The 288,358-nt window shown below is 39.6% G+C and overlaps 2 protein-coding genes across 7 annotated transcripts in view; both read left to right on the forward strand.

Moving 5' to 3' along the window:
- Positions 1-58,510: 58,510 nt before the first annotated feature.
- LOC126457154 (zinc finger protein 385B-like) lies at positions 58,511-194,024 on the forward strand. 6 transcript variants are annotated; one of them, XM_050093226.1, is made up of 9 exons: positions 58,552-58,639; positions 62,990-63,032; positions 74,428-74,538; positions 116,635-116,800; positions 149,752-149,841; positions 164,456-164,594; positions 165,993-166,121; positions 175,101-175,234; positions 188,264-194,024. In XM_050093226.1, exons 3-9 carry the CDS (start codon positions 74,483-74,485, stop codon positions 188,456-188,458), a joined length of 909 nt encoding a protein of 302 aa, XP_049949183.1. In that variant the 5' UTR covers positions 58,552-58,639; positions 62,990-63,032; positions 74,428-74,482; the 3' UTR covers positions 188,459-194,024. The 6 variants fall into 6 exon arrangements, with proteins under 6 accessions (XP_049949188.1, XP_049949186.1, XP_049949183.1 ...); XM_050093232.1 differs by lacking the exon at positions 188,264-194,024 and adding an exon at positions 185,259-185,552; XM_050093230.1 differs by lacking the exon at positions 188,264-194,024 and adding an exon at positions 183,934-184,160.
- Positions 194,025-287,922: 93,898 nt separating this feature from the next.
- LOC126455973 (uncharacterized) overlaps positions 287,923-288,358 on the forward strand; it is a 692-nt gene continuing 256 nt past the window's right edge. The window contains exons 1-3 of the mRNA XM_050091730.1: positions 287,923-288,011; positions 288,089-288,141; positions 288,236-288,358. The exon at positions 288,236-288,358 is cut by the window's right edge and continues 75 nt beyond it. Of these exons, the coding sequence (XP_049947687.1) occupies positions 287,923-288,011; positions 288,089-288,141; positions 288,236-288,358 (265 nt within the window). The remainder of the gene's footprint in view (positions 288,012-288,088; positions 288,142-288,235) is intronic.

The following is a 288,358-nucleotide window of genomic DNA, read 5'->3' on the forward strand; positions in this document are numbered from 1 at the left end:
TGGCGTTGATGGGCTGTGTCAGCAGACGACCGATGCGAGTGCCTTTGGTAAAGCACGACATCGCCTACAGCTGCTCTCCTGGGCTCGTAACCAAAACGGTTGGACCCTTGGCGATTGCAGGACCGTGGCCTGGTCAGATGGAGGCAGAGTTCGGATGTGGCGCAGATCCCAGTAAGCCATGGACCCAGACCGTCAACAAGGCACGGTGCAATCTGGTGATGGTTCCGCAATGGTGTGGACTATGTTTATTCGAATGGAGTGGGTCATATTGTCCAACTCATGCTTGTGTTCGGCGACTTTGTGATCATTTGCAGCCATTCGTGGGTATCATGTTTCTAAACAACTATGGAATATTTGTGGTTGACAATGCGCCTTGTCACAGGACTACATTTGTTCACGATTGGTTTGAAGAACATTCTGGACAGTTCGAGCGAATGGCCCGACATGAACCCCATTGAAAATTTTTAGGACGTAATCGAGAGGTCAGTTCGTGCAGAAAATTCTGCACTGACAACACTTTCGCAAATATGGACGGCTATAGAGGCAGCATGGCTCAGTATTTCTGCAGGGGACTTCCATCGACTTGTCGAGCTGATGCCACATCGAGTTCCTGCACTACGCTGGACAAAAGGAGGCCCGAAACGATGCTAGGCGGTATCCAATGACATTTGTGAAATCATTGTATGACGTAGGTAGCTTGCAACACCTCTTATTTCTCCCCTTTCCTGTTCCATTTGCAAATGGTGTAAGGCAAGAACGACTATTGGTGAGTCTCCGTGTGAGCTCTAGCATGTCAGATCCCTCGTAGACGCGTGCAGGAGGAAGTACTACACTACTGGCCATTAAAATTGCTACACCACGAAGATGACGTGCTACAGACGCAAAATTTAACCGACAGGAAGAAGATGCTGTGATGTGCAAGAGATTAGATTTTCAGAGCATTCACACAAGGTTGGCGCCGGTGGCGACACCTACAACGTGCTGACATGAGGAAAGTTTCCAACCGATTTCTCTTACGCAAACAGCAGTTGTCGGCGTTGGCTGGTGAAACGATGTTGTGATGCCTCGTGTAAGGAGGAGAAATGCGTACCATCACGTTTCCGACTTTGATAAAAGCCGGATTGTAGCCTATCGCGATTGCGGTTTATCGTATCGCGACATTGCTGCTCGCGTTGGTCGCGATCCAATAACTGTTAGCAGAATATGGAATCGGTGGGTTCAGGAGGGTAATACGGAACGCCATGCTGGATCCCAACGGCCTCGTATCACTAGCAGTCGGGATGACAGGCATCTTATCCGCATGGCTGTAGCGGATCGTGCAGCCACATCTCGATCCCTGGGTCAACAGATGGGGACGTTTGCAAGACAACAACCATTTGCACGAGCAATTCGACAACGTTTGCAGCAACATGGACTATCAGCTCGGAGAACGTGGCTGCGGTTACCCTTGACGCTGCATCACAGACAGGAGCGCCTGCGATGGTGTAATCAACGACGAACCTGGGTGCACGAATGGCAAAATGTCATTTTTTCGGATGAATCCAGGTTCTGTTTACAGCATCATGATGGTCGCATCCGTGTTTGGCGACATCGCGGTGAACGCACATTAGAAGTGTGTATTCGTCATCGCCATACTGGCGTATCACCCGGCGTGATGGTATGGGGTGCCATTGGTTACACGTCTCGGTCACCTCTTGTTCTCATTGACGGCACTTTGAACAGTGGACGTTACATTTGAAACGTGTTACGACCCGTGGCTCTACCCTTCATTCGATCCCAGCGGAACCCTACATTTCAGCAGGACAATGCACGACCGTATGTTGCAGGTCCTGTACGGGCCTTTCTGGATACAGAGAATGTTCGACTGCTGCCCTGGCCAGCACATTCTCCAGATCTCTCACCAATTGAAAATGTTTGGTCAATGGTGGCCGAGCAACTGGCTCGTCACAATACGCCAGTCACTACTCTTGATGAACTGTGGTATCGTGTTGAAGCTGCATGGGCAGCTGTACCTGTACACGCCAACCAAGCTCTCTTTGACTCAATGCCGAGGCGTATCAAGGCCGTTATTACGGCCAGAGGTGGTTGTTCTGGGCACTGATTTCACAGGATCTATGCACCCAAATTGCGTGAAATATAATAACATGTCAGTTCTAGTATAATATATTTGTCCAATGAATACCCGTTTATCATATGCATTTATTCTTGGTGTAGCAATTTTAATGGCCAGTAGTGTACTTCTTATCAACTTTTGGATCCAATTGTTGGAACTCCTGCCACTGGTGCTTGCTGAGCGTCGCCGCAACGTTCTTACTCTTACTCACCCACACCACTCTTCGTTGGATCGTCCCTGTCTCTTCAGTTAATCCTACCTGCTAAGGTTCGAACGAATTTTTTTTATGTCACTTCTTTCATGGATGAAGTAATGCCCAGCATTCTTCCAACGAATCTGAGCCTGGCGCCTGCTTTGCCTATAACCAGTAGTTACGTGGTCGTTGCGGTTTAGGTCACTCTGAACGGCTGCTCCAGTTTTCTTTCTTCTTCTTTTGTTTTTTTACTTGTTTCTCACTGTTGTTATTTTTAGGGCTCTGTACCTCAATTGCTAGAAACGGAACCCCCATAGGATCACTCAGTTGCCACTCTGTCTCTCAGTCTGTCTGCCCGACTGTTGAAAACCATTTCTCTCAGGAACAGGCGGACGTATCAAACGAAACTGTTGTCACAGTTATGTCTGCGGACCTTGATGATGTAAAAAAGTGAAGCTTCTAAGTCGGTGGAATCAAAAGGAACGGCCATTTATGTCACAGGTCTTGAGAGTCACAAACTCATTCGTCAAAACCTGTAGGGTATTTCCTACTAAACAATCACGAAATTTGGCAAGGAGCGAAGTTTCACTCTACAACCAAAGGAAAAATTCCGAAAATTGTTAAATTCTAGTTTTGTCACACGAAAAAAAAACTTTTTTTTTCATTTGTATTCCGACTGTGTGTCTGTCCGTCCGTCTGTTAAGACTCCTTTTCTCAGGAACCGATGGACGTACCAGGTTGAAATTTATGTCACATACCAAGGTCTACGGTTCCTTGACGGTAGAATAAACGTAATCTTCGAAGCCAATACAGTCAAAAGAAACGGCCATTTATGTCGCATATTTTGACACTTGCAAACTCACTCATCAAAAGCTGCAGGGTACTTCCCGTTGACCTAGAATCATGCACTTTACCAAGACGCAAGGTTCCTCACCACTACCAAAGGAAAGTCTGCAATTAAATCACACGATAAAAAATTTGTAATATATTTTTAGACTGTCTGTCCGTCCGTCCGTCTCTGAAGTCCCCTTTTTCTCAGGAACCGGAAGTTGTACCCAGTTGAAATTTATGTCACATACTAAAAATGTTCAAATGTGTGTGAATTGCTAAGGGACCAAACTGCTGAGGTCATCGGTCCCTAGACTTACACAGTATTAAAGTAACTTAAACTAACTTATGCTAAGAACAACACAGACACCCATGCCCAAGGGAGGACTCGAACCTTCGGCGCGAGGGTCACATACTAAGGTCTACGGTTCCTTGGCGGTACAATAAACGTAAGCTTCGAAGTCAGTGCACTCAAAAGAAACGGTCATCTGTGATCGGTCACTAGGCGGTAGAACAAACGTTAGCTTCGAAGTCAATGCAATCGAAAGATATGGCCATTTGTGTCAAATACTGTATTTTGATACTCGCAAATTCACTCCTTAAAACCTGTAGTGTACTTTCCCTTGAGGTAGAATCGTGAAATTTGGCATGAACAAAAGCTTCACAGTACAAGTAAAGGAAAAGAATCAGAAAATTGTTAATTTGTGAATATAAGAAGCGAGAAAATGTTGTTATCTAACTTCAGATTTGAAATTAAGACATTCCCGAAAGTCCTGGAATCCCTGGGACCGATAGCTTGCCAGTATCAATACCGATAACAGGCAAAAATCTTCGAGATTCTCGTTTCCCGGAATGTATGAACTGTGTCCTTACATCATTAAGTTTGTACGGAACCCTGAGTACACGAATCCTACTGGCACCTGGCCAATATATGAAGTGATTTAGCCCCAGAACCGTAGTCGAACAGAAATGAACGTCCCCACCTATTCATGTGTAATATGTTACATCTCTTTGTCTTCAAGGACGAGCCGGCCGGAGTGGCCGAGCGGTTAAAGGCGCTACAGTCTGGAACCGCACGACCGCTACGGTCGCAGGTTCGAATCCTGCCTCGGGCATGGATGTGTGTGATGTCCTTAGGTTAGTTAGGTTTAAGTAGTTCTAAGTTCTAGGGGACTTATGACCACAGCAGTTGAGTCCCATAGTGCTCAGAGCCATTTGAACCATTTTTCTTCAAGGACGACTGGCAGTCCCCGCGTCACTCGTCGAACCGCTGCAGCTCTCCCTGCGTTTCGTTACAGTTTTGTAGCTGTTGTACCTTCCTGTAGACAACAGCATTGCACATGAACAGCTTCATGGAGCCCAAGACATTATCCAGTGGATTTGTAAACAATAAACGCCCTATAACACTTCCCTGAGGCACTTGCGAAATTACTTTTGCATCTGACGACTTCATCCCATTAAGAACGATGTGTTGAGTTCTGCCTGCTATGAAGTCCTGAATTCAGTCTGAGGGATACTCGGTAAGCTGGCATTTGAATCACTATATCATCAGACCTGTCCCTAATTGCGTCTGAGTGGCTGATAAAGCGGAAAGTGCCCTGGTTGCTATTCTCGTATACTGTAGTTCCCTTAACAAACTGTTACAATAAATACAAGTATCATGTTAGCACTAGCTCCCAAGACAGCATACATGAAATGTGTATGCAGACATTCATTCACTCAGAGTGTTGGCACACCCCATCAAAAGCGAAACCTGCAGGCATGTGGAGCGAGTCAAAGTATAGCGAACAGTGCTGTACCTAGAGGGTAGTATATCCAGAAACACAGAATGCACTTTGGTCGGCACGTCAGTCTAGTGACGATTTTAGAACAGCATGAAGTAAAGCCTAGTTTACACGACGACACTAGGTTGCAAGCAACTGCGCTACCCGCCACTCCGTATGAGCGCAGCGCGTTTGCGCAACTCGTCGGTGAAACTAAACAGTTTCGGCGTGTTCCAACTTTGGCCACGCTCTAGTTGCATGAGTTTTGAGGTTATGTGTGTTCGTAAATGTAGACGAACTGAAATATGAAGTGGGGAACGGAGAATAATGTTCGCTTTTTGCATATATATGCTTTGCATAGGTGTTTGTGGGATTTCAGCGATGCTGATTACAAAAATAAGCAACATATTGCTGCTCCTGAGACCGTCATGTGCAATCACAACATATAGTTTGACAATATCTGAGCTGCAGGGCAAAATTTATTGAATTAGAAGCACATATACAATGAATTAAGAAAAATACAAGCAAATATAATTCTAGCTGTAGAAATGCTCTTGCTACAAGACTAAAATCCCATCGTTCGAGTTGGCCCACTCTTTTTTCTAAGGAATATTGTTGACAGGAGGGAAGGCTACGCGTATCAAGAAGCTACATTCTTTATTCAATATTCATCTACTTAAAGGGGTGTAAGGTACAGTGAAGCGACTCTAACAGCCTCTCCTGTACAAATGTCAACCTCACCTACCCGAGTTGCAGCTAAGGATTGCTGCACGGTACACCCTGTTATTGCTAACGAGGCTCTGACGACCGAGTGTTTCCCGGGATAAGGAAACGCCCCCTATCAAGTGCCAACGGTCTCAAAGAGAGCGGATGAGCGGATAGAGGCAGGGCACTCTCTTGTCCTTGGAGTGAGAAATTGCTCCTAAAGGCGGAAGAACTTCACAGTCAACGGCATAGGATGGAGAAGGCAACGGGAAACCACTCCATTAAAGATCACTCAAGATATCCCAAGAATCAGTAGCGCACCATGCCAGAATCTTCTGTTAAACATAAATCCGGAGTAATAGTCCCCCAATCGGATCTCCGGGTGGGGACAATGGAAGGTCAGGCAAAGTTGAAGAATACACTAAAAATAGCAACATGGAATGTAAGAACACTCCTCCAATGCGGGAAATTAGAGAACCTCAAACTAGAGATGGACAGAATGGGAACAGACATAATAGGAATATCTGAGATGCGATGGCCTGAACCAGGAGACTTCAGATCAGGAAATTATCGTATCATTCATACAGGTACTAACCAAGGAACAACTGGAATCGGTGGAGTTGGAATAATTCTAAAAGGAAAACTCGGGAATCTAGTCACAGGATATGTGCAATTTAACTCTAGGATAATACTAGTCAAAATTGGAACCAAACCAAAGAACACGGTAATAGTACAAGTCTATATGCCGACATCGGCAGAAGAAGACGATGTAATAGAAACAGTGTATGAAGACATCAACAAAGTTATAAATTATGTTAAAGGTGAAGAGAACTTAATTATAATGGGAGATTGGAATGCTAGTGTTGGAGAAGAGAAAGTTGACGGAATTGTAGGGAAATATGGTCTAGGAGATAGAAACGAAAGAGGAAGCCGGCTAATTGAATTTTGTGCCAAAAACAAGTTGGTCATAGCGAACTCCCTTTTCAACCACCATAAAAGAAGAAGGTACACGTGGAAAGCCCCAGGAGATACTAGAAGACACCAAATCGACTATATATTAGTAAAATCGCGTTTTAAAAACCAAATCAAGGATTGCAGAAGCTACCCGTCTGCGGATATTAATAGTGATCACAACCTTGTAATGATGAAATGCTTACTCAAACTCAAGCGATTAGAGAGGAAAACGAACAAAGTATGGAACAGAGATAACCTAAAGTCTGAAGAACTAGTGATCCCTTATGCACGGAAAACTGATGAGATGGCATCAAACATTATTCCCGGGAGTACTAACGAGGAGTGGAAACAAATCAAAGAAGGCATACATAAAGCAGCAGAAGAATTTATTGGGAAAGCCAAACCTGTAAACAGGAAAGAGTGGATAACACCTGAAATAATTTGTCTAATGGAAGAAAGAAGACTATACAAAAATGCCTCTGACGAGCAAAGCGAAAACAAATATAGAAAGCTTAGAAACCAAATAAACAGAGAATCTAGGAAAGCAAAAGAAAATTACCTCAACAGCATTTGTAAAGAGGTGGAGGAAAACATGGTTAAAGGAAAAACTGACTTGGCCTACAGAACAATAAAACAAAACTTTGCTAAACGGAAAGTAAAATCTTCAGGAACTATAAAGAACAAAGAGGGCAAGGTACTATTTGGATATGACACGCTGAAGAGATGGCAAGAATACATTGAAGAGCTATATCAAGGAGACCCTCTAACAGATAATATGATAGAATTAAGCGAAGAAGTAGAGAAAGAAGAACTAGGGGACACAATTCTGAAAGATGAATTTGAAAAAGCACTAAAAGAACTACCAGATAAGAAAGCGGCAGGTGTTGATGATATACCTTCTGAACTAATTAAGAAATCAGGAGACAAAATGAAAGCTACATTACTGCAACTCATACAGAAAATATACAAAACAGGTGAAGTTCCTGAAGACTATCAGAAATGCATCATATTCCCCATACCTAAGAAAGCATCTACTATGGACTGTGAAAACCATCGAACACTCAGTCTTCTTTCACACGCATCAAAAATTCTAATAAGAATAATTTTGAAAAGAGTTGAAAACCAATTGAATAGCACTCTAAGTGAAGACCAATTCGGTTTTAGAAGCGGTGTAGGGACGAGGGAAGCAATCTTATCTTTAAGACTAATAATTGAGAAACAAATTTCCAAAAACAAACAAGTATTTATAGCCTTCGTAGACCTCGAAAAGGCATTTGACAATGTTGTATGGCCAGAAATGTTTAGAATTCTGAAGAAGGCTGGTCTGAAATATAATGATAGAAGGATAATCTTTAAAATATACCAAAATGAAACAGCCTTAGTTAAGAAGGAAAACAAAGAAGAAACAGCAAGAATAAGGAAAGGAGTGAGACAGGGATGCCCACTATCTCCAGTAATTTTCAACGCATATATCCAAGAAGCAATAGACAAAATAAGAGAGAATATTGAAGTAGGAATAAAACTTAACGGAATGAAAATAGATATGTTGCGATATGCAGATGATATCGCCATAATTACAGAAAGGAAAGAAGATTTAGAAGCCGCACTCAATGAAATGGAAAACACCTTAAAAGAACAGTATGGAATGAAAATAAATAAGAAAAAGACTAAAGTGATGGTGAGTGGCGCCCTGAACTACAATGAACCCATACGAATAACAATAAAGGGAGAGAAACTAGGGCAGGTTACAGAATTTAACTACTTAGGTAGCAAAATAACAGCAGATGGAAGGAGCAAAAGTGACATTAAAAACAGAATACAACTTGCCAAAATAGCATTCAATGGAAAAAGAAACTTACTGACGAGTAGAAATGTTAGTTTAGACGTAAGAAAGAGAGTCATGAAAACCTATGTGTGGAGTACAGCCCTTTACGGATGTGAAACTTGGACTAGTGGAAAAGAAGAAAAGAGAAGATTAGAGGCATTCGAAATGTGGTGCTACCGGAGAATGGAAAAAATCAGCTGGCGAGACAAGGCTACAAACGAAGATGTCCTCAGAAGAGTGAAAGAAAACAGATCTCTTTGGCGAAATATACAGAAAAGAAGAATAACCTTCATAGGTCACATATTACGGCATAACAACTTCATTAAGAGAATATTAGAAGGAATCATTGAAGGAAGAACTCGCCGAGGACGACCTAGATTAAGCTACATTCAACAAGTAATAAATGACATCGGGTGCCAGACCTATGCAGATATGAAGAAGAAAGTTGACAAAAGAACGGAATGGCGTGCTGCTGCCAACCAACCTGTGGGTTGATAACCGAAGAAGAAGAAGAAGATCTACTTAAAACGTCGCAGCAGTGCCCCCCATTCACATATGTTTCAATTTTGAAACATTGCCATCTTCAAGAGAGTAGGCTGCAAACCATTCTCTTCTTAAATCTGGCCTGCTTCGAATATTTACTGCTGTTAATGTTAATAATTATTACAGTTAATAATTATTGCTATTAATGGAAAAGCCTCATCAACTGAAACCGCATCTTATAACATGCCGAGTGTTCCCAATTGTAATGCAAGCAATGTAATGTGTAATTTCAGTTCTGGCGACAGTACTTCATGCATTACAATATCTTTATTCCTTAACGCATAATTAACTCTATTTAGAAGAAACGTTAACAGTTCTGGTGACATTCTAAGAAAATTAAAAGAACTTCTTGGGTCTTCCATTACAAATTATTTCAGCAACGATGCTGAGCAACCGAGCTGACGTCTTTTCTTCATCCAGTCACGAATCGAAAGACGTTTCTTATTTTTGTCTTATGCAGCGATTCCACGCAAGAAGCTTTAACTCCATCACAACTCGTGCGACGTGCAGCTGCCAAAACTTTCATTTCAGACACGACTCAGGAACCCACAAAACGACGAAACTGAAGTAGGCCTATATACTTTTTTCGCCGTGTCTACAGTCAAATATGAAACTATTCGCGTGCAACTCATTCCACGCAACGAGTGGCGCAACCCAGTGTCGTCGTGTAAACTAGGCTTAATGCGCACGAGAGACCACCATAACCATTTTCCGCTATTTTCTAAAGTTTTTGTTGTTGCCAGCCATGGGGTTGTGTTTTGCGCAGAATTTGTAAATATTTCCCATTCTACTCATTTGAGGGCTGCGCAATATATTAAATCTGTTTGGAATATGTTGTTAATTGTTCAGGTACAGAATTTTATAGTGAGTAAATCGATATATATTTTTAGAACTATTTATACACTCTAAGACAAATAAAAAAGACGACGCACCACAAAGAAATAATCCGAATGGGAGGGAAATCAATAGATATGATTACAGTTTCAGAAAAATTGTATGATTTATTACAGAGAAAGAAAAAAAAATGGAAATTTGTGTTAAGGTCTTCTGGGACCAAACTGCTAAGGTCAACGGTCGCTAAGCTTACACACTACTTAATTTAACTTAAACTAATTTACTCTAAGGACAACACACACACCCATGCCCGAGGGAGGATTCGAACCTCCGACGTGGGGAGCCGCGCGAACCGTGACAAGACGCCTGAGACCGCGCGGCTACCCAGCGCCACCAAAGAAAGACCTTCACAGACTGAGCAAGTCAATAACGCGTTGGTCCGTCTCTGACCCTTATGCAAGCAGTTATTCGGCTTGGCATTGTTCGACAGCGTTGTTGCATGCCCTTCTGAGGGATATCATGCCAAACTGGTGCGTTAGATGGTCAAACTCCCGAACTGGTTGGAGAGCCTTGCCCATAATGCTCCAACCGATCTAAACTGGGGAGAGATCAAAATTTGGCAAGCGCAAAGACAAGCAATAAAAATTCTCGCCGTGTGCCGGCGGGCATTATCTTGCTGAAATGTAAACCCAGGATGGCATGCCATGACGGGCAACAAAATGGGGCATAGAATGTCGTCGACGTACCCCTTTGCTGTAAGGGTGCCGTGGATGAAACCAAAGGGGTCCCGCTATGAAAGGAAATGGTATCCCAGACTATCACTCCTGGTTGTCAGGCAGTATGGTGAGTGACAGCCAAATTGGTCTTTCACCACTGTCCAGGGCGTCTCCAGGCACGCCTTCGGCGTTGCACAAATATCTCATTGACCGAAGTAGAACTTTCTTCGGCGATGAGTCCCACTTCGAGATGAGCCCCAATGACCAGGAGTAAGACGTGTCTGGAGCGTATATAATGTGTGTAAGTAGGCTGTTTAGGTTTTTATGTTGGTGACGCCACGTAGCGCAGTCTGTGGCTAATTGGACTCATTGTTGGATTATTGGCTAGTGTAGTGTTGGGCAGTTGGATGTGAACAGCGCGTAGCGTTGGGCAGGTGGAGGTGAGCCGCCATCAGTGGTGGATGTGGGGAGAGAGATGCCAGAGTTTTGTGTTGTTAATATGAGCGGACGATCTGGACGTGTGGCCGTCAGAAAAAGGAAATTTGTCAAACTGGATGTCACGAATTGAAAGATGTTGTGACTTACCAAACGAAAGCGCGGGCACGTCGATAGACACACAAACAAACACAAACATACACACAAAATTCTAGCTTTCGCAACCAACGGTTGCTTCGTCAGGAAAGAGGGAAGGAGAGGGAAAGACGAAAGGATTTGGGTTTTAAGGGAGAGAGTAAGGAGTCATTCCAATCCCGGGAGCGGAAAGACTTACCTTAGGGGGAAAAAGGACGTGTATACACTCGCACACACACACATATCCATCCACGCATATACAGACACAAGCAGACATATACAGAGGCAAACTCTTTGCATTGTTTGTTCTCTATCAAAATCTGTCATTTGCTAACTATATGCTTATCAGTTGTTAGTGCCTTCAGTAGTTAGAATATTGTATTTAGCTGGCAGTACTGGCGCTCGCTCTATTGCAGTAGTTCGAGTAACGAAGATTTTTGTGAGGTAAGTGATTCATGAAGGGTATAGGTTATTGTTAGTCAGAGCTATTCTTTTGTGGGGATTACTGAAAGTCAGACTGCGTTGCGCTAAAAATATTGTGTGTCAGTTTAGTGATGATCAGAATAAGTAAAGAGAAGACTGTCTGAGTACGTTCAGTTTTACTCAGCTGTTCCAGTATCAAATAACGTAGAAGTTTACCAGCACAATAATTCTTTCAGTATCAAATAACGTAGAAGTTTACCAGCACAATAATTCTTTATATTCAAAGGGGAAGTTACATGTGGACAGATAAGCTATACTTCTGTTTTTCAGGCACCATCTTGTCCCTAGAAACAGAAGAAGGTCTTTTAGCATGGAACATGTGATACTTGCAAATGAACTATTTCTTTAAATCTTAACAATTTTGCCTATCTTGAAAATGGAAATTTGTGTTAGTTTCCAGTAACTCCTATTTCAAAATGTCCTAACTTGTAACTGATTTTTGATCATACTTCTGCTTGATTTTGTTTTTACTGAAGTAATAATGTAACAGAATGACTATTAAATACAGTATTGTCAAGATTTTCTGGATTGCAACGCTTTTAAATTTTAACCGGCCCGTGCTAGGTGGTGTTGTGGTTAGCGCGCTGGACTCACATACGGGATGACGACGGTTCAAACCCGCGTCCGGCTATCCTGATTTAGGTTTTCCGTGATTTTCCTAAATCGTTTCAGACATATCCCGAGATGGTTCCTTTGAAAGGGTACGGCCGATTTCCTTCCCTAATACGATGGGACCGATGACCTCGCTTTTGATCCCCTCCCCACAAACCAACCAACCAATTAAGCTTCAGTCGAATATTCGTTGACATGACTTGTTCTACCTTGGAACAGGTCACATTTGGAAAAAACCTAATTTTTTTGGAGTAATTAGTGTAATTTGAGAAAAAGTAAATGTCATAAGTAAGAATAGAATAACAAAATATTTTAAGCTTCTCTTACAGCGCTGCCTAGAGGTAAAAGTCTGTTAATTGTACAAAGATGCAACACTGTCCCCTATATTAACAAGCGAGAAGCATCTCCCATCAATTTAATCAGTAGACTATATTAACAGTGAAGTATCAGTATTTTAGTTAATGTTGTGTGCTTACGCAAGCTAAATGTGACCCAGTTAATTAGCAGGAGAGACTGCTTTGAACAACTGCTGCTTCCTCAGCTGTATTAAGTAGTTGCTGTTTACCTCTTGCTGGCAGCTTAATATTTGTATGAATGTAATGAAACACTGAATAAAAATAGTTATCTATGGGGTAACAGCTATGGAAATATATGAAATTACATCGTCATAACTTCTGAACGGTTTGCGTTAGGACGTTCAAACTCCATGTTTGGCTGCGGGACATGATGTGAATTAGTATGCGCGAAATTGACGCAGCTGGGGTACTGAGAATCCGCATTTCACGATCGAGAAGCCTCTTCACCCTCAACCCACGGTGATCGTGTGGTGTGGAATGTCCAATCACGGAATACTCGGTGCGATATTCCTAGACGGCACGATGACTATCTAACGGTACATGAAGGTTTTGGAAGACGATTTCATCCCCATTATCCAAAGTGACCTTGGTTTCGACAAGATGTGGTTCATGCAAGACGGAACTCAACCCCATCGAAGCAGTAGAGTGTTTAATATCGTGGAGGAGCAGTTTGGGGACCGCATTCTGGCTTGGGGTACCCAGAGGCCACTGGCATGGGCCTCAAAAATGGTTCAAATGGCTCTGAGCACTATGGGACTCAACTGCTGAGGTCATTAGTCCCCTAGAACTTAGAACTAGTTAAACTTAACTAACCTAAGGACATCACAAACATCCATGCCCGAGGCAGGATTCGAACCTGCGGCCGTAGCGGTCTGGCGGTTCCAGACTGCAGCGCCTTTAACCACACGGCCACTTCGGCCGGCGCATGGGCCTCGATTGGCAGCCAAGTTCTCCGCATCTTGACACATGCCACTCCTTTTTGTGGGGCTATATTAAAGACAAGGTGTACAGAAATGACCCCAAAACCATTGCTGAGCTGAAAACAACCGTTCAGAAGGTAATCGACAGCATCGATGTTCCGACACTTCACTGGGCCACGCAGAATTTCGCTATTCGTCTGCGCCACATGATCCCCGAAGATGACAGGCGTATCGAACATGTCACAACCTAAATCCGAATATCTGTAGTGACGCTTCCGTGTTGAATAAAGTGTGTACACGCCGCAGTTTGTAATTAATTTACGTTTTTTTCATACAGTTCAATAATTGTCACCCTGTCAGAGACTTGTTTACAATACACTTTACAACGAACGCTGTTATTTGCTGTATAAGAACTGTAACTGAAAAGTGCCATGCCGTTTTGGCTGGTCAATTTTAATTCCCTTTGGTATGTAGATTCGATTTAACATAATTAAATTTATGCTGATCATAAAAACGTGTTTTTCGGGTAGGATTAAGCGAGTGATTGTAAGGGGCTATTTCATTTCCTTTTTTTTTTTTTTTACTGTATTTAACCTAGTTCATGTTGTCGCAATTATTTCTTTGAGTGAACTTTGAAGCAGATGGCGTGCTGCAGTTTGCGGGACGCAACATTCATAGTGAAACGCAATTGAAATGGAACCCGTGTAGATAAGGGACAACCCGTCCTGAGAATTGGCAGCTGGCTGACACTGGTAGAAGCGGTTACTGACACTGGTACAACAGCTGGGTTCATACGAATTATCCATGTGAAAGCCAAGGACCAGATGCAGGCTCAGCAGTGTCTTTGTGACAGTGCCAGTGACTCTGGAACAACGTGAGCCAAGGCCGCAAACACATGAAAAAAGACGTAGTCCAACTGGGGAAAGATACCTGTTGGAGAAAGGTGCCCCCTGAAAGCTCTACTCCTGCAGCTAGGGATTCGGCGAATCAGGGGGCAGCAGCCGGATCTGCTGCAAAAAGAAATACTCTGTAAGATACACATCTCTTAGCTATCCTAAAATATACAGAAACAGGACTCTAAAAAACTGAAGCTTTGCAGGAGACCATTGAACCGTTGCCAGGGACTAAAGTTACTTTTTGTCTTTAATCTTTACCCACGGATAGAGTAAAGTCACATTAGCAGCTAAAAAAGGGCCACTGATTGGTGGGTGTCGTGTGATGTCATTATCAAATAGTGTCTGAGTTTGGTTCTTTGAGAATAGAGGGGTGGAAAGCAAACTTTTTCGATTTGAAATCTTTTCTTTCTTCTGGTGGAATGATTTTAACAACAAAACAATTATGGCATTGGTGGAGAAAATGTAACTACTTAAGAATTGGTAGACGAAATCTTCTAGGTGTGAAATGCAGAGAGGCTTCGTTCTAACTTTTAAAAAGTGTGAGCTCAGGCTTTGGAGGCGGTACGAAACGGTAGAGACTTGGCTTCACTCTCAACTGAGATAGCGAACTTCAAAAGCAGCTCTCCTCTGCAGCAGAGAATGATGGAGTCCAATGTTTGATTTCACAGCAGAACACTTCTAGGTGCACACTTGATGCACGTTGTCAGCGGTCTGCTCACGGTGCATCAACGAGTATGGCGAGAGTAACTTGCAGCACCGGCACCTTAGGATGAAGGTTTCAGCCTACGATGTTCGACAGTACAGTCACAGTTGCATGGATGAATTCAGTTTATCTTCCAAGCCACACAATTAGTTATATTGATGTGTAGGCAAGTTATGGTAAATTCATTAGCAAAGGGAGATGATGCTTAGAAAATTTCAATTCATCGCCGACTAACTTTGCCAACCGTTATTTGAATTATCTGAATTTCGTCGAAATAAATCTTTAACTGTGCATCAAGTAATTTCATGTTATGCTTTTTTTTCATTTTTTGTGCATTTAAACTTTTGCAATAAAATCAGAGTTCATGTAAATCATGCCTTTGACTAAGATAGTTAGCAAATCCTCTATCACGATGAATGTTTTTGAATAAATTTGAATAAAAAATTGTGAATACCCCAACTTAAGTTTCACTGCTAGAGCCGCAGTCATCTAAAGTCTAAATTAAACTCATTGTGCACATTTAACACAGCACTGATTCTTGAGAGTGGACCTGACTCAAGGTTAATTCCAACACACAGTCTTTCAGAAACACAGGGGTTTCACATAATTTTCAATCCTTTTCAATCCAATTCAATATGGAGAATTTATTGAAGGAGTGATTCAAAAGGTACGCCTTTAACTTCTTAAAAAATGTGATTTTAGGTGATTTTTTATTTAAAAATAATTGATGATGACGAAATTCGAAACTAGTTTGACGACAGCAAACAGTGTTTGAATCAAGGTCGACCCATAAATCTGTCATTGTCCTCCAGTTTTGGCAGGATATCAAAACACAGTTTCCCTTGATTACTGATTGCCTCATATCGTGCAATTCACTAGATTCGAACACTTCCAAAACTTGTGCATGGAGCGATTCGCCAGGTTTACAAGAAAGGTTGACGCTATGTTACTTGAAATCGGAAGAGGTTACATACAGTTTCGCACTTTCATTTAGTGAACAGAATACGAACATACCGAGTTTCTGACGGGGTCTGCGACTGAATTCAGGACTTCCTAGCAGACAGAACTCAACAAGTCATTCTTAACGCCACGGAGCAGACAGGTGTACAAGTAACTTCGGGAATACACCAAGGAAGTTGTATAGCTCCCCTACTCTCAACAGTATAAATAGAGGATCTAGCTGTTATACACAAGAAATTTCCAATGCTAGAAATCTGTAATGAAATGTGGGAAAACGTGTGGCGGACAGTTGACTCGAGGCGGAGCGATTACTCTTGCTGTACGATTACGCTATTAGCGACAAATCACTGGACGCAGAAATAACCGTAAAATGACTCTGGATAGTTGTCCATAGCTACCTGAATTGGAATGACTACATAAAGCTAATTGTAGGAAAATCAGATGCCATTCTGAGATTCACTGGAATAATCCTAATGTGGCGTAATTCATCAAGGATAGAAGAAGCTTCTATAACACTCGTTCGATCCATGCTAAAGTACTGTCTATCAGTCTGGCACTCTTACTAGATGAGGTTAAAAGAAGCGATAATCCCAATGGAGTGCAGCGCATTTCGTGACGTACGACAAATAAGTTTGAGAGCGTTACGAAGATGCTCATCAAACTGTAGGGGCAGGCACTACAAGAGAGATATTGTGATAAACATTTTTGGAAGGTTACTGTCAACAGTCGTTAGGTAATATATAAAATGCATATTTGAATCATCAGCTGTTTTTATTTTAAACCCACACATCTACCGGTTTCGGTCTTGGACCATCTTCAAGGGTGAAGGATTAAAATGTTTTAATCCACAATACTGCATTAGTCATTACTTAAAATGTGTAGTGCAAGTCATGAATGGAAATATATGACACAGGACTTTATAATGCTCCGTATACATTTAGTATTCGTATGTTTGCTTTAAAATCTTGTGTCATATATTTACATTTATGACAAGCACTACACATTTTAAGTAATGACTAATGCAAATGGAGGCTTAAACCATTTTAATCCTTCATCCGTGAAGATGGTCCAAGACCGAAACCGGTAGATGTGTGGGTTTAAAATAAAAACAGCTGATGATTCAAATATGCATTTTATACAGAGATGTGGTGCATCAAGAAAAAGTTTTGCTGTCAAAAATCCGAGAGCATTCATTTCAAGAAGCATCAGTCAAGTTGTTATTTACTCCCATGTTCGTCTTTCGAAATTATCCCTACGAGAAACAGCGAAATTAGAGGCCTGTCGACAATCGTTCTCAGCAAGCACCATTTGCGGAAGGATCGGGAAATCCGGAGAGGAAACAGCTGTAGCGAAAGTTTCAAAACCACAGTAGGTTACTGTAGACTATCAGAAGCCTAGATTACGGTACTTTTCCTCGAGCGACCGTCAAGAATTTAGACACCTCAAAGTCACACCCGCTTCCTGCAGTCTACCGGCGCTAAGCACTGAGACTTGCCCACCTCATACACTTGTGATCAAAAGTATCCGGACACCCCCAAAAACATACGTTTTTCATATTAGGTGCATTGTGCTGCCACCTACTGCCAGGTACTCCATATCAGCGACCTCAGTAGTCATTAGACATCGTGAGAGAACAGAATGGGGCACTCCGCGGAACTCACGGACTTCGAACGTGGTCAGGTGATTGGGTGTCGCTTGTGTCATACATCCGTACGCGAGATTTCCACGCGCCCAAACATCTCTATGTCCACTGTTTCCGATGATAGTGAAATGGAAAAATGAAGGGACACGTACATCACGAAACGTACAGGCCGACCTCGTCTGTTGACTGACAGAAACCGTCGACAGTTGAACAGGGTCGTAATGTGTAATAGGCAGACATCTATTTAGACCATCATACAAGAATTCCAAACTGCATCAGCATCCACTGCAAGTACTACGACAGTTGCACAGGTCCCACCAATATTCACGAAAGGTAGTATGATTAATCCACTAAATTACAGGCCCATATCGTTACCGTCGGTATGTAGCAGGATTTTAGAACATATATTGTGTTCGAATTACCTCGAAGAAAACTGTCTATTGACACACAGTCAACATGGGTTTAGAAAATATCGTCCCTGTGAAACACAACTAGCTCTTTATTCACATGAAGTGTTGAGTGGTATTGAAAAGGGATTTCAGATCGATTCCGTATTTCTGGATTTCCGAAAGACTTTTGACACTGTACCACACAAGCGGCTCGTAGTGAAATTGCGTGCTTATGGAATATCGTCTCAGTTACGTGACTGGATTTGTGATTTCCTGTCAGAGAGGCCACAGTTCGTAGTAACTGACGGAAAGTCATCAAGTAAAACAGAAGTGATTTCTGGCGTTCTCCAAGGTAGTGTTATAGGCCCTTTGCTGTTCCTTATCTATATAAACGATTTGGGAGACAATCTGAGCAGCCATCTTCGGTTGTTTGCAGATGACGCTGTCGTTTATCGACTAATAAAGTCGCCAGAAGATCAAAACAAACTGCAAAACGATTTATAAAAAATATCTGAATGGTGCAAAAAGTGTCAGTTGACCCTAAATAACGAAAAGTGTGAGGTCATCCAAATGAGTGCTAAAAGGAACTCGTTAAACTTCGGTTACACAATAAATCAGTCTAATCTTAAAGCCGTATATTCCACTAAATACCTAGGTATTACAATTACGAACAACTTAAATTGGAGGGAACACATAGAAAATGTTGTGGGGAAGGGTAACCAAAGACTGCTTTTTATTGGCAGGACACTTAAAAAATGTAGCAGACCTAGTAAGGAGACTGCCTACACTAAGCTTGACCGTCCTCCTTTAGAATACTGCTGCGCAGTGTGGAATCCTTACCAGATAGGACTGACGGAGTACATCGAAAAAGTTCAAAGAAAGGCAGCACGTTTTGTATTATGGGAGAGAGTGTCACAGAAATGATACAGGATTTGGGCTGGAAATCGTTAAAAGAAAGGCGTTTTCCGTTGCGACAGAATCTTCTCGCGAAATTCCGATCACCAACTTTCTCCCCCGGATGCGAAAATATTTTGTTGACACAGACCTACATAGCGAGGAACGATCACCACGATAAAATAAGGGCCGGCCGCGGTGGTCTAGCGGTTCTAGGCGCGCAGTCCGGAACCGCGCGACTGCTACGGTTGCAGGTTCGAATCCTGCCTCGGGCATGGATGTGTGTGATGTCCTTAGGTTAGTTAGGTTTAAGTAGTTCTAAGTTCTAGGGGACTGATGACCTCAGAAGTTAAGACTCATAGTGCTCAGAGCCATTTTTTGATAAAATAAGGGAAATAAGAGCTCGTACGGAAAGATATAGGTGTTCATTCTTCCCGCGCGCTATACGAGATTGGAATAATAGCGAATTGTGAAGGTGGTTCGATGAGCCCTCTGCCAGGCACTTGAATGTGATTTGCAGAGTATCCATGTAGATGTAGATGTAGATGTAGGTGGGAGGTGGGAAAACTTGGATTTCATGGGCGAGCGGCTGGCTTCGCATAAGACACACATCACGCCGGTAAATGCCAAACGACGCCTCGCTTGGTGTAAGGAGCGTGAACATTGGACGATTGAACAGTGAAAAAACGTTGTATGGAGTGACGAATCACGGTACACAATGTGGCGATCCGATGGAAGGGTGTGGGTATGGCGAATGCCCGGTGAACGTCATCTGCCAGTGTGTGTAGTGCCAAGAGTAAAATTCGGAGGCGGTGGTGTTGTGGTGTGGTCGTATTTTTCTTGGAGGGGGCTTGCACCCCTTGTTGTTTTGCGTGGCACTATCACAGCACAGGCCTACATTGGTGTTTTAAGCATCTTCTTGCTTCCCACTGTTGAAGAGCAATTCGGGGATGGCGATTGCATCTTTCAACACGATCGAGCACCTGTTCATAATGCACGGCCTGTGGCGGAGTGGTTACACGACAATAACATACCTGTAATGGACTGGTCTGCACAGAATCATGACCTGAATCCTACAGAACACCTTTGGGATGTTTTGGAACGCCGACTTCGTGCCAGACCTCACCGACCGACATCGGTACCTTCCCTCAGTGCAGGACTCCGTCAATTATGGGCTGCCATTCCCGAAGGAACCTTCCAGCATCTAATTGAACCAAATGCCTGCGAGAGTGGAAGCTGTCATCAAGGCTAAGGGTGGCCCAACACCATATTGAATTCCAGCCTTACTGATGGAGAGTGCCACGAACTTGTCGTTTTCATCCAGGTGTCCGGATGCTTTTGATCACATAGTGTAGCTTTGTTGCCGCATGTACACTTAACAGTGCACTTGATCAGCACCAGTTAAATGTTCCGTGTTTCAGTGCGATCTCGAGTGTTATATGTGGCTTAAGTCTTCTGTGGAAAGGTACGTGTGTATGGTAGTAAGCTGTGCTACTCTGGTCGGTGTGCGTTAAGAGGGAAAAGACATGGGAAATAAATCTAACATTGTAGTATCGAATGTACTGAAAAAGCCATGAAAAATATAAATTCGAGCAGTGTCATAAAATGACAACAAAACCTTGTGGTATTTCCGAATCGATTGAATTCCGCATTAACAGTGCAGTAACATCGCAGAATCTGTATATGTGGACACGTGTTTTGATTATCCAAGAAAAGTACATAAACGGAAACAGAAATTAATGGAATTTGACGATTCTGACAAAACGTTAATGTGTGGAACTGTAGTTCGATACTACGAAAGAGCCGGCCGCTGTGGTCGAGCGGTTCTAGGCGCTTCGGTCTGGAACCGCGCGACCGCTACGGTCGCAGGTTCGAATCCTGCCTCGGGCATGGATGCGTGTGATGACCTAAGGTTAGTTAGTTTTAAGTAGTTCTAAGTTCTAGGGTACTGATGACCACAGATGTTAAGTCCCGTTGTGCTCAGAGCCATTTGAACCATTTTGAACTACGAAAGAGGAAAGTATCCGACGGCTAGAACAATATAGAGTGATCTCCGTGAAAAAATTAATTATTCTGGCTCAGAGTCCTTTCTTTGTCTTCTCTGCTCCTTTAATTTTTGGTTCAGAAATTTGTAATGGAATGCATAGAGGTTGCATCAGTAAAAACGAAGTTTTGAGTAAAATGCACTTACTGCGTTCTGAGGACAATAGTCTTGTGGTATACTTCGATGGACTTGTGATTTCACAAAATAACACGCAAAAATATTTTTCTCTACTTAAACGGAAATATTGGCCTGAAAGTACCTGCAATTACTTTTGTACAGCGTATACCAGCGGTTGGGGCGTAGCGTGAAGTGACGAAGTGAAGAGCTGCAAATAAAAAAAGTTTCAGGAGGTAGGGAGGACTCCCGGTAGTATTAACGCGAGCCGTCGGAATTGAAATCCTAGCGGAGGCTGTCGAGCACGGAGTCTCTCGTACATAAAATGCATTTATACGTGACACGATGCAAAAAATTATGTTCAAATCTGTAATTATGTTTCTTAACATATTTCTCACTGGACGTTCCTACAGGGTCCGAGAGGACGCAAATTCGTGAGTGACGACCTTTTTCGTTACACAAGCGGAACGATGAAATACGTATCATGTGCTACAACAAGCTTTGAGAGTGATCATATATTACTTTCAATCCAAATATGTCAGTGGTGGAATTAAAGCTGTGAGGACGGGTCGTGAGTCGTGCTTGGGTTGTTCAGATGGTAGAGCACTTGCCCACGGAAGATAAAGTTCCCGAATTCGAGTCTCGGTCCGACACACAGTTTTAACCTGCCAGGAGGTTATACCAAACATCACCTTAATACTTCGTCGAATTTACAGAAAACATCCAGAATGAAATTTTCAGTCTGTAGCGGAATGTGCGCTGATATGAAACTTTCTGCCAGGTTAAAACTGTGTGCCAGACCGACAGTCGAAATCGGGTCCATTGCCTTCCGTGTCCAAGTGCTCTGTCAACTGAGCTACCCAGACACGACTCGTGGCTGCTGCTCACAGCTTCAGTTCCACCAGTGCCTCACCTCCTGCCTTCTAAACTTCATGGAAGCTCTCCTGCAAACCTTTCAAGAGTAGCACTTCTGGAAGACAAGATATTGTGTAGACATGGCTTAGCCATTGCCAACCTAAGGAACTGAAGCTGTGAGGACGAGCCGCGAGTCGTGGATGTGGAGCTCAGTCGGTAGAGCACTTGCCGGTGAAAAAGCAAAGGCCCCGAGTTCGAGTCTCGTTCGGCACACAGTTTTAATCTGTCAGGAAGTTTTATATAAATATGTTTCGGTTACTCTTTATTATTATTACTCATTATTAGTAACAGGAAACTCTTGGCTTTGATCATGATGAAGAAAGTTCTACTGAGTACAAAAAGCAACAATAATTATATACACTAATGGCCATTAAAATTGCTACACCACGAAGATGACGTGCTACAGACGCGAAATTTAACCGACAGGAAGAAGATGCTGTCATATGCAAACGATTAGCTTTTCAGAGCATTCACACAAGGTTGGCGCCGGTGGCGACACCTTCAACGTGCTGACATGAGGAAAGTTTCCAACCGATTTCTCATACACAAACAGCAGTTGACCGACTTTGCCTGGTGAAACGTTGTTGTGATGCCTCGTATAAGGAGGAGAAATGCGTACCATCACGTTTCCGACTTTGATAAAGGTCGGATTGTAGCCTATCGCGATTGCGGTTTATCGTATCGCGACATTGCTGCTCGCGTTGGTCGAGATCCAATGACTGTTAGTAGAATATGGAATCGGTGGGTTCGGGAGGGTAATACGGAACACCGTGCTGGATCCCAACGGCCTCGTATCACTAGCAGTCGAGATGACAGGCATCTTATCCGCATGGCTGTAACGGATCGTGCAGCCAAGTCTCGATCCCCGAGTCAACAGATGGGCACGTTTGCAAGACAACAACCATCTGCACGAACAGTTCGACGACGTTTGCATCAGCATGGACTATCAGCTCGGAGACCATGGCTGCGGTTACCCTTGACGCTGCATCACAGACAGGAGCGCCTGCGACGGTGAACTCGAGAACGAACCTGGGTGCACGAATGGCAAAACGTCATTTTTTCGGATGAATCCAGGTTCTGTTTACAGCATCATGATGGTCGCATCCGTGTTTGGCGACATCGCGGTAAACGCACATTGGAAGCGTGTATTCGTCATCACCATACTGGCGTGTCACCCGGCGTGATGGTATGGGGTGCCATTGGTTACACGTCTCGGTCACCTCTTGTTCACATTGACGGCACTTTGAACAGTGGACGTTACATTTCAGAAGTGTAACGACCCGTGGCTCTACCCTTCATTCGATCCCAGCGAAACCCTACATTTCAGCAGGACAATGCACGACCGTATGTTGCAGGTCCTGTACGGGCCTTTCTGGATACAGAAAATGTTCGACTGCTGCCCTGGCCAGCACATTCTCCAGGTCTCTCACCAACTGAAAACGTCTGGTCAATGGTGGCCGCGCAACTGGCTCGTCAAAATACGCCAGTCACTACTCTTGATGAAGTGTGGTATCGTGTTGAAGGTGCATGGGCAGCTGTACCTGTACACGCCATCCAAGCCCTGTTTGACTCAATGCCTAGGCGTATCAAGGCCGTTATTACGGCCAGAGGTGGTGGTTCTGGGTGCTGATTTCTCAGGATCTATGCACCCAATATGTGTGAAAATGTAATCACATGTCAGTTCTAGTATAATATATTTGTCCAATGAATACCCGTTTATCATCTGCATTTCTTCTTAGCGTAGCAATTTTAAAGGCCAGTAGTGTATATTTTTCCATGCTTGTGCATGTGAACTGCACTTGAACAAAAACAGTATCTTTGGTTACATAAAACCGCAGTTGTTACGCGATCAGGTAATTTTTATTGCTTATAAAGTGCAATTTATATTCTGTAGAGATATAAAATACCGAAAGGACTGACACTGAATGGTGTGTGGTTCTAATTATGTCCAAAACGAACAAACAAAAAACGAACAGAAGTTGTCGATTCTCAGTTTCTCTCTTACACGATCATTTATGTTTCGTCCCCACTAATGCTATCAATACTACTGGTAAGCCTGCCATTTACTGCGTCATTTATGTAGTGTACCAAAACTACCGAACTGAAGTTTTGGCAGGACGCAATTCCAGTTGTAGCTCAAGTACAGAGTGTTTCAAAAGGAATAACCTGATTTCAAAACACCATAATTATTGATACTACAAACGTAGAACAAACTGCAAAATACTCACAAACTCTTAAAAGTTTTTGGTGTAACAGATGCTCTGTGTATCAACCAGCAGCAGCACGAACAATATCTTTTTACTTTTTCCTACGGTGAATTTTTAGTGATTAAACAACATTTCACGTTGACATTATTGAACACTAAAGAGACTCACGTAAAGTGAAAAAGTATACTGTCCCACCGGCCGCTGTGGCCGAGCGGTTCTAGGCGTTTCAGTCCGGATCCGCGCTGCTGCTACGGTCGCAGATTCGAATTCTGCCTCGGGCATGGTTGTGTGTGATGTCCTTAGGTTAGTTAGGTTTAAGTAGTTCTAAGTTCTAGGGACTGGTGATCTCAGATGTTAAGTCCCATAGTGCTTAGAGCCATTTTTGTACGGTCCCCTCTTTTTTGAGGAAAATGCAGTGACCGAATGAGCTGTCTACAGATGCTGCAGAATTGACTTTTTCCACAAGGACTCTAATAACTTCGTCTTACAACAGGATGGATCTCCGTCACACTGGCTCAACAACGTACGTCAGTTTCCCATTGACACTCTTCCTCAACGCTTGACAGGGCGCAAGGGACCCGAGATATTGCCATGCATTCTTGCCCTCCAAGATCGCCAACATGAGCCCATGCTATTATCGCTTGTGGGTATAAACACTGAAGTGCCAAAGAAACTGGTGTAGGCATGCGTATTCAAATAAAAAGGTATGTAAACAGGCATAATACGAGGTGCATTCAAGTTCTATGGCCTCCGATTTTTTTTCTAATTAACTACTCACCCGAAATCGATGAAACTGGCGTTACTTCTCGACGTAATCGCCCTGCAGACGTACACATTTTCACAACGCTGACGCCATGATTCCATGGCAGCGGCGAAGGCTTCTTTAGGAGTCTGTTTTGACCACTGGAAAATCGCTGAGGCAATAGCGGCACGGCTGGTGAATGTGCGGCCACGGAGAGTGTCTTTCATTGTTGGAAAAAGCTAAAAGTCACTAGGAGCCAGGTCAGGTGGGTAGGCAGCATGATGAATCACTTCAAAGTTGTTATCACGAAGAAACTGTTGCGTAACGTTAGCTCGATGTGCGGGTGCGTTGTCTTGGTGAAACAGCACACGCGCAGCCCTTCCCGGACGTTTTTGTTGCAGTGCAGGAAGGAATTTGTTCTTCAAAACATTTTCGTAGGATGCACCTGTTACCGTAGTGCCCTTTGGAACGCAATGGGTAAGGATTACGCCCTCGCTGTCCCAGAACATGGACACCAACATTTTTTCAGCACTGGCGGTTACCCGAAATTTTTTTTGTGTGGCGGTGAATCTGTGTGCTTCCATTGAGCTGACAGGCGCTTTGTTTCTGGATTGAAAAATGGCATCCAAGTCTCATTCATTGTCACAACCGACGAAAAGAAAGTCCCATTCATGCTGTCGTTGCGTGTCAACATTGCTTGGCAACATGCCACATGGGCAGCCATGTGGTCGTCCGTCAGCATTCGTGGCACCCACCTGGATGACACTTTTCGCATTTTCAGGTCGTCATGCAGGATTGTGTGCACAGAACCCACAGAAATGCCAACTCTGGAGGCGATCTGTTCAGCAGTCATTTGGCGATCCCCAAAACAATTCTCTCCACTTTCTCGATCATGTCGTCGGACCGGCTTCTGCGAGCCCGAGGTTGTTTTCGGTTTGTTATCACACGATGTTCTGCCTTCATTAAACTGTCGCACCCACGAACGCACTTTCGACACATCCATAACTCCATCACCACATGTCTCCTTCAACTGTCGATGAATTTCAATTGGTTTCACACCACGCAAATTCAGAAAACGAATGATTGCACGCTGTTCAAGTAAGGAAAACGTCGCCATTTTAAGTATTTAAAACAGTTCTCATTCCCGCCACTGGCGGTAAAATTCCATCTGCCGTACAGTGCTGCCATCTCTGGGACGTATTGACAATGAACACGGCCTCATTTAAACAATGCGCATGTTTCTATCTCTTTCCAGTCTGGATAAAAGAAATCGGAGGCCTTAGAACTTGAATGCACCTCGTACAGCGCTGCCGACAGCAACGCCTATGTAAGACAACAAGTGTCTGGCGCACTTGTTAGATCGGTTACTACTGCTACAATGGCAGGCTATCGCACGAGCGACGGGACACAGCTTCTCTGAGGTAGCGATGAAGTGGGGATTTTCCCGTACGACCATTTCACGAGTGTACCGTGACTATCAGGAATCCGATAAAATATCAAATCTCCGACATCGCTACGGTCCGAAAAAGATCCTGTAAGAACAGGACCAACGACGACTGAAGAGAATCGTTCGACGTGACAGGTGTGCAAACCTTCTGCAAATTGCTGCATTATTTCATTGCTGGGCCTTCATTAAGTGTCAGTGAGCGAACCATTCGACGAAACATCATCGATAGAGCTTTCGGAGCCACTCGTGTACCCTTGATGACGGACGTCCCAAAGCTTTAGGCACCGCCTGGGTCCGTCAACACCGACATTGGAGTGTTGATGACTGAAAACATGGTGCCTGGTCCGACGAGTCTCGTTTCAAATTGTATCGAGAGAATGGACGTGTACGGGTATGGAGATAACCTCATGAATCGATGGACCCTGCGTGTCAGCAGGGCACTGTTCAAGCTGGTGGAGGCTCTGTAATAGTGTGGGGAGTGTGCAGTTGTATTGATATGGGACCCCTGATACGTTTGGGTAGGCGTCTGATAGGTGAAACGTGCGTAAGTATCCTCTCTGATAACCTGCATCCATTCATGTCCACTGTGCGTTCCGACGGACATGGGCAATTCCAGTAGGACAATGCGACATCCCACACGTCCAGAATTGCTACAGAGTGGCTCCAGAAACACTCTACTGCTCGCTGGGGCCCTACACAATATTAGGCAGGTGTACCATTTTTTTGGCCATCCAGGGTATGAAGAAAGGTGTGTTCATCTCCCCTTTACCTCGTGACACGGAAGGAGTGAAGAACAATAGCTGCCAAAACTTCTGTAAAAACAGACACGTTGCGTAAAGTTTGTGACGAATTTAGCTATCGTACAGATATTGTTCGTGCTGCTGCCGCTGGTGTATACACAGAGCATTTGTACTAGCATAGCTAGATCTTTCAGATTTTGTGAGTATCTGTAATCCATCCTGTGTTTGCAGTACGTTTTATCAACAGATATTGAGTTTTGAAGTCGGGTCATTCTTTTTGAAACACCTTGCAATCCTCGCCACATACCGTAAGGCAGCTCGCGCGATATAGATGTAGATGTAGACAGCTTATTATAGTTGTCAGGTTGTCAGTGCGAAATGCCAGAGTTCGCGACGGGTGAGCGCGTCACGGTTAATTGAACGCGAGAGCGGAGGCCTCAGTACCGTAATCCCCCGTCTCGGCCTGCAAAACGATTCGTGTCTCCGGCGCCGTCGCGGCCGCCACGAACTCATCTCGCGATCAACTGTGCACGTTGATGGCAGATTGTAACTGTTCGCCGGATACACGACGGACTCTGGTTATATCTGCTGTCGATACTTCCCAAGCCGGACAGTCACCTCAAACAGGAGACTATGTTTGCTCATAGGTTTAGCATAAACAGCAGCTCTTTTTTTCCTTCACGCCTTCATATTTAAAGCTGTAGCAGCATCGTTTATTTGCGTGTGCGGTGATTTGAGATCGCCTCTTAAAGCCTATTTCCGTTCATGATCACTTCAATTAACAACTGCTTCTCCATTGGGGCCGCCCGGGGTGGACGAGCGGTTCTAGGCGCTACAGTCTGGAACCGCGCGACCGCTACGGTTGCAGGTTCGAATCCTGCCTCGGGCATGGATGTGTGTCATGTCCTTAGGTTAGTTAGGTTTAAGTAGTTCTAAGTTCTAGAGGACTGATGACCTCAGAAGTTGAGTCCGATAGTGCTCAGAGCCATTTGAACCATTTTTTTCTCCATTGGGAAGAGACCAATCCTACTTGCAAGGCGAGTGGAATAGTTCTGTATGTTATGTGACGTGGGTCTCGTCAAGACTTTCCAGAGGCGGTCAGCGTAACATTAGACTGCACAATGGACAAGACCCTCAAGTCGGCATGTCATTGGACCTAAGGTCCTAATTTTATGAACATATGGTGTGCTATATGTAGATTGTATGTAGTATAGAATCCAAATTTTCGTCCTCGAGAACTGTGAGCTAAATTTCTGGCAGAGGAAAAACCGAGATATTTTGACATTCTTTCAGTTTTTTTCTAATTTTTCGCTGACATTCCTTTGAAAGCGTAAGATTATCTACAGTTTCCATTGATTAACGGTATTTTTACATCACATACATAGAGAGATAAAGAGCTTAAAATGATGGAGAGAATCGTCAAATTTTCCAAAGAATGGCAAAAAATACAGATTTCAGCATTATAGCCTGTAATGATCAGTGCTTAACTTTAAGAACCCCTCCCATCTCCTTACCGTCCGTGGGATGGTCATGTCTGTTAAGACTGCGTAAAAGTGACAAAAAGCGCAGGTTTTTGATGTTAGGCACTTCTAATTGCCAATGTTTAACAACAACAAAAACACCCCTCCCCGTCTTCAATAGATACTTAATTCGGCAAAAGCAAGAGAGCCCATACATTAGTTTGTGGAGGGAGGGAGGGGGGGGGGGGCAAGATCTAGGTGTATGAAGTATTTTTAATATTCTGAAAGACGAACGTCGACTTCTAAGACGTAAAAAAGTTTCAGGTCAGACCCTGCTAAAAGACTACGTAATAGCGACTTTTAAATCATTTTCTTGAAGTTAAAACACACGACTACATTACATTTTCCCTGAGAGCTAGGAGGGGTGTACCGCAGTCACCTGCCCCTTGCTCCCGGGTATGGGCACCCTTGAGTACAGGTTCTTAACTACATAGAAAACTCAGTTTGTGACGTATAACACGTATATTGCACAAAAATTTCTCATTATGTCTAATATAGTGTCGTTTCTTCGAAGCTAAATGTGTATTTTAAAAATGAAAATTACTACAAATGAAAAAGCATGTAACAGAGTAGAGAACCACGAAGAACAAAAGTTAATGCCTTGACCTCTTAGGTCCGTAAGGTAAGTCCATTGCTAAGAGTTGCGTTTTTGTAGATTTTTGATGATCTGAGATACTTGCCATTCCTTTATAACACCGCTCTTGGTTTGTGGGTTGTGTTTGTATGTGTGTGTGTGTGTGTGTGTGTGTGTGTGTGTGTGTGTGTGTGTGTTTAATTAACCCCCAAGTTGCGCCAAGGTGCTTAATTAAAACGATATGAAGAATGGCCTTTCACTTATAAATAGCCCCTGGAGGAAGTGGTGAGAATGAGTAGCTAACCGACAGCGAAAAAAGTTATATCACAATGGCTAGCCTGCATCTAAATCATATCCCAAGGACTGTTAAGTAATTTTCTCGAATATCCAGACTGTACTCTGGTCTTCAAGCTCCTCCAAATTAACTACCGCATGTGAACAAATAAAACAAAACAATAAAACCAGTGATCAAGGGGAAACTAAACTCAATTGAAAGAACAAATGCAATTTTACAATATACATTTTTATTTTAAGTTAGAAACCATTTAAATGGAGATAAAACAATGACTTAATCGTCCAGCGGACATATAAAAAATAGCCGTCACTCTAGATTAATACTAACAATCAACTGCCAAATTCTGTATTGTTTTCGATTCCTGATCTGTGAAATGAAACGCGAAATGAGTGAGAACACCTCTGTACGAAATTCTAGAAGAAACTGCTCGCAAACATATGGTGTGAAACCACGGCGGAGATAAAAAAAAATGTTAATAATGATATCACCAATTTACTTTTACAGTTCTACAGTGCCAGAGCGAATCACAATGTCACCGTGACTACAGCGTGGAGGCGAAACCGAATGACGATTCTCGAAGAAATCTGTGCCGTCGACAAAACTGCAGCTCTTCTGAATGTCAAACTACAATAGCTTGGACAGTAGACTGTGGTCCACAAACTACTAAATCTGAATACTGTCTTGTAGCTTCTCTGCACACAACAGATGGGAAACGTGTACTCCCAGCCAGAACGGCGAAGTTTAGAAACGAGAAACGTTCAGCGTGAGAGTATAATAAGAGAAGGGCTCTCAAGGTCACCGTACGCTGCATAAAAGACGAGAACACCCAGCCAGAAAGCCGAAGTTCAGAATCGTTTAAGTTTACAACAAGTACAGTGGTCTAAATGGTCGCTACAATACAAGTTCGATTGCAGACTTATGATTTCCTGCCCCCTAAGTGCGGGCGTCGAATCTTCATCATAGAATTCCCTGCACATTCTCCCTCTCTGCCCACATCCCGACAGCCGACCAACCACCGACTTAAGTTAATTTTTGCTTCGGAACTTCTGGAATTCATCCCTATTTTGCTGTCTAAACAAAATTCCATCTATTAGAGACCAGACAGTAAGAATTCGCGAGGAGCAGGCTGGCATACGTGACCGCCGAGCTAAGTTCCTCTGTATTCTTCAACAAGATTTCCAACGCGACTACAAGGCGCCAGCCGAGCTCAGGTGCAGATTGTCTCCTCACTCTCGCAATCCATTCTGTGAGGTCGGCGATCGCTCTAACATGGGAAGACCATGAGCCGCTCTGCATGTCCCAGTGGGACCTCCCGCGATAAGCTGGTCTGGGAAGCTGCTTTTGAAAGCTGTGCCGCCGCATTCCCACACTACTCGCCACTTGCGAGCCGGCGAGGGCTGCCCACATACACACACCAAGAGACCTGTGCTCCACATCTGTCCCTTATTCCACTGAGCTCACAGTCTTTGAGCCAACGGTCAGGTCGCCGAAGTTAAGCACTGACAGGCTGGGCTGGCACTAGGACGGGTGATCATCTGGTCTGCCGAGCTCTGTTGGCAAGCGGGGTGCACTCAGCCCTTGTGAGGCAAACTGAGGAGCTACTTGATCGAAAAGTAGCGGCTCCAATTTGGTAAACTGAAATATGGCCAGGAGAACCGTGTGCTGACTACATGCCCCTCCATATCCCCATGCAGTGACGCCTGTGGGCTGAGGATGACACGGCGGCGAGTCGGTACCGTTGGGTCTTCCGATACCTGTTCGGTTCGGAATTTAGTTTCAGTTTAGTTCACAGCCTGTGATAATAAAACCAATCACCCACGAGAATTGAGAATTAGTGGAAATGATGATGTCAGTTACATTCAAATGTCATCATAAGCGATACAGAACTTATCAAATGTTTCCTAGTTCAGATTAATCGCAAGGTCTCCACCCCTGGTAGCTGAATGATCAGCGCGACAGAATGTCATACCTAACGGCCCTGGTTCGATTCCCGGGTGGGTAGGAGATTTTCTCCGCTCAGGGACTGGATTTTGTGTTGTTCTTATCATCATCATTTCATCCCCATCGACACGCAAGTCGCCGACGTGGCGTCAATTTGAAAGACTTGCACCAGGCGAATGTTCTACCCGACTGGAGGCCCTAGCCACACGGCATTTCCATTTCCAATCGCATGATAAGGGATGGAAATTAAATCATTGTAAGGTGCAAAATACTAGCACGTTATAGGGTGTGGGTGCAGAGGAGTGGAAAGGAAGGGAGCCCTGACCGAGGGAGGTAGGGTGGGTTCTTTCATATGTGGTAGGACAGGTGTATATCAGCACAGATTTCATGGTTAGGTAAGGAAAGGCAATTCAAGTTTCACTAGGAGAGGACATGAAGGGTGTGGAGGTATAGTGTTAGTGGAATGTGGTGGTAGAGGCACAGCAGATTACCTGGATCATTGAGTGGAGAGGAAAAGGATAGTCGAGTTTATGGGTACTGTAGGATGTTCAGACGTGTTCAAGATGGGAAAGCGGATCGAAAAGGCTCAGTGGAGTGCATGGAATTCGAGGATCTGCAGGATATGATAAAAGGAGGAAGGAGCCGAAGTCCATGCCACATTTGCATAGCAGAGGATGGTTCAGATCAGGTCTTAATAGGCGTGGAGGATTGTGGAAGGGTACTGTCTACATGTTCAGTCAGTTAGTAGTTATAGTAATTCTAGTATACTGGGGGCCTTCATTTGAATGGTAAGTAGATGGGGCTTCCATGTTAGTCGGCAATGACGTATTAGTCTGAGGTGTTTTAGTGTGTTATTTAACTGTATAGTATGGTCATAAATGGTAAGGTGTGGGAGTGGAAGCTGCAGGTGGCTCAGCTTATAATTTTTTCCTGTGCTTTGGAAGAGCTGATTCTGAGGAGAAACTGGTTGCAGTAGTATGCGCATTGATTGAGATACAGCTGGAGGGATAGTTGACATTTCTGGAGGGTAGGATAGGGGGTGAGGAAGGCACTGTCTTTGGCATACTGAAGAAGATGAACAAGAGGAGGGGGTTTTGGCATATTGGTGGTGTAGAGGACATACAAGAGAGGAGAAAGGACACGACCTTGGAACACATTTGCAGTGGGATAGAAGAAATGTGAAAATGTTCAAATGTGTGTGAATTCTTAAGGGACCAAACTGCTGAGGTCATCAGTCCCTAGACTTACACACTACTTAAAGTAACTTAAAAAAACTTATGCGAAGACAAACACACACACCCATGCCTGAGGGAGGACTCGAACCTCCGGCGGGAAGGGCCGCGCAGTCCGTGCATGGCACCTCAAACCACACGACCACTCCTCGTGGTGAAAAAATGTGATTTGGTGATGTTGAAGGTAACATAAGACAGGCGGTTAGAGAGTAAGCATGTGGTGAGGTGGACATAATTTATGGGAACTGTATAGACTTGAGCTTAAAGAGGAGGACAGAATGCCGTACATGATCATATGCTTTTTCCGAGATCAAGAGAGACAAAAATGGGGAACCTGTGGTTGTTGATTTGAAGGGATAGGAGGTGAGTAAAGTACAAAAGTAGGTCACTGGAGCAGAAATAGAAGCCATTAGTGGCCAGGAATTGATAGGTCTTGTTGCAGGTGTTTATGGATATGTCAGGATATGGTGGACTCAAAAACCTTGCTAAATATGGAAGTGAGGCTGATGGAATGGTAAAGGAGGTGTCAGTGACAAGTTTACTAGGTGTGGGGAGAGGAGGACTCAAGAGGTTTTCCACAGCTCAGGATAGAAGCCCATTTGAAGGATTATGTTACAGAGGGTGGCTACGATTTCTAGGAAGGAGAGAGAGCATTCTTTCTGTAGGCTATGCAGCTGTTGCTCGGCGCAGTGTCGCATTTGTTATGGAGTTTAGCTCTGCCATGAACTCATTCATTTTACATGCACCCCACCACATATCAAACATAACTAAGATGAAACACGCCTATAGTTATTTATAGAATCGTAACCCTTGAAAGCATCGCAAATATACATGATGAAAAAAGATCGTGATTTCACATTAGTCACAGTAAGCAGCATTCCAACAATAGAAAACAATCGATAGTGTCTGGTGCATGATTCGACGCCATCTGGTGGACTGGTGATGAACAAAATGAGTCATTTGCACATGCAGTCCATCTGTAAATGGATCCTTGAGACATGTCGCCCCTGTCAGCTGCTAGACCATCTTCAGATAGCCCACGCGACCAAGAGGTGAAGCTGGCCACCACCACTAATGCTGAGGACGACTCCTCGTGCTCCCCCTACAGCCACTGGGACAGCTCCATGTAACCATGGGAGACGCAGCCGCCATACCCCATCAATTGCTCTCAGTGGTCCATCTAGGAGCCCAGTGCACCGACTGTTCCCATCAATTACAGATGCACGTTATTGTTTTAGCTGAAGCTTTTTGCACAATAGACTTAAGTACAACATTTCCATGCTTTTTAAGCAATGTATAGCTCTCATACAACTGTAGGTAGGAATACTGCGATACAAATTGACAGTGTTAATGAAATGTTGAATTGCCCCTTCTTATAGTAAAACTGAGCTAGTACACAGTACATGCAGCAGAGGGCCCTGTCATCCCTGACATCATGTGTTTGACCATTTTCTTTCTATTGCCATTCTAACGGGACACAACAGATGATTGCTACTGACATCGCAGCGTATAGCCCGCATACGTATACAGATGTCACAGATCGTGCAATAGAAATCTGCCCGCGAGTAAAACAGAACACATGGGCGCCACTGCCGCCGCCCCAGACCTCGCCCCGGCTGCACCCGGGCACTCCCCGTGAAGTCCCGCACGCACGAAGCAGCAGCAACCCCATCATACTTGACACACCTGAGAAATTCCTCTCCAAATATGTGATCACCTAGGCGCCTGGATGACATGATCATATGTGAGCAAAGACATATTTTCAAAGCGCAGATGCTTCAGGGTGGCGTATATGCGCCTGCACGCTTACAAAAGGACCCTTAATCATAAGAGCATTCTCCCTGTTTGGAAATACATCACTGTCTAAGCGCAGACGGGGCCTATCGCCGCATGCTTCATCTAACAACAGTCTCAATCTTATACTGATTTCACATGACAATGTAAAAAAAAAGAACCGAGTCGACCTCCCAGAAATCGTATAGCGTGCCAGAAATAGTTAATGCTCGCTTTCTGGATGTCTCAGATTGTACGCATGGAAATTCTTGCCCTAACAGAATCTGTTAACGAAAATAGCGCAGAATAACGTCGAATGCAGTCTTCCTTGTTGACCTAGCGAAGTACCCCCTTCATCACGTGTTACCCATCCTCCTTTCAACACACACAAACATTCCCTCTGCTATGTAGGGGCTCATATAGCCTAACACAAAGGATGATAATGAATCGACCATTATGATTGGCTCTTATCTAATTTACCCTCGCCGGCCGCGGTGGTCTCGCGGTTCTAGGCGCGCAGTCCGGAACCGTGTGACTGCTACGGTCGCAGGTTCGAATCCTGCCTCGGGCATGGAAGTGTGTGGTGTCCTTAGGTTAGTTAGGTTTAAGCAGTTCTAAGTTCTAGGGGACTGATGACCACAGCTGTTAAGTCCCATAGTGCTCAGAGCCATTTTTTTAATATACCCTCCAAATTACTGATGGCCCCAGTATCGAAGCACTGTCCACATTTTCTTTCTGGCACTTTCAGTGGTAAAAGTATTTTGCAAAAAAATGGCTCTGAGCGCTATGGGATGTAACATCTGTGGTCATCAGTCACTTAGAACTACTTAAATCTACCTAACCTAAGGACATCACGCACATCCATGCTCGAGGCAGGATTCGAACCTGCGACCGTAGCGGTCACGTGGTTCCAGACTGAAGCTTCTAGAACTGCACAGTCACACCGGCCGGCAATTATATTGCACAGATCGTTAAGTTGCATTAACAGTTAAACCCGCAAAGTTGTCTACAGATCAATAAATACAGGGCTATTACAAATGATTGAAGCGATTTCACAGCTCTACAATAACTTTATTATTTGAGATATTTTCACAATGCTTTGCACATACATACAAAAACTCAAAAAGTTTTTTTAAGCATTCACAAATGTTCGATATGTGCCCCTTTAGTGATTCGGCAGACATCAGACCGATAATCAAGTTCCTCCCACACTCGGCGCAGCATGTCCCCACCAATGAGTTCGAAAGCATCATTGATGCGAGCTTGCAGTTCTGGCACGTTTCTTGGTAGAGGAGGTTTAAACACTGAATCTTTCACATAACCCCACAGAAAGAAATCGCATGGGGTTAAGTCGGGAGAGCGTGGAGGCCATGACATGAATTGCTGATCATGATCTCCACCACGACTGATCCATCGGTTTTCCAATCTCCTGTTTAAGAAATGCCGAACATCATGATGGAAGTGCGGTGGAGCACCATCCTGTTGAAAGATGAAGTCGGCGCTGTTGGTCTCCAGTTGTGGCATGAGCCAATTTCCCAGCATGTCCAGATACACGTGTCCTGTAACGTTTTTTTTGCAGAAGAAAAAAGGGCCGTAAACTTTAAACCGTGAGATTGCACAAAACACGTTAACTTTTGGTGAATTGCGAATTTGCTGCACGAATGCGTGAGGATACTCTACCGCCCAGATTTGCACATTGTATCTGTTCACTTCACCATTAAGAAAAAATGTTGCTTCATCACTGAAAACAAGTTTCGCACTGAACGCATCCTCTTCCATGAGCTGTTGCAACCGCGCCGAAAATTCAAAGCGTTTGACTTTGTCATCGGGTGTCAGGGCTTGTAGCAATTGTAAACGGTAAGGATTCTGCTTTAGCTTTTCCTGTAAGATTTTCCAAACCGTCGGCTGTGGTACGTTTAGCTCCCTGCTTGCTTTATTCGTCGACTTCCGCGGGCTACGCGTGAAACTTGCCTGCACGTGTTCAACCGTTTCTTCGCTCACTGCAGGCTTCCCCTTACAGAGGCATCCAGAAGCTTTAAACTGCGCATACCATCGCCGAATGGAGTTAGCAGTTGGTGGATCTTTGTAGAACTTCGTCCTGAAGTGTCGTTGCACTGTTATGACTGACTGATGTGAGTGCATTTCAAGCACGACATACGCTTTCTCGGCTCCTGTCGCCATTTTGTCTCACAGCGCTCTCGAGCGCTCTGGCGGCAGAAACCTGAAGTGCGGCTTCAGCCGAAAAAAACTTTATGAGTTTTTCTACGTATCTGTAGTGTGTCGTGACCATATGTCAATGAATGGAGCTATAGTGAATTTATGAAATCGCTTCAATCTTTTGTAATAGCCCTGTATATACGAGACTCACAAGAATATTGGAAGTCAGGAAGATATTTACCAGAGTAACTACAATTAAATTTTACGATTGCTGCTACAGTCTGACACTGATTGATGTACACATAATGTCTCCTCTTGACAACTGTGCTTCAGTATCTATAGCGCATATAATTTTCCACATACAAAATCTCTCTCACACCCTCGCGCATATCGATGTGCTGAATCTATACGTCCCTCACGATAGGACACACTGTCATCCTCTCTAGCCATGCCATAACATAACCCTTAGTAACTTCATAATGTAATATATAGACATTTTACACAACGTAAGCCACAGTAACTTTACAATACAATATATACACATTTTACACAAACAGTGCAGTTTCTTTTATATCTGTACAGCCCCAAAAAATTGTGGTACGCCTACACTCACGCTGGCTATATGTCACGATGCTCCCCAGTCCTAGGGAAACACGGGCAGCCTTTTCTTTCTTTCTACAGACGAGACTTTCAGTGGCAATAAACTATTTAACACTGATTACCATATTGCAATGACAACTAAACCTCGCAAAGTGCCATAATATCAAATACGGGAAGACTCTTACTCGTTTACACTGTTTCCTACCGAGGACAGGAGCTTGAATAATAGTCCACAAAACCGATCTCTAACCTGGCAATATATCATCGCCTATCGTGCCGATGTAGTAAACATACAATTCATAGCCTCCGCCATACAAAATCATCCCCTTTACATAATTCATACATATACCTCGAAGATGGACAGTACCATATGTATACTTCTCTCAGCACTAGAGCATCTACGCCCGACTGATGTCCACAGCACCTCAGAATTGTCCTACAAATTAGGGATCATTTCCCCTCGGCACAAACGTGTTACTGTTTCTGCTCCTTGCTTTCTCGCTTTTCTACGCACATCTCCAGACTCTGGGATTACAAGAACACACATATTTTCGCCATAATATTATACCATTTTCGCGAAGCACTAGGCAGCATCCTCCTGGCCGCTAGCGCAACATAATTCCCAAGATACAGACTGGAAATTATTTCTCTACAAACCCCAAACTTTAACAAGGTGCAGCATGCTTTAAACCACTGAGTAGCTAGAAACAAATAGAAGAAAGTGATATTTCCACTCTCAAATACCAAAGTAGGTGATGTAACAGATTCCAAATTATCTCTGTAATTTACAACCCAACAACCCAACTAACGTCTTTCCCATGTCTAGAGAACAGGCAAACGTGTCTTCCACATGCTAGATGCACACACCACAATCGATCTTCTCTCAATTAAATAAACGTCCAAAATATGCAGAAGCAGTCATCGAACAATTTACGTGGGAGGGGATACGGTCCAGCGCAAAGGCACCTCCATACACAATCTTCTCAAATTTCCACTCGATCACGAAAGCCCCCCAGCACATACCAAGTATTAGTTCGCTATTCGGTCATCTAGACGAGGACAAAGTTAACTCAGATGCATTCCTACACTCCAACAGGCCTCTGCATTCAGACAGCTGCTGCGATTAACAGGAAACGTGAATCATTACCGTCGCTGGCCATGCATACACAGATCATTCTGGAAAACTGCTCACATATTTGTTTTATCATTATACTTACAATTAAATGTTACGATCGCGGGTTCAATTGAAAAGTATTCGACAGTGAGCGAAGTATCGGAAATACACCCTGTTGAAGTCTGTGGCTCTGCAAGTGGAAATATCTGTACCTTCCTTACGACTGGAGGCCACTTCAAAGTTTGATCACCTATACTCTAGGCGATTGATCATATCCCATATACTATACTATATCGCATGAGGCGCTCCCTCTGGTTCTGTTTAGTTGTTTCAAACACTGTTTTTAACACATTTTTGTACAGTGTCAAACATTTCCTTTTTTCTGCCACAACTTTGAGACCTATGCTAGGTTCTAAACTGACATTAAGAAGTTCTGATCCACGGCCTTTCGCTGGAAACTAGACGTTGCACGGTGTAAATCATATTCTTATGACAGATAGCATAACACGCTACACATCGGTTGATTTTAAATAAAAGACAGTTACAACATAAGCAAACTGGAAGAGTTTTACGGCCTTGGCATAGGTTTCCAAACTACTGTCTGAAGGTGATTCACGAGCTCTATGTTTAGACTCATCTCTCACACTGACCGAATAGCTGATGGCTCTGAGTGCCCTTTCGACTGATTCCTCATTTTGCACTCATGTACGCGATCACTGTTTTACTGCTAGCAACCCCCAGAAGTTGTCACTCATAAACAAAACTCATTCCCCAACTCAAACAAGCGTTGACAGTCAATCACTACGTGGTAACAAACAGCGCACCAGTGCATGAATGGGATGGAAAAGACACCGCCAATGTACTGTAATAATAAGAAACACTGTTGACAGCATGAAGAATTTTAGTAATTTTACAGTAACTCCAACACCGGTCAATGATGTGACAGCATGTTTCCCCAATTTCAGTATCACAGCTAAACCACCCCTTCTCTATGTTGTGGATTGGCAAGACAGCCAACCCACTATGAGAGGAAGCCGAAAGGCATGCGTTTTAGCTCACGCAGGCTGGCGTGAGGTCTGGAACAGGTCAAGGAAATGAGACTAGCAAAAAACGTACTTAGCTGCTGGAATACTTAACTTTAATCCATAATTGGTGAACATCGCTCTTGACGGTACATATTTTACAGCATCAATAGTAACTGGTAATGGCGCCTTGCTAGGTCGTAGCAAATGACGTAGCTGAAGGCTATACTAACTATCATCTCGGCAAATGAGAGCGTAATTTGTCAGTGAACCATCACTAGCAAAGTCGGCTGTACAACTGGGGCGAGTGCTAGGAAGTCTCTCTAGACCTGCCGTGTGGCGGCGCTCGGTCTGCAATCACTGATAGTGGCGACACGCGGGTCCGAAGTATACTAACGGACCGCGGCCGATTTAAAGGCTACCACCTAGCAAGTGTGGTGTCTGGCGGTGACACCACACTCTACTTCGTGTGTATCATTGCGAACATGGATAGAAGACTGCTCAGTACGTCCATTCAGTGTTAATTCTCGAATACATAAATCTACATATATCTAACACATCGAGCATAGTGCTTAATATACGATCCATCTCTCTGTGTATGGGAGGCACAGAGCATTCTCGCTGTCTTAGGGTAAAATTAGAGAGTGAAAGACCCTCCTCACACTGTCATTGACCAACCCGCCCTGCAGCACTGTTACCGAATTAATCTGCAACTGATCAGAAGAAGACTGCTACACTCCACGTATTGTGAATGAATGGAGCTTTCCGAGTCCTAACCCGTCCAAGTACACGAGATTTCTCGAGATGCAACCATGTCGAGGAGCTTAGCACTCCTTATCGATGTATAATAACAGATTTCAAAGTGCCGTGATGTAATAGCAGACAGGGAAGAAGAACAAGGAACGATTGATTTTTATACGCGATGGAGCTCCAGACGGATAGAGTTTGACGCATTTTTACGTAAGTCAACCAAACTATTGATTCTAAAGGATTGTTCTAGAGTCTAGGATCGGTACCTGGAAGGTATTGGTAAGAGAGAGAACATAAACACATGCACTCCTAGGGCTACAACGTTCAGCACTTAAAACGGGCCTATAATGTTAGACCGCATGCGTTTCCGATCTATCAGACGTATGGAATGTAGCTTTGTTAATATTCAATTGTGAGAAAAATATTTCAAGTGCTGACATACATCCTTCTTCCCGGTTTCTCTATCATAAACTATGTTATCGAACCGTAAAACGAAACACAAACTACTTCCGTAAAACACTGGCTCTACGTGATGTTGTTGTTGTTGTGGTCTTCAGTCCTGAGACTGGTTTGATGCAGCTCTCCGTGCTAGTCTATCCTGTGCAAGCTTCTTCATCTCACAGTACCTACTGCAGCCTACATCCTTCTGAATCTGGTTAGTGTATTCATCTCTTGGTCTCCCTCTACGATTTTTACCCTCCACGCTGCCCTCCAATACTAAATTGGTGATCCCTCGATGTCTCAGAACATGTCCTACCAACCGATCCCTTCTTCTAGTCAAGTTGTGCCACAAGCTCCTCTTCTCCCCAATTCTATTCAATACCTCCTCATTAGTTATGTGATCTACCCATCTAACCTTCAGCATTCTTCTGTAGCACCACATTTCGAAAGCTTCTATTCTCTTCTTGTCTAAACTATTTATTGTCCACGTTTCACTTCCATACATGGCTACACTCCATACAAATACTTTCAGAAACGACTTCCTGAGATTTAAATATATACTCGATGTTAACAAATTTTTCTTCTTCAGAAACGTTTTCCTTGCCATTGCCAGTCTACATTTTATATCCTCTTTACTTCGAACATCATCAGTTATTTTGCTCTCCAAATAGCAAAACTCCTTTACTACTTTAAATGTCTCGTTTCTTAATCTAATTCCCTCAGCATCACCCGACTTAATTCGGCTACATTCCATTATCCTCGTTTTGCTTTTGTTGTTGTTCATCTCATACCCTCCTTTCAAGACACTGTCCATTCCGTTCAACTGCTCTTCCAAGTCCCTTGCTGTCTCTGACGGAATTACAATGTCATCGGCGAACCTCAAAGTTTTTATTTCTTCTCCATGGATTTTAATACCTACTCCGAACTTTTGTTTCCTTTATTGCTTGCTCAACATAGTGATTGAATAACATCGAGGATAGGCTACAACCCTGTCTCACTCCCTTCCCAACCACTGCTTCCCCTTAATACCCCTCGACTCTTCTAACTACCATCTGCTTTCTGTACAAATTGTAAATAGCCTTTCGCTCCCTGTATTTTACCCCTGCCACCTTCAGAATTTGAAAGAGAGTATTCCAATCAACATTGTCAAAAGCTTTCTCTAAGTCTACAAATGCTAGAAACGTAGGTTTGCCTTTCCTTAATCTTTCTTCTAAGATAAGTCGTAGGGTCAGTATTGCCTCACATGTTCCAACATTTCTACAGAATCCAAACTGATCTTCCCCGTTCGTCTGTAAAGAATTCGCGTTAGTATTTTTCAGCTGTGACTTATTAAACTGATGGTTCGGTAATTTTCACATCTGTCAACACCTGCTTTCTTTGGGATTGGAATTATTATATTCTTCTTGTAGCCTGAGGGTATTTCACCTGTCTCATACATCTTGCTCACCAGACGGTAGAGTTTTGTCAGGACTGGCTCTCCCTAGGCTGTCAGTAGTTCTAATGCAGGGCTTCACAACATACGTGCTCGCGGAGCAAGCTGTGAGCAGCAAGGCGCGAGTACGGGGCAGCGCGAGCACGCTACCCCCACTACCGCACCATAGCGGAGAGTGGGGAGAGTCACGTGGGGCACACAACAGCTGCCGCCAGTCAATGTAAATCCGCGGCCACCTGCACTCACGAGTTATCACTCACGAGTTATTACTGCGACAAATGAAACAAATAAAGGAGATTGTACACGTGCCACATAATTTTATTAGCTTAGTGTATGCCTCTACATTCGTATTAATTTGTGAACTGTTACACAATAAAAGGTGTCACTGAAGTGTGGGATTCTCGGTTATCTTGTACTTTTTGCCCTTTACAATTGCGTCTATGTTCGGAGTAATTGTTCTTGTGCATTGTAAGCGCAGCGTGCAGTTTAAATTTCGATCAGAGAATGCGTTTCTCAGGCGCGTCTTGTTATATTTCATTGCAGAGAACAGTTGTTCACAAACATACGTGGAGCCGAACATTGATATTATTGTAGCCGCCAGTTTGTGCAAACGAGGAAATCTATCCTGAGGGAAGTGTCTGTAGAATTCCAAAATGTTTTTCTTGTTCTGAAATTTGTCTCTGTATTCTCTGTCACACTGCAGGTCAATAATTTCTAGTTGCAGCTCAGGACGAATCTCTTCAATATTCGCTGAATATGGAGAGGAGAACAGATCAAAATCACTGTCTAGTGCTGTTAGATCTTGAAAGCGTTGATCAAATTCTTCCTTAAGGGCAACTAAACTATGTGAATAACGTTCACAGTCTTTGTGAACATCTTGCATGGATGATAATTTAGGAAAATGAGCTAGATTTCCTGTTTCCAGCATACTCACCCAAAGTGTCAATTTCATTTTAAAAGCTCGTATTCGATCTATGAAATGAGTAATTAGCAGATCTTTAGCTTGTAGTGAAATGTTCAAAGCATTCAGATGGCTAGTTAAATCTCCTAAGAACGCGAGATCACATTTCCATGAAGGCTCTTTCAATTCAGGAACACACATGTTATTTATTTCCATGAACATATTTATCTCATCTAATAGGGAAAAAAATCGATTTAATAATTCGCCACGACTAAGCCAGCGGACCTCGCTGTAACAAGGCAGGCTACCATACTGGCTTTCTACATCCTCAAGAAAGCTTTTAAATTGTCTGTGTTCTAGCCCATGCTTCCTTATATAATTGGTTGTACGAACAACAACACTCATCACATTTTCTAGAGTGATACTCTTTGCACATAAGTTTTCCTGGTGGATAACACAGTGAACACCCCTTATTTCATTCGGCACAGTCAGTTTTTGCATTTTCTCCTTCAACAGCGCAACGAAACCTGATTTTTTCCCTGTCATCGCTGGTGCACCGTCTGTAGACACTGAAACTAAAGAATTCCACAACAATCCTATATTTTCAACACTTTCTTCAACACTACTTAAAATATCACCTCGGGTTGCAGTGTGCTTCATGGCTACTACATCAAGGAGTTCCTCCCCCACCTGTTGTTGTTGTTGTTGTGGTCTTCAGTCCTGAGACTGGTTTGATGCAGCTCTCCATGCTACTCTATCCTGTGCAAGCTTCTTCATCTGCAACCTACATCTTTCTGAATCTGCTTAGTGTATTGATCTCTTGGTCTCCCGCTACGATTTTTACCCTCCACGCTGCCCTACAATGCTAAATTTGTGATCCCTTGATGCCTCAAAACATGTCCTACCAACCGATCCCTTCTTCCAGTCAAGTTGTGCCACAAACTTCTCTTCTCCCCAATCCTATTCAATACCTCCTCATTAGTTACGTGATCTAACCATCTAATCTTCAGCATTCTTCTGTAGCACCACATTTCGAAAGCTTATATTCTCTTCTTGTCCAAACTGGTTATCGTCCATGTTTCACTTCCATACATGGCTACACTCCATACAAATACTTTCAGAAACGCCTTCCTGACACTTAAATATATATTCGATGTTAACAAGTTTCTCTTCTTCAGAAACGATTTCCTTGCCATTGCCAGTCTACATTTTATATCCTCTCTACTTCGACCATCATCAGTTATTTTACTCCCTAAATAGCAGAACGCCTTTACTACTTTAAGTGTCTCATTTCCTAATCTAATCCCCTCAGCATCACCCGATTTAATTTGACTACATTCCATTATGCTCGTTTTGCTTTTGTTGATGTTCATCTTATATCCTCCTTTCAAGACACTGTCCATTCCGTTCAACTGCTCTTCCAAGTTCTTTGCTGTCTCTGACAGAATTACAATTCATCGGCGAACCTCAAAGTTTTTACTTCTTCTCCATGAATTTTAATACCTACTCCGAATTTTTCTTTTGTTTCCATTACTGCTTGCTCAATATACAGATTGAATAACATCGGGGAGAGGCTACAACCCTGTCTCACTCCTTTCCCAACCACTGTTTCCCTTTCATGCCCCTCCACTCTTATAACTGCCATCTGGTTTCTGTACAAATTGTAAATAGCCTTTCGCTCCCTGTATTTTACCCCTGCCCCCTTCAGAATTTCAAAGAGAGTATTCCAGTTAACGTTGTCAAAAGCTTTCTCTAAGTCTACAAATGCTATAAATGTAGGTTTGCCTTTTCTTAATCTTTCATCTAAGATAAGTCGTAAGGTTAGTATTGCCTCACGTGTTCCAACATTTCTACGGAATCCAAACTGATCTTCCCCGATGTCCGCTTCTACCAGTTTTTCCATTCGTCTGTAAAGAATTCGCGTTAGTATTTTGCAGCTGTGACTTATTAAACTGATAGTTCGGTAATTTTCACATCTGTCAACACCTGCTTTCTTTGGGATTGGAATTATTATATTCTTCTTGAAGTCTGTGGGTATTTCGCCTGTCTCATACATCTTGCTCACCAGATGGTAGAGTTTTGTCATGACTGGCTCTCCCAAGGTCATCAGTAGTTCTAATGGAATGTTGTCTACTCCCGGGGCCTTGTTTTGACTCAGGTCTTTCAGTGCTCTGTCAAACTCTTCATGCAGTATCTTATCTCCCATTTCATCTTCATCTACATCCTCTTCCATTTCCATAATATTGTCCTCAAGTACATCGCCCTTGTATAAACCCTCTATATACTCCTTCCACGCCGCGTGGAATTAGCCGAGCGGTCTAAGGCGCTGCAGTCATGGACTGTGCGGCTGGTCCTGGCGGAGGTTCGAGTCCTCCCTCGGGCATGGGTGTGTGTTTGTCCTTAGGATAATTTAGGTTAAGTAGTGTGTAAGCTTAGGGACTGATGACCTTAGCAGTTAAGTCCCATAAGATTTCACACACACATTTTACTCCTTCCACCTTTCTGCCTTCCCTTCTTTGCTTAGAACTGGGTTGCCATCTGAGCTCTTGATATTCATACAAATGGTTCTCTTCTCTCCAAAGGTCTCTTTAATTTTCCTGTAGGCAGTATCTATCTTACCTCTAGTGAGACAAGCCTCTACATCCTTACATTTGTCCTCTAGCCATCCCTGCTTAGCCATTTTGTACTTCCTGTCGATCTCGTTTTTGAGACGTTTGTATTCCTTTTTGCCTGCTTCATTTACTGCATTTTTATATTTTCTCCTTTCATCAATTAAATTCAATATTTCTTCTGTTACCCAAGGATTTCTATTAGCCCTAGTCTTTTTACCTACTTGATCCTCTGCTGTCTTCACTACTTCATCCCTCAGAACTACCCATTCTTCTTCTACTGTATTTCTTTCCCCCATTCCTGTCAATTGTTCCCTTATGCTCTCCCTGAAACTCTCTACAACCTCTGGTTCTTTCAGTTTATCCAGGTCCCATCTCCTTAAATTCCCACCTTTTTGCAGTTTCATCAGTTTCAATCTGCAGTTCATAACCAATAGATTGTGGTCAGAATCCACATCTGCCCCTGGAAATGTCTTACAATTTAAAATCTGGTTCCTAAATCTCTGTCTTACCATTATATAATCTATCTGATACCTTTTAGTATCTCCAGGATTCTTCCAGGTATACTACCTTCTTTTATGATTCTTGAACCAAGTGTTAGCTATGATTAAGTTATGCTCTGTGCAAAATTCTACAAGGCGGCTTCCTCTTTCATTTCTTCCCCCCAATCCAATTTCACCTATGTTTCCTTCTCTCCCTTTTCCTACTCTCGAATTCCAGTCACCCATGACTATTAAATTTTCGTCTCCCTTCACTACCTGAATAATTTCTTTTATCTCGTCATACATTTCATCTATTTCTTCATCATCTGCAGAGCTAGTTAGCATATAAACTTGTACTACTGTAGTAGGCGTGGGCTTTGTGTCTATCTTGGCCACTATAATGCGTTCACTATGCTGTTTGTAGTAGCTAACCCGCACTCCTATTTTTATTCATTATTAAACCTACTCCTGCATTACCCCAATTTGATTTTGTATTTATAACCCTGTAATCACCTGACCAAAAGTCTTGTTCCTCCTGCCACCGAACTTCACTAATTCCCACTATATCTAACTTTAACCTATCCATTTCCCTTTTTAAATTTTCTAACCTACCTGCCCGATTAAGGGATCTGACATTCCACGCTCCGATCCACAGAATGCCAGTTTTCTTTCTCCTGATAACGACGTCCTCTTGAGTAGTCCCCGCCCGGAGATCCGAATGGGGGACTATTTTACCTCCGGAATATTTTACCCAAGAGGACGCCATCATCATTTAATCATACAGTAAAGCTGCGTGTCCTCGGGAAAAATTACGGCTGTAGTTTCCCCTTGCTTTCAGCCGTTCGCAGTACCAGCACAGCAAGGCCGTTTTGGTTAATGTTACAGGGCCAGATCAGTCAATCATCCAGACTGTTGCCCCTGCAACTACTGAAAAGGCTGCTGCCCCTCTTCAGGAACCACATGTTTGTCTGGCCTCTCAACAGATACCCCTCCGTTGTGGTTGCACCTACGGTACGGCCATCTGTATCGCTGAGGCACGCAAGCCTCCCCACCAACGGCAAGGTCCATGGTTCATGGGGGGTCCCTCACTTGAAGATCTCTATTAACATGTCTAATAAATATGGCAAGCTGCGCTGTTCCAGTGATATCAACAGCTTCGTCCAGAGCTAGAGAATACGCCATAAAATCTTTACATATATTTGCAAGCTGGCTCTGGACGTCGTCTGCCATGTCCTGTATGTGACGCATAATGGTCATGTTACATAATGGCACAATTCGAAACTGTTCAACTTGAGATGGACACAAATGTTCCGCTGCAACTACCAAACATTCTTTTATTAAATCGCCGTCAGTGAAGGGTCGCAGGGATTTTCCCAAAAGCAAAGCAATTTTGTAACAACTCACTCTGAGAGCTGCCTCAGTTGATGTTTCTTCGTCGCCCAGATCTTCTTCAGATGCTTCCTTTTAAGTTTAATAACTTCCTGTGCACGATCTGGTCCATCACATTTTCCACTTCCGTAGTCTTTCGCGTGGTATGACATATAATGTCGCTGCAAATTAAATTTCCTAAAAGAATTCAGCGTTTTGTGACATACTAAACATTTTGCAACACTATCTTTTTCTGTAAACAGATACATTTCCTCCCAATGGGGGTTGAATTGCGAAAGCATGGTTGGGGTTACACAACGGCGACTTGACATGATTCTTAACCAGTGAAGTGACCGTTAGAGCTGATCGTAGTACAGTGTGATTCAAAAAGAATACCACAACTTTAAAAATGTGTATTTAATGAAAGAAACATAATATAACCTTCTGTTATACATCATTACAAAGAGTATTTAAAAAGGTTTTTTTCACTCAAAAACAAGTTCAGAGATGTTCAATATGGCCCCCCCCCCCCCCCCCCCCAGACACACGAGCAATATCAACCCGATACTCCAACTCGTTCCACACTCTCTGTAGCATATCAGGCGTAACAGTTTGGGTAGCTGCTGTTATTTCTCGTTTCAAATCATCAATGGTGGCTGGGAGAGGTGGCCGAAACACAATATCCTTAACATACCCCCATAAGAAAGAATCGCAGGGGGTAAGATCAGGGCTTCTTGGAGGCCAGTGATGAAGTGCTCTGTCACAGGCTGCCTGGCGGCCGATCCATCGCCTCGGGTAGTTGACGTTCAGGTAGTTATGGACAGATAAGTGCCAATGTGGTGGCGCTCCATCCTGCTGAAATATGAATTGTTGTGCTTCTTGTTCGAGCTGAGGGAACAGCCAATTCTCTAACATCTCCAGATACTGTAGTCCAGTTACAGTAGCACCTTCGAAGAAAAAGGGACCAAAAACTTTATTGGCTGAAATGGCACAGAAAACGTTCACCTTAGGCGAGTCACGTTCATACTGAGTTGTTTCCCGCAGATTCTCAGTGCCCCATATACAGACATTGTGACGGTTGAGTGGAAAGTTGCTTCATCACTAAACACAATCTTTGAAACGAAAGATTCATCTGTTTCCATTTGAACAAGGATAAAATTACAGAAATCGATTCTTTTAATCTTATCAGCTGCAGACAGTGCTTGAACCAATTTCAGACGACAAGGTTTCATAACTAACCTTTTTCCTAGGACTCTCCATACAGTTGATTGTGAAATTTGCAGCTCTCTGCTAGCTCTGCGAGTCGATTTTCCTGGGCTGCGAACAAATGCTTGCTGGATGCGTGCTACATTTTCATCACTCGTTCCCGGCCGTCCAGAACTTTTCCCTTTGCACAAACACCCATTCTCTGTAAACTGTTTATACCAACGTTTAATACACCACCTATCAGGAGGTTTAACACCATACTTCGTTCGAAATGCACGCTGAACAACTGTCGTCGATTCACTTCTACCGTACTCAATAACACAAAAAGCTTTCTGTTGAGCGGTCGCCATCTTAGCATCAACTGACGCTGACGCCCAGTCAACAGCGCCTCAAGCGAACAAATGTACAACTAAATGAAACTTTATAGCTCTCTTAATTCGCCGTCAGATAGTGCTTAGCTCTGCCTTTTGTCGTTGCAGAGTTTTAAATTCCTAAGGTTGTGGTATTCTTTTTGAATCACCCTGTATTTTAAACGTTAACACAGTCGGCGCGAATTCAATAGGCACGCTGCGGCCCTATTCAAACGTGCGAGCGCATTTCCCCTCCCTCCCCACTCCGCGACCTAGCACCTGCTCGCGAGCACGTGCCTGAGCAGACGCCAGTACTCGCGCTCAAAACCGGCCAGTTGTTAAGCCCTGTTCTAATGGAATGTTGTCATCTCCGTGGGCCTTGTTTCGACTCAGGTCTTTCAGTGCTCTGTCAAACTCTTCACGCAGTATCATATCTCCCATTTCATCTTCATCTACATCTTCTTCTATTTCCATAATATTGTCCTCAAGAACATCGCCCCTGTATAGACCCTCTATATACTCCTTCCACCTTTCTGCTTTCCTTTCTTTGCTTAGAACTGGGTTTCCATCTGGGCTCTTGATATTCATGCAAGTGGTTCTCTTTTCTCGGAAGGTCTCTTTAATTTTCCTGTGGGCAGTATCTATTTTACCCCTAGTGATAAATGCCTTACCATCCTTACATCTGTCCTCTAGCCATCCCTGTTTAGCCATTTTGCACTTCCTGTCGATCTCGTTTTTGAGACGTTTGTATTCCTTTTTGCCTGCTTCATTTACCGCATTTTAAATTTTCTCCTTTCCTCAATTAAATTCAATATTTCTTCTGTTACCCAAGGGTTTCTACTAACCCTCGTCTTTTTACCTATTTGATCCTCTGCTGTCTTCACTATTTCATCCCCCAAAGCTACCTATTCTTCTTCTACTGTATTTCTTTCCCCATTCCTGTGAATTGTTCCCTTATGATCTCCCTGAAACTCTGTACAACCTCTGGTTCTTTCAGTTTATCCAGGTTCCATCTCCTTAAATTCCCACCTTTTTGCAGTTTCTTCTGTTTTAATCTACAGTTCATAACCAACAGACTGTTGTCAGAGTCCACATCTGCCCCTGGAAATATCTTACAATTTAAAACCTGGTTCCTAAATCTCTGTCTTACCATTATACAATCTGTCTGATACCTTTCAGCATCTCCAGGGTTCTTTCATGTATACAACCTTCTTTCATGATTCTTGAACCAAGTGTTGGCTATGATTAGGTTATGCTCTGTGCAAAATTCTACCAGACGGCTTCCTCTTTCATTTCTTCCCCCCAATCCAATTTCACCTATGTTTCCTTCTCTCCCTTTTCCTACTCTCGAATTCCAGTCACCCATGACTATTAAATTTTCGTCTCCCTTCACTACCTGAATAATTTCTTTTATCTCATCACACATTTCATCTATTTCTTCATCATCTGCAGAGCTAGTTGGCATGTAAACTTGTACTACTGTAGTAGGCGTGGGCTTCGTGTCTATCTTGGCCACAATAATGCGTTCACTATGCTGTTTGTAGTAGCTTACCCGTACTCCTAGTTTTTTATTCATTACTAAACCTACTCCTACATTACCCCTATTTGATTTTGTATTTATAACCCTGTATTCACCTGACCAAAAGTCTTGTTCCTCCTGCCACCGAACTTCACTAATTCCCACTATATCTAACTTTAACCTATCCATTTCCCTTTTTAAATTTTCTAGCTTACGTGCCCGATTAAGGGATCTGACATTCCACGCTCCGATCCGAAGAACGCCAGTTTTCTTTCTCCTGATAAGGACGTCCTCTTGAGTAGTCTCCGCCCGGAGATCCGAATGGGGGACTATTTTACCTCCGGAATATTTTACCCAAGAGGACGCCATCATCATTTAATCATACGGTAAAGCTGCATGCCCTCTGCGTGATACGAGCACAATACAGCTTTGCGGAGACGTATTGTTGTTAATAATCCAGCCCAGTTCAAAAGTAATAGCAGTGTGCATAGCTATAACACCAGGATAAAGGATGATCTTCACTGTGAAGGATGAAATCTGACTTTGGCACAGAAAGGGGTAAATTATGCTTCCACAAAAGTCTTTGATCACCTACCAAACAGCATCAAAAGCACGACAGATAGCCAACTAACATTTAAAAATAAGTTAAAAGAATTTCTAGATGACAACTCCTTCTACTCATTGGCTGAATTTTTAGATATAAATTAAGGGGGGCAAAAAAAAAAAAAAAAAAAAAAAAAACATTAGTGTCATGCAATATTTTGTGTAATGTAATATCTTGTACAGACATCTTTTATTAACCGACACGTTCCACATCATTACGAAGTGTCGTATTCATGATCTATGGAACAAGTATTAATCTAATCTAATCTAATCTAACTGTTCACATCCGATCACAGTTCAGAAATTATACGATGCCTGCATCAGCTCTATATAAAATGATCGTTAGTAGCGGGGGATAGACCCTACAAGTAAACAGATAAACGCATAGCAGTAGCGTCCGACGTGTGAAAATTACAAGTCATTCCGTCACTAAATCTGTAAACAGCACATCTGTTGAGCAATTGAGTACACGGTGATTGGAGTGCCTCACAAGCTCCTATCGCCAACTTAGTTACGACGCTGAAGTCTCGATTTTACACCTAAGATGCGATAGGGGGGGGGGGGGAGGGATTGCATAAATCGAAGATCGTTTAGAGGAATGTGTCAAGTTTCATCTCACATGAGATGGAAGTCCTCTGATGATCGACAGGTTTACCGTTAACGATCGCAAGTAGATAGTGCTTTAAACAACATACAGAACACGTGTCTGTATACGAGTAGAATGCACGCTATGTCACACGACTGATGCATCCGGACAGAACGCTGGAAAAAAATTGACCTGAAGCAACTTCTCCTTCTCTAGAATGAATCAGTCAGCCATTACATTGTACCTGGTTACAGCTCTAACTCAATCGATTTAAAATCAACTGATGTGTAGTGTGTTTTGCTATCCGCCGTAAGAATATGATTTACACCGTGCAACATCTAATATCTTGCGAAAATAGAGCCATCAGCTATTCCGTCAGTGTGAGAGACAAGTCTAAATGTAGAGCTCGTGAATCACCTTTGGACTGTAGTCTGGAAACCTATGCCAAGGCCGTAAAACTCTTCCAGTTTGCTTATATTGTAACTGTCTTTTATTTAAAATCAACCAATGTTTAGTATGTTATTCTATCTGCCGTAAGAATATGATTTACATCGTGCGATGTCTAGTTTCCTGCAAAAGGCCGTGGATCAGGACTTCTTAATGTCAGTTTAGAACCTAGAAAGGTCTCGAAGTCATGGCAGAAAAAAGGAAATGTTTGACATTGTACAAAAACGTGTTAGAAAACAGTTTGAAACAACTAAACAGAACCAGAGGGAACACCTCATGCGATATAGTATAGTATGTGGGATATGAGCAATCGCCTAGAGTATAGGTGATCAAACTTTAAAGTGGCCTCTGCGGTGCCTGTATATTTAATAGGATGGTGTCATACAGGTGGCAGCAGTATCAGCAGCAGTTTGATGTGTAAATTCGGTGAAGGACTGAGGAATGCTTGGATGGCTGTACGCTGCGCTATTCTCGGGCACCTATGCGTCATTGCTCCCATATATATGGTTCATATGGCTCTGAGCACTATGAGACTTAACATCTATGCTCATCAGTCCCCTAGAACTTAGAACTACTTAAACCTAACTAACCTAAGGACAGCACGCAACACCCAGTCATCACGAGGCAGAGAAAATCCCTGATCCCGCCGGGAATCGAACCCGGGAACCCGGGCGCTGGAAGCGAGAACGCGACCGCACGACCACGAGCTGCGGACTCATTGCTCCCGCATCGGTGCCTAGGTGACTTCTAAATCGGATGAGATTTTGTAGTTCGTAATTTTTCTATGTTGGAGGGTAGAGAATAACGATGATAGCATGTTGGGCTGACTGATTTGGATGGACGCGGATCTGTAGTACTTGTATCTAGTTTGGGGACGTACCACATTGCGCGCATTTCCGCTGAATGGTCAAAACACAGTCCTGTTGCACTAACTCAGGCCGTTCTGTTTCTGCACAGGTTGCAGAAGGTGATGGATATGTCTTTCTCCGACTTCTGCTCAGTTCCGACTTAAATTAGAACGATCACATGCGGAAAGCTGTAGAAATGGAAGCAGTTGCAGGATGCAGTTCTACTGTAGCAGGTAGGTTCGGGAAAGGTGACTCCTTTCGAGATATGGGAGTGCCAGAAATATGATTGAGTAGTGGTTTGTAATAATTAAAATAATTGTCAGTAGGATCCAATGCATCTATGTTCTTGAATGGAAAGACCCGATTCCAAATCATGGACAACATTTCTAGCAGATAGCATAACACTAGAGATCTGAAAAGCTAGTGTACATTTTCTTATGACCTCAATTGACACATCATCTACTACTACTGTTTGTGCTCCTTCTCGATCAGTCACTGCCTATAACTCAGTGGATATATCGTGGTACCTCTGATATGGTCTCGAGACAGAATGCACTACAAATACTATAGAATTACCTAGCTGAGGTGGTGTGAGGGAGTCGCAAATACCGTTTACACACTACGTTCCTTAGCCAAATCACTTTCAAAGTTCAATGATTTTATAGCGAAGTTGCATCGTGGGCTGATAATGCACATTCCTACGATCACTGCCAGGTATAGCTTTTAACATGGATACTCGTGTGCACTTGTAGAACCGAGACCACTTGTGACAGTAACATGCAGTAGTTGTTGCGATAGAGTTTTTTTAACATCTGATCGATTATGTCTCTCTTTCTAGGACACGGTGGTAGGACTTGCAAGAATAAAACTTATGAGACGCATCTCCAAGTTTCGGTCAGTATTATTTCGTATAATAGCCAATCAGTTATTGACGAAGTATTATACTTAGTTGTAGTGGTGGGTGCGTGATATGTTCGAATTTGAGCATCGGGTTCATAAAGTATGTGTTTGTGGAAAGGAAATGACTATGTCCAGTCGTAAGGAGGGTATGGATTTGACTTGGAGTACTGTGACAGCAAAGGGGACAGTATGTCCAGTCATAAGGAAGGTACAGATACTTCCATTTCCAGAGCCACAGATTTCAACAGGGTGTATTTCCGATACTTCGCTCATTGACGAATACCGTTCACTTGAGCCCGCAATCAAAACATTTAATTGTAAGTATAATGATAAAACATATATGTGACCGGTTTTCCAGAATGATTCCATGAATACATGGCTAGTGATGGTAATGATTCACGTTTCCTGTTAATGTCAGCATCCGTCTGAATGCAGAGGCCTGTTGGAGTGTAGGAATGTATCTGAGTTAAATTTGCCCTCGTCTAGATGACCGAATAGCGAACTAATACTTAGTATATGCTGGGGGGCTTTCGTGATCAAGTGGAAATTTGAGAAGATTGTGAATAGAAGTGCATTTGCTCTGAACCGTTATTCCCTCCCACGTAAATTGTTTGGTTGACTGCTTCTGCACATTTTGGACCTTTATTTAATTCAGAGAAGATCGATTGTGGTGTGTGCATCTAGCATGTGGAAGACACGTTTGCCTGTTCTCTAGACATGGGAAAGACGTTAGTTGGGTTGTAAATTACAGAGATAATTTGGAATCTGTTACATCACCTACTTTGGTATTTGAGAGTGGAAATATCACTTTCTTCTATTTGTTTCTAGTTACTCAGTGGTTTAAAGCATGCTGCACCTTGTTAAAGTTTGGGGTTTGTAGATAAATAATTTCCAGTCTGTATCTTGGGAATTATGTTGCGCTAGCGGCCAGGAGGATGCTGCCTAGTGCTTCGCGAAAATGGTATAATATTATGGCGAAAATATGTGTGTTCTTGTAATCCCAGAGTCTGGAGATGTGCGTAGAAAAGCGAGGAAGCAAGGAGCAGAAACAGTAACGCGTTTGTGCCGAGGGGAAATGATCCCTAATTTGTAGGACAATTCTGAGGTGCTGTGGACATCAGTCGGGTGTAGATGCTCTAGTGCTGAGAGAAGTATACGTATGGTACTGTCCATCTTCGAGTTATATGTATGAATTATGTAAAGGGGATGATTTTGTATGGCGGAGGCTATGAATTGTATGTTTACTACATCGACACGGTAGGCGATGATATATTGCCAGGTTAGAGATCGGTTTCGTGGACTAATATTTAAGCTCCTGTCCTCGGTGGGAGAGCATTGTAAACGAGTAAGAGTCTTCCCGTATTTGATGTTAATCACTTTGCGAGGCTTAGTTGTCATTGGAATATGGTAATCAGTGTTAAATAGTTTATTGCCACTGAAAGTCTCGTCTGTAGAAAGAAAGAAAAGGCTGCCGGTGTTTCCCTAGGCCTGGGGAGCATCGTGACATATAGCCAGCGTGAGTGTAGGCGTACCACAATTTTTTGGGGCTGTACAGATATAAAAGAAACTGCACTGTTTGTGTAAAATGTGTATATATTGTATTGTAAAGTTACTGTGGCTTACGTTGTGTAAAATGTCTATATATTACATTATGAAGTTACTAAGGGTTATGTTATGGCATGACTAGAGAGGATGACTGTGTGTCCTATCGTGAGGGACGTATAGATTCAGCACATCGATATGTGTGAGGGTATGAGAGAGACTTTTTACATGGAAAATTATATGCGTTATAGATACTGAAGCACAGTTGTCAACAGGAGACATTATGTGTACATCAATCGGTGACAGACTGTAGCAGCAATCGTAATACTTAATTGTAGTTACTCTAGTAAATATCTTCCTGGTTGATCTGTAGACAACTTTGCGGATTTAAATGTTAATGCAATTCAGCGGTCTGTGCAAAATAATTTTACCGCTGAAAGTCCCAGAAAGAAAAGGTGGATGGTGCTTCGATGCTGGGGGCATCAGTAATTTGGAGGGTAAATTCGATAAGAGCCATTCATAATGGTCGATTTATTCACATACTTTGTGCTGGGATATAGGAGCCTCTACATAGCGGAGGGAACGTTTGTGTGTGATGAAAGGAGGATGGGTAACACGTGATTGAGGGGTATTTCGCTAGGTCAACGAGGAAGACTGCATTCGACGTTATTCTGCGCTATTTTCGTCAACAGATTCTGTTAGGGCAAGAATTTCCATGCATACAATCTGAGACATCCATAAAGCGAGCCTTAACTATTTCTGGCACACTATACAGTTTCTGGGAGGTCTACTTGGTTCTTATTTTTACATGCCGGCCTTGGTGGCCGAACAGTTCTAGCCGCTACAGTCTGTAACTGCGTGACCGCTATGGTCGCAGGTTCGAATCCTGCCTCGGGCATGGATGTGTGTGATGTCCTGAGGTTAGTTAGGTTTAAGTAGTTCTAAGTTCTAGGGGACTGATGACCTTAGAAGTTAAGTCCCATAGTGCTCAGAGCCATTTGAGCCATTTATTTTTACATAGTCATGTGAAATCAGTATAAGGTTGAGAACATTGTTAGATGTGCATGATCAGCCCCGTCTGTGCTTAGACAGTGATCTGTTTCCAAACAGGAAGAATGCTCTTATAATTAAGGGTGTTTTCGCCAGCTTGCATGTGCACATGGGCCACCCTGGAGCATCTGCACTTTGAAAATAGGTCTTCGCTCCCATGCAATCATGTAATCCAAGGCGCCTTGGTGATCACGTATTTGGAGAGGAATTTCTCAGGTGTTTCAAGTATGATGGGGATGCTGCCACCGCATGGGTGTGGGACTTTGCGTGGAGTGCCCGGCTGCAGTCGGGGCAGGATTTGGGGCAGGAGCAGTGGCGCCCACATGTTCTGCTTGAATCGTGCACAGACTTCTATTGCAGAAATGTTACATCTGTATACGTATGTGGGCTATATGCTGTGACGTCAGTAGCATGTGTCAGATGTGTCCCGTGAGAATGGTGATAGAGAGAGAAAGAGGTCAAGCACATGACGTCAGAGACAACAGTGCCCTCTGGTGGCAGTACTGTGTACTAGCTCAGTTGGGCTCTGGACCACGCGGTGAATGCACCAGATGGCGGTAGTGGCTCAAATTGTTTAAATAAAGACTGGTGCACAATTTTGACAGTTGACGATTAGCAAGCACGTTTACAGAGTCTTTTTAGTGGTTTTCATGTCTGTAGGCTGTGTGATGTGAACCCAAGCATGTCAGAGTGTGTGTTTTGTGTCAGTGTAATAAATATACTCCTTCTCTTAATAAATTGTTCCAAAATAAATATAGTACACACTTTCGTCTCTCCACTAGCCCAATGCAGGCTGAGTCCTTCTCTCACCAATCCCTAGGAAGAGATGGCGGACAGATGACTTAGGTTAGTGGAGGTAGTCCAAGTGTCCCTTATTTTGCGTCATGAATGAATAAATTCATTCATAATAATCTTCACAAGGATTTAAAGTCACTTACTCTTGTTCAAAATGGTGTGCATTATTCAGGAACACACATTTTCAATAACTTGCCAACAGCCATAAAATGCTTAACAACCAATGAAATTCAGTTTAAGAGAAACCTAAAGGGTTTATTGGTGGCCAACTTCTTATACTCCATTGATAAATTTGTCGGTAGAACTAACTGATATATATATATAAAACTCATTACTGCACTGAAGTACAATCTAACCCTGCAGCATTTCAGTGAAGTAATGAGTTCATTGTATATAAGTAATTTAGTAGTTCCGTTGTATGTTTATTAACTTATAAACAAAAAAAAACATTTTTAAAATTTTAAATTCAGTGCATTAATGCAATCTTAGTAAATGAATATTGTAAAATGATCCTTTCATATAGCGTTCATAAAAAAAGGACGATCATTCCACTGGGGACCTGTGGAAGGTACATGGCTTATTTGTTTTAGTTGTAAATATATGTCATGTATTATTGTTTTTCTGACATATTCTACATCCTGGAGGACCTCCTCACTACGGATCAATTGGAATGAAAGTAAATCTCATGTATTCTAATCTAATTGTTGTTGCCACAGTCTAATTGTAGCGCTCGTGACATTGCTGAATTATTTTCTCATTTATCAGAATGCCCTGAGCTAATATCATTAGTGCGCAATAATACAGATTTTGTCGTGTATTTTTAATTGCAAACGGCTACAGTTTAAAATCCAGATATTGTCCTAACAGAAGTTGTAGATTTGAAATCGCGGGGCCGTTCAGGTCAGCACATCGACAGGGTCATATTTTGGACTGTTGCCAACTAATGTACATACTGGTCTAAATCTGCCACTGTCGATGCTAATGTTCCTTAAACTTGTAAGTATAACTGGATCTTTGTATCACTAGTATGCATGGACGTGAAACAAAAGTAAGTAACATATTATTAAATTGAAATCTGAAAACGTAATATCATTAGACGATGTCTTTGTACGTCTTTTATACTAAAGTCACATCATGCGACCCTTCGGTTTCTGTCATTTAAACTTGTTCCTACGTTATTAATTGTTTTGCTACGTACGTCAAGACCAATCGAGTCACTAACAATATAGAAAACTGACAAATAAGCCGCAAGTGGTTGTAGTTTTGTTTACGTACAATGGCAGGCCTGTCAATCTGCGGGGTTACGGCCACAGAATATCTTTGTTGCACTATTGGTCGAAAGAGTATCGTCTGTCATATTGTCAAAGATAGTGTGTTTCGTTTGTTGCAGGATTTGATTTGAATCGAAATAAATAAATAAATAAGTAAATAGTCAGCAGTGCTTCAGCAGGTGGCAAGTGGTCTACTGAACTTGGTGTGTATTAAGTGCATCATTAGTTCTTAATGATAGGGAATGCATTGGAAGTTCCACAATGCAATTTCTGACATTTGTTTGGTTTTGCCGGTGTCTTTCGTTATGTACGATTTGGATTCAGAAAATAAATATCAGAACTTGTAGCTGTTTTTAAACGTTCTTGATTGTGTAGTTATTTTACTATCGAATAATACTGAGTAATATTGTGGTATTCCACACGTCGGCTAATAATGGTGCGTCGTTGAAAGGAAGTTCTTTCGATGTGGGTGAAATGTATTTCTGATTTCAAATGTTAAAGGCATATAATTTGTTGATTAAAGTCTTAAGCCCATAAGAAGGCCATCTTAAGCAGAATTAAGTAACAGGAGATTGCCCGTGGGTTTTATTTTGCTGGGAAACCGTGTTTTTTGTGGGAATTTGAATGTTCGTACCGATGATTGAGGCGTGCAGAAGACAAAAGAAATCGAAACATCCAGCGTAAGTCACATAAGACTGTACTACGCACTTCTACAATTCCTGTATGTTGAATGTTAAGGAAACAATTCCTCCCACAAGAAGAAATATTTGTGTATCTTCTGTTGTCCTGTAAACAAACAATTTAGTCGTCTTTGGCAGGTTGTGATCATACTTAATATCGTTACTTTTTTCTTTTGCAAGAAAACTATTAATCTCATGTAAGACAAGTACTGCAAGATAGTAAAGAACAAGTTAGATCATGAATACATCTATGTAAATATCAAATGTTTCATTTGTGTCCAATCATCCTAACGTTAGGAGTTGCAATTTCATGAAAACATAATCTATCTTTTATTCCTCCATTATAAATCTGGGACAGGCCTTCAGTTTCATTAACACTCTACAATAGTTTTCAGGAAGTTCCTGCCTCTGCTGTTAGGGTGTCTTTCTTTATCATTTGAGGGAAATGTATTGCAAATGTGTAGTAAATAAATGATGCGAGATCCTTCCTATTCTAAGTACTAGATGAAATGATACACTTCTTCATTGAAGAAAGAAGAAGGTTGTGGACATTTTGGGGATTTTGCATTAGATGTTCATCACCATCATGAAAGACACTTCTAATATTTCAAGTCTCAAAACGAACCTGCCCTTGTAACAGGTGTTGTAGGAGCATCCTGCTTATGATTAATCCATTAGAGCTACATCTCTTGTCATTATGTAATTTGGACTGTTGACACCACTCATTTTTGTGATTGTTTTCATGAGGTGCTGCAGGTGATCTTTCTCCCGACAGAAAGATCAGGTGCAGAACTAAAATTTTTGAAATAAGTAAGTGTAACAGTGGAATGGATTTTTGTAGTTCTGAGGAAACACTTGTCAAGTTGTAAAAATATTGCCTTTTAAAACTTATTGATTCTGTTTGTCAGCAACTTCTCAAATATCACACAAATTTATGGATCAGTTTGAAATGACTTTTTCTTGGCAATTCCCAGAATATTCCAAGAAATGTTTAAAGTCAGCATAATGGAATTCCACATTAAAAATTGCTACACACTGCTCATTGCCTCTCTCTCTCTCTCTCTCTCTCTCTCTCTACATGTATCACCTCACACACCATTCACATTTACACATGACTTCAGGACCACAAACATGCTATTGCAATCACACCTCTATTACATCTAAATATCTTCACTTGTGTCTGCCTAAAAACTGAATCAGCATCCCACCTGCCACCTCCCTCACCTAACCCAAGGTGAGTTGCCAGTGTGCACCACAGACATGTGATTGCTGCCACAACTCTGTTGCATCTAAATGTCTTCACTTGTGTCTGGTCGAAAACTGAGTCGGCATCCCTCCCCCAGCCCTAGGTGAGTTGCAAGCTTTTCCTATAAACATCATACTGGTAGAATATTGTTAACATTATGTGTAAGAGGTGTGCTCAGCTCATTTTAATGTTATTGGGAAAATTTTTATCGATATTGAGGAAAAATTTTAAATTTCACCGTATTTAATAAAGTGCCATTTAGAAGACAATGAAGTGAAAATGTTGTGTAGCAGTGTGCTAAATGTCCAATTTCATACATTTAGACCAATTTTAGTGTGTAGTTTAAAGATGGTCTCCATCAGTTGATAGGCATGTAGCATAATATTCAAAAATTTACATATGTGTGCTATAGTAATACCATACAGTTGGTGAGAACAAGCCATTGAGCAGAATGTGACACAAATAACAATCGTATTGAAAGTGATCATAACCACATTTATTTGAACAATAAAAATCTGTGCAAACAAGGGAAAGAGTAGTTTTTCATAATTGTTGAAAGCTCTCAATGAAGTAGTTTTTTTTCTGTTGATTTTCCCCATCCATCTGGTAAATGAGATTTACTAATTCACCAGCGTGCCAGATTTCCCATCTCTCCTTTTCCAAGCTGGTGTGCCATATGACATTAATATTCCATTTTTGGAACAGATTTGCTGAACAATCGAAAGGAAACAATATCATAGGTAATTGCCAGTAGTTTGTCCCCAATGACAAACAGAGCCATGAACAGCTTCCATGAATGGTACCTAATGAGGAGGTGAAGTGGTTAAGACACTGGACTCATATTCAGTAAGAAAGGGATTTGAGTCTATTTCCATACAACTTAATGTAGTTTTAATATGAAGTCACCAAAATGCTTGAAGTAAATGGTACTGATTACCTCATGTAGGTCAGGGCTGATTTTCGTCTCCAACCGTGCCCAATACAAACTAATACTCCACCTCCAGTGACCTAGACAATTGTAGGTAATCCATAAACCTGTATTTGCCACCTATGAATGAGGTCAGTACTGTAGTGGGGCTAGCAGCTGTCAGTCGAATACTTAAAAATGCTGGCAAAATTTATCTCAGTGATACAACATAAACTTATGTGACTTTTCTTTAAGGTGGTCTGACGTTACCCTATCCTTGTTCCAAATTACTGTTTGAGGTGACTTAGTGATCTTGCACTGGATGGCATTCAGGAGAAGCCAGATACATTTCCTTGTCTATTGCTGTTGCAGTCTTCAGCCCAAAGACTATTTTGATGCAGTTATCCCTCCTAGTCTATAATCTGTTCAACCCCCTTTGTCAGAAAAGCACACAAATATATTTTTAAAAATTAGAGAAACCCCAAAGGTATACCGAATTTGTACATGCATTCTCTACTGCTCTCCAGTTGCTAGTGTTAAATTTTAGAACATGATGCCCAAAATAGTACGTTTCATTTGAAACTTCATTTGATAGTTGTAGACATTCAGGGAATACAGCAAAATCTGATATATTCGGCTGAGAAACATCTCTAAAACCTGACATCACAAGCTTAGATTGTATCGAATAGTGAAAGATATCAACCTGTCCCAGCATTTGCTGTAATTGATTTAGGTTGAACCATATATTCTGAAGAGCAAGATTGTGTTCTGAATCTGACTGCGAGACAGATTTTGGTTTCCTGATGTGGTAGTGGTATTTCTCCATAAGAGTTTCAGTTTTAGTGTCATTTTACATGGCATATGTACAGGAAATACACATTAATTGAACTTAAGTCAATTTCACCAGTTTGTTGCCTACAAGTCTCATTTTTCACTGATATTACAAGTGTCGCGCCCTAAACATTTTCATTGTTATACACGTTTCAATCACTTTCTAAACATAAAAGTCCTAAGAAATTTGTCTTTTATGAAAGACCACTAGAAGTTTTGTGTTGAAAGTGTTTATTAAATCTGAGCAGAAGTGGCCAAAATGTAATGACAAGTCCGATTAGTTAACAAACATTGTCTAACTAAATTTAGTTATCATTACTGGAGAAATCATTGGGAGGTACTGTTGGATTATTATATTTGCCGATTTGTAAATTCACTAATGTTGCATAATAAATTTAGTCTTAAGTTTTGATAATGTGTCAGTGTAATACAGAAATTTCATATAGTCTTTAATTTATTTCCAATGTTGTAGACAGTAAAAGGAAACAAAAGAAAGATCATTTAATACTGATTCGTATTGCTGATGCTTAATTTTTTTTTTTAACTTTTGTATGTATGAAGCAAAGGTGAGAAATAATGAAGTGAAAATCTAAGCAGGTTTTATCAATGTTTTAAGAAGAAAGGGAGCAAAGAATGTGTGTGCCATACACTATAGTTTTCTGTTATAAGGATCCATAAATCTTTTGGTTGAATCCTCTTCAAAATTATATGTGATCTGACTTGAATTCCCATTGATGGTGTGGTCCTCACTAATGATATAATTAATATTTGTAGGCAATGTTTTATTTTACTGATAAACTAGCCGTATAAAAATGAGTATCACTTTAGAAGAACTTCTGTACTGTTTGAATAGACTAATAGTTCGTTCTGTTTATGTTCCATTAAACAGAAATTGAAGGCAGATAATTTGGGAAAATGGAAAACACAATGAGGTAAGCTTTAGCTCTTTTCTTTTCCATACATTACATTTAAAGGGTAGCTACATTTTAAATATAGAAGTTATACAGTGCAGTATTATTTTGCTTGGTGTGATTGACTGAGTTAGCTGTGGCATTCATGTTCTTGCAGAGTACCTTTTTAAATCTCTTTCTGTTTTAGTTTCAAAATCCGTAATCTTTACCAGTGGCAGGTGGTAGTCTTCCAACTACTAGTGGTGTATGTGGAGCTTCGTGCTTTTCTTCAAATTCACAACCAGTGCTAGGTTTTAAAAAATTTAATAAGGTTCATCTTATGAGAAATTCCCTGTAGCAATTTGAAACATTTGTTTGTTGTTTTATATTGTGAGTAAATATCAAAATAAGTAAATTACAGTGTGACATACTGGAATAAAACATCACTTTATTCTTGAGAGGTTATCCACATGTTCATGGACAAGCACAATGAAGAAGACTGCAAAGCATTTAAGCTTTTGGACAAAAAAAGTCCTCCTTCAGAAATAGAAAACACACACACACACACGGCCACTGTCTCCAGCCGCGCAGTGGCCTGAGTGTGGACTTACAGTGTGCAGCAATCTGGGGTGAGTGGTTGGGTAAGGAGTGGGAATGGAGCAGGGAGAGGGAGGAATAGTAGGATAGGGATTGGGGAAGATGATGTGCTGCCTATGAGAGCATGCAGGGAGGTGGTGGACACAGTATAGGGCTGTTATGTATGGTTGGGCAGCTGTACTAAGTTGTGTATGTGTGTGTGTGGGGGGGGGGGGGGGGGTGAGGAGGAGGAAAGGCTGTAGGTGCATTGGTGGAATAGAAGACATGTGAAGTGCTGGAATGTGGGTGGGGAGGGTGATTGGTAAGTGAAGGAGAGGGAGTAGCGAAGGTTGTGGCCAACACTTTTATGGGACACCGAGTGAGGTGGCACAGTGGTTAGCACACTGGACTCGGATTCGGAAGGACGACGATTCAAACCTTCATCCAGCCATCCTGATTTAGATTTTCTGGATTTCCCTAAATTGCTCCATGCAAATGCCAGGATGATTCCTTTGAAAAGGCATGGCTGACTTCCTTCCCCATCCTTCCGTAATCTGATGGGACTGACGGCCTCACTGTTTGGTCCCCTCCCTCAAATCAGCCAACCAACAAATGTTTATGGGTACAAAGGAAATGTTGTCAGGAGATTTCCCACTATTGTAATTCAGAAAAGCTGGTGTTGATAGGAGGGATCCAGATGGTGCAGGCTGTGAAGCAGTCGTTGAAGTGAAGCATGTAGTGTTGGGCAGCATGTTCAGAACTGGGTGGTCCAGCTAACTTTTGGTCACAGTTTGGCCTTTCATATGGAGAAACAGCATGTTGGTTGTCATTCCCTCATAGAAGGCAGCTCAGTGGTTGTAGCTTAGTTTGTAGATCACATGGCTGCTTTCACAGATAGCCCTGCCTTTGATGGGATAGGTGATGCCTGTGACCGGCCTGGAGTAGGTGGAGCTGGGAGGATGTATGAGGCAGTTCATGTATCTAGGTCTGTTGTAGGGATACAAGCTGTGAGATGAGGGGTTGGGAGCAGGGGTGGAGTAGGGACGGATGTGATGTACAAACTAAGGTGGATCATTGTGCTGCTTTGTATTTGGACATGACAACTAACAGGCTATTTTTCCGCATGAATGGCGACCACAGAACTGTAACCAAGAGACAGCTGGACCACCAGTTGCTAAATATGCTGCCTAACATGATTTACTTCATCTCAATGACAGCTCCCGACTCTGCACATAGCAGCTTTAGCCTGTCCACACAACCTACCTGCATGCTTTCAAACGCATCACATCGTCTACTCCACCCCTACCCAATTATCCTTTCCACTCTACACCCCACGCCTGCTCCTTACCGCATCAACCACCCCAGATTGCATGCACGTGTAGTTTTGTGTGTGTGTGTGTTTTTTTTCTATTTCTGAAAAAGACGTTTTTGTCTGAAAACTTGAATGTTTAGCAGCCTTTTCATCATGCCTATCTACAACTCAATAGCTCCTCTATGCGGTGTATAGCAATCTATCCTTTTCATAATGTTGTTATAAACAGAACAGAATGGGTTATATAGCTGCTTCTTGTTCACTGGTAATTTTGAGTTCATTCTGAGTTACAGAACTGGGATTTTCAGCGAACAGAATTGCTTTTTAGTGTGTTAGATTTTTTCCAATTTTTTTAGGGCTCTTTTGTGACACTTAGACATAAATTAATGCAGTTTAAATGCTTGTAATTTTATTACCAACATGTCAGTGCACTCATCATCAGTTGCAGACTGTTTTACCAATTCTGTTCGACAGTTTCATCATCCCTACCGTCAGAAAGTTCAGCACTGTAATGTAATGACAAGTACACTTTTTTTCCAAAACATGCCTCACTTTTTCTAGCTTCCATTTGCCCTATAAGGCCATACTGTGATTTTGAATGGAATGAAGTTTTAAGGGAGAGCACATCAGATCATCTAAAATCTTATTTACATCCTTGATACTTTGACCTTTTAGTACTGACTCATGAAATTTCACCTCCAGGTCACATGCACCACTTTCATGTCCACTGATTTCAGTTTTTTGTTCACAAATCTTATAACACGTACACAGTTTTATACCTTGTTTTACATTGATTCTCGTAGCACGTAATGTTTTCTTCTGAATCGTTTATATTGGACCTTAGCAATATCAAATCTTGCTGTCTCCACTCAGCTCTGAAAAATTTTTGAGGTGTTTCTTTTACAGATGTGTAGGTCATTAAATGATGTGGTGTTCTAAGTAATTTTTGACACTACACAAATTCATATTTTTTTTTATTAGCCAATATAAGGTTCACACAGGTAATTACAAACATGTTCGCTGTTGTGTGTGCCTTTCACTATTTTTCCACATAGTCCTCACATCAGCTCAGATACTTGTCCCATCATGGGCACTAAATTTGAGATGCCCCTGTGGTAGAATTCAATTGATTTATTGTGGAACTACCATCGGACTCCTATCTTGGCTTCAACATTGTATGTGAATAACTGTACTCCCAGGAAGCAGATCAGAAACACGGAAATCATCCTCTGCCCTGTTGCAGATGATTCAGTGTATCCAATTGCTTAGGCATCCACCATCATGAAGCCTTCTGGTACTGTAAGGAATCTGTAATGTCATTGTTAACACTCCCATACAAAATATCAGGCTCCTGGAAAATGACCGTGAGGTGCACACGCAGATCCGGTTTCACCATTGCATCCATACAGGAAATGTTGTCACCAGTCAGTGATGAATGCAGCTTCCCTGAATGCTCATTGTCATGCAAGTCTTCACGATCTCTTGTGAACTCACACCACCACCACCACGACAACCTCCTCCTCCTCCTTGTGTGTCTCAAAGTGACACGCATTTCCCCATAGGTGGGCTGTTTTTCCGCATTGATTCTGAAGAGTGATCATCCCTTGCTCCACTGAAAATGAATAGCACTTATTGAATGTGTGAAGTATAACAGCCATCTTAATAGCTGACAGCAGCACTATGCCATGAAGCTACCAGTAGATAAGACTGGGCCAGTCCAAGAAGGTTCACCACTGGAACTGGATACATTGACTTTCCATTTACAATCATAATATGGCTAAAAAAAGAATAGGGGCAAAATATTTCTGACTCACTCTCATAATTAACTGAGTACTACGTCATTTGGAAATGTATTTCATTGCAAATGGAACGATAAGTGGCTGCACCGCAAATAAATATTACCTGTCTCACAGAAAGACAAAGAGCAACTGAGCCAAATGGACTGACTGTCGCATGTCATTGATGTTGAACATTACATGTCAATGATTGTTGCTTTTTTTCATACCTGTGAAGGTTCCAAGCAAGCTACTGCAGGCTCACAAAACACTTTCTTATTACTGTGAGCAGGTGGGTAGCTGCACAGATAAATACAATATATTATAGTCTTTCAGGAATTAATGATCTAAATTTTTCACATATAAGGTTAATTTGTCTGCCTAGAATAATTGATGTTCAAGCATGTAAATTTTATAACACTGTATCTGAAGCAGTGGACTTCAAGCCTGAGTGGACTTACTTGGAATGGCCGTTTCATCACAGCAAAAAGTATTTTGCTTTCGTATTTATTTGTGTAGCTATATTAATAGAAAACCAATTAATATTTGTAGGTTATTAGAATATTTACAAGTTTTTGGATTATTTAAGACCAAAACTAGGCTCTCAACAGGATGGACAAATGTAGTATAAGCATTTTTCGATGCCTCTGTAATTTTTCCAGAAATGGCAAAGCAACATACATTAACATTTTTTTGTAATTTTCTTCCTAACTTAACTGCTTCAATAATTATGTTTCTTTTAACTATATGCCCACATCTCGTGGTCGTGCGGTAGCCTTCTCGCTTCCCACGCCCGGGTTCCCGGGTTCGATTCCCGGCGGGGTCAGGGATTTTCTCTGCCTCGTGATGGCTGGGTGTTGTGTGCTGTCCTTAGGTTAGTTAGGTTTAAGTGGTTCTGAGTTCTAGGGGACTTATGACCACAGCAGTTGAGTCCCATAGTGCTCAGAGCCATTTGAACCATTTTTTTTAACTATATGCCTCTCTTAACTTCTGCAAAAAAGCTTCATAAAGATCTGAGTTATGAGTATTTCTATAGGTAAGTACCACTTTCCGTGGACATTCTTGCAAAGCCAAATTATCATAACATCACTACGTTGAAAATTCAGTATAAAAGAAAGTTTGTCTTTAGACCAAAAAATTATACAAAAATTCTCCTAATTCTTAATTCTGAGCAGATGTGCAAAGCTTTGTGAAAATCTGAGATGGTGGAATACAAATCCTAGAATTATTGCATGACTTAACATGGAATGACCTGGCTGTTTTTTGCACTACAGCTTATAAATGTAAAATTACTCTCACAGTTAAAACCCAAATCAGATAACTTCTCTGACAACCCATCCCTGCAGACTTGTTAAACAGTAGCTGCTTCAAATTCGGTTGGCAGAAGAAATTCTTGTTGCCAGTATTTGACTGTAAAAGGGAGAAAGGATATGCATAATTGTCCTGGGTTAATTCCCAATCCTGTCTGCTGTATACCTGTAGTGAGGGCCGTTTAAAGTTTTGGTCTGATAAAAATATTAAGTGCAGCAGACCATTTGGTGCTTTTGAGATAAGTAAATTATGTCCAGGCATCAGGTTTCATACTTTCTCTTCTCTTTCACTGCTATCAGTGGCCCGACTGTGACACTACATTCCATATACACCCATCGCATTCCCCTTCCCTAAAACAGTTACACGTAACAAGCAAGCCACCGTAGAAGCATAACCAGAAAGTTCTTGGTAAGGTAGCATGGAATAATTACAAAATAAATTATTTGGGTTCTTATAGATTAAAATAAACTACATAGTTTCAGTAAGTGAACATGATGTCTACAGTAGACATTCACCCCATTGGGATGTGTGAATCATGTTCTTCTTTAAGGGCATTAAAAAAATTAAAATTGAATAGTCAAAAAAAAGAGACATGATCCACTTCATCCCATTCCCCTGCATTAAATTTTTGAGTGTTCACTGTCTTGTTAGTGTATTAGAGGTGCTGCAACCTATTTTCATGTAAGGTGGCTGCAACCTATTTTCATGTAAGGTGGTATCTTTGATGGCTGAAACTGGTTATTAAAAATACATGTCATAGGGTCGTTCCATGTCAGTTCAACCAGGGGCTCCAGCTCATAGTCTCAGATTTGACTGAAATTCAGTACACTAATTCTGCCATGTGTGGAACACTCATGTACAAAGTATTAGTTTCCCCTACCAATTGGTTCCAGAATTATGACTTGTGAAAAAAGGTGGCGTGACCCGGTAATTGCAACCCGCATCTGGCAATGTATCTTCAGACCCAACTTCAGGTCTTAATAACTTTGGAGCTATTCCACACAATGCAGTGAAATTTTTACAACCCAGTAACATCCATTTAGAGAACACACTCCATGAACCAAAACACCAACATATTTCTGAGGGAAAATGAAAAATTCCAAAATGCGATTAAAAAAATGCAATATGTTAAAAGGTACATATTGTAGGTGCCCTCTATGCCAAATATAGTTCACTCAAAAAGGGTATAAAATTTTTTGTGGTAAGCTTAATGTGGCCTAAACACACACAGAACTCATCTTGCCCATATCAGTCACAAAAACTGAGTTACATGCACACAAAAATACAAAAATTTGAAAAATTACCTCAAAAACATGGATTTTCGAAGTGTGGTAGCACAAAAGAGACAAGTGGTATCCAAGCCAAATTTCACACACTGCATAAGTAGACCATAATGGTATATATCTCAAAATTTCAGCATGTTATTGCAAGACATTTGTGCACAATGGAAGTTGACAGATGTATTTGGTGATGTGGCCATTGTTCCACAACACAATTTTCTAAAAACATATCGTAAACTGTTCTGCTTCTTCTTATCCTTTCCCACAACTGTTTAATCACTAAGCAACAACATATAGACAGATTAACACAACCTACCATTAATGTTTACTGCACCTTAATTGCTAAAAACTAGTCGATTGTGCTTTGAACAGAAGTTCTCCCACACTTTAGCTACTTACTCTGTACATTGAGTGGCAAATTGTACTGTCTTCCTGACACTGTGGTAGGAACTGGAACTGTCATAAGAATTTGTTCAAAAGGAATCCAACACCTGTCTGCCAAACGTGGCCAATGAAATGATTGTGCTGGTCCTGCTGGTGCCATGAAGTTCACAAATACCTCACCTTCTGCTTCACAGCACTCTGCAACACATCCTAAGTACCATTTGTCATCATAAGCAGCAATAACATAGCAAATTGGTTGTGTGTTGCTGCTTTTGCTTCTGAATCCTGAGTCAGACATACTGTGAAGACACATGTTGTGCATGAACCTATAGTTATGACCCGACAGTCTGCTCATCTGCACATTGTCAAGAGTCTGCTGGAGAGAAGTGATGATGGCTTCTTGTGCCTGCAACAGTTTTAACATGTTCTAGTCTGCTTTTTACCAACTCTTCGACTTATTTCACCTCATCTTTCGAAACATAGAATGATTGTATGCCAGAGATATTTTTCTGTACCCAGGTAAATAATTGAAGAGGTGTTAGAATGTGACCTTCTGTAGGGTTCTGCAGGCTAGCTCGTGATGCCATGCGCTTAATGGTAGCACCAATACCATCACATTCATTTTTACCATGACTTGTTGCGAAACAATTCCATTCTGCGTGAATCTGAAAATCATGGTAATGCATGCATAAATTTTTGAGGTTTTTACAGTTTTTGTACTGACTAGCTGCCCCATCACTGAAGTATTTCGCAAAATGTATGTGAGGCAGCTTGTTTTTCACATATTCCATGACAGTGTGAATGCGGGCATGAACTGCAATGGCATCATGAATTAAACAGTCACTAAAAACGTACAGGTTCATGACAGGCTCATCACCTGCTTCACGTCTATAGTAAATCGCAAATGGCTGGAGAGTTACTTGACTGTTGTCCCAGTGATATCCTTGAATGTCATCGTGAACTATAAATACATAATTTTCAGAAAAGTCTAGTATTACTATAATTTCATCTTGTTTCAAATTATCCTTACAAAACTGGAGATCAGCCAATTGTGCTGTTGCTGTGAAGCTGTGAGTGGTCATTTTGTCCATTTTTTGACAACACATTTCAACAAAATCTTCCACTGTACTTTGCTTTGTTTCAAGACTTGGTGCGATCCATGTGTGCCCATTGTTTATAAGAAACAAGTTCATCATCATCCACACTGGACTCGCATTCGGGAGGACGATGGTTCAATCCCGCGTCCGGCCATCCTGATTTAGGTTTTCTGTGATTTCCCTAAATCGCTCCAGGCCAATGCCAGGATGGTTCCTTTGACAGGGCACAGCCGCCTTCCTTCCCCGTCCTACCCTAAGCCAATGAGACCAATGACCTCGCAGTTTGGTCTCTTCCCCCAAACAACCCAACCCATCACCCATAAGGACGAGTTCACCATACAGTTTGTTATTCATGTGTTCTGCAAGATTTTCTGTACCAGGACACTTTTCACACCTGTGTATCATGCACTGGTAGAACTGATGTCATATACTAGCAGCTTCATTGCACATTTGTAATCTAGGCCAGAATCCATTATAGCAGCAAACATCAGCTTAGCATTTTGATGGGTCTCAGATACACGAACATTGTGTGTGCTCCTTTCACTTACAGGCACAACCCATTTTGGCCGAAGATTGGAAGAAGGTGATAAACCTACTTTGGTATTGGATACTTTTCCTTGAATTCTGCATATAGTTCTGATATGTTGGATAGCAACAGTCTTTTTTGCATCTGTACACATACATTTCCCATTTTCACCATTACATAGTCTTTTTTTCCAGGCATTATTTGGCTGTAGTCATTATTTTCATAAAACTCTGACACTAGCACCTTTATTTCTGAACTCAATTGCTTATCCTGAGCCTGCTGAAGCTGTGGAAGCACTCCTTGGGTTGCTTTTATTTTCCTAGCTTGCTTTATCATATATGTAGAAACATTGAATTCCTTTGCAGTGTAGTCAATAGACCAGCTGGAAGGTGCAAGGGTAAGAATAGCTACTTTTTTTTCTGGTGGGTGGATATGGAACATTTTTCTTTCAAATCATGCACAATTTTGTCCAAGTCAGAGCATTCCTGGCATGATTTCTGTTGCTTTGGAGCAGATAGTTCTTCCTCTTCCACCATTAGTTAAGAGGTCCGCCAGTCACAATTACCTACTTATTTCACTTCGATTTCTGTTCTCTTTTCCTTGTGTTTCCTTTCCTTTTTTAGTGTGTTTCTTCTCCTCTTGTTTTGCCTCTGTATGTGAGGTTTTGGAACTGCATCAGGTCTGTGTCTTTTAGCCGTTCCCCTTGTTCGCTGTCCGTCTTCGTCCCTTCACCGCATGTGTTCCTGTTTCTATGTGTTTGGGCGCTGATGACCACGCTGTTTAGTGCCTGAAAACCTCAAACCACACACTCCACCATTAGTGTGTCAGCTATTTTGTGTTTTAATTCCATTTGAGCTTCTTGTAGTTTTCTTCTACCATAGCTGGGCCTGTCTCTTTTCCCAACTTTGTGTGTCTGCATGAGAGACAAACCAAAAGCAGTCACTGAAGTATTTAATTTCTCATCCGCTGTGGTTGTAGGTGGCTGATACTCTTCATCACTGTCATGTAAATTATCAGAATATTCTTCATTTTTTAGCAGTGTAACACACCTGGAACATAACTTTTGTCCTGGTTTCATGTTAAGTCTCATGCACTGATTCACTTTCAATACTGATTTCATATCAATTTCTCTAAGGCTACACTTCACTGTCTTCTTACTAATCCGAAATGGATCAGAACAACTTCTTTGTAGGAAAGAATACTTATCCTGAAATACTTTCATATGATGATAACAAACACTAAAGTTTCTTGGAACTGTACTTCTTGTGCCCACAGGGTGTATCCCGGATCTCCATGGCAACAAATCTTGGTCCAATTCATCTAAATTATACAGTACAAAGCGAATGCCACATTTTGTTCCATATGTTGTTTTATGACATTCAGATGCTTGTGCTCTACCAATACTGCAACTTGTTTGAACAAAAGCACCACTAGTATACTCTTCTGCCTCCATACTGACTTCCACAACAGTACTGACCAGTCTGAACTAGAATCTTAAAACATGAGTAACCTGTGATTGTTGCTTGTTTCCTTTGTTGCTCCTGCCTAACAATGACTCATTCTGTCCTAAAAACTACCATTGTTTAACTTTCTGTTGTTCCCAACAATTGCTGCAGCTTTATCTGAAACAAGCTGTTTGCATCATCACTATTACTTGCTAAATCGTATTAAAGGAAAAGTAACCAAATACATCTCTGTCAACTTTTATTGTACACAAATGCCTTGCAATAACAAGTTGAAATTTTGCCACGTATTATATTATGGTCTACTTATGCAGTGTTTGAAATTTAGCTTTGATATCACTTGTCCCTTTTGTGCTACCACACTTACAAAATCCATGTTTTTCAGGTAATTTTTCAAATTTTTGTGTGACTGATATGGGCAAGATCAGTTCTGTGTGTGTTTAGGCCACATTAAGCTTACCAGAAAAAAATTTATAACCTTTTTGAGTGAATTATATTTGGCATAGAGGGCACCTACAATATGTACCTTTTAACTTATAACATTTTTTAAATCACATTTTGGAATTTTTTATTTTCCCTCAGAAATATGTTGTTGGTGTTTTGATTCATAGAATGTGTTCTCTAAGTGGATGTTACTGGGTTGTAAAAATTTCACTGGACTGTGCGGGATAGTTCCAAAGTTATTAAGACCTGAAGTTAGGTCTGAAGATAGATGCCAGATGCAGGTTGCAATTTCCAGGTCATGCCACCTTCTTTCACAAGCCATAATTCTGGAACTAATTGGCAGGGGAACTTAAAATTTTGTACATGAGTGTTCCACACTTGGTAGCATTGGTGTGCTAAATTTCAGCCAAATCTGAGACTATCAGCTGGAACATTTTCTCAAATTGGTTGAATTGACATGGAATGACCCCATAGGCAGTCTGTTGACTAGATATGAAAAGTGAATTGATCTGTTTCTGGGAAGTAAATAATGGTCTTTTACAGTAATGAAAGTATTGCATTGTTTAATGTCCCTATTAATATTAGAAAGTTGCCATTTCACAAGTTTTGTCTCTGTAACTTTTGCAAATTATGGCAACTACTTGCCTTAAGCTTAGATATTGGATTTTTTGTATAGTAATCCTTCCATCTTCCAATCAGATACTGTGGACATTCAGTGGTGTTTCTAGCTTAAGCTATAAGAAATTTTACTGTATGTAATGGTAGCTGAACCTACCAGCATTTAGAGTATCAAATCTGTCATTGAAATCCTTGTTTGTTGCAAGCTGCCATTAGACTGTAGTTCAGATCTATTGTGTTAGTCATATTTTTATTGAGTACACATTAGAATTGGATGAAAAATTTATATTGAGACTTGTTCTGTACATTACATAAGGACTCTCTTCTTTCATTATCATGTATATCTTGAGAGATTTCTTAAGCAATACTGAAGGTAGATCTTCTTTTGCTGATGGAAAATATGAGAACTGGAGGCAAAGTAGTTTGTCCTCATCTCATCTGTGCATATTCTAATTTGCTTTAAAGAATAATCAGTATGTCTTGTGGAATAACAGTCTGAGTCTGTTCCATATAGTCTTTATTGTCATCTCTGACATTCATTTCTTAAATTAGTGTACTAAGCTTCTGCAGCACCTTCACCTACCACTGATTTTAATACAATAATTACATATGTGACTGAACCAACAGTCAACTGGGCATTATTTGTTTTAGGCAGTGTGAATCATCTTAGCCTCCTCGCTGAACCTTTATATGTTCAAAATCTGCTATGAGTTTCTACCGAGCCCCTTTATTCCCAGCAGTGGCTACAGTGGTGAATTACAGGTTAGTGGTAATTACGAGCGTACTATTATGTCCCTTAGAAGAGCTTCAAAAGATTTTATCTTCTGTTACTCTTTCATTATTTTTTTAACTTGTCATCTTGTGAACATACACTTTTGTCAGGATCATTTTTTTAATATCTGGGATATTTTGCAACATCTTGTGATATGGGTGGTCTTCAAATATTTTAAAATCCTCATGTGGAAAGTTCCTCTGTGTTTTATAGTTTGAACTTAAAAGTACAGAACTGTAACTTGTGTAGATCATTTGGCATATGATACAGAATTACATTTTGTGGTTTTGTATCTGTTCTCTTCTGTTGTATTTTATTGTTTCATAATAACTGTAAAGTTGTTTTTTAACTGCCATACAATTCAGAGTTATAACTATTATATTACATGCACTGGACACTGCTTTGATTATTTGATGTCTTGCTATGCCTCACTGCATGGTTGTTGCTTATGTACAATTGCTTGTAACTAATTGTAAAAGCAGAGTTTCACAGTGTGGTATAGACTGTTTAGAAACATTACAGTTCACTGCCCTTTGACATGAGCACATTTGTAACTGACTTTGGTGCTCAAAAAAATAATTGAGTTATTTAGTAGTCTGTAACATGTGGCTGTTGAACAATGGCAAACTGAGACAGACAATATTAATTTAACACGACACCAATATTTATAATGCAGCATTAAAGAAAAGGCGTTACTGAATGTAACATTTTATGCCAATGTGTAGGGCAGCCCTTCCGATGACATCACCTTATTTTAGCAGATGACTACTTAGATAGAGAGGTTTGCTAGTTACATGAAGCTGAGAGCTATACTAGCAATTGCATAGTCATTGGTAGGACTGTCCAAGTGGAAGAACCATTACAGATGAACCATACAGTACGTGCCCCGCTACTGTCATGTGCCATCCAGTGCACCTTAAGCCTCCACACCAAAGCCCTATATGACAAAACCCCCCTCAGAAATCAGTTTGGTGAAAAGACTCAGAAGGGCAGCTCTCCAATCTGCATCACAGACAGCATGGAAAGTGGGTATCTTCAAATTCAAGATGGACCACATTATTTTCTGCAATAGAAAACTGTCTGACTGGCAGAGAAACATTGACTGACTGTAACTGATTGTCCCTTTGAAGGAATATTTTCATCCTCAACATTAACAAGCAGTTGGTCTGAAACTGCTCTGAACTGTGCTTCACTGAGATTTAGCATTGGCCATGTGTTTCACCAAACTCTTTGGGCCTGGAAGGCTACTGTACCATGGATATGGTTACTGCAAACCTCATTGCTAAGTGTGAGGTCCCAGATGTTGGTTTCTCAGACTAGGTTATAGCATGTTGAAAATAATGGGCTGAGGGAACTCCAACAAATGTATTTGTAACAAAGGGCACACCCAGCTACTTCTCTGACAACACCTTGCTACATGAACTCTGGCTAAAATAAAATATCATTACTTATGAAGATGTGACTGCTTCTATGAGCTTCATATAATGACTAAAAAGTGAAAGGTGACTTAGGACTGAAGATAGACTACTTGTACTGGAAGTGGAAATAAGTAATGCCAAGGGGACTACAGTGAGAGCATTAGAATTATGAAGAAAGAAAGAGAATCTTGTGCAGCTGCTGTCTGGAAATGTCTTTTACTATAGAGGCACAGACAATGAAGATCAAATTATAAATTGTTGACAATGAAGGAATCTCAATAGAATAGAATAAAAAATTTAAAAAAATACTCACTGCAAATAATACAAGTTTATGCCCCAGCCATCTTACCCCCTGATGAAGAAAGTTGAGAATCTTTATGAGGAGCTATTAGAACAATTAAACAAAAGTAATTGACATTGTAGGACAACATCAATGCAAAGATAATGATGAAGTTAAAAAAATAATTCTTAAAGAGACAACTTTGAATTAGACGCCAGAAATGATAGAGAAGGCATGCTAGTGAAATTTGCTGAGAAGCACTAAATCTACTTCTTCAAAATTTCTATGCTTTTGGCTTGAAAGAATTCATTGTTAGCTTCCTTGAAAATTTTGAGCATTCCAATTGTATAGAGTTCAGTAGTTGCACATGCACCATTGTTAACAGTTTTTATATTGTTCATTCAATCTTTGGTTATTGATGTGTTTAGTGTGGAGATCCACATTTCTTGTAGCTATATTGTGATTTTTATTTGCAAATTATGACTGAAAAATGGAACTACTGTACTATTGCATATAATATGCAAATGATTGCATGTGATAAAGAGGATGGAAACAGGGCTGCAGAAAGGCTCCAGTTTCTAGGAAAATGATCATTCATCAAGTGAAAGCAACAGCCAATACCAAATGGATTGCCGACTTGACTGGATCAATATTGTGGAGTTCAACATTTGAGAAGAGGTATCGGCTTTGCGTGTGGACCAAGACAAAATATCACAGAAGGTGCCAGCCAAGTACGAAGAACAAATTGTTGAATTTCATTGATTTGTCATCAAGGCAATAAAAAGAGAAAAGTTTGAACTTTCAAAAATTGGAGACCTGGATAAGATTGTGCTAACCTATGATGTGCCTTCTAACACAGCTGTGGCTACAAAAAGCATTATTGTTAAAACTTCAGGAGACGAAAAGACTCATTACTCAGTCGTTCTGTCCTGTTGTGCTTATGGGAAAAAATTACCACCACTTTTGATTTTTAAAAGAAAGACACTTCCTAACGAATAATTGCTGAAGTGAGTATTTTTCCATGTACCGTATAAAAGGTGGATGGATAGAGGAGGAATAAGGTCGTGGATAGGTCAAATTTGGTGTAAGTGACCTGGAAGCCCACTGAGGATACATACCCAGTTAGTATGGGACCAGTTTCTTTCTCACAGAACAGAAGACATTAAAAATTGAGTGAGTGAACTGAAATTAGCTGTAATTCCAGGTGAGCTAACTAGTTTACTTTAACCATCAAAGTTACATTGAAAGTTCTAAATGTATAAATATTGACTGCAAGTTACTAAGGCCATTCAAGGTACTTATGAAGGAGCAGTGAAACACCTGATTGCTATCTACAGATTTTGAAGTTATACTGTCAGGAAGGAGGAAGAGTTTTCAAGTTTGTGAGCGAGTCAAAGCTTCACAGGACTCCTTTAAAACTGAAACAGTGATTAAAGTGTTTAATAAGTGTGGAAATAGTAATTCTCTGGATAGTACATAGAATAATTTATTATATGAGGATTCAGATTCTGACCTAGTGGCTTCAAGTATTTCTACCTTCATTTACGAGGATGAATTTTGCAGATTTGAGAATGAAAATTAAAATGTAAGCACTTTTACCTAACTCTTACTGCCTAGATATTTTATGTATGTGCACATATGTATTATAACTGTTTTTCAGTAGATTTATTAAGTGAGACATTTTTTTCCCAAAAAAAGTCTTAAAATTGGGGTGCATCTTTTATGCTAGTGCGTCTTGTAAGCTGGCAAATATAGTAATTAAAAATGAGACATCCCTTTTATTTTAGATACAATCACATTCTATGAAACATCCATTATGTGTTTCAGCCTACATTGGCCATCCTCATATGCTACAACAGGAAAAAAGAGAAAAGCTTGTATTAATGTCTCGGGCTTGTTTGGGGGGGGGGGGGGGGGGGGGGAGAGGGGAAGGACAGTTGTATTTCAGAGTTAAGTAAAGTAAAATTGAAATGTATGTGGTTCATATGTGTTGTCATGGGTGGCATATGGTGACACAATGTTCATTACATACTTTGTCAAACCAGACCACTAACAAAAAATCAAGGAATTACGTGGGTAAAACCAAGTATGCATTGCTTTATGTACCCATTGCGCTGGATGTGCATGTCCTCTATAGCCCTATGACAAATCTTCAAATAAAAAAAAACATGTATTATATTAGAGTTGCATAGAAAGTTCTAATTTTTATTCATATCTTTCTTTTTTTAATTTGACCAGCTATTGACCACATACAACCTAAGACTTATGATGTTTCTTTTTCTTCCTTTCTTCCTAGACTTCTTCATATTCTCTCCAACGGCTCATCTCTGATCATCTGTCAACACTTTCTGTGGTTGAAGTTTTGCTTTATCTTCTTCATAGGTTGCAGTCAGTAGCCTGCAGCGATTCCTGTCATGTATTAGTTCTTCTGTTTTTTGTCATGTCTACTGACTGGTTTGATGCGGCCCGCCACGAATTCCTTTCCTGTGCTAACCTCTTCGTCTCAGAGTAGCACTTGCAACCTACGTCCTCAATTATTTGCTTGACGTGTTCCAATCTCTGTCTTCCTCTACAGTTTTTGCCCTCTACAGCCCCCTCTAGTACCATGGAAGTCATTCCCTCATGTCTTAGCAGATGTCCTATCATCCTGTCCCTTTTCCTTATCAGTGTTTTCCACATATTCCTTTCCTCTCTGATTCTGCGTAGAACCTCCTCATTCCTTACCTTATCAGTCCACCTAATTTTCAACATTCATCTATAGCACCACATCTGAAATGCTTCGATTCTTTTCTGTTCCGGTTTTCCCACAGTCCATGTTTCACTACCATACAATGCTGTACTCCAGACGTACATCCTCAGAAATTTCTTCCTCAAATTAAGGCCGGTATTTGATATTAGTAGACTTCTCTTGGCCAGAAATGCCTTTTTTGCCGTAGCGAGTCTGCTTTTGAAGTCCTCCTTGCTCCGTCCGTCATTGGTTATTTTACTGCCTAGGTAGCAGAACTCCTTAACTTCATTGACTTCGTGACGATCAATCCTGATGTTAAGTTTCTCGCTGTTCTCATTTCTACTACTTCTCATTACCTTCGTCTTTCTCCGATTTACTCTCAAACCATACTGTGTACTCATTAGACTGTTCATTCCGTTCAGCAGATCATTTAATTCTTCTTCACTTTCACTCAGGATAGCAATGTCATCAGCGAATCGTATCATTGATATCCTTTCACCTTGTATTTTAATTCCACTCCTGAACCTTTCTTTTATTTCCACCATTGCTTCCTTGATGTACAGATTGAAGAGTAGGGGTGAAAGGCTACAGCCTTGTCTTACACCCTTCTTAATACGAGCACTTCGTTCTTGATCGTCCACTCTTATTATTCCCTCTTGGTTGTTGTACATATTGTATTGACCCGTCTCTCCCTATAGCTTACCCCTACTTTTTTCAGAATCTCGAACAGCTTGCACCATTTTATATTGTCGAACGCTTTTTCCAGGTTGACAAATCCTATGAAAGTGTCTTGATTTTTCTTTAGCCTTGCTTCCATTATTAGCCGTAACGTCAGAATTGCCTCTCTCATCCCTTTACTTTTCCTAAAGCCAAACTGATCGTCACCTAGCGCATTCTCAATTTTCTTTTCCATTCTTCTGTACATTATTCTTGTAAGCAGCTTCGATGCATGAGCTGTTAAGCTGATTGTGCGATAATTCTCGCACTTGTCAGCTCTTGCCATCTTCGGAATTGTGTGGATGATGCTTTTCCGAAAGTCAGATGGTATATCGCCAGACTCATATATTCTACACACCAATGTGAGTAGTCGTTTTGTTGCCACTTCCCCCAATGATTTTAGAAATTCTGATGGAATGTTATCTATCCCTTCTGCCTTATTTGACCGTAAGTCCTCCAAAGCTCTTTTAAATTCCGACTCTAATACTGGATCCCCTATCTTTTCTAAATCGACTCCTGTTTCTTCTTCTATCACATCAGACAAATCTTCACCCTCATAGAGGCTTTCAATGTATTCTTTCCACCTATCTGCTCTCTCCTCTGCATTTAACAGTGGAATTCCCATTGCACTCTTAATGTTACCACCGTTGCTTTTAATGTCACCAAAGGTTGTTTTGACTTTCCTGTATGCTGAGTCTGTCCTGACAATCATATCTTTTTCGATGTCTTCACATTTTTCCTGCAGCCATTTTGTCTTAGCTTCCCTGCACTTCCTATTTATTTCATTCCTCAGCAACTCGTATTTCTGTATTCCTGATTTTCCCGGAACATGTTTGTACTTCCTCCTTTCATCAATCAACTGAAGTATTTCTTCTGTTACCCATGGTTTCTTCGCAGCTACCTTCTTTGTACCTATGTTTTCCTTCCCAACTTCTGTGATGGCCCTTTTTAGAGATTTCCATACCTCTTCAACTGTACTGCCTACTGCACTATTCCTTATTGCTGTATCTATACCGTCTCTCTCTCTCTCTCTCTCTCTCTCTCTCTCTCTCTCTCTCTCTCTCTCTTCCCCCCCTCCCCCTTTTTTTGCCCCCCCCCCCACCCCCACCCTCACCTTCCTAATTCAATGTTGAGGCACTCTGATTCATATGTTGCTTGTGTCATACTAACTGAATTTTAATGTGTTAGCTTTGCTTGATTGGATATTGGTTTCTTATCGTAGTAGTTATGTGTTATTTTGTATGCAAATTCTAACTTCTTTGCTCTTTCTTTATTTGTTGTGTTATGCATTCTGTTGGCTTGGATGCATTCTCCAAGGTGTTTAAATTTATTAACTGTTTTAATTTTTCCATACTGTGTTTTCATAATTTTTTTATATTGTGTTTGTGTTCCATGTTCTCGTTTTTTTCATAAGATATTTTTAGCCTAGTCTTTTCAACAGTAATAGATCAAGCGTATCATTTGCGTCTGTTAGATTTTCACTTATCAATGCTATATCATCTGCAAAGGCTAAACATTTCACTTCATATTTGGTCTTTCTTTGTCCCACATTAATATCTTTTATGCCTCAGTTTTCTAATGTGTTTTCCCATGTTTTTACTATTTTATCTAAAACCTAGTTAAAGAGAATTGGGACTGTCCATCTCCATGTGAAGCTCCTGTTTTGATTTTGAATGGTTCAGAAATTTCGCCTTCAAACTTAATACTTGATGTTGTACCCGTGAGCGTTTGTTCAACAAGTCTTCTGGTATTTTCATCGAAGCCTGATTGGTAAAGTATCTGAAATAGTGTTTGTCTGTCAACTGAATCATAAGCCTTCTTGAAGTCTATGAAAGTAACTACTGTGTTTTTATTTTGTATAGCTCTCACTCTCAAAACGTTTTTTGAATTAAGAATCTGTTCTGCACATGATCTAACTTGTTTGGTACTCTCCTATATTAGATCCTACTTGTTCTTTTTTTGTATTTAGAGATGGTTTAGATAATATTTTGTATGTTACTGTAACACGGAGATACCCCTGTAGTTGGTGTCTGTTTTCTCTTCTTTTTTGTGGTGAGGATGGATCAGTGCTTGTTTCCAGTCCCTGGATTTGATTGCTTTTGTCCAAATATCTGTAATTACCTTGTGAATTTTCTGCCATATGGATAAGTCCTCTAGTTTCCACATTTCTCCTCTCCTCTCCTTTCCTCTCCTCTCCTCTCCTCTCCTCTCCTCTTCTCTCCTGGTGCCTTGTTATTCTTCAGAAACTTGATAACCTTTTCTATTTCTTCTACTGTAGGTGGCTACGATGGTGGATTTTCATGTTGTGATTTTTGAAATTGTAATCTATCAATAGGCTCTTCATAATTTAATGAATTTTCAAAGTATTCAGCTAAAAGTTCATAGTTCTCTTTATTGTTTAAAACCATGTTTCCATTTGTATCTTCAAAATGTAAATTTATTGGCTGTAATCCTATTAATGAAAGTTACTAAGACAGTAAAACTGTATTTAAAACAGAGCAAAGTCTTATTGTTTGCCCCACTGCCCATAAATTTAAGAGGCAACAGGGCACTGAGTGGTCATGAGATGTTTACATCACTGCCCATGAACTCAGAAGAGATAACATGGCACAGAGTGTAATACCATTGCAGGAAGCTAGCAATCCTATTGTGGCTGCAAAGTGTGTGCATTAACTGTGCAGATGCTCAAAAATGAAGATGCAGTCCAAACAGCATAGTGCCTCCGTCACAGAGAGTATCACTTGCAGCACACATGTAGGCTGCAGGGACTACCTCACCTGAATAGATTGTCGTAAACAGTAAAATAAATGCGCCTGTTATAAACTCAGTTTGCTCATTAAAGAGTTTGTCTTTTTCCTTCGATTTCAGTATATGAAACATCAATTCTGCTAAAAAATCTGTGTACTTTTATGTAAAATTTGTAGTTGTTTGTTGGCATTTCCAGTATTATGTCCCTTCTGACTCTACATTATTTTTGTCTTACTGTATTTAATCTTCTGTGTTTGTTGCACATGATCATCTGATAAGGATAAAATGTGTTATTCACTCTGAAACCTAATGTAGTCAGTTCTTAAACCAATTGGACATAATGACCCTAGTGTCACAGCATATTCACTCCCTTATAAAGTTAGATTTTTTATATGATGATAAGACAGAGATTTTGAAATCAGATTTTAAAATGTATGACATGTTCAGGGCAGATATGGACTGTGACCATAATTCATTGTCTATGAACTGTACTTTAAAGCTAAGAGTGTGGGAAAAGGTAAGAACTAATGGAGATTGTCCCTGGATAAACTTAAAGAACCAGTGATTGTTATGAGTCTCAGAGGGAGCACTAGGCAACAATCATCAGAAAGTGGAGAATGAAATATAGTAGAAGACAGATGTATTACTTTGAGAGGTGAAAAATTGAACACAGCAGAGGATCAAATAGGTAAACAGAAATCATAGGTAACAGGGGTGATATTGATTGTAATTTATGAAAAGAGAAGGTATAAAAATACAGCAAATAAAGCAGATGAAATGGAATACTACTGTACCAGTTGGCACTACAGTCCTTGTAAGACCTTGGACCTCTTTGTCAACTGCCTCTGCTCTTCTCTGTCCATTGCTTTCCTTCTTCAGTTTCTGACTCCCACTGCTTTGAGGTCCTGTTCCATAGTGTCAAGCCATGTTTCACTGTTTCTTCCTTTTCTCTTTCTTCCCTTGAGCCTCCCTATAACCACTTTAACAGTCAGAGTTTCTGGCAGTCTCTGTACGGGACCAACCTATCTTATTCTTCCGTGCATGATTTTTCACTAAAATATTCATCTGTCCAAAACATTTTTGTAGTTCTATGTTTGTCCTTATTCTCCAGCTTTCTTCTTCTCTCCTTACCCCAAATATCTTTCTCAAAATCTTTATTTCTCTTCTCAATAACCATGCTTCTTCCTTTGTTACCACCATCTAGCCTTCCAATCCATACATTACTATAGGTCTTAATGTAGTCAAATACATTTTGGCTTTTGTATCCTAATAGCATTTATGGACTAGTATATATTCTGCAAGGAATAGTTGCATCAGTTTCCATTTGCTATCCTTTCTTGAGTTTCTACTGCTATCCTGTTATCTTCTGTTGTTATTAAACATAGATATTTAAATGCTTCCACTCTTTGATATTCTTTCCCGTTGATTTTTATTGAAGTCTCTTTTCTATCCGTACCGATATAACATGGTTGTCAGGTAATGTGCTCTGGTGTTATAGGACACCCACAATATATTGAGAGTGAGCTGTATAATGACAAACCACTCATGGAAAATTAGGAAGAACATATTATGTAATATTATACATACTGTTCTATACTGTATTTAAATTTAAAGAACATTAGAAGTAAAACATTTCAAAACTTGCCTAATAGGATACAGCAATTAGACAAGCTTCACTCAAACATCAACCAAACGATAGTACACTATCAAATACAGTATGGTGATTTACAACACTGCCTGCAAGCTAAGTACACCATTATTCTGCTGTTTTAAAGAAATGAGTTAGCTTTCTTTGACAAGTCACTTTGCCGCTCCAACCACACAATCACTTTATTTATATTATCCCATATTTCGTGTGTACTGGGAACATCGCCTACAGTTTCCTTTTCAGCTTTCTCATCCTCACTGCTTCACTACTTTCCATTTCGAACAGCATCAATAATGTCCTTGTCATTTATGGCCTCCAAAATTGGTTCTTCATTATCAGTGACTATCCAACGGTTCAATTCCTTAATATCAGTATTGCACTGTAGAATATCAAGTGTGGGTGGGATTTCACTGTTGTTGAAACATATCTCTAAAGTGTTGCATTTTCTTCAATGTAACACTTATAGCAACAAATCCTAATAGTGGTCGGAAAGATGCTTTTGCTACACCAGGCCTACTGAATATGCAATACTCTTTTAAGATTTATGGGTTTCAAGAACACTTTTATTTCCTCATTTACCATTGACGTGAGCAGCTCAAGGCAATAATGAGCCTTAAATACTTGTATGATATCCTGATCCAGTGGCTGAATTAATGCCATTGTGCTTTTTCGGCAAAAACAAAAGTTTTTATTTCTCCATCTTATGATTGCAACACATCAGCAAGTGGATGAGCTGGACAGTGATCAAAGATTAGTAGAGCTTCTTGACTCACTTAAGTGACCATAGGAACTTTCTTATGAATGGAACAAACTCTTCTTGAAACCAGTTCGTAAAAATTTCACACATCACTGAAGCATTCTTCAAATGCCAGAAAGTGAATTGTAATGATGACATATTTACTTGCATGAAACATCTCTTGGCTTTTCCTGTTACCTGTAAAAAGAGGTTTCAGCTTATGATTGCTTGATTTATGTATGGCAAAGAGAAGGATTATTCTGTCTTTATTTATTCTCAAATAATATCTTATTTGCTGACGCTTTTTGTATCAAGAGCTTTGGTTGGAAGCAATTGTTAATAAAGTGCCATTTCATCGCAATTATACACTAGATGATCATTTAAATTTTCATCTACCATTACTTTGTGTAGAATTTCAGGAAACTGTGAAGCAAATTCACTGTCGCTAGCCCTTACTACTTCTTCAATGGTTGTTTGGTGAACTGCACGGTGACATTCCCATCTTGAATACCATCCATCAGAAGCTATAAAATCTTTGTTGCCATGTAAATCAAAATGAAATATTTCAATTTGAGCTTTAATAATTGCCTTGAAAGGTGACCCTTGACTTCTCTTTGTTAAAAATTACCTGTAAAGGCATTTGTGAAGTTCACTGTCTTTTCATAGGGTAGTCCTTTTTCTGTCCATTCCCAAATCAGGTTCAGCTGTTTTTACAAAGCTTCTAAGTTTAGTCTCTACTTTCACTCATGCCCTGGTTGTTCCTTCAGGTACACCACACTCGTGTGATGAACTTGCTTTATTTTCACTATTCTTTACACAATCAATAATTTTTCATTTATCACTCACAGAATACATTTCCTGTTTCTGTGACATCGTAACAAGCACACAGAACAATGAACGGATAGTTTATGATCCACATGATGATTGTGCTCATTTCCATTATTGCCAAATAACTTCTGCATATTTGCTTTCTTGTCTGCATCACAATGTTAACTGTGAGATGCATATTCAAAGATTGTGTCCAGCAACAGTCCTGATATATTGATAAGACAAACCAACGGTTGAGTTTAATTATGTCCATCTGTTTTGGTTATGATTTTGAGAGCTTGGAAGCTGCAACAGTAAGGCTTTAATTAGATTTTTTTCCAGTTTATGAAATATTCTGAGAGTGCAGAAATAATTCATAAATGATATTTTGTTTTGGGGACATACATTATGCCGCATTATATCTGAATACACGTCATATCGGACCATGGTGTATCAAGCTTCTACTGTACTTTGTTTTGCCTATATTCAGCTCCAGTCATAACTTCAGTGCCACTCCTTCTGGTGCAATGTAATTATCCTTCAAAACTCTGACATTCCTTGCAGTTAATGAAATGGAATACAGACATCTAAAATGATATTGACAGAAAGTGCAAAATGGCTACGCAGGAATGGCTAGGGGACAAGTGCAGGGTTGTAAAAGTGTGCCTATATGAATAGAAAGGGTTCAGATGGCAAGCCAGTAGTAAGCAAAGAAGGGAAAGTTGAAATGGGAAGGGGTCTGTATAAGTTGTTGTTGTTGTTGTTGTTGTTGTTGTGGTCTTCAGTCCAGAGACTGGTTTGACACAGCTCTCCATGCTACACTATCCTGTGCAAGCTTCTTCATTCCCAGTACCTACTGGAATCTACATCCTTCTGAAACTGCTTAATGTATTCATCTCTTGGTCTCCCTCTACAATTTTTACCCTCCACGCTGCCTTTCCAAGCTAAATTGGTGATCCCTTGATGCCCAAGAACATGTCCTACCAACTGTTCCCTTCTTCTAGTCAAGTTGTACCACAAATTTCTCTTCTCCCCAATTCTATTCAATACCTCCTCATTAGTCATGTGATCTACCCATCTAATCTTCAGCATTCTTCTGTAGCACCACATTTCGAAAGCTTCTATTTGCTTCTTGTCTAAACTATTCATCGTCCATGTTTCACTTCCATACATGGCTACACTCCACACAAATACTTTCAGAAACGACTTTCTGACACTTAAATCTATACTCGATGTTAACAAATTTCTCTTCTTCAGAAATGCTTTCCTTGGCATTGCCAGTCTACATTTTATATCCTCTCCACTTTGACCATCATCAGTTATTTCTCTCCCCAAATAGCAAAACTCATCTATAACTGTGTCTCATTTCCTAATCTAATTCCCTCAGCATCACTTGATTTTATTCGACTACATTCCATTATCCTCGTTTTGCTTTTGTTGATGTTCATCTTATATCCTCCTTTCAAGACACTGTCCATTTCGTTCAACTGCTCTTCCAGGTCCTTTGCTGTCTGTGACAGAATTATGATGTCGTCAGCAAACCTCAAACTTTTTATTTCTTTTTCATGAATTTTAATTCCTACTCCAAATTTTTCTTTTGTTTCCTTTACTGCTTGCTCAATATACAGATTGAATAGCGTCGGGGAGAGGCTACAACCCTGTCTCACTCCCTTCCCAACCACTGTTTCCCTTTCATGCCCCTCAACTCTTGTAACTGCCATCTGGTTTTGGTACAAATTGTAAATGGTCTTTCGTTCCCTGTATTTTACCCGTGCCACCTTTGGAATTTGAAAGAGAGTATTCCAGTCAACATTGTCAAAAGCTCTCTCTAAGTCTACAAATGCTAGAAATGTAGGTTTGCCTTTCCTTAATCAATCTCATACATGTTGCTCACCAGATGATATGATTTTGTCAGGGGTGGCTCTCCCAAGGCTATCAGTAGTTCTAATGGAATGTTGTCTACTCCCGGGGAATTGTTTCGACTTAGTTCTTTCAGTGCTCTGTCAAACTCTTCAAACAGTATCTTCCATTTCATCTTCATCTACATGTTCTTCCATTTCCATAATGTCCTCGAGTACATCGCCCTTGTATAGATCCTCTATATACTCCTTCCATCTTTCTGCTTTTCGTTCTTTGCTTAGAACTGGGTTTCCATCTGAGCCTCTTATATATGCCTCTACATCATTACCTTTGTCCTCTAGCGTATCCATTTTACAATTCTTGTCAATCTCATTTTTGAAATGTTTGAATTACTTTTTGCCTGCTTCATTTACTGCATTTTTATATTTTCTCCTTTCATCAATTAAATTCAATATTTGTTCTGTTACCCAAGGATTTCTACTAGCCTCATCTTTTTACCTACTTGATCCTCTGCTGCCTTCATTATTTCATCTCTCAAAGCTACCCATTCTTCGTCTACTGTGTTTCTTTCCCCCACTCTTGTCAATCATTCCCTAACGCTCTCTCTCAAACTCTCTTCAACCTCTGGTTCTGTAGGTTTATCCTGGGCCCATCTTCTTAAATTCCTACCTTTGTGCAGTTTCTTCAGTTTTAATCTACAGTTAATAACCAGTAGATTGGGGTCAGAGTCCACATCTACCCCTGGATATCTCTTACAATGTAAAACCTGGTTCCTAAATTTTCGTCTTACCATTTGTAATGTATCTGAAACCATCTAGTATCTCCAGGCCTCTTCCATGTATACAACCTTCTTTCATGATTCTTGAACCAAGTGTTAGCTATGATTAAATTATGCTCTGTGCAAAAATCTACCAGGTAGCTTCCTCTTTCATTCCTTACCCCCATTCTATATTCACCTACTATGTTTCCATCTCGTCCTTTTCCTACTATCGAATTCCAGTCATCTATGACTATTAAATTTTTGTCTCCCTTCAGTATCTGAATAATTTCTTTTATCTCATCATACATTTCATCAATCTCTTCATCATCTGCAGAGCTAGCTGGCATATAAACTTGTACTGCTGTGGTAGGCGTGCGTTTCGTATCTATGTTGGCCACAATAATGCGTTCACCATGCTGTTTGTTGTAGCTTACCCGCATTCCTATTTTTCTATTCGTTATTAAACCTACTCCTGCATTACCGCTATTTGGTTTTGTATTTATAACCCTGTAGTCACCTTCTGTAGTCACCTAACCAGAAGTCTTGTTCCTCCTGCCACCGAACGTCACTAATTCCCACTATATCTATCTTCAAATTATCCATTTCCCTTTTTAAATTTTCTAACCTACCTGCCCGATTAAGGGATCTGACATTCCACGCTCCGATATGTAGAACGCCAGTTTTCTTTCTCCTGATGACGATGTTCTGTGTAGTCCCTGCCCGGAGATCCGAATGGGGGACTGTTTTACCTCCGGAATATTTTACCCAAGAGGATGCCATCATCATTTAACCATACAGTAAAGCTGCATGTGCTCAGGAAAAATTATGGCTGTAGTTTCCTCTTGCTTTCAGCCGTTGACAGTACCAGCACAGCAAGACTGTTTTGGTTAGTGTTATAAGGCCAGATCAGTCAATGATCCACACTGTTGTCCCTGCAACTACTGAATAGGCTGCTGCCCCTCTTCAGGAACCATATGTTTGTCTGTCCTCATAGCAAAGTACTGACCTTATGACTCATCTTAGATACGTTAAAGAAAGGCAAACCTACTTTTATAGCATTTTTAGATTTAGAGAAAGTTTTTGATATTGTTGACTGGAGTATACTCTTTGAAGTACTGAAGATAGAAGGCATAAAATACAGAAGGCGAAATGTGATTTATAACTTGCATAGTAACCAAACTGCAGTTATAGTATGTCAAAGTACATGAAAGTGAGACAATGATTAAGAAGGGAATGAGGCAGGTTTGTAGCCTATCCCTGATGTTATTAAATCTGTATTTTGAACGAGATGTCAAGGAAATTAGAGAAATTTGGGAAGGGAATTAAAGTTATGTGGAAGAAATAGAAACTTTGAACTTAAGTCCATACATCCTCACTTTGCTGAATGGTATTACAATAGTCAATACACTATGTGACCAAAAATATCGAGACACCCCCAAAAAATTATGTTTTTCATATTAGGTGCATTGTGCTGCCACCTACTGCCTGATACTCCATATCAGCGACCTCAATAGTTATTAGACTTCGTGTGAGAGCAGAATGGGGTGCTTCGCAGAACTTCAACGGTGGTCAGGTGATTGGGTGTCACTTGTGTCATACATCTGTAGGTGAGATTTCTACACTACTAAACATCCCTAGGTCCACTGTTTCCGATGTGATAGTGAAGTGGAAACATGAAGGTATACGTACAGCACAAAAGTGTCCAGGCTGACCTTGTCTGTTGACTGACAGAAACCGCTGACAGTTGAAGAGGTTCGTAATGTATAATAGGCAGACATCTATCCAAGCCGTCACACAGGAATTCCAAACTGCAAGTACTTTGACAGTTAGGTAGGAGGTGAGGACACTTGGATTTCATGACCAAGTGGCTGCTCATAAGCTACACATCACACTGGTAAAAGCCAAAGAATGCCTTGCTTGGTGTAACGAGTGTAAACATTGGAGGATTGAACAGTGGGAAAAACATTGTGTGGAGTGACGAATCACAGCACACAGTGTGGCAATCCATTGGAAGGATGTGGGTACAATCCATTGGAAGGATGTGGGTATGGCGAATGTGTGGTGAACGTCATCTGCAAGCATATGTAGTGCCAACAGTAAAATTCGGAGACGGTGGTGTTACGGTGTGGTCGTGTTTTTCATGGAGGGGACTTGCACCCATTTGTTGTTTTGCATGCCTCTATCACAGCACAGGCCTCATTGATGTTTTGAAGACCTTCTTACTTCCAACTGTTGAAGAGCAATTCGGGGATGGCGATTGCATCTTTGAGCACGATCGAGCACCTGTTCATAATGCACTGCCTGTGGCAGAGTGGTTACATGACAATAACGTGCCTGTAATGGACTAGCGTGCTCAGAGTCCTGGTCTGAATCCTATACAACACCTTTGGGATATTTGGAACACTGACTTCATGCCAGGCCTCACCGACCTACATTGATGCCTCTCCTTGGTGCAGCACTCCATGAAGAATGGGCTGCCATTCCCCAAGAAACCTTCCAGCATCTGATTGAAAGTATGGTTGTGAGAGTGGAAGCTGTCATCAAGGCTGAGGATGGGCCAATACCATATTGAATTCTAGCATTACTGATGGAGGGCGCCACGAACTTGTAAGTCATTTTCAGCCATGTCTCCGGATACTTCTAAACACATAGTGTATGTGTGTAAAAAATATAAAGAACACCATCAGCTGTAAGTTCATCTCCAATTTATTGTATAGTTGATGTAATATGTCATCATCAGGCCCTCTATACTATAAAGTGTATGTTATAAAAGAAAATAACCAATCATCACACCAGCTTACACGAGTGTGACATTAGCACACATCTGGAACACACGAATTTTTTGCTTGAGTAAGTGTTATGTGCTAAAGTTAAATGTGCTTAAGCTCGTGCAAAGACTGGTTATTTTCACATAAGACAGACATATGTTTGCCATTGGAAAATTCAGACACTATCTATTGTAGAGGGTCTGATAATAGGAGAATTTTAGGAAAGTGTGGTTCATCTGTAAAGGGGTCCATATGTAGGACATTAGTGTGACCCATTGTTGAGTACTGTTCGAATGTTTTGGATCCACACCAGGTTGGATTAAAGGAAGACATTGAAGCAATTCAGAGATGGGCTGCTAGATTTGTTACTGTTAGGTTCGAGCAATATGCAAGTGTTATGGAGATGCTTAGGGAACTCGAATGAGAATCACAGGAGGGAAGGCAACATTCTTTTCGAAGAGCACTATTAAGAAAATTTAGACAACTGGCATTTGAGGCTGACTGCAGAACGATTCTACTGGCACCAATTTACATTCCGAGTAAGGATCATGAAGATGAGTTTAGAGAGATTAAGGCTCATATGGAACATATAGACAGTCCTTTTTCCCTTTCTCTATTTGTGAGTGAAAAAGAAAAGAAGTGACTAGTAGTGGTACAGGGTATCCTCTGCTACGCACCGTATGGTGGCCTGCGGAGAACATAATTAGGTGGAAATGTGAATGTAGAGGTGCTGGTGGAGTTTTGCTATTAGGCAGCAGAATAACAACTTTTTTCAGTATTAGAATGGTCTAATGTGCAGACTAGCAATAGGAAGAAAGCATTTCTGAAAATGAGAAATTTGTTAACAGTGAAAACAAATACAGCTTTTTCTGAAGGTATCCTGGAGTGTATCCTTGTACAGAAGTTATTAATTTTTGAAGCAGTTCAGACAGTAAGAGATTAGAAGCTTCAGAAATATGGTGCTGCAGAGGAGTGCTGAAAATTAGTTAGGTAGATCGAGTAATTAGAAGGCATTGAATCGATTTGGGGAGGAAAGAAATCTAAGGCACAACTTGATCAAAAGGAGAGCTGTTAAGGAATAGTCAGTTTGGTAATGGAGGGAAATGAGTAGGGTAAGAACCATAGAGGGAGACTGAGGCATGAATACAGTAAGAGGGTTCAGATGCAAGTAAGTTTGCAGTAGTTACTCAGAACTGAAGATAATATTGTTTCTAGCTGCAACCTTATGGTTTGGTTAAAATAATGCCTTTATGTAAGTGCCTTGTATGGTGTCACTCCCAGGTATATTTTGGTGTTGGACGGTGTTCTAACTAGATACCCTTCCAGTCAGTGTACAAAGTTCTTCAGACCTGTTTGTTTGTTAGGTGCAGGGTGCAGGAGTAGGTTTTGGCATGGTTAAACTTGATATGAGTTTTCTGGTAGTAAGTATATTAACTAATGTCAGAGCCAGAACACTTCCTTGGGGAAATAAATTTCGTTGTGTCTTCCATTGACTTGTATGTCCTTCAAAATTCACAAAATATTTGCAGTTCTGAAGGAGATTTTCTGCAGTGCAGATAAAATTAAAGTCTTTAGTTATGTCATAAACTGTTTTAGACAGGATTCTCTGTTTGATTATCTGAAAGGCTGCTGGCGGAATTAAAGCTGTGAGGATGGGGCGTGAGTCGTGCTTGGGTAGCTCAGTCGCTGGAGCACTTGCCCGCAAAAGGCAAAGGTCCCGAGTTCGAGTCTCGGTCCGGCACACAGTTTTAATCTGCCAGGAAGTTGCTACCACCATTATTTTCTTTTCCTTAAAGCCATTCATGGTATGCTATGTAAAATTCAGAACTTGAGATGTGCAGCTCCTATCCACTCTACAGTCAGTTTGTTGTGTGATAAAATGAAGATTGATAGTGTCATTTGATTATGGAGTATCATTCTTTCAAACAGTTTATGTGGCAGAGCAGTGAGATGGGCCTATAATTCTTGGAATGATCTTGCTCCTTACTCAGTTTCAAAAGACTATCACTTGGGCTTTTTTTCAGATTTTTACTAATTTGCATGATGTGTCACATTTATTCACGAACTCTGTTAGCCATTTCCTCGTTGTATTACCAAATTTTTCAGTTCTCTCAATGAGGATGTCATTGTGGCCTGCTTGTTTAAGATTTTTACATTTATTTATTGCTTTGTTGAGACCCACAAGTTAAACGTTTTTCCCAGACCTTTTGTATCTTGTTGGGGTTGACTGTAAGTTTTCTTTTCTTCCTGTGGGGTTAGACACTTTGGTTGTGCCGCTCTTGAGCAATAACAGTATGATCTAATCAGGTCTGATGTTTTTTGTATTGTAACTTTAGTAGCATATTTGACAAGACATTTTAGGAGCAACCAGGCTTTTTGACAGTTTCTTCTCATAATATGTTCATTCATCAGTTTCAACCATTGTTCCTTCCTTACTGCCTCTGATATGCCAGAGGTAATATTTTGAGCTTTTGTGATGATTTATTGGCTGAAGTGATGATGTATGTAGAGATCTAGTATTCCTGTTAATAAGTAGCTATTTTGAGAGTAGGCCCTCATATGCAGTTTGTCCTGCATCCTCAGGAAATGGCAGCAAATGAACAGATTTTACTGGCTTCCACAGGCACCTCATGCTTCTCAGACATTACCTCGACATCTGCATCTTAATGAAATTTGGCTAGTTTGCTTTTTTGATATCTATGCCATATTCAACCTTTGGTGGTGAATGGCTTCAAAAATTTAGGCCATAATGGGTTATGCTATGTATTTGGTATTTGCATGCGTATTTCCCACAGTAAAAGGATGGGGGAAGTTCCCAATTGTGGAGGAGGAACATGTGCCATCAGGGTTGCCACAAGTTCAGGAAATCAGGGAATATCAGGGTATTTCAAACATATCAGGGAAATTTGAAAAAAAAATCTGTGGAAAAGTCTCATTTTTGTCTCAGTAGATGAAATGATTTGCTTACCGAGATGTGCATCGTCGCTGGGTGGGCAAAGCTGAGGACATGCACTGCTTCCCTACTCCCTCATTTGTACTGTTTCCCCCCTCTTCCGACCATTCCCCTCAGCTTGCAGTCAGTGTTGCCACCACTTCTTGCCACTAGCCTAGCAGCTGCCTACGAGAGGTAGGGAGGTGTCAGGAGTGGTTTGTTTGGATCTGATTCTCAGAGATTATTGATGCAGCGGCTGGAGACGGCAGTCGTGTGCATGAGTTGTGTCCGAGTGATTATGTGAAAGTGTATGTGCTCTCGTTTTCTGCCAAAGGCTATGACTAAAAGTTTAATTGTGAGAGTGTGATTGTATTTTGTGCATGCCTGCCTGTGGCTCAGTGATCATCTTCACAGTGAGTTGCTATCTATCCTCATTGGTATTGATTCTAAGAGTAATTGCGCAAGTTGCCTTTTGCTTAGATTGATCACTGCAGTTTCATTTCATCATCATGGTGTGTGTGACGCGTGAATAGCTGGCCACACGAGTAGACTTCCACGGTGGGCCAAAACCGCAGGCCATTTCTTTGGGTATCTCTAATGGATCGGGCCCACTGATCTGAAGCCCATCCATTTCCTACTAAGGACCTACCTGTTGGATCTAGTCTCACTGATCTGCCCACAGGCTGGGTCTGTTTGTGTGACAAAATTTGTCAGGGAAAAATGCTGAAACTTGTCTGGAAATCAGGGAATTTCAGTTGGGAAAACTTGTGGCAACCATGGATATGCTTCAGTCCAGACTAACAGAGCATCTCCATTTGTATCTTGTTGATATCCCTGCAAGTCACTATGGCTGTTGAAGTTGCTTTTTGATTATTGAAGTTTTCTGCTGTGCTGAATTCAAAATATTTGTTTGAAAGCTTTTACAAAGACATTACTATGCAGGTACTTTTGCTCTAATGTGATGATTTCAGTACTGTATGATTTAGGAATAAAGGAGACAATTCACTGAAAGGCAGGAGCACTGTGTCTTTTAACAGATACACACACAAAAGGTACAGAGCTTTACTTTGCTAGCTTTCGGGAATGAACTTCCTTTCTCAAGCTGGACAAGGACACAGCGTAAAAATAGATCCTGATCTGATCATCCTCCTGGCAGACAAAGGTTCCACCACTGTTGTGATGAACTGGAGTGACCACCTGGCAGAGGGCCTCAGCCAGCTCTCCGACGATTCCATCTACAAGCTCTGTCAAGGTAACCCCATCCCTCAAGTCCAACATAACCTCCAATTCCTGCTGAAATCCTTAGGCACTTCCCATAATCTCTCTCCTGAATCCATCTCCCTGCTCACCCCAAGAACAGCCCGCACACCCGTCGCCTACATGCTGCCCAAAATCCACAAACCTAACAATCCTGGATGCCCCATTTTGGCTGGTTACAGTGCCCCAAACAAAAGAATTATGGCCCTTGTTGACCAGCACCTGAAGGCAACTGTCCAAGACCTAGTTCCCACATTAAAGATACCAACCACTTCCTGTACTGGCTCTCCACCTCCCGGGTCCCTACTTGTTCACTGAAGATGCAACCTCCTTATATACCAGCATCCCTCATGCCCTTGGCCTTACCCGATTGAGCACTACTTCTCCCAATGCCCTGCAGATTCCAAACCCACCACTTCATTCCTCATACACCTAACCAACTACATATCAATCCATAACTACTTCACATTTAAAAAGAAGGTATATAAACAAATTCATAGCACAGCCATGGGCACCTGAATGGCACCCTCCTATCCGAACCTCTTCATGGACTATCAAGAGGAAAAATTCCTGTTGTTGTTGTTGTTGTGGTCTTCAGTCCTGAGACTGGTTTGATGCAGCTCTCCATGCTACTCTATCCTGTGCAAGCTTTTTCATCTCCCAGTACCTACTGCAACCTACATCCTTCTGAATCTGCTTAGTGTATTCATCTCTTGGTCTCCCTCTACGATTTTTACCCTCCACGCTGCCCTCCAATACTAAATTGGTGATCCCCTGATGCCTCAGAACATGTCCTACCAACCGATCCCTTCTTCTGGTCAAGTTGTGCCACAAACTTCTCTTCTCCCCAATCCTATTCAATACTTCCTCATTAGTTATGTGATCTACCCATCTAATCTTCAGCATTCTTCTGTAGCACCACATTTCGAAAGCTTCTATTCTCTTCTTGTCCAAACTATTTATCGTCCATGTTTCACTTCCATACATGGCTACACTCCATACGAATACTTTCAGAAATGACTTCCTGACACTTAAATCTATACTCGATGTTAACAAATTTCTCTTCTTCAGAAACGCTTTCCTTGCCATTGCCAGCCTACATTTTATATCTTCTCTACTTCGACCATCATCAGTTATTTTGCTCCCCAAATAGCAAAACTCCTTTACTACTTTAAGTGCCTCATTTCCTAATCTAATTCCCTCAGCATCACCCGACTTAATTAGACTACATTCCATTACCCTTGTTTTGCTTTTGTTGATGTTCATCTTATATCCTCCTTTCAAGACACTGTCCATTCCATTCAACTGCTCTTCCAAGTCCTTTGCTGTCTCTGACAGAATTACAATGTCATCGGCGAACCTCAAAGTTTTTAATTCTTCTCCATGAATTTTAATACCTACTCCGAATTTCTCTTTTGTTTCCTTTACTGCTTGCTCAATATACAGATTGAACAACATCGGGGAGAGGCTACAACCCTGTCTTACTCCCTTCCCAACCACTGCTTCCCTTTCATGTCCCTCGACTCTTATAACTGCCATCTGGTTTCTGTACAAATTGTAAATAGCCTTTCGCTCCCTGTATTTTACCCCTGCCACCTTTAGAATTTGAAAGAGAGTATTCCAGTCAACATTGTCAAAAGCTTTCTCTAAGTCTACAAATGCTAGAAACGTAGGTTTGCCTTTCCTTAATCTTTCTTCTAAGATAAGTCGTAAGGTCAGTATTGCCTCACGTGTTCCAACATTTCTACGGAATCCAAACTGATCTTCCCCGAGGTTGGCTTCTACTAGTTTTTCCATTCGTCTGTAAAGAATTCGTGTTAGTATTTTGCAGCTGTGACTTATTAAGCTGATAGTTCGGTAATTTTCACATCTGTCAACACCTGCTTTCTTTGGGATTGGAATTATTATATTCTTCTTGAAGTCTGAGGGTATTTCGCCTGTTTCATACATCTTGCTCACCAGATGGTAGAGTTTTGTCAGGACTGGCTCTCCCACGGCCGTCAGTAGTTCCAATGGAATATTGTCTACTCCGGGGGCCTTGTTTCGACTCAGGTCTTTCAGTGCTCTGTCAAACTCTTCATGCAGTATCATATCTCCCATTTCATCTTCATCTACATCCTCTTCCATTTCCATAATATTGTCCTCAAGTACATCGCCCTTGTATAGACCCTCTATATACTCCTTCCACCTTTCTGCTTTCCCTTCTTTGCTTAGAACTGGGTTTCCATCTGAGCTCTTGATATTCATACAAGTCGTTCTCTTATCTCCAAATGTCTCTTTAATTTTCCTGTAGGCGGTATCTATCTTACCCCTAGTGAGATAGGCCTCTACATCCTTACATTTGTCCTCTAGCCATCCCTGCTTAGCCATTTTGCACTTCCTGTCGATCTCATTTTTGAGACGTTTGTATTCCTTTTTGCCTGTTTCACTTACTGCATTTTTATATTTTCTCCTTTCATCAATTAAATTCAATATTTCTTCTGTTACCCAAGGATTTCTACTAGCCCTAGTCTTTTTACCTACTTGATCCTCTGCTGCCTTCACTACTTCATCCCTCAAAGCTGCCCATTCTTCTTCTACTGTATTTATTTCCCCCATTCCTGTCAATTGCTCGCTTATGCTCTCCCTGAATCTCTGTACAACCTCTGGTTCTTTTAGTTTATCCAGGTCCCATCTCCTTAAATTCCCACCTTTTTGCAGTTTCTTCAGTTTTAATCTAGCTTCCCAAAACTTCAAACCCCAGGTGTGGTTCAGATTTACTGATGACAGTTTTATAATCTGGGGTCAAGACCAGGACACATTATCGTCATTCCTCCACAATCTCAACACCTTTTCTCCCATCCATTTCACCTGCTCCTCCTCCACTCATTGTACCATCTTCCTAGATGTCAATCTCCTCCTTTCAGATGGCTCCATCCACACCTCAGTCCACATCACACTCACCGATCAACAAAAGGCCTGCACTTTGACAGCTGCCACCCCATCCACACCAAAAGATCCCTTCCTTACAGCCTGGCCACCCATGGCAGACACATCTGCAGTGATGAGAACTCCCTCGCCCAGTATGCTGAACCCTCACAAAAGCCATCGCTGACAGGCAATACCCCCTAGATCTAATACACAAACAGATCTCCCGTGCCATGTCTCCACACACACCTGATCCTCACATCCATCCCAAGAACCAACCACAAAGAAGTGCCCCCTGGTCACCCAATACCACCCAGGACTGGAATGACTGAACCATGCCCTTTATCGGGGCTTTATCTATCATGATGCCCTGAAATGACGGACATCCTACCCAAGATACTTCCATCCCCTCCCAAAGGGATGTTCTGCCACCCACCCACCCTCCACAACATCCTAGGCCATCTCTATGTCACTCCCACCCCCAATCTCCTTTCAAAGGGATCATACCTTTGTGGAAGACTCAGATGCGCAAGACCTGCCCTGTCCATCCACCCATCACCTCCTACTCCAGTCCCATCACAGGCTTATCCTACCCCATCAGAGGCTGGGCCACCTGTGAAAGCAGCCATGTTATCTACCAGCTCTGCTGCAACCACTGCACAGCATATTACATTGTTATGACAACCAACCAGCTGTCAACCAGAATGAACAGCCACAGTCAGACTGTTGCCAAAAACAAGATGGACCACTGAGTTTCACACCATGCAGTAGAGCACAACATGGGAGATTGCAGTGACTGCTTCACAACCTGTGCCATCTGGATCCTCCCCACAACCACCAGCTTTTCTGAGCTGCACAGATGGGAGCTACTCTTCAACACATCCTTCGCCTCTGTAACCTCCCTGGCCTAAACCTATGGTATCTCGCTGTTGTCCCCCACCCCCCCCCCCCCTCCCGCCCCCAAAATAAATCACAAATTGTCTCTCTCTCTCTCTCTCTCTCTCTCTCTCTCTCTCTCTCTCTCTCTCTCTCTCTCTCTGTGTGTGTGTGTGTGTGTGTGTGTGTGTGTGTGTGTGTGTGTGTGTGTGTGTGTGTGCGTGCGTGCGTGCGTGTGTGTGTGTGTGTGTGTGTGCGCGTGTGCGTGTGCGTGTGCGTGTGCGTGTGCGTGTGCGTGTGCGTGTGCGTGTGCGTGTGCGTGTGCGTGTGCGTGTGCGTGTGCGTGTGCGTGTGCGTGTGCGTGTGCGCGCCTGTCCACACCATCTCTTTCCCATTACCCCTGCCCAATAAGTGTCAGCTAGTTATGTGCTGCTGCCTTTATGTGGGCCATTTCCTTTATTCTTAAATAATTCGTTATTCTCAATGAGAACTCTCCGTACATTATGATTTCAGTACTATCTTGTTCTGGGTGCATGACTGAACGCACTTGGCTGTCTGGCTTCATGAAATTACTATTACATATTGTATACATGTTGTTTTCCACAATCAGTTTCTATATTGTTATTTTGGGGCTTTGGTGTTGGTTACCTTCATGTATTTCTTGGAATCATGTTTACTTGACTGACACATATCAGGCAGTAGTTGTTCTTGCATGGTGAAATATGTTCTATGAGGGCTATGAAAAAAGTAAGGTGACTTTTCAGATTGCACAGGCAACATACGTTTGATTATCATCTCTTTTTGTTATGTTGGTACACATGTCTCAAACATATGTTCACAGTTTCAAGTGTACAGTATACTTTGTTTTTGACAGTTAGAAAGGTTCGACGTGTTTTAGTGTCTGGAACCGCACTGCTGCTACGGTCGCAGATTCGAATCCTGTCTCAGGCATGTATGTGTGTGATGTCCTTAAGTTAGTTAGGTTTTAGTAGTTCTAAGTCTAGGGGACTGATGACCTCAAATGTTAAGTCCCATAGTGCTTAGAACCATTTTTTGTTTTAGTGTACTCAGCGATTTCTGATTATAAAAAATAGAGCAAAGATATTGCATCAAATATTGTGTGAAAAATGGAATCAAGTGCTCTAAAGCACTTGAAATGTTGACAGTGGCATGTGGTGAGACTGGTCTAAGTAAAAAAATGTTTACAAGTGGTACAGCCGTGGATAAAACGAGCTAGACCCCTCGCCTTTTCGTTGTGCTGATCTGCATAGCTTTAAAGTCTGCTACACAGCATAAAAGTCAAGGTGATGAAGTGCTGCCAACATACTATGCACAGGCATGAAATTAAACTACTATCCGAACTTTGCCAAACTCTTTTCAGTCATTTGTAAGACTATATTAATGCTGATTAGTGTCAACATTCAGACCAGCCATACTGGATTACTGTTGCTGACCTACCATGAAAGTGTGCAAATTTAGCAGTGCGTGAAGATTCATAATGAAATTCAGCTAAAAATCATTCAGTGCCACACTTAAGTCAATTCAATTATTGACAGAAGCGCTAAAAGTAGGCAGTAACAAGTATGAAATTCTACAAGATTTTCATATTTACATCCACAGGGCGCCGGTACAGAATAAAGGTAGCATTAAAATGTATTGGTGGCGCGAGAATTTCTTAAAATTGCTTTACTGATGGTCTATCTGCCTTCATCGAGATTAGAACTGAAAACAAACCAGACCTTCCTTGCAGTAGCAAACACCTTTCAATACACTAGCAGACCAGGCAACCCACGCAAACAGCCCTCTATTATTACCCCAGACATGAATAAGCCGGCAATTTTGCAATGAAATTGGCAAAATGATCTGCAGTTTCTGTTGGATAGAGCTTTCTGGACTCAAAAACATGAATTTTCTACCTTTATGCTACCACTTGTATGACAATCATTAGGAATGTTTATCACAATAACAAAATACTGTCATTAGCGAGTAAATTTAGTAGGATAAGTCTGCACCACCCCAGGAAATAAATGGCTACATAGCTGCCAAATGTATTCTACAATGTTTAGAATTCTCCATTAGACTCGCCACAGCCAGAAAACGTTAATTAGTTGAAGTGTTTCTTAAACTATCTAGCAATGGGAATGCTCACACTTCTAAAATGCGGTGGCATTAATACTGGGATCCGAATTACCACATGTATAGGCAAATGGATTTTATTTGCATTCCTGTAAATGGTATTTGGATTGAAAGCATAGCCACGAGTAATATGCTGATGTATTGACTGCAACTAGAACGTTTTGAATAAAGAGTAGGGGGAATTATTTATGTGCCCCTCATCTTCAGTAACTGTCATAACTATTTTCGTTGTTAGGATTTCGTCACTTAAATTGGTAAAAATGGAACACTCCTAGTCTACTAGTCTCACTTTCTTGACCATCCATCCGTCTACCCAACCCTTAAAACCCGTTTACCTCAAGTACGGGTAGGCATAATAGGTGGAAATGTATCGCACTTCCTGCGTTACACAATCCCTTGGTGGTGTAAAAATCTGAGCTTCTAACTACATCTACATATATACTCTGCTAGCCATCAAGCTATGTGTGGCAGAGGGTACAATTCGCGCCAAAGTCATACTCCCCCCCCCCTCCCCCCTCCCCTCTGTTCCACTTCCGGATCGCGCAAGGGAAAAACGACTGTCTGAACACCTCAGTATGAGCTTTAATTTCCCTTTCGTTGAATGGTGATCATTGCGCGATTTGAAACTTGGTGGTAATAATATATGCTCTACATCCTCAGCGAAGATCAGGTTTCGGAATTTAGTGAGCAGCCTCTTCCATTTAGTGCGTCATCTATTTGCAGGTGTGTCCCACTTCGAACTTTCTATGAGATTTGTAACACTCTTGCGATGGCTAAATGTACCAGTCATGAATCTTGCCGCTCTTCTTTGGACCCTCTCAATCTCTTGAATCAGACGCAACTGGTAAGTGTCCCATACAGACGAACAATACTCTAAGACTGGACGAACTAAAGTACTGTAACCAATTTCCTTTGTTGAAGGACTGCATCACTTCAGGATTCTACCAATAAACCACAATCTAGAGTTCGACTTGCCGTTACTTGGGTAATCTGATCATTCCAGTTGAGATCATTTTGAATTGTCACACCCAGATACTCGACAGATGTTATCGCTTCCAAAGACTGGGCATTTCTTTTGTATTCTTAATGGGGATTTTTGCCTTGTTATACGCAGTAGGTTAAACTTTCTAATATTGAGAGATAACTGCCAGTCATTACACCATGCATTATTTTCTGCAAATCCTCATTGATTTGTTCACAACTTTCGTGTGATACTACTTTCCTGTAGACTACAGCATCATCAGCAAACAGTCAAATGCAGTTGTCAGTACCATCAACCAGATCGTTTATATAAATCGTATAAAGCAGCGGAGCTATTATGCTGCCCTGGGGCACACCTGAAGTTACGCTTATTTCTATTGAAGTCACCCCATTCAGGACGACATATTACTCTTTGTCTGTTACAAAACTTTCTATCCAACCACATATGTTATCAGATAGACCATAAGCCTGCACTTTTTGGAGCAAGCGACCATGCTGAACTGAGTCGAACGCCATTCGAAAGTCGAGAAATATGGCATCAACCTGGGAGCCAGTATCTAGAGCCTGTTGTATATCATGCATAAAGAGGGCCAGCTGTGTCTCGCATGATCGCTGTTTCCTAAAACTGTGCTGGTTTCTGCAGATGAACTTCTCAGAGTCTAGAAAGGTCATTATGTCTGAACACAAAATATGTTCCATGACTCTACAAGAAATCAGTGTCAGTGAAATTGGCCAGTAATTATGTGCATCCGATTTTCTCCCCTTTTTTATAGATTGCTATGACCTGGGCCTTCTTCCAGTCCCGTGGAACTTTCCACTATTCCAATGATCTCTGATAGATGATGTATAAGAATGGTGCTATATTTGTAGCATAGTCAACACATAATCTTATGGGGATACTATCTGAGCCAGATGCCTTCCTGGCACCTAAGGATAGTAACTGTTTTACAATCCCAGATACACTAAACACTATGTCAGTCATCCTTGCGTTTGTTCAATAAATGAATAAATGGTGATACAGTCCTCTACCGTAAATGAGTTTTTGAAAGCTAGGTTTAGAATTTCGGCCTTCTGTTTATTATCACCCGTTACATTACCCATACTGTCAGCACGAGAAGGTATTGAATTATTTGTAGCATTCATAGATTTTACGTACGACCAAAATTTTTTGGGGTTACTTTTAGAGTCTGCAGATAAAATATTACTTTAAAATTTGTTAAAAGAATTTCTCATTGACCTTTTGACAGCTGCTTTCATTTCACATAATTTCTGTTTGTCAGTGGGGCAGTGACTATATTTAAAATGACTGTGCAGAATTCTCTGCTTTCTCAGCAACTTCTTAATATGTTTGTTGTACCAAGGTGAACCCTTTCCCTCCCCTATATTTTTGCTAGGCACAGACTTCTCTATCACATGGTGGACAATACCTTTAAATTCTGACCAAAGATGCTCAGTATCTTTGTGTCACGTGGTGAATGCTTGGCTCTGACTATGGAGATATCAGTTTATAACAGTTTTTATTTGCTTTCCCAAAGCAACTTCCACTGACTTAGAACATCTCCACCTATAACTAATGGATAATTTGGATGTTTATCTCCTATGTGCTCAAGACTCCCTGAAACGTTCTGCGGTGTTTGTTGCGGATGCTGGTGGTCAACGCAATCTAAAGATACCACTGTTTATGTAAAGAAAATTAACGCGAAAGGTCAAAAAATGGCTCTTAAGAACTATGTGACCAAACTGCTTAGGTCATCAGTCCCCTAGACATAGAACTACTTAAACCTACCTAACTGAAGGACATCATACACATCCATGCCCGAGGTATGATTCCAACCTGTGAATGAAGCAGCCACGCTGTTCGTGACTGAAGCGCCTAGAACTGCTCAGTCACTGCACCTGGTGAACCTCTTTTCACATAATGTATAATGATAATATATATTGTCTACTGAGGATAAACTGTAATCGCCAGGAACTCAGATAGTTTGATAACGGAACTTTTACAAAGCTACATTCAAATTTTGTTTGAAGTCGTCTGCAATATCCACTTATAAACTTACTTTGTCATCTTGCCTGTTATGCTGTGTAGCAAACTTTAAAGCTGTGCAGATCAGCATAACGAAAAGGTGAGAGGTCTCACTCGTTTTGTCCACGACTGTACAAGCTCTTCCAACAGCCTGAGAAGATGCCAATGGCGAACCTTGCTCTGGACACCCCAGTGCCTCAACAATTGATAAATTGAAGGTGTGAAGAAAATTGTTTTGGAAAATCGTTGGATTACTGTAAGAGAAGTTACTGAGGACATTGGCATATTGGTTGATTCAAGTCATGCAGTTTTTTCCTGATGTTTTGAGAATGAGATGTGTGTCAGCGAAGTTTGTTCGGAAACTTCTCAATTATGGATCAGAAGAACCATTGTATGAGCATCGCTCAGGAACTCTTGAATGACATCAATGATGATCCTGGTTTGCTCAGAAGGGCCATAACTGGTGACGAAACATGGGTTTATGGTTATGATGTTGAAACCAAAGCCCAGTCATCCCAATGGAAGCATCCCAAAGAGTTAAGACCAAAAGAAGCATGCCAAGTTTGATCATATGACAAAAGTTTTCCTCAGTGTTTTTTTCTAATTACCGTGGTGTAGTGCATCATGTATTTTTGCCTCAAGGTCGTATGGTCAATAAGGAGTATTACCATGACATTATGCACTGTTTGCAAAACGCAATATGCAAAAAACGTCCAAAATTGTGGAAAAACAATTCATGGCTTTTGCATCGCAGCAATGCACCTGCTCATTCATCATTGCTTGTGAGAGTCTTTTTTGGTCAAAAACAACAAGACAATCATACCTCAGCCACCATATTCACCGGATATGGCTCCCTGTGACTTTTTTCTATTCCCAAAACTGAAGAGACCTATGAAGAGAAAGATTTTCAACGACTGAGGGAATAAAAACTGTATCACTGGAATTACTCAAGGCTGTAGGAAAAAGTGCTTATGAGAAGTGCTTTGAAGATTGGAAGAAGTGTTGGCATAAGTGTATTATATCTGAAGGAGATTACTTTGAAGGGGAAAACATGAACATTGATGAATAAATAAATATTTTTTCATAAAAATATAAAGTCACCTTACTTTTTGAACACACCTCATATTCATAGAAAGTGTACTATAGTTTGAAAATTAAAGCATTCAAAGTCATAGGAACAGGTCTTATTTATGATCCAAGGAACATGCAAATAACAAAATTAAACTAAAATAGTAGATTGAGACAAGAGTATTAATGGGCCAATAATCATACGCTGGGGAATAGCCAATCTCGCTTCTTCCCATGTAGATAATAAAATATCCTGTGAATTACTTGAAGAATATAATATACATATTTCTGCATCCTGCCTTGAATTGCTTGAACAGTGTAGTACAAGTTTCTGCATCATACAGGGTGATCAGTCATTAATGCAATTACTTTTGTGGCTTGCAGCAGGCCAGTGAGGCCAGTTTCTGTGCCATAAGTGTGGGTGACAGGAGGTTCCCAGTAAATATATTACAATTTGTCTTGTCAATTATTTATAACATACATAACATAAACACTTAAAAATAAAAGTAAATTACTCACCTATATTAAGCAAGGGGAGGCTGGAACTGCCTCCCTTCATAATTCAAGCATTTTTGACACCTGATTAGGAAACTGTTCATTGCATTCTACAATTCCCTCTGTGAGTGGCAGCAATTTCTTGACAAATGCTAGTTTTAAGTTCATGTAAATTGTGTGGATCTGATTTGTACACTTTCTCTTTTAAGCCCCCCCCCCCCCCCCCCTCACCATCCTTTCTGCTCAGAGATAAGAATTGCTGGGGCTTAAATGAGGGAAACGAGGAGGCCACATATTAGAGTTATCGCCATATTAAACATCAGTCATGAATTTCACGTGATGAGAATTGACTGTATGTGCTATCCTGCTGGAAGGTCATGAAAGCACATTCTCTTTCAGTTAATTCCCCAAAAAGGTTGCAAATTGTTTTCCCCTATCTATCACTTAATTGTTTCTTGAAAAATGGGGCCTGTTATTCTCTCACTGCTAATAGCGCACCACATTCCTATTTTTTTGATCATGCAGAAGTGCCTTGTGTATTACATTAAGCTTTTCAGAACTCTGATAATGGCTATTTTGTGAATTAACGTATCCACTTAGTTGGAACCATGATACATCTGAAAAGTAGATTTAAGTGAGGGTCAGTCTCTCCATCATGCATGCTATTCAAAATACATTCACAGAACTTCAACCTTTTTGCAGGGCTACCCTGTTTAAAGTTCTCGCACTGCAGTAATTTTATAGGGCTGTAACATCTGATCTTTGTAGCTGTTTGAATAGAGCCATAGGAAATTCACATTTGTTGAGAAAGATGTCAAACTGATTTTCTAGCCCTTTCTAGAGCATGCCCATGCTTATCCAGAATTTGTTCTGTGAGTACTGTACGTAGTTGTCTATGTTTCAGATAAGTAACACTTCCCTTTTTGTGAAATTTATTTATCAGTTGATGAATCATACTCTGATTAGGTGCTTGAATTACAGGAATTTTCTCTTGAAATAATCTCCTTACTGCACTCTGTGATTCTGCACACTTGTATGAATGATACATGAATACTCTTTGGTGAATAGAATAGTTGTATTTTGACATTTCACTTGAAACACTTTCACTTAATATACTGTACTGCATCACCTAACAAAAATCTGCTATCTTTGGAAACAAAGGCCTTTCAGCCGAGAAGAAATGTACTACCTATCAGTGCCACGGCAGGCTGGCAGCCAACGGAGCAACAAAATCCCCACCAGACAGTTGCATTAAGGATTAATCACTCTGTACTTATTAAACAAGAAACCATTCAGCCACTTCCTTATCCAGGTGTTTCATAGAATCTTAGCGTCTTTAGTAAACTTTTGTGATTCACACAATCAAATGTTTAGGATAAGTCATAGAGCTTAACTTCTTACACATTTTATTACTTATTCAGTGAATTTGTTAATAGCATCTCAGTAGAATGACCCTTTTGATTGCCAGACTATGATTGGCTGAATGTTTTATTATTGTACAGCTAGTGACAAATTTTGGAGAACATTACCTTCTTATCTCTTTGACTGCTGGTTAGATGCTGTCTTCCCTGCTGAGTTGTATGTACCTAATCTATCAAATAAGTGCCAAGTTCTGTGCATTGGAGCCACTGTCTGGTGCTGAGTTACCAAGTGGCAACCCTCATCTAGTGTTGAGTATTTCTGGGGTGCTAGCAGTAATTGGCATTATTTCTTGACTTAGGCCACTGTTTATATGAACAAAATATAGTGACTATAAACATTATTTAGAGCATTAATGTTTGACTTAGAAGCTTCTCTAAAAGTTTCGTACTTTTATGGTAAAACTGCAGAGGCATTGAAAATTGAATTTTTATTAATAATTACACATTTTTCAGCAGTTTCTTACATGATTTGACTACTGGGCTATGATGAAAGTGTTTTGCTGCTTCTTAGTCATTTCTCTTTCCATTGCTCCGTCCACACTACCTGATTGTAGTATTTGCTCTGCATGATCTACTAACTCAAGAAATGAATAAATATGTTAATAGTTACAAAGATAGTTTATGAACCACTTGTCATAGGCTACTCTTTGATGGAATTCTAATTATACTGTTTACTGTGTTTCATGTGAGAAGCATGTATCATCCTTTTCACAGCGTAGTTCAGTGTTTTTGTATGCAATACATCCTCTAAGCTTTACAGTGAATGAGATATACAGACTGCTTGTGATATATGCTCTAGCACATTGGGATTGATTGTCATCTACTGAAATAACTTCTTCGCTTCATCAGTGTTGAATGTGAGAGTTGTGATTGTTTCATGCATGATTTGTTCATTAGACTGTAGGAGAATGAGTGCTTATTATATCTGTCATCAGATCGGTTATTGGCAATCCAAGAAAATCTGCCAAACCCAAAAAGTTAAGGTATGTGAATAATTTTTGTTGATATGCAATTACTGGAAATGATGGCACCTTGTACATTTTGTTTAAATGGTGTAATGTATGCTGCATTTGCTGTTTTCCTTTATATTTTATGTACGAAATGTACAACAACTGAAACTGCCCATCTGTGAAGTTATTAGCACAGTAATTTATATGCCATGAAGGTTCAAAATCAGAAACTCTAAATGTCAAAATACTGTTTATGCACACTTCATATATTATCCATCTTTGAAGTTGATAAGGGCCTCAGGCCAGCATTTGCAAAGATTAGAAGCCAGTTTGTATTTAATTTTATCAAAAGAAAGCATCACTCAAGAGAACTAAAATTATGAGATAGAATTATTGGCCAAAACCTGTCTTCAGAAGAGGAAATTTTACATCTTGGAAAGTAAGCGCTGGCCAGAGCAATCATGTCTCATGATTTTGTATTTAGCTATGTTTCATAAATAATGGTTTGAGAAATGCCTCTATGTTGTCTCCCCAGCATAGTTGAAGAAATTAGTACTTTTTCTTTGCATTGTAAGTCAAGAAACAGAGTGAAGCATGTTATGGTAGGTTATGTGTTTTGATGGTGATTTTGAAAAGCTGCACACATATGCGTCAACACTCTTCTTGCCATGTTTCCTAAGAAAATCATTTGGAATTTGCATTCCAGTAGATGTTGGAAGATTTTCTGAGTAGAGAATTTTTCTCCACCATCTGATCTCTGTTTGTTTGCAAAAGTTCCTACAATTCTCTTACCAGAGATAGAAGAAACTCTGTTATTTTGGCTCTTTAACATCCAGTGGAGAGTGTGAGGAATTGAAACATACATATTCAGAATGTGAAAAATGAACTTTCTGTACCATTTCACAGTCCTATGTACCAGCTTAGTTTAATAGCTTATCAGTATAATAAATTGCCCTATGATAAAGTTTTAATCAGCAAACAGTGGGGCTGGTCTTTTCCATCTCAGTATGTGTATGGCACTGCAGGTTGTGGACGTGCACTTTCTCTTCCGCTGTGAGATTGTCAAGCAGTGTATCTATGGACATAAATTGGCCTCATCCTCAACTCAGTTTCTTGTTTGGTTTTTGATATGTTGCATCTGGTCCTGCGAGTAGAACCACATGGAGTGATTTCATGGCTGTGAATTCGTGGAAAGATGAATGTCATTTGTATCGAATAAATTGTTTACACTATAACAACTAAAGTAGACTTTTGTTAGTGAAAAGCTTTTAAAGTTGGTAATATTATATATGACGGTAGTATCTTTTCCCGAAAGGGCAGTTACCGTGGATGACCATGCAGTTTTGCTAGAAATGAAATGATAATTAAATGGACACCCTAGCTGCAAACAGGCATTGATATACTTCATTGCGAACGCACACGCTATGCCCGAACTTGTACGGGACTTGGTAGATTAATCTGCCACGAGTAATGTGTATGATGGGCAAACATCTATTAGGCGCACTATGAATGTAGTGGTGTGGACATGTTGGGAATGTGGATCTCACGGGGAGCGTGCAAGGGATAAGTCCCTGCAGACGCACTATCCTCTGTGCCCACGGTGGCTCAGATGGATAGAGCGTCTGCCATGTAAGCAGGAGATCCCGGGTTTGAGTCCCGGTCAGGGCACACATTTTCAACATGTCCCCAATGAAGTATATCAACGCCTGTTTGCAGCTAGGGTGTCCATTTAATTATCATTTCATTTCTAGCAAAGCTGCATGGTCATCCACAGTAATTGCCTTTTCGGGAACAGATACTACCGTCATATACAGTTAAAATATGGCTTCCCGCCCATTGACCCTCTTGTGCGAACGCACACGCTATGCCCGAACTCGTACGGGACTTGGTAGATTAATCTGCCACGAGTAATGAGTATGATGGGCAAACATCTACTAGGCGCACTACGAATGTAGTGGTGTGGATATGTTGGGAATGTGGATCTCACGGGGAGCATGCAAGGGATAAGTCCCTGCAGACGCGCTATCCTCTGTGCCCACGGTGGCTCAGATGGATAGAGCGTCTGCCATGTAAGCAGGAGATCCCGGGTTCGAGTCTCGGTCGGGGCACACATTTTCAACATGTCCCCAATGAAGTATATCAACGCCTGTTTGCAGCTAGGGTGTCCATTTAATTATCATTTCGTTGGTAAGATTCACTGCGTGGCACCTTATGATCCTTATTGACAGTGATCCTTATTTTGAATGAACTTTCTGTTCATGTATTGGCAAAGTTGTCACTTATGTGAGGCTATCTCAACAGTAACTCTAAATGCAGATGAAACTTAATTTCATATAAAATAGGACTGCTTAACCTTCCACTGGTTGTGCCAGTATCTATCACATGAGAGGTCACGCATAACACAAAGTACAATATGTTGTTGAGCTTGAAGTACTGCTTTCAATTTAAATTAAATGTATTAATTAACATATGTTAATCATTTTGTGTTAAAAGCAGAATGGTCTCTTGGTATCTATTTGTATTACTTTTGTTATGCTATAAAAAGAATTTTAATCAAGAAACTTTTGTTGCTCTTTGTATTACAACTGAATTTAATTATTTACAGTTATAAATTGTTGTTATTGACAATTATTGCAGACAGTTTATTTGAAGAGTGAGTTTTACATACAATGTGACCACACATACTACAAGTCATTGTTGGAAAGCTGTTTTTCGACCTCCCACAAAGGGTGCATGTCCCACACATTTTTGTCGTTGGAGGGCTCGATGAAGCCGAATTTGAGGCTTGTGGATATTGGAGTTGAAGAAATGCTTTGAGGTCTGTTGGGAGGCAGATAATTGTTCAATCATTAATTCAAGGGACAACATATTAAAAAAAAATCTATGTAAAACTTGTCATTTATTCTCTTTCAGCATTACATACGTCACCTGGCTATTCACTCCAGCTAATTTGCAAGGCAAAACAAATTAATGAGGGTCACCCTCTTGTTGTATGTGCCACATAATTTTTCCAGCATGTCCACTCCATTATTGGTCCTATTACACTCCAGAATAATGCCTAGTTTACACTTTCTAGGTCTATTTCTCCATGACCATGCATTGTAGACATTAGAATAATTACTATACTTATCTTGGTCACATAAAACACAGGAGTTTGGTCTGTTCCGTAACCAAATATTAAAGAATCTAACCTCTTGTCTTCTAGAGCAGTGATGCCTTTGTTTTTTCTTATATTTCCTAAAAGTGTAATACTTCTTTTATAATGTACATGATCACCAATTATCAGTTGATATATTTCTATTTGTATTAACTACTCCTCAACAAAATGCTTTACAACTTCTTCTGGTGAATTTGAAACATAGCATGAGCCTAGTATTTGTTTACCAAGATAATATAATTAATAAAGATATTATTAATATAAGTGCAGTGGAATCCTACCTCCAAATTTCCACATTAAAATTTCTTTACATCTGCCATTGCATACATTTTGATGCATATTTGACAGATTTTGATGGCATATATTGAATCCGTGAACAGTGTCCATGAATTGGATGCATTTCATCAACTGTAACAAATTCACTCATGCTGCAAGATTTTCTTGTTTTTTGAACAAAGCTGTCAAAAATATCTTTATGTCTTACAGCAGCAAGTTTATCAAGCTTCCTTCTTGAAACTTCCTGGAAGATTAAAACTGTTTGTTTGACCGAGGCTTGAACTCGGGACCTTTCCTTTGGCGGGCAAGTGCTCTACCTTATTAATCTGCCTGGAAGCTTTATATCAGCGCACAGTTTGCTGCAGAATGAAAATTTCGTTCTGAAGCTTCCTTCTTTCCTGCCGGGATGTGCTGACATCAAATTGAAGACTCCTCCAACTTACTTGATACCTGCGAGAACTCAAATCCACTCTCAAAAGTGTCAGTCCTGTCAAATTCTTCACCCACAACTCTTTGACATTAACAATTCATCCCTTTTTTCAAGTTGACATGAATAAGAATAGTTCTTCTCTAGTTCAATCAGAGGAATCTCAGGGCCACTCACACATTGGACGTAATTTTTCAATTTTTGAATGAGTGTTTCTTAGAATTCCATCAATCCTGTTTACATCAAAAATTTTCAAAAATACGTCAATTGGTAATACAGTAAAATTTTTCCTGTATTTTTTTCCATAATTTTTGAAAATTTCAGTAAACATGATTTGCTCCGTTTTGTAGCTACTTTTTTCCCAACATAAAAATCTTCAGTTTTTGTTTTATCTGCATCCTCTCCACTGTTACCCTCTACTTCAGTTTCAGAATCGTGGTCAGCATTTGGTATTTGTTCCTCAATCAAGATGGAATCGCTTTCTTCAGTATTTTAAGTTGATTATTATTGAGCTGTTTTTTCATTCTCTTCTTCTAATTTTTACCAAATTCTAGGAATATCTTCAAGTTTTACTGGACTCCACATAATAAAAACATTCAAAATTTGTACTATTCTACTCAATAAGATTAACAATAAGAGAAACATAAAAAGAATTGTATTTATGTCCTGTAAAAAACAACTTTATGGAAAATAAACATGACTGAAAACAATCAGAAAAAGAGCGATTGCACATTGTATTCTGTACAACAGCCAGGCGTATATTAAATAAATCGCTTATGGGCATAAAAGGAGCCACAATAAAGTGGTGAGGAGGGGCAGGCAGCATGTAAGAGTACTGTCATGATGAAGAGTTGGCGCAAATTTTCTGAGAAGCTGATGAGAAGTGATAGGCAATTAAAAACTGCCTGTTTTTGTGCAAAATACAACAGCATGACTGGTGGAGGGTTTAAAAATACAACTCTGACCAGTGATGGTTACTTTTTGCCCTAGCCATGAGAAGGAAAATACAAAAGAAACAATAAGTTGTTTTTAAGTACTGTATCGTTACAGTACTTAGCTTCAGAAAGTGAAATGTTTAGTAATGCCTACAGACTCACATAAAAGTAAAAGTGATGACATTGTCCTAATTTTTAGAACTATTAATTCCTTCTTAGGGGATGTAAGAGGGATAGAGTGAGGTTACTACAGGATGAGAGGGGGGCACCTGACAAAAGTAGCTAAAAATGAGGAGGTAGGCATCAAATGATGAAAAATGTGACAGGCAAGTACTGCAGATAACACACAGAAAGAACAAAAGGTGATGGCACAAATGCTCCCCCCCCTCCCCCCCTGATCGTTTCACCTTTGTACAAGTAGGTTGCTATTATCCTGCCTTTCTCTTTAAACCTTCCCTCCTCCATACCATCTTTGCGTGTGTGTATTAGAAGCATTAAATATTTCACCTCCTTTAACTAAGTACTAGCCAGTAATTCTGTGTCATATTTATTAATTTTCTCGATATACTTTCCTTTGATATACTTAACCTGTATTTTTGAGCTTTAATAACCAAGAATTCAGTGATTCTTGCTTGTTGGCCATGGTAGGTGGATAAATAGATTGGTTTCTTCCTCTACAGATATCATCTGGTCTAGTATTAGGAATATCATAAAATATGACTATTGTCTGCCTACTATATGTGGTGGTGAGATCATAAAAATGCTTGCTTAAATGAAGAAAAATGACTTTTTCTTAATGAAATGTGTTGCTAAAACATGCTCCTTTCTCCAGCGTTTCACCATCTCTTTCAGATTCTTTGTATTTTCATGATTAATCAGTGACATCTGTTGTAGGATGAATGAGTGGTTTGCTACACCTTCTGAAGTATACGGTTCAGAACTTCTGCATTGAGTTTCCGGGAAAGAGTCAAAACCGTTTTCAGTATCGAAAAATCTGACATACTGTCAAATCTACTATCTCTAGAATTTTTTGTTCTCAATGAATAGATAACTGTATTGTTTTCTTGATAAAATGAAATGAGCTTTGCCTTTGTAGATAAGCATAACGAATAGAATAATACCCACAAGCCAGTATGACTAAACTCCAGAAACGTAAAGAGAAGTTAAAAATATCAACAGGATATTTCCCCTCCAAATAGCAAACATTGGCAAATATTTCAACTAAATAACTTAAACTTTGAAGATCTTTGGGTGAAGGGGATAGAAGTACAGCTATGTCTTAAGATGTCCAAAGCAGTCAAAGGGTTAAAATTTCAGGAAAATGGTGGAAGGAAACTGCTCAGTAATTTTTATACTCACCATTATATGAAAGAGGTCTAATAATGGCTTCTTCTTCTTTTTCCGGTACAGGAAATTACACTGAATTAATGTGTGTCCCATAGAAGACGAGTTACAGTAAGGTCATAACTTTTTACTGTCTTATGGGAAATATTATTATCAGCCCCATATTAATCGCACAGAATTTTCTGCGTATTACTGTTTCTGTGTACACCTTGGCTCTGTCTTCTGAAATGTTTGCAGCAAGTTTTCTCACTTATTTTAATGGTAATTGTTAAAAATCTATCTAAAGTCTTATATATTGCTTCCATTTTGTTTCATAGAAATAATGATATCTCCTATGACTTATTTCCCTATTTAACTGTTAATGACGCTCCATATTAATTTGATTTTACTATATGAGCTCCTAGTGTCAAATAAGATGTGTAAATTGTTACATTTTCCAACTTTTCAAAATATATTATGTTAATGTTGATGCTTTAAGTGATCTGAGGTTTCCCTGAGGATTTCAGAGTGCTGTTTTCAAAGTAGTGCATAGACTATTAACAAATATGATGAATTAGTACCCTGCATTGTCATCATTGTACACTTCTCCTTAGAAGCTTTTGTTAATTATGGCATTTTCATTGATTTTATTTAATTTCTCTGTCAGCATCTGGAAATAGTTAATTCAAGCTGCGTATCTCAGTTTTTATATAGCTTCAGTTCAGCATCTGTAATGTTTTTATTTGTTATGAATGTTTGAAGAGTCATAAATAATTACGGATTGTTGGTCTTATTATTACTGACAAGGGAAACTCCCAAATGCACCCCCCTCAGATTTAGTGGTAAGATGGTCCATTGGATAACCCATCAAAAACTGAATGTAGATCAAGCATGAAAACAGGAAAAACTGTGAAAAAAGAAGCTAAATAGAAACGGTGAACAGTTCACGCTCAAGATGTGCAACATTAAGCAAATTTGAATAGCCATGGCGTTGTGTTTATGTTGTCAGTGTTGGACTGCAAAGAGGGAGACCCCTGTTCAAATCTCCCTTGTGCCCTCTTTTTTTCTCTTTTTCTTTTTTCCATAAAATGATGAACTGTCCATCTGGTCATTGACGTGTCTGTTTGCTGTATTCAGTTTTGTGTCTGTGTTGTGGTGTGATGTCCATTTGCAACGTGAGGTGTAAGGAAGGGACCTCCGGACGTATGTACCTCCTATTTGTTCACATACTATTACTCTTGCATTCTGTTTTGGAGGTTTTGAGTCTTGAATTCCTTTGTTGTAACATAATTCATATCTGTTCATTTGTTGCTTTCATTTCTGTGAGAGGCCTATGCGGCATCTTGCCTGCTCTCACAGTTCAGCACATTTACTTGCGACAGTAATATATTCTTACCATATGACTCATATTCTGTAACCAGTTATTAGTATGACAGTTGCCAAGACTACAGGAGGAGAACAGACACATTGTCAATGACTGGATGGGCAGTTCATAATTTTGTGGGGGGAGGGGTGGGGGGGTACGAGTGAGTTGTGAACACGGATCTCCACTTTGCATTCCAGCCCTGTGATCACACAAACACAACACCATGGTTCTCGCAGTTCACTTGAAGTTATACATCTTGAGCTTGGGCTGTTCACTGTTTCTATTTTTTTCTTCTTTTCTCACAGTTCAGTACATCTTTTTCTTGCATTCATGCCTGATCTGTGTTCAGTTTTTGACGGGGCTATTTACCACTAAATCTGAGGGGGGTATGATGGGGAGTTTCCCTTGTGAGTGGAAAGCGAGATTATTTGGAAAACAGAGTTTACAAATTGCAAGACCTTTTTTATTTTTTCTCCAAAATCTACATATTTGGTCTTAGATTGTCATTAGGGCACATATGGTATTTATTATTATTTAATTCTTGAAGAAGTAATAATTGTGCTTATAAGCCTGCGATGCTAGTGCTGATTTAGAGAGCCAGTTAGCATATTAACATAATTATTTTATCTGAGTTGCTTAGATAAAGGATTCTCAAACAAAACTTTACAATATTTTAAAGCAATGGAGGATAAATACTTAGTACATTTAAGGTGTACATCATCTTACATCTGGTTTATAGCCTAGCACTTTTTTAATGGGTTCAGCTGAAATTTAAAAAAGGAAACTGCAATATAAAGTCGTATTCGTCAGTTTGCATTATGGGACACAGGGAATGAGAGAAGAAATTTTAGTTACCAAAAGATAAAGTAATGCAGTTGTTTACATATGACCATATTTTGTGAATAACATTCATGTTACTGCTAGTAATGTCATAAGTACTTCAAACTGCTGGCTTCATACATTCCTGTAAAAGGAAAAGTATTCTTCAGCAGCAGCTGACTGTTACTCATTTGCTCTTTTATCTGTGTCTTGCAATGGCATTTCTAATATATGTTGAGTGTGGTTTTTTTTTTCTTTTTCTTGCAGTGCACCAGCTGTCCCACTAAGCCAGCCAGTAGTTACGACAATGCCTATTCCAGCTGTCATGGACAGAAAGCCCATTGAAGCTGCAGCTCCTAGTTTCCCTGCCACTGATCCTGTCACTAAAGCTGTTATGGATAACATTATGGGCAAATTGCCAACAAAAAAACAAGTAAGCAGAGACTAGTGTGTAAGAAGATAGGACAAGTAGGATATTCATTGTGAGAAATTGTCTTTTAACACCGTTTAGATTAATCTCTACTTTGTATTTACTGGTGAGCATTTTCCAGTTATAACAACTACTGGCTGTTTGTTCAACAGTTTTTGTCTGAGTGTACTTGCTTGGATCTGTTACTGTGTGCAGAAAATGAGTATCTTTAATACATTTCCATAATTTCAGTTTTTTGTCATCATGAATCACAAAAATCAATTTGCAGTGTCTAAATTACTCAGTGTTGGCTGCAGTCACGTTCTGTAAGAGGGGGATTCATTCGATGCCAACTTAGATATGTATGTGTGTCTTACACAGTTGCCACAACATGCAACAAGAATATAAATTCTAAATTATATGTATAATATGTTGATTTTTCTTGTTATCTTATATCAGTGAAATAGTTCATGTAATGAATGCTCTCTGTTTCATAGTTGTCTGCATACAAAATAATACAATATGTTCTTTTGTGTCATGCAGTTCATCTTGCAAAGCACATATCAGTAATAATAATAATAATAGTAATAATAAAAGTTTTTGTCTCATAGATTAGTAGGGCTTAGAAAAAAATGTAAGTTTTATTTGTATTTTTTAAAATGCAAATGATGCACATTTATATTTTTTGCACTTGAGAATATTTCTATTAGGAGATATTCAGCCCTTATTAAAGTTTCTGTAATGAAATGAACATACCTCACGTTGACAAATATTATTTAATGATTATTTTGCATCCCGTAAATAGGGGTTAGTGGAGAGTCATTAATTTTGTAGAGTATTATCTCGTTACTACATTTGTTTAAGTGAAAGGCCAATAATTTATGCAAACTTAATTGTAATATGGCCAAACTCTCTTGCTGTAACAAACTTGTTTTTGACGGAATGTCAGTCATTGAGAAAGAAAAAAAAAGATGTGAGAATATTGCCCAAAAGACTGGTAACAGGGTTTTCAGTACCAATACTGCTGATAGCGAAAATCTTACAACCTTGTATGAACTATATCATTATTTATTTGTTTTTAATATTTTTTTCTTTTTGGTGGCTGTTTTCTGTATATTATAATTAAGGCAAAGTATGTAATAGATGGGAATATGTGTGATTGACTGAAGAGTGAACAAATAAAAATAGCTGATGCAGCCACTTAGGAGCACATTACAATACTACTCTTAAATCTTGAGTAGTAGTTTCAGACAACTCACAAAGTGAAATTTTCACTCCGCAGCTGAGTGTGCACTGATACCAAATTTCCTGGCTGATTAAAACAGTGTGTCGGACCGAGACTCCCATTCACGACATTTGTGTATTGCGGACAAGTGCTCTACCGACTGAGCTTCATTTGCTTAGTGAATCCTTTATCCTTTGCAGCAAGACGTTGCGAGGCACTGAAGTTACTACAGAGAACGCGCGAGTGTTATGAGCAGGAGAAAGAATACCCAAGTACTAATGAACAGCCATCAGTTCCTGCCAATAAAGTTGTGGTATGGACATCAAAAGTTCTTGGAGTTAGTGCAAGAACCGTAGTAAGCGAGGGAGTGTTACTGCAGAAGTTGAAAAATGTAGTGTGAGCCCTAACAATTCGAAGCCGTCTGGATCAGATAATGTATTTTTCGTGAAAGAAGAAAAAGCAGCCTCACCCTATCACTGAATTGGACTTTTTAAAGACTGGTCCAATTCACAGGCATATTTATGCTTACTAGAGCAGTATCCTACAACATAAAAGTTACTAGTGCTGTTAAAAGAAAGTGAACTTTTCAGGGACGGGAAAAAGTTACTAAAAATTGTGCTGAAAATTACGGACTTCCATTACAAAGTGCTAAACGAATGCAAAGTCCTGCTAGAAAATGTACATTTGTTGTGGCTCATGATTTGTGTTTGTGATGATGATTGTGAAGCTGAGTTTGGTGCTGATTCCGACTACAGTAACGATGGGGAGATGGGTGGAATTGCACCATTGTGTGAAAAGCTACGAATATTAGTTATTTATTGCATCATCATCATTATGAGACGTAGAGTGGAAAGTTGCAATTTTGGTTGTTACTTATTTGTAAACTGTGTACCATATTGTTTTCAAGATATCAGTCATCATCAAATACTTCTTTTCTGTATTTCTTTGCTCTATTATCAAAAGTGTGTGCTTTGTTATGATTATATATACATTATTATGCAGTTGTTTATTTGCTGTTATTGTGGTAGCAATCCGAAAATGAATTCTTATATATATATTGTTATTGCTCAATAACTTGCATTTATGAGATCAAAATGAAAACAATATTGTTTGCTATGTGTGTAGAGGCTGCTGTGGCAACATCGCTATTGCAGTGTAGCCAGCATAACTTGGCATAATGTGAACTGTCAAGTGCAATGTTTCACCGATGCAGGTGTAATTGAGTAATAGTCATAGTAAAGAAAAATGAGGAAAGGCAGCCATTCACCTATTGCTGATCTGTCCCTCTCTGTAACAAAGAGAACAGGGACTGAATTAGTTCTTGAGCTACTAGTCTTTTTCTGTTGTATATACACACAACCACACAGACTACCAGACACAGTCACATTGCACTCAAGCAGCAATCAGTGTTTATCAGTGGTTGTTCAGGTTGATTAGAGTTGGTTAAGTGGAAAGGCAATAGAGAGGTAGCAAGATCTGTGGGGGAAGGAGTTGGTGAGGAGACAGTGGGAGGCATTTTAGAGGGTGGGGCAGATTGGTGTCAACAGAAATAATAAAATGCGGAATTGAAAGTTGATCATTTCAAAACTGAGAGAGCAGGAGGAAGGAGAAGGGAGAGTCCAGGAGATGAAGGAAATTGTTGAAAAATGACAGGAAAGGTAAAGAGCGGATGCAGATAAGGGTGTGGGAACAGGACATGTACTTCAAAGGCACTAATACTTGGGCAGGGGGGGGGGGGGGGGGGTGTTAGTGCTGTGTGCACTGAAGGATCTATTGAAGTCGATGGTTTTGTTATGTACAATATTTCAGCAACTAGGTTGTCAAGTTTGTGATTAGTGGCAGTGTAGTGTTGTTTACAGCCGGTTCTAGAAGGTGCAAAGGAGGAAACTATGCAGCTGTACCTTTGAAGATACCAGTGGAAGACATTGTTGCTAATATTAAAATTGGAATTAGTTTTTTACCTAAACCAGTAGCAGATGTAATATACATGGAAACAGCTAGGATGCATCTTGGGAGCAAGCCACATTACAGTAACTTACCTAAAGGTGAGATGAAAGCTTTCTTGAGATTTAAATTCTGACAAAGACATTCTAATTCTTCCAGCAGATATGGGCAGTGGTACTGTGGTAATGATAAAAGAAGAGTGCTGCAGTAAAATTCACAACACATTGGAATCAGGAAGGTACAGAAATTAATGCAGATCACACAACTTCTATTCTTAGGGTAATGAATAAGCTAATAAGAACCCCCTCATTTTCTCCCTTTGTCAAGAGGGAGTCATCAAATCAGAAGAGTGACCACCAAGATTGTATAGTTTACCAAAAATTCACAAAGCTGGTGTTCCGTTAAATCCTGTTGTTAGCACTATTGATTGCCCGCCAAATATATGTAATTGCCAAACACTTCTACAGTCGTTTATAAGATGAACTGACACTTACGTTAAAGACTCTGCTCATTTTATGGAGAAATTAAAATCCTTTATGCTGAATCTGAATGTTGATACGGCCAGTTTTGGTATTGTATCACTATTTGGTATGGTTTCTCCTAATGAGATTACGTCATAAATGGAAAGCAATTTTTCAAACGATATCCCAGAGCTCTCTGAACGCTGTCTCTCATCAGCTTAATTTCAGTGGTACGATAGATTATATGAAGCAACAGATGGTGTGGCTATGGGTAACATACTCAGTGCAGATGTACTGATTTTTTATATGGAAAAGTTTGAAGAAGCAGCCCATCAGATGGGATATTAATTGTAATATACAGGTGTTTCAAAAAGGACTTAACAACTTCAAAAATTCATGTAAATTTATTGAAAGAAGATACAAGGCTGGGTTTAGTGTTATTTTGTAGGGAAACACATCAAGTTGTTTTTTTACCTTAAACTAAGGATGTTGTATGTTGTTGGTTATGCTACACACATCCCATCGGAAGTCAATTTCTTCCCAAACTTGCTGTTGCATTGCAGGTGTAACTTACTCTGTGGTGGCATAAATTCTTGCTCTAAGTTCATGCAGAGAAGCCACACAGGAGGTACAAACACAATATCCTTGATGACTCACCAGAAAAAAAAAATCAAGTGGTGTCAGGTCTGGGGAACATGGGGGCCATGCAATTGGCACATCATGGCCAATCCATTGACCTGGAATGTGATCACTGAGAAAATCCCGGACATCAGCCAGGTAGTAGGGTGGTGCACGATCTCACATGAAGTAAACATTTTGTTCTTGGTCATCCTCATCGGTCTCTGGTATCAAAAATTGTTGTAACATATGCAGGTACACTATCCCGTTGATGGATGACCTGATGATTTCCCACGTTTTACAGAGCACCCTGTTTCTACAAAAAATTTATGCTACTCATAAACTGTAGATCCTACTAGGAGGATCTTTAGCCTACTGGATAAGGAAATTACACTGAAACTGTTGTCACTGACTTGTTCTTCAAACCAAAACCCAGCTAGCATGCTCAGGTTCAATGAAGGCAGCCTTGTAGGTACTAGGAATTAATTTATATGAATTTTCAAAGTTGTAAAGTCCTTTTTGAAACACCCTGTAGAGTTCACAATGAAGAAAGAGAAAGCTCAGATTTCATTTTTAGATGTACAGATATGTAGCAACAGTGACAGTACTTTAGAGCACAAAGTCTCTGCAGAAAACCCATTCACACGGATAGGTATCTATAGAATAATTCCAGTCACCATCCCAAATAGAAAAAGGAAGAGATCAAAAAAATTTGTGGACCAGGCTAAAACAATCTATGTACTTGGAGGACAAGTTCGATCATTTAAGAACTTCCTTTGAAAGAAATTTCTACGCTGACAGAGACGTACTACTATACCCTAAAAGATCTGAACCTTGTAATGAAAAGGAAATGTGTGAAGGGAATATGTACATAGAGTGTACATAGTAAACTACAAAAAAGAAACGTTTAACACCCTTCTTAAGAAAGGCAAGAGTAGTTGTCACTTGGACATCGCGGATAAATCGGTAATAGCAGGCTGTGGACTGGGACCAGGGAATCGCCTAATTTGCTTATTTGTTACTATGGTTTTAGTTTCATTCCCATAAAAAACATTGCACATTAGTGCAGCACAGCTGGTATATGATGTGGATTCTTTCACATGTGGCACTTCCTTCTGTAAGATAGAATATGTCTATGACTGGGCTGTGGTAGGAGATGGTCTGTGGGTATAAAGGGTGAGCCTTGCATCAGGTATACAGGATGAGCCTTCCATCTTAGGTCATCCACAGGAAAATGATGTATGTGGAGCAGAATTGGGAACAAGATCGATATAGAACTATCTTTGGATATTGCTTAGATTTGGTGATGAGGACTGTAGACAGATGTCCCTCTTGTCAAGGCACAGTGAGATGTAGTTGAAGCGCTGGCAAAGAATGTGCATGAGTTTTTGAAAGCCTAGGATGTATTGGATGATTGTGACATACTGTATGTAAATGGTCACAATGATGTGGGTTTGTGGATGTTGCCAAGAGGGGTAGCGTAGTGGTTTGCACACTGGAAGTGCATTCAGGACGACGACGGTTTAAACCTGCATCTGACCATCTGGATTTCGATTTTCCCTGATTTCCCTCAATCGATTAAGACAAATGCCTGGATAGTTCCATCAGAAGGACACGGCTGCTTTCCTTCTCCATCCTTCCCTAATCTGAGCTCGCTCTCTGTCTCCAATGACCTCACTGTCAATGGGACGTCAAACACTATTCTCCTTGTCCTCCTCCTCCGTGGGTGCTGCAGGAAGAGATGACTGGGGATATCTATTGCTTGACTGGCTGGGCAGGATATTTTCTGTCTATTAAGGCTCAGGCAAATATCCTTGGTTGCAAAGTTCGTAGGGTACAAATATTTTTAATGTTGAATGGACCCAAATAATCTAAAATTTTTCTAAATACATCTGAGAGGTACAAAAAGAAAGAGCAGATGCTGCCTTGAAAAGCGTCCAGATCATGATTTTGTAGAGAATGAATCTAAGCCATACAAGGGAGCTTTAAGTGTTAAGTGGATGAGAAAGATTTGTTTAAGTGCCCAGTAAACAGATTAGCACAGGGTAATGCCATGTGGACACTCATAGCTTTTCCACAGTTTTGTGCTTTGATTTAGCCACAGAGCTCAGAAACAGGTTCATCAAAATATTTAGGAAGAAAGTTTTGGGTTTGGTGTATCAGGAGGGCTCTGGGAAAGGCTATATTCCTTGGCAACCAGACCGTGCTTATGGAGGTTCGATGTGAGTGCACAGTGATGTGGCTTCCATGATGATCAGTAAGCTGTCTGTTTGTAATGGGAGAGGAACACTGGTCAGATGAAGGAGAAAAATTAATGTTTTGGATGTAGGATTTGAGACTACATGTAATTGGTTGAAGTTGTTGGGCTGTGAAGGTAGAGGATTTGTCAGAGAGAGAATTGAAGAGCTGCCAGGAGCCATCTTGGACTCCTGTGATAGGTTCGAAATACTAAGGTTTGTAAGAAAAGCTGAGTTGTATGGATGCTGGAGGAGATCCTCAGAAACTTAATCACTGTTATTTATAACAGTGGCAGTGGAACCTTTGTCTGCAGGAAGATAATATTGTTTGGATTGGTTTTAAACTGATGAATGACTTTTTGTTCATAGATATTATGTTGGCTTCTTTGTGAGAAGAAAGCTGAAGTTATGCTGCTAATGAAGAATTCCAGGAAGATTGTCATGGGGTGACTGTACAGATGTGGCACTGGAATACAGATTGAGGGGACTGAGCCTTTAGAAACAGGTTCAGTATGTAATTTTAGCATGCTACGGTTAGTATAATGGCTGGTGAAGAAATTTGTTAGTTCAACAGGATCAAACCCATGTTTGAAGCTGACAGTGAAGCATTTTGAAAAGACACAGATTTCTGGAGAGGTCAAAGTTTTGTAAGAGAAGTTGATGACAGATTTGGAAACCTGAAGAGGGTGTTCAGAAGCAGTGTGTTTTGTGAGAGGTGGAGACTGTTTCTTGGGATACAGAAGACAGTCAACAATGTGTAGTCAGAAGGGGCTATAAGAGCTTGACAAAGGTGTCATAGAATTTATGGATTGGTTTGTGGGTAGGTGCAAGAACAAAACATATGTATTTGAAATAACCTCATCAGTTGCTGTTGGAGAGCAACAATTTACAGCATAGAAATGAGATGTTGGAAACTACTGGCGCAGAGTACAAGAATTTTGCAAAAAGACAGAGGCAGTCAATTGTAGTGTAAATGTGCGTGATGTGTATGTTAGTGTGACCCTTAGCTATCACACTTTTGTTTTAGCTGACAGAAAAGCAGACTGTGAAAAACTTCGTCTGATCCAGGAAATTCTAGGCCATCCTAAAACACTTAAAGTTGGAACATAGCATCCACAAGACCTGTTTTCATTAAAACACATTGTATTCTTTCTTATCTCCACTGAGTACTTGGTTTTGGTGAGTGTAATGTATGTGGCACATTCAAATAAACGTAGCTCTAATTTAAAATCATTTAGCCCATATTTCTGGAAATATCACTTGAGGAATTCAAGATACAATATGGGTGCACACATTTTCAATTTGAGAAACTATCTTACTTACAATAATGCAATAATGTAGTAAAAGACAGATCGCTAATTAACATAAAAAAGACATGTGAAGTTGCTGACAGGCACAATTAAAAGATACTTACATATAGCTTTTGGCCACAGCCTTCATCTGTAAAAGGGAGACACACATCATTCACTCACACAAGCAAGTGCACCCCACACTCCAGCAACAATATGCAAAACAGGTTTTTTTTCTCTGTTTTGTATTTTGTGAGCATAGTTTGTGAGAAAGATATTATAGTTCTGACTGGGATTGACACCTCTTTCTACAGCAGCATTCGTAGTCACCATCTCCTCAGGTTTTTGAATTGCACTTTTGTAGGGAGAGTCACCTTTCCATGCTGAAGAATCTTTGTGGAGAAAATCGGTACTGATAGAAAACTCTTGAAGAAAGGTTTTGTAACATTTGTCACAAAAGATGAAAGTCAGTATTTGCGAAAGAAGAAAGATAATTTTTGTGTATAAAGTACCTTACCACTTGATTTTTCCCCCCTCCCTTCTTCCTCTTCATATTTTTCTAAGTCCAAGATAAACTGTAGCTATATTTTCCTTCACCTCTGCTGGATCATTGTCATAAAATAAAGCTAAAGCCACAGATTCTGCAGCTAAGTACCAAAGGTGATTTGAAACATTTTTGGCAGCTGCCTTACTGATTCTTCTTCTTTTTCTTGTGCCTTGGTCCAGCATTTTCGCAGGGCGGCGAGGTTACGGTCGGATTTGGCATGGTTAAGGGGTGGCCGGATGCCCTTCCTGTCGCCACTCCATTAAATGAGATGATGATGATGAGGAGGAGGAGGAGGAGCTTTAAATTTCTTGAAAAGTTCTATGTCTGGGCCAGAAGTTGCTTCCATCAGTGAGTTGAAACAGGTCCTCAGCACCAATTCAAATGTGTGGTGATGGTTAGGGAGATATAACAGGTGACAACAGAACAATTTTTCTAGATATTTAGAGCTATCATTTACTCAACCTGTATTGCTTACTGTCACATCACAGCAAAATGGCTTAATTTTGTCAGCTACACCCCACTTCCCCAAAGCCTGGTGGACAGCCATGGCTTTATTGTCTACAGAAGTTGTTGGGATTTCAGGAACTCCCAACAATTGTTCCCTGCTTTGAAAGATTATTAATACTGCCAATTTATCAACCTTTTCAGCACCTTTGAGTGCTGGAAACAACTTTCCATCCCAGTGCAACACAATGCTCCAAATGCTAATAGAAAGCACTGATGCTCAAATCATTACAGGCACTGAAAGCTGGCTAAAGCTGGATATAAGCTCAGCCGAAATTTTTGCGAAGAACCTAACGGTGTTCTGAAAGGATAGGCTAAACACGGTTGGTGCCGACATGTTTGTTGCTGTCAGAAGTAGTTTAACTTGTCGCAAAATTGAAGTATATACTTCCTGTGAGTTAGTATGGGCAGAGGTCATTATTAGCAACTGGAATAAAATAATAATTGGATCCTTTACCGACCTCCCAATTCAGATGATACAGTTGCTGAAAGGTTCAAAGAAAACTTGAGTTAGATTTCAAACACGTACCCATCTCATACAATAATAGTTGGTGGTGACTTTAATTTACCCTCAATATGTTGGCAAAAATATATGTTCAATTCTGGAGGTACGCATAAAATATCATCCAAAATTGTGCTAAACACGTTCTCTGAAAATTATTTCAAGCAGTTAATTCATGAGCTCACGCAAATAGTAAACGGTTGTGAAAACACACTTTACCTCTTAGCAACAAATAATCTTGAGTTAATAACGAGCATCAAAACTGATTCATGGACTCGTGAACACAGGGTTGTCGTAGCAAGATTGAATATTGTAATCCCCAAATGCTCGAAAAATAAGCGAAAAATATGCCTATTCAAAAAAGCAGATAAAAATTAACTTGACGCCTTCCTGAGAGACAATCTCCACTCATTCCAAATTAATAATATAATTGTAGACCAGATATGGCTTAAATTGAGAAAATAGTATCTGCAGTAATTGAGAGATTTATACGTAATAAATTAACAAACAATGGAGTTGATCATCCTTGGGACACATAATGGGTTAGAACACTGTTGCAGAAACAACAAAACAAACATGCCAAATTTAAACAGACACAAAATTCCCAAGATTGGTAATCTTTTACAGAAGCTCGCAATTTAGCGCGAATTTCAATGCGAGATGCTTATAACAGTTTCCACAACAAAACCTGGCAGAAAATCCAAAGAGATTCTGGTCATATGTGAAGTATGTTAGCGGCAAGAAACAATCTTTGCCTTCTCTGCATGATAGCAATGGAGATACTATCGAAGACAGTGCTGCCAAAGCAGAGTTACTAAACACAGGCTTTGGCATTGCCTTCACAAAAGAAGATGAAGTAAATATTCCAGAATTCGAATTGAGAACAGCTTCCAACATGAGTAATGTAGAAGTAAATATCCTTGAAGTGGTGAAGCAATTTAAATCACTTAATAAAAGCAAGTGTTCTGGTCCAGACTGTATACCAATTAGGTTCCTCTCGGAGTATGCTGATGCATTTTCTCCATACTTAACAATCATATACAACCGTTCGCTCGACAAAAGATCCATACCCAATGACTGGAAAGTTTCACACGTCACAACAATATTCAAGAAAGGTAGTAGGAGTAATCCACTAAGTTACACGCCCATATTGTTAATGTCGATATGCAGCAGGATTTTAGAACATATATTATGTTCGAACATTATCAATTACCTCGAAGGAAACGGTCTATTGACACACAGTCAACATGGGTTTAGAAAACTGACAAAGGATTTCAGATCGATTCTGTATTTCTGGGTTTCCGGAAGGCTTTTGACACTGTACCACACCAGCAGCTCGTAGTGAAATTGCGTGCTTATGGAATATCGTCTCAGTTATGTGACTGCATTTGTGATTTCCTGTCAGAGAGGTCACAGTTCGTAGTAATTGATGGAAAGTCATCGAGCAAAACAGAAGTTATTTCTGGCATTCCCCAAGGTAGTCTTATTGGCCCTTTGCTATTCCTTATCTATGTAAACGATTTGGGAGACAATCTGAGTAGCCATCTTCGGTTTTTTGCAGATGACGCTGTAGTTTATCGACTAATAAAGTCATCAGAAGATCAAGACAGACTGCAAAATGATTTAGAAAAGATATCTGAATGGTGTGAAAAGTGACAGTTGACCCTAAATAACGAAAAGTGTGAGGTCATCCACATGAGTGCTAAAAGCAATTCTCTAAACTTCAGTTACATGATAAATCAGTCTAATCTAAAAGCCATAAATTCAACTAAATACCTCAGTGTTACAATTATGAACAACTTAAATTGGAAGGAACACACAGAAAATGTTATGGGGAAGGCTAACTAAAGACTGTGTTTTATTGGCAGGGCACTTAGAAAATGTAACAGACCTACTAAGGAGACTGTCTACACTACGCTTGTCTGTCTTCTTTTAGAATACTGCTGCATGATGTGGGATCCTTACCAGATAGGACTGTCGGAGTACATCGAAAAAGTTCAAAGAAAGGCAGCACATTTTGTGTTATCGCGAAATATGGGAGAGTGTCACAGAAATGATTCAGGATTTGGGCTGGACATCATTAAAAGAAAGGCATTTTTCTTTGCGATGGAATCTTCTCACGAAATTCCAATCATCAATCTTCTCCTCTGGATGTGAAAATATTTTGTTCACACTGACCTATATAGGGAGGAATGATCACAATGATAAAATAAGGGAAATCAGAGATTGTACGGAAAGATACAGGTGTTCATTCTTTCTGCGCACTATACGAGATTGGAATAATAGAGAATTGTGAAGGTGGTTCGATGAACCCTCTGCCACTCACTTAAATGTGATTTGCAGAGTATCCATGTAGATGTAGATACAGAAACACAACAGGTGATCACATGCAACTATCGCCACGAAACTCGCTGACAGAACCATAGTAGCCTGTTTGGTTTCAGGTGTTCACCACTAGATGCCACTTTTGCTCCCGCCTGGCTACTACAGCCATCTCTACTAACACTATTAATGTTTTAGTATTAATAACTCCAATCATTTGTACATATGCACTATGTGAATACGGACGGGTTTCTGGAGTTGTGATGTACAGCTTTGTTTATAGTTTGCACGCAAGGTCATGTTATGCGTTGCTATGCCTGTCGTTGCCTCCATGAGTTTGTCTTTTAGTACATTTTAGTTGGTATTATGTCTTCTTGATGGATGCTTTTTGTCAGAAAATTTCTGATTTTTAATACAACCAGATGATGCCTTATCCGGGTGAGTCATAATAGTGTTAATAAAGAACGATGTGCAATGTACAACTGTTTGTAAGTACTGTAATCAAATTATAATTTAGATGTATTATATGTTACAGTATTCAGATAAAAATCTTGCAGGGTTATTACAATTAAATAATAAAAAGACATTATTTGATAATAATGATAGTGAGAAACTGCATAACAAAATTCAGAACTTCGTGGTCGATGAGGGGTGTCTTTTAATTGCTGATTGAGATGAAATTATGATTTTTTTTATTTATTGGAACAAAATAGGGGGTGGGAGCTAAACTTCCTGAAAGTTGAAAAATAATGGCCACCCACTGTATATGTCGGACCAGAGTGGTGACAAAGTTCCTTAGGAGGGATGAAAAATGCCAGGCAGTACTTCAGGAAGAGTCTTTGGAACACGACTAAAGAGTGTAGCCAGGACTTGAACAGCAGGTGACACTAATGGTAGTTTCATGGTGAATAATGGAATAGTTTTGAGATTTGATGACAAATGACTCTTAGATACACTTCTTACTAGTCAGTATCCATTATGTATTCTGACTTACTTCAAAATTATACTGAATTGAAGCAGCTGTTGGATGAAAGTGCAAACCCACTAGAGCATATTGTGAATTATTTTATGATGTGCTTTTAGTCAAATTCAGAAGCAATTTATATAGTTCACATGTGCATCGTACAGAACTCATTGTTGCTAACATTTGGTGCATTGGATTGCGAGTGCATTCTTTTGCTAACCATTTCTGTTAATATTCTGACTGTGTGGTGAGTCAGGATGTAAAGATTTTTTTCTGGGTAGGAGGGAGCAGTGTTGTAGTTACTCCCTCTGCCCTTCACTGGTGACTCCCTTGACGGTATTCTTGCTAGGGTGAAGGAAAATCTTCGAATTGGCAGTGGTAAAATGAACAAGAATTATGGTTACTGGGCTGGTAAGAGAAACATGGTGAGAAATAAATGATTGAAAGTTAAAAGCAGTAAACATAATTGAAGAAGTGCCCATTGAAAGCTATATTGTTGTTGAGATCTTCAGTCCAAAGACTGGCTTGATGCACCTCTCCATGCTAATCTTATCATGTGCAAGCCTCTTCATCTCTGAGTATTGACTGCATCGTACATCCTTCTAAATCTGCTTACTGTATTCTTCTCTTCGTCTCCCTCTACGATTTTTACCCCCCCTCCCCCCCCCCCCCCCCCCCCACGCACACACACACATACACACTTCCCTCCAGTACTAAATTGGTGATCTCATGAGTCTCAGAATGTATCCTATCAACCGATCCCTTCTCCTGGTCAGGTTGTGCCAAAAATCTCGTTTCAACCCATTTCTATTCAGTACCTCTTCATTAGTTACGTGAACTACCCATCTAATCTTCAGCATTCTTCTGTGGCACCACATTTAAAAAGCTTCTATTCTCTACTTATCATTCGTGTCTCACATCCATACATGGCTACACTTCATACAAAGACTTTCTGACATTTAAATCTATACTGGACATTAACAGATTTCTCTTCATCATAGATGCTTTTCTTGCCATTGCTAGTCTGCAAAATGGCTAAGCAGGAATGGCTAGAGGACAAATGTAAGGATGTAGATGCATATATCACTAGGGGTAAGATAGATACTGCCTACAAGAAAATTAAAGAGACCTTTGGAGAAAAGAGAGCCACTTGTATGAATATCAAGAGCTCAGATGGAAACCCAGTTCTAAGCAAAGAACGGAAAGCAGAAAGGTGGAAGGAGTATGTAGAGGGTCTATACAAGGGTGATATACTTGAGGGCAATGTTATGGAAATGGAAGAGGATGTAGATGAAATGGGAGATATAATACTGCATGAAGAGTCTGACAGAGCACTGAAAGACCTGAGTCGAAATAAGGCCCCGGGAGTAGACAACATTCCATTAAAACTACTGATAGCCTTGGGAGAGCCAGTCCTGACAAAACTCTACCATCTGGTGAGCAAGATGTATGAGACAGGTGAAATACCCTCAGACTTCAAGAAAAATATAATAATTCCAATCCCAAAGAAAGTAGGCGTTGACACGTGTGAACATTACCGAACTATCAGTTTAATAAGTCAAGGCTGCAAGATCTCGGGGAAGATCAGTTTGGATTCCGTAGAAATGTTGGAACACATGAGGCAATACTGACCCTATGGCTTATCTTAGAAGAAAGATTAAGGAAAGGCAAACCTACATTTCTAGTATTTGTAGACTTAGAGAAAGCTTTTAACAGTGTTGACTGGAATATTGTCTTTCAAATTCTGAAGGTGGCAGGGGTAAAATACAGGGAGCGAAAGGCTATTTACAATTTGTGCAGAAACCGGATGGCAGTTACAAGAGTCGAGGGGCATGAAAGGGAAGCAGTGGTTGGGAAGGGAGTGAGACAGGGTTGTAGTCTATCCCCGATGTTATTCAATCTGTATATTTAGCAAGCAGTAAAGGAAGCAAAAGAAAATTCGGAGCAGGAATTAAAATCCATGGAGAAGAAATAAAAACTTTGAGGTTTGCCGATGACATTGTAATTCTGTCAGAGACAGCAAAGGACTTTGAATAGCAGTTGAACGGAATGGACAGTGTCTTGATAGGAGGATATGAGATGAACATCAACAAAAGCAAAACGAGGATAAGGGAATGTGGTCAAATTAAACCAGGTGATGCTGAAGGAATTAGATTAGGAAATGAGACATAGTAGTAGATGAGTTTTGCTATTTGGGGAGCAAAATAACTGGTAATGGTCGAAGTAGAGAGGATATAAAATGTAGACTGGCAATGGCAAGGAAAGCGTTCCTGAAGAAGAGAAATTTGTTAACATCGAGTATAGATTTAATTGTCAGGAAGTCGTTTCTGAAAGTATTTGTGTGGAGTGTAGCCACTTATGGAAGTGAAACATGGACAATAAATAGTTTAGAAAAGGAGTGAATAGAAGCTTTAGAAACGTGGTGCTACAGAAGAATGCTAAAAATTATGTGGGTAGACCACATAACTAATGAGGAGGTATTGAATAGAATTGGGAAGAAGAGAAATTTGTGGCACAACTTGACTGGAAGAAGGGATTGGTTGCTAGGACATGTTCTTAGGTATCAAGGGATCACCAATTTAGTATTGGAGGACAGCGTGAAGGGTAAAAATCGTAGATGGAGATTGGGAGATGAATACACTAAGCAGATTCAGAAGGAGGTACTGGAAAATGAAGAAACTTGCACAGGATAGAGTAGCATGGAGATCTGTATCAGACCAGTCTCTGGACTGAAGACCACAACAAAAAGCAACTACTTCAATCATCATCAGTTATTTTGTTGCCCAAACAACAAAACTCATCTATTACTTTAAGTGTGTCATTTCCTAATCTAATTTTCTCTGCATCACTTGGTTTAATTCAACTAAATTCCATTATTGTCACTTTGCTTTTGTTGATGATCATCATACACCATCCTTTCAAAACATTGTCCACTCTGTTCAACTACTCTTCCATGTTGTTTACTGTCTCTGACAGAATTACAATGTCATTGCCAAACCTCAAAGTTTTTGTTTCTCCTCCATGGATTTTAATTCCTACTCCAAACTTTTCTTTTGTTTTCTTTACAGTTTGCTCAATATACAGACTGAATGACATCGGGGACGGGCCACAAACCCATCTCAATCACTTCTCAACCACTGCTTTCCTTTCACGCCCCTTGGCTCTTATAACTGCTATCTGGTTTCTGTACAAATTGTAAATAGCCTTTTGCTTCATGTATTTTATCCCTGGCACCTTTAGAATTTGAGAGAGAGTATTCCAGTCAACATTGTCAAAAGCTTTCTCTAAGCCTATAAGTACTATAAATGTAGGTTTGCCTTTCCTTAATCTGTCTTCTGTGAGAAGTCGTAGGATCTGTATTGCCTTGCATGTACCTACATTTCTCAGAATCCAAATATTTTATATTCAAGATTGGCTTCTACCAGATTTTTCATTCTTCTGTTAAGAACCTGTGTTAGTATTCTGAAACTGTGACTTATTACACTGATAGTTTAGTAATTTTCACACCTGTCAGCACCTGCTTTCTTTGGAATTGGAATTACTATATTCTTTTTGAATTGTGAGGGTATTTCACCTGTCTCATACATCTTGCTCACCAGAGGGAAGATTTTTGTCATGGCTGGTGCTCCCAAGGCTATCAGTAGTTCTAATGGAATTTTGTCTAATATCGGGGCCCTGTTTTGACTTAGTTCTTTCAATGCTCAGTCAAATTCTTCACACAGTATCAATATCTCCCATCTCATTTTCATCTACATCCTCTTCCATTTCAATAATATTGCCCTCAGATACATCTCCATTGTACATACCCACTATATACTCCTTCCACCTTTCAGTTTTCCCTTGTTTGCTTAGTATTGGCTTTCCATCTGAGCTCTTGGTATTCATATGGCTGGTTCTCTTTTCTCCAAAGGCCTCTTTAATTTTCCTGTAGGCCATATCAGTCTCTTCACTATTGAAACATGCTTCTAAACCCATGCATTTGTCCTCTAGCTATTTCTGTTTAACCATTTTGCATCTCCTGTCATTCTCATTTTTTAGACGTTTGTACTCCCTTTCACCTGCTTCATTTACTGCATTGTTATATTTTCTCCTTTCATCAATTAAGTTCTATATCTCCTGGAATATCCTAAGGATTTCTGCTGGGCCTTATTTTTTACCTATTTGATCCTCTGCTGCCTTCACTATTTTCTCTCTCAAAGCTACCTATTTGTCTTCTGCTGTATTCCATTCCCCTGTTCTAGTCAACTGTGGCTAATGCTCCCTCTGAAACTCACAACAACCTTTGGTTCTTTCAACTTATCCAAGTTCCATCTCCTTAATTTCCTACCTTGAAACCTACATTTCATAACCAATAAATTGTGGTCAGAATCCACATCTGCCACTGGAAATGTCTTACAATTTAAAATCTGGTTCCAAAATATGCGTCTAACCATTGTATAATCAATCTGAAACCTTCCCGTGTCTCCAGGTCTCTTTGATGTACTGTTTGTGTATGATGAGTTGACAACTAATACGATGGCTGTCGGTAATGGCTGTACCCCTGCATTATGGCTGCCGAGGGGAGAAGAGCAGTGAGAGGAATGCATTACCAGCTGCATGTAACAGTGCTTGCACCACTAACCATGGCTGTGCTTAAGATGAAATCGCTGGTGGCACCCACAGAAGTTTTGCCCATTTAAGTGACACTTCTGTCAGATCAGAAATCAATTGATTTGTTGACATATTCATGCTCAAGACTTTTATCTATAACTCATGTGTTATTTGTGTATCAAAAACAATGAAAACTGAATTTTCAACTTTTGACACTATGAACAGAAATTAAAAAACTGGTTTTTGAAATCTGTGTGCACATTGTGCTTATCATCATATTCATATTCATCATCACTGAGGGCACGGTATTGATGATAACTTCACCAATGGCCTTTCCCGTTACTTCATCCATGTCTAGTACTCTTGCTTCAGCTGCTGCAAATTCCTGCAGTAACCTTGCCATTCCTGTGCAGTAACTGAAAGGAAAGTAACATTAACAAGATTCTGCAATCTTTTCTTTGACATGTCGCCAACGACATTGTTCTCCTTGAAATTGTGTTTTATTTTGGTCTATGCAAATTCTGTCAGATTTAGATCTCAGTTGTAGGTTGGTAAACACTCTACTTTGTGGCCCCTGCTCTCAGCGATTTTATCCACAATGTACACTTTCATGGCTGGTTTGTTTTCTTTTATTGTAGATAACAGTTCAGCTTTACTCTTGAGTCGTTGCATTTTCTTTTCCCCTCTAGCAACCACTCTTAAAGTCGTAATCCAGAAATTATATTTATTAGGCATTCTGCCAAACTTCCTGCTGTGGTGTGGTGCGTTATCTGTACAACAACAGACATGGGTGTGGGTGGAATATTACAAACAACCATATCTGCCACTCTCCCCCCCTTTCCCATAATGTCTGCCAGTTTTGTCAGATTCAAGAAGTTTGCAAGTTAGTGGAAACAGTTTCTTCGCTGAAACTTCCTGATAAATTGAAATTGTGTACCTGATGCATTCTCAGCTTAGAGTCTCAGCCTGACACACAGTTTTAAGTTGTGAGGAAGTTCCAAATCAGCACACACTCCACTGTAGGGAGAAAATTTGTTGTACTTTCTTGCATCTTGCTGCAAGTACTTGCAGAATTTGTCTTTTTGTGGAAGTTCTCTCTTTAAACATACAGAAGTTGTGTGTGTTCAGTACCAGTGTGAAAGTATCATTGTCAAAAACAGGAGTGGCACAAAGGCAGATGGGCCGAAACAAATATCCATTGGAATCCCTAAACATAAATAATTGGCACTATCAGTCAAGAAACTGGGAAATGAGTTTACAAATCAGTTTGTTTCGCCAGAAGGCAAAGTAGAGCGGTAGTACAGAAGTCGTTAAACTTTAACTGATTTTTCAATGTTACTGTAAACATAAATTACTACATTTCTGATAAAAGTGATAAATACTGCTTGCAAAAATCAAAGAGTAATTAAAAGTCAGTCTCTTGGTGAGATACTATGCTGCATTTGTTTCCTGTTATTGAATGCTTGATTGTACAATAGACAAGAGATATTCAAAATTTGCATACTAAATGCTCAGAGTTTTTAATGTAAGTGAAGTTTTCTGATTTCAATTAATTGAATAGTGTTTCCTCATAACATTGATATGCAATCCTCTAATATTTTATCTTCCTTTTTTATTTTTGTCATGATTTTTATTCATTAATAATAATGCAACAACGGCAGCGACTGCTCTAGTTTTTAAGAATAACTGCACTTCTGTAACAAGTACTTGTGGCGAGTTCCTGAAGTTAACTTGCAGCAGTGACTTGAAGAAGTAAATTTGAGTTAGCTTTTGTTCTAATGTAAACACCTCAGCAAAAGCATACAGAAGTTATTTGCTAGTGGATGCAAGCCTTTTGTAATACTTTGCATCTGAGGGCAGCTTGACGTTGGCAGCGCTCGGAGGAAAATGAATATCCTTCAAGTAGTGCTTGCTAATTTTCTCTGCTTCAGGCAGCACTTACGGGCAAACAGTATACAACCTTCTTTTATGATTCTTAAACCATGTCTTAGCGATGTTTAAATTATGCTCTGTGCAGAACTCTACCAGGTGGTTTCTTCTTTCATTCCTTTCCCCCCGTCCATATGTACCTACGATTTTTCCTTCTCTTCCTTTTCCTGATATCAAATTCCAGTCACCTATCACAATTAAATTTTATCTGCCTTAAGTACTTGAATAACTTCTTGTATCTCATAATATATTTCTTCAATCTGTTCATCATCTGTAGACATAGTTGGCACATAAATGTGTACTATTGTGATGGGTGTTGCTTTCGTGTCTATCTTGGCTATAATAATGCATTCGCTGTGCTGTTCATAACAGTTTATCCATGTTCCTGTTTCTTTTATTCAGTATTAAACTTACTCTTGAATTACCCCTATTTGATTTTGTATTTATAACCCTGTATTCACCTGACCAGAATTCCTGTTCCCCCTGCCACCGAACCTCACTAACTCCCACTATATCTAACTTTACCGGTTTTATTCCTCTTGATAATGGCATCCTCCTGAGTAGTCCCTGCCCGGAGATCCTAATGGGGTACAATTTTACCTCCGGAATATTTTACCCAAGAGGACGCCATCATCATTTAATTATACAGTAGAGCTGCATACCTCTGTGGGAAAATTGCTGATGTAGTTTCCCCTTGATTTCAGCAAAGCTGTTTTAGTTGATGTTACAAGACCAGATCAATCATCCCGACTGTTGCCCCCCTTCAGGAACCACAGGTTTCTCCGGTCTCTCAACAGGTACCCCTCCATTGTAGTTGCACCTACAGTACAGCTATCTGTATCGCTGAGGTACACGAACCTCCCCCAACAATGGCAAGGCCCATGGCTCATGGGGAGTGTAGGTAAAAGCTATATATGCACTTCCATATGTCCTGCCATTAATACATGCTGTATAACGTAACTGTGCAAGCCCCAGTTTCTCAAAACATGCATATTTGTTTGCAAAAGCTTGTCCTGCCATTAATACATGCTGTATAACATAACTGTGCAAGCCCCAGTTTCTCAAAACATGCATATTTGTTTGCAAAAGCTATGTATGCAGTTGCAAACAAATATACATGATTTGAGAAACTGGGGCTTGCACAATTTTGTTATACAGCATCTATCAACGGTAGAACATAAAAAGAAAACCAATAAAACAAATGGGTTCCAATGTTGAAATAAGTGTTGTGGCTACTAGTACAGTGGTTTGCAGTATGGCAGCCCCCCCCCCCTCTCCCCCTCCTGTCTCCTGCTGTATGCAGCATGGAAAGTGTTGATGTGACCCCTGGTCTGGCGAACTTCTTCATGGCCTGATCCCTTTTCTCTCTTTTCATCATATTGACAGCTATCATCCATTACTCATTAAAAAGTCCCTACCCCTACAGTAGGGCACCTGCGTGCTCTGTATCTGCAGTGAGAAGCAGGGGTTAGCTAGCTAGGCATTCCCATAACATTACCACATCCTTGGTACAATCCTTACCCTGCCCAGCTAGTCCATAAACAGATTTCCCATACCAATGGTTTCAATAGCTGATTCAGTACCTGGGCCCTAGATATCCTGCCCCATGCCCACAAAACAGCCCTTGGAAATACTTTTATCCCCCATAGTACTTCCCTGTCTGTACCCCGACTTTCTATTTCTTCTCACATTCTACATAATTGCTAGAAAAAATATATATATATATATATATATATATCTCCCCCCCTTCTCCCTCTCCCTCCCTCTCCGCCCTGCTGTTCTGCAATCACCATCTTTTTAGTTCTTATTTTGTTACCATTCCTCTCTTTCCACTTCTGACAGCCTGAGCTATAGGCAGTCACTAGAAAGTTAGTGAAATCTCCATGTTGATATGTTTAGTGCCTATGCCCCACACATCACCCAGCTTTATAGGGTGTGTTGCCTATCATAATTTTTGTTAGATGTTTCCAGCCTGGAATTCCTGTTTTATATAAGTTGCTGTGTATAACACAAGATGAGTAAAAAATGACAATACAGCTTTGGAGTAATATAGAAATTTATTGAGATAACTTACAGAATCAGTATAGGAGTCATTTTGTAGCAAACAACCTCAAGTTTGATTCACATAGTGCATCAATGCCTCATTCAGTCACCAGTAGCACCAGTGCAGTAGACAGTTAAAATAATTACTTTCATTAGTGCAGAACATGCACTCCGTATGTTTCAGTTTCATGAAGTGAACTCTCCAACAACTGGATGGTCTAAATTTCCTCCCCTACCAAACAATATAGCTGACATAAAATATCAAATCTATGCTGCTGTTCCACAAGTTACGCATGATTTGCTGCAATAAGTGTGACACTTGACACTTTTATGTGAAACTTGAGGTTGTTTGCTACAAAATTACACATTGAACTTCAGGTGGTTTGCTACAAAATGACACCTGTGCTGAACCTCTGAGATATCTCAATAAATTTCTGTATCATTACAAAGTTTTGGCTCGCCATATAGTCTTAGAAGTAGCTGTGCAAGTGAAATGTGAGCATTTGAATGTCACACATTTTTTAATGTAAAATAGTATGTACAAAGATGAACAGATGGGAGGTGAGTACCTGTTATGATTGAAATAAAATCTCATTTGGTATAAATAACAATGATGTAATAGTTTTTGATTTTGGGAGTACATGGAATGTTTTAATGACTTCATAATATTGTAACTGACTGGGGGAGTATTTGTAAAGAATCTTCTCTTTTACAAGGGTGGTTTGAAAAGTTCTCGGAAAGGAAAAGAAAAAAAGTTCTTACATCAATGAAATTCTTTTTATTTTTCAATGTAGTCTCCATGTAGATTAATGCACTTGGTCTAACAGTGTTCCAGTGCCTTGATCCCATCTCGAAAATGAGTTTCCTCCAAGCCTGCAAAATAGTTGTCAACTCTGGCCATGAATTCTTCGTTTGAAGTGAATCTTCATCCACCAAGAAAAATTTTCAGTTTTGTGAAGAGACGGAAGTCTGACGGAGCCATACCAGGTGAATAAGGCGGGTGTGGCAACAATTTATACCTTAGTTTGTGTATTTTTGCCATGGTGATGGCACGCGTGTGGGCGCACATCAAGAGTCGTGGCACCCATCTTGCAGATAGTTTTTTCATTTCTAATTCTTCAGTTTAAATGTGATATACCCTTTCAAATGACATCTGGCAAGCGTGAACAATTTCGTGCACTTTCAATCGGCAATCCTCCATGACCATTTTGTGCACTTTTGCAGTGAAGGAGCAGCATCCCCCAATGTATTCTGGAAGTGGGCATGAATGTCCTTTGCTTTCATACCTTTCTTTGCGAAGTACTTAATCGCTGCTCAAATCTCGAATTTTTTTTTTTTTTTTTCTTATCTTTCCAAATTACTACATGGGAACAACAGCAGAGCCGCGTCACCGCCACAGCTCAGTTTAAAGAGTACTGACGTGACACATGTTTACAGGCAACAGTCCAATGAATTATCATGTGAACAACTCATTGCGCTAGCACTGACCTCACATGGTGATTCTGAGAACTTTTCAAACCACCCACATAGTATTTCCAGCGATGTTTCAGAATTTGTGTGTGAACAGAAATTCAACAGCAATAGCCATAGTAGCAACAGAATTAGAATAATCTACCACTTAAATCACAAATGAGAATTTAGAAGAGCATTCCCACTAGAGAGAAAGTATAAGAGTTAAGCTTTGTAGGGATAACAATTTCTACATCAAATGCGGACCATGAAGCATTGCCTTGAAGGACGATGACAGATGTTTCTGTACTTGACAAAGTAGTCTCATAAAGTGAAGTTCTCATCATTAATGAGCAATGTTGATGGCCTGTGACTAGAAGTTACTTGAAATTCTCTTGTAATTATGTGTTCGACAATTTTATTTTGTATCATTTTCTTCCTGAACAGTTGTAAGCAAGTAGTATGCGTTGAGTGCACTAATGTCAAACTAAAAACTCTCTCTAAACACCTGTTAGCGTATAAACCACTTTTAAAAAATCATGGTACAACCTATAATCAAGATTTTCCACCCTTCTGTCATAAACTGTCAACTTCAAAATGGGTTGGAAAACTTAATACAGTAGCTGTAAGAAAAAAAAAAAAGAGAGGAGGGGGGGAGGGGGGAGATGACGATTTCGTTTCTCAAAACTGTGTCAGCTACTTCTTACAGCTTGCTCACCTTCTAAGAGCCACAGGGCGGCAACTGATGTGAGTCAGTGTACTGATGTAAATCGAGTGGCCTCAGTTGGTACTGACACCTGTTTCAGTACAACCAATATAACCAACCAGACTTCACAAAAAGCATTGTATTCAAGGTGTGCTCATAAACGGAAGCAGACGTATGATGGTGTTGTTGTTGTTCTTGTTGTAGTCTTCAACCCTGAGACTGGTTTGATGCGCCTCTCCATGCTACTTTATCCTGTGCACACTTCTTCATCTCCCAGTACCTACTGCATCCTTCTGAATCTGCTTAGTGTATTCATCTCTTGGTCTCTCTCTACGATTTTTACCCTCCACGCTGCACTCCAGTACTAAATTGGTGATCCCTTGATGCCTCAGAACATGTCCTACCAACCTATCCCTTCTTCTAGTCAATTTGTGCCACAAACTCGTTTTCTTCCCAATTTTATTCAATACCTCCTCATTAGTTATGTGATCTACCCATCTAATCTTCAGCATTCTTCTGTAGCACCACATTTCGAAAGCTTCTATTCTCTTCTTGTCCAAACTATTTATCGTCCATGTTTCACTTCCATACATGGCTATACTCCATACACTTTCAGAAACGACTTCCTGACACTTAAATCTATACTCGATGTTAACAAATTTCTCTTCTTCAGGAATGCTTTCCTTACCATTGCCAGTCTACATTTTATATCCTCTCTACTGCGATCATCATCATTTATTTTGCTCTCCAAATAGCAAAACTCCTTTACTACTTTAAGTGTCTCATTTCCTAATCTAATTCCCTCAGCATCACCTGATTTAATTCGACTACATTCCATTATCCTGGTTTTGCTGTTGTTGATGTTCATATTATATCCTCCTTTCAAGACACTGTCCATTCCGTTCAACTGCTCTTCCAAGTCCTTCGATGTCTCTGACAGAATTACAATGTCATCGGCGAACCTCAAAGTTTTTATTTCTTCTCCATGGATTTTAATACCTTCTCCGAATTTTTCTTTTGTTTTCTTTACTGCTTGCTTAATATACAGAATGAATAACATCGGGGAGAGCTACAACCCTGTCTCACTCCCTTCCTAACCACTCCTTCCGTTTCATGCCCCTCTACTCTTATAACTGCCATCTGGTTTCTGTATAAATTGTAAATAGCCTTTCGCTCCCTGTATTTTACCCCTGCCACCTTCAGAATTTGAAAGACAATATTCCAGTCAACATTGTCAAAAGCTTTCTCTACGTCTACAAATGATAGAAATGTAGGTTTGCCTTTTCTTAATCTGTCTTCTAAGATAACTTGTAGGGTCAGTATTGCCTCACATGTTCCAATATTTATGGGGAATGCAAACTGATCTTCCCCGATGTCGGCTTCTTCCAGTTTTTCCATTCGTCGGTAAAGAATTCGCATTAATATTTTGCGACTGTGACTTATTAAACTGATAGTTCGCTAATTTTCATACGTGTCACACCTGCTTTCTTTGGGATTGTGATTATTATATTTTTCTTGAAGTCTGAGGGTATTTCACCTGTCTCATACATCTTGCTCACCAGATGGTAGAGTTTTGTCAGGTCTGGCTCTCCCAAGGCTATCAGTAGTTCTAATGGAATGTTGTCTACTCCCGGACTTTCAGTGCTCTGTCAAACTCTTCACGCAGTATCGTATCTCCCATTTCATCTACATCCTCTTCCATTTCCATAACATTGCCCTCAAGTACATCACCCTTATATAGACCCTCTACATACTTCTTCCACCTTTCTGCTTTCCCTTCTTTGCTTAGAACTGGGTTTCTGTCTGAGCTCTTGATATTCATACATGTGGTTCTCTTTTCTCCTAAGGTCTCTTTAATTTTCGTGTAGGCAGTATCTATCTTACCCCTAGTGAGATAAGCCTCCGCATCCTTACATTTCTCCTCTAGCCATCCCTGCTTAGCCATTTTGCACTTCCTGTCAATCTTGTTTTTGAGACATTTGTATTCCTTTTTGCCTACTTCATTTACTGCATTTTAGTATTTTCTCCTTTCATCAATTAAATTCGATATATCTTCTGTTACCCAAGGATTTCTACTAGCCCTAGTCTTTTTACCTACTTGAGCCTCTGCTGCCTTCACTACTTCATCCCTCAAAGCTACCCATTCTTCTGCTATTGTATTTCTTTCCCCCATACCTGTCAATTGTTCCCTTGCGCTCTCCATGAAACTCTTCACAACCTCTGGTTTAGTCAGTTTGTCCAGGTCCCATCTCCTTAAATTCCCACCTTTTTGCAGTTTCTTCAGTTTTAATCTGCAGTTCATAAACAATAGATGGTGGTCAGAGTCCACATCTGCCCCTGGATATCTCTCACAATTTAAAACCTGGTTCCTAAATCTCTGTCTTACCATTATATAATATACCTGAAACCTTCTAGTATCTCCAGTCCTCTTCCATGTATACAACCTTCTTTCATGATTCTTGAACCAAGTGTTAGCTATGATTTAATTATGCTCTGTGCAAAATTCTACCATGCGGCTTCCTCTTTCATTTCTTACCCCCAATCCATATTCACCTACAATGTTTCCTTCTCTCCTTTTTCCTACTATCGAATTCCAGTAATCGATGACTATTAAATTTTCGTCTCCCTTCACTATCTGAATAATTTCTTTTATCTCATCATACATTACATCAATTTATTCCACATCTGCAGATATGCTGTTTGTAGTAGATTACCTGCACTCCTATTTTTTTTATTCATTATTAAACCTACTCCTGCATTACCCCTGTTTGATTTTGTATTTATAACCCTGTATTCACCTGACCAGAAGTCTTGTTCCTCGTGTCACCGAGCTTCACTAATTCCCACTATATCTAACTTTAACCCATCCATTTCCCTTTTAAAATTTTGTAACCTACCTGCCGGATTAAGGGATCTGACATTCCGCGCTCCAATATGTAGAATGCCAGTTTTCTTTCTCTTGATAACAGCGCCCTCCTGAGTAGTTCCTGCCTGGAGATCTGAATGAGGGACTATTTTATCTCTGGAGTATTTTACCCAAGAGACGCTATCATCATTTAACCATATAGTAAAGCTGCATGCCCTCGGGAAAAATTAAAGCTGCAGTTTTCCCTTGCTTTCAGCCGTTCGCAGTACCACCACAGCAAGGCCATTTTGGTTAGTGTTACAAGGCCAGATCAGTCAATCATCCAGACTGTTGCCCCTGCAGCTACTGAAAAGGCTGCTGCCCCTGTTCAGGAACCACACGTTTGTCTGGCCTCTCAACAGATACCCCTCTGTTGTGGTTGCACCTATGGTACAGCTGTCTGTATCGCTGAGGCACGCAAGCTTCCCCACCAGTGGCAAGGTCCATGGTTCATGGGGTGGAGACCTATGTAACACACAGAAATACAAATAACAGAAATATTATGGGTGTTTGATGATGTTTTCAGTGAAACTACACTTGCTTACATGTGTAACAGTTATTGTGTAAATCAGATTTATAATTAAACAATGGAAATCCAGGATGGAATGTAACATTACCAGAGAGGATGGAATGTAACATTACCAAAGAAGGAAAGTTGCTACTCACCATATAGCAGTGCCTATCACGACTCAGCATCTCCACCATATGGTGAGTAGCAACTTTCCTTCTCTGGTATTGTTAGATTTATAATTAAAAGTATTTGAAAGCCATTTTGCTATTTCTGAAGAAGCATAAGTTTTACTTTATGCATTTCATTTTATCCGTTGAAAATGTTGTCAGTTGTAGCATTTTTGTCTGATTTCTATCACATCTGGAAATGTCATCTGCATCCACATTTTTAGTAGTTGCAAATACGGATTTGAATACCTTCAACAAGCATAAAGCATTTAAGAATACTGTTGCCACACAAACAAAAAATTGTTATCAAGTCTGGTTTAGTCAGATAGAGGTGAAGTTCACACAGCATTGAGTAGATCACTGGTAACAATAAATTTTTATTGCTTTTGCCAAAAGTATATAACTAAAATTACATTAAATCTGAACAGAGCGAAACGTTCCACAATTGCTCCGATTTGTTCCGGACTATCAGTTTCACTCAAATAATGCACAATCACTTCCCAGCATCATCACTGTCTGAATCTTCACCATCTCTAGATGATCCAAAACACTGCTCAGTCAGTATCATAAAGACGATCATCTTCAGTTCCGTCAAGCTGACTGGAAATTCCATTTTTTGATAAGTCTTTCAGATATTGATTATACAATGGCACATTTGTGACACAGAAGCACGTTGCATACGACCTCCTGGCATCAAAGTTGCACTGTACATTATGTAGTCTCCATAGAATTGCCTCATACTATCATTGAATATGATTTATAGAAAACATCCACATACTGAAATGCACTTGTAATGTTGCCAGAAATAACAACTGTCACAGTTTCCTTCTTTCACATTTTGTTTCACTCAGTCACCAGTGTGCCTGCAAAAAACTATCCAACACATGCACTGATTTTGAGTGAAGAAGAGCTCCTGGCTGCTTATTCCAAACTGCTGAAATTCAGTCTAGGACGAGTTTTCCCATCATCCACCTACCGTCACGAGCTCTTACAGTGATACCAGTGGGCTGTTTCCATCTTTGAGGAGGGTTCTCTAATTAAAAAACACATATGGTGGCCATTTTTGTCCATGAGCTGTAATGCATAATGTCACTATACACCAATGCTTTTCTGCGCCACATGTATGTATTTACACACTATGTTTGCCTACGTAATTTGTATTAAAATAGATCGACATTTGATCTGCAGTCCCTATCTGGGGAAGTAAATAATTTCTTCATCAAATCTGGATTACATAATGCTGGAAAGATAGTAAACTGTTTTTGTAAGTTTGTGGCAGTTTTTGCACCATTGTAGCTCTACGACAAAGAGACAGATTGTTTCGTTGCATAAATTGCTGAGCCTGCCCATACAAAACTAAATTCTACTGGTGAAATGTTTCTCCTGTGTACTATTTTGCAACCCCCAGTTTGAATCATTACCATTGTAATGCCATGTCACATTTCCTATTTTGAATTATAAAGTGAGGCAAATCTTTTTCCACATCTGGATATTTACACTTTTGCCCTTGAAATGCAAGCCGGCTTTTCAAAGTATTTAGAAGTTTCTGTTCAATTGCAAAACTCCGACGAATGTTTTTTCATGTACATCAAATCTGCATCATGCTTTCCATTTTCCTTTACATAGCTGGTAACTTGAAGTTTAAATTTCGCCGAGTCACTGGTATGTTCACTCACAAACTCACAAGCCAAAAGATCAACTTTTCTCTCGCCTTCAACTTCCTTACATTGTCCCTAGAATTAGTCACATCACCAGACCTTCCAATTGAACTTCCTCGTAAATTTGTAATGCTACCCTTATTCAAGATTTACTTTTTACTGTAATCTCATGTCAAAAGTTTAGGTGTGGCATATATTTGCTGGTGGCCTATAGTCGCACAAATATGGAATGGTGTACCCCAACAATCAGTAATGGGACCCCCTTTTGTTCCTTCTGTATATAAATGATTGAAGCTTAAATGTGGATGTGCATAAAATATCATATTTGCAGATGACACAACAGTTCTACTAGAAGGGAAAAGTAAGGGAGACTTCCAGCAGTCAGTAAACACTGTTACAAAACAACTTAGCAGCTGAGCAATGAATAATCAGCTTGTAATAAAGAGCACAAAAAAAAAAATCGCACCAAAATTGCATAATGCTTCAAACAAGGACACATTTACCCCATTTGTCTCCATCAACGGTGAATCATGTGGTAACAGTACGAAACCAAATTCGTAGGGCTATGGCTGCTAAACAATGCAAAATAGAATAAATACATTGAATACCATAATGCAAAATTGAGCAAGATATGGCACCTCCTTTGCTCACTGAAATCCTGCTGTAGTGAAAAAACAGTAATGAACACAATCATGTCTACTTTCATTCTCACTTTAAACATGGGGCCACATTCTTAGGAAACTCTAAAGCAGCTATCAACACTTTCAAACTGGGCAATTAGAATCATGTTTGTCTGCAAACGTAGAGACTCATGTAAACCTCTGCTTAAGATCACGTTTTCCTGATGAATCTGTTATAAAAACCCTTATATCCTTTAAAGTAAATGTAACAGATAAGGATTTCAGGTTGGCAAAAAAAACTTTGATCTTCATGATCACTTTACCGTACAAAACAAAAACTTACATGTAATCCAAATCAACACATCCTTATACCACAATTGTACTTTCCAAATAGGAGTTAAACTTTATAACAAACTTCCTGAAACCATAAAAGCAATTACTGAGATCAAAATGCTTGAAAAACTTTTTGTCATATTTACACCATCACTGCTTTTACCCAATTTGAGAGTGTTTGAATTTATGTAGTGTGCTATTTAAATACTTACTGTATGAAGTGCATTAGTGTAACCTTAAATAAGTATGCATAGAAATTGCTTTCACCTTTATACTTACAGATTGACTTGTCCAGTGTTTTATATATAAACTGTTTTGTTGACAACAGGACCAATAATATACTTAAAACAGTTCTTTTAAATGACTATCCAGTAAATGATTTGGTGGGTTTGTAAACTAATCCAATAAACTGAGTCATATCTTTCACAACAAGAAAGGAAGTGATTGTGATTTCTTAACTGAAACTGCCCAGAGACATTAATCTGATGTTTTATTAGGGGGCATTACGTATCGCGCCTTTCTTAAAATCTTTAAATGAAAGTAAATATTTGGTAGGATTCCAGTAAATTGGACACAGGTCCATGCAGTAACCAGAAGTAGTGGATAACTACCAAATTTTAATGGGTATGTGACTGTAGCTCAGTTGCATGTTATGGATATTTGCGTGCAAGCAAATAATGACAACAGGGCACCTCGTTTGGAGCAAATTTTTGCATGTGCAAGTTAATTCTATTCAATGGGCTATTAGCTAGGGTTTTGAAAAACATATAAGAAGTATGCTTATGTGGTTGCTTTTATTAATGGAGATTTTTTCAGATGCCAGCTTGACATGGGAAATAATTTTTTTGATTTCATGGGATACTGATGATGAAAAGATAGTGATCATGATATTTTCTGGAAAGGACGAGTTCTCTTGCATACATTTCATAATCACATACATGAGATATCTAGCAAAGGGAATGTGAAAAGTCGGCTGCATATGAACATTGCCTAGAAAACATCATCATACTGGAATTTTATTATAAAAGAAGCGGGCAAAATTGGAATAACAGCAACAATTTTAACAGAGATCAGGGGTGCACACTTAGTAGGGCAGGGGGGGGGGGGGGGGGTGTCTCTGGACATTGGCCAAAAGCAAAGACTTAGCCTTGATGCTTGTAGGGACACGAGAGCAGCAGTTTCAAACATGATGCTGGCCGCTTGTAACAAGTGACATCACTCGGTCCCACAGTGGGACAGAGCTGCCAGGAGCTGCCCAACTTGCCTTCCGCACATGCACCACTCTGGCCCCCTGTGGAAGGTTCCAGATGCTGCTGTTAACATCTATGTAAACAGAACTCCATGCTAGCCCTGGGCAGTCAGTGATTTCATCTGCTGGCAGTCAGTGAATTCATCTCCTGATGACAATGCCAAGACAGCTATCAAATGTTTGAGTGTTTTATTCAAAATGATGAGGCTTGTAAACCAAAATGATTTTAGTGGACAACATGCAACTTAAAAAAATACAAAATGATGTGACTGGAGGCAGTAAATTCATTCTTTCCAGATAAAAGTGTACAATCTTAACAGCGATGTCATATCACTCTGCATGGATAGTCTGTGAGGCTAGGCCGTGCTTGAGGCACTGCTAGTTTTTGCAGTGTGGTTAGTAACTGGAAGTTCACATTAAAGTTAAACATTGATCAGAGACTCCTACTCTTCTTATTTGATTTATTGTTTTTATTGGTTTTATTTGTCTTTTATCATCTGTTTCATGACATTCCAATACTTTCAGTTCAAATTGACCTGTTGCCCCTTGTAACCTGTTCCTCTCACTTTTCATAATTTTGACCCTTCTGATATCTCTTATTTTTATTTTGAAGTGCACTCAATTTTATGTTTTTGTACCTATAATGTATAAAGTCCAATGCTAGCAACATTTTTGTTTGTTTTAGTGCATGATGTGCTTGGGTCTATGGATTAGTCATCAGGTGCAGCCAAACCATAAGCGATGCGGGGCGTAGATGAGCTTGTATGCTGCTTATGTATGTTGAATGAAACCTGTGTTGTTATCCCTTTTCTGTTAAGTTCAATGCAGTATTATAGGTAGCAAAACAAGATTTTTCATTGCTAATTTGAGAGAGTAAAAAATGGCGGTTTTTAAATATTTTTCCAAAGTAAAAAAAGTTCAGTTCTGAATCCGCCTTCATGGTACAATTTATTTTTAATTGAAAACAAAATTTGAGAAATGGGTTTAATAAAGATCAATGCATGCACATCACCCATGCTTCAGTATTTTTGATGTCTTCAGTGACTATTGTCATGAAGAAGAGTGGCCATGTGAAAATTATTGTATCTCAGGTAGCAAGTTGAAATTTGTTGTCACTGAAAGTGGTAAATGAACTGAGTAACTAATAATTTATATGTTAATACAGCAACACTGGACTATTTTTATGACACAGATTGCCACAGGACATGACACTTAGTAGACTTACTTTCAAAATAGTCCATAGTTATTGGACAACAGCTATTGCCTCATTCAGAGAATGATCCAGTTATTCTTTGAAAAAATGAGTACTTCTATTATTATTATTATTATTATTATTATTATTCTGTATGCCTTTTGCACCTCACTTGTTGCCGAATATATATGTTTTCAACTTAAATGTTTCACTTTAACAGCCGTAGACACCCCATTTCTATGATCTTCAAAATATCTTCATGCACTTCCTTTACAAATAAAAGTATATTTTCTTCTCTTCCTGAGTGTTCAGTACATATGACTTCAAAACTTTGTTAATTCAAAATTTTACTATTACACATTTTCCTTCAACACATTTTCTGTTTTGCAAACTTATATTAACAGGAACGTGTTTGAACGGTATTTTATCACCATTCTAAGCGTAACTGATGATAGATGCCAAAATATCTGTACTGAAAAAGTTTAGCAAGGAGTAAATAAGAGGGAAAGAAAGCCATTTTAACTTTATCATGTGGTGAAATTTTCATATCCCATATGAGCATTGCTGCAATTATGCATGAGATCTGCGTTTTTTAACTGTTTTAATATTGTATTGCTGTAGTCATACCTCCAGATATTCTGCTTTGTAGTGAAAATTCTTATTGTAGAGCTGCCAAGTTACACACAGGGGGAAAAAAATGAAACTAGTACTTGTTGACATGTTTTAGTGAATTATAACATTTATCTTTCACGAAATAACACTTATAGCTTTTGACTTACTACTACAGCAAACAAATACTTTGTGTTTTTTTCATATATTAATCTATTTGGTTTATATTTTTGCAAGGCTGCATGTATTACTAGCATTTGCTTCCAGGGTCTAGTTTGTATCGTTAGAGAAAATCCCCGTTCTAATAAATTTTTAGAAGTTATAATGTCAGTCAGGAAATGGGTGGGTAGATTTTTACCGTTTTGTTATATAATATCTTTCACTTCTGTTTTTCTTTTTAGGCTGGTCTGAAATGTGAGATCTGTGGCTTAGAGTTTTCTGGAATGGTAGTCCTTGAGACGCACCTTGCGGGAGCCAAGCATGCAAAAAAGGTACTACTGTCAAACATAGACTTTCACAAATGTATGCACTTTGTTTTGTGTCCACGTAAAGAGAAAACAAACTTTTTTTTTTTTTTACAAAAAAATGGCTAACACATTCCACAATTTTCATTTAGTATGTCCGGGGGGGGGGGGGGGGGGAGTGCTTTGACACGTTGTGTGCCCTCCCCTTTTTTGCTTGTAGGTTACTGCTTCTAAATTCACAGAATCTGTAATTGGTCCACTAGCCCCGCCTTCTCACCTCTCTGCTCTCATTAGCCCTGCTCCCCATAACCCCCTTCCATTGTCTGTATTTCCCCCACCATACACACATATTCCACTGCCTACCCTCTTTCTTGCTGACACCTACATCCCTTCCTCTCTTGTCCACCATCACCAAATAAGTGATCTAGAACTAGGGTTATGACATGGGGTTGTTAAACTTGGAGTATTGTTTAAATTCTCATCCTTAAGTCATTTCAGTAGCCTGCAATGACACTTCAGCAACATTCTTATTTTTGATACTGTCCCATAATGGGAAGTTAACAACTATCCATCCTACATATTTCCCTCCATCTCAACTCCTATTTACACACTTTCTCATGACTTTCACTACCTGTTTACTGGCCATTCCATCCTTCCTCTAATTTCTCTATTTTCCTTCTCCCTCTTCCCATCCTTTGCTCCTTCAACCAATACCTCACTTCTCAGTATCTCCGCCCCCATTTCTTTTATGCCTCTGCTCCACGTCTCACACCTACCCCAAACAATCCCAGTACTATTTCTTGTATGTGCATGCAGACTATTGATGTGCAGTCATTGCATGAATGTTGCCCGACAAATGAGGATTAGCCCTTTCTCTACATCCATTAGGATCTCTGTAAGCTAAAATACAGTGAATAAGTCATATAATGAAATAAAGTGTTCTTGGTATTTTGCAGAAACTATACACAGATACAGTGTATGTTGAAGGAATATAAGGATAACGTAGTCCATTGCTGATGCAAAGTTCTGGCAGACTGTAAATAATTTAACGGTAAAGGAGACAACTCACTGGATAGCAGATCCTTTTAACAAGCTAGAGCACACACACACTCACACTTCTCCGTGCCTCTTCCAGGTACTGACATAGGTGTGTGTGTGTGTGTGTGTGTGTGTGTGTGTTTCTATTTATACTTTTTGCACAATGTTGTTAGTGAGAACTCTACATTACTGCAACTGTTTCAAAAGGAGAGAAGTGACTATTGAAACTCTTGTGTGCATTAAAAGTATTTTCAGTAAAGTCTACTGTATTATTGCCCAATCACATTTACTGTTATAAATATGTATCTATCCTGCTTGTTTTACACATTTAAGATGACTTTGATGTTTGTATAATTATTTGGATGGCATTAATGTTCAGCAGAAATGATACTTTTCTCTGCTTGCTTGCGTTTTTCTTCTACTATAGGGAGCAGTCAAATGAAGATGAGATAGATGGAAAAAAGTAAGTTAACTGTTTGTTGTCTCAAAAGTAATTACCATAACTGAAACTACATTTATCCTGTTGTGAGACAAGACAGTCATTGCTTTCATGGAAAAATGTTTACAGTTGCCTATGCAGCCATGATTGTACCCAAGCCTGCACCTCTTCATTCAAAGCAAATCAACACTCACAGATGTATTTTTTCAGAGCTCCAAAAATATGGAACTCGCATTGGAGAGCTCAGGACTGTGTGTGGAGAACATGTAAGAGCTTACAGGTGAAATTTCTGCGGCAGTCGAAACTACATTGGCAAAATGTTGGCCCACCCAGAGGAAAGATAATGAGATGATAGAAGAAGCATGTGATATCCTGCAGTATGGTGCGTAAGGTACTGACAGTAATGAGTCACAGGTAGGAATAACTGGAAGGGGATAGCATATGAGAACAGGATGACATTATGCTGTGAAATGCTGGAGACAACTGAAGGAGTGAGGGAAGGTACGTATCTTGCGCCATGAATGTGACTGGAGGGCTGAAGAGAACTGTCAAAGAAGGGGCAACAGAGGGAGGGTGAGGAGCATCAAACATGTCACTCCCTGATGGTGTGTGATGCACCACCTGAAGGGAAGGCTCCCAGAAGAGTGGCGAGGTCACCGGAGATTTGGGTGGAGCATCAGCAACAGGACAAGTGGCACTGCGGCCAGTGTGAATGGGGGTGGTGTCAAAGGCGCTGGTGGCAGTAGTGCCAGTGTATGGCACCAAAGGAGGAACAAAAAAGGTTAAGGAAGTAGTATGAGAGCATGGATGAATGGGGACTAGGAAGGATGTTGCACCCGGAGGGTGGGAAGGAGCCGGAAGGTGTCAGAAGCACCAAAGGCTGTGAGTGTTTTTGTAAGGAATCAGTACTGGCAGGCGTGAAGAGTGGCATGGAGAATGATTTAGATTAGATTCACTTTTCATTCCATATACCCAAAAATGAGATGATTCTCGTGGATGTGGAACATGCCAGAAACTGTAGCATAAAAAAAAAAAACCAAAATGATTGAATGTAATACTACCTTGATCATTTGTCGGGAGATCGTCAAAACAGGTGAATACGTTACAGTAAGCTGGAAGTGCATAGAAGCATGAAGATTGTTGTAATAGGCATTGAGTTGATCCTGTAAAAGTGAACATAGGACTTGGTACCAAGGTCTACACTAGAGTTAAGAAACTAATGGTTGAGATGGGTAAAGCACCAGAATAAACAAGGAGAAAAACTTGTTGACCAGTGCCATCTTGAATTGCAGGGGCTATGAAGCAATGTTCCGGCCATCTGACAAAGGTGGGCCATGGCTCCAACTCTTCATTGAATTCCAGAAGTAGCAGTGGCTGCATCGTCGACACGTGGGTTAAATCAGCATCCAGGCAGGTTAACTTCTGTAAGAGAAACTCAAAAGTTGTGTTACAGACACTGTAAGGGAAGCAGTAGCTGTGCAAGACATCTGAGGGCTGTGATGCCATACTGAAAAGAAACTGTGCGTGTTGAGAGCAGATGTATGCTGCAAAAAAATGATCACCAGTTCTAAGTAGTGCATGGGTATGGAAAGGCTGCTCAGGACAACCAAGAAAGCACAAAAAGTCTGGAAGTCTGGTCTTTAGTCACTGTTGGCTTGTAATCCCTAAGCCAAATATCGTTCTCAAAATTTTAGTGTTCATGACCAAGGCAAATGTTACACTACAATAGATGTGCCCAGGCAGCAAGGAACAATTGTATGTTAAGCCCAATGAACAGAACACAGTAGCACAGTTTCTTGAGAAGCAAGCATGCTGTGATTGTTTCAGGCTGGAAAGTCAATCCCTGACATTATACTGGAATGTTATTGACTGAAAGTTAGTCAGTAGTTTTGCAAGGCATATTCTTGCCTGAAAGTCAATCATTGATTTTGTTCTGAAATTTTCTTAAATTGACTAAATCTGTGAGTCAGTCGCCGCTATGCGCTTGGCTTCTCAAGGATAGAGTCCAGCAAGTTGATAAACTCGAGGATGGTTCAGCATGAAATCCAGCAACGCCATTGGCTTGGGATGGGTTGAAGACAAAGTCCAGTGTGGCAGCGAGCTTGAGTGTGGGCTAAAGATGGAAGTCCAATGAGCAGAAGGTACTCTGTGATGGCTTGGCTGCTCGGTCACTGCAGTGGGGTGATCATTGTTCTGCCTAGTGATGTGAACTGGTCCAGAGTGGCCGCGTGGCATCCTTAATACATGCCCAGTGAAAAAATATTGGTTGCAACATTCAGCAAGCACGTGGCTCGCAGAGTGAGTGAGTGCCTGCGATGGTAGTGCTGTTTTCGATGATGTTCGTGTTGCTGGTGCACGGCTGGTGCCACATGCTACCATGAAAGCTGCTGGTGATTTATTAGACAACAAACTAGCGTGTTCGTTTTTTGTCGTACTGTTTTCATACGATCTTTCGAGGTAGTGTTTGCTAGTTGACCAGAGCTGCGGCAACCTGCAGTACGTGTCTGCATGGTTGGGGAGACAGATACAGCAAATAAGTCAGTTATTTGACATATTAGCTGTTGGAAATTGCTAAAGAAAAGCAGTTTCAGTACGCTGAGTAAATGTGTAATTTGCTGGATTTTGTAAGGGACATTCATTAGTCGCTCAAAAATCATTTTATTTCTTAGACATTCACAGTAGTGTGTCACCTAATGATCGAACTCTGGGGAATGTATCAGTTATAAGATGCTAACAGATGCGTTATCTCAGTTCTTGTGTTGCTTGATTTGCTATGGTCCATATTCAAATAGTTACAAATGAGCAAAGTTTGCTTATTTTTTACAGTTTGCTTTTATGTCTTTTAAGCCTTGAAGAAAGTTTTTTGTCTCCCGTCAGTAGAGCCATGTAAGAATACTACAGTGTTATTCTGAATGCTGATATTGTTATAGCTGATATTTCTAAATTTTTTCCTCTATTTAATAACTTATTTTATAGACCAGTGGTTCCTAACCTGGGGGTAAAATGTAGCTTACTGAGGGGTAAAAATAAAAGGCTCCGTTGTGTTTCGGTCATGAAAGTACATTGTTTGTAAAGGATCATTATGAGTTTTTTAGTATTCCGTAAGAGTGTAATGCAGATTGCGTAAGTTACCAATACTTACATTATTTTATTTCAAAACTAGCATTAGCATGTGAAATGGTGTGGTGGATGTTACAGATGTGAAGCAAATGTATGAACATCTTCCTCTCATAGTCCACACAACACATACTTTCTACTTTATACCATGTAACTATGACAGTATTTAAAATATCTCATGAAAATGCCTTGTGCAAGTTGTGGGCTCTTCACGCAATAGACCAAAAATTGGTTCATTAATAAGTTTGCAGCAATAAATGAACCAACTGACAGCACAGCACGACAGCAACTTTGAAATGGTTGTTACGCTGATGTAGGGCTTACACAGTATTATTATTATTATTATTATTATTATTATTATTATTAGTAGTAGTAGTAGTAATCAGATACAAAGCATTGGCAGCCTCCAGTCTTCCAATTTTTTACGATTTCAGGATTAAAAAGCCCAACAATCAAGCGAATTACAAATAATAAGAATAGTGCAGAGTTTTTAGCTTGGTTGATTTTGGATGGGGTGCATGGTGAGGGTGACCAAATGTCTCATTAGATTGAGGCAAACTAAAACACTTACGAAAACTAAATATAATTATCTTTCAACATTTTAAAAATAAAAGTATTTACAGAAATTTATTTTTCATTTTAAAGTTTAGTTAGCACTAATGTTGAGGATGGTGTGGGGAGGAGGGGAGTTGGGTTACTAGCTAGCATTTCATTGCACTCAAGGGTAATGGGCTAAGAAGGGTTGGGAACCACTGTTATAGACTTTGACCTTATTCCTTTTTTAACCAAGTTGGAGTTTCACACTGAAATTGCGTACTGAAATTGTAGCCTGCCAATTTGGGGACGAAATTGCTTACTGAAACTGATCCAATTGCATTAACTATGGACATTCTGATGGACAACAGAAAACTATGGATCATTTTTTTCGGGATTGCTTTGTTGAGAAGTTAACAGTGTGTTGCTTTTGGTTTTGCAGTCTTTTTCCTTTTTCTTACTTCTGTGCTTAGCGCAGGCATTGTTTTTACGGTATTAATGTTATCTAATAGTTTTAAATACTTGATTTAGGAGTCATCAACAGGCATACACAAAAGAGAAAAGTGTTGAGTCGTCGACAGCCACACACAACGGTAAAAGAAAACTTGCTAGATTTCAGAATATATTCTTTGTTGAGCTAGAGCCAGAGCTCCCACCCCCCAGCTGGATGTTGTGTGTCCAGTTGGCACAGTGAAGGGGTAGGGGGTTAGGGACGCAGGTATGCATCTGTGTGTGTGTGTGTGTGTGTGTGTGAGGGTGGGAGGGAGGGAGGGTGAAAGAGAGAAAGATTCCAAAAGTTAGCAATTTTTCTTTCTCTTTTGTGTGCGCCTATAGACGACTTAATGCTTCTGCTACTTGGAGAGGTGTCTCCTTCACTCCTAAATTATTTACATTTTCCCAGAATTTTCCTTACAATTTTTATGCACCAATAGTATTTCACTCTAGTTATAAGGCATATATTTGGCTTCTTCAGCTAGAATGTCTAGTTTTTGCCCCCATCAGGCACTATTAGTTTCTCTTCTCTCTGCTGCTTTTAATGTCATCAGCAAACAACTTGCTTTATTTTACAGGCTCTGACAGTTTTCACGTAGGTGTATGAATGCTGGTCCAAGTCTATTTATTACATTTGTCTTTGATGGCACAGTTTCTTTTGCAGATACATGTATCACTCTCTGGGTTAGATTTACAAATTGAGATAGTATATCATTTTAAATGAGCACTCGGCATATGCATATCTACACTAATGGAACTAAGTAACACACCGAGCGAGGTGGCGCAGTGGTTAGACACTGGACTTGCATTCGGGTGGACGACGGTTCAATCCCGCGTCCGGCCATCCTGATTTAGGTTTTCTGTGATTTCCCTAAATCACTCCAGGCAAATGCCTGGATGGTTCCTCTGAAAGGGCAGGGCCGACTTCCTTCCCCATCCTTCCCTAATCCAATGAGACCGATGACCACGCTGTCTGGTCTCCTTCCCCAAAAACAACCAACCAACCAACTAAGTAACTAGACAGTCTCAGCTGGTAAATGTTTTACTCTTAGCATTTTCATCATTTGCTTACCTAAAGAATTAATTTTCTTGTGATGCAGAGGTTCATGTATTTTAGTGGGCACTGGACACCACAAAATGTTTTAGAGTTATAAATTCCTCAACAGCTTCAACTCCATGAGTGTTCTTGAAGCTATGCAGTGAGTGGTACAGGCCAATCATGATGCTTTCCTCTGCCTAAAAATGGCAGGAAAGGTGATATTATTCTCTTGGTATCACACCATATAGGATGTTGGGGCTGATGCACCCAGCCAAAGAGGCCTACACAGCTCTACAATTTATTGATGCTCTACATGCATTGACCACACTTTTGAGGTATGGGGTCGTGCACCAATGTGTGTAGATGATGAGTGTGTAGTTTGTGCATAGTAAAGCGAACTGCATGACTATGTTAAGTTCTTTCTACCTACTGTATTTTACGAACTACAAGATGCACCTTAATTTTCAAGCAGTTTTTTTCTTTTTTAAATAAATTTTTTACAAAAACCAGACTAAAAAAATTCTTAGTTGTAAAACAGAACTGACCTTCAAAATCCCTAAAAATCATAATCTGAACTTCTTCTTCTTCTTCTTCTTCTTCTTCTTCTTCTTCTTCATATATAGAGAAGATCCAAAGAAGAGCGGCGCGTTTCGTAACAGGGTTATTTGGTAACCGTGATAGCGTTACGGAGATGTTTAACAAACCCAAGTGGCAGACTCTGCAAGAGAGGTGCTCTGCATCGCGGTGTAGCTTGCTCGCCAGGTTTCGAGAGGGTGCGTTTCTGGATGAGGTATTGAATATATTGCTTCCCCCTACTTATACCTCCCGAGGAGATCACGAACATAAAATTAGAGAGATTCGAGCGCGCACGGAGGCTTGCAGACAGTCGTTCTTCCCGCGAACCATACGCGACTGGAACAGGAAAGGGAGGTAATGACAGTGGCACATAAAGTGCCCTCCGCCACACACCGTTTGGTGGCTTGCGGAGTATAAATGTAGATGTAGATATAGATATTCCTCTTTATTGTCGTCGATTTCCTATTCATATATAAAATGATATTCACTGCCATCGAGAGTGTTACTTATGCTGCACTTCATGAAAGATTTAGCAATGATGTCTTCTCTCATTCTTGACCATGACTGTTTTATCCATTGACACACCTGTTTGATTGCAGGTTGTTTTAAAGCTCCCTTTGTTGTGAAATTGTTGGGTTTCATCCATCACCCATTTGTTCTATTCCTCTCTTGTACACACTTTAAAAGGTTTATTTATTAAGACATCAGGGAGTTGCAATTGTGAAGTAAGTTCTCCTGGAATAACAAGAAGGTCAAATTTCCCTGTCTCAGTTTCTCTTTCACAGAATTTTTCAGATGACTACTAAACTGATCTAGTACAAGAAGAGAACTCTTCTTCAATAAAGCATCTTTCCTTCTCTCCCACATTCTGTTAATCCATAGTTTCATACCAGCCTCATCCATCCAACCCGTATCATGTACGTCAACAACATGTCCTGGCAGTATTTCAGAAAATTTTGATATTTTATGCCCTTGAAAATGATCATTGGATAAGTTTAGTACTACATGAAAGGACAACAGTGTAGTGCACTTTTTTATATGTTCACTTGTTTTTGTAGTTAACAGTTTTAGCATCTATCATGACAATGGTTTTCTTCTGATGTTAAATAATAAAATGACAGAAAGAAAGCATATTCTTTTCATACTTTTGTGGCATTTTCTGAGATATTTTGGTTTTGGTTCGCATGCTAAGTCCATGATGCTTTTGTAAACTTGTAGCACCAACCAACTCCACCCTTAAAGTCTGTTAAGTTCGACTGTAGTGTTAGATTGTGTGCGTGTATTTGAATTTTTTTTTATCAGTTCCAGTGCCATTTTGACGGTATCCTTGAATCCATTTCAATACATTGGTTTCTAGTTTTGGCCATTTTACATTCAGTCTTTCTCAGTTTTTTTCAGTTCTTCTTTATTAGCCCGCCTATCGTGAATGGTTTTTTCTGTTGGTGGAGGCCTGAAATGCCGCTCAGCTGCTCTGTTTCCAAGTCGTTCTTCATATGCTATTACTTTCAGGTTATAGCTCCTGTCATATGAATACTGTACCTTTTATTTTTTTTCCATTTCGAAACTAGTTACTAAAATTATTGTACTGTTACCGGTAACACAAACCACTTTTCATTCAAGTTCACTGGCACCATAGACTGTAATCACACATCATAGGCTGGACAGTATTCTGGGTTTGTGATGGTGGGACAGGAGGGAGACTGTGTTAGCAAACTTGTGAATCCCTGCAACTCATGTTGATCGCATGGTGCTGTGGTGCTGCCAGTTGAATCCAGTATTGCCAGATAGAGATAGGTTTCCCGCGACATCGAATATATGGCCCTTTACAGGGATGTCAAGAGCTATAACTCAGACAATGGACATTTTTATATTAATTTCGAGTATAAGACGCACCTGATTTTGGAGGCAATTTTTCACAGAAAAAGGTGCTTTTTATAGTCCGTAAAATACAATACTTAACTGTGGTGAAACCTTGTTACTCCACCTCTGTGTTTGGTAATTCACTGCAAGACATGTATCCCTTCTCTAGTGAGAAGGTGGTTCTTGTGGTGCATGAATATTAGCAAATCACCAGTGCATGTGTTCAGCAGAGAAAGTAGTCCAGGCAGACTAGGATGTCCTCCTTTTTCTTAATAGACTGAGAAAGGAGGTGCTGTCATGGGCTACTTTTTCACCATATTGGTTGGGCTTTGACGTGACGCAGGGCTAAGTTACGTGTCGGATTGTGAGATTCACTCTCCGGGACTAACTATAACTCATCTGTGAATAGAAAAGAATTACACTGCTTCTGTGTTCACTAACAGTGGGTAGAGAGCACACATTATGCACCGTATGATGTCTTTGTGATAGGAATGCGCCCTGGTGTATGGGAAACCAGCATTTTGAAGTTGACGATACACATTCTGGTGAAAAATGTAAGACACAGAGACTACCATCTGGTCTTTAACCAGGGCAGTTTCTGTGTTGGTTGGACTTCCTTTGGCCATTTAAAACAAGACAATAATCCAAGCACCAAGCCATAGCTCGTGATTTACATTGTCCACATAGACGTTGAATGTGTTTCTCTATTGTGAAATCTTCTGCATGGCCATACAATAAAGATATGGGTGACATTCGACTATTGCTGATTGGGCTTGGACTCTAATTTTATAGTGGATCAGCCATACATCATGTCATCAAAAAATTTGTGCTATGCCATTCTGCCTTTCTTAAAACTATATACCATGTGTTAAACACACACAATACTCATTCAAAACCATACTACTTCCATATTGTCATGCCATAGAATAGTGCATAAAGTGTTGCCAGTGACTCAATATTCATTTGCTGACCTTAGGGATACCTTAATACATGGACATTAGTATATATTGATATGTTTTAAGAACATTTTACAATATATTCTTAGCAGGCAGTATAAACATTGTTGATTTTTACATTCATATTTAATTTGAGTGTGTGTCTCCTTACCTTCTTTGGTAAGCTAAATGTTGGTGGACAATAATCGTTGCCAACAGCTGAGAGTTGAGCATAGGGTATCTTTGGGGATAAAAGTGTACAAGTTACAAATGGATGCCTTGGACCACAGCCCAATGCCCGTAAAACAAAAATCACTAAGAATGCAAACACTGGTCGTAAAAGTCTGCATAGTGTTATGCAATTAAAAGACTCTTACACATTAGCTTTTGGCCACAGCCTTCGTCAGAAAAAGAAAGAGATACATACACATTCATTCACACAAGCACGCACACTTGACCACCATCTCTGGCAACTGAGACCAAAATACCAGTTCTCAATTCCAGTACATTGTAAACTTTTAAAGCAAAATAGAAAGTTACAACAATGTAAAGATAGAAGCATATCTTCTTACCATTAGAAAGGCAGCACAGAATTCTCTGTAAAAGATCGAAAATCAAAATATTTTCACTATGTTTTGTCTGCTGCCTCTTTTCTGATTGGTAAGTTGTTTTGTTTGATTTTACTGATAATTCATTTTAGATTTTTTCCTTGCATTGATGAAAAAGTGCCTTGCGTGTGTAAGATTATTGAGCAGAACCTTTTGTTGCTTATAATGGTTGAGTCAATACTGAGTGATGATCTCAGATTACAGTATTAAATACTACAACGACAGTATTTTACCTAGTAAGTTTTATTATGCCGTTGATCCCCTCCTCCTCTACCTCTTTTCCTCATTTTCACTGTCTTTTTGCTTAAGTGGGTGTTAAGATATCTATTCTTACTTCATCCAGTCATCTTGGCCATTAATGACAGCATTATGAAAAGGATATATGGCTACTCACCACATAACAAAAAGACTTGTATACAGTTGGGCTTTTGGCCAAAAGGTCTTCTTGTCAATTAGGAAACTCATGCAATCACAACTCTCACACAGATGATCACTGAGGCCGGAATAGAAACAATTGTGCCTGAGAAGGAATCTGTTGGTGGTGGGGGTAAGGAGGAGGCTTGGGCAGGGAGAGGAGGAGGGTGTAGCGTTGCTTGTGGCAGCATGAAGGGATGTTGTGGAGACAGAGTAGGACTGCTAGCTGCAGGTTTGAGGTGGGTGGGGGAGGGGGAGGGGGATGCCCGGGAAAGGACAGAGGTAGAGGAAAGGAAAGACTAGTGGGAGCATTGGTGGAATAGAAGACTGTGTAATACTGGAGTGGGTATAGGGAAAAGGATATGTGGGGGAAGGACAGAGACTAGCAAAGGTTTATGCCAGGGAGAACACAGGATGTACTGCAGGGAGAGCTCCCTCCTGGGCAATTCAGAAAAGCTAGTGTTGGTAGGAAGGATCCAGATGGTGCCATCTGTGAAGCAGTCATTGAAGTGAAGCAGGTTCTGTTGGGCAGTTTGTTATGCATCTGGGTGGTCCAGCTGCCTCCTGGGCATGTTTGTCAGTGGCCATTCCTGTGGACAGACAGCTTGTTGGTTGTCACGATCATGTAGAAAGCAGCACATTGGTTTTAGTTTAGTTTGTAGATCACATGATTGATTTCACAGGTAGCTCTGCCTTTTGATTGGATGGATGATGTCTGCGACCAGACTGAAACAGGTGGCAATGGGAGGATATATGGGACAAGTCTTGCCTCTAGATCAAGGATGTGAGCAATGAGGGTTGAGGACAAGGGTGGAGTAGGGATGTAGAAGGATATTGCTTAGGTCCGGTTGGTGGTGGACTAGCACTTTGGGAGGGGTGGAAAGGATAGTTCATATTCTTCATTTCAGAGCATAACAGAGGTATTTGAAACCCTGATGGAGAATGTGATCCAGTTGGTATCATCCTGGGTTGTACTGAGTCACAAGGGAAGTGCTCCTTTGTGACCAGGTGGTGGGAATGTGAGAGGTGATAGGTGACTGGAGAGGTAAGGGATGGAAGATCTGTTTCTATACAAATTTGAGAGAATAATTTTGCTCTGGGAAGGTCTCAATGAGATCCTTTGTATATTTTGAGAGGGGCTGCTTCTCACTATATATATTCGATGGCCACAGGTGGTTATGCTGTATGGTAAGGACATCTTGGTATGGAATGTGTGGCAGCTATGGATGTGGAGATATTGATGGTTGTTAGTAGATATGATGCAGAAGGAGGTATTGATATAACAATAGTTGAGGTGGAGGTCAACATCAAAGAAGATGAAAGCCACAACCGCAACCAACTGTATCCTCACCCACAGTTACTTCTCTATTATAGGCATCATCTACAAGCAAATCTGTGGTACGGCAATGGACACTCACATGGCACCATCCTATGCTAACCTATTCGTGGGCCATCTAGAGGATTCCTTCCTAACCACCCAGAATCCCAAACCCCTCACCTGTTTCAGATTCATTGATGACATATTCGTGATCTGGATGAAAAGGGTGAGGACGCACTGTTCACATTCCTCCAGAATCTCAGAGCTTTCGCCCCCATTCACTTCACCTGCTCTTCCTCACACTAACAAACCACATTCTGCAATGTTGACCTCCACCTCAAGGATAGCTATATCAGTACCCCCACCCATATCAAACTGTATTCTGCCATCTACCAAACCTATCAGTGGCTTTGTCCATCTCAACTCCATCCCTGCTCCCAACCCTCATATCTCATGTAGCTGCAATAGACCTAGATGCAATAGACCTATCTCATTCATCCTCCCACTGTCACCTATTCCAGTCCTGTCATAGGCATCACAAACCTGCAAAAGCAATCATGTGATCTACAAATTAAACTGTAGCCACTGTGCCATTTTCTACGTGGTCATGACAGCTGGAAAGCTGTCTGTCTGCATGAATGGCCCCTGACAAACTGTGGTAGACAGACAGCTGGTCTACCCAGTTGCTGAAAATGCTGACCTACCCAACATGCTTCACTTCAATGATAGCTTCACAGCCTGTGCCATGTGAATCGTTCCCACCAACACCAGTTACCAGTTTCTAAATTGTGCAAGTGGGAAGTCTCCCTGCAATATATCCTATTTGCCGTGACATCAGGCAGTCCCCCCCCCCCTTCCCCCCTCACCACTACCCTTGCCAGTCTCTGTCCTTCACACACCTATCTGCTTCCCTGCTCCCACTCCAGCATTTCACAGCCTTCTATTCCATCAATGCACCCACTAGTGTTTTCTCCCTCCTCCACTTCTCTCCTTTTTCACCCCCCCCCCCCCCCCCGAAATCCAAAAATACTCTTCCTACTGCATCTAGCAGCCCTAAACTGTGCCCACCATGTTCCTACATGCTCCCACAAACAGCACTACACCCTCTCTCACCCCAACTCTGCTATCCCTCTCCCTCCATGGCCCAGCCTCCTTCTGACCCCCACCACCCATACTGAACTCCTGGTCCCATCAGATGCTGTTACAATTCAGTCTGGCCACAGTGGCCAGAATCAGTGGTCATATCCATGTGGGTTGTGCTTATGCGATTGTGTGTTGTTTTGTATCTTAGAAGAAGACCTTTTGGCTGAAAGCTCAAATGTTTAACAGTCTTGCTATGCCTGTGTCCAACTCAGCATCTCCTCTATATGGTGAGCAACAGTCTACCGTTTTCATAATATTGTCATTCTTCAATCCTGGATTTACCTTTGTTTGATTTCATCTTTGCCATTAATAATTCTATCCAGAAAAGATGTAAATGGGGAACTGTTATATCCTCAGAAATTCAAGGATAAGTCTTTCTTCATCATTGTAACATGCAGCAAGGCTCTATTTGTGCTTTTTACTCCTGACACCTTTTACTTTCAGGTATGAGATGTAGACAGGAAATGGAGCTGTGGAATTCAGTAGAAACTTCAGGCCACCCTCTCCCCCCTTTCTGTTCTCAACCTCATGCCTTCACCATCACCCCCCCCCCCCCCCCTCCCCGTCCCCCAGTCACAAAGCCCCCTCTAGATTGAAGATAAGTAATGTTCTTGCACTTGGTGGGCATAATTATAGTTGGATCCACTGTAACAGAGACACAGCATTTGAGACTTTGGAGCTACTGGTTTCCTCAAGGAAATTCTGAGGAGGGGGAGTGAGAAATAAACATTGTGGAAAGGAGAAGACTTAAGAACGAACAGCCGTTATTGAATACTGATTATTCATATTTAGAGGGTACATGTGTAAGAGAGGTAGGACTGGAAGCAGCCAAAATGAAATTTTAACTTCTCAACCTCCTTTTTAAGACTCAGTGTAGAACTGTCTCTCCCCATTTGCGATGACCATATCAGATTATTAATACCACTTATGTAATATACGTTTTGCATACTTTGTAGCATTTTGAATGGGTGATTTTAGGGTATCTTTGCAGGACAATTGAGTAGGTTAGGCATTAGAGTATGAAGGCTTTTATTTTTAAGAAGTACATGAAGATGGTTCTGTAGTTGATATAGTATCATTGAGACTCATTGCATAAAACCAGTAATAGACTGTTTCTGTGTTAATTAGGTAAAATCACAAGAAATTTTGAAGCAGTTGCAAAGCAGTGGGCAGACATTCACTCGTGATGAAAAGACCAGGATTTTGAGGTGTGAAGTCTGTGATGTCGTTGTGAATTCCTCACAGCAGCTGCAGACACATTTGGCTGGTATTTATAATTTAGATAGCACATGACCTATGTAAATTTCATATTTTAACTTCAGAACTTGTGAATGTATGTTGACAACTGCATCTACTGCTACATTGTGTTGTGTGCCACTGAGAACTGGACATATTTTAAGTTGCTTAGTACCATCACAACTTGCATTTCTTGATGTTCACGTATCATTAATGAATGCTGTGGTCTATAAAAAGTGATAAATTAAACAAGAAAAGAAAGTTCTTTAACCTTTTCATAAAATACCATGTAATTTATTATTTTCCATAAAGTGTAATTGAATAGCAAGGAGTATAATGCATGGAACTTACTTGTGGGTTGCTTGAATTTCAGATTGCATAAGTTTTCCCAGCTCTGGAAAACAATGACAGAATTTTAAAAAGCTGAAAAGTTGAGCAATGTTCAGCTCTGTGATGGTATATTTAATTATTTTCTCAAATTTCCTCTTTGTCAACCTGACCCCCGTACGATTTTTAAATGTGGTGCCTATTAGTAAGTTGATATCTGGCAGTAGAAATGTAGTGAACAGACATAATTGTCAGGACTATATTCTTTATGTCTGCACATCACTATATTTATCTCTGTTGCCATATCATTATTACTCATCATTTTTATGTACTTAAGAAACTTAATTGATTTAAAATCAGTTAAGCTTGTGAAATTACAGTGTCTTCACTGCAATTTTCAGGTCAAAACTTTGAAATTTCTATCTTCATTTTGACTGGCTTGAGCTGGTGAGTCAGCTGAAGCATTATGACAAAAAAAAAAAATAAAATTAAACAAACTGTGGGTACTTATCTCTTGCCTTAGTTGTTTCTACACGGTTGATGGGATACTGCAGTACTAGAGAAAAGCCAGAAGGTAAACCCTCGTTAACTCAGAGCCATCCATCTGATGGGCAGACTGTGCACCATCGACATTGGTGCACTGTGACCTTCGACTAATATAGCTCCTGCGATTTCCCATTGCACTTATCAGGCCAGCACTGCTGTGAGAGCTCAGTTTATACTATGGAAGTACTGGCAGCTACAGCTGTGATTGATCAGCACGTTCCCTACAACACACTATAGATTTGGACCCTCAAGATCTGTTTGTGCAAACTGTAAAATGCAACTTGGTGCATTGCATGATTACAGGCCTTTACATTGCTAATGTTTGATGTAGCTACAATAGGAGTTCTGTTTGGTTTGTTTACAAATGGGATATTGTGCACTTACTAGTACATGGACTAGTTAAAGTGAACAGTAGAATATTGTAGGAAGTACTTGAGTAATTATGTTGTCTATATTGACCATAAGTGCATGTCACATTTTGCATGCTTCTATTCTACTGTCTTTCAGTTGAGATATTACTTTTGTTGCCCAAGTTGTACAAATTTTCATTTTTCAGGCAATAAACATAAACAGAAGGTTCTTAAAAAAGGGATAACAAATGCTGGAAATTCATCCACATTAAGTAACACTAGTATATCTTCAGCAGCTAATAATGGAGGTGGTGTTAGTTCCGAAGAAAACAAAGGTTAGTATGTTTAGCATCTTGAATATTAACCAGTACAGAACTTTATTTCTCATAACTCTTCCAGTGAGGTGTAAAATTAGAGGAATATTAATCATGAAAATAAAAGCTACAGAGTAATGAGTTACAGGTGAAAAATAATGTTGTACCTGTAAAATGTAAGAAGAGTGTTAAAGTTGCACAAAGCAAAGGAATTTAAGGTGTGCAAGGAGGTCCCATCACTTGCACATTACCTGAGAATGTACTTGGCTGCAACAGAATGCAGTATATGACATTCAGAAAAGTAAGTATTTTGTGAAAGCTGACTGTATTACTAGCAAATGAATGCAAATTATTAAAAAAAAAAGAGAGAGATTTCAGGAGGTGTGAAGTAACAAGTCCATAGACAGTGAACCCTGGAAGTACAGTGATGAAAAAGATAATATAAAGAAGGGGGCTAATAATGAGACTACAAAGAGAAATTCTGGAGATGTGCTCTTAGCAGCATGGCGTGTAATTTGGAAAAGTGGGAGAAAAGTTATGCATCAGGGAGACTAACTATATTGAAAAAACTTGTAACATACATCCACATTTGCCAGGAACAAAGTTCAGTAATCAATGTCAGTGCATATCATTTTGTGGAGAAAAAGCTATTTACTTGGTTAATGAAACAATTGTAGAACTCCCTACTATATATCACATGGCTCCTGTGTTAACAGGTCATTTACTTTGCTGTTAGAGAATACAAAATGTATTTTGGTTGTGGGTCTTGACAGAGAAAATCTCACTTCCTGACGTTTCATCTGCTCTCTTTTAACTTCAGCATAGATTTCTAAAAAACTTCTAAATCATATCATGTTTTCATCATTCCCTTACTTTCATGAATCTTCAAAAGTAACAAAAATATCATTCAAGCAGTTGAAAAGAATGTGATCTGAGGCTTTCCTGGCATCTATTTTATTTGAAGGTTTCTCGGATGTCCAGCAGGATAAGATTTTCGAATGCCCATGGTATTACAGCAGAATAACGGTTCTGCCATCATCAGAGGGTGTGCATGCAGTGGTCTGTTCGCTATCTGCTGTTAGTATTTATCCCTTGCAGGTCCAGGTGTGATTCTGTGTGCCAACAGTGTGCGGAATATCTGGTGGTGGGGGAAGCTGAGGCTGTGGTAGGTGAAGGGAGTGAAAAGGGGGGGGGGGGGGAGGAGGTCCATGGCAGAATGATCATGTCTGCTTGCCCAGTGTTCCTTGATAGAGATTGCTATTGGTTTCCAGGCCTTACTGGTATGGTAACCAGTGTCCCTGTTGATGAGGTTGTCTGTTACGCAAATTTCTATGGGCTCTTTGAAGATGCAGTCCCAGTAGTTATTTGTGGAGCCCAGTACTTTTGTCTCGTCATAATTTACTGTGTGTTCAGTGTTCAAGCAATGTTCTGCTAGGGCAGAAGGGCTTGGCTGCCTTGCATCAATCTTCCACTGTATGAACTGTTTGGCCAATATAGGATTTACCACAGCCGCGCAGAATTTTGTATACGCCCGCTTTCTTGAGGCCAACTTTGTATTTCACTGCTCCTGGTAAGGCTCGCATCTTAGCCGATGGTCAGAAGATGTATTGATCTTATCTTGCCTCAATAGCCTCCCTATTTTGGACAACACGTTGCCTGCAAAAGGTAGAAATGCCAGGCCTTTTTTTCTCTTCTTCCGTTTGTTCTTCATCGTGGACCATACTGGGCTTCTGTTGTCAGAAGGCCCTATGGATTTGCTGGTTGCCATATCCATAATTGAGGAACACAGTCTTCAGGTGTTTGAGTTCCATTTATAGGTTCTGTTCGTCTGAGATCATATATGCTCTGTGTACCACTCCGTTTGGCTGAGCTGGATGGTGACTGCTGGAAGCATATAGGTGCAGGTCAGTGTGTGTGGCATTGTGGTGCACACAGTTCCTAGCGAGCCATCTGACCTGCGGCGCATCAGGGCATCAAGGAAGGATAGTTGCCCATCTTTCTTGTTTTCCATAGTGAACTGTATTTTGTTATGGATGGAATTTAGATTGTAGCGATCCTTTCCATGTGGCCAAATTACAGATGTGTCGTCCACATATTGGAAGAAACATACAGGCTTCAGTTCATTGGTTTCCAGGGCTACTTCTGCAAAACTCTCCATGAATAGAGTGGCTACATCCAGAGAGAGAGTGAGATAGCTCCCCATGGCCACTCTGTCGGTCTGCCCGTAGTGTTGGCTGTTGAAGACAAAGTAGGTCAATGTTAAAACATGCCTGAAAAGCTGTCAGTACTACAATGAATTTCTCACTGATTAAGTTAATAGAATTTTCCAGGAGGACTTGTATAAATAGTGACATGACCTCAAAGCTGACAGTGATGTCAAATTCTTGTAAAGTTAGCTCCTGTAGGCGGACAAGAAAGTCGGTCGAATTCCCGATGTGGAGCGCACATTTGTCTAGGAAGGGTCGTAACTGGCCTGCCAGATGCTGTGCCAGGGGGTACAGCATCTGACTGCTGACTATAGGTTGTATCCCATCTTTGTGCGTCTTTGGAAGGCCATATGTCATAGTACTACCTTCGAGTGTTGGCAAAACCTCTTAATGTCCTTGTTCTCCAGCACACTATTTTTCAGCACGTTGAATGTGCTTTATTGTATCTTCTTAGTCAGGTCTGTTTTAATTTTGCAATATGCCGGATCTTCTAGTAATTGCAGCATCTTCTGTTCATCTGTCTCTCAAGAATGACAGTAGCTAGAAAAGCCTCAGATCACCAACCTCTATGGGGAAGACATGTACCATCTGTTGGAGATGCTGGATAAGCTTCGAAACCAGAAAGGAAGTTTGCTAAGTTTTCTTGCCTTCTTGTTAAGGTGCAGGGACAAATACACCATAACTACTTTCACAAAAGTTGTACATCACATACGCAAATCTGCAGTGAATCGTGTCTAGCAGAGAGCCAGCCTGGCTCTGGTCAGGGAAAGGATCCGCTACACCAGACAACAGCTTGACAAGAACATCAAGGAGCTGCTGCACCTTCACCTAAAATTATCATTTGTGCTCCAAGAATACACCTGGGAATGGGTGGGTGGTGTCACTTGAGCCCAAGCAGACTGGACGTGCTCAAAATCCGCGAAGAAGCAGAACACCTAAGTTTGCATGGCTACCTGACAAACCACAAGAAGAAACAGAGACCAAATGACGCACCATGATCACTCTCGCAGGGAAACCTTTTGACAACACAACTATAGCCGTACTTTAAAACAGGATCAATTTTGCGCCAACCTCTCCAACTCTCCCATTCATAGAAATAATATCTTCAGTAGAACAGGCTATCTGAGGGCTACCAGATGACAAGGCTGAAGAACTCAGGAGGGAAATGTGCCGGATTCTTTCAAGAGCAAGAATGGTCATGAGCAATATCTCCAGAGTGGGAAGGACAGTACTACATAACCCAGAGAAAATAGTTATAGTTGTTCTCCTAGCTGCCAAGAGGAATGTTAATATCATTCTCGACAGACGTGACTATGAACAAAGATGCTGCAATTACTAGACGATCCGGAATATCGGAAAATTAAAGCAGATACGACTAATAATATACAACAAAGCACCTCTGACTTGCTGAAAAGTGGCATGCTTCAAGGTGAGGACATCAAGAGACTTTGCCAACGCTCAGCGGTAGCACTGAGGATATATGGCCTTCCAAAGATGCACAAAGGTGGGGTGTGACTGTTAGTTAGGAACACAGGGCCACCAACGTACCCCCCTGGCACAGCATCTGGCAGGTCTGCTGCAACCCTTCCTGGGCAAATCCAGAATATGACCAACTTCATTGGCTGCCTAAAGGAGCTGACTTTACAAGAATCCGACACCATGGTCAGCTTTGATGTCGCATAACTATTTACGAAAGTTCCCCTGGAAGATTCTATCAACTTAACCAGTGAGAAATTCAGGCAGTACTGATACAACTTTTCAGGTATGTGCCAACACTGACCTACTTTCTCTTCAGTGGCGGAATGGCCATGGGGAGTGCTCTCTCTCTCTGGGGGTAGCCAAATCTATTCATGGAGAGTTTTGAAGAAGTAGCCCTGGAAACTGCCGTACTGAAGCCTGTATGTTTCTTCCTATGTGTGGACAATACATTTGTAATCTGGCCACATGGAAAGGATCAACTACAAATATTTCTACATCATCTAAGTTCCATCCATAATAACATACAGTTCACTAGGGAAACTGAGAAAGATATACAACTACTGTTTCTTGGTGTCCTCATGTAGTGCAGGTCAGATGACTCGCTAGGTCTCAGTGTGTACCTCAAGGCCACACACACTGGCCTGTATGTATGTTCTTCCAGCTGCCACCATCCAGCTCTGATTAACAGAGTGCTTAACACCTTGGTACATAGAGCACATACAATCTCGGAAAAACAGAACCTGTCGACAAAACTCAAACAACTGGAGATTGTGTTCCGCAAGAATGGATTTGGCAACTAGCAAATCCAAAGGGCCTTCCAGCAACAGAAGCCAAGTAGGGACCAAGATGAAGAACATACAGAAGAAGAGAAAAAAACTCAGACAGTGTGTAGCCCAAAATAGGGAGACTGTTGAGGCAACATAAGATCAACACAGTCTTGTGACCACCAGCTAAGACGCAAGCCTTACTAGGAATGGTGAAACATGATGTCGGCCTCAAGAAAGCGGGCATATACGATATTCGATGTGGCTGTGGTAAATCCTATATCGGCCAAACAGTTCATAGAGTGGAAGATCAATGCAAAGAACACCAACAATACACTGCCTTGGCCAACCAAGCCAATCTGCCATAGCAGAACATTGCATAAACATTGGACACATAGCAAATTATGATGATAAAAAAGTATTGGCCTCCACAAATAATTACTAGGACTGCATCTTCAAAGAGGCCATGGAAATTTGCGTAACAGACAACCTCATCAACAGGGACACTGGTTACCAATTCAGTAAGGCCTGGAAATCAGTACTAAGCTCTACCAATGAGCCACGGTGCAATCAGATACGAGATCTTCCTGCCATGTCCATCAAAGAGATACCGCAGCCCCCCACCACCACATACCGCAGCCTCCGCTTTCCCCACCACTCGATACACCATGCGCAGTCGCTACACAGAATTGCACCTGATCCACGAGGGATAAATACTAACAGCAGAGAGCAGACAGACCATTGCATTAGCACCACCTGATGATGGCAGAACGGTTATTCACCGAACTATCATGGGCATCTGACGATCATATTCAGCTGGGCACCTGAGAGAACCCATCAACAGTTGAAAAATATTTCTGATTTTCAGTTAATGCAGGCAGTTTTAGAGTTTAAATTTCTTTTCAAAAGCTTCCTGTTCGTTTATGAATTTTATATAGCAGCTTGGCTAAAGGAACTACTACTCCTATAAGCAATTTCCCCAGTGACCCCAGTTTTTTCCTGTCATTTATCAAAATTATGTTAATTCAGATATTTATGAAATATTCCATCTGTTCTTGGAGGAACATAGACACATTAAAAATTTGAATACACAGTATTAATGTTCTACAATAATATTTATTTGAGCCGGCTTTCAGCTTCTTAGGCCATCATCAGATAACTTAATTAAGTTATTCGATGATGACTTAATAGGTCAAAAGCTGGTTCAAATAAATATTATTGTAGAACATTAATACTATGTATTGACTTTTTTAATAATTCAAATCTACTTGGTTTCTGTGATTTTTTGAAATTCATGTTGACAGCTGAACTGATAGTTACGATTACCATTCTGAACTGTACAAAAACTGGTGTAATCTACTGTTGCAGAATTATTTTTTTGTGTCTTCCTTGAACAACATAATTTCCTCTGAGGAAATACTTAGATGGCGTCTGTGCCCTAGTGAACAGTGGCTAGCAGTGTGGTTGGGCACTTGCTACTGCCAAAATGCATAAAAGATGATAAATCAGAAAAGGCCAGCTGTCGCCACTCATTGGACATCCAGTTGCGATATTGGCATGAAAATTCCACACTTTGTTGCTGATGAACAACAGTCAGCATGGGTACTTAAACCAGGCATATGCTGGAGAGACATGTACACAGCAATATTTGCTGAATGGAGACGCTGTTGGTAGCCTCTTGGTTCATCTAGGCAGTCAATTGATCAGCAGTTGCACATCTGTTCACCCATACACATCTGTGCAGCTATCGCTCACCCCTGTCATCTGTGGCCCATGGTGCACCACAGCTACCTCAGCACTGTTTTGGAGGGTGGTCCCATAAGTACCCGGCCTGACCGAGATATGGCAGTTGTTGTTGAAAAATATCTCTGGATTAGAAAGTATACAATCTATGAAGCATATGTTTCAAGTTTGAAGACACCACATTGTTTAGTATTTGTTTGGCAACCATCAGCAGTGAACTTTATAAGTGAACTTGTGAAAATGTAGGAAATTGATCATCGCTATGTGCTACAAATTTTTTGTTTTGGAGAGGCCTCAGCACAACCAATATTAAAGCTGAGCTCGATTCTACTTTGCGAGAGTCTGCTCCTTCGTTGACAACAGTGAAATATTGGGTAGTAGATTTTAAACGAGGCTGTAAGAGCTGCCAAGATGAGCATCGCAGTGGTCGACCAAATGAGGTGACGACTCCAGAAATGGTGAAAAAAATCCGCAAAGCGGTACTGTATGATCGTCGACTGAAAGTGCGCGAGGGATAGTAGGCATTTCAAAAAGTGCTGTACATTGCATATTATCTGAAAATTTGGACATTCGTAAACCCAAAACTCGTAACCAGTGATCACTGTATTAAGAAAGTTGGGATTACTGTTCAGTTTCCAGCATGTTCTATGTGATCTCTAAATGAAGTTGCTTCTGCTAAAATTTAGCAACTTTGGCACAAATTTTGCTGAGATCCTCCTGAGCTCCAGGTATCCTATTAAAATGGAATAAATGGATCCAGTACTAATTTTAACCTTATTTGCAAGTTCTCTGATCATGATTTGTCTTCTTGCATCACCAGGGCCCTTACATGATCAATAATACCTGCATTTGCTAATGTTGAATGCCTTACCTGAACGTGCTTCAACTCTTCACTGATGAGTTTCCATCTTTGAAGCAGTTGTATCACGTCTTTACCTGTGTGGTACCCATTGCTTCTTCCCCAAACACTTGTTGAAACTTGTTGATTTTTTTCAACTTGAGAATTGTTAACGTAAAACAAAATTGGATGCAGTAATGTTATTCCAGTTTCTCTGTCATTGTACCCACAACGCAAAATCCAACAACTACCACTTACAAGCATTCGCTTGCCAACTGTTAGACAGACTTGTTGCTTCCACAGTCATGAAAAAATAATCAGTCATGCACACTAAATATGCCTACAGACACAGAGAGAATGAATGCCCCAATACCATTGTTTGGTTCAACAATAAGAATTAAGGTTGGATACTTTTTGAACAGGCCTAGTATTTGAACACCACATTTTTCAAAGGGTACACCCCCTCTTAACACTGATTGTAATTAGCAAAAGGTGAAATATGTTTGGGAGGGGGGATCAGTTTTGGATTCCTGAAAGGAAAGAGACAAGAGATGATATTCAATGTTTGCAATAGGACAGATAAAGCTAGAAGTTTACCGGAATACGTATGTATGTTTTTTTGATTGGGAAAGTGTGTTTCACGCAGTAGAATGGAGTGTCCTCGTGAAGACCTTGCAAGGTGTTTGTGTGGAGTGGAAGCACAGGAGACTGTTAAAGTAACTCAAGAGAAGACCAAAAGTGGTAGAAAGAACTGACGATGTCACTTTACTTGGTCACGTCCTCACAAATAGTGCTCTAAAAATTGGCCATCTTTTTCAGCTCTGTAATCCCGAGCGAAGGGTGGTTCAGAATGGAACATCTACTCTGATTAGTATATGTGTTCGAGTATTCAAAATATATATAATGTAGATCAAAATAAACTGAAATATATAAAAGAAGATAGTATACCATTTAACTAGATTGTGTGACCCAAATAATATGTATTTTTCAGAAGTTTTATTCAGGTACCACGTTAATGCTTGCAATCATTTATTTTACTTGTATTTTTTGTAATAAATAAGCCCTGCTTTCTGTCTGCCTTGAAAAAGGCAGGTTTTTAGGTTCTTCAACAATATCCCTCTTGGTAATCACAGCTATATGGTAAAATACAAAATGCCCAATAACTTTTCAAAAATATCAAAAAATTGCTTCTTCCTTATGCTTCTAAACAGTAAATGAAAAAATGTACTCTGTAAAGTCACAAAAGGTACACACTGACAATTGTTCCAACATTTTATGAAATAAGTGATAGTTGTTTAGCTCCAGCAGCTTTTGACCTTTATAGATAATTTAAAAACCAGTGTGTATTTGACTTTCATGCGAAAGATGTTTGTAAGAGTTGTAGTAATTTTTCTTATATCCACCATAAACTGGTGGCAGATTGGTGTCATTTCACCTTTTATTCTGGAAGAAGAAGAATACCAGCAACCAGCCCATTTCAGCAGAGTTACTTGCAGTGGAATTTTCACTTTGCAGAGCATCGTTTGCATATCGTCATATGCAAAAATAAATTTTTAGAGTAAACCAAATTCTTTCTCAATTAACTTTTTTGAGTATTTAATCACAACAGTTTTTCAGTTTCGAAGAAATAACATTTTTTATTCTTTTTGTTGTGGTTTGCTATTTAAAATCTGTGTCAATTTCATAACAGTAATTTACAGCTAGAAGTAACTAATAGTTGGGTAAATTTCTTGCAGATATTAGTCATGCCATGTTTATATGTTGTGTGTCTTTCTTGGAAAATGCTGTTCTCTCTGTAGTTTCAGTGTAAATGGTTTAGTAATTTAGCTTCCAATTTTTTTCTCTTCTTTTCTTTAACTCATTCAGTACCTATGCCTATCAATCTGATTTATTATCCCATCAGTGCTGTTCTATGCAGCCACCTCCTGATGTGATAGATAGATAGTATTGATATCATTGGTGCTGACAGGTGCAGTACGAAATGTGGAGTTCAAGATTCCTCCCGGCGTGCATAAACTTCCAGATGGAACACGGTCGAAGGTGAACAAATATTACTGTGATACTTGTAGTGTCTCCTTAAACTCCGAGATACAGCTGGAGCAGGTGTGTATCATATTAGTAAGAAAAAAAGGGGGTGGGGAGGGTAGAATTCCAAACAGAAGTGAGAACTATGAAATTATAAGACATTACTAACCTTCAGGGAGCAAAATTACTGTACTGCTGATTGATAAATGTGAAAGTACAAAAAAATTCTATCCTGCGATGAGGAAGGAACTAATAGTTCAAAAAGGTAGGACAATTTTTTGTGCTGTATGTGTGTCTGTTGTCAGTACTGGCCTACCATTCTATCTCCTTGTAATTTTATAGTTTTTCTCAAGGGAATTTTCTTTTTTGTATAATTAACATATGTGAGACTAATTCAGTGGCATTTGTAACCTATAGAAATATGTTTCTCTTAAGATAACAGTTGCAGTTAAGGAGTGCTCTATAGCAGATCAATGTCGAAGTACAGAAATATGCTTGTAACAGAAAACAACATTCACATCAGCTTTTGAGCTCTAGCAATTTTTTTTGCTAAAATGCACACATTCACATACACAACCACCCATACACTCAAAAGTACACTCCCATGGCCACAGCAAGACTGGTTATTGATACTGGATTATTGAAAGCAGTTACTGAGGTGTAGGGGTTCGAGAGGCGCAGAGAAAGAAGGTTAAAAGTGAGGTGAAGCAATGGGAACAGGTTAGCAGAGTTTTGGGTCGGGGGATTGTGAGCATGCAGTATATGTTGAATAGACAATTCTCATCTGCATAGTTCAGAGAGACATGGGCTTGAAGTGAGTAACAAAATGGCCCCCATAGTGAAGCAGTTATTGAAGACATTTTTTATATGGTGTGCAGCGTGCCTAGCAACTAGATGTCAAGTTTGCAGTTTGTGACAGTGTGGTGGGGGCCATTAATGTGAATATACAGTTGGTTACTTTGTCATGCCTACATAGAAAGCTGTACAGTAACTGAGCATGGCTACTTTCACACGTGACCCTGCCTTTTATTGGGTAGGAAATGCTTGTGACTGGACTGTTGTAGGAGATGGTTGGTGAATGTATGGGTTGTGTATTGCAACTTGACTGACAGCAAGGGAATGACCCATGCGGTGTAGGATATTACGTAAGTTGGGAGAGTTTTGGAATACTACTTTGCGGATTTGGGTAGGCTTTTGTGTAGATTGTCCCTCATCTCAGGGTACAACAAGAATTGGTTGAAACACTGGTGGAGGATGTGGTTTTTCAAGGTTTTTCAAGGCCAGAGTGATACCAAATGATCAGAGGAGTACTGTTTCAGTGGCTGGTTAACATGTTTACTAGTGTCAGAGGAGACAATGACATGGGAGATTTGTTAGGGATGAGCTAGGTGGGATATTGTCTGTCAGTAAGGGCTCTGGTAACATTATCAGTATATTTTGACAGCTCTGCTTCCCACCATAGGTGCAGCGTCCACATATGGTGAGGCTGTAAGGAAGAGATGTTTTGACATGGAAAGGGTAACAGCTGTCAAAGTGTAGGTACTGTTGGTGGATGATGCAGTTGACATGACAGATGTGCTTATGGAGACATCTACGAGTTGTTGATCAACATCTAGGAAGGTGTATCGACAAGTCCAGAAGGACCAGGTAAAGTAGATTTGGTGATAAGTATTAAGTTATGGAGGAAAGAGCAAAGGTTGCCCTTGCCATGAGTCCAAATCATGAAAGTGTCATCAGTGAACTTGAACCAGGCAAGAGGTTTTAGATGTTGAATGGATTTCTCCAGGTGGCCTGTAAAAATGTTGGCACAGGATGAATCCATCTGCTCCTACACACCTGCAACCCCCCCTCCCCCCCCCCCCCCCCATCCCCCACCTACCTTTTACCTGTTCCCCAAACTCCAGCAACCCAACCCCTCACACCTCTCTGCTGGTCATTCCATTGGTGCTGCATATAATGGTCCTTTGTTGAGCAACCCAAACTGTTGTCCATAACCTTCCATACTACATTCGAGACATTGGAATCTTTCGTCACCACCTCTCCACAGTTCCTGTCACATTATCACCAGACACTTGTTGGTCACTGTGGATGCGACATCAGTGTACACCAACATCTCCCATACTACACCAACATCCCCCACATCTTGTGACCATGGGACACTACCTTTCCCAGTGTCCGCCTCAAACTAAAGCCTCACCCTTTTTCCTGATCGTCCTAGCTAGCCACATTGTGAGACCCACATTTATTTCACTTTGCAATGCCAAATCTACAGACAAATTTGTTGGTACTGGCATGCATACTCGCATGGTACCATCCTATGCCAACTTATTTATCGGCCATCTGCAGGAATCCTTCCTATCCAGTCAACACCTAAAACCTCTCATCTAGTTCTGATACATTGACATTTTCATGGTTTAGACCCACAGCAGGGACAACCTTTGCTCTTTCCTCCATAACCTCAGCATGTATTCCCAAATCAGCTTCATTTGGTCCTTCTCAACTCATTGAACCACCTTCTAAATGTCAGTCTTCCTCTCTGATGGCTCCATAAATATGTCTTTCCATAACAAATGCACCAACCACCAGCAGTACCTCCACTTTAACAGCTGTAACTCATTCCATGTCAAAAAGTCTCTTCTTTACAGCCTCACTATCTGTGGATGGTGCATCTAGTTGAAAGCAGAAGCTGTTTAAGTATACCAATAACCTTACTAGACCCTTTACTGACACACAATATCCTATCCGTCAATAAATAAATCTCCCATGCCATCTTCTCTTCTGACACCTGTAAACCTGTTAACCACCTACTGACCAGCACTCCTCTGATCACTCATTATCATCCTGGCCTAGAAAATCCCAACCATATTCTTCACCAGCAATAAACAAATATAAATTATTTAAACTCCTTCATTTCTAGTTAGCGCGTCGTCTGTGGTATCACTATTTTAAATCATCATCATCCTAACAGGACAGCTGTGAAACTTATTTCTTCATTGCCACTAATGTTTGGCTGTTTCTTCTGAATATGTTGTAATTTCTAAATTTGGGATTATGATGGGACCTGAGAACACGGCCTCTTTCTTCCTTTTTTCGTAATAAACAGCAGATTTCTCTTCTGTACTGACGTGAGAATGCCACAATGTCTCTTGGTTCCAAATACATTGTCTCCCTGCTGCTCTCTTAATGGCTTTGTAGAACTAACAGCTGACACACACCTTATAGTTCCCATCATACCTCACAATGAGTGCCGAGAACATTGCTGCATGAAACTATGCAGCTAGCTTCACTCTAGAGTTTTACCATTTCCTGTAGAAATGTGTGATATTTTTGCGTATGTATCCAATTTTAATACCAGTTCAATTCTGAGTATGATTGAATTCAGGCAAACTGCAGTTTAAATGTGACAGATGTTCACAAAAAGCCAAAGTGTACAATGTAGATTCCCATGGTTGATAACATGGAGAAATTTGCTGCCTGCACAACACCCTTCCTCCCTTCATCCCCACACTTGTCATAGTTCTCACTTCTCAGCCTAGTTGGTGCTAGTTTCCCCTGTAACTATTCCATAGCACCATGCTTGAGCAACAGTGAAACACGGATGGCAATATCTTCTAGTGTGCAGGTAATATGTAACAACAGCAACCAGTATGTAATTATAAGGTAGCAATCACAATTCAGTCCAATTCTCAAACGTTCGCTCATCTCATGATGCTTGAGCAACAGTGAAACACGGATGGCAATATCTTCTAGTGTGCAGGTAATATGTAACAACAGCAACCAGTATGTAATTATAAGGTAGCAATCACAATTCAGTCCAATTCTCAAACGTTCGCTCATCTCATGATCTGGCGACATCTGTTGGTACTAACATCACAACGGGTCTTGATGCTGTAATTTATTCTCGTGACAGCAATTAGAGTCAGTTTAATATGATTTATTTTCTTTGTTAAGACATTTCATTCTGTATTAATTTTCCCTCATGTTTCATCTGAATGTCACCATTATGTTCAAAAGCTGGTTAAAAGCTGGTATCATTTTCACCTTCTGTTCCAATACATGAACAGTGACCAAATTTCTCATTTGCAAACCACTTAGTAAATCATTACAGTCTCACATAATCAAGTAAAATGTTGATCTGGGTTTGTAATCAAGTAATGTTTATTGAAAGACAACATTTCTGCTTTTGAATGTTATCTTTACTTAAAAAGCAGCATTAATGTTTGTACACAGTATCCATATATGTACGAGAACTTTTATTACAAAGTTGTTCACATACAACAAGAGTTTGTAAGATGATAGAATTTAGTGCTATTTCATCATGTGTTTCATGAAATTGTCAATTTTTAAGCAGAACATTGGCTTGTTTTAGTGTCTAGTTCACAGTTTTGTGACTATCTCATGCACTAGCGCCACAAATCATAGGTCATGTGATTGTTCAAGGAAGATCAGTACTGTACTGAGTGCTTCAGTGTATTGGGAAATGTCAAGCCTATTCAAACACAAGTATTGTTTGCTAAACTCTACCCTTCAGAATTCTTCAAAATAAACTTTGTACCAGACCTCAGTGGCCAAAGCTTCATCTGTAAATAATGTAAGATGGCCCCTATAATCATCCATTAAACAATGTAAAAATGTTGAACTCAGAGGACATAGTTTAATCTGCGAATATAAAATGACCCTGTATTTTTCGAATCTTTTTTTTCTCCTGCTGACTCTTCCTCGTATTTTTCCCTACTCCATCTCCATCTGCAAGAGCTTAGGTAACTGCTTTTAATAATCATTGTTGCAATGGCCATGGGAGTGCAAGTTCAGATGTCTGTGTAATTATCTGTGTGAATGTGTGTTCTTTAACTAGAAAAAGAGCTAGTGCTCAAAAGCTACTGTGAAGCTGTTTGGTTTGTGTGTTTCTGTACTCGGCTGATCCGCTATAGGTGAGTGATTTATTGTACATATTGTTCCAGCCAGGAATTTCCATTATGTTTAAACTTGCAGATAAATTTTTCATATTTATATTTAAGCAACTTTTCACTTGAATGTAGTGATAAGAAGTGAAACCAAAGAAAATAACATTAAAAATAATTTGAAATGTTGTCTACAAAAAATTTCCAGAGAAATAGTTAAATGAAAGTTGGGCAAGCCTGTGAAGAATACAAACACTTTGAGCAGGAGTGGAGTATGATAGGCCAAAGAGATTTGGAATAGAGCTAATAGAAAATAATACTGTAAACTTTACTTCTGTGGCTTTGATAACATTGTTTTGTCGATGATGAAACCAGAGATGGTGACTTGATTATCTCACACACTTTTTTATTAGACATTCTAACAGTTACAAGCAATATGTAGATCATCAGAATTTTGCTAAAGAATAACCACTAATCTTCTTCTTCTTCTTCTTCTTCTTCTTCTTCTTTTTGCCAGTAAGTAATGCAACACCTTCTCAGTTTAAAAAATGTGGAATTTGTTGTGGGGCGTCATCAAATGTACTGCTTTAGCTTCTTTAGTTTCACGAAGCTCAAAGAGATGGCAGTGCTTGGTGTCTGCAGCAGAGGTGCTCTCTAAGCAGAGAGGTATCATTGAGTTTCTTTTGGCACAAAACCAGAGCATCACAGATACTCAAAGGCACTTGCAGAATGTCTGTGGAGACCTGGCAGTGAACAGCAGTGTGGTGAGTCGTTCATTGAGGCGTCTGCAATCATCTCAACAAGGTCGCGCAAACCTAACCGATCTCCTGCGCGCTGGCCAGACCCACTTATCTGTGACTCTTGCAATGTTGTAACATGCGAACACTCTCATTTGAGGTAATCGATGAATCACAATAAAATGAACTCCTTCTCCATGACAATGCAAGGCCTATTAAAAGCCTGCGCACCCAAAAGAAGCTCACAGAACTTCAGTGGACTGCCCTTCCTTGTCTACTGTACAGCCCAGATCTCACATCTTTAGGCCTCCATCTGTTTGGTCTGGTGAAGGCTGCATTCCACGGGAAACCATATGTGGATAGTGAGGAAGTTATTGATGCAGCAAGATGTTAGCTCCGATATCAACCAGTATAGTGGTACCATGCGGGGACGGGGGTACAAGTCCATCCAATAAGGTGGCATAAGGCTGTCACAATGAACAGAGATTTTGTTGAAAAATAGGGTGGTTTAGCCAAAAGATTGGGGAATAATATGATTTATTGCAATACTGAATAAAACCAACCCCCTTTCAGAAAAAGAAAAAATATGTTGCTGTACTTATTGAATGTCCCTGTATTTATGGTATGTGAAGTTCAGAACTCAAATAGCAACTAGCAAGTAATTTGATGCAACTCTCAAAAAGACTTGAGAAAATGAATTTTGAAGTTTTCTGAAAAACTTTAATTCACTAAATGTTTTATCCATGAGTCTCATGACTCATTTTGTAGCTTTAGAGAATGGTAATAAGGTAATTGACGGTTTACTGGTTTGAATCTCACTAGTTGTCATCCTCCTCCCTTTCAGTTCAAATATCTGCATAATTTAAATCATTAAAATATAAAATTTATCAAATATATGCCAATTAACACGTCTGTTCATAATTTTTTATGGAAAATGCACATCTTTTTGTTTCGAATTATTTATAGCTTGCAAAATTCCAATTTTTATTGTAAATACAAATTCTTAATTATTGAAATTTTATAAAACATTGTTAATAAAGATTTTTTAAAGTAAGGAAACATCACAAATTAAATTCTGTAAGCAAAAATGAAAAATAAAATACTTGATATTTAGCTTTGCCTTTGTTTTATACCACAGATGTGGTCAAACATGTGCCAGAGTGATAAACATTGTGAAAACAATAGTTTTCATGGCATCGAGCACACCGCACAAATGGTGCATTTTTATGCTCACACTTATTGCTGCTGAAACCACACCCTCCTCCCCCCTCCACTGGCCCTCCAATCCATCAATTGAAAAGCAGACTTATTCATGTTCATGAAGATATCTCTTTCAACACCAAGTTTTGAAGCAAATCACATGTACCTGATCGTTTCACTGAAGCCTGGAGAGGACAGCAGGGGATGAGTAGTTAAATGGATTTTTATGAAGTTTTCTCTATCGTTGATTTCGCATCCTTGTTCTATCAGATGCTTCAATCAGTTGTATAGATACTTAATGAAGTTTTTTACTTGAGGTAAAAATACATGTCACAAGGCTGTACTAATTGGAGCACTTTTGTTTACAAGTATGTAGACACGCTGAACACACTGTTGTCTGCTAACTGTGATTGACTGTGCTGAAAAAGCTGTTAGCACCTGTCGAGATGATTTCACAAGATGCAGCTTCTAAATTGGTCAACGGTCTTTAACTCTTCATAAAGGCAATAAGCAAAGGCAACTGCCATCAACTAATAGTAAAATGTATTTAGTATGTAATGTTTTATAAAATATAGATAATTAAGAACAAAGAAGGAGACATGCAGATTTATAAAAACTATGATTAGATATACTACTTAATTGACAATAATTAGAAAATATTTGATAGGTTTTACATTTACATAGGCTTTCTGAACTGATTTGTAATAGTTCATTGTGTCACTGTGGTGCCACCCGCTGCTCAAATTACTGCTGTAGATGCAGTATGATGTGCCAGAGCCATATGCTGAACACAATGACCTTCCGTCCCAGTAGAGCCATGTAACTATCTGGAGCCCAGTCTTCTTGCGACTGTATATTCTTGTAACCATCGCTGCCAGCCATCATCTAAGTGGCTACATTCCTGCCAAGTCTATCTCAAATATCACAGAGGGAATGTCCAGCTCATTGTAGCTGTATTACAAGATCCCATTCAAACAGTGAGGTGTTGATAATGGTGTCTGTGTCACCTGAAAGGCATTCTTGGCTAACATAACTCACCAGTCCAATCTCAAAAGTGACTTATACTCAAGGCTGTTACAGCATGAATTTAAAGCAAACCTCATTGGCATGCTCATAATGGTACTAGTAGCGCTACTCTTATGCAACTGGTGGAAAATTTGAATAGACATCATCTTTCAGATGTAGAAACACACCTACCAACTTTTAACACAACTCTTTCTTAGTGTTATGATTTTTTCCCATCAATTTATATGGCTGTATCTTTCAATTCCATTGACTTAGAAGCTTAAATGTTTTACACCACCAAGGGACCATAGACCTTGGTAATTGACATAAATTTCAACTTGCTACCTTACCCTTCTCCGAGTAGAAGGGCTCTTACGAGACAGACAACAAAGTGTAAATTTATTTTGTGATTGATTAAAAATTAACAAGTTTCTCCTTTGCTTGTACTTTGAAACCTGGCTTCTTGCCAAATTTTATGATTCTAGTCAATGGTAGGTACCCCTCTAGGTTTCAATAAGTGAGTTTGTGAGTATAGAAGTATGTGACATAGTAGCCAAATCTTTTTGACTCAGGAGCTTAAATTTTTCACATCACCAGGGGCTGTATACCTTAGTGCACAACATCAATTTCAACTTAATAACTCCATCCAGACCTTAGAAAAAGGGTTCTTAAAAGTCAGATGGACAGATAAAAGACAGACAATAAAGTAATCCTGTAAGTTTTCTTATTTTACTGATATGGAACCTTAAAAATTACAAAAATCCAATTGCTGGATGGTCTCCTTTTAATATCTTGTATGAATAAATTAAATGCAAAAGATATCTTGTGCTAAATTGGCCACAATGTTATGTGAACTTAGTCATAGATTACAGTGTTTTAATTCTGCTTCTTAATGACATATTATGAGTTACTTCAAACAGTTGTATTTTTATAGGTTGGAAAAATACGATCGAAGGAGTCAGTCACAAATCTTCGACTGAATGAAGAAGTGCAGTTGTTAAGACACTGGTCTTGGATTTGGGAAGAGCATGGTTCAGATCCAACCATACCATTGGGACTTGCGTTTCCCTTAGTTTTCATTAAAAAAATGCTTGCATAATCTAATTTTAAAGCTATTTTACTCCGTGTAAGAAGGGAATTAACCGAATTATACACCTCTACAGTGGCATGATGTTTGAGATGTTAAATGCTTCTGAAAAAGTAGTAGTGCAGTATATTCAGATATCAAGGACTTTATTTTAAAAGGAAACCTCGTTATGCAACAGAATTAGTTGCCATTTGCTGTTTGTTTTTACTGAATTAAAGGAAAAAGATTTTTTTCATTTCACTCATTCATACAATGTGAGAACTGTGATATACATATTAAATAGCATGAATAGAGCTGTATTCCATCTTTTGGCCATGGTTTAAAGAAAATGCACAGTTGATATGAGTTCAGCAGATGTTTTATCAGTTATGACAATTATCAAGGATCTTTTTTAAGTAATGAAAGCCTATATTCATCCATTTTATCAAGTTCTGTCTGCCAGGCAAAATTCACTTGTTGGGTTTTTATCTTTGTAATTAAGATTTTGGTGTGCACTGATTACTCAGTCTTATTTAATGGACATTTTGATACTTTCACTCCTATCATGTTCCCACAGGATATGCAAATTTTTCTGCCAGGGAGATTTGATTGGTTAAACATCTCAATAGTTTTCTCAGAGGGACTTGTGTAGTTATGTGATCAGCTTACACGCAACAAAAAGGAGAAAGAAGAACAGTCTACCATGTTTTAAATCAGTTTACCATGGAAGACCTGAATAAGACTATTAATGCTAGAATGGAAAGACAGTATGTGTAGATGATGAATGCATTGAACTACAGTGAAACCCCACTTTTACACTTTTCTAGGGACTTCAAAAAAGTAGTGTAAAATGCGGGAAAATGTAAAATGTGGGAAATGACATGTTAAGCTATAAAAGTTATATATAGGATACCTCATTGCATTTTTGCACTTTATGTATGTGCACGTAATAGGCATCAAAATACTCTTGTTGGGACTTGTTTATTATCTACTAATGGTTTTATTATCTAATAAAAACCACTGATATAATGGAAACTGATAATTGGGAAGCAGAAATGTTTGACTCAATTTCATAGTAATTTCAGTGTTTTTGGAACACCTGCAGCTGTTATTCATCATTTAAATAATAATGAAACCAGTTGCAGCCATCACATACCCCTCTTGACGATCACATTTTCTGGCCATCCTCACAGACTGCTGGTGCTCCTCAGGTTCTACCTGGAACATGGCCACAGTGGCATTAGAACCTCCACCCATATCATCATCATCACCAGCAGTAGAAACTGACAGCTGAACCAGGTAAGGACTGGCAACACATGAAGGTTGAGTCACTTCCTCCATCACCGCAGTCACTGACGGTCTCAATGCCTCAGCAGCAACCACAGACTCAAGTGGACCAGGCATACAAGACACCATGGGAATGAAACGTGGAAACTGAGATGCCATTAGAGGCACTGGGAGCACTACCCCACAATGCTCCCCCTTGTCGCGGCAAATGAAGCACAGATTTGGTCATTTCTGTCCCAGTGCACCTGTTAAAGGTGGCAGAGATTTGGTATCATTACTGACTTTAACATCAGTATCCAGATGCACGCACCAGCATTGTCTGTTCACAGTTGTATGGTTTCACAGCCATGCCAGTGGCAGCAAGGACACTGTGTGAGTTGGCAACCGGTAGTGTAGGCAACGAGTAAAGTGAGTGCGCATTCCTCGGTCAGTTGCGTTTATGCGTCTGAAGCTTTCCAATCGCCATTGTTACTATTCACACCCAGTGACATCCTTGTCTTGGTGATTCCTCTCATTTTGCTATTCATGCTTTGGTTGTACACCGTTGACGATTGTAGGCCTTACGTTTGAATTCCTGTTGGTTTTGTTCTTTTGGATTGGTGTTTGGCTTGCCGTCATCCACTTGATTCTTTGGCCACTTGCCATTTTTTCTGAAACCATCTAGTACCACTACCCACTAGTGTAGTGTGTCATTAAAAGGACAATATAGAAATGTAACAGAGTTGTTGCCTTCATCTACTTCATAAACAACCACAATTCCATAGATAGATAGACAGACAGTATACCTACACTAGAAGAAGCAGGTATCAACAAAACCACGAGTTAATCAGTTGATACTTTGTTCTAAGATATCAGATACACCAGGATTGCTTGTAAATCTTTTTATTGATTACCAGTTTCAACAAATCTGTGCTGTCATCATCCAATCTTGTAACAGATCTCTCAAAACCAGTAATCAGTGAAAAGGTTTACAAGTGATCTTGACATACCTGATGTTTCAGGATAATATAACATTTCATATCATCCCCAACAGCTGATCCAACATGTATAACAGTTAGTTGAACAGACATGTCTTAAAAAAAAAAATCCTGCAACAAGTTTCCGAAGCCTTTGGAATTAACATTGGAGTTTGGCAGAACAGTAGCCTCTCACTGATGCTCTTAGAGAATGAGATAAAGAACTATGAGAGAGAAACATCAAAGGGATCCAACTGCGCCAAGGAAGAAGAAAATTCAAGTTGAAGTGTCTCACTTTAGACAGACATGTACTAATGGCAGAAACACTTACAAAATAGCAGCTAAAACTGAATTATAAATATCATATGAGAAATGGAATACATTGAAAATAAGCACAACAGAGAAAAATATATACAAACACACCAAGGAAAATAAAAAGAATTGATAAGTTAGGTATTTGGACGAATGGAGAGAATCAGATGGATTAAATAACATGATAAGCAAGGAAAGATTAAAGAAAATAAAATTATCAAACAATCTCACCCAAAAATGATATAATAAAAGATCAGTATTGTTCTAGGCAAAAGTTACACACTACCAGCAGTAACTGAATGGGAAGCAAATCTGAGTGCCTTTCTGTGAATAAAGGAGATTAACGAGAAGAACTGGAAAAAATAAAGGAAAATACCCAGAAAAAAATTAGGACCACAAAACAACAAAGATTTCAACTAGACAAAGAGGATGAATATGAATATTTGTGCAGAAATATGGAAACATGCACAGACACAATAAGGAGGAGTAAAGTTTTATGATAATATTCACAGAAAGACTGACAATAGGCTAACCAAGAAAATTTTAAATTCCATTTCGAAATTTTAAAAACCTCCATTGGATGGCTGGAAGAGTTAAGGAGAGATTTGAGAGGACTTGACATCACAGAAGACACCTTAAAAGACAGAAAATTTTAGGCTACTGATCAATACTGTAAAATTTCTTACCCTGCAACAAAAATGTCACACTAGGAAAGTGATGTCTAATTAATAGAGGCAGGCCATCAGCCCACAAATGAATTAGCTCTGGGAAGATAAGAGGAAAAAGTCTATATCATTTTTCTCCCAAGGACTTCTAAGGATGACTTACGTCTTTCAGTCTCCTCAGATATTAATCTACCTCAAGGTGCACCAAAATTCGGTCACCTGTAATGGTGTCCATAAAGCAGCTCCTTTAAGAAACATGGACTGACTTTTTTAATTAACAATTATTCAGTGGTAAGATTTTATGTGAGATGTGCACCACCCACATTGTTGGAGGTGTAGATCACTACACCGTATAGCTGATGGTTCTAAGGCACATCTGAAGGTTGCCCTTTTTACATCATGATGTTGGAATAGATTTTCATCACAAAGGTTTGGCTTATAAACAAAGTGATGGCATACATTTTCTGACCACCAGACTGTGGACTGATGTTCTGGATTAAACTACAGCGTTTTTGACAGTATCACACTGATGCTGTTGATGGTGAACCATCTGTCAGATGGGCACATTATATTTATTGTGAATCAAAAAAGAGAAGGATACATTGCAGGACCCAGTGTCACCCTCCCTCTTTCTCATTCCACACCCTTCCATATCCACAAGAACACAAGAAACTTTGTACAACCAGTTTTTGGGCAATACACACACACACATTAAACATCCTATTGAAAGACCCAAGAAAACTGTCAAAATACCATCATCATTACAATCGTGTCTAGAGAGCTGTGCTGATTTGCAACTATAGGTACTATGATTTGGGATGACTGTCTGTCTTCTAAGATTGTATATCATAACAATAATGCTCATTGTTGCAGGCACTAATTACATTCTTTCTATCTTTATATGCTCACTTCTAAATACATTTGTTGTAAAATTAAAGTCTCTCTTTCATCAATTTATATGACACTTTTTTTCCACAGCACCTAAGCTCTAGGAAGCACAAGGATAGACTAGTGAATGGCAAAGGTAAGCCAAGATCAGCTCCATACTGGAAACGAGGACGGCCGAATTTCAATCCATCAGGGAAACCAAAAGTTAACAGAATGCAATTACCCATGCAGTATTCACAGCCACTTAATAGTAACATTGTGAGTGGAACATCCACAATGATCTGAAGAGCCACAGGGCTGTTTTAACATGTTTTATCCTAATCTTGTTCAAAAAATGTCAGTATAGTGTCTTTAAGAAAGATGTGTGACTGGTATCATTTGGATTGTACAGGTAGTCATTTTCATATTTGAAGAGTAATTATTCCGAAGATGTATATTTTAAGGTAATAGTTTTTATTTTTCATAATGATATGTAAATTGTATTTAATCTGAATTGACTGATTTTTAACTTTTGTTTCTGTGAAAAAATATATTCAGAGTGTTTGGAATTTTAATGTTGAAATAAGCAAGCAGCTTTTTGTACGAATCTCAAGAGAGTAGTATAAGCATAAATCAGTTTTCTGTTCTGAGTTTTCCTTTGATGTATCTTTATTTTTTCCCTTAGTTATTTCTACACTGTCTTGTTTCGATTATTTGTTTCCCAGGTCTTCTATTTGCAGTCATACTTCTGCTCAACATAAAATTTATAATGACCCTCAAACAACACTATCTCTCTCTTCATGTAAAGCTTACATTTTTCCGTATTGATTCAAGTTTTTAGTGTGCAGGTAGGAGTCATCCGTTCTGGAACAAGAATGTTTTTATTGTGCTGACAAGTATGACAACATTTTTCACTGAAAATAACAAATTTTATGCCACTGTTAATTTCTGTAAGTATATGTAAGCCGCTCATCATTTTTTAAAAGAACCAATAATTCATTCTGAATGTTTTTATTGCTAGAAGCAATGAATGTGTTTCATCCCTGAGGTATACTCCTATACTAAGAAATAATTGTTTATATTTTGAATACTTAGTGAATTTTTGTTACTCATGTTCAAGACAACCTGTATGTGCGTTTGTTCCTTTAGACTTAGATATTCATGTTCATGAACACAAATAAGCTGTCATTTGCCCATATACATTTGTCTGTCTCTGTGTTAACGCTGTAGTTATTGTTATCATCACTCCCTTATATGCTTGCAAGAGATGCTTTTTTCTAACTTGTGAAGTGCCTGTGTTGTCACACAAGCTTTTTGAAAGTGATTTCATTACTTGTATAATTATTATAAAAGTATCGCTTCCCTTTGTTATTCATTTTGTTGTTTCCCCTTGTTTGTCATGTAAATGCTTCAAACTTTGTATCAAAAACAATCATTTCTGTTGGAACTCTCAATAAATGTTCATGAATTTGAGTTTTGTTGTTAACATGATTGATGTTACTTGATTAGTTAGTGTACTGAGGATAACCTATTTTTAATGGTTAAAATCTCACAAATTCATCAATATGTGATACTGTTAGTGTTTTCTGATTTGAATTAATCTAACTAATTTCCTCTGAAGCTACTCTTGTGTGTTCAATTGGAAATATTGTAAAGTTTAAAATTTATGTATCTGAAAAAACATGAGATGAATTTTTTTTGTGCAAACCAGTATGCATTTGTACAATACATTTCTGCTTATATTAATATATCTACAAAGTGGTGAAACATTACGAGAACTAAAAGTTGCTGCACAACAAAATGAACATTAAAACTACTGTTATAACAAATTTGGTTCAAAACAACACATTGTTGATGTATCAGTATCGCATTATTTAACTTTTATGGTGTTGAGAAGAGAATGGAAACAAAGAAAAGCTTGTCAACTTTGATAACTAATAACACTATAATAAACCAATCTAACTGCTCATGAAACTGTTATTTAACTTGTATTAAGTGTGCGTGAGGAAGATAACCTGATGAACTCCCTGGGACATCTACACTGGAGAAACTCTGCAGATAGCAATTATTATTTGTGTTTTTAGGCCACCTAAATTTGTTAGTTGGTTAAAGCTCCTATATTATAGTGAAACTGAAGTTTGCTTTCTCAGTTCTTGTACGTGTGTTGGTTTTACTTCTGTCTTATTGTTTCTGGTGGAGTATATTCAAGTTCCAAGCAATAATCTGATACACAATTTAAAAAAAAATTGTTTTGATATCTATTAAAACTAATTTTTTCCTCGTGTGTTAGTCATGATGTCGTGCACCAGCCAAAAAATGTAGTGAACTTTGCCATCTTAATGGACAGAGAAACTGGAATTCCTTTTGTTGATAGCAGTAAATATGTATTTCAGTTACTGTAACTTTTTTATGTTTATTACTTTGTTTCTTGTGCTGTGAACTATTTTGTTCTGATAAGGATGGTAGCAGCAGTCATTCAGGGGTACAAGTTATGAAGCTAAATTAGCTTAATAAAGGAAATTTATCACTGTTGAATAAATAAATTTAAAAACTGAATAACACTAGTAGTTAGGTATTTGTAGACCATGAAGTTTGTTACGGTAAGCTTCATAAAGTGTTTAGCATAGTGTGGAAAAGTCAGGAGAAACTAATTGGAACTACACAGTATTAGTTATTTTTAATACACAGTTGTACTGGTGTGAAAATGTTTTTAGAGAGTTTTCTGGAAAATATTAAATTTTAGACGTTAAACTGTACACAGTTCACACATAGCAACAAATAACTTGTGTGCGGATAATGCCAGTTTCCTTTAGCACCATTAAATGTAGAATAATTGAAGAAGAGGGAGTATTGTACGAGATGACATTCTGTTATTTGATGGGTAAACTAATATTTGCAGACATTTCAATCAATTTCCAACTTGCATTTGTTCAGATTTGTAGGGCATAATGACTAGAAGATAATTAATTACCATTCAATCTTCAAATATTGTGGCTTGTTTGAGATTTGGTTTATTATAGTTTTCCTTAAATGTGAATGGTCTTCATTGATAACTAGGAATACAGTGTTCATTCTAATCGTATGTGTCACTGACCACGTGAAAATTTGCAAGGTAACACAAGATAAGTCAGCTAATATATTTGTAATATCATATAAGATTTGGAAATCACCTTGAACCCTTTTTAACAAATTTATTATGTAAGTGACAAATACAAGAAACTGTTCAAAACCTAGTAACTTATATAGGGAAAATTCATTTGTATGTTTGCAACTTTTTCATCTGTTCTGCTGTGAATGTATAGACTAGTGTAAGTTCTAAGGTTGACTTTTCTTGCAACAGTGTGTTGTTATCTTGAACGAAGCATTCTGGCTGACACATTTCTTGGTTATCTCTTTATTGCTGTTTTCAGACTTTTGGATTGTTAGAAGCATTAGCAAAAAATGAGAAGAGTTGTTGAATGTTACTGAAGATCTGTGATTAATTATGATCACACATAAATAATAATTCAAAATATTTTTTCATTTGTAACAAAGTTCTCAGATAAATGGTAGTGATATTACACCTTTAGTTGAAAAATAAGAAAAAAAAACTTCAAATTGTTTGCTGTATTAACTTTTCCTGTTTCATTAAAAAAAAATTATACATTGAAGAGCACTGAAGCAGTGAAAAAGGCATGGTAGTTTGTGTGCAGTGCTGTTTACAGCCAGTACAGTGTCTGTGGAGTAATTAGAAAAATGAACAACAAGCTGGACACTTGGAGTAATAGTTGGAATCTGGAATAGTGATACGTTTATTTCTGCAGTGTATTTGTACTTTTCATTGCAAGAACAAAACTGGAGAGTTTAAATGTTGTAAGGAAATGTCTTTTTCATTGTGAGTGTGTATTTTTTTTAAACCAGCAACAATTTCAAACTGTCTAACTGATGCAGTGATTAAATTTAAGGAACTTATTTTGCAGATTATTTATATCTGGGGTCATCATTCAGTTTTAAATTCAAACACATTGTCTGGGCTATGCTAAAGATACAAAGAAAGTAAATGACAGATCTGAATAATAACAGTGCTTCCTTTCTTTGTATTGTGATTAAATGTCCTATGCATTTCTCCCTGAACTATATTGTTGCATTACAGACAGATCGGTTATAGGTTTCTAAATGTTCTTTCTGCCATTTTTGTAATGTGACCTAACTGATAGTGTAATGTAAATCCTTTTATAACTCTGCTTACATCAGCTTTTAGATAAGTAGTTTCACTCTTATTGAACTTTCAGTGTATTTCATAGTCTTCATTTCAGAACATTTTTTTCTGTTTTGATTAACAGCACCAAAGAAAAATAGGATGTGAAAATAGTCCACAGTTGTCATCACAGTGAAGTAACTGCTACAGTATTAATTTATGGTTCTTTTACATGACAATAAATATTTTCAGGGCATTTTATAGCATTATAATTTGTGTGTGAGATGCTAGTGACTCTTTGTATTGTCAACAAACACTCTTAGTGACATACATTATACATAAACTGGAAAACTTTTAAGAACAAAATCTTTGTGGTACAACACTAGATATTCTATGAGTACATGACTTAGCTTGTGCTGGTGATCATGTTAGTTGTTACAGCTGTAATAGGCAGTGCATTTGTAGCAATTGCTGGTGTAGTGGGAATGGTTATGAGGTGTTGCTTTGAGAGCTGTGGTTGAGTAAAACATAAATTATCTTCATTATACCTGACTAACAGAATGCAACATAATTAGACATGTAAGCATTTGTGGCTGTTATGTTGTTCTTCTTATGACATTTAACATTGTTGTGGAAATTTAACAGAAATTCTCTCTTTTTCCATTAATTATGATTCAGCAATGACAGGTGTGTTAAAGTAGTTACATGTTGTTGTCCCTTACTTGTGTACAACTGTTAGCCACCTCTCTTCCTGTAGAAGTCAATTACTTTATTTATTTTCCTAGTCTTCTGTGCAAATTGCTAATATAATGATCCTGTTTTATTCTTATATCTTCATCTGTATTAATAAGAATCCCTTTCCTCATCTGCAAAAATAAAATAATTTTTCTTTGAGGGGAAAGGAACACTTGAAGAATGCCAGGTAACTCAGCTCATAGAGGACATCATGATGGGGAAAAAGCCAACGTCTTTTTACACATCATTTTAACACAGTTTTGTATCATAATTACTGTAAAATTTAAACAGCTGTACATAATATTTAAATGTACATAATTTTAAATGATTGTAATATTACTTTTTAATTATAAGATAAACCAGACATTGTATATCAGTATTTTTCCAAGAAGCACAGCATCTCTATTAATTGTGTGTGTGTTTAATAAGCACAATTCAAAGTGTTTGCTGACACTAGTTGTGCAGTCAATAAAAACCCTCGAGATTGAAAGGTATTAACTAATGTTTTATGTATGTTGTGTCTTTGAAAATTATCTTTATTCTGAGGAGTTATTGAATGTACAAAATATATTTCCATGATGAAATTAATCTTGCTGTCTAATGCTGCTCATTACTGATACTGTACTGTTAGTAAAGTAAAGAACATATCAAGTATTTATAATTTGTATGAACTCTCTTCTCTAGTCTATTGTCCCTTTGTACTGTGTCATCTTCATTTTATCACAATCTTATGAAATTGTAATTTCAATTCCCATTCAGCCTAAAAACTGAGAAACAGCAGCTTATGGAGACACCATGTGTTACCGAATCTGATGATTGGTTGTGCATTGAGGCTTCATGGTCGTCAGATATAGCTTTACAATAATTGTGAGAAAATTTTCAGAAAATTAAAGATCTAAAATTGTGTATTTTGTTGTGAACTCCTAAGTAGTGAAAATAAAACAATATCTAAATTTGGGATGTCATGTCTTTCATTTTATGTGATGAAACAAAATTTTGTCTCATTCTGTTATCTACCAAGTTAGTTCTCACAGAGGGTAGCATTCCGTACATGAGTTCAAAAAAGGAGGTTTCGAGTTCTCATCTGACCAGCCTTCTTTAGGTTTTCAGTGGTTTCCAAATCATTTCAAGAAACTGCCAGAATAAGGATATTAAAACCTAATCTATCTTCCTTTCTGCCATTTGTCAAAGCCTGTCTCAAAGATAGATAGTTGAGATAATGTAAGTAGCATTCCTAAGCAGTGCATGCTGTTTGGTTGGTCCTAAACACTCGGCAAGTCCGGCTAAAATTTACTGTGTTGAGCTATGGCAAACCCAGAGCCCCGGAGGTGTGTATTTGTTAGTGCTGCCAGTTTGTATTACTGTAAGTTCCAGGTGCATTACAGTGATACGCTTCCAGGCTGATTGGAAACCTGTATTAGAAGAATACCGACTTGTGCCATAATATATCCAGCACTCAGTTGAACTGCTACAAACCACCCAGCAGCAGTTTCTCTTGTGACACATACCTGTTCTTGTCTGATTTTAAGTCAGCAGCATTCCATCTGACTACTCGCCTGCCATGGAAGTGCTTTCAAGCAGCATCCAGCACGAGGCCATCTGGTGTCCACATGAGAAGTTAAAAAGCAGTTTTGAAGAATAATAACTAAGTTTTGAAGAAGAGTAACTACTTTTTTCCCAACAAAACAAACTAAAAGCAAGGGAATAATATGAAATGAGGAAAAATAAGGCCCAAAAAGTGGATGGAAAAATGGACTATCATGATGTTATTGGTTAGGAAAGGAACTCAGATAATATTGTATGGAATGACAGCATATGTAAAAATGGTGATAAAGATAGAACTGCTACAGCTTTGAAATATGGAAAGGTCTAGATCATACAATTCTTTATTAAGCATTACATGTTTCAAAATTTCATCAGACAGAAGCTGTGAGATAAAGGAATTAATGATAGCAAATATTTACGTACTAACATAAATATGCATGTTAGTGATTCATATACAGATTTTTCAGTTAATATTATATTTACATTTAAATCAAACTTTAGTAAAAGCTCATGAAATTGAGCACATAGACTGAATTATACTCCATCTATGTCCTCACTTTTGTGAGTGTTTTACAAAAGTTCGATTTAAATGTAAGCATAATACTAAATGAAAATTCTGTATATGGATGACTAATATGTGTATATTTGTTATAGCTAGTTCTTTTGTATGCTTTGTCACAGCTTCTGTTTGATGATGAAATTTTGAAACTTATCAACACTTAATAAAGAATTGTGTGATTAAGATCTTTGCACATTCCAAAGTTGTGCCAAATCTGAATGGTCACCTGCCTCTACCACTGATGTATTTCTCCATCAAGTAATGGAAAGATAGGAATGGAACAATTGAAAGTCTATGCTGGAATATCAATGTTATGAAAAGGATAGATTGCTACTCACTGTCAAGATAGATAACACATTTAGTAGCAATCAATCCTTTTGTAATATTAAAGATAGGATTGAGGTAGAGGAGAAGATCTTGAGGAGCTGTGGAGAAAATGTTTTAATCATATTCTGAGAGTGTTAACTGGAAATGGAAAAAGATCTATGTGAATACACATGGAACGGCTCTGGACAACATGAAGGGAGGAAATAACTGTAAATGGAAGAAGATCTAATGTGAATAGGCGTGGAGAATGCACTGAAGGACATGAAAGGCACTGGCTTTGAACAAACTAAATGTGAAAATCACTGGACAAGCAGAAGTAGTGAAAACAGCAGAAGGCTGAAAGACAGGAATAATGGTACCTGTCTCCAAGAAGGGAAGCTGACAAGATTTTTAAAAACTATAGGGATGTTACCCATACATGGCACAGTGCTAAACTTTTCGAGAAGATACTGGAGACAACGAATTCCAAGAATGGTAGAAAAGCAGTTGAAAGAAGGAACACCATGACTTATGGCCAGTTAAGATCTACAGTAGATCTCATATTTACAGTGAGACAGCTACAGGAACACCACTGGGAGTAAGAAAGACACCCATGGGTGGTCTTCCTGAGTTAGATAATATATACAACTGTACACGGAAGAAAGGTTTGGAGGTAGTAAGGAGGAGAAGAATAGAGAAGCAGACTATTGAGGATAGAATAATTGTACTGGGAAAGTGTAAGTTGTGTGTGAGCGAGAAAGGAGAAAACAAAATGGCTGGAGCAGTGAAATGGTCTTAAAACAAGAATGTGCACTATCTCCATAATTCTTCATATGATAATGAGTGGTATAATGACACGTGTAATAAGAAAGGTAAGAGACAGGATGACAGTGATACTGTTTATTGATTGTTGTGCTGAAACAGTAGATAACACAGAAGCAATTAGATGTGAGGGTAGAAATTGTGCACAATAACAGATATAAAATTTTATGCAGATAGGAATGAGCTGGTGGTCTCAACAAGAATAAGGGGCACATCATAAGAAAGTTGACTGGATGGGTAGAAGCTGAAAATGGTGGAAATTTTGAAGTACCTGGGGAGTGTGACAGAAAAAGGGGGGAAAATGACAAGGGATAAGTGAATGTGAAAGGCAAATTGATAGAATTAGGAGAAGTGTAAGAAGAATTAATGGATAACTTCAGCAGAAAATACTGGGAGTTTTATAACTTCATTTGAGCGAAGAAATGCTACAGTTTTGTCACTAAGTAAGATCTTAGTTCTCTGTGAAATACACTCATCAACTGACACTGTAATTCATCTATACCTAACCTTCAGTGGGTCCATTGGAAAAGCCCAAAATTTTCTAGAATTGCTAGTTGGAATGGATGCAGGGACGAAATCACAAGACATGGTCCTGACAAAACTGTTGGTTAATTGCTAGCTATTCATTAACAAATCTCTATGTGATTATTATACATTTCATGGGTGTAGCCAGTGGGAAGTTTTTGGGATTAAACGCCCCTACCCCCCCAGAATATTGACAAGGCTAAAATAAAAAGCGAAAAGTAAAAATGACCACATTCTCAAACCGAGACTATTGTCAGCATGGCATAGTGCGCAAAGTGAATATGGCAGTGATGACCCAACGTAGATGACAATATTGCGTCCAGTGTGTGGTCTGAGACTCAAAGGAATGTGGTTTGTCTGTAGCCCTGGAAAAGTCCAGGTAGCATGGTCTCGTGTGAGAGCTACATTAATTGTCCCACTTGCTGAGGCCAGGTGCAGCGAGAAGACATTTGTTCACACGGCAGCAGGCTAGAGCTATCATCATCATGCTTCCTGGAAACTACATAAATTGTTATTGTTATCATAGTAAGTATTTTTCCTAATGTTTCTTACAAATAATGTTAAGCAAGGGAGAGGAATGCCCAGTGTGCGCAACATGGTAATCTGTTTTTTATTTTATTTTTCTACATTTATATGATACATGCAATATCTGAGGATTGGCCAGTTTGATGCAAATCTGTTTAAGAGGTAAGTTGTAGCACACCAAATGGGTTTTCTAATAGTCTAAGAAATTGACGAAAACCTACGGGCTGGTAAGGAGATATTGTCATTTATCATTTTAATAAAAATCGCATGCATTAAGATAATAGGAGACACTAAAATTTACAAATAATATGAACTAAAGGACAAAAAGTTTGCTTATATGGATATTAGTTACTTTTATTATTGTGTCCTTATGGACTTCCACACTATTGAATGCAAACTTGATGAAAAAATTGTCTTTGACAGATTTATACTGCTTTTTGTGTACTGGTTACTTCAAACTGCCTCATATCATCATAATTCAAAAGCTGATAGCACATCTACAAGATGTCTTGATCCAAATTTTTATACCACTTTCTCGAGCCCTAGATGTGTAGCAGAAAAGGAGGATCTCGATCCTGCAGCTGAAATAACAGAATGTGGAAGGCAGCTGATTGTCATCTTTAGCTCTGAATGGTCTTCTTTCTTTTTTATTTTTGGACAAATGGACATTCTGATAAGTAATTTCAGTGACTCTGGATGTCGCTTTCAATTCTAGCCAAGAATGTGTCTGACAGGAGATATGTCTCTATTTCATAAACTTGTCATCTAATGTCCTCCAGATTACGGCAGTAGTTTCAACAGTTGAGATGCATTCCTCTTGTTGGTGTTTGCTACTGGTCTCATACCATACATTAGATAAGCTGGAATAGACTGTGTTTTGAAAGCGTATTATGCTTTTTTAGCTGATTTATTTTTCCAGTGAATAACAGATCTTCGTAGAACTTTTACAACAGCTGTTTTTGTAATTAATTTTCATTTGCTTCCCAGTGCTCTCAATTATTTTCACCCAGGCGGATACCTAATCGTCTTTTGATTGTCCAACGCTTCTGCAAATTGCACCATAATATTTGAAAAACCTTTCTGCACATATCATGGTACCGGTATATACCTTCATTAACAACTTCATTTTGTCACCTTCTCCATTCTTGATTTTGAAGAATTTTTACAAAGTAATGAAATTAATTTTTTTAAAGTAGTTCTTACACCTATTTTTTCATGTAATCCTCTGATACATTTTCTCCACAAAATAGTTTCTTTAAAGGTAAAATTTTCGAATTGGCGACTAATAAATGCGGGACTCATTTTCCACTGTTGCTGTTCTAGCATACTTATCCTTGAAATAAGATTTTCTGCACTTTTCATGAACAATAACAGAGGTAGGCTACTGTTCTCCAAAACTACATCTTTACTATCTTTGCTCGTCTTAATCTTCTCAGTAAGAGTTTGTATGCCTTTTACCTTGACTGTTTCAGATTTACCGCACCACAACACTCCATAACAAGATAGCAAAATGAAAGCTGAAGTTTTAAAATTTGTGTTCAAGAAATCATTCACGTTGGAGAATCATGCAGACATACTGTAATTTGACTATTGGACAGACTCCCATATGGACGACATAGTAATAAGCAATCATGGCGCGAAGAAACAAGTGAAAGATTTGAAAGCAAATACATCACCAGTTTGGTTTTACATAGAGTACTTTACAGCATTGGCTCCTTACTTAGCTTGTATTTATCATGAGTCTCTTGCCCAACGCAAAGTCCCAAGCAACTGGAAAAAAAGTGCAGGTGGCTTCTGTATATAGGAAGGGTGACGGACCTGCAAAATTACAGACCAATGTTCCTAACTTCAGTCTGCTGCAGAATCCTAGAAAATTGTTCTAGGATTGAATATATAAATTTTCCTGAGACTGAGAAGCTAAGTCCAAGAATCAGTATGGTTTTAGAAAGCATACCTTGTATAAAACTCATTTTGCCCTGTGGATGAAGGGCAACAGGCAGATTCCATATTGCTAGATTTCCTGTAAGCATTTGACATGGTGTCCCATTGCAGGCTGTTAATGAAGGTACGACCATATGGAAAAGGTTCACTGGTGTGTGAGTGGCTCAAAGAGTTTTTAAGTTATAGAACCTAGTATGTTGTCATCAACAGGGAGTGTTCATCAGAGACGATATTCATTGGTTTGTTTGTAGATCAAAGGGATTAAACGGAGACAAGGGTATCGTCAGAAATGCCCCAAGGAAGTATGATAGGACTGCTGCTGTTCTCTACACACATGAATGATTTGGCAGACAGGGTGAGCGGTAATCAGTGGTTGTTTGCTGGTGATGCTGTAGTGTACAGTAAGGTATCGAAGCTGAATAACTGTAGGAGGATACGAGATGACACAGACAAAATTTGTAGTTGGTGTGAATGGCAGCTAGTTGTATATATGCAAAAATGTAAGATAATGTGATAGAGTAGGAAAGACAAACCTGTAATGTTAGGATACAGCATTAGTAGTGTCCTGTCTGACAGACTTGTGTCATTCAAATATTTGGGCGTAATGTTGCAATGTGGTATGAAATGGACTGAGCATGTGAAGACTGTGGTAGGAAAGGTAGATGGTTGACTTACGTTTACTGGGAAAATTTGAGGAAAGTGTTTTTCATCTGTAAAGGAGGCCACATGCAGGACTCTAATGTGACCTATTCTTGAGTACTGCTAGAGTGTTTGGGATCCATATGAGGTGGGATTAAAGGAAGACATCGAAACAATTCAGAGGTGGGCTGCTAGATTTGTTACCAGTAGTTTCGAACAACTTGTCATTGTTTTGGAGATGCTTCAGGAATTCAAATGGGAATCCACGGAGGGAAGATGACGCTCTTTTCGAGGAGCACTATTGAGAAGGTGACTCCCGATCGATTCTACTCCTGTCAACATACTGTACATTGTGCATAATGACCATGAAGATATGAGAAATTAGGGCTCATATGGAGGCACACAGACAGTCGTTGTTGCCTCAAATCTATTCCGTGTGGAGCAGGAAAGGAAATGACTCATAGTGGTATGAGCGACCCACTGCCATACAGTGGCTTGCAAAGTATCTTTGTAGATGTAAACGTGGAATGCATTTTTTCATACCCTTCTGTGTCTGGAAGTTATGCAGGCACACAGTCACCGCTATTGTAAAAGAGCTTTACCAGCAGCACGTGGTGCTTCATGGATACAGTCATGTTGGGTGTCTCAAAACACAAACTTAGGGGCTGCTGTGTGTCCCGTTCTGTTGGAATGCTTACAGCACCATCTATTGGTCAAATTTTCGTTAATTTTCTTTTCTTCCATGACGTTTCTCCCTCCATCAATAATATGCTGTTCAAATTTGGCGTCATTATGAGCAGTTGTTCTCTTTCTACAGCATTGTGAAATGGGAGCTTTTAACTATGGACACCCTCTATACAAGGGGCTAAAAGAAGTCATAGGATAGCGACATGCAGGTATACAGATGGCGGTAGTATTGCGTACACAAGTTTTTAAAAGAGCAGTGCAGTGCATTGGCAGAGCTGTCATTTGTACTCAAGTGCTCCATGTGAAAAGACGTCCAACATGATTATGGCTGCACGATGGGATTTAATTACAGACTTTGAATCTGGAATGGTAAATGGACCTGGATGTGAACAACATTCCACTTCAGAAATCGTTAGAGATTTCAGTATTCCAAGGTCCACAGTGTCAAGAGTGTGCCGAGAATACCAAATTTCAGCCATTACTTCTCATCGTGGACAATGCAATGGCCAAAGGCCTTCACTTAATGACTGAGAGCAACAGCATTTGGGTAGAGTTGTCAGTGCTAACAAACAAGCAACACTGAGTGAAACATCCACAGAAATTAATGTGGGATGTACAAAAAAATATATCTGTTAGGACAATGCTGCGAAATTAGGCGTTAATGGGCTGTGGCAAAAGATGACTGACATGAGTGTTTTTGCTAACAGCACGACATGATGTGCAGCGCCTCTCCTGAGCTCACTACCATATTGGTTGGACCCTAGACAACTGGAAAACTGTGGCGTGATCAGATGAGTCCTGATTTCAATTGGTAAGAGCTGATGGTAGGGCTCGAGTGTGTCGCTGACCCTATGAAGCCATGGACCCAAGTTGTCAACAAGGTAACTTGCTAGCTGATGGTGGCTCCTTAATGGTGTGGGCTGTGTTTACATGGAACAGACAGGTTCCTCTGGTCCAGCTGAACCGGTCATTATCTGAAAATAGTTATGTTTGGCTATTTGGAGACCATTTGCAGCCATTTATGGACGTCATGTTCCCAAACGACGATGGAATTTTTGTGGATGACAATGCACCATGTCACCAGGCCACAATTGTTCGCAATTGATTTGAAGAACATTCTGGACTATTTGAACGAATCATTTGGCCATCCAGATCACTTTACATGAATACCATCGAACATTTGTGGGATATAATAATCAGGGGGTCAGTTTCTGCACAAAAATCTGCGCTGGCAACACTTTCGCAGTCATGGAGAGCTATAGAGGCAGCATGGCTTAACATTTATGTAGAGGACTTCCAACAACTTATTGAGTGCATGCCAAATCGATTTCCTGCACTATGCTGGTCTGAAGGAGGTCCGACACGATATTATTAAAGAAGTATCCCATGACGTTTGTCACCTCAGTACAAGACCCACATAAAAACAATATTTATAAGGGAATAAATACAGCCTGATCATCACTTGTGGTCCCCCCCACCCCCCTACGTAGCAAATTACGTCAGAATCAGCCGTATTTTTCTCCTCCAATAGAGATGACTTTTCACTTTAAAAAAAAAAGTTATGTAATGACAATCGGTTCACCACCTTATGTTCTTCCTTATACATAGTGTGGTTATCAGCTCTTTTAAATTATTGTAAAAGCTAAATCATATTTCACTTTCAGATATCTGACCTCTCTTAATGGAAGAATATTCAGTGTGAAAAATATCCAAGTTGTCGTGGGACATTTGTTATGTGTCACGAAAACAAATCAAAATGAGTGTGAAGTCGCAAAAGCACGAAATCTGCTATTATAACATGAGTGAGGGCGGCGAAAATTGATTAACTTCCCGACATTAATAGACGACGACACCGTTCCCTCACCGTTGACGACATCAAAACTTTGATTCAGAGAAAGTTTTGAATTTTATATCCCGTTCCGTTCCGTTGATACGTGTGAATGCCACCAACTGAAATGTATTGTTGAATATTTTAACGTTCCATTCCGCCCTTTCCGGTGCGTCAAGTTGAATGGAACTGTACCCGTGAAAAGACGTCCGCCTGCTTAGCTGGATTGTAACGGGCTCGTCTCCCATGCAAGCGGGCCCGGATTCGATTTCCGGCTGGATTGGAGATTTTCTTAGTTCGCGGAATGAGTGTTTTGTTGTTCTCATCATCATTTCATCCTCATCACCGACACACAAGTCGCCCCATGTGGCGTCGACTGAAATGCCAAAAATGCCATACCCTCATTTCATTTCCGTGAAACAACTTGACGCTTTATTGAGCTTTTTAACAGAATTAAGTACTTTTTAATACTACAAAGTGGTAGAATTAATCTTATTGTTTGGAATGTGTCGTTTCCAGAACAACTTGTCCATAAAGTCCCTCGCCATTTCATATAACGTAGTAAATTTACAACAGAAGTTGTTGGAGTTGCACTTTTCTTATTGATAACAATTTGAAACACATCGAGATTATTAAGCCACAGTTTAAATATATGAATTTACCGGACCTGAAAGACTTTTGAAAATGAAATCATGGAATTTAAAACGTGATGTACGCAATATACTTGGTCCCGAAGAGAAATGTAGTGTATTCTGTAAAATAATTATAGCTTACAATCCCCAAAGAAAAGTGTTGCAGAACAAATTTAATAAATTTGACACCTGTAATTTTTAATTTTTTTCACGATTTTTTGTCGATATACGCTGATCAACTGCCACTGTCGTAGATTTTATTAGTTATACTTTTGCTTCCAACTGATGTGTGGTAAGAAGATCCTCTAGGACGTGCAACAAGTTAGAAAACAATCCCTAATTTTTATTGATTTATTTATTCATCTGTGGAACAATAAATATTGTATGGATGTCGTCAGTTTACAACACATGAGCACACATTTACATTTACAATTAAACAGGTTTCTCATATTTTGTGTAGTTTTTATAACTAGTCATACACATATTTATAATTACATAATATTTTGGTGATAATGTCATATGTTGCTAATAATCTACATCTATGTTAAATATTCTTTTACAGTATAACAACTTTTACTTACTAAAAAGGTTTTAAGCTTTTGTCTGAAAGTGAGGGGCTCATTTATTTCTTTAATTTCTTGTGGTAATTTGTTGTACAGTTTTATCCCATTGTAAAATATACTTTTTTGCGTCTTTGCCTTGTTCTTTCTATCTAGATGGAGGTGGTGACAAGCTCTTGTTTCATGGTCATGTATTAGGCTGTTTGTGTTGTACATGTTGAGATTTTTTCTTAATGAACATTATGTTCTGAAAGATATACTCACAAGAAACAGTTAGAATTCCTAGCTTTCTAAATAATTCTAGACAGTGGGCCCTGTTGTTGCTATTGGCTATTATCCTTATGGCTCTTTTTTGTACTTTGAACACAGTTTGTATGTTACTGGCACTTGTTCCCCAAAACATGATCCCATAGCTGAGGACTGAGTGTAGATATCCGTAATTTGTTATTTTAAGACAGGTATTATTGCATACCGGTGCAAGGATTCTAAGAGCATAGCATGCTGTGGATAATTTCTTTGCCAAAATGTTGACATGGTTTGTCCATTTCAGTTGGCTGTCTACATTCATCCCTAAGAATTTGGTACTTGTTACACATTCTAATTCATTATTATTAACTTTTATTCTAGTGGCATTGTGTTTTTTGTTCAATTGGAAGTTAATATAGTTAGTTTTCTTTACATTTAGGGTTACTTTATTTTTTAATGACCAGTTGTGGACATCATTGAGAGCCTCGTTTGCTCTTTCTGACAGTTGTGTTGGATTTTCACCTGTTATTACTATGTTGCTGTCATCAGCAAAAAGTATTTTTTCGCCATGTCTGATACTTTGTGGGAAGTCGTTAATGTATATAAGAAACAATGTTGGGCCTAATACACTTCCCTGTCGGACGCCTATATTCACATTTTCTGGGTCAGACAGGTGTTTTATAACGGAATTGTTTGAAACTTGTGATATCTCAACTCGTTGAACTCTGTTTTCCAAGTATGATTTGAACCACTTCTTTGTCACACCTCTTATTCCTATTTGCCCTAATTTATGAAGTAAGATTTTGTGGTCAACTGTATCAAAGGCCTTGGACAAGTCTAAAAAGATACCACTTACATTTTCACCTTTGTCCAGTGCTTCTAAAATTACTTTAGTGAACTGTGCTATAGCATATTGTGTGCCTTTTCTGGGCCTAAAACCAAATTGGTCATTGGAAAGAAGATTATATTTATTCAGGTAATTTAGCAGTCTCTTTTTGACTAGTATTTCTATTATTTTAGAAATGATAGACAGTATAGAGATCGGCCTGTAGTTCTCTACATTTTCCACATCTCCATTTTTAAGGATAGGTATAACTTTTGCTTGTTTTAGGTACTCCGGAAAGTATCCAGATTCGAAAGATTCATTAATTATGTCTGTTAATGGGCCCTTTATGGAGTCTATACAATCTTTAATTACGCAGACTGGGATTTCATGAAGTCCTACTGAAGTTTTATTTTTTAGTTGGTGTACTACTAGTGCCACTTCCCTTTCTGTAGTTGGCAAGAGCACCATTGAGTTTGTTGGCTGGTTCTGAGTAGGTAAATCATACGTATCTGGAAATTTCTGCTGTAATTTTTTTGCAATACTACTGAAATATGAGTTTACAAAATCAGCTAATTCTTTAGGGTTACCTACTGGTACATCTTTGTTTTTAATATGTGAATTGAGGTCCTTTTTAGCAGAGTTAGATGTTTCCTGTTTGACGATGTTCCAGGCTGCTTTGCTCTTGTTTTCAGCTTCAAGTAATATTTTGTTGTTTGAAAGTTTTTTTGCGGCTAGCAACACCTTTCTGTAAACTTTCCTGTACTTTTTGTAGGATTGCAGAACTTCTGGGTTAGATTGATTATTTTTTATGGAGTTGAGATATCTGAGAGTTTCTGAGGATTTTTTGATACCTGTAGTCACCCACTGATTTCTCTTTGTAGTTTTAATTTGATATAGAGTTTTGGGAAACCTCTTCAAATCTGAGTTTAAAAATTGACATGAACTTGATAAATTTCTGATTTGCGTTGGTTTCTGCATAGACTTTGCATGGGGGCTTAATTAATTATAATGAAAATACTTTTTAAATTTTTAGTAGCTGTGTGTCCGATTACACTGTGTCTCGTAAACGGTTGGCCCTGACTAGTTTTAGTACGCAATCTGACTGCATAGAACAACAACAATGAATGAAATGAAAATTTCCTGTTAACACAATTAATTAATCAAGTCCCCAGCAACTATAAAACTAACGCAACGACAAGCACAAGAGTAACTATTCTGTGTGTGGAAGTATGACTCAACGTACACATCTGGCACGGTTCTTCTTCAATAAGGCAAGAAATTTTAAATATTATTTATACTGAAGTAATTAAAAAAATAGAAATACTATAATTGCGCAAGAAACCCAGAATTACACTCTAATACAAGAACACACGCCAGATGCTTTGTTGACTGAACCTGTAATGACGTTTTTTTTTTACCTTCGTTTATATTGATGAAAAGCACTCTAAACATTACAATCTCTCCACACTGACTCGCTAGTACCACATCTCAACAAGAACTTTTCAGTATCACATCTCAGCAAGCATTCTCTGCTACGAGTTCTCGACCAGCACTCTTCACTAGCACATCTCAACAAGCACTGACTACTACGAGCTCTCCCCAAGCACTGTGGAGGCGGCTGAATAATACTCTTTGGTGCAATCTCTGGCGCAGTGGCTCAGTGTAGCCACCTTTCATATGCCCCTCCTCCACAGGCCAGAATTTGATGGTATTTTTGCCAGCATTGGTGGTGAAAATACCACCAAATTCGTCCACAAAAATACAGACAAAAATAAAAGATTATATTAATACCTAAATATTACATAATTAGTTAAAATTTTGGCTTTGCACTGACCTTTCAATAACCTAATATATAAAATACAGTAGGCAATACAAATTCTTTCATACATGTGGCTTTACATAATAGTTTACACAATACACAAAAAATCAGTTTATACAAATGTTCACATAAAATACTTTTAATTATTAAAAAAAAAAAAACAAATAGTTGATAATTCCAGCCCAGCAATGGTCAACAGGTGCAAATACCAACAAGTGATATCATTTTAGTAAAAGCAGTTCCATTAGTGGCACTCAGCAATGTTGAGCAAGTACAGACAGCAAGAAGCAACATCAGTTCAGTAGAAGCAGTCCATCTGTGGCACCCAGCATTGTTGAACAGGTGCAGACACCAACAAGTGACATTATTTCAGTAGAAGCAGTTCATTAGTGGCAGCCAGCAATGTTGAATAGATGCAGACACCAACAAGTGACATTATTTCAGTAGAAGCAATCCATCAGTGACACCCAGCAATGTTGAGTAGGTGCAGACAGCAAGAAGTAACATCATTTCAGTAGAAACAGTTCTAACAGTGGCACCCAGCAATGTTGAGTAGGTGCAGACACCGACAAGTGACATCATGTCAGTAGAAGCAGTTCCATCTGTGGCACTCAGCAATGTTGAACAGGTGCAGACACCAACAAGTGACATTATGTCAGTAGAAACAGTCCCATTTGTGGCACCCAGTAATGTTGAACAGGTGCAGACACCAACAAGTGACATCATTTCAGTAGAAGCAGTCCATCAGTTGCACCTAGCAATGATCAGCAGGTCCAGAGAGCAGTCCATAATATTCACTATCACTAATCACACAGTTCATCAGCAGAAATTAAACATTTCTAAGTGGCACCCATTATATTGAAAAAGTGCAGGTAACAGTCCATAATATCCACTATCACTAATCACACAGTTCATCAGCAGAAATTAAACGTTTCTAAGTGGCACCCACTATGTTGAAGAAGTGCAGGTACAGTCCATAATATTCACCATCACTAATCAGTTCAGGCATGAACAATAGTTTGAATGCACATTCAAATGCTTTTACACACTAAACATATAAATTCTAATAAACACACAAATGATATCAGATAATTGTCATATTAACTATTACAAATACACAAATACCAGTAAACCTATAATATTTGTGTGTGTCAGTGCAAGCCACTACAAACAAATAAAATAAAATTTAGGAGATAGGTTGGGGCTAATTATTTGGGATTAGGAAACGAAAACACACAAAACACACTCACTCATCTTCATCCACATTAAGTGCTACTGTGTAATTGAATAGTGTTAACTGTGTAAATGTAATTCTGTCAAAATTTGATGTTCATCTTGTGTATCAAGTAGTAGTGGCAGCAATGTATAACAGTCAATAATAGTTAAGTCAACGTCATACTCATCATGTCAAGACCAATGTTTGCCAAGCCATATCAAAATGTACGGTTGCTGAACAACTGTCAGTGAGCCAAGATATGGAATTACTTCCTCTCTCCAAAAAAATATGTACTGCTTATTGATTTAACAAGTGTGTGTAGACAATCTTCCTTCCACTTGAGTGTTCTAGTCTGCTATCTTCATCCTCCTTGTTCCATATAGACCAATAAAAAAAAATATGCTCCTCTCTTACTTTACCTCTTATACACCAAAACTCCAATAATCATTAGCATCACATAATCTCAATACTTCAATAATACCTCTTATGTCGATACATATAAACCTTATCATTAATAGCATTTACCTTACCTCTTGTCCACAAAAACTCCAATAATCATCAACTTCACATAATCTCAATAATACCTCAATAATACCTCTTCAATACGTCGATACATATAAACCTTATCGCCAATATTATTTCACTTCCATAACAACTCTTTCCTCTAGTCAGTCTCCTCGAACAAGTGCAGATAAAATCCTAATGCAAACCTCATCGTCCCATACAATCCGAAGACACACTGTCAACACGCAACCTCTGTGTAATCCATCTGACCCAAATCTTCTACTCATTATGAATTATAAACAAAAGAAATGCATACATGACCTCTAACAGACTTAGTTCGAATAACTCTCAGTAATTAAGTACGATTACGGAGTGTGAATGATCATAATATTTCACAGTGTGTACACCACTTCAAGAATTATGGCAAACAGAAGCAAACATGTGGAGTATTTCTTGTGTTAAGTGTCACTTCCTATTTCAATTGCTCACGAAAATGCAGTGTAATAACTGTCAATGGTCTAAACCTAGTTTTGGTATGTCATGTCGTTAGCTTCCTTCTTATTAGCATAAATTTATACAGCTTCCATAAAACCTCAACTCATGTGACTTCTATGAAGTTTCTTGTACTAATGTCGTTCGTCGGATTATAGCAGTTCATTTTCTTATCTTAAAAATATAAGGCACTGAGCGTAAGCAAAACAAGCAATAGCGAGTAAATATACCAGTAGAGAACAGAATGTCAACAAGTGTATGCAGCACAATTCTTACAACGAGGCTCTACCAAGCGAACAATCTATAATTAATACAATAATGTGACCTAAACTCTATGTTCATACACAGTATATCAGCATTTCTATATACCAAATTAAAGAGTAGTTATGACAACAAAACAGAAATGTGTAAATATGCAATCCATACGCATAGCAGTAAACATATATCTTACATACTAAACAGGTCATTAGTATCATATCAGCATAAGCAAATAAATGTTCATATGTAATCTTAATAAGTAAACATGAAGGCGCATGCAAATAAATGACAAAGTGTAACTTACATACCTAACCACATCAGCACAATTAATCAGGTGACAATTATAATTTAAATAAATAAGCACAGCAGACACATAATAAAAAAAATATGACATCAGTGAAAAAGCAGTGCAGCCAAGCGATGCATAATATATACAAATAACAACCCTGTTCATTAATGAAACATTGACAAAAATCAGCAAATGTACGCAAGCACGTCGCTTCACAAGTAATTTCATAGAACATAAAATTTAGCACAAAGTATGAATCACGTAATCGCGAGCAGCAAATTACGTCTAAAGTACGTACCTAAGTGGAAATATGTTACCTGAAAAATGAACTCAATTAATAGTTACCCTTTTTAGTTTATTAGTTTCTTCTTGGAAATTACATTCTTTCTGAAATTTTCTCGATAGCAAGTCCTCCTAACGTCGGAGACACACAGAATTTAACTGAAGTTCTTAAATATTTTATAGAACCGTATCCTGAAAAATACTGAATGTTAATAACATAATTCATCAAGTCACTATAGCTTTATACTGAATTTAATCGGAGAAATTAGACTGTGTATTTGTTTACGGCTGTCAGTGCATTCGCACTGAGCGCTCGATCAGCTGTAGGCGCGTGACGTAGGAAGCAATTGTTTGCGGTCAACGACTGCCTTGTGCGGCGCGCAGACTTGACTGTTGCTTTGAGTATATGCCGCCGCCAAAACACAGCGCGGTACCCTTGTACTCTCTGCGTGTTTACATGTAGCTGTTAGTTTCTCACAAGTATGTCATTCCACAAAAATTTTAACGTTTGATATATGATGTATTCCCTTGGAGCGTCGTGATTTAAGAGTTTCTACTTCAACAGTGTTATCATGTATAATCTTACGAATTCTATATGGACCGTTATAAAGCAGAAAAAAAATTGCGACACAAGCCCTTTCCTTTGTGAGACAAACGGTGAGACTTAATTAACACCTTCTGACCAACTGACAAGATTTTTGAACGACCAGGACGCTTAGCTGATTTCTCTCTTCTAGCAGCCGCAGATGCAATATTTTGCAGAGCCATGTTCACAACTTCAGAATGCCGCAGTTTCCGTGAAGGCGGAAAAGGAACGATTTCAGAAATGCGATTTGTCGGTGCTTTGTTTTTTAATATCAGTATATGCGGTAAAGAAGTTGAGTCATTAGGAAGTCCATTCAGGATGTTTTGAAAAATATGAAGATACTGATCCCAAGTTCTGTGATTCTGATGACAATAAAGACGACACAATTTATTGATTTCCTTCATCCATCTGTCTGAAGCGTTAGATTGAGGGTGAAAAAGTGAAATGAAAATTGGTTTAATCTTACGAAGCCGTAGCATACGAAGCCAAATTTTAGAACGAAACTGTGATCCATTATCTGATATAACCTTATCAACATGACCAACTTCTTTAAGAAAATGTTTGATGAAAGCGTTAGATACTGAACGAGCTGTTGCTTTGCGTAAAGGTGTAAAACACACATATTTTGATGTCAACTCCACTGCTACGAAAATGTACGCAAAACCATTAGTAGAACGAACCACTGGACCGAACAAATCAACTGCAGCCATCTCCTTTAATTTCGCTGGAATGATAGGAAACAACGGTGCTCTGTGAGAAATTGTTGGCGGCTTAGCCTTTTGACATAATTTGCATTTGGCCAGAACAGATCGAATACGTTTTTCCATATTACTGAAGTAGCAATTTTCCCGTAATTTATGAAAGCATTTTCTGGGACCAAAGTGCGCATAACTGAAATGCGTTTACCAAATCAGCTTATTAACCCACTCATCAGGAATACAAACTAACCAAACAGAGTTGTCGACCGATTTTCGTTTAAAAAGAATGTCATTGCGAACTAAATAATGCTGTCTAATCGATACGCTTTCCTTTCTCCTCCACTTCTCCTTAATGTCCTTCCAGATTGGATCCTTATTTTGCTCCTTAGCGATGTCCTGGAGCGAAGACGAAATAAAGTTCTCAAACGAAACACCTTGAATAGACATCAAACAATAATTGTTTTCCTTGCAGTCCTCTTCAGCACTTTGTTTCAAACCCATAGGTGCACGTGATAAAGCATCAGCAACAATATTTGAAGAACCCTGTATGTAAACAATACTAAAGTCAAATTCTTGTAGGTACAGCGCCCATCGTGACAATCTTCCATGTGTTAATTTTGTTGACATAAGAAATTCCAGAGCTCGATGATCGGTGTAAACCTTAGTATGTCTGCCAAACAAAAATGTGCGAAATTTTGTGAAAGCCCAAACAACAGCCAAAGCTTCAAGTTCCGTAATCGAATAATTCTTTTCTGATTTAGAGAGAACACGACTTCCAAATGCAATAGTTTTCTGTACTACAACGCCGTTTTCTTCTATCTCTTGAAATAAATGTGCACCTAGGCCTTTGTATGATGAGTCCGTCGCCAAACAAAAATCTTTAGATAAATCCAGATGTGAAAGAAGTGGAGCAGCAACTAAAGCATCACGAAGCTGTTCAAATTCTGACTGAGCTTCCTTATCCCAACACCAATTAGATTTCTTTCCAGATAGTTCACATAAACGAGGTGTGGCCAAATTGTCCAATCTAACAAAGCGTCTAAGAAAATTACAGACACCAAGGAAACTACGAACATCACGTTTTGTAGTAGGAACAGCATAATTACGAATAGCGTCTAATTTTTCTGGATCAGGAAGAATACCTTCTGTAGAAATAATGTGATCGAGAAATTTCACTTGAGAACGACCAAATTCAGATTTTTCCAACTTCACTGTAATGCCAACTCTTGCAAAGATACGTAATAATGAATCCAAAATTTTGTTGTGTTCACTCCAAGAATGTTTAGCAATAAGAATGTCGTCAACATATGAAGTAATATTGTCACGAAGATAAACAGGTAAAATTTCATTTAAGCTACGAATGAATGCTGCTGAAGATACAGGAAGTCCAAACGGTAATTTCCGAAACTGGTAACAGTTACCAAAGGCTAAAAAGGCAGTATATTTTCTACAATCAGGGTGGAGTTCTATTTGCCAAAAACTTGCGCGCATATCAATCGTGGATAAAACTTTAATTCCAATGAAATGTTGAAGAAGTTCATCTAAATTTTGTGGGCGGTCAGTTTCAGGAATGATGATATTATTTATCTGTCTGGAATCCAGAACCAAACGAATTGACCCATCCTTTTTAAGAACAACGTGTAATGGGCTAGTATAAGGACTGGCTGCAGGCTCAATAATGCCCTGATCTAACATGTATTGAAGTTCATTCTTAACCTTGTCTCTGTAAGCCAAAGGAATTGCGTACGTTTTCCCCCGAAATGGTGTGTGTTCTTTTACTTTAAATAAATATTGTAAGCCTTGTATAGTTCCTGTGTGATGACTAAATACTGTAGCATGTGAAGTCAAAATGTGGTGCAGCTCTTCTCTTGCAACGTCATCTGGCACTTCAGCTTTCTTAACCTTTTCATTAATTAGTTCTTCGCTATTAATTATATCATCCATCGCGTCTCTGTATCTATTGTCATTGTCATGAATAAACACACTGTCGTCATAATGCTCAACGAAAACATCAGAAGTAAGAAACCTTAAACATTTTGTATCTGACTCAGATCTTGTTAAACACTCGAAAAATTTCAAACATTTCGGCATTCCGGCAACAGTCAAATTCACACTTCCTTCTTTAAAGTTCAAAATTGCCTTATGTGTGTTAAGAAACTCCATACCTAATATAATTTGTGTACTGAGTAATGGAACAATAATAAAATTAGCAGAAAATTCGTATCCTTGACAATTGAAATTTAGGTTGGTCTGTTGTTTGACTTCCACACTTTTTCCAGAAATCGCTCCTCGAATTGTAGTTTTAGAAACAGGTAACACAGGACAGGAAATAGTTCTTTAACATATACGAAAAACTGATTCACTAATGACATTCAATGGGCTCCCAGAATTGAACTTATTCTTACCCACACATACTTCAATAACAGGATGTAAAAACGCGTCTACATTATTTTCCTTTTCGTCTAACAAAATGTCTCTCATGTCTTCTAGGCGTACGTAGTGTAAAGTCGTAGCGTCATTACTTTCTGAACCGTCTACATTGCTGCCAGAAGCCGAAGCTGCAAGTCATTGTCGATTGTTTGCGTCACGTCTTTGATTATTCGCGTCATTTCGCGGATCAATTTCTACGATTTGCACTTGTCTCTCTGAAGTTCTGTCACGTGGAGGATGCCAATTAGGTCCCTCCTGTCTGTTAGATGCAAATTCTTGGTTGTGTCTGTTATTAAAATTTCTATTTTCCTGTCTGTCTGCATGACTACTCCTTGTATAATTTCTACTGTCACTTCTGAAATTATTGTTGTATCTACTACCCTGGTTATTTCTGTAGAAAGAATTTCTATTACTGTATGAATAATTTCTGTCTTTCTGATACCGATTACTGTTTCCATATGATTGATCATTCCGGTAGGAATTACCGTTATTATAACAGTCTGTGTAATTTCTGTTAGAACGTCTGTTATTGTCATAAGGCTGGTATCTATTGTCCTGTCTGTTACGTCTGTCATTCTCAAAATTACCCATATAACGCCCGTTCCGATCACGATCCCTTTTCTCTGAAAATCTATTGTAATTAGTGTTACTGAAAAAATTACAAGAAGTCCCGTCGTCGTTGTCATACTCAAGTTCTTGTAGCAAAGTCTTAAAAGTCTCAATGTCGTCTTTACATCTTCCGGCTAAAGCAATTTGTCTTATGGATTGTGGCAGCTTGGTTAAACAAATGCGAATTAATTCAGTCGGGCTATAAGGGTTGGAAAGGAACTGATTCTTTCGAATCATGTCTTCAAAATATTCTGCTGGCGTGCGGAACTCAGACTGTTTGAAATTACGCTGCATAATAAGACTGTGTTTGACTCTGTCTTGCGTGTTTTCGGACCAATACGCCGATAGAAATGCATGATAAAAATCATTTAGATTATTACAATCTCTAATAAGTGCACGCATGCGCGTCGCCGGTTCGTTTTCTAAATATCCACACATAAATTCCAGTTTGTGACTTAGTGGCCAATTTGGTGGAAGTGCGTACATAAGTTGATCTAGCCATGAACATGGATGTATGTCATTCTTAGAATTACGAAAGATCTTAAATTTCCGAACAGTCAAAAAGTGTTTATAGTCAAAGTTTTCTCCTCGTGGCGACAAAGACCTACTGCGTCTGTCCCAGTCCCAATGTCGATTATTGTCAAGTTCGCGCGCCTGGCGCTCTCTTGTTGCATCTCGTAAATGAAACAAATTATTTTCTTCAAAGCCCTCTGCTATCCGTGATTCTAAATTTCTTCTGCTGTCTTTTCCTACGATTTCGCCTTCAATTTGTTTGACTTGGTTTCGTAATGCCTCAACTTCCCTTTTAACGCGTTCATTAAATTTTCCCTGATTTTCAACAAGTTTATTTATGTTCTGGTATTCTTCGGTTTCTGCAAATGGCAATGGTGCTGTATCATCCGAATCTCTGTCCCCAGGTAAACTAAGATTTGACAATTTATCTGAAATCTCCTCAACTCTTTCCGATAAGTCACCTAATTGTTCTTTCTGTTTATTTACGTCTTCCGTAAGTGTCGCGACTCGGGTTTCAGTATTGACACATTTGGTAGTTAGCTGTTCATATTGTTGTGTTAGGTTATTTAATCTATCTTTTGGTACGGATTCCTCGATTCTCTCAAATATTTCTTCCTTATCTTTTGCACGTTGTAAATTTAACTCTGAAAATGTCTGTACTATCACGCGATCTCTTTCTTCCTGTTCTCTATCCTGTTCCCTTTGTCTAATCTCTACTGCAACTAATCTATTATTGTGAGCATTCAAAATCAGTTGTACTTCTTCTCTGATTTCTTTCTTTAATTCATCTTTCATATTTTTGAAACATGTCCCTATTCGTGAATCTAACCGTGTTTCCAAAGTTCCCATCTCTGTTTTGAATTCAGATCCAAACCGTGTTTCCATTGTTCCCATATCAGTTTTAATTGTTCCTATCTCAGTTTTAATTGTTCCTATCTCTGTTTTAAATTCAGATCGAAACTGCTCCATTGTTCCCCTATCTGTTTTTAATTCAGATCGTAACTGTGATCCCAAATTTAATATTGCACTCATCAACTGCTCCGTATGAACTAGTTCAAAATTCCTTTCGCCCCTAACATTTCCCACAAAACCAGCTTCCTTCGTCATAGCTGTAAGGCCATCTGTGTTCGATACTATTACAGAATCTTCTGTCGTTAATCTCGTATTCTGTGAATTTTCTGATTGAGAAAAATTTTGAAATGGTTCCGGACTATTTTCCCGACTTATTACATTGTTTTCCACTTCATTATCCATCATACTGTTTTCCTCTGTTGGCGAGTTCGCCATGTTAACAATTTCGTTATTCTCACTATTCATCATTTTTGCCTTTTTCATTGATCGCGTAATCATTTACAAAATATACAAAACTCGTCACTGTACGAAAATTACACACAATGCCTACTTATCTCCAACAATACCATTTACATGAAATGTCTCCCTCAAACACGATTAACGAACAATTGAAATAATTGCACTAAATTGTCAAACGCGTAGACAAGACAACAAATTTAAATTTTGAAAAATACCATTAGAAGAATGCCAATTACCAAATCTACACATGCAAAATAGACTACAATTACTAAACTAGAAATTACTACAACAATACTACTGTCTACTATTTTTACAATCAGAAGAATTCCAAGGGACGATCCGAAGCAGCGGTCGCCACGTGCATGAGGGCTTAATTATTTAGTTTCAAAATAATTTTTTTAATTTTGGTGGCTGTATGTCCGATTACGCTGTGTCTCGTAAACGGTTGGCCCTGACTAGTTTTAGTACGCAATCTGACTGCATAGAACAACAACAATGAATGAAATGAAAATTTCCTGTTAACACAATTAATTAATTAAGTCCCCAGCAACTATAAAACCAATGTAACAACAAGCACAAGAGTAACTGTTCTGTGTGTGGAAGTATGACTCAACGTACACATCTGGCACGGTTCTTCTTCAATAAGGCAAGAAATTTTAAATATCATTTATACTGAAGTAATTAAAAAAATAGAAATACTATAATTGCGCACGAAACCCAGAATTACACTCTAATACAAGAACACACGGCAGATGCTTTGTTGACTGAACCTGTAATGACGCATTATTCAGGTCACTGAAATAATGAGAGAGAAAAGAAAAAATTTGTTTTTTTTACCTTCGTTTATATTGATGAAAAGCACTCTAAACATTACAATCTCTCCACACCGACTCGCTAGTACCACATCTCAACAAGAACTTTTCAGTATCACATCTCAGCAAGCATTCTCTGCTACGAGTTCTCGACCAGCACTCTTCACGAGCACATCTCAACAAGCACTGACTACTACGAGCTCTCCCCAAGCACTGAGGAGGCGGCTGAATAATACTCTTTGGCGCAATCTCTGGCGCAGTGGCTCAGTGTAGCCACCTTTCAACTTCCCTCCAATCTTCAAATTCTAGCTGGGATTTAAACTGATGCAGGGCTGATTTGGAAAACATTCTTTTGTATGTACAAAGTTTAGGAGGAGTTTCTACATGAATGTTAGTTTTTAAGATCTGGCAGAGGTGGTCTGCTAGGCCCAGGTTTTGGACAACAATATGACATTTTTTACTATCAATATCTGTAGCTACATGATCTATAGATGAGGGGGATTCTTTCGTTATTCTAGTTGGACAATTAACAAGGGAGGATATTCCATAACAGCTTAGAATATTCACATATATGTTGCTAGCCTTATCAGGCTTCATCATATTAATGTTTAAGTCACCACAGATAATTACATTTGCTTTTGGTCCAGAAACCTTGTCTAAGCTTTGATTCAGTTTTGAGAAGAATATATCAATGTCTCCACTAGGAGAGCGGTACACACAAAATATGACTAATTTTTTTGCTATGCCAGGTCCTATTATTTCAACAGCGGAAAGTTCGAAATGTTTGTCTTCACCTAGATCTAAAAGATCATATATTACTTTAAATGACATACCTTTTTTTTACATAGATACATGAACCTCCACCATTCATTGAGATTCTGCTATAGTAACATGCAAGGTCAAATGAGGCTAATGCAATGTGTTCAATTTGCTTCCCTTTGCACCAGTGTTCAGTGATACACAAAATTTGGCTATCAAATTTTTCCAATTCTACTTCTAGCTGTTGTGCTTTGTTCTTTATGGCTTGAATGTTTTGGTGAAACACTGTTAGGCATTTGTTTTCACTTATCTTGGTGGCGCCTTACCCTTTAGACCTGATGCTAAAAAATCCTTCAGATGAGCTGGTGGCATGGTTATTCTTCTGTTGATGACAGTGGAGGTGAGTCTGTTGCCGGTTTGACTTGGAAGTTGGTGTATCTGAAGGTATCTGCCTTATGTTAGTCTTGTAACTGAGGCCGGGTACCAAAAATCCTGCAGAGTTGAAAGTTTCCTGGTTCTTGTGCTTCTTCTGTTTGCTTCTGTTACTGCTGATGATGGTGAAGCTGGTGAAAAGTCTTTCACTGTTGAAGACTGAGGAGCGGCCAATACTGATGAAAGGTCATTGGCTGTTAGCACATCAGGCGTTTTTTTTTCTTGTTATGATGCAGTTGCGTAGTATGTAGCTGCTTCTGCTGAACCTGCTTTGGAAACTTCTGTCCTAGTTGAATCATTTATCTCAGCTGTTTTTGACGAAAGTGGAGATTCTAGTGCTGGACCTGTTGTCAGTGATTCAGTTTCGTTTCCTTGTTGGAAATTTTCAGTTGCTGTGTTTGGTGGTGGAAGTGGTATGGTCGTGCTATTCTTGTCCTTAACTGCCTTCACTGCATTAAGGATTTCTCGACTAATGAATGATTTTCCGAGTTTATTTCTGTGAAGCCCATGCCTTGTAAAATGACTTCTCTCTGCGGATGGTACGTCCACATATGTGGCATTTGGGAGGCTTCGGCAGATTTTCTCAAATTTCCTATTAGTAACTGTGATTTCTTTGTTGACACAGGATTCTTCTATAAGATCATGTCTTTGTGGGATACTGGCAATGAAGAAGTTAACATCTGTAAGTTTCTGTAATGTACTTCTTAGAGCTCTTGTGGCGAGTTTGCCCTCGTTCCTATAAACATCATTAGCACCTCCTATTATTAGACAGTTGCTTCCAAGCTTCAAAGAATGTTCACAGTCTTTTAAAACTTCACGCAAAGGGGCACCCGATTTCGTTATTCCACTAACCTTGAATATAGTTTGCATGTTACACAAAATGTCGGCTAAGCCCTTTCCATGACTGTCTGAAAGTATGAAAATATCTTCTTTTTTCTTCTTACCTGTATTGGTAGATACAGATGGGACTAATGACATCGCTGTTTGGTCCCCTCCCCCAAATCATTCAACCAGCCAACACAATTAGAACAGGTATGCAAAGGTCTTCCACAGATCCCTAATGAAATTCCCATTGCGGATGTGGAATCTTTCCAACTTAAGCGTATTTACATTTAAAATAATATTCAATACACTTAGGTGCATTTTTCATAATTCTCAGGCTATTTATAGCCACATACAAAAAGAACTTTTTTCAGTACTTATTTACAATGTACATATTACTGCGCAAAATGTGTACAGAAGTCAGATTGTACGCAATATTCACGTTCTGTGATGTTATTAACATACACGCATCAATCTGTTCTGCTAAGAAATTCATGAGTGGAGGACTAAGTGTTGGCCACCAATAAATCCTTTAAATTCTTCTGAAACTAAATTTTATTATTAGGCAAACTTTTTATGGCTGCTGGCATGTTATTGATAATATGTATTGCTAAATACTAGACATATTTCTGAACCAAAGTAAGTGATAAATCTTTGTGAAAGTTATTCTTATTTCCTGAATTTATTCCATGAACACACCTGTTGGTTTCAAGAAAAGATTAGCAGTTATTTTTCCATAGCAGAATTTCACGACATGTTCGAAGTTTCTTGGTAAATAACCACTCGACTGTAGCGGCGTCGATGGAGCAAATATTCCAACTAGGATTGCAAGTCAAAAGTAGGAAAATTCAGGCAGAAGGTAGCACTTAATGTATTAAGCAGGCCATTCTTACTAATGTTCGTCAGTTTTTATCCTCACACCAAAACTAAACTACAAACACTGAACAACAGTAAATAAAACCACTTCTTGTTATGAATACGTGGCTGTGGAATAACTGGCATTTAAACCTACTGTTTTGTTGCTCTTTTGTGTATTTTACACATATTGGCTTTGGCTAACAAGAATAACAATATGACATAAAAAGTAAAACTGTAAAAGTAAACCAAAAACATCGGGACTTGAGGGAATCCCGTCATACTCATGCAGGGACAGGGTGCATTTGTAGTAAAGCAGCAAAGTGCCCTGCGAAATCGGGATTGGTGACAACCCTAAATTCCCTACTATTATAAAATTTATATTTCTAATTCGATTTGAGGAAAGAGGGAAGAACGAGGTTCTTTGTTCTCTGGATTCAACCGACCGAGACAGAAAAAAATAAATAAAAGAATCAGAATGCACCTAAGATAAACCTGAATAAATCAACCCAGAACGCACAAATATTTGATTTTTCTGGAGGGGGGGGGGGGGGGGGGGGCTAACAATAAATTTCCATGGATTTTTCGTCTTCTCCGAAGTCATTTGTTTTTGTTAGTTTATCCTGGTACGACAAGAGGAAGAACAGAAGTAATGTACAGTGCTTGCCATGGAGTCAGAAGACAATACTGCCGTGCAGATAAATGTTATTGGTCTAATCACTTCGGTGGAATATCAGAAAGCCAAATTATGTGTCGAGGTAAGTATATAAAGTTTGCGAAATCTGAAAATGTTAAAAGCTGTCTGTCAGGCTCTTGATCCTTTGTTGTCACATTCTTCAATATAGTCGTTTATATGTTTACAAGCAACATTTAATATTAACGACCACATTTCCAAACAAATAAGTAAACAAAAAGTGTGCTTAGTTTTTGAATTAGTGATATCAGTCGCGGTAATTTAATCCCTGAGCAGACCGTGTAGCACCCTGTTCCAATCCAAACGGCGTAAGAATGGGCAAAGTTCACCAAGAATGCGAGTTACTGTACAATATATATAGTAGTGTATGCCAGTGGCACACAGCTTCGAAAAGCGCGTGAGACTATGGGCAATATTACTGTCTGACGAATATTTGATTTCGATTAAATTAGGCCTGTCACGCTTCTGCCATCACTCTTTAAAAATGCATTTATAGGTTTATCGGGGTTAATAACGTGCACTTACGTTTTGGTTAACTTTATTTTGGGATCTGTGCTATCAGTGAGACATTGTGTAATTGAAGTTCGTGACAGAATAGTTCGATCAATACTCCACCGGCACGAGGGCACTTGTTTGTCCCAAGAAGTAAGCCGTCCCAGCACGTCCCGGATCTGTCCAGGAGAATAACCCTGACCAGTCCTCGTGATTTGTAGTCAGATGGTGACTAATCGTGGACTCCTATTACTTTTTATAAGATAACACAGTGAAAGAGACAGAGCTACATGCTTCCATGCAAATGTTTGTAGCTCATCTGTTCAAAAGACTGTACACTATAGTGTTTAGAACATGGAAAATAGTTGGTAGCATACAGTAACATTATTGCGCAATTCAAAATTGTTTTATTTAATAACTTCTGTTTCTTTAGCGTCTACATCGCCATCTTCCTTACCTCTTCTCAAAACCTGTTATTCGTGGTATGCTCGAGTTTGACTGGGAGGAATTCATCATGAAGCAGAGGCGCGTAAGTAAAAACGAACATAAGAGCTATATTTTTGAATTATTTGGTAACATAAAATTACTACATAATGTTTAGAGACGGGATTACAAGGTTGTGCTTAATAAATTTGGAAGTACCATACCGTTATTTCGGATAAAGTCTAGTGTCCTATTCTACTCGTCGGCTATGAGCGATGGCGTCACACCTAAGGCAAAGATGCAACGAATAGCAATTTATAAAAGCAACGGATCGTACACGTAAATGAATGTAGCATAACGATAATCAATCACAGTTCACGCAGTTATTTACTTAGTCATGAATTATGTCGAAACGAATTGAAGATAACAGAAAAACTGAGAGCAAGAATTAAAAGCAAATTTTCATGTGTGATAAGAAGTTTTCTCGTAATTTATGCTAGTAGAAAACAAGACAGAACCTTTAAATTGCATTACAGCAAAGAGCATGGTAAAGTCATACCGTTATAAAATAGCGTTAAGTTTGCTATTAATTATTGAATCTAATGTAAGAAGGCAGGAAAGTCGGGATTTTGGGCGGGGAGAAACTAAAATGTAACAGAAAAACAGGGAAAATGAAATGGCATCAAATACGAAACAGTAGGATGAAATAAGGGGGAACCGAGACGCAATTCTAAAAGAAAAGTCAATACACAATTAACGAATATCTACAAAAGGTAATGAATATTGTAATCGATAGCTAAAACGAACCTACGTAAGTAAATTCCAGTTACCGATTTCAACCGCTCCATGATTCATATGTAAATTACTTTTACAGGAGTTGTATGCACTGAAACGTAATAGCATTTCTAATTACTCTCTAAAACTACTGCGGTGTATAGCAAAAACTGGAATCGGTAACTAGAACTGAGCTTCTATTCAAGTCGATTCCAGTTACCGATTCCAATATTAGTAACTTTTTTTGCAGTGGTTCAGAGAGCAATTACAAGTGCAGAAATTCCGTTAGCATACATTTTAGTGCACACACCTACTGAAAAAACTAATTAATGCATCACTGAATGGCTGGAATCAGTAACTAGAATTGACCTGTATAGGAGGTCAGTTCTAGATATCGAATCCAACTATTCGGTGGTTCACAATTTTGGACTTTTTGCAGTAGATCTATGGACTAGGTTTTTATATGATATCTAGATTTCTTACTGATATTAGAGCTACTACGAAAAGATAATTAATATTGTAGGTACAGCTTCCAAATTTTTCTCCTTTTCAAAGTAGTGAAGAGAGTAGTAGGGGAAGGTGGGGGAATTACACGCATGTGGGTAATCCTATGCAGGCTGATATACGCTGTTTCAATGGCGCAAGCTGTTCCAAGTTGGTGCTACACCCTGCCGGCAGGAGTAACAACTACTATGCGGCTTATGCCAACCATTTTCCAGTGGCGTTTTTGGAACAGTGAAGTATTGTTTATTTTTGACGCGTCTCATGTAATTTTGGACAGCTGTATTTTGCAAGGTAAGTGCTACTATAAGTTGCTTTAATGTAATTGTTGCATATCAACTACTAACCCTAGATGAAACCTTTAATTTAATTGTAGATTTGTCCCACTATTTGAATTAGGTGTATTACCCACTGTGGGTAATGCCACGCAGCTGTTGAAGTGCGTGGTATTCCCCCTTGCAGGTTATATTTTAAATACTAAAGAGGTTTTTTTAAATATAATTTCAGATGGGTAGATATTATAAAAGACAAACCCAGAAAGCAAATTGGACGCAAGAGGAACTTTGTAAGGCTGTTTATGCCATGAAATCTGGAAGAAAAATAAGAGAAGTATCAAGAGCTTTCGGGATTTATGAAGTTACTCTGCGAACGAGAATGAACGTTAAAAATACCGAGGGTCCAAAACTTGGACGAAACTCAACATTTTCGACAGAACAGGAAAATAAGATTAGGGATCATGTTATTACAATGGCCAAGCTGTTCTATGGCATTAAATGCATCCAGCTGCAAAAGATTGCATCTGAGTATGCAGAGGCTAACAACATTGCAAACAATTTTGATAAGTCATCTAGGTCAGTTGGAAAGGATTGGATAGCTCTATTTTTAAAAAGAAACCGAAGTATCACCATGAGAAAACCTGAAGCAACTAGCATTAACAGAATACAGGCATTTAATGAAGAAGAGGTTAATGCATATTTTAAAAACCTAGAACAAATCTTTGAAAAATATGAATTTAAAGAGGGGCGAGTGTTCAACGCCAATGAAACGGACATAAATACTGTACAAAAGCCCGAGAGAATTTTGGCTCCTAAAGGTGTTAAGCAAATAGTTGGGGCCACGTCTTGGGAAAGGGGGAAAAACGTGACTGTGATATTTTGTTTCAGTGCTGCTGGTACCTACATCCTCCCTATGTTTATCCTCCCCAGGAAGACTAAAGGTGGACCAGTTGGAGCAATATATGGTTGTTCCGTCAATGGCTGGTCCAATGAGTCATTATTTTTCGAATGGATCCAACATTTTCAGAACAATGTAAAATCAACTATTGATGACCCTGTCATGCTGATTTTAGATAATCACAGCAGCCACATTTCACTTGATATTTTTGAATTTTGTAAAAAACATTCTATTGTCACAGTGACCATACCTCCACACAATTCTCACAAGCTTCAACCACTATGTTACATTCTTTTCTGGTTTGAAATCAGCCTTCAATCGTGAATGTGACATGTATATGAAGTCACAGATGAATCAAAAAATTACACCATATGAGTTAGCAGAATTTTTTAATAAGGCATATATTAAGGTCGCTACCATGGACAAAGGGCTGTCAGGGTTTAAGGCATGTGGGATTTGTCCTTTCAATCCAAACAAATTTCAGCATAACGACTTACTACAGTGTGAGATCTTCAGAGATGTTGTCCTTGAAGATGAAGAGGTTCTGAATGCAACAAATGGAAATGAAGTGGTTGCAACTACAAACATATCCCCAAAAGGAGTCAAGAACATTTTCCTGGATCTTCAGCAGAAAATATTCCACTTCTAGCAGGCCTAGAAGAGGTCACAACAACATCAACTAAAAGTGCATGTGTCAAGCACGTTAGTGTATTTGACATATCTCCTGTTACAAAACAAAAAACAAGTTCTTCCTAAGACGAAACAAGCCAAGGGAAAGCCTAAGGGAAAGTCAGTGATACTTACAGCAACTCCAGAGAAGAATAAACTGCTAATGGAGTTATCAATAGAGAAACAAAAAGAAGCCAAAGAAAAGAAAGCCGAAGGAAACAAGAAATCTTAAGGATAAAGCAGATAAGTGCAGAAATCTGCAACTTAAAAAAGTCTCGAAGAAGGAACAGACATTATATAAGAAGAAACACCACCAAGAAAGTGAAAGTAGCAGCGAGGATGACCTAAATCTGGACTTGCAGAACATTTGGGATGATGATGAAATGGATGATATTGAGCCATTGGCGATTTCAGAAGATGTCTGTTTAGTTTGTGGAGAGTTTGGGAAAAAGGAAAACTATGGTACCGGTATATTTCTTGTAGCAGATGGAGTCATGAAGAATGTAGTGGCTGGAACACTCCAAAAGGTTACAAGTGCGATATTTGCTGTGTGAGAAAATGAACTCTTTTCACACCAATAAAAATGTAAAAAACGAAAATTATAAGAGATGTTTGTAGAATCACATTATTTAGTTCTTAAATATACTGTTTACTATTTGTAGTAACTAATAAGAAAATAAAAGTAGCAAGTATTGCACATTTTTATGGTTTGTTTGTTTTACGTGTTATTACCCACTACTTTGCTTGTCATTACCCCCAGGGGTGGGGAATACCACGCATTTGCACTTTTTTTAATGTTCAAAATTAAGATACTGTTTATAACTATTTACAGACGATTGGAATATGTGGAGAAATGTCCATTGTATGGTATGTACTTATTTTCGTAGGTTTTAATGACGTAAGGAATGGTTCACATCGATTTTTCCTCAGGTGCGTGTATTTCCCCCACTCTCCCCTACATTTGTAGAAATCCTGTAACACTTTCGTGCAAACACTTGACGTTAAAACGGTCTAAATAACGAACTGGGGGTGGTTGGAGTCGGTAGCTAGAATTAACCTATATAGGTCAATTCTAGCTACCGATTCCAATGTTTGCTAGACCCAACACTTGGGAATTCTCGTTTCTTATATACTAGTCTCGTTAGATTTAATAATTATTATTAAAAGTTAATTTTATTTCACAGTATTATGAATTCATCATGCGCTATACTGTAATGTATTTAAAGGTTCTCGGCTTTTCTTACTTGCATAAATTACGGTAATAATTTATTTTGGGCATATCCGTTTGTTTACGAAAATTATCAGTTGCTTTCAAAAATCGCCACTATGTAGGCTTTCTGCCTTAGATATGACGTCATTGCGCAAAACCGAGGAGTGGAATCGTACGCTAGAATGGACCCCCATTCATTCGAAACATCCGATTCTATGTCGATGTAGTTCGATCTTTCCATTTAATGTACCATACTTACGTGTTTTGGGTTTCCGAGAAAAAACTGTAAAAATAAGCTACAAAGTGTAATACATGATAAAAGAGATGCAAAAACTTCGTTCATACCTCCGAACAGAGGCGGCTCGTAACCAAGAGGATGGTGGTGCACTTTGCTCAAGAAGAAAACATCAATAAAAGAGAGAAAATCAGTACAATGCCCATGTTTTTGTAATGCCTGAGAAAAACAGACCGTTCGCACATGTCACTCCTGCATCTACTCATAATAAAAACAAAAGGTGTACACAGAAAAAAGTATTACTTTTGCAGAATAAAAGGAATTAACTGCAGCTCTATGTACTCAAGAAGTGGTAGGCATGCCTTACTAACATTTTTCAGCAGAACTGTTTTGTTTGACATATGTTGTTGTAGTAGTAGTTGTTGTTGTGGTCTTCAGTCCTGAGACTGGTTTGATGCAGCTCTCCATGCTACTCTATCCTGTGCAAGATTCTTCATCTCCCAGTATCTACTGCAGCCTACATCCTTCTGAATCTGCTTAGTGTATTCATCTCTTGGTCTCCCTCTACGATTTTTACCCTCCACGCTGCCCTCCAGTACTAAATTGGTGATCCCTTGATGCCTCAGAACATGTCCTACCAACCGATCCCTTCTTCTAGCCAAGTTGTGCCACAAACTCCTGTTCTCCCCAATTCTATTCAATACCCCCTCATTAGTTATGTGATCTACCCATCTAATCTTCAGCATTCTTCTGTGGCACCACATTTCAAAAGCTTCTGTTCTCTTCTTGTCTAAACTATTTATCGTCCATGTTTCACTTCCATATATGGCTACACTCCACACAAATACTTTCAGAAACGACTTCCTGACACTTAAATCAATACTCGATGTTAACAAATTTCTCTTCTTCAGGAACGCTTTCCTTGCCATTGCCAGTCTACTTTTTATATCCTCTCTACTTCGACCATCATCAGTTATTTTGCTCCCCAAATAGCAAAACTCATTTACTACTTTAAGTGTCTCATTTCCTAATCTAATTCCCTCAGCATCACCTGACTTAATTCGACTATATTCCATTATCCTTGTTTTGTTTTTGTTGATGTTCATCTTATATCCTCCTTTCAAGACACTGTCCATTCCATTCAACTGCTCTTCCAAGTCCTTTGCTGTCTCTGACAGAATTACAATGTCATCGGCGAACCTCAAAGTTTTTATTTCTTCTCCATGGATTTTAATACCTACTCCAAACTTTTCTTTTGTTTCCTTTACTGCTTGCTCAATATACAGATTGAATAGCATCGGGGAGAGGCTCTCAACACCTGTTTTCTTTGGGACTGGAATTATTATATTCATCTTGAAGTCTGAGGGAATTTCGCCTGTCTCATACATCTTGCTTACCAGATGGTAGAGTTTTGTCAGGACTGGCTCTCCCAAGGCTGTCAGTAGGTCTAATGGAATGTTGTCTACTCCCGGAGCCTTGTTTCGACTTAGGTCTTTCAGTGCTCTATCAAACTCTTCACGCAGTATCATAATTCCCATTTCATCTTCATCTACCTCCTCTTCCATTTCCATAATATTGTCCTCAGGAACATCGCCCCTGTATAGACCCTCTATATACTTCTTCCACCTTTCTGTTTTCCCTTCTTTGCTTACAACTGGGTTTCCATCTGAGCTCTTGATATTCATGCAAGTGGTTCCCTTTTCTCCAAAGGTCTCTTTGATTTTCCTGTAGGCAGTATCTATCTTACCCCTAATCATACATGCATCTACAGCCTTACATTTGTCCTCTAGCCATGCCTGCTTAGCCATTTTGCACTTCCTGTCGATTTCATTTTTGAGACGTTTGTATTCCTTTTTGCCTGCTTCACTTACTGCATTTTTGTATTTTCTCTTTTCATCAATTAAATTCAGTATCTCTTCTGTTACCCAAGGATTTCTACTAGCCCTCGTCTTTTTACCTACTTGATCTTCTGCTGCCTTCACTATTTCATTCCTCAAAGCTACCCATTCTCCATCTACTGTATTTCTTTCCCCCATTCCTGTCAATAGTTCCCTTATGCTCTCCGTGAAACTCTGTACAACCTCTGGTTCTTTCAGTTTATCCAGGTACCATCTCCTTAAATTCCCACCTTTTTGCAGTTTTTTCAGTTTTAATCTGCAGGTCATAACCAATAGATTGTGGTCAGAGTCCACATCTGCCCCTGGAAATGTCTTACAATTTAAAATCTGGTTCCTAAATCTCTGTCTTACCATTATATAATCTATCTGATACCTTTTAGTATCTCCAGGGTTCTCCCATGTATACAATCTTCTTTCATGATTCTTGAACCAAGTGTTAGCTATGGTTAAGTTATGCTCTGTGCAAAATTCTACCAGGCGGCTTCCTCTTTCATTTCTTAGCCCCAATCCATATTCACCTACTACGTTTCCTTCTCTTCCTTTTCCTACTATCGAATTCCAGTCACCCATGACTATTACATTTTCGTATCCCTTCACTACCTGAATAATTTCTTTTATCTCATCATACATTTCATCAATTTCTTCATCATCTGCAGAGCTAGTTGGCATATAAACTTGTACTACTGTAGTAGAAACTTCCTGGCAGATTGAAACTGTGTGCCGGACCGAGACTCGAACTCGGGACATTTGCCTTTCGGGGGCAAGTGCTCTACCAACTGAGCTACCCAAGCACGACTCACGCCCTGTCCTCACAGCTTTACTTCCGACAGTACCTCGTCTCCTACTTTCCAAACTTTACAGGAGCTCTCCTGCGAACCATGAAGAACTAGCACTCCTGAATGAAAGGATATTGCGGAGACATGGCTTAGCCACAGCCTGGGGGATATTTCCAGAATGAGATTTTCACTCTGCAGCAGAGTGTGCGCTGATATGAAACTTCCTGGCAGATTAAAACTGTGTGCCGGACCGAGATTCGAACTCGGGACCTTTGCCTTTCGCGGGCAAGTGCTATACCAACTGAGCTACCCAAGCACGACTCACGCCCTGTCCTCACAGCTTTACTTCCGACAGTACCTCGTCTCCTACTTTCCAAACTTTACAGAAGCTCTCCTGCGAACCATGAAGAACTAGCACTCCTGAATGAAAGGATATTGCGGAGACATGGCTTAGCCACAGCCTGGGGGATATTTCCAGAATGAGATTTTCACTCTGCAGCGGAGTGTGCGCTGATATGAAACTTCCTGGCAGATTAAAACTGTGTGCCGGACCGAGACTCGAACTCAGGACCTTTGCCTTTCGCGGACAAGTGCTCTACCAACTGAGCTACCCAATCACGACTCATGCCCCGTCCTCACAGCTTTACTTCTGCCAGTACCTCGTCTCCTACTTTCCAAACTAGAGCAAGCTGCCCCTCTTCCTGAACCACACGTTTGTCTGGCCTCTCAACCGATACCCCTCCATTGTGGCTGCACCTACGGTACGGCTATCTGTATCGTTGAGGCACGCAAGCCTCCCCACCAATGACAAGGTCCATGGTTCATGGGGCGGAGGGACTGATGTTAACACAGTTTGATTTTATCGCTGAATTTGGATGTGGTGGTGATCACTTGTACAGGAACTCTATCCTCCTTTCCTTCATATTTGCTAACCTTTCAATCGGTCTTTGATTGAAGTCTGCAATTCGTAAAATGAAGTCTCATTCAATAGAGAGCGTTGATAGTCTTTCTTGGTCCATACTATTCCGCAACAAGGTTTTGAAGCGTTTCTGCGAAGAAAAACAACGTTCTGCTTCTGATGTGGTCATTGGAATTGTAATTATCACTTTCAGGAGCTTCACAGATTCGCGTCAGTGTATCACAAAGATTATTGTCTGTTGTGTAATTCAGATAGCTCAATGCTCCACACATGTTTTTGAATTCCTCTCTTCCATAAATAACAGAGAGTTCTGTTAAAAGTTTCTTTACTTCCAAAAAAGAGTAGCATTCAATAGCAGCTCTGAAAGAAGTTTCTAGAAAACTGGAAGAGTAAGTAGCGAATTTCTCTGGTAGAAAGAGAGGGGCTGCAACTAGGTGTCCAGTGAACTTGAATCTTTCTTTTGCCTCGTAACTTTTGACATCACCTACTTCTTTTGCCTCCTGCAGTAGATTACACATCGGTGCGTCATCTTCAGTTCTCCCTCTTTTATGGTAGGTACTAGTGTAAACCTGTTGAATTTTCACTCACTCCTTCCCTAAAGTTCGCAATTTCACACTCAAAAACTGTCAGCTGATTTTGTGCGCAAGTTGGGTCAGTATCCCTTTTTGTAGCTGGTTATACAAAATATCCACATGGCTCATGATTTTACGAAAAAATGAAAGCCAAAAAATGAATTTTTCAACTTTCAAAACTGTTACTAAGCCACAGGCTTGCAGGATCGTGTTCTCATTACACAGTTTTTCTCCCTGGTTCATATTATTCATGCACGTGACAATATCTTCCCTATATTCAAAAACGGTATTGAGGCTCCTTGACTGAAAATTCCACCGAGTAGGCACAGAATGTGTCAGTCGTTTTCGTACTATTTCGCCGAGAACTGCTATTCTTTGAGGAGATGCTGAAAAGAAGCTGCAAAGTCGCTGAAGTTTAGTGAAGAATATTCGCACATTTTTATTAATGGAACGGCTTTAAGCGTAACGAGGTTCAACTGGTGGGCATAACAATGAATCTATGAAGCGTTGGGAAACTTTCCCTTTACAAGAGCCTGCACCCCACGTGACCTACCACTCATGACTGCTGCACCATCATATGTTTGCGCTATTGTGGACAATTCCCCAAATGATTATTTATCTATTCGATGATGGACGTTACCAAAGACTGGGCATCATGCTTTTCCGGTGTTACGAAGTCCCAAAATCTTTCAATTGGTTTTCCGTTAATGATGTACCTATATACTATAACCATCTGGAAAATACAGGCTACGTCACTGCTTTCGTCAGCTATTAAGGCCAAAAACTCAGCACCCTTAATTTCCTTTCTAATTTCGTCTTGGCAGACTTGAAGCATGCACTGGAGGAGTTCATTCAGGGTGGTTTTTGAGGTTCCTTTGAAAACTGTAGCTTTCTTTAAATGCGATTTTAATACAGAGTCTAATTCTGCACTAAAATTAATCAAGAAACGAAAAACACCAGGACTGGAAGATGATTCAGTCTCATTATGTCCTCTAAGGGCAAGTTCCAACACACCACAGAAACGAATACAGTTAACAATTAGATTAATTATGTACCTATTATCGGTAAATTTTTGATTGTGTAATGCCACGAACCCTCTGTACCCACTGTCTAATTGGGTAGCTATATTAACATTGCCTAGACTTGCCATATTCAAAACGTTATTTATATGGACTAAAGAAAGTTCGTGTTTTCTAATTTTGTCATGGAAGTGTTGAATGTCACAGACTCTGCGTTTAGACCATGAAAGATCTGCTCCAAATAATAAACGAGGAAAACAAAATAAGGCATTTTTCATGTCACAACCACAAAGCCATTCATGCTTGTTGTACAATTCAGAGTTAAATTTCCTATTGAATTGGCGACTTTTCTTTTTAACGGTCTGCGAAATTGTTAAAGCAGGAGTCGGCCTACCTAGCCTCTTGATTTCTAATTTTTCTTTAAACTTCCATGAACTGAAGGGTTCAGAGAGCAATGAAATTACCTGATTCATTATTTCACGTATTCACTTGTCACTTGAGCCTCAAAATTCACTGTAGCCCACGCTAAAATAACTAACACAATGCACAGGAAATAGTTCACTCGCAGCTACACCGGAAAAGGGAAGGTGGCACAAGAATCCCACTTTGTTCGAAGATCTGATAGTTCCGTTTCCCTTCGGAAGAGTTCGGGCGCTCTTCCTGCGGCTGGCAGGGTGGTGTCTATACACACAAGGCCCGCATACGAGTACCGTGTTGCCATGCGTTGCCCCTGTACCCTCTCTGAGACCCTCTCTTTAATTTCCAGAGTTCCTTTCATATGCATTTCCTCTTCAAATCCCAACTGGTCAGAGATGAAAACAAATTCGATACAGAATGATGAGATAAGTGCATCAAGTTGACTGAAGTTGCATTATCTTACATCTTCCAATTTTGTAACACTGTCTGAAGTTTTGCAACCATCCACTGCTTCCCTTGAAATCACTCTAATCTATGTTGCATGCAATTGGATGTGCATAACATAGTGGGACACTATCATGCACATCCTGTAAATTGTATCAAGAATCCTTGAAAATTGCAAACACCAATTTTGTAACAAGTGCGTGTTTTCCTCCCTTGAATATCAGTAGTTTTTCATATGCACTACATGGTCATATTGCTGCTGAATTATTTGAAATCTGTTCATAATTGTTTTTCTACTGTGCAGCAAATGATCTGCTATGTACACAATTATGTTAAGTAGTTGCCCCTTGGACAATGATTGTTCTTTACTACATTTCATTGGAGATGGAATTTGTGGCTCCTTGTCCAATGTGGATGATGAACTACAAGACTTGGCACCTGTTTCAGTATCACTTTCACTTGTTAAGTCCGCACTCCTCATCTGCATTGCCTACACAGTCAAGTGTATATGACACCATACATTTCACTGACTCATCTTGCAGAAATGCTAATATTTCATCTGCCAATTCTGTCTCACCCTGTGAAATTCTTTGGGTTCCTTTCTGACAAAACATCAGTTCCAGCAACTGTTGTTGTAGATGTAATGCAATGTTTGCTGTGTTTATTGATGATGCCATTGCTCTGCTTTGTATCAATACCACCCCTGTAGGACTATTGATGCATCCAGTCACGAATTCCTCTCCTTTGCCAATCTCTTCATCTCAGAGTAGCACTTGCAACCTACATTCTCAATTAGTTGCTGGATATATTCCAATTTCAGTCTTCCTCTATAATTTTTACACTCTGCAGCTCCATCTAGTACCATGGAAGTTATTCCATAATGTCCTATAGTCCTGTCCCTTCTTTGTGTCATTTTTTCCCCATATATTCCTCTCTTGCCATTCTCTGGGGAACCTCCATGATCCTTATTTTATCAGTCCACCTAATTTTCAACCTTCTTCTGTAGCACCTCATCTCAAATGCCTCAATTCTCTTTTTTCTGATTTTTCCACAGTCCATGTTTCACTGCTGTACAATGCTGTGCTCAGAGCATACATTCTCAGAAACTTCTTCCTCAAATTAGGGTCTCTAGGCTGCTCTTGTCCAGGAATTCCCTTTTTGTCAGTGGTAGCCTACTTTTTATGTCCTCCTTGCTCCATCCATTGTGGGTAGCAGAATTCCTTAACTTCATGTACTTTGTGATCACCAACCCTGATGTTAAGTGTCTCACTGTTCTCATTTCTGCTACTTCTCATTACATTTGCCTTTCTTCAGTTTATTCTCAGTCCATATTATGTTCTCATTAGACTGTTCATTCCATTCAGCAGATCCTGTAATTCTTTATCTCTTTCATTGACAATAGGGCAATGTCTGTTTTACACCCTTTTTAATCTGAGCACTTCATCCACAGTCTTCATTTCTTACTATTCCCTCTTGGCTCTTGTACACATTGTATGTTACCCATCTTTCACTATAGCTGACCCCTATTTTTCTCAGGATTTTGAACGTCTTGCACCATTTGACATCATTGAATGCTTTTTCCAGGTTGACAGATCCCGGAACGTGTCTTGATTTTTCTTTAGTCTCACTTCCTTTATCAACCACAACATCAGAACTGCCTCTCTGATGCCTTTACCATTCCTAAAGCCAAACTGATTGTCGTCTAATTCATCCTTAATTTTCTTTTTCCATTAAGCTGGCTGTGTGATAATTCTTGCACTTTTTGGCTCTTGCAGACTTCAAAATTGTGTGAATGATATTTTTCCGAAAGTCTTATGGTATATGACTAGATTCATGCACTCTACACACCAACTGGAATAGTCATTTTGTTGCCACTTCCACTAATGATTTTAAAAATTGTGATGGGATGTTGTCTGTCCCTTCTGTCTTTTTTGATCTTAAGTCTTTCAAAGCTCTTTGAAACTCATATCTATTACTGGATCCCCCTATCTCTTCTATATTGTTTCCTGTCTCTTCTTCTCTCACATTATCAGACAAGTCTTCGCCCTTGTAGAGCTTCATTGTACTCTTTCCATCTATCCACTCTCTCCCCTGTATTTAACATTGACACTCCAATCATACTCTTAATGTTCTACCCTTGCTTTTAATTTCACCAAAGGTTCTTTTGACTTCTATACATACTGAGTGAGCCCTTTCGAAAGTAATTTCTTCTTAATTTCTTCACATTTTTCATGCAGCCATTTCACCTTAGCTTCTCTGCACCTCCTATTTATTTCATTCCTAGGTGACTTACATTTCTGAATCCCTGAATATTTTTGTGCTTCCTTCTTTCATCGACCCCTCAGGGGGCACACGGTTTTTATGTGAGGTCATGCGTGGCATACAAGGGCCCTAGCTATTGCAGCCTATTCTTCATTCCCAGGCTGCATTTCCTTGACCATGTCCCTCCCCCCATCCTTGCTTCTTCCATGCTTTCTCATCCTTCCCCCCCTCTCGGTGTTGTAATTTATGTCAACCTGGCTATCTGTCTGGTTCGCTGTATTCCTTGCAGTTATGTTCCTCTTGCCTGTTCTCATTCATCCTTTCTGGCATTTTGGTACCCCCTTGGGGTTTGACCTCCACTTCTAAATTCTTTGTATTTAGTGTGAGCCATTTGGGGAAAACTCCCTCCCCAGTGTCTATAGTGTGGATTCCACTCCCCTCTGCCTTCCCCTCTTCCTTTCCCACCACAGCCTCCCTCCACCTCACTAGGCCACTAGCATGTATAGCCAGTCCATGTGGTGGGGCTGTTATGTACCCATCTGGCTGAGCCTCCTGACAACACAGGGATCACACTTCTGATACCTGAGCTGTTGCTTCCCCATGTACACTGAGGAGTGGTTGCTTGTCATCCTGGAGCATCAGAACTCCCAGCAACTGCTGCCATGCCAGACAGCCCTTTCTGTGGCTGGGTGGCACCCATGGAGAGAGCCTGATCAGAATAGGTGGTCTCAGGTCAGATGCTTGGTGCATGAAGTGTTCTCAAAGGGCCACCCCTTTGAGTGGTAAAGGTTCATTGAATGCTACTTCATATGGCCCTATAGACTTCCCTTCCCTGGCTACACTCTGGCAGGAGGGCCAGGTTCACTGTCTTGGGATGGAACACTTTACCCACTACCCTACCTGGTCTGTACTAGGATGGATGGGGACACACTCACTCCTACAAAGCCATTGTTTTTTGTGGAGAATATCAAGGACAAGTTTGGCAAAGTGGGGTCTCTCAGTAAGATTCAGTTGGGCTCCCTGTTGATGAGAGCTTCTTCTGCCACCCAATCTGCAGCTCTTTGCGCTTGTGATCATCATGGTAATGTCCTGGTGTCTATTACCCCTCACCAGTCTGAATGTGGTCCAGGAGTGATTTTCAATAGGGGCCCCATCCTGCAATTTGATGAGAAACTCCAGGCTAATCTGGAGTGATGTGGGGCTCATTTTGTTGCACATGTGCAGAAGGGTCATAAAGACAACTGCACTGATACCTCCGCATTATTCTGGCTTTTGAGGGAGATACACTCCCAGAGACGATAAAGGTTATGTGTTACTGATGTGACCTGAATGTGACGCCCCACCACCCATGAGGCGCTTTCAGTGCTTGCGTTTTGGGCATACGTCTTCCTGCTGTACAGAGGACCCTCTGTGTGGTGGCTGTGGACACCCACTCCATGAGGTAAGCCCTTGCATTTCGCCACCTGTGTGTAAATAGTCATGACTGCCACACTGCATGCACACCAGATTGCCCAGCTTACAAGAGAGAAAATAAGATCCAAGAGTACAAGCCCCTGGATCGTCTATCTTATGCTAAGGCTAACCAGAAATATGGACGACCCCACCCCTTATTGATTTCTTCTACTTTTGCCCCTGTTACATCCTTTCGCTCTCCTATCTCTTCCTTACCCCAGTCCCCTCCGTCATCCTCCCCTCCCCCCCTATCTGCGGTTCCCATTTCCTCCCTTGTGTGTGCCACTACCCTTCCTAGGCTGAAGTAGTGGCCCCCCTTCTTTGGTGCACTGCAGTGATGGTACTCCTCCCCCTGGGACCCACACCCCCCTCCTCCAGCGTCTCTCAGGCTGGAAGCCTGCTATCGCAACTCAGCCATGGGATGCACTGTCTGGGTGCCTCCTCCAAAAGAGGAGGAGGAGGAGGAGGAGAAGAAGAAGAAGAAGAAACATAAGTCCCAGACAAGCCTCCCCCCCCCCCCCAGTGTCCCCATAGGTGCCTTCTCCCCCCTCGCAACCTGAGTCTGACATCTTATTTATGGATGTCAGCCCATCCTCATCAGTGACAATCACTGACCTGGTCACAAGATCTTCCCTCAGCTTCTTTATGTCTAACCTGGATTCTCACAACATGATAAAGCAGTAGAATTGCGATGGATATTAGTGTCACCTGCTGGAAATACAACAAATTATTTCCTCTTATTCTGCATCCTGTCTTGCTCTTCAAGAAATGCACTTCCATGATGACTAATATCCAATATTTCATGGTTATTGGGAATTCTGTCGAAAACGTGCTGGCCCTGGGATAGCAGCTTTTGCGCTTTGGTTCACACCGATGTCTTTGGTGACTGGGACCTCCTTCCCACCAAACTGGAAGCACTAGCAGTATGAGTCTAATTGACCCCACCAATCATCTTTTGCAATGTCTACCTCCATCCAGGTATGCCACTTCCTTATGTTGAACTGCCCCTTAATACAGCAACTCCCATCCTCATATCCCCTCCTCGGGGTCTTCAATGCACACCACTCCCTGAGGGTGAACACCACTTTGACGGCTAGGGGTCTTCTAATTGACCAACTTATTACAGACTTCAATTTGTGTCTCCTCAGTGATGATTTCCCCACTCACTTCAGTGCCATTCATGGCACATTTTCTGTTGTCAATCTCACGTTCTCTTCCCCAGCTCTTTTGGCTTCCCTACATCGGTCACTCCATGATTATTTTTGTGATAGTGATGACTTCCTGGCGATTCTATTGTTGCTCTGCCACTGCCAGGCAGACATGCCTTCACATTGGACATTCTGCAGGGCCAATTGGGCTTTATATAGTCTGTTGTGAACTTCAACTTCTCTCTCTCGGGCTGCACTGATGCGGGTTGTGGAAGGCACCTCTGCCCCTATTCTTCATGCCACTGGCACTGCTATCCTCCTATCAACAGGCCCCCTCATCATTGACCAGTACTGTGCTGGACCAAGGATATAGGAGTCACTATCCAGGACCATTGACAGGCACTGCAATGATTTAAAAGACAACTTTCACAGACAACCCTTATCACTTTTAAGCATCTCCATGCTAAGGCTCATTACCTTATTAAGTGGAGCAAAGAGGAATGCTGGGAGTGCTGTGTTTCCTCCCTGGGGATGTATGCCTCTCCATTGCAGGTTTGATCCAAGTTCCATAACCTTCTGGGCCGCCAGTGACAATTAATTGTCCAGGGTGTTATCCTACAGGGTGCTCTGTGTACTGATTCATCAGTCCTTGCAGAACACCTTGCAACACACTTTGTGACAGCATCGGCATCCTCTTCCTATACTGCTACCTTTCTCCTGCAGAAACAATGAGTTGAAGAAACCTACCTCTGTTTCAACCCCCACCAAGCTGAATCCTATAATGAACCCTTCACTGAATGGGAATTCTTTCAGGCTCTTACCTCTTCACAAGACATGACCTCAGGCTCGAACTCCATCCACAACCAGATGAGCCAACATTTGGATGTTACCCTGAGGCAACATCTACTCATATTCTTCAACAGCATTTAGCTCACAGGTGCCTTCCCCTCACAATGGCGAGGCAGCATAGTTATCCCCATCATTAAGCCTGTGGAGAACTCAACATCTCTCAACAGCTACCAACTGATTAGCCTAACGAACATATTTTCTAAACTGCTTGAGAGGATATTTAGCTTCTGATAATGTTGGGCCTTTTGTCCCAATATCAGTGTGGCTTCCAGGAAGGACGATCTACAACTGACCATTTACTCAGATTGGAGACAGCAATCCGACACGGTTTTACTAACCAAGGACACCATGCCACGACCTTCTTTGACCTACACAAGGTATATGACACATCTTGGCACCGCCAGATTTTAGTTATCCTCCATGACTGGGGTTTCATGGCCCTCTTCCAATTTTCATTCATGAGTTTTTATCCCACCAGCTCTACCGCCTTCGAGTTGGCGCTTCACTTAGCAGCCCTCAAATCCAGGAGAATGGTATCCCACAGTGTTCTGTGTTAAGTGTCACACTCTTTCTCATCATCATCAATAACCTCTGTTGATCCTCTGGTTACCCCAGCATAGTATGTTGACGATTTTCACATCAGGTGCAGCTCCCAACTCTTTAGCATCTGCTGAACGCCAGCTTCATGGTGCGATCCGACAGACATCTGCATGGACACTTTCCCATCCCTTTCAGTTTTCTCCATCCAAAAAATTGGTTATGCATTTTTGCCATCAGTCCATAGTACACCTTATCCAGAACTTTATTTAGGTGACAAGCGCCTAGATGTTGTGGCATAATCCTGTTTCTTGGACATTCTTTTTGATAAAAAGTTGATGTTGGTGCTCCAGATATGCCACCTAAGGACTACATGCATGCAGAAGCTCGATGTTCTCTGTCTCCTGGCTCACACATCTTGAGGTGCAGACCATACTGCTCTTCACCATCTTTACCGTGCTCTGGTTTTGTCCAGACTAGACTATGATTGTCAAGTTTTTGGCTCAGTGGCTCCTCCCACTCTGAAACTACTTGACTCTGTTCATCATTAAGGGGCGCATCTGGCTATCAGTGCCTTTTGCACTGGTCCTGTCAACAGTTTCCTCACAGAAGCAGGGATTTCTCCCTCTACAAGTATGATGGATCCAGCTCCTGGTTTCTTACACAATCACCATTAGATGATTCCCTGACCATCCCGTGTACCCCACCCTCTTTGCAAATGAGGGATGTCTCTCACTAGAGGGCAGGATTACCGGTTGGAATGTGTCTCCTCACTTCCCTCTGTCAGGATCTCCACCTCCACTCACTGGAAAGTGCCCCGTGTATTTATTCCCCCCCCCCCCCCCCCCCCAAGCTCCCCGTATGGTGCCTCAACCACAGATTAGGACTGATCTATTCCTAAATCCTAAGGTCTCTTTCAACCTATGGCATTCTGGCATCTTGTATGTTCCATCCTTGGAAGAGTTTCAGGGGCTGCCATCTTCTACACTGATGGTTCTAAAATTGATAGATAAGGCAGAATACGCTTTTAATTTCCTTCTGGCATGGAGCATCATTTACTGCCGGAATTATGTAGCATGTTCACAGTAGAACTGCTAGCTATTAAGAGGCTCTCCAGTTTCTTACTCAGGCCTCCCTCTACAGTGTTTTAATATGTACTGACTAATGAGCTGGTGGCAGGCAATAGACCAATGTTACTCTCATCTCCCTTTGGTCTCTGCTGTCCATGACCTCCTCTCTGCCCTTGGCTGTGCCGCATGCTCAGTTGTCTTTCTCTGGGTCCCAATACATGCGGGCTTCCCAGTGAATGAACTGGCTGGCCATTTGGCTAGAGAGGCAGATACATACCACCAGTCCCTTTCATGATCCCAGGTGCACAAATGCAGATTCACATAAAATTTATTTTTGCCCAAAAGTGGAATGACATCCAATGTACTACTGCTATCTGTAATAAACTCTGAACAGTCAAGGAGACTACCACAGTTTGGCACTCTTCCTTCTGCTTCTGTTGGAAGGAGTCCACTGTCTTATGTTGTCTACAGATCAGCCATATGAAGCGCACCTATTGTTTTCTCTTGTGTAATGAGCCACCACCACAATGTGGTTGTGGAACAAGACTGACAGTATCCCATATATTGGCAGAATGTCCCCTTCTTTTGTTCCTTCATACTGAGTATAACCTTCCAGATTCCTTGCCTTTAATATAAGCAGGTGATTCACTGATGATTGAACTGGTCCTGACTTCCCTTCATGCAAGTGCTTTGTATTTTCAGTTATTAGGTTTTGCTTTCCTCCTGGAGCAGGCTTGTTGTGGTTAGGGCCTCTCTTCGTGTTTTCTGGGTCTGGGACCCATGATCACTCCCCAATGCAAAGACTGATCTTTTTTCCTTAAATTTTTCCAGTTTTTAGGTTTGGCCTATCCTTAAATCCCTTCTACTGTGTGTGTTTTTAGCTTCCTCACATTATAGTCTGACCCCTCTGAATCCACTCACTTTTAGTGAATGCCTCTATCTTATGCACATAACTGTAGAATTGCTGGACTGATGACCTCACCATTTAGTCCCACAACTCCCCTCAGTCAGTCACCCTATCTTTTTTCATTGATCAGCTGAAGTATTTCTTATGTCGTCCATGGTTTCTTCACAGTTACCTTTCTAGTACCTATGTTTTTCTCTCCAACTTTTGTGATTGCCCTTTTTAGGGATGTAAAGTTCTTTACAACTCAGCTGCCAACTGAGCTATTCATTATTACAGTATCTATAGCTACAGAGAACTTCAAGCATATATCCTCATTCCTTAGTATTTCTGTATCTCACTTCCTTGCACATTGATTCTACCTGTACAGTCTCTTAACTTCAGCCTACTTTTCATACTGAATTGTGTTCTGAGCCTTTATCTGCTCCTGGGTACACCTTACAATCCAATGTCTGATTTCAGAATCTCTACCTGACCATGATGTAATCTGACTGAAATGTCTCTGCATCTCATGACCTTTTCAAAGAACACCTCCTCCTCTTGTGATTCTTGAACAGGGTATCTGCTATTACTAACTGAAATTTATTACAGGACTCAATTAATCTTTCTCCTCTCTCAGTCATTGCCCCAAGCCCATACTCTCCTGTAAGCTTTTCTTTTATTCCTTCCCCTACAACTGCATTCCAGTCCCCCATGACTATTAGACATTCATCTCCCTTTACATACTATATTACCCTTTCAATATCCTCATATACTCACTTTCTCTCTTCACCTTTAGCCTGAGATGTTGGAATGTATACCTGAACTATCATTGTTGAGAATGTTATTCTTTCATTGTTTATTCAGTCTTTTTGTCATGGTCACCACCTCCTTGGCAGCCCCCTCCTGGAGATCTGAATGGGGCACTAGTCTAAGAACAACCCTATCACTGAACTGTTCACTGTGTCACACTCTCTGCTCTACCTTCCTATTCATAATAAATCCTAGATCGGTCATACCATTTTCTACTGCTGTTGATATTACACTGTACTTTGTGACCATAAATCTTTGTCTTCTTTCCATTTCACTTCACTGACCCCACTATATCTACATTGAGTCTTAGCATTTCCCTTTTCAGATATTATAGCATCCCTATTATGTTCAAACTTCTAACACTCCATGCCCTGACTCATAGAATGTTATTCTTTCATTGGTTATTCAGTCTTTTTGTCATGATCACCACCTCCTTGGCAGCCCCCTCCTGGAGATCTGAATGGGGCACTAGTCTAGAATCTTTTGCCAATGGAGAGATCATCATGACACCTTTTCAATTACAGGGCACATTTCCTGTGGATACACATTATGTATCTTTAGTGCATTGCTGATCCTTCTACCTTTATGGGCTGTTTCCTGTTGATTCTTCTGCCCTTATAGGCTGTTTCCCACCCTGAGGGCAAGAGAGTGGCCTGAACCTCTGACTGTTCCTCTACTCTCATTGACAATGCTATTGGGTGTTCCACAAGGCTCAATATTAGGGCCACTGCTTTTTCTATATTATATTAATGATATGCCATGTCAGGTCCAGTCTGATACTATCCTCTATGCAGATGACTCAACAGCTGTAGTCTGTTGTAAAAATGAGGTAGACCTAATTCGTCATATTGAACAAACTCTTGGGGAAGTGGAGGCATGGGTCAAAAACAATAACTTGACATTAAACTTTACAAAAACAGAAATTGTTCATTTTACCACAAAACAATCTGCACAGTCTATAAGTGAAATAAGGTATATGGACAAAAAATTAGAGACTGCAGACTGTGTCAAATTCCTTGGCGTGTTAGTCAATAAAAACCTGTTATGGAGTCGCCATGTGGACAACATACTGGGTCGACTGAATAGCCTTGTATATATTATGAATATCTTGTATAGTATTACTGATTTAGCTGTAAGAAAAACTGTATATAATGCATATTTTGTTTCAGTCATTAGGTATAGTATAATTTTCTGGGGGTCTGAAAAAACAAATTTACTTAGAGCTTTTAGACTACAAAAAAGAATCATCCGGGCAATGGTGGGAGCAAAACCAAAGCAACACTGCAAACCTTTATTTGTAAAACTGGATCTAATGAACATTCCAAGCATATACATCTATGAAACTCTCACTTTCACGAAAAGAAACCCACAACTTTTTGAGGGCAACTTCTTCTTGCATCAATATGATACAAGACATAGAACGAGCTACATGTTACCTACCCACCGTTTAAAATCATATGAAAAAACCCCATACTATATGGGCATGAAATTTGTAAATAAAATATGGAAAGATATGGATGACCCAAATGTAAAAGGCACCAAAAGAGACCTGGAAAAATATCTGAAAGATAAATGTTACTATAGTGTAGAAGATTTCATGAATGGTAACAATGCATTATAATTGTAATTAAAATACCTCTTTGAAGATGTTACACCATGCATATTATTAGTTTATTGTATTTTTAGTATTGTTATATATAGTGTAAAAACTGACAAGTCACCTATGTCACAATCTTTGATTGTATAAGGCATGTTATGTGATAATAAAAATTGAATTGAATTGAATTGAATTGAATTGGCTGAATGAGGGTGACTTCTTATGCTGAAAGTCTTTGACATCCATTACTGATGATTTTTATTAAAAATTTAAGTGGTGGCATAGTTTGAACTTGGGACTGAGGACATTTTGATTACTAATAAAAGACGCTACCCCTAGACCATGGGTGTATAATGTGTTGCCACGTCTCTTTGAATGTGAGCCAATATTGCAGTTACATGGTAGACAATATGTGGGACATCAGAGGCTGCTGTATATGTCATTGGCCTTTAGGGGCTCCTTGTGAGAGCTGTGTTTGCATACTTGCTGTGAAGGTCCAATTTTTGCAGTGATGGCTCATGCAAAGTTATATCATCGTGCTACAATGTGATGGACTATAACACTTCGTCTTACAATACTAGAAATCAGATCTAAATTGAATATATTAATTTTATGTGTATAAATTGAACTTCTTAAATATGTTTAAACTTCATAATTAATAGTTTGACATTGCAAGCAGGAAAAAATATAAAAAATTGCTATCCCCAAGAAGTGCCACAGGTCCAAGGATTACCAGTCCATTACTGGGCAACTTTTTCTGTTTTTGTTTTTGTAATTGTTCTTGGCATTTGGAGTGGGCAGACACCACTCCTTGAAGTTCATCTTTGAATACTTCACTCAGATTTTTTTATTACAGAGCACAGCCAGCCCTCTGACCAAACATGCTGAGCTACCATGATGGCAACACTTGGCACAGTGGAATTTTGACAGTGAAGCTTTAAAAATGTCTCAACTCTATGCTTGCACAATGTGCTACATGCAGTTTCAAAAAAATATATTAATCTGGTGCTGTGAGCAACTCAGCATTCATAGTGCCGGAAGGAATGACTTCGCATCAGAGCATGCACAGCAGAAACAGATAGCTACAATGCTTCTCTCAGCTGATCATAGTGTTGCTGACAGTCATTTCAGCACTCAACACTGATTTCTAGTTATAATGTAGAGAGTGCTACAAAACATGTTTTTGTCTGTTTTTTTTTATTTGCATACCATCATGCATTTGAAGAGAAATGGCTTTATTTTAGTGTGATTTTTGGCTCACTTGCGAAGAGAAATGTTGTAATTTTACTGCAATTTCTGGCTCACACTTGAAGTGAATGGCTTAAGTTTAGTGTAGTATGTACAGTGTGCTGTAGTAAATTAGTATATGATAACCAGCTGCCACTGAATTTTTCCCTGGTGTTATATGTGCAGACAGCTTGAATTGTAAGTACTAAATTTTTTTAGCCTCTCAAATTTTCTTTATGTAAGTAACTAACAAACTCCAAAATGTACAGGCATAGCAGTGGTAGTGTCTGGAGTGCTTTAGAAAGTGGCTTGCAAGAGTTTATTCATGCAATATTTTCAGTTGCTTCTATGATTGATCATTGTTTGTGTTATGAAACAGCTTTTGCTAATTGGCGAGTTGCCCAAAAAAAGTATTCCTGCATCCCAGTAGTGATTCTGCTTGGGCATAATACAAATTGTTTAAAAATATTTATTTTGTTTTACACCTAGCAAGGGTTTTACACCATACCATTCCAACCTTTGCTTCTTGCTGGTGTAATTGGTGGTGGGCCACATCAAATCAGTCAGAAGACTGATGACTCAAAGTAACTGATGTGTGTGTCCCACTTCACACTTGTTGAGTTTTCAATTTTTGATTGTTTATTGAAGAGATTTATAGTGGAGTTTAATGGATTTTTGTTTTTGTGTGGTATGAAGGTTCACTACAATAATTTTCTGTGTTGACAACGTTGTTAGTGGCGAACCATTCTGCAATCTGTGAGGTACAATTTTGTATTTCATCTTGTATTTCTGCAGCAGTTTAGCCTTTTATCAATACATTTGTATCATCTGCAAATGTTATATATTTTTTGGGGGTTGCTGGATGACTCTAGGTCATTGATAAAAGTCAGGAACAACACTGGGCAGAAAATAGAATTTTGTGGAACACCTTTCTTAATTACTTTTCTTATAGATTGGTAGGTATTAAGTGAATGAATTGCAATGCAATCACATTTTCAGTGTATGAACATATTGCTAAATCGCTGTGTCTAGGTAGTCAGTGACACTAAGGCAAGTTGTTAATAAGGAAAGCTTGGATCATCATGAGTGTACATGTGAAATTTAACCTGTAAGTCTTTCGTCTACACGATGTTCTTTGCTAACTGTGTAATGCCTTATCCATTCGATCCAGGAAAGTAACATTTTTTTCAACAAGATTATCTCAGATTTATTTCAAATTTGGTGCATCCAGTGATCCAGGTAAGAGATGGAAAACTACCAGTTTGCAAAGGTGTATAACAACTGTGAAGAAAGTTACAGGTGTGCAAATTTTAGAAATTGTGTGTCCTTTATATGTGTTTGTCTCAACATAAATGACAGTATTTCTGATTCTAATCCAGATACAGCAATGAAACATAAATCATTGGAAAGCTGACGACTAGAACTTTACATTTGTGTGCACCATTGCAACATGGCAGGTGTCTAAGAATTTTCACAATGAAGGTCGCTGACCTTAAATATCTCAGAACACCCAACCATCAATTTTTTTTAAGAAAAATTACTGTATTGCCAATGTCTGTTATTAGAAAAATGGTAAATATCAAGATGGCACAACAAAGGCATCATGCCCAAAAATTTGTCGCTTCAGTAGATTATCAAAATGCAGAAGGTACAGTAACACATAAATATGAAACACAAATTATTAAAAAGTACAGTCTGTAACTAATGTAGCATGAAAATATAGTTCACATCATTGTAGTGGTATTATGAACCATTTACAGTGCAGATTCAGTGAACATGTAATAAAGTCTAGTTACAACTCGTCTCACAATTCTCCAGTTAAATTATTCATGTTCACCAGATCTGATGCAGGGAGAGTCTATATCCTTCAGTTGGTGTCACTGGATCCAGTTTTTGGGAATGTCACATCTTCTGAGAACACAAGTTTCTGCTTTGGTAGGAAACATGAATGATGGGGATAGTCCATGTGGTTGCAAGAACTCTAGCTTCATCCGTTTCTTCATAAGTTTGTAGGCCATGTGCAATCCACCAATGACTTTCATACACACAGACAACAAATCCATACATATCAGTTAACAGCATTTCATTCACCACAGAAGTCACTGACTCTTCTCTGCTCACCAAAGAAGTGGAATATGTCTTTATTTATATCTTTACGCAATGAAACTTATGGGTACCTAGAATCATGTGTGTATTCTTCAAACATTGCTTCAGCTTGGCAATATCTTCATCATGATTGGATGCATATGTATAGTGGAAAAAACAGGCATGAATATTTTCATTGAATCATTGAACTAATTTTCATGGGGTCAAAATCTGGTTTTCATGAGTTCCCTTAAAACTGTGAAGTATGGCTAATGTCTTCACCAATCCCTGCAACCCAATGCCATTCTCTTGTAACATTAAATTTTTCTTGATGGTAGAACAGCTTCATGACATTCTTTCTGTTTTTTGTATTGGGCAGCAAGTAATAAATGTGCTTTGCAGTTGGTAAATAACATTTTTAAGAAACTGAAGAAACTGCCCTGGTAAGAATACACATACACTCCATATCATTCTGAAGGCAGTCAGATAATTCCACTTACAACACATGATGTATTTCTTTAATGTTTGCATCTATGTAGCAAGCTACAAATGGGTTAGCTGTAACCTGTGAATTATTCTAGTAGAATCCTTATACTTCATTTTGAATGGTGAAGGAACAATTCTCTGCAAAACCACAAACAACAAAATATTCATTTATACTGAGTTCTTGTTTAGTGATTTTGAAAAACTATAGACTGGTGCTGCATAAATGAGTGTGACAGGAACTGTTGTAAACTCGATACAAACACCTCCTAGAAATCTTTTGTTGATTTTGTTGTAGTCTCAAGAGCTACCCTGCCTGTAGTTTCAACAATGCAGTTCATAACAGACAGTTCAAACAAATAATCAGTTGATCTTGTCATACTTTGACAATAGGGACATGCACTTAAGAAACACGCTGGTAGTGCAGGTTTGCATGTAACAAATTCTGCAAAGTGCTTGCATGACAGTAATGTGTGTTCCTCACACTTTGTTAGTTCTTTCATTTTACACCATTCATCGAGTATTTAACTTAAAATGCTGCTGTGAGACATACATGCAAACATTGGTCCCACTGGCATTGGCAAGAACACAGTAGCTTCATCGTAACTCACAAAATTTTGAGAATCCAGTATTTACATCTGGGTACGTATCTTATATGCTTACATGTCCTTAAGACTGTCAACACTAGTTGCTTCTACTTATGTACTCTAATTCCATTTTCTTCCCAGCAACACTTGGTTCACATTGTGATCATAGTAAAAGTCATGTACATGTTGAATGGTTTTCTCACACAATGTCTTACTTACCTTTGAATTTGGTGTCATTATTATACAATGTCCCACTGCTAACTGTTTCTCTCTCCATAAGATGATTCTGAAGCAGAAAATTCTTTCATGGTCTTCCTTATACTGCAGCTTTTTCAAACTACAGTCAAAATTTCTATTTTGTCACACACACCATCTGAATTGTGAAAATTGTCTTTTTGCTGGGCTATGATTTTTCTTCCTCCAGCCTTTTTTCACAATCTTCTTTTTCCATTTATGCTACATTGAGGCAATTTTTTTCAAGTTTTGCTTTGGGTACTCTTTCTCAACCTGAAGCCATTTTTTTCTTCACAGGAGATTTGCCAAAATACTGAAGGCTAATATTTAAAGAATCCAATGCCAGATCTTATGCTATTTCATGTTCACTTATATTATCTCTTGAAGTACCTAGCTCAGCTGAGGCAACACCTGCAGAGCTTGATGGGTTTTGTGATATTTGCTTTCAGCATTTGCTGCAAATTTTTTCACCTAATAATACATTAGGACACTTGTTTAACATCTGGTCCTAAACATTCCTTGAGTTCTCTGTACTCTTTTGAGACCTCCTTCTTTAAATGGATTGCAGCAGTACAATTTTTACTTGAAATCCATTTACCACTACTGTCTGAGTAAACAAGCCACACCCATGAATCAAGATAATGATGATTAATTGAAACAAAAGTCTCTCTGACTGGCTGTTCACTTCAACAATTAGTCTGAATAAAACTGACTGCTATTGTCTGCTGTTCTTGAAGAAACTGGATACATAACTGCTTACTGCACTCTGATAATGTAGTGACGCTGACAAAATAAATTTTTGAGGATGAGGCCATTGGTGTGCCATCTTCATGCTTACCATCTTTATAGTAACATACTGGAACAATACAACACACATTTTTCAAAAAAATGAAGGTGGGGTGTTTTGAGATATTCAAGATCAAGGTCAATAACCTTTCATGTGAAAATTCTTAGAAACCCGCAATGTTGCATATTAACATAAAGCTCTACTCATTAACTTTACAATAATATATGTTTCATTGCTGTATCTGGATTAAAGATATAATTATAGTCATTTATGTTGAGACAGACTCATTTAAGTTTCACACAATTTCTAAACTTTGCAGACCTGTAACTTTCCTCGTGAGTGCAATACAACTCTGCAAATTAGTAGTTTTTCATCTGTTATCTAGGTCATTGAATTCGTCATGCTTGAAAGAAATCTGAGTTGGTCAGGTTGAGTGGTTCGTTGAATTGTCATGAAATTACCCAACTCCAGCACCAGCAATGCTGATCACACTGCCATACACGACTGTTGTTGTATCAATGTGGTCTGCAGAGTGTTTATATGGTTATGATACAGGCCTTAGAGCTTGATGTTCCAACACTTTTTTAGGGAGCATGGGCATCTATCAGCTTGCCTGTGATGCCTATCAGCTCACCCAACTGATTGACTGCCCACCCTGCTCGCTGCTCCGCACTGGCACTCGGCTGCCTGTAGGTGGGTAGTAGAGCTGGAATACTTTGCTGTAGAGGATAAAAATGAAGGGCAAATGTATCAGTTGAAGATAAGGATCCCTGATCCAGAATCAACTGCAATTAAAGTCATGAAGCCAGACATGTTGGGCATAACTCTACCATTAGAATAACACCCCAATGAACCATGGACCTTGCTGTTGGTGGGGGGCTTGCTTGCCTCAGTGATACAGATAGCTGTACCATAGGTGCAACCACAATGAAGGGGTATCTGTTGAGAGGCCAGACAAATGCTTGGTTCCTGAAGAGGGGCAGCAGCCTTTTCAGTAGTTGCAGGGGCAACAGTCTAGATGATTGACTGATCTGGCCTTGTAACACTAACCAAAACGGCCTTGCTGTGCTGATACTGCGAACGGTTGAAAGCAAGGGGAAAATACAGCCGTAATTTTTCCCGAGGGCATGGAGCTTTTACTGTATGGTTAAATGATTATGGCGTCCTCTTGGGTAAAATATTCCTGAGGTAAAATGGTCCCCCATCCGGATCTGCGGGCGGGGACTACTCAAGAGGACGTCGTTATCAGGAGAAAGAAAACTGGCGTTCTACGGATCAGAGCGTGGAATGTCAGATCCCTTAACTGGACAGGTAGGTTAGAAAATTTAAAAAGGGAAATGGATAAGTTAAAATTAGATATAGTGGGAATTAGTGAAGTTTGGTGGCAGGAGAAACAAGACTTCTGGTCAGGTGAATACAGGGCTATAAATACAAAATCAAATAGGGGTAATGAAAGAGTAGGTTTAGTAATGGATAGGAAAATAGTTACTACAAACAGCATAGTGAACATATTATTGTGGCCAAGATAGATACGAAGCCCATGCCTACCACAGTAGTACAAGTTTATATGCCAACTAGCTCTGCAGATGACAAAGAGATTGATGAAATGTATGATGAGATAAAACAAATTATTCAGATAGTGAAGGGAGACAAAAATTTAATAGTCATGGGTGACTGCAACTCGATAGTAAGAAAAGGGAGGGAAGGAAACATAGTATGTGAATATGGAATGGGAGTAAGGAATGAAAGAGGAAGCCGCCTGGTAGAATTTTGCACAGAGCATAACTTAATCATAGCTAACACTTGGTTCAAGAATCATGAAAGAAGGTTGTATACATGGAAGAGGCCTGTAGATACTAAAAGGTTTCAGATAGATTATGTAATGGTAAGACAGAGATTTAGGAACCAGATTTTAAACTATAAGACATTTCAAGGGGCAGATGTGAACTCTGACCACAATCTATTGGTTATGAACTGTAGATCAAAACTGAAGAAACTGCAAAAAGGTGGGAGTTTGAGGAGATGGGACCTGGATAAACTGAAAGAACGAGAGGTTTTAGCGAGATTCAGGGAGAGCATTAGGGAACGATTAGCAAAAATGGGGGAAAGAAATACAGTAGAGGAAGAATGGGTAGCTTTGAGAGATGAAATAGTGAAGGTAGCAAAGGATCAAGTAGGTAATAAGACGAGGGCTAATAGAAATCCTTGGGTAACAGAACAAATATTGAATTTAATTGATGAAAGGAGAAAATATAAAAATGCAGTAAATGAAGCAGGCAAAAAGTAATTCAAACATTTCAAAAATGAGATCGGCAGGAAGTGCAAAATGTCTAAGCGGGGATGGCTAGACGAAAGATGTAAGGATGCAGAGGTGCATATTGCTAGGGGTAAGATAGATATTGCCTACAGGAAAATTAAAGAGACCTTTGGAGAAAAGAGAACCACTTGCATGAATATCAAGAGCTCAGATGGAAACCCTTTTCTAAGCAAAGAAGGGAAAGCAGAAAGGTGGAAGGAGTTTATAGAGGGTCTATACAAGGGCGATATTCTTGAGGACAATATTATAGAAATGGAAGAGAATGAAGATGAAGATGAAATAGGAGATATGATACTGCGTGAAGAGTTTGACAGAGCACTGAAAGACCTAAGTCAAAACAAGGCTGTGGGAGTTGACAACATTCCATTAGAACTACTGACAGCCTTGGGAGAGCCAGGCCTAACAAAACTCTACCATCCAGTGAGCAAGAGGAAGGTGAAATACCCTCAGATTTAAAGAAGATAATTTCCAATCCCAAAGAAAGCAGGTGTTGAGACAAATGAAAATTACCAAACTATCAGTTTAATAAGCCACGGCTGCAAAATACTAACATGAATTCTTTACAGACAAATGGAAAAACTGCTAGAAGCTGACCTCAGGGAAGATCAGTTTGGATTCCATAGAAATGTTGGAACACGTGAGGCAATACTGACCCTATGAATTATCTTAGAAAATACATTAAGGAAAGGCAAGCCTACGAATCTAGTGTATGTAGACTTAGAGAAATGTTGACTGGAATACTCTCTTCCAAATTCTGAAGGTGGAAGGGGTAAAATACAGGGAGCAAAAGGCTATTTACAATTTGTACAGAAATCAGATGGCAGTTATAAGAGTTGAGGGACGTGAAAGGGAAGCAGTGGTTGGGAAGGGAGTGAGACAGGGTTGTAGCCTATCCCCAATGTTATTCAATCTGTATATTGAGCAAGCAGTAAAGGAAACAAAAGAAAAATTTGGATTAGGAATTAAAATCCATGGAGAAGATATTAAAACTTTGAGATTCACCAATGACATTGTAATTCTGTCAGAGACAGCAAAGGACCTGGAAGAGCAGTTGAATGGAATGGATAGTGTCTTGAAAGGAGGATATAAGAAGAAAATCAACAAAAGCAAAACGAGGATAATGGAATGTAGTCGAATTAAGTCAGGTGGTGCAGAGGGAATTAGATTAGGAAATGAGACGCTTAAAGTAGTAAATGAGGTTTGCTATTTGGGGAGCAAAATAACTGATGATGGTCGAAGTAGAGAGAATATAAAATACAGACTCGCAATGGCAAGGAAAGCATTTCTGAAGAAGAGAAGTTCTGAAGAAGAGAAGAGGAGGTATTAAATAGAATTGGAGAGAAGAGAAATTTGTGGCACAACTTGACTAGAAGAAGGGATTGGTTGGTAGGGCATATTCTGAGGGAGGCATCAAGGGATCACCAGTTTAGCATTGGAGGGCAGCTTTTAGGGTAAAAATCATAGAGGGAGACCAAGAGATGACTACACTAAACAGATTCAGAAATATGTAGGTTGCAGTAGGTACTGGTAGATGAAGAACTTTGCACAGGATAGAGTAGCATGGAGAGTTGCATCAAACCAGTCTCTGGACTGAAGACCACAACAACAAAAACAATAGAATAACAGAACTTTCAAATAGTTGCTTGCATGATATACCAAACTTATTTGTTACTTATTGGTTCATGCTTACTAATATTGTAGGTAAGTCAAAGTAAACCAATATATAGCCATAGCTCATAAGGAATGGGGTCATGAAACCCCATCAAATGCAATCTGAAAACAAACGAAGTAGGTTACAGTACACTTGTTTGCCCACTGCTTGAATACTGCTCACTGGTGTGGGATCCATACCAGACAGGGTTGATAGAAGAGATAGAGAAGATCCAATGGAGAGCAGCATGCTTCATTACAGGATCATTTTAGTAAATGCGAAAGCCTTACGGAGATGATAGATAAACTCCAGTGGAAGACTCTGCAAGAGAGACGCTCCGTAGCTCAGTATGGGCTTTTGTTGAAGTTTCAAGAACATACCTTCACTGAGAAGTCAAGCAGCATATTGCTCCCTCCTACATATGTCTCGTGAAAAGACCATGAGGATAAAATCAGAGAGATTAGAGCCCACACAGAGGGATACCGACAGTCTTTCTTTCCGCAAACAATACGAGACTGGAATAGAAGGGAAAACCAATAGAGGTACTCAAAGTACCCTCTGCCACACACCGTCAGGTGGCTTGCGGAGTATGGATGTAGATGTAGATGTAGATCAACGGATTGTCGATGACGTAAAGTGTGCACTGAATTGGTCAATTGTGGGGTAAAAAACTGTAAGACAGCAGTCTGTTTGTGCCTGTTAAATTGTACCTGATTACTGAACAATCTGACATGACTTTTGTATTTATAAAAGTAAATGGAAAGCTTTCAGGTGTAGCATTGTTTGAATGTTCAAGGGGAAACATTACAAATGTTTCCACAGTACAATGATTGAGGAGAATAATAAACTGCACACACTTCTAACCTGGAAAATACATTCTTGCTTGCAGGAACATATGGGGTAACGCACATAATGCATAACACCCCTTTTATTCCATGAACGGTTACACATATTGAAACGCAGTTTTCGGCAAATATTAGGGCACCGAGGAGCACATATTTTTTTGTCTGGTTAATATTTTTAGCCCTGGTGTCAGTGGAGACATTGAAGTAAGTAAGTTTTTTTAAATTAAACCATATACTTTTTATAACTAGATTTAAAAGCTCTTGAGAAAACAATTACAGTGATATATCATTTGTTGGTGTTGACATTGAAACATGTCATAAAAAGATTCAAGAAATAACCTAAAATTTGAGAGCATGGTGGTTGGAGTCACAATTAGCCAAGCAGGGCTCTTGTACTACCCTGTGTCAGATTGTCAACTCATTTGCCTGTTTACTTGTCTACACTGCAGGCTACTCATTTTTGCCTCAACATTTGTTGCTCGCAGACATGTACACCAATGAGGAGAAGTTGGATATACCAATTTTATATGGTGAATGTAAAAGAAATGCCATAAAAACAGTACAGTGACATAGAGCTATCTGTCCAGATCACCAGTGTCTGACACGCTAGGCAGCTGCACAAATTATTAAGGTGCTAGTGCAGACAGGCTGCTTGAACATCAGAAATAGGACAACAAAGAAGACTGCAACTGACAGAGAACAAGAAGAAGCTGTTCTGGCTACAATGGCAAGGAATCAGCATTGTGGTCCAAGACATATTGCCAAGGAATGTGGAATCAGCCAGACGAGTGTCATATGTATCCTGCATCGGCAGTATTTCCATCCCTTTCATTTGTCAACACATCAGAGACTAGACAACCATCACTTTGAATGTTGTACAAAACTTTGTTGGTTTTCCCTTCAGCAACTGAGAGATGGCCCTATGTTTTTCAGTGTTTGCTCTTTACTGATCGAGTAACATTTATTAATCATGCTAATGTAAATTTTCATGACATGCACTACTGAGCAGCTAAAAATCCTCACTGGCTTTGTCAGGTGCAACATCAATGGCCATGGAGTGTAAATGTATGGTGTGCTGTCATTGTGGGACCTTACTTCATCTCAGGCTTTCTAAATCATACACACACTTTCTGATGAATATTCTGCTGCTTCTTCTAGAAGACGTCCCCTGGGATATTCGACCACGTATGTGGCTGCGACAGAATGGTTGTCCAGCTCACTCGTCCCATGTAGCAATGCAAAAACTGCATGAGAATTTTCCTGGGTGTTTGATAGGATGAAATTCTGTTGTTAAATGGCCTGGAAGTTCCCATGATTTGATTCCTCTTGATTTCTTTATTTGGGGAACACTCAAAGATGCAGTCTATGATGAAGCCCCAACTACATGAGACGATATATTTCCAGTGTGTGCTCTACCATGTCATCCACTGTAATTACATCTGCTCATTGTTCTTTTGAATGGCACTTGCAATTGCGCCTTTCAGTCCATGGTCAACAGTTTGAACACATGATTAAATAAAGGATAAAGTTATTGTTTTGGAAGACAAAATTTATGTTACATGGTTTGGTGGTTACCAAATCATTGTTAGTAAATTGTTTATTTCATTTACATCAGTATGAACTTGCGTTGCAATGTCAAATAAGTTGACAGCATGTATTGTGCATAGTTGATAACACTGTCATTTAGTGCTAACATTCAGCATGAGATGACATTTTGTTAAGAAGAATATTTATTCTGTGATGTCCAAGAGGTCACCAAATTGTTTCTAATAAATTGTTTAGTTCAACAAATGTACCACATATGATATAATTTAGATCAGTATAGGTAGAGACAGTTGTGTGACAGCAAGTATTTTACCTCTAAGAAGCACAAAGCCATGTACTGAAAACAAAACCCAGACACTTTACTTTAGCCTCAAAGAGATTCCTAGCTACCAAGAATTAGAAACTGTAGATTTCCAAGGTGTTACTATTGACAATAAATTGACATGGGAACCATACATTAAAAATATATTGGCTAGGCTTTCAAGAGTTATTTATCTAATTAGAAATTTAAAAAGACATGTTCCCAATGAGTATGTGAGATCAGCATATTTTGCCTTCTTCCAAAGCATCATCTCTTATCTTACTGTGGGGTAGTAGCTGTCAAGTAAATGACATTTTACTTTTACAGAAGAAAGTAATAAGAATAATAACGGATTATGATAAAACAGAACATTGTAAAACTCTGTTTATTAAATTACAGTGTCTTACAGTAGTAAACTTATTCATCTACAATGTTTTATTGTACAGTAAAAACAATGTCTCTAATTTTGTGTTGAGAAGTGATATTCACAGCCACAAGACTAGAAACAGAACATCTGTAGACGTGCCATATCATAGATTATCAAAATTGCAGAACTCCTACCTAGTTTTTGGACTAAGGATGTTTAATAGACTAAGTGCTGACTTTAAAGAACTGCCTGTAGATATTTTTAAAGCTAAATTATACAAGCTACTAGTGAACAATCCATTTTACACCATTGATGAATTTTTGAAGATGAAAATACTGTATTCTAACATGTGCCTATTTTATGTAAATCAATTTACATCAATATAGTAGTTAATGTAGAAATATATGCTCTTGACTTTGTCTATTGCTGTAATCAGCCGAATCACAATAAAATTATTATTATTATTATTATTATTATTATTACAGGAAAAGATAGGTCAAATCTTCCTTCTAAAATTTAGATATGTAATACTATAGCTCCTTTTTGAGGTGTATAAGATCTCTTTATTTTTGAAGAACGAACAGTTGGGTTCTTGTTTTCAGCTCACGTAAATGTCGGTGGAAAGAGAAATGTGAAATAGTTTTCTGAAGCCCACTGTGATACATTGGATTCTGGTCTATGTCATATTTCCAGGTGACCCTGCATCTAGATTGTAAGATGGTTCAAGGGGTAATAAATTTTTATTCTCATAGTGCAGGCCTACCTTATGGTATAAAACTATTCAGCCTGGTCTGAGATGCCTGCTTGGTAGTGTTTGCATTGCAAATGCCATTACCAGCCATGATGCTGTCACATTCATGAACGTTTCTTGAAATTTTTCACAACAGATTTCAGTGTCAACATTGACAAACACTATATCACCGTAATGTCTCCTCAAGAACTATAAAATGAGCTATAAAAAGTAAATTGTTCCCTTTAAAAAAATGTTCTTGCCTCAATGTCTCCGTTGATACCAGCACTAAAAACTTTAACCAAACAAAAACATATGTGCCCCTTGAAACTCTAACATTTGCCAAAAAGTGCATTTCAATATGTGTAACCATTCATGGATTGAAAGGGTTGTTACATCTTACGTGACTCACTCTGTAGAATCAACTTCAAGCAATGGCACATAAAATGGGTGTTATGCACAGTACTGAGGGAAAATAATATGATTACAGCAACTGCACCCCTTTACAGAACTCACTTCACTTCTCATATCTTGAACTAATAGTTGCTTCAGAAAATCAATCAAGTATGGACTGTTGAGAATATTCAAGCCACTACTGTGGAGAAACATCAACACAAATTTGCTGTGAACTTGGGGTTGGACATAATCAGTGATTGGTCACTGGACACCAATTTGCTTCCTTCCTGCTTAATTGTGTCAGTGTACACTTGAACAAAAAATGATGGTCTTATAAATAGAGCCACTTACACTTAAGTAAGGATCAAAAAAATCAACATGATATTCTTTTCCAGTGAAATCATAAATGGTGTAAAATGTGCCTCCTCAAACAGAAATATTGAAACACTTCACACTGTAAGTAGTTTCTTCCATTTCATCTGTAGTGTCTGGGAATAACTAATCTTTTTATGTTTGATGTGTTAATAAGCTTTTCTGTTTGTACTCGAAAGTCCTTGGAGGACATAGTGGATGTACCTATGAAGGATTTGGGTGATAATACACAAACAGTGTGTGATTGCAGGCATGACAGGTAGAGTGAGTATTCTGACGTGAAAGATGAAACAGTTGAGACTCAGAGCAGAATGCAAAAGACATTGTTGTTGTTATTGTTGTGGTCTTCAGTCCAGAGACTGGTTTGGTGCAGCTCTCCATGCTACCTGTGCAAGCTTCTTCATCTCCCAGTACCTACTGCAACCTACATCCTTCTGAACCTGCTTAGTGTATTCATCGCTTGGTCTCCCTCTATCATTTTTACTCTCCACACTGCCCTCCAATACTAAATTGGTGATCCCTTGATGCCTCAGAATATGTCCTATGAACCGATCCCTTCTACTAGTCAAGTTGTGCCACAAATTTCTCCTCTCACCAATTCTATTCAGTACCTCCTCATTACTTATGTGATCTACCCATCTGATCTTCAGCATTCTTCTGTAGCACCACATTTTGAAAGCTTCTATTCTCTTCTTGTCTAAACTATTTAATGTCCATGTTTCCCTTCCATACATGGCTACACTCCATACAAATACTTTCGAAATGACTTCGTGACACTTAAATCTATACTCGATGTTAACTCTTTTCTTTTCTTCAGAAATGCTTTCCTTGTCATTGCCAGTCCACATTTTATATCCTATCAACTCTGACCATCATCAGTTATTTTGCTCCCCAAATAGCAAAACTCATCTGCTACAGTAAATTTCTCATTTCCTAATCTAATTCCCTCAGCATCACCTGATTTAATTTGACTACATCCCATTATCCTCATTTTGCTTTTGTTGATGTTCGTCTTATATCCTCCTTTCAAGACAATGTTCATTCCATTTGACTGTTAATCCAGGTCCTTTTCTGTCTCTGACAGAGTTACAGTACCATGGGCAAACCTCAAAGTTTTTATTTCTTCTCCATGGATTTTAATTCCTACTCCAAATTTTTCTTTTGTTTCCTTTACTGCTTGCTCAATATGCAGATTGAATAACATCGGGGATAGACTACAACCCTGTCTCACTCCCTTCCCAACCACTGCTTCCCTTTCATGCCCCTTGAATCTTATGACTGTCATCTGGTTTCTGTACAAACTGTAAATAGCCTTTCACTCCCTGTATTTGACCTCTGCCTCCTTCAGAATTTGAAAGAGTGTATTACAGTCAACAGTGTCAAAAGATAAGTTGTAGGGTCAGTGTTGCCTCATGTATTCTTCTCCGAGGTCAGGTTCTACCAGAATGTCCATTCGTCTGTAAAGAATTCATGTTAGTATTTTGCAGCTGTGACTTATTAAACTGATCGTTCAGTAATTTTCACATCTGTCAACACCTGCTTTCTTTGGAAATGGAATTGTTATATTCTTCTTGAAGTCTCAGGGTATTTTGCCTGTCTGGTACATCTTGCTCACCAGATGGTACAGTTCTGTCAGGGCTGGCGCTCCCAAGGCTAATGGAATGTTGTCTACTCCTGGGGCCTTGTTTCAACTTAGGTCTTTTAGTACTCTGTCAAACTCTTCATGCAGTATCATATCTCCCATTTCATCTTCATCTATGTCCTCTCTCATTTCCATAATATTGTTCTCAAGTACATCACCCTTGTATAGACCCTCTATATACTCCTTCCACCTTTCTGCTTTCCCTTCTTTGCTTAGAACTGTGTTTCCATCTGAGCTCTTGATATTCATACAAGTGGTTCTCTTTTCTCCAAAGGTTTCTTTAATTTTCCTGTAGGCAGTATCTATCTTACCCCTAGTGATATATGCCTCTACATCCTTACATTTGTCCTCTAGCCATCCCAGCTTAGCCACTTTGCACTTCCTGTCAATTTCATTTTTGAGATGTTTGTGTTCCTTTTTGCCTGTTTCATTTACTGCGTTTTTATATTTTCTCCTTTCATCAATTAAATTCAATATTTCTTCTGTTACCCAAGGATTTCTACTAGCCCTCATCTTTTTACCTACTTGATTCTCTGCTGCCTTGACTATTTCATCTATCAAAGCTACCCATTCTTCTTCTACTGTATTTCTTTCCCCCATTCTTGTCAATTGTTCCCTAATGCTCTCTCTCAAACTCTCTACAACCTCTGGTTCTTTCACTTTATCCAGGTCCCATCACCTGAAATTCCCACCTTTTTGCAGTTTCTTCAGTTTTAATCTACAGTTCATAACCAATAGATCGTGGTCATAGTTCACATCTGCCCCTGGAAATGTCTTACAATTTAAAACCTGTCTTGCCATTACATAATCTATCTGAAACCTTCTAAACCTTCTAGTATCTCCAGGCCTCTTCCATTTATACAACCTTCTTTCATGATTCTTGAAACAAGTATTAGCTATGATTAAATTATGCTCTGTGCAAAATTCTACCAGGTGACTTCCTATTTCATTCCTTACCCCCATTTCACATTCACCTACTGTGTTTCCTTCTCTTCTTTTTCCTACTATCAAATTCCAGTTACCCATGACTAATAAATTTTTGTCTCCCTTCACTATCTGAATAATTTCTTTTATCTCATCATACATTTCATCAATCTCTTTGTCATCTGCAGAGGTGGTTGGCATATAAACTTGTACTACTGTGGTAGGCATTGGCTTCGTGTCTACCTTTTTTCTACAATAATGCATTCACTATACTGTTTTTAGTAGCTTACCCGCTCTCCTATTTTTTATTCATTATTATATCTACTCCTGCAGTACCCCTATTTGATTTTTTATTTATAATCCTGTATTCACCTGACCAGAAGTTTTGTTTCTCCTGCCACTGAACTCCACTAATTTTCACTAAATCTGACTTTAGCCTATCCATTTCCCTTTTTAAATTTTCAAACCTACCTGCCCGATTAAAGGATCTGACACTCCATGCTCCGATATGTAGAATGCCAGTTTTCTTTCCTTTATCCTGATAATGACATACTCCTGAGAAGTGCCCACCTGGAGATCTGAATGGGGGACTGTTTTACCTCTGGAATATTTTACCCAAGTGGACGCCATCATCTTTTAACCACATAGTAAAGCTGCATGCCCTCAGGGAAAATTAGGGCTGTAGTTTCCCCTTGCTTTCAGCCGTTTGCAGTACCAGCACAGGTTAATGTTACAAGGCCAGATCAGTCAATCATCCAGACTGTTGCTCCTGCAACTACTGAAAAGGCTGCTGCCTCTCTTCAGGAACCACACGTTTGTCTGGCCTCTCAACAAATACCCCTCTGTTGTTGTTGCACCTATGGTACGGCTATCTGTATCGCTGAGACGCACAATCCTCACCAATGGTGTGGTCTGTGGTTCATGGGGGAGTGAGGGGGGGAGGGGGGCAAAAACATTAAAATGTTTAATACATTAAAAGCACAAAACAAGAACTTCAGACTTGGATAAAAATACAGTTTACAGTAAACAGGAAAACACAACAAAAAATTGCACTGTATTTCAACAAACTTTGATTGGTAAGTGGTAGCAACAAGTTGAAATTCACAAGATTAAAAAATCCTGTGCATAAACAAAAATTCAGTCTTAGGTTTGGAAAATGTGAATGCATTTAACATTTAAAAATGCTATTTCAGACTGTTGTTGCAGAAGACTGTGTAAATTACTTTACTTTGTTTAATAAGGAGGAAAGTTATCAAATTGAAGAAAGAGATGCAAAATAATTTGTTGCTCAAAGTGAAACACAACTTTTTTTTTATGGATGCCAATGGCTGATATTTGAATTATTTAAGTTAGAGATCAATATTGCTTGATGAATAATAACCACAAGGGTTGAAAGAGTTACATATTTATAAAGAAATTTGCTTGGTCTAAACTGAACACACTCAGTAAACTTGTTTCATTCAATTTCAGGTTCATTACTACGCTAAAAAGCAAAAAATATATCACAGTGTTTAAACAGAGTTCTTCTTCACTGCCAAACACTTGTTATACTTCATGGAATCCAGTGATGATACGTTATTGTGGTGGTGCACTGAGGTGTTGCATCTGTTGGCTTGGCAGTATTTTTTCTGCAGTGATGAGGAGCATAAGACCCATCTTCAATCTTTAGCAATCACAACCACCCTCCTACGTTCTGTGATGCACTTCCATGGGGAGAGCTATTCAATCAAGACTTTTTTTGCAGGACTCAATGAATAACTGTGCAAACACATCGTATTTTAAAAAAATAGAAGTTAGACACTTTGAGCTTCTGCAGTGGACAGAATGGATGGTATGTTTTTTCAATGTAAGTCCCCTAAGCAATGTTAGTGGCTGTAGGTGGGCTCATGTTCTGGTAGATGGTGTTTCTCAAAAAGAGATAAAATTTACTTTACTTAGTGATGGCGTTATGTAGACTATATGTCAGTCATATGTAAGGTATAATAACATAGTTCAATTACTTGTTATGCCTGGTCATGTACTATGTGGTATGGACATGTGAAATCACCTTGGTGGGAATCTTTGGCTCTTATTCTTCTGTCAGCACTGATCCTTCATATGATCTAATTGACTGAATACTTGTGGCTTTTCTTCTGATAATCTTCTGTAGCATCTATCTGAAATTTGAAAATGATGTCGTGATATGTATGAAGTGATTTTAATCACTGTGTGCCAGACTACTGAGATTGAGAGAGAGTATGTTGGCAGTCATTATACAATGTCACCAGATCTCATGTATCTTTGTAACAAAGAAAACACAGAAAACACATGCTAAGATTCTATTAAATCATGTTGCTAAGTTTTTTACAGTCTTTAATTATACAAAACCAAATACTTGCATCAGATTACCAGTTGTGTGTCTTGTTGATATATCTAGTTTAGCGTATACCATTTTTCACCTTCCCATAGCTTTAGAGTAGAAAACAGAGGGTCACATTAACAAATAATATCACAAGAATAAATCTAAACCCAGCACAGAGAAACATTAAATGTAGTGTCCTGCAATGTTCAGTACTTGGACAACTCCTGTTCTTTACTTATATAAATGGTATATAAAAGATGGTCTAGATCTAGTCAAAAAAATTGTGATGTTTATAGATGTAAAAAATATACCAGTACTGATAAAGGGGAAAAATACATTTGTACAAGATATGAACAAGAGAGTAGTGGAGCAAGCTTACAACTGATTGCAACAAACAGTTTAGAGCCGGTTGTTCTAATGCCTAATGGGCATCCACAAGTAGACCACTGGGCGGACCGAAGTAGTACATTCTGCCTCCCGGGTGGCCCTACTGCGCCACATCTACAGCTTGTTTTGTAACATGCTCAAGCCTAATGTCAACCCCTGCCTGCAGTCGTCTGGCTGAGGCATGTGACTCTGTAGCGTACAGCTTGGATGCTTAACTGCCTCTGCAAGAGCTTTTTGCCTACCCCTTCTCACGTCTGCTTACAGTCACTTGGCTGCACCCTGTGTGGGCACTCGAGCAGCAACAGTCTACTTTAGAGAGTAAAAAACATCAGCTTTACAACTGGTTATTTAATTTGATATAGTTTGGTCATGATATGTAATTCCTATTGTACATACTGTAGACACACTGACATATTATGCAATGATTCTTCTGGCAATGTCTGATAAGATGAAATAGACATTTACTTGTTCTTGGCAGTTTGCTTCATTTTGCCTTTATGCAGTGATTTTCCTGTCTCTAAGCTCTTGTTCTAATTTATATGTATTTCCACTTGTAAACAGTCACTCTTCCCCTTCCTCAGATGAGTGCTGAAAAACATTTTTGTTTTCTAGAAACTTCTTCCAGCTCCATTTTGTAACTAATTCTTGATTCCTTGTTTCCTCATCATGCAACTACACTCATACAGTTCCCTCCCACCTGTAGCTTAATGCCTTACATTCTGCAATCTCACATCCTAAATCAACATACTATGTCCCTTGTCCCTGTGTTTGTTGTCTTACTTCATCCTGGTCCTAGTTCAAATGCTTTATCACACTTTCCTTAAATATAGAATGGTATGACTATAACAACACCACACCCATCACCCATTGAGAACTGTCACATCATCAATAACTTCACCCCACACAGTGCAGTATCACCATGTACTTCATGCTAATACTTAAAATGTAAAACATTCAAAAAATGTATTTTAACCTCTTTTTCTTTTGGCTTTCCTTTTGGACTCATGTCATTTAAATATCTGAGTGTAATGTTGCAAAGTGATATGGGATGGAATGAGCATGTGAGGATTGTGGTAAAACAGGTGAATGGTCAACTTTGGTTTATTGGAAGTGTGGTTCACCTGTAAAGGAGACCACGTATAAGAGAAGGACACTAGTGTGGTCCGGTTGAATTAAGGCAAGACATTGAAGCAATTCAGAGCCAGGCTGCTAGATTTGTTATTAGTAGTTTCGAGCAATATGTGTTATGGAAATGCTTTGGAAACTCAAATTGGAATCCCTGGAGGGAAGGTGACATACTTTTTGAGGAACACTGTTGAGAAAATTTAGAGAACCGGTATTTGAACTGACTGCAGAACAATCCTACTGCCACCAACATAAATTTTTTGTAAGTTCCATGAAGATAAGGTAAGAGAAATTATGGCTCATATGGAGGCATATAGAGAGTCATTTTACCCTCACTCTGTCTGTGAGTGGTACAGGAAAGGAAATCACTAGAAGGTACAAGGTACGGTACCATCAGCCACAAACTGTACAATGGCTTGTGAAGTATGTATGTGGATGTAGATGTAGAGTATTATACACTCCTGGAAATGGAAAAAAGAACACATTGACACCGGTGTGTCAGACCCACCATACTTGCTCCGGACACTGCGAGAGGGCTATACAAGCAATGATCACACGCACGGCACAGCGGACACACCAGGAACCGCGGTGTTGGCCGTCGAATGGCGCTAGCTGCGCAGCATTTGTGCACCGCCGCCGTCAGTGTCAGCCAGTTTGCCGTGGCATACGGAGCTCCATCGCAGTCTTTAACACTGGTAGCATGCCGCGACAGCGTGGACGTGAACCGTATGTGCAGTTGACGGACTTTGAGCGAGGGCGTATAGTGGGCATGCGGGAGGCCGGGTGGACGTACCGCCGAATTGCTCAACACGTGGGGCGTGAGGTCTCCACAGTACATCGATGTAGTCGCCAGTGGTCGGCGGAAGGTGCACGTGCCCGTCGACCTGGGACCGGACCGCAGCGACGCACGGATGCACGCCAAGACCGTAGGATCCTACGCAGTGCCGTAGGGGACCGCACCGCCACTTCCCAGCAAATTAGGGACACTGTTGCTCCTGGGGTATCGGCGAGGACCATTCGCAACCGTCTCCATGAAGCTGGGCTACGGTCCCGCACACCGTTAGGCCGTCTTCCGCTCACGCCCCAACATCGTGCAGCCCGCCTCCAGTGGTGTCGCGACAGGCGTGAATGGAGGGACGAATGGAGACGTGTCGTCTTCAGCGATGAGAGTCGCTTCTGCCTTGGTGCCAATCATGGTCGTATGCGTGTTTGGCGCCGTGCAGGTGAGCGCCACAATCAGGACTGCATACGACCGAGGCACACAGGGCCAACACCCGGCATCATGGTGTGGGGAGCGATCTCCTACACTGGCCGTACACCACTGGTGACCGTCGAGGGGACACTGAATAGTGCACGGTACATCCAAACCGTCATCGAACCCATCGTTCTACCATTCCTAGACCGGCACGGGAACTTGCTGTTCCAACAGGACAATGCACGTCCGCATGTATCCCGTGCCACCCAACGTGCTCTAGAAGGTGTAAGTCAACTACCCTGGCCAGCAAGATCTCCGGATCTGTCCCCCATTGAGCATGTTTGGGACTGGATGAAGCGTCGTCTCACGCGGTCTGCACGTCCAGCACGAACGCTGGTCCAACTGAGGCCCCAGGTGGAAATGGCATGGCAAGCCGTTCCACAGGACTACATCCAGCATCTCTACGATCGTCTCCATGGGAGAATAGCAGCCTGCATTGCTGCGAAAGGTGGATATACACTGTACTAGTGCCGACATTGTGCATGCTCTGTTGCCTGTGTCTATGTGCCTGTGGTTCTGTCAGTGTGATCATGTGATGTATCTGACCCCAGGAATGTGTCAATAAAGTTTCCCCTTCCTGGGACAATGAATTCACGGTGTTCTTATTTCAATTTCCAGGAGTGTATCACCATCAGTCTACCCATTTTTACATTTGAATGGTTGGGAAGAGAAGTGGAATATTAACAAGAGAGAGTATTTATTTTTGTATGGAACCTAAGTTTCCATTTAATTAAAACCAGCCATGTAGAACCATATTTCAGCATAGTTACAAAAATCAGTTTTATGTCAACAGAAACTGCAAAGAAGGCAGGGGTTGCCATTGTTGAGAATAGACGCTTACGCAGTTCTCATAACAAGGTTCCAGAGATAATTTGAATATATTTTACTGTCATAGTGTTTACATAAAATTTGTTGAGGTCAATTAACTATGCTTGCTGAAGTTTCATTTAAAAATAAAACTGAGGAACATCTCATATTTTCATTCACTAAAATGTACCATTTGATGCCAAAGAAACAAGGCTGCTTGTGTTGTAAAAGAATTATCTATGGTAGTATATTAGAGTGCTTTTTTCATTGTTTTGACACATCACAGAATACATTTACAGATATGTTTTGAGCAGTGTAATGCATAATTGCAGATATTTGTGGATTCAAATGGATCCTACTCTGATGTCAACCATCAATAACTGAACATATTTTGTAAGTACAACATTTTATGGTGATGGACATGAACATGTCTGTGGTAAACTGCTGTTCCACTGTCTCAGCATTGAATGGTTTTGACAAATCTTGTTACAGTGTAGTGATGCACTTCAAGGTTGATGGAAAAAAACTTGTCATGCACTAATTCAGTAACACATCATATCAAATAGTTCCTTAATAATGTGAGCAGTTGTGTTTCTTTCGCGTTGAGGTGATACACTACATGGTGCTTTCCTGGCTGTAAATTTGGATGCAGAAGAGATGTTGGACTCTATTTGTCCAGTACTGGGAGCCAATGACCAAGGTAGGTGTCACGGGGGCTTAACATTGCTTTGCCAGATGGAAATGAAATGAGCGTTTGGCGTCATTGGCCGGGAGGCCCCTCGCGGGGCAGGTCCGGCCGCCATATCGCAGGTCTTATTACATTCGGCGCCACATTGGGCGACCTGCACGCCGGATGGGAATGAAATGATGATGAACACAACACAACACCCAGTCCCTGAGCGGAGAAAATCTCCGACCCAGCCGGGAATCGAACCCGGGCCCAGAGGACGGCAATCCGTCACGCTGACCACTCAGCTACTGGGGCGGACTTTGCCAGATAACACCACAGCAAAGAGTAAGGAGACACGTGCTGAATTCATGTTTACTTCAAAAGTACCGCATAGAAGTTAGAATTTGGTACCTTAGTTCCATACAGAAAGTATGAGCATCCATAAGGCACATGATACTCATTATTCTTTAAAAAAAAGAAACAAACATCAAATAAGAAATCCATAGCCACATCAGAACAAGAAGTCTTGCTTCTAGTTAAGTTTCATTGGGGCCAGTGGAACAATGTTAGTAATTTTCTCATAGATGCTTCATTCTTATGAAAAGGAAAGTTGCCACTCGCCATATTGCAGAGATGCTGAGTCACAGATAGGCACAGCAAAAAGACTGTCACAAACTAGCTTTCGGCTAGTTTGGCCTTCATAAAAAATAGATGACATACTCTCTCTCACAAACACACTCACGTAAATTCAACTTGCACATACATGACTGCCCATCATGTGTGTGTGTGTGTGTGTGTGTGTGTGTGTGTGTGTGTGTGTGTGTAGGCCATACTGGCCAAAAGCTAATTTGTGACAGTCTTTTTGTTGTGCCTATCTGTGAATCAGCATCTTCACTATATGGTGAGTGGCAACTTTCCTTCTCATAATATTGTTACATCCTGTCCTGAATATTCCATTGTTTGATAAATGTTTTATTGTTAACTTTAAAATATTGTTATTTTCAAAAAAGAGTTCAAAATATTTCAGAATGGATACTTTATTTCAGGAGTATGGTAATGAACTATGGGCAATAAAGGAACCGGTGATAATTACGACTGACAGTGGCTACATCCGGGGATGTGACAAGTTCTTAAATGAAATAGCCACATTTTGTGGTATCCAACTCTTGGTTGAAACTGCAGATTACTACAGGCCCATGTTGCTTGACTATGTGGACACTTTGACTAAAACAAAGGCAAGTTTCATGCAGAATTTCCTGTTTTGTGGTTTTGTTTAACTGATACTGTTATATCCTCTGTTAATAAAATTTCATGTGGCATCTGAAATCATGATGCAGTCATTGTTCCAATATTTTTTTGACAAATTTGCTATGTTTGGAATAAGTTATTGATATCTGCAGACATGTTATACATTCCGTCAGTTTCTGTATTTTTTGTTCCAGAGGACACATGTTTACATGAACTTTACAATTGGCAAACATCCTGCTGGAACCATAATATTCCAGGTAAGCTTTTTAATAACTTTTATACTATCCATTTACTTCCACCTTTTTCCATTTGTGTTTCATGAGAGTGCAGTTTATTTCTTATGTACAAGTCACTACATTTTCTTTTTTGGATTAACTGATTACATTTGGAAACAGTAACAATGTATGCATTGCAAGGCCTTCATGAAAATAATTACATCCACCCACTGACAATTATGAATTGTATATTTAAAACTGAATTGTATATTTAAAACTGACTGGACAGATGTAGTTATGACTGTTAAATTAAATTATTCAATCAAATTCCTCTGCAAATGGTTGTATAGTGATGACAGTTAGAGTGTACTATCATCTGTGTATATGATTTCTTTTTACCTGTAGTACGATATCTGGGTTAGTACCTGCCAAACACTGTCACAGTATAAAATCTTTTTGGTGAAACAAAGTTCATGCATCCTAATATAGAGGAATGGTGTTCCATTGAATATAAAACAAATTGAACCAATCTCTCAAACTATTGGCACTGTTGTTATAATCAATCCTAATATGCATACACCATGAAACATCACAAGGTGGAATAACTGAACTTGCTCAGCTATTCTTCCCAACAGAAGTATTATGTTTTCTTTCTTTCTGTCACTTAAATTATCAGTAGGCAGTATGTACATGTAATCTAAAAGTGTATGATTTTCAGGTGACTGAGGAAAATGTTATGCTATAATTACTTTGTGTAAAAACGCATTATTTGACAGAGGCCGCAAACTTTTTTGCTCGGGACCGAATAATGAGACTGTAGGATGACACCTCAGCCAGAAAAATATACTGATCTTATCATCAACTGGTAACCTTTTTAAATCAGTATCTTATGAGCAGCCAGTAGACTAGCTATAGTGAGGTCGTGACAACTTGGCCACTGGCCTCTAAGTACTGATCATTGAAAGTTAGCACCATTCTGCTTCAAATTGCTGCCTCCCTCACCCCTCATAGTTATGATACTGTTATTGTTTGATGAAGTGCTGTTGTGTTGTCTCTGCAAGTGGATGATTAATTGATTAATAACAGTAATTGAACATATATTTAAATGCATTATGCAGTATGAGACACAATCATAAATGGTTACTAAATGTTGTGAATGTCATTTTTCTTGTACTCACTGCATTGTATTACAACAGCATTAGTTTAATGTCATGTTCCTTTCTACAAATGCGTACTGCATTTGAGGATGAGTGTCTCTATAATGCATGTTCATGAATCCTTGTTACTTCTGTTTGAAATTTATACCACAGTGGCTTAATGGTATGAGACTCACACAACATAAAAAAACTTTGTGCTCATTTCACATCACTTAAAATTGTATACTCAGACTCCTCAATATGTAGCCATGAATATTCACAACAAAATAAAAGGGTGTAACACAATAACATAGCTCTAAATTGTAAAAAGCAACTTATGCAATTTTGTAGTTTAAAGGTGCTACTATTCAGTGGAAGATTTCATGAAGGATGAAGTGATACTTTGAGCTGGATCCTGAAAAAGAAATAAAAACTAATGCTAGTTATAATGGATGCAAAATTCTGAAATTGTGATTGAAAGAACTTTGTATAAAATATTCAGCACGTAACAATGTAAGTTTGACAAAATTTTAAATAAGTAAATTATAACCTTGGCATGTCTCCTGTACATAAGACTTACGATCTGAAATTCTTTATGTTATGAGGTGAATAAAACACATTTCACAGTTATTAGTACCAGAAGCCAGACAAGAAAAAATTCCCCCTATCATTTCCCCTCACTCCACAGTGACAAATCTATCTGCCCATGCACCCAGTGTTGTCCTTGATGTGACCGGCAAACTTTTTGCTCACCTACTGTAATTCCTCCACAATATTTTTGAGTCAACAACTGAGTCAGGTCCAATTATGGGTAGTTATCCTCCTTCAGTAACTATTAAACAGTAACACCATTTACAAATGGAAATACATATTCAAAACTGTAAATAATATTTACTATTCACAACAGATGACCATCATCAACTCCATCAAATAAAATTTTTGAGCAGTTGATACCATGATCAGCCATATTTTTGATATTAAAACCTTACAATATAATGAATAAGAATTTTAAATTCCAGCACACTGGTTTGATATCAGTTTAATTTTGAGAATGTATTCACAGGAGTTGAGTTTTGCCATGCTCCATTTTGATAACAATTATATTGTACCAATGTATTCACAAAAGTTGAGTGTTTGCACTGTCTGGAAAAATCATTCTGTTAGAATGGGTCAATGATGGCATTCATGACTGACAGAATTTCACAAAATGTCTGCCATCATGTTTGCAAGTATAGAAAGTAACATTAAGTGCTGCTGACCCATTTTTGTTAAACTAAAAGAAAGAATACATTTTGCCTGTCTAATAATGAAAAAGAACTGAATTTAGGTCCTACATAATGCAGCCTTAGATTAGTTTGAGAAATTTTCTCCTTAAGATTATAACATCACACCCAATTTAAGACGAGAATCAGTATCATTTTACGATCCCATTCCATGGGGAGATCAGGATATTAATGCAGCAAACTGTTTCATAATCTGTTGACTGGAATGAAAGACACCACCTTTCCTTTTCTTGCCATCTGGAACCTGGTGGTGATGATTCTTTCCATCACACTATACTAACCATTACAACATTTAATGCAATTGTTATTAGCAATCTCGATTATGGAATTACGCTGTGTCTTATGTAATTTACTGTGTAACTAGAATTAAATGATGACTTTTTGTTGTTAAAAATTCTTAATTCAAATATTAATTTCAGTTGTATTCTGATCTGCTACCAGTGACTTGTGAGAATTTCAAGTGCTTGTGCACTGGTGAGAAGGGTGGAAATGACGAAGGTATACTTTTACACTATAAGAATACACTCATTCACAGAGTTGTCAAGATGGGTTGGCTTCAAGGAGGTGGTAAGCTGTACATAGTGTTGTTGTGTATTGATTTTTGTCTAATAACTGAATAATGTAACTGAAAAAGTTATTTTGCAATAGCTTCCTACTCGTAATAGAGATATAAATTATTTAATGTTTAGGCATTGGGTGTTCTAAGACAGTTAAAACTTTTAGTCTGACATAAGTCTGTACTTGATTAGAAGAGTTCACACATATGACTTTCAAGCTATCCATTGCATGTTATCAGCAGAGAAATCAATTTTGCTCATCCAGGGCTTTCTCCTCTACGTATAAAAGCTAGAGACATGAGTGTTATTCTGGTGAGTTGTTGGGCATCTACAAGTTAATTCCATTGAGCTGGTGAATTCAACAAGATTCAAGGATGCATGGCATTATGTGTTGTATTGTGATGTCCATATACATACACTGACTTCTCTGTTGAGGCATGAGGTCATGTCACATTTTAAGCAAATGTGTTTTTGTTGCACCTTGTGGGTCTACTATGCTTACATTTGTGTTTTGTATCTGCACATAAATAAAAAATGCTCACACATTATGTGGTCTGTCCTCTGTCATTACTACCATAAATTAAGGTTTCTACATGACCATCTTTCATTGGCCCGGTAGAAAGGATGTGGGACATATTGCTACCTTGAATAGCAACAGGTACTGCCACAAACTGTAGCATGAGCAACATCCCTATTTCTGTAAAGATGGCTCAGTAATGGGGGTGGGAAGGGAGGGGGGGGGGGGGGGGGAAATCTCAATTTCCCAGTGAACCATTTCCCTTGAGTCACAACTCATATTTATTGATAATTTTACTGTTTACCAAGTTACCTGGATATAATCCCTTCATAACCCCTTATCCTATTATAATAATGCCTGTTTTTGCAGGCCATTAACTAGATAACTAGTGTCTGTGGCATGGACTATGAATTTTGAATAATAATATACTTTGTCTCTCATAGGACTTCTTTCAAATTTTTAAATTTTGGTAGTTTTTCTGTGGCAGCCTGATGTGTTGTAAGGACTTTCCAAAAGGAATATTAGCTAAATATTTATAATTTTCTGGAAAAACATGCACTTTCTTAGGTTGCATTTGACAATTACTGCAGCAAATTTTATAAATTTCCAAAATGCTCACATCAGGCTTATCAAAAGAATAGTTCGATGGTTAAAGAATTTAAACTTATGAGGAGTAAGACCCTACCATTGTTATTTGAATTAAAAATGTTATCACAATTACTGATCTTAGCTCTCAATTGTTTTAAGCGTGGTTGCGTTCCTCAGTGTCAGCACCCAGTTCCCTATGTGCAGAATAACTAACTGTGAAGATGATGATGTGGTGAGCTACTACAAATCACTACAGCTGAGACACACTATTTGTGACCAAACTGAAAGTTTGTTTAAATAAACATTACACAAACTACTGACTGATGCATAACTGTGGACCTGTGTTGGTACGAACTCAGCACAAAGTCAGCTATTAACTGCAAAATACTGCCCCAAGTGTCCTTGGAAAGAAGCTAAAGTCTGTAAAGTGACTTGTAATCTCCCACCCAGTCTCTTCGATCTTAGCAACCACATCTATTTTTTTCCTTTCTTACTTCTCATTTGAAGACTTGTCTATTTTTTTCCCTCTTTCCATATTCACTAAATTCTGTTGCTCAAGTCCTTACTGGTTTCTGTGGTTTTTCATACCCTACATCTTATCTTTAGATAAGAAGGCTGAAGAATCAGACTACACGAACACACATCCACATACACACAAGAATACCCTTATACACAAACATTGAAATTACCTGTTGCAATGTGAGAACCACCAGGTGTTGTTGGGGAAAGAATGTGTGTATATGGGTGTGGGGGGGGGGGGGGGGGGGGGGGGCGGGGACAACAAATTTCAAGCTTTTGCAACCCAAGGTTGCTTCATCAGTAAAGAGGGAAGGAGAGGGAAAGATGAAAGGATGTGGGTTTTAAGGGAGAGGGTAAGGAGTCATTCCAATCCCGGGAGCGGAAAGACTTATCTTAGGGGAAAAAAGGACAGGTATACACTCGCACACACACACATATCCATCCGCACATATGCAGACACAGGCAGACATATGTAAATGCAAAGAGGGTGGGCAGAGATGTTAGTCGAGGCGGAAGTACAGAGGCAAAGATGTTGTTGAATGACAGGTGAGGTACGAGTGGTGGCAACTTGAAATTAGCGGAGGTTGAGGCCTGGTGGGTAAGGGGAAGAGAGAATATATTGAAGGGCAAGTTCCCATCTCCGAGTTCAGATAGGTTAGTGTCAGTGGGAAGTATCCAGGTAACCCGGACAGTGTAACACTGTGCCAAGCTGTGCTGGCTGTGCACCAAGGCATGTTTAGCCACAGGGTGATCCTCAGTACCAACAAACACTGTCTGCCTGTGTCCGTTCATGTGAATGGACAGTTTGTTGCTGGTCATTCCCACATAGAAGGCTTCACAGCGTAGGCATTTCAGTTGGTAAATCACGTGGGTGCTTTCACATGTGGCTATGCCTTTGATTGTGTACACCTTCTGGGTTACAGGACTGGAGTATGTGGTGGTGGGAGGGTTCATGGGACAGGTCTTACACCAGGGGCGGTTACAAGGGTAGGAGCCAGAAGGTAAGGAAGGTGGTTTGGGGATTTCATAGGGATGAACCAAGAGGTTACGAAGGATAGGTGGATGGCGGAAAGACACTCTTGGTGGAGTGGGGAGGATTTCATGAAGGATGGATCTCATTTCAGGGCAGGATTTGAGGAAGTCGTATCCCTGCTGGAGAACCACATTCAGAGTCTGATCCAGTCCCAGGAAGTATCCTGTCACAAGTGGGGCACTTTTGGGGTTCTTCTGTGGGAGGTTCTGGGTTTGAGGAGATGAGGAAGTGGCTCTAGCTATTTGCTTCTGTACCAGGTCGGGAGGGTAGTTGTGGGATGAGAAAGCTGTTTTCAGGTTATTGGTCTAATGGTTCAGGGATTCAGGACTGGAGCAGATTCATTTGCCACGAAGACCTAAGCTGTAGGGAAGCGACTGTTTGATATGGAATGGGTGGCAGCTGTCAAAATGGAGGTACTGTTGCTTGTTGGTGGGTTTGATGTGGACGGATGTGTGAAGCTAGCCATTGGACAGATGTCAAGGAAAGTGGCATGGGATTTGGAGTAGGACCAGGTGAATCTGATGGAACCAAAGGAGTTTAGGTTGGAGAGGAAATTCTGAAGTTCTTCTTCACTTTGAGTCCAGATCATGAAGATTTCATCAATAAATCTGTACCAAACTTTGGGTTGGCAGGCTTGAGTAACCAAGAAGGCTTCCTCTAAGCAACCCATAAATAGGTTGGCATACGAGGAGGCCATCCTGGTACCCATGGCTGTTCCCTTTAATTGTTGGTATGTCTGGCCTTCAAAGGTGAAGAAGTTGTGGGTTAGGATGAAGCTGGCTAAGGTAATGAGGAAAGAGGTTTTACGTAGGGTAGCAGGTGATTGGCGTGAAAGGAAGTGCTCCATCGCAGCGAGGCCCTGGATGTGCAGGATATTTGGGCATAAGGAAGTGGCATCAATGGTTACAAGGATGGTTTTCGGGGGTTACAGATTGGGTAAGGATTCCAGGTGTTCGAGAAAGTGGTTGGTGTCTTTGATGATGGATGGGAGACTGCATGCAATGTGTTGAAGGTATTGATCCACATAGGCAGAGATACGTTCTGAGGGGGGCTTGGTAACCATCTACAATGGGGCGGCCGGGATGATTGGGTTTGTGAATTTTAGGAAGTAGGTAGAAGGTAGGGGTGCGGGGTGTCGGTGGGGTTAGGAGGTTGATGGAGTCAGGTGAAAGGTTTTGTAGGGGGCCTAAGGTTCTGAGGATTCCTTGAAGCTCCACCTGGACGTCAGGAATGGGATTACCTTGGCAAACTTTGTATGTAGTGTCGTCTGAAAGCTGACGCAGTCTCTCAGCCACATACTCCCAATGATCAAGTACCACGGTCTGGAACCCTTGTCAGCCGGAAGAATGATGATGGATCGGTCAGCCTTCAGATCATGGATAGCCCGGGCTTCAGCTGTGGTGATGTTGGGAGTAGGATTAAGGTTTTTCAAGAAGGATTGAGAGGCAAGGCTGGAAGTGAGAAATTCCTGGGACCTTGCCATTCAATATATTCTCTCTTCCCATTAGCCACAATGCCTCAACCTCCACTAATTTCAAGTTGCCGCCACTCGTACCTCACCTGTCATTCAACAACATCTTTGCCACTGTACTTCTGCCTCAACTGACATCCCTGGCCAACCTCTTTGCATTTACATATGTCTGCCTGTGTCTGTATATGTGCGGATGGATATGTGTGTGTGTGTGTGTGTGTGTGTGTGCGAGTGTATACCTGTCCTTTTTCCCCCTAAGGTAAGTCTTTCCGCTCCCGGGATTGGAATGACTCCTTACCCTCTCCCTTAAAACCCACATCCTTTCATCTTTCACTCTCCTTCCCTCTTTCCTGATGAAGCGACCTTGGGTTTGTGTGTTTTTATTGTGCCTATCTACCAGCGCTTTCCCATTTGGTAAGTCACAGCATCTTTGTTTTATATCTAAAAACAAAGATGATGTGACTTACCAAACGAAAGCGCTGGCAGGTCGACAGACACACAAACAAACACAAACATACACACAAAATTCAAGCTTCTGCAACCAACCGTTGCTTCATCAGGAAAGAGGGAAGGAGAGGGAAAGACGAAAGGATGTGGGTTTTAAGGGAGAGGGTAAAATGTCTGCTTGTGTCTGTCTATGTGCGGTTGGATATGGGTGTGTGTGCTAGTGTATACCTGTCCTTTTCTCCCCCTAAGGTAAGTCTTTCTGCTCCCTGGATTGGAATGACTCCTTACTCTCTCCCTTAAAACCCACATCCTTTCGTCTTTCCCTCTCCTTCCCTCTTTTTTGATGAAGCAACCATTGCTTTTTTATTTTTTGTAGGTAGGGTAAGGTGGAGTAAATCCGACCAGGTGGGTAAACCAGACTGCCCCTATTTGTGAGAAATGGCAAAGCAGAGCAATTTCACATTAGTGTTACCATATAGACCATTCAAAATAACAAAAATGTCACATTGACAGCTTTGCCGCATTTGACATTTATCCAATCAAAAGACAACAAGTGTGTTTTCGATTGTTTCAACTTAGTGCAAATTGCATCATTAGATTTACCTTATTAAATAAAATGATCACAAAATAAATGGTAAGTGATTTGTGTAGTGTATTTAGTGACCTATTCAGTGTATGTATCATTTTTGTTGGAAATTTCATGTAAATTGTTTCTATGTGTGTTAAATGAAAAATGGCATGGTGAGGTAAATCCGACTGCTAAATGGTGGGGTAAATCCGACCGCATATTTTTTTGTTGTTTATGTGTATGGAATTATTTATTTATGTAAACAAAGTGAATTTTTGTTTATTTTTAGGAAAATGGTACGAAATTACAAATGAAAAACAACAAAAGGCAATCAAAACGATATTCCCCAAGCAATTGCTGTAGTGCAGATAGGAATGTCTTTTTGAGCTGTTGCTCATGATTTTAACATTCCGCGATAGACATTGCTGTTGCACCGCCATGCTAATGAAATGAATATGCAGTGTACTGAAGTCAATTTGAATGATATTGTTGTTGCTTCTGCAGGCCGTAGCACAGTAAGATTGCAAACGTTTTTGACTTTCATCTTGTTGGTTTTATTATACAAATCAAATTTTTTACCTATTTTATTACATTTCTCTTTACTTTTTCGACTTCTTTTTTCATAGGTGCTCACTGCAGGACAAGAAAATGCTTTAGAAGACTATTTGAAGCATGCTTCTGATGTTTTCCTTGGTTTGATGAGCAACCAGCCCAGATCATTAAATTCAAATTTGCCATACATCTAAAAGCCAATGTCTATGATTCATGGAAAATGGAATCAAAAGTGGGACAAGATTGGTTCTGCAGATTTATGCAATGGCACTTTTGTTGTGAAAGCCAGAAGCAAACAGTTTGGCAAGAGCAAATGTGTTCAATCAACATAATGTGGCCAATTTTTTTTAAAGCTATTGACCTGTGATGAACACACAGCCATTTGGTCCACACAATATTTGGAATGTCAATGAAACTGGCATCACAATGGTGCATTGGTCTGTCTGAGTGATTACTCATCATGGCAACAACCGACACGTGGGCAAATCACTTCAGCCGAGAAGGGGAAACTAGTGACAGCGCTTTTGCCTGTCTCAGACATCGGAATGTGGATGCCACCATATTTTGTGTTTCCCGGAGCCCACTTCCAACCACATTTTTTGAATGGTGGCCCAACAGGTTGCGTTGGCAGGACACATCCATCAGGGTGGATCACGAATGAACTATTTCTGGACTTTTTAAAGCATTTCCGTGCCTTCATGCATTGCTTGCCAGATCAGCTGGTGTTGCTATTCATGGATAACCACGAAAGCCACAGGTCATTAGCAGTGTTGCAATACTGCCAAACAAATGTGATTCATGCGGTGTTGTTTCTGCCACATTGCTCACATCGATTGCAACAGCTTGGTGTTGCAGTATTTGGACCATTCAAAACAGCGATGAACCAGCAATGTCTCAACTTTGTTCAGATGCATCCCGGCCAGACGATCCAAATTTTTGAGCACTGGAAATTGTTGCCACGGAAACTAACATTAAAGCTGGATTCTGTGCAAGTGGCATTTGGCCGTTCGACCCACAAATTTTCCAGGACATCGATGTTGTGCCCAGTGAAACAATTGATCGGCCACTGGTAGAAGTCACTCTGGATGTTGATGATGGTGATGATCATGAACAAGAGGATGACATTCCATTGAAGCCACCACTTGCTGCTTCAACACCAACAACATTGACATCCAGTTTGAACGAGATGTTGCAATCGATTCATCCGTTTCTGTGCACACCACCTCACCAAGGAACAAAATGTGGCCATAAGCCTGGCTGAACATCCGTCCTTACCTCAGATGAAACCATTTCTGAATTGGCAGAAGCTGAGCAAAACTGGTTAGCAAAGCAAACAAAGAAGGCCAGCAATAAAGCCAATAATGCAAAAAAGGTTACCAAAAAAAAGTACAATAATCAAACAAATACTGAACAACCATCAATGCCACAGCCAACCAGACATTCAAATTGAACCAAATGTTTACAAATAAGTTATTTCGATAGCCAATCAGACTCAGATTAATTAATTAATTCTTCTCTTTCAATGAAATCATCTTTTTTCAGATAAAATTTACATTCATTTACCTTTCAGTACATTTAGTACTCTAAACATTGTTACTTTTTTGAATAAATTTTGTTCATTTATGTAAGAAACATAATTGCTTATAATTATTTCCCAAAAAAACGTTCATATAGAAGTATTTCTGTGCAAAATCAGCCAAACAAATAGGGGTCGGATTTACCCTACCATTTTTGCAAATGGCAAAAATGTCCGTTTCTTAAAATAATGTCCGTTTCTTAAAATACGGATGTCTCAAAAAATATTGATGATATAACAAAAATATATTGCAAAAAGTCCCTCCTGTATATTACCTATAATTTAATGTATATAACGTTAAGATCTGACCTCGGATAAGTGTTTTATAGCCACAAGAAATTACTAGGTTGGATTTACCCCACCTTATATATATATATATATATATATATATATATATATATATATATATATATATATATATATATATATATATATATATATATATATGAAGGAGTTTATATAAAGAGAGAATAGAGGCGATCAACTCATGCACAAAGAGAGACAAAAGCATGTGAGTTAGTGGAATAACTATAAAGCAGTAGTCAGCAGGGGATAGACAAGGAATAGGCATGAGCAAAGAAAGAGAACATAAGCTAGAGTGGAATTAATAGTGATAGTAATTTAAGAAAAGTCAGTGTAATTAATACTCTGAGGAATTGATGGATTGTAGGATAGTGGGACTTAAATAGTGTATATAGACATATTATCTATGGAGAGTATAGAATTTGAGAAGTATAGGTGGGCTCTAGGGAGTAAAAGGTGTATTAAAAAGTGAATGCGAGTGTAGAATAGATTTGTAGCTTTACCAGGGAATACTTAATTATAGTATACATGGGAACATATACCGGGGTAATGAACCATGAGGCCTACTCAGAAAGGCTAAGGGGGGCATACCCGGCATTTACTAAATAAAGTACAGGCATACCTACATGGTGATAGGACGACCTGTGGCCTAAAAAATAGGAATGTTTTATAAAGGGGCATACCTACCAAAATGGAAAGAAGAAGTGCTTTCATAAGGTCAACTGACAAGCAAGGTATAGGTACTGATCCTAGGAGAACGGGACAGTATCATGACAAAAGTTACAAAATTTTATAGTGAATATTCTGGAAAGTTTGAATTCTATGCACAACTAGCGTTATTATGTTTAATATAAATAAATAAATGTCAAAACAACACTTTCATTTCACCCAGAGTTCGTCCAAACTACAAGCTACAAACTAATACAAAGAATGAGAACAGAAAATAGAATATTCAAGTGTCATGAACACCTGAAGTTTATAATTGGAATGAGGATACTAGTCAAGCTTACTAAATCATGAATGAATACTCACGTCTTGATATCAAAGTAAAGTGAGAATAAAATAAAGAAACACTCAGCTAAAGATTGTTCTAGAGAAAACACAGGGTCGTTATTGAAGTGTAACATGTATATATAAACCTATGTAAGAAATGTATACTGCTAAAATGTAAACTGTAAAATGTTGTCATGTGTGATATTATGTACATAATGGTTATGTATAAAATATTGTGTGTTTGACCTGAGGGGGTTATATAAAGAGAGAAAAAGGATTTGAGAATTTCTGCGTAAATTCTAGAACTGCTCGGCCGTCTACCAACTCGAACACATGATATTTTAGATAAGAGTGCGAGAGAGTGGAATCCTACCTACAGCATGTCACATGTTTGTGTGTGCAGGTTGGAAATGAGTCGCGAGCAGAATGTAGACACGGCAGTCGAACTGCACCAATAAGTACTTGGCAGTCGATCCGTGGAAGTTTAGTGAAAGTGGACAGAAGAACCATGGAGTGTTTATGGTACTCTGTTCTACTTGTGTTTTGTCCATTGTCGTAGTAATGAGAACAGTTGTAAAAGAACCATTAAAAACTTTTGTCTTAGCTTTGGTGAAGGGAAGACATGTATTCTGATCTCATATTGAGAATGGACATGGTTTTTAAGTCAACTTTCTCTCATATGTAACTTATTTTGTGTCTAATGCTTGGAGACACAAGAGGCTTATGAAACAGTATTGTAAAATGTCTGAAGTTAAAATATATGTTGTTAATTGAAGCAAATGAAACTTGGTATGTCTACTTATTTTTATAAGTAGAAATAGTCTTAAGAAATTCCTGTACCTAGCAGCATACTTCGGAGAAGAAGTGAAAGAGAGTTTGCAGCAGCAGGCTAACCAGCGAGGAAGGTTGGCTGAGCATCTCAAGTAAGTCATCTTGGAAAAGAAGTGGAACTTTGCTTATACACTGTTTATATACTTCAACACTTTAAGTCATCTTAACCATTAGAATGCGGTGATCAGTGAAACAGGACTGGAAAAACAGGAATTTTAAGACCAAAAAATGAGAAAAGAAGATGTATTAAGTTACTCCATAGCAACTAAATGAAACACGACAAAGAATTTACTCTGAGACATCGGAACATGCTAGAGTAGGCAAAAAACAAAAATTTGAATTGAGAAATAGAGAAGATTTCGTTTCTCTAAGAAGAAATATGCCTAGATCATTTTGATTAAGAAGATCTGGTGCAGGGAGTGGATAGTTATTGCACACATCATGGGGATGGAGATGCAGAAATCAACATCTGATGCCGCCGGCAGCGGTTGCTGATCACCGGTGCTGACCTGCCTCCACATCCGCTCACTGACGCATCACAAATTCTACAGCGGGTAAGCATATAACAGAACTTCATTGTTTTAGTACAAAGTGGTACAAACTGTTGAGTGAACTTTAATAGTGTAGTTATTATACTTAAAGTTAATCTTTAAATGCTCACAAGGTCTAAAGTTTGTAAAAGTATGGATAACATACAGCAAGTTGGGGAAACTTCAGAACCAGCCATGGCTATGAAAGTTACCAAAGAAGCACCTGACTGGTCTGAGTTAGTAAATCTAATCAAAGCTCAAAGTCTGCAGTCAGATGCTCAGAATGAGGCTTTAAGGAAAGAATTAAGTGCTCAATTAAATGCCCAGAGTGCAGCTTTAAATGCGACTCTAAGTGAAGAAATAGGCTCAGTAAATTCTTAACTAGATGCCCAGAGTGAAGCCTCAAATGCTCAAAATGCTGCTCTAAATAAGGAGCTAAATACAACTTAAAGTGAAAAACTAGACTCAGTACATTCCCAATTAAATTCCCAATTAAATGTCCAGACAACAAATCTAGGGTTGTTGCTAAAGTAGACTCACAGAGCAGAGAATTTAGTAATCTATGTGAAGGCATGGATGCTTTAAAGACTGAATTTCTGAATTTGACACCTTAAATAGTAAAGTAGAGAATTCGAAATTAGATTTAAGGAATGAATTGACTAATTCCTTGACCATTCATGTAAATCAAATGTTTACTGACTTCAATCAGAAACAGAATGATAATTTTCAGGATGATTTGACAAAAAGATTGGAATTGAATAATGAGGATAAATGTAATAGTGTAGAATCAGAGATCAATGAAAAGTTAGGGTCATTTGAGAATGTGTGTAATGTTAAATTTAATGCCGTAAAGCAAGGATTAAGTACTCTGAAAGAGGGTGTCGATAAGCAAGATAAGTTAATGCCAATAACCCAATCACAAATTACAGGTGTTAATACATGGGTAGACAATGTGGAAAGGAAATTCAAAGAGAAATTAGCGAACTCCAACATCATAAATGTAAGTGGTTTGGAGGAACAGATGGTGGAAATGATAGATCGAAAAGTTGCCGCGAGAGTAACATCAGGGAACGCATCTCCTATTCTATCTTGAGACCTTAGTGATACTAAGAAGGATATAGATGACCTGTGGAAAGAATTCAAACTTATCCAGGATAAAGTAGACAAAAGGGTAACTTCATCTAATGTGGTATTAACTAGTGGAGTAATGACTGATCTACAATGGGGGGCTAATTCAGGATTATCCAGGCAATTACCTAAATTCAAGCCCAATAGAGAAGTACATCCGACCTATTTTTTGAGAAGATTCAACCGAGCTTTGCCATAGAATTGGTAAGATTCTAAAAAGATTGAATTCACTGTAGGTTACCTATTAGTGGAGGCATCAGAATAGGATACTCTGAAATTTGAGAACTTTTTGTCTTGGGGAGACTTTCAAAAGAAATTTAAAGAGAAATACTGGTCTGCCAGTGCTCAAGAAAAGTTGATGTCAGATTCATGGGACCTGGGCAGAGTCATCTATCCCCCAGTAACATCAATGTTCTGAGTTAAAGGGTGGAGTGATGACCTCCGGATTCTGATTTGTTTTCAGTGTTTCTTCCAAAATAGTTTTCCTGCACTGAATTCCTTCAAAATCTTAAACTATTCTATCATTCTACACTCTGAGATAATATGGGGGGAAAAAAAAATTGTACCAGCTAGGATTTGTGATTACATCATCCACAATGTTCTTGGTGGGGGATTTCCTTGTTTCAGGAACAACATTGTATTTATCCTTTCTGTCATTATGATTACAGATAGCTTGCAAAATGCAGAACCAGATACTTACTACAGACTCTGCTTCAACAAGGCCACCTCATGTTCAAAAACTTAATGCAGTTGCCCGTCTGCCACACCATCACGATACAGGAATATTCGCCATGGGAGAGAACCCTGGTTCATTTGCTGGTATTTTTACAAAGCTTTTATGATATTGATTGTTATTTCATTTGACAGCTCTTCATCTGAAGCATGTGATGCAACTGCACTGAAGTATTTAGACATTAATTTGTCCAAGGAAGCCACTAGAGCTCCATATGAACTCAATCTGTTTGTTGTATCATGACAAACATCAAATCCAGTTATCATATTACCACTGTGAGGTATCTTTACAGTCCAGGATACGCAGCCAAGTTTACAATTTATCTGAATTGCAACTTTGGTTGCGATGGACATCACACCTTTTGATGCCAATTTTTGGCCAGTATGACCTGTGTAGGAACGGCTCGGTCAATGCAACTTTTTTTTTTTATTGCACTGCATACCAGCGGCAACTCACTGAAGTGTTTGCACAAATGATCCTGCATCCTTCATATATCTGGGACTTATGACAGCCCAGTTCTTTAAAGTGCAACACACAAACATTGAATTTGACAGTAGTTACCTCATCCAATCTGCATCATGACCTGCATCATACTTGATATCATTCATCTCTTGATCTGTCTCTATGATTTTTACCACCTGCACTTCCCTCCCATACTAAATTGGTGATTTCTTGATGTATTAGAATGTTTCCTATCAACCAATCCTTTCTTTTGGTCAAGTTTTGTGACAAATTCCTTGTCTCCCCAATTCTATTCCGTTACCTCCTCATTAATTACATGACTGACTCATCTAATCCTCAGCATTCTTCTGTAGCACCAAACTTTGAAAGCCACTCTCCATACATGAATGCAACTGGAAGAAACCCTGATGACTGATACAGTAAGATATACCCTCTGTCAGGCACTTCACAGTGATTTTTGGAGTATAGATGCACGCAGATTTGGAAGCCCTCATTTTCCTGTTTCAAACAAACATTTTACTTTTTCCAAAAACTTAATATTTCAAAAGTTGTTCATATTCAGAATATTCAGTATTTTTTATTCCAGAATATTTTAATCTTAGAGTGTAAACCATTCCAAAATCCTGTTGTATAGTTTTGTAGCCCCACTGTGTTGTATTAGAACACTCTAATTAATTTAATGTTCCTTGCTACAAATAAGTACTGCATTATAGATGACTGTAATGCGCATTCACAGATCCATGTTACTTCTGTGTCAAAATTTATACACTATTAGCCGATTGGTACAAGTTGCTCATGCCCACGAGTTGCCGCCCCACGCATCCTCTAACCATGCCATTATGGCTGCTCTACTTACTCCTCTGCCCCTGGTGCAAGTTCACTTAGCTCACGGCCAAATCCACCAATGTCAGTAAAAATGTTGTCTCTGTAAGTCATCATATTCTTCTCTCTGTCTCTCTCTTTAGCTGGGCAGGAAACGACACCCTTAAAAAGCTGTTAATATGTAGATGTTTTTGGATTCTACCATTAGTTGAAAGATGCTTATTGTTGTTACATGAGGGTTGCCCATTAAGTAATGCACCGCATTTTGTTTCTTCAACAGTTCTTTATTGAACGTAATAGGAATTACACACATGAAAGAATGGTGTTTTATCTACACACCCTATTTTTCCACATAATTTCCATCCTGTTCTATGGCCTTCCTCCAGCGCAAAACAAGGATGTGTATGCCCAGTTGGTACCAGTCCTTGTCGTGGTGGCGGAGCCAGTGCTTCACTGTGAGAATCACCTCTTCATCATCCTCAAAATGTTTTCCATGAATGGCATCATTTAATGGCCCAAAAAAAGTGTAAGACTGAGGAGTCTAGGTTAGGTGTGTCAGATGTGACAGCCATGGATGGTCTCCCAGACCGCTGTGAATTGTGTAGCTCTGCTGAACTGCATTCTGATGAACTCACCCTCTGTGCCCAGTGACGAACTGTACTTCTGTTGACAGCAGATGCTCCACAGACTTTGCAAAAGCGTTTGTGAATATTCCCCACAGTTTCTTTCTCTGCAGTGAGAAATTCAATGATGGCACATTGCTTGTGATGTACATCACTTACAGATGCCATTTCGAAAATGACCTGCAGCTACGCCATCCGTCGGAAGTGACAGAAACTTGGCATGCTCACTCAGGAGACTTCAAACAATACATACATAATGTTTTATGTTCGTAGCATTGTTTTCAGCTGAGAAAAAAAATGTGGTGCATTATTTTCTGGGCAACCCTCGTAAAATGCAACTGAGAACTGTGGGCTGCACAAATAGTTGATTCGGGCCACATATGGCCTATGGGCCACAGTTTGACAATCACTGGCTTAGAATGTTAAGTCATTCTTTGATGAAAACTGCATATGCGTTCTTTCAATGACAAGATATATATCATTTACATAGGGCCTTCATCTACACTTCCATGTGTCTCCTGAATGACTATAAAAGATACAGATGTCAAACTGTAAAGTTTTTATTGTGTGTGATATCTTTTGGTTTCAATAGAGAATGGTAGCAGAACTCTTTGAAAAGAACCAGTGTGGTTGCATATGGTGGTTGCTCTTCCAGCAGAAGAATCTGTTATTATGGCGATACTTAATATTGCTACTGGTATCACTTCTAATATTACTCAGGGTATGCCAAAATGCTTTAAGTTTCACACTTCATAATCAACAATCATTTAAAGGAACTCCTTTCATACACTTTTATCTCTGTCCTTTTATGCACCTTACTGACATGGGTTGTTCATAGTGGAAGTGCACTGTGGGACAAGCCTAAAATGGATCATGTAGTTCATTCTTAATCACGTTAGTGAATAATATTGCCATTTACTTCCTCAAATGTTGTTTTTGTTGTGATCTTCAGTCCAAAGACTGGCTTGATGCAGCTCTTCATGCTACTCTATCATGTGCAAGCCTCTTCATCTCCAAATAACTACATCCTTCTTAACCTGTTCATTATATTCATCTTGTGGTGTCCCGCTACAAGTTTTATCCCAAAAACTTGCCTCGAGTACTAAATTCGTGACCCCTTGATGTCTCAGAAGGTGTTCTATCAACTGATCCCTTTTTCTACTCAGGTTGTGCCCCAAATTTCTTTTCTATCCAATTCTATTCAGAATCTCCTCATTAGTTATGCGATCTAACCATCTAATCTTCAGCACTCTTCTGTAGCACCACATTTCAAAAGCTTCTGTTCTCTTCTTGTATAAGCTGTTTATCATCCATGTTTCATTCCATACTTAAGTACACTCCATACAGATACTTTCAGAAAAAACTTACTGACACTTAAATCTATATTGGATGTTAAAAAATTTCTCTTCTTTAGAAACACTTTTCTTACCATTGCCAGTCAACATTTTATATCCTTTCTACTTAGGCCATCATTAGTTATTTTGCTGCCCAAATAGCAAAACTACTCTGCTACTTTAAGTGTCTTATTTCCTAATCTCATTCCCTCAGCATCACTCGATTTAATTCGACAACATCCCAATATCCCTGTTTTGCTTTTGTCAATGTTCATCTTACATCCTCCTTTCAAGACACTGTCCATTCCATTCAACTGCTCTTCCAAGTCCTTTGCTGTCTCTGATAGAATCACAATGTCATCAGCAAACCTCAAAGTTTGTATTTCTTCTCCAGGGATTTTAATTTTTACCCAAAATTTTTCTTTGGTTTCATTTACTGCTTGTCCCATGTACAGATTCAGTAACATTGGAGATAGGCTACAATCCTATCTCACTCCCATCTCAACCACTGTTTCCCTTCCATGCCCCTTGATCATTACAACTGCCTTCTGGTTCCTGTTTTGCCACTGCTACCTTCAGAATTTCTAAAAGAGTATTCCAGTCAACATTGTCAAAAGCTTTCTCTAAGGCTGCAAATGCTATAAATGTAGGTTCAGCTTTCTGTAACCTATTCTCTAAAGTAAGTTGTAAGGTCAGTATTGCAGTGTTCCTACATTTCTTCGAAATTCAAACTGATCTTACCTGAGGTTGACTCCTACCAATTTTTCTACTCTCCTGTAAAGAATTTGTGTTATTATTTTGTGAACTGATAGTTAGGTAATTTTCACAGCTATTAGCACTTGCTTTCTTTGGAATTGCAATTAATACTTTTTTCTCGAAGTCTGAGGGTATTTCACCTGTGTCATACATCTTGCACACCAGATGGAATAATTTTGTTATGGCTGTCTCTCCCAAGGCTATTAATAATTATGATGGAATGTCATCTACTCCCGGGACCTTGTTCTGACTTTTCAGTGCTCTGTAAAATTCTTCTCAGAGTATCATATCTCTCATCTCATTTTCATCTATGTCCTCTTCCCTTTATATAACACTGCTTTCAAGTTTATCTCCCTTGTATAAACCTTCTATGTACGGTACTCCTTTCAGTTTTCCCTTCTTTGTTTAGGACTAGTTTCCCCTTTCACCTGTTTCATTTACTGCATCTTTAAATTTTCTCCTTTCGTCAGTTAAATGCAATATCTCCTTTGTTATCCAAGGATTTCTACTAGACCTGGTCTTCTTACCTATATGGTCCTCTGCTGCTTTCACTATTTCATTTCTTAAAGCTAACCTCTCCCCTGTTGTAGTCATCCATTGCTTAAAGCTCCCTCTGGAACTCTCAACAACCTCCAGTTCTTTCAACTTATCCAGGTCCCATCTCCTTAATTTCCTACCTTTTTGCAGTCTCTTCAGCTTTAATCTGCTGTTCATAACTGATACATTTCGGTCAGAGTCCACATCTGCCCCAGAAAATGTCTACTATTTAAAATCTTGTTCCAAAATCTCTATCTTACTGTTGTATAATCGATCTGAAACATTCCAGTGTCTCCAGGTCACTTCCATGTATACAGCCTTCTTTATGATTCTGAAACCAAATGTTTGTGATGATTAAATTATGCTCTGTGAAAATTCTGCCGGGTGGCTTCCTCTTTCACTCATTTCCCCCAGTTCATATTCTCATACTATTTCTCCTTTTCCCACTACTAAATCCCAGTCACCCATCACAATTAAATTTTTGTCTTCCTTAACCATCTTTTCTTTTATCTCCTCATACATTTCTGCAACCTTTACATCATCTGCAGAGCTAGTTGGCATAAACTTGTACTAATGTCGTGAAGTTGGCTTCATGTCTATCATGGTTACAATAATACATTCACTATGCTCATCATAGTGTCTTACTCACATTCCTGTCTGCCCCCGGTAGCTGAATGGTCAGTGTGACGGATTGTCACTCCTCTGCGGCGTGGAGTGGCCGCGTGGTTAGAGGTGCCATGTCGCTGACTGCGTGACCCCTCCCGCTGGAGGTTTGAGTCCTCCCTTGGGCATGGGTGTGTGTGTTGTTCTTATCATAGGTTAGTTTAAGTTAGTTTAAGTAGTGTAAGCCTAGGGACCGATGACCTCTGCAGTTTGGTTCCTTAAGAACTCACACACATTTGAACATTTTTGTCAATCCTCTGGGCCCGGGTTCAATTCCCAGCTGTGTTGAGAAACTTTCTCCACCCAGGGACTGGGTGTTGTGCTGTCCTCGTCATCACCCTATCATCCTCATCAAGTGCAGGTTGCCAAAGTGGCATCAAATTGAAAGACCGGCACCCAGCGAACGGTCAGCCTGACAGGAGGCTCTAGCCATAAGATTACATTAAATAAATAAAACTCATATTCCTCTTTTCTTATTCATTATTAAACCTGCTTCTTTATTACCTCTGTCTGATTGGATATGTATAACCCTGAATTCTCCTGACCAGAAGTCCTGTTCCTCCTGCCACAAAATTTCTGTAGTTCCTGTTATATCTGATTTCAATTTATTGATTTTCCTTTTTTAATTTTCTAAACTATCTGCACAATTAAGAGATCTAACATTCCATGCTCTGATCCATAGAATTCCAATTTTGTTTCTCCTAATGACATCTTCCTGACTAGTTCCCAACCAGAGATCCAAATGGTGCACTATTTTACCTCCAGAATATTCTATCCCAGAGGATTGCCACCATCATTTAACCATACAGTAGAACTTTGTGCCCTTGTGCAAAATTACACCAGTAGTTTCCCCTTGCTTTTAGCCATTCACAGTACCAGCACAGCAAGGCTGTTTTGGTTGATGTTAGAAGGCCAAATCAGTCAATCATCACCTGCAACTACTGAAAAGGCTGCTGACCTTTTCAGGAACCATAAGTTTGTCTGGCCTCTCAACAAATACGCGGACCCCCCCCCCCCCCCCCCCAACCATGTCGGCAGGGTCTATGATTCAAATGAATCCAAAATGACATCTGTATGATACAGCTAAACAAAACATTATTCAAACTCAAAATCCACGAACAAGAACCACATAGTTCTAGTTGCAGTTGAGAACACCTTCTATGGAACTCCAAATGGTGGTTGGATGTGTGCCACAGTAAGATGATGTATCCTATGAACTCAAGAAGATCCTATGGAATATTTGGTAGAAATCACATGAAATTTATTACTTCAATCCAATATCGTTTAATGTAATTCCCAAATATATTCATAAAATACCTTCACCATTATTCACTCAGTGTTAATAAGTGTGTTTTATTTATAATAGTTACAAGTACTCAAACATAGTGTCTTATGACAACATCTCTTTCACTTATATAAGTATTAGACATTGGTCCTGACAGAGGAGAGATGTATCAGTAATGTGATGATTTATATGTTTGCAATGAAGTAACTGTCTGTTATTTCCATAAAGATATTGAAAACCGTATTGGAGGAGGTGGTGCATCCATCTATGGGCGTATCTTTCCTGATGAGAGTTACTGCATCTCCCATAATCGCCGTGGAGTGCTCTCTATGGCTAATGATGGGCGGCACA

This window comes from Schistocerca serialis, chromosome 2 (assembly GCF_023864345.2).
Source record: "Schistocerca serialis cubense isolate TAMUIC-IGC-003099 chromosome 2, iqSchSeri2.2, whole genome shotgun sequence".
In the NCBI taxonomy this organism is placed as follows: Eukaryota; Metazoa; Arthropoda; class Insecta; order Orthoptera; family Acrididae; genus Schistocerca; species Schistocerca serialis.

Bases quoted from the DNA above. Each gene is read 5' to 3' on its own strand.
- LOC126457154 (XM_050093229.1), top strand. From the start codon at position 74,483: ATGAGTTTCTACCGAGCCCCTTTATTCCCAGCAGTGGCTACAGTGGTG. The intron at 74,539-116,634 runs GTTAGTGGTAAT...TTTTTCTTGCAG, and splicing joins GCTACAGTGGTGAATTACAG to TGCACCAGCTGTCCCACTAA. The intron at 166,122-175,100 runs GTTAGTATGTTT...TGGTGCTGACAG, and splicing joins TAGTTCCGAAGAAAACAAAG to GTGCAGTACGAAATGTGGAG.